Here is a 253465-nt window from a genome sequence, read left to right on the forward strand (position 1 = left end):
ACTCTCACGAACAGACACATACACACTAGCTAACAGACACACACATTTACTGACAGAGACACACTCAGCGACAGACATACATACACACTCACTTACAAAACATACACTCTCACTGACAAACACACACTCACTAACAGACATCAAACACACTCAGTAACAGACACACACAGTAACACAATCACTGACACTCACTAGCAGACACACACTCACTCACTGACACTAGCAGACACACACTCACTCACTGACACTAGCAGACACACACACTCTAACACACACACACAAACACACACAAACACACACAGTAACAGACACACACAGTAACACACTCACTGACACTCACTAGCAGACAAACACTCTAACACACTAACTCACACTAACACACACGTTTTTTTTTATTTTATTTATTTAATCCCCCCAGCCTCCTTACCTTTTGGAGTGCTGAGGGGTTCCCTGGGGTCCAGTGGTGCTGCTGGGCTCCTGGCCCTGCTGTCACCCGGCTGGCCGGTCCTGCGGGCGCGCGAGGGAGCACTCTCCCCTAAGTGCTTCCTTTTCAGCTCCCTCGCGCGCCGCGTACTGATACCGGCGCCGGAAGATGACGTCATCTTCCGGCTCCAGTATCAGTGCGGTGCGCGAGGGAGCTGAAAAGGAAGCACTTAGGGGAGAGTGCTCCCTCGCGCGCCCGCAGGACCGGCCAGCCGGGTGACAGCAGGGCCAGCCTCGGGGGGCCCGGAGGTGGCCGGCTCCTGGGCCCCCCAGGAGAAGAAGCTGGCCCAGTGGCTACATACCGGGTCGCAGGGGCGGCCGGGCCCCCTGGTGGGCCGGGCCCGGTCGCAGCCGCGACCCCTGCGACCCTGGTATGTACGCCACTGTTAGTGAGTGTGTTGGTGTTAGTGTGTTAGTGTTAGTGTGTTGGTGTTAGTGAGTGTGTTGGTGTTAGTGAGTGTGTTGGTGTTAGTGAGTGTGTTGGTGTTAGTGAGTGTGTTGGTGTTAGTAAGTGTGTTGGTGTTAGTAAGTGTGTTGGTGTTAGTGAGTGTGTTGGTGTTCGTGTGTGTGTGTTAGTGAGTGTGTGTGTGTTAGTGTTAGTGTGTTAGTGAGTGTGTTAGTGTGTGTGTGTGTGTGTTAGTGTGTGTGTGAGTGTGTGTTAGTGTGTGTTAGTGTGTGTGTTAGTGTGTGTGTTAGTGTGTGTGTAGAGAGTGTGTGTTAGTGAGTGTGTAGAGTGTGTGTTAGTGAGTGTGTTAGTGAGTGTGTTAGTGTGTGTTAGTGTTAGAGTGTGTGTGTTAGTGAGTGTGTTAGTGTTAGTGTGTGTTAGTGTTAGAGTGTGTGTGTTAGTGAGTGTGTTAGTGTTAGTGTGTGTTAGTGTTAGAGTGTGTGTGTGTTAGTGTGTGTGTGCGTCTGTCACTGAGTGTGTGTCTGTCAGTAAATGTGTGCGTCTGTTCATGAGAGTGTGTGTGTGTCTAAAGCACTTACCTTTCTCCAGCGCCGGACTCCCTTGGCACTGGGGATCTCTCCGTCCCGATCCGCCTCTCAGCTCCGAATGCACATGCGTGGCAAGAGCCACGTGCGCATTCAAACCGCCCATAGGAAAGCATTACTCAATTCTTTCCTATGGACGTTCAGCGTCTTCTCACTGTGATTTTCACAGTGAGAATCGCAGAAAATCCTCTAGCGGCTGTCAATGAGACAGCCACTAGAGGCTGGATTAACCCTCAGTGAAACATAGCAGTTTCTCTGAAACTGCTATGTTTTCAGCTGCAGGGTTAAAACTAGAGAGACCTGGCACCCAGACCACTTCATTGAGCTGATGTGATCTGGGTGTCTGTAGTGGTCCTTTAAGTGTATGTGTTTATGCATGCACTGGCATACATACCGCGGTCGCACGGGTCGCAGCCCTGCGACCAGGTGCCCGCCGCCATGTGTTGCGGCCCCAGCCCGCGCAGAGTAAGCGCGGGGGGGGGCCCACGGATCAGTTTTCGCACCGGGGCCCCATGGGTTGTGTGTACGCCACTGATCGATGGGGATGAGATTCATTGGGATAAGATGGCTTTCTTTCTTGTAGACGACAGAACGCTCACTGACACGGTTATTTACAAAGCGAAAATTCAAAGGGAATTTCAGATTTATGGCCGAAGTTGCCAAAATGGAAACATAGCTTTCTTAGAGGATTTATCCAGCTTGGCGATTTGAGATTCCCTTTGAGTTGTCTCTCAGTGCATAGCCATGTAAATGGTTTTAGTCTGTGTATTCCCGTGTCTCCTCAATCAGTATCTGATGCCGGACGTTACACAGAGCCGATTCCCCTCGACTCATCGTGTGTTGAATAATAATATGACGTATTTTCTCCATATAACCAGCAGCTACCGGTAACGTTACAGTCTAAAGTCACATCTATACAACTTACTGTGTAAGAGGGGAATGTTTGGACAACACTGAGCAACCTTGGCTACCCCTTTATAGAGCTCCACCTCCCCTTTATAGAGCTCCACTGTCCCTTTATAGAGCTCCACTGCCCCTTTATAGAGCTCTACTACCAGCTATTGAGCTCCACTACTCATATTGACCCATTTTGCCCCTTTTCTAAGTTCTGCTAACCATTTATTGAACTCCGACATCCTATACCTTAACCCCAACATCCTATTACTAAACTCCAACATCTAATAACTGAACCCCAACATCCTATTATTGAACCCCAACATCTTATTACTGAGCCCCAACCTCCTATTACTGAACCCCAACATCTTATTACTGAACCCCAACATCTTATTACTGAACCCCAACATCCTATTACTGAGCCCCAACATCCTATTACTGAACCCCACCATCCTATTACGGAGCCCCACCATCCTATTACTGAACCCCAACATCCTATTACTGAACCCCAACATCTTATTACTGAGCCCCAACATCCTATTACTAAACCCCAACATCTTATTACTGAACCCCAACATCTTATTACTGAGCCCCAACATCTTATTACTGAGCCCCAACATCCTATTACTGAACCCCAACATCCTATTACTGAGCCCCAACCTCCTATTACTGAACCCCAACATCTTATTACTGAGCCCCACCGCATGTTTTGTATTTCTGACTCCTTGAGGTTTCTCTGCCAATCTCTCAGTAACATCACCGGGGAGCTTGATTTTTTACATTTTGTTTAATCAGATATCCTCTCCGCATCACTTTCTAAGCCTCCCACTTATTAAGCAGATCGGTGCCTCGGGCTGAATTTATACTGAAAAAACTTTCGACGAGCATGGAGCAGAGAGCGTTCTGTTTGAGAGCAGACAGAGCTTCAAATAACCCTTAGACTGACAAACCTTGTTTGCTGCCAATCTCAGAAGTCAGCGCGGACGGATCAGAACACGCCAAGTGGCTTAGCTCAGCATCTTCCTCTGATTAATAAGAGACTTCCTCCATAAAACGGCCAATTCTACATTAACTCTATTAGAGAACGGAATAAAAAGCACTTCATGCACCAGATGTCCCAGTTCCGCAGCCCCCGTTCCTCTTACAGCAAACATGGACAATATTATAGCATCCTCTAATAATGACAGCGGCTTTATACAGCACTTTGCAGAATAAATCTTCAAACAGCTGGATGTAAAGACTGGAAGGAATAAAAGTAAAGTTACAGGGTCATGCAAAGCACCATAACAACCTGTGCTCATTGCTTATAGACGCGGCTCACAACGCAGCCCACAAGGCATCGCAATAGTCCAAGGCTTGTCTGTATCCACATAGGATCAGAACTGGACATGCCTAAATCCTGGCGAGTTTGGTTATCGTACAATAGGATCCATTGTGACGGATTCCGCACATTAACGCAGCTGTTTGTAATAAGCAAATGTGTCCTGTCTCGCTGTCCGTGTTTATAAACACCATTTCTACTGATAAAGTTGGAAATTATCGAAAATTATTGGGAGAGATTACCATGTTAAAGATTTTTTACAATTCAGATATTTTTTATTAAAATGTGAACAGTGTGCCTGTGTGTGTCCGTATGTCTGTATATGTGCCTGTGTCAGTATGTATATCAGTGTATGTGCCTGACACACACAGACACACTGGTAGACATAATGACACACACAGACACATACACTGATAGACATACTGACACACAGGCACATACACTGGCAGACATACTGACACACAGACACATACACTGGCAGACATACTGACACACAGACACATACACTGGCAGACATACTGACACACAGACACATACACTGACAGACATACTGACACACAGATACATACACTGACAGACATGCTGACACACAAACAGACACACTAATAGGCATACTGACACACACAGGCACATACACTGACAGACATACTGACGCACACAGACCTACTGACACACACAGATACATACTGTCAGACATACTAATACACACAGACTGTAGCAGAGTGCAATATTAGAATCCACGATCTCCGCTGGTATTATCGGTAAATCCACAGTCAGCGCTGAAAAGTAAGGCAATATCCCCAATCCTCCCAATAACCGGACGAAACACAGTCTGGGAGTCAACTAGCAGCTTGTAGCGGATTGGTACCGGCTGTCCTACAACATGCATGGGAATAATTGTATTCGGTCATATTGCTGGTTTAATGTATGTGAACATGCATAGAAATCATTGTATTCGGTTATATTGGCAGTTGAATGTGTGTAAAGTACTGTATTCCTCTGGTTGTTCGGTAGAATCATTCGAATAAAACAAGGGAATGAAACTACCGAACAACCAGACCACCCTGTGTAAAGTGTGCCTTCAATTACCGTTTGCAAAAATGTTGCAAACGGGTAATTACCTATTCGTGCAGTGTGGTCTTTGTCCTCTGGGTGGCCGCCATTCGGGATACGAACACGTGGCGGCGGCCATCTTAAACTGCCGAACAGCGGTGTTTTGCCGTCGAGTGTCTGGAACCGAAATCGGACACTTGACTAGGCAACCACCGCTGAGACCTCCAGACTCCCAATACTTCGTGGGGAAACTACCGAACGGCCCGCCATTCGGTAGAAAGAACCCCACGAACTAGGGGATTCATCCGAATCCCCGTCAGGCCACTTAACAGCAATAATTCACCTGTTTGTATTCGCCTGTTTGTGACCGACCGCAGGGCCAAAATGCATGGAACTGTTTTCGGATACTTTACCCATGCGGTCGGTCAATACTTTAAAGTCCCATAACTCCCGAACGCTTTATCCGAATGGGCTGATTTTAACATATGTTGTTCCTCCAGACTAGGGCTATCTGGAGATATTGGATTTGTGGATGTACCCCAAGTATTTAGGGTACATCCAAAACTTGGGTAAAACTATGTACATGATAAGAGGATTATGATGCTAGAGGAGGGGAGGAGATGTGTGGGAGGTTACTGTTCACAGATTGGATAATGTATTAAGGGATAGAACCTCCTCCCTTGCATGGGAGAGGGCTTTATAAGGCACTGTGGAATAAAGCTTGTCAGTTCTACTCCTGAAACTGTGTGTCGTCCAGTTATTGGGATTGCAATGGGGATATTGCTGTATTACTCTACCTGCTAGAAACCTTGCCTGTGGACTTATCATCACCTTGTTCCTGACCCTCACTGGGATCTCTAGTGGAGAATAGCTGTGAAAGATCGTCTCTCCGCTACATGCAGCTTTATTCAGAACTTCCAGTATTTATGCAAGTCCCCATGCAAGGGGTTTCCTTACTGACAAAGCAGGGGTGATACAGTAAGGGACTACATGGGGGACTTAACATTTGGTACATTTCTCCCATCAGGCACCGCTGCACGAGAGAGATACTCCCACTGAAATATACTGTTAAGTGGATTATCTCCTCGTGCAGCAGAACCGGCATTTTACCTTAAAATCTATAACTTGAACAATATTTGTTTGTTTGGCATGAACGGCCGTTCGGTAGATAGCTGGGGTCTGCGGGTACGTTTCGTGGAAATACCGCTCAGATCCCAGCTAAACTAACCGAACGCCATACGAAATACACTTATCTATTTAGTTCATATAAAAAGTACCGAACGTCAATGGGTCTCCTAATAGAAGAAGACCGGAGCTCCCGAACTGCCTGGAAGTACAGCGGTGTTCATGCCGTAGAGTAGCCATTTTTGGTTCCATGCACTCGACGACCAAACACCGCTGGGGGAGACAAAGGATTCAAGATGGCCGACCGCCGCGTGGTCGGTAGCCGAACGACGGCCACCTAAGAATCCACTTAATTACCGATTGCAACAATGTTGCAACCGGGTAATTGGTGCCACACGCCTCTAAGTGTGTGGGCTTGCGTTCGGTACCTAATTCGTTTCACGAACCGCCGGTAAAGTTGCGGTTCGTGAAACGACCATTCAAATGCTAGCGGCTTTCGGTGGCTAGCATGGGAATACCATAGACATACATGCAATCATACATTTACAGGCAGAATACAAAGTACATGTAATTACAATATATTAGCAGTTTGTAGGACAACCTTTAGGGAACTATTCCCGTAGTCTTAAGTGGCTAGGTTTGCCACACAGACCTAGTAACACCCTCAGATACACTGTCAGACATACTGACACACGCAGACCTATTGACACACACAGATGCATACACTGTCATACCTACTGACACACACAGATACATACACTGTTAGATATACTGACACACACAGACCTACTGACACACACAGATACATACTGTCAGACATACTAACACACACAGACCTAGTGACACACTCAGATACACTGTCGGACATACTGACACACACAGACCTACTGACACACACAGATACATACTGTCAGACATACTAACACACACAGACCTAGTGACACACTCAGATACACTGTCAGACATACTGACACACACAGACCTACTGACACACACATATTTATACACTGTCAGACATACTGACACACACACAGACTTACTGACACACACAGATATAAACACTGTCAGGCATACTGACACACAGACAGACCTACTGACACACACAGATACATACACTGTCAGACATACTGACACACAGACAGACCTACTGACACAAACAGATACATACACTGTCAGACATACTGACACACACAGACCTACTGACACACACAGATACATACACTGTTAGACATACTGAAACACACACAGACCTACTGACACACACAAATATATACACTGTCAGACATACTGACATACACACACAGATTTGACACACACACAGACATACTGACACACACACAGATACATACACTGTCAGACATACTGACGCACACAGACCTACTGACACACACAGATACATACACTGTTAGACATACTGACACACACACACATACATATACACTGTCAGACCTACTGACACACACAGATTCATACACTGTTAGACATACTGACACACACAGATTCATACACTGTTAGACATTCTGACACACAACAGACCTACTGACACACACAGATATATACACTGTCAGACATACTGACACACACAGGCCTACTGACACACACACACACACACAGACATACTGACACACACAGATACATACACTTTTAGACATACTGACAGACACAGATACATACACTGTCAGACATACTGACACACACACACACACACAGACATACTGACACACACAGATACATACAGAGATACACGGACAGACAAACTGACATACATGTAAAATGTACATTTTTAAGTTCACCCTCCAGTGTCCTACCTTTTGCTGGAGGGTGGTATCCCTGGAGTCATGTGCTGCCTGAGGCTGATGCGAGTGAGCAGCCCCCATCCTCACTGCTTCCTCCTCCTCCCTCCCGTGCAGCTCCTTGTGCCCTCTCCCGCGCAGCAACTCTCTTTATAGGAGTAAGTGACTCTCGGCTGTCACTTCCTCCCAGCGCTGCCGAAAAGCAAGGGGCCCGGTCGCGCTGTTAACCCCTTAAAGACACATGACATGTGTGACATGTCATGATTCCCTTTTATTCCAGAAGTTTGGTCCTTAAGGGTCACAGCACCCGGCCGGGCCCCTCCTGGTACAAGCCCACTGGGTGGCCCTAAGTGCATGGGCCACCCAGTGGGACTCCTTACTGTGCGGGGCCCGCCTAAATCGGCCGGGGAACATTTTTGTTTTTAGGGCAGCGGGGCCCACGGGCAGCTGCCTTGGGCCCCCAGGAGTAACTGGGCCCAGGGCAGCTGCCCTGTTTGCCCCGAATTAAAGACGGCCCTGGGTACACATGGTCAGGTGTGAATTAATACCAACAGCAGCCATAACCGCCACCAATCACTGGAACAGCTGGGGAACGCATGGTCAGATAGGAATAAATACAAGCAGCAGACATGGCCGCCATGACCGCCACCAATCAGTGGAACAGCTGGGGTATGCATGGTCTGGTAGGAATAAATAGCAGCAGGAAATCATGGTAAATCTGCAATGGGAGCCGGAGGAGAGGGTGGAAAGGATTGTAAAATCTCTGATAACCTTGAGTTCGGAGCATGGTTGGTGCTTGTGTAGTATTATATTTAGATTTATTCCAGACAGCCCAAGTCTCCCGCTAGTTCAGGGAGACTCCCTCATTTTGCATGCGGCTCTCTGACACCCTCATATAATGTATAATATCCCAGAAATCACACACACAGTCTAACATACAATGTATATCAGATTGCGTGTGTTGATTACCAGGATTTTATACATGATTTGAGCCCTCCTCCCTCATACTAAGCATGGCTCGGTGGGGTGCAGGCACTTTAAGAGCAACCATAGTATCAGCTGGCAGGGAGTAAGTGATAACAGTCCGTTACCTCCTCCCTGCTTCACAGAGAGCCGCACAGGAGGAACGGAGGGTGGAGGAGTCAGCAGAGCCACACAGCAGCATGGAGGGAGAAGAGAGGCCAGAGCCCCAAACAAGAAATCCTCCAGGGTTCCAAGGTAAGTTAACAGGATTGTAACTGAGTGTTTGTGTCAGTGTGTGCATCTGTATGCCAGTGTGTGTGTCTGTCCGTGTGTGTATCTGTATGCCAGTGTGTGTGTGTGTATCTGTATGCCAGTGTGTGTGTGTGTATCTGTATGTCAGTGTGTGTATCTGTCCGTTAGTGTATCTGTACGTCAGTGTGCGTATCTGTATGTCAGTGTGTGTATCTGTGTTTGTGTCAGTGTGTGTGTGTGTGTATCTGTATGTCAGTGTGTGTATCTGAGTATTTGTGTCACTGTGTGTGTGTGTATTTGTATGTCAGTATGTATCTGTGTGTTTGTGTCAGTGTGTGTATCTGTCAGTGTGTGTATCTGTATATCAGTGTGTGTATCTGAGTGTGTGTGTATCTGTATGTGAGTATGTGTATCTGTATGTCTGTGTCAGTGTGTGTGGATCTGTGTGTTTGTGTCAGTGTGTGTGTATCTGCATGTCAGTGTGTATCTGAGTGTACGTGTCAGTGTGCATGTGTGTGTATCTAAGTGTCAGTGTGTGTATCTGAGTGCATGTGTATGTGTATGTATCCGAGTGTATGTATCCGTGTGCATATCTGAGTGTGTTTCAATGTGTGTATCTGTGTGTCAGTGTGTATCTGTGTGTGTGCCAGTGCTTGTATCTGGGTATCAAGGTGTTCATTTATGTTTGGGGTTGTGTGTGTCTGTATGGGGGAGGGTGAGCACGCGAGAGTGGGGGGGAGGGTAGGATTGGCGCCGTAGCAGGTAAAGCCACCTCCCTGAAATGCACGTTGGGATGTCTGTTATTATCACCCAGTACTTTTAGTACTCCTGTAGTATGGAGTAACACGGTTGTTGTGGTAAATTTAGAGATTCAGAGACTGACTGGACCTGAGGACTGCAATCTTTATTCATTTTATTTCTTTATGCTCAGCCAAACTCGAAGCATGATGGGAGTCGATCCAACTGCTCTAGACTGTATCTTCCATCAAACTTAGTAGTGGGTGGCTGATTGTGATGAGAGTCGGCAAGTAGCAATGACCTGGCAATGAGAAACAGAGCTGGCTTCACACACTGCCAGAAAATACACTGGATGAGCGCATGGGGGGTGGGAATAAATTTAATTTAGTAAGGTTTTCATTTACAGTTATTTATGGGTTTCTTATAAAGAGACTGCAGGAAACCCTTTGTGAATGGGGAGAATGTTGTGTCAGACACAGGCTAATGTGGCGGGAGCAGAGAGTACTCCCAGCAATCAATCTCACCGGCTGAATGGCGGTGTGCAGACTCTGCTCAATGAGCCGCACTCATGGTAATGGTGGACTGCTTGCCACGCACAGATTTCATACCCACGTGGTACAAGCAGGCAAAGAGTTAAAAGCTGAACGCAAAGTCTGGTGTTTGTTTGACATTTGAAACATTGTTTTTTTGAACTTGTGATCCATGAAGCCTTAAGTAAAGATGGCAAACAGCCAAAGAATCACTCTCTGGTCTATGCCGCAGCCATAGACAGACTACAATGAGTTTAACACAAAGCTGGAGGCAATGACTCACAAGACCTTATTTGAAATATTGGGACTAGAATCCATCTATCAAAATGGGGGTTCAGCAGACTCATAAAATGTTCCAGCTCGGGGGGCGCGGGGCTTGCCAAGCATCCTGACCAGACGCCATTTCCCAAAGCTCCCCAACACAAAAACCCAATCCTGAGTATTGCGGCGGAACCAAGCCCAATCTGAACCCCACAATACCACCATTGGAATCAGGAAGCCGAGGAGCATCGATAGATGCCTTTTTTTCAGCCACAAAAGTCGGCACGACGGAAGCACAGAACCGGGGCCTACCACACGCTGTTAGGCCTCGAGAGCATCCTGGGCGGCATCGGAACAATCAGCGCTGAAACACCCCACACCTCAACCCGGTCTGCCTCACCGACCAACATGTCGGGCATGGGCCGGCGCTCCCAAAAGTTGCACACTCCGGCGGAGGGCAGAGACATTGGAGCTATGCTCCAGAAGCAGTCGCAGCCTAGGCCCTCTGTCGCAAATGGAAACCCCGACAAGGACCGGAGCCCGGCGCCACAACACAGGCCGCGACACTCACCAACATCTCCGGCTGAACCTCCAGAATCATCCAACGACTCCGCACCGACTACCAAGAAGGACCTAAAATTAATGCTGGCTGAAATCCACAGAATGATGGCGGACGATTCGGCCATCCTCAAAAAAGAAGTGAGAGCAGTGTCGGAAAGAGTCCGAACTAATGAAGCCACCTTAACAGAGGTACGGACCCAGCTCACGGAGATGGCAGACTCCATAAAAATACTGCAAAATCAGCAACAATCTACCTCTCTTAAGCTTGCCACCCTGGAGGACCGTCAAAGACGCACTCATATTAAGATAAGGGGCATTCCTGCAACGATAACGGCAGAGGAACTGCCTCATTACGTTAGGAGACTGCTGGCCACGATTCTGCCCCATGCAACGGCCAAGAAAATAGCCATTGACAGTGTATACCGCCTCCCGAATCCCCCCCACCTACGGTCTACCACGTGGCGAGACGTTATCCTCCGCTGCACCTCCCTACCTGACAAACTCCAAATACTGGCAGCGCTAAAGAGCAAAACGCCACTTACCTTCGAAAACTCAAACCTTGCCTTCTTCCAAGACCTGACAAGATCCACGCTCATGCTCCGCAAATCATTCAAACCGGTCACGACACTGCTACAAACCGCAGGACTGACCTACCGCTGGGGATGGAACGGCTCTCTATCGGTGTCACAAGACGGAAAGATACACACGATACCATCCATGTCAGAGGCGGCAACCCTCCTGGAAACCCTGGGACTAACACCCGTGGATACACCCGCTACTGAAGGAACAGCAGCGGCAAGATGGGACCCGGCCTCCATACAACCGTTCGTCCCCAGAGCAGCGAACCACTGAGAGACTGATACCCCCGAATGAAGAGCTCAGATAGGACATTTGAAACCACACTACCACTAAAAGTTTTCACGTTTGTTTGTTTCACTGCATGTCCATCACATACTCACCTACCTAAGCTCCACTAGGCACAGGCTTAGAACACGAACACGCCGGCAAGACGGCAGACACCTTAACCGCACTAAGCAATGGAAAATAATACTCTCCCCCCCCCCCCCCCCGTAGCCTCCCTGGTCAGGGGCTTCAAACCTGCTTGCATACCCTGTGGCGAAACCAACCTCGCCACTGGGCCCTGGAGAAGCCTGTTTGCTAGCCTCCTACCTGCTGACTATGGCCCCTGGGTTATTTGGGGCATATTGTACTTTATATTGCTGCTACTGGCCCTTTTAAAATCATCGATGGACATATTGGGACTTTTTGGGATTGTGGCGAAACCGACCTCGCCACGTGTCCTCGGAGGGGGCTGATTGCCCGCCTCTTGCCTTTGGACTATGGACCAGACTTTATGGGAATGTGATACCCCAGATAGCTATACCATGGAGCCTATTCATATAATGAAAGACTATGGGAAAGACTTTAGCTCCATGGCAATTGTACTGTGTGAGTAGGATCTGCGCGCTATTCGGTAGTTTTGTGCGCGCAGATCCCAGCTATCTGGGGATAGGTGAAATGTCTGTGTGTTATGTGTAAAAGGTGAATTTATGTATTTTAAAGTGTTTTACTGTCTTTGTGTCCCCATGTGCTTAATGGAGTCTGTCTCTGTGCTGGGAGATAATTGAATTACTTCTCCAGCACAGAGAAGGCCCTGTAAACCTGGAAAGCTAGGGGTTTTAAAAGATACTTTACTAACTTTTGAACCCCTGGTCTGATCCATGCCATTTTTTAATATGTTGTTCCCCTGAATGGATTGATTGTGGATATGTATTTTTATGTGAATGTGATGTATGGTTTTGAAGTTACAGATATTGTGTAAAAGTTATGTTTTAAACTGTATAATAAGTGGATTATCTCTCAGGCTAAGGGGAGGGGATGTGTGGGTTGTACCATATCTCGGATTGGTTATTTTATGCCTCCCCCTGGGTGTGGCCTGTATGTGTGAGATGGAAATAAAAGCCAGGCTGGATGAGCCAGTCCAGAGTTCCTGTTTTTACCCTCAAAGTGATGTGTCGTGTCATTATTGGGGGGGAGGATTTATTGCATGCTGTTCCAGTTGACTGCTAGGAGTGCAAGCCTATTCGTATGGTTCCTATTCAACGGTCTACAGCATTCCTATGCTTGAGAAGGTTCATATGCTGCATCGGTTCGGTGATTGTGGTGTCTGCCAGAGTGCTTGGAGTCCTCAGGAAGCACTAGGAGCATCCTTTAACGGAGGTACTCAGTCAGGGTACCAGGCGATCCGTTACATTGGTGGCAGCGGTGGGATGGCGTCCTAGTGTGAGGTAAAGCAGCTCGGAGACACAGTTCGTTTGGAGTTACAAAGTAAGGGTAACGCTAGTATTCATACAGCACCCCTGGTCACAGCAAACATGACCTATCGCTTTGAGGGCGACGCGTACCGGGACGAGGTCATGAGACGATTAACCAGATATGGCCCGAATCCTTCAATAGAGGCGGCTATGGCAACCGTGCGCAAGTTGGATGCGGAGAATCGAGCGGCATGGGAATGTGAGTGCCGATTGCGGAGATTGGGCCTGTGGCCAATTGGTCTCTCTGCCCAGCGGCCGTGTGAGTTACAGGGAGCTGAAGGTGTCGTCCTTCCTCCCCAGCGGCAGTCTACGGTTCAGGGAGAGGAGCCTGTTATTCCCTCTCCCCAGCGGCAGCACAGCTCACCAAGGGGACATAGTAAGCCCCTCACCAGCGCAGATGGGACCGTGGTCTCTGCGGCCAAGCTACAGGGAGCGGAAGGGGCCATCCTTGCTCCCCAGCGGCAGTCTACGGTTCAGGGAGAGGAGCCTGTTATTCCCTCTCCCCAGCGGCAGCGCAGCTCACCAAGGGGAGACAGTAAGCCCCTCACCAGCGCAGATGGGACCGTGGTCTCTGTGCCCAAGTTACAGGGAGCTGAAGGGGCCGTCCTCCCTCCCCAGCGGCAGTGTGATTTGTTGGGAATTGGGAGCCCAGTCTCCATTCCCCAGCAGCAGAGTGTCCAGCAGGGAAGAGAGAGCCCAGTCTCCTTTCCCCAGCAGCAGGACACTGTATTGGGAGTAGAGACAGTCGGTCTCCCTCCACAGAGTATTGAAGTATGTAGGGGAGAGGAGCTTGCTACCACCTCTCCCCAGCGGCGGATCAATAAAGTGCAGGGAGAGGAGAGCAGCGTCCTCCCTCCCCAGCGGCAGGCTGAGTTACAGGGGGCAGAGGTAGTTGGTCCTACCCCCCAGCAGCAGCGTGATTTATTGGGAATTGGGAGCCCAGTCTCCATTCCCCAGCGGCAGGCTGAGTTACAGGGGGCAGAGGTAGTTGGTCCTACCCCCCAGCAGCAGCGTGATTTTTTGGGAATAGAGAGCCCAGTCTCCTTTCCCCAGCAGCAGGACACTGCATTGGGAGGAGAGACAGTCGGTTCGGTGATTGTGGTGTCTGCCAGAGTGCTTGGAGTCCTCAGGAAGCACTAGGAGCATCCTTTAACGGAGGTACTCAGTCGGGGTACCAGGCGATCCGTTACATACTGTCAGGATCGGGACAGGGATCCAACACGCAAAGTACAAACAGGACAGGGTACGTATACCGGACCTTAGAATGGCCGGACTAACGTACGGAGAGTAAAGAGAATGGTCAGAAACAAGCCGAGGTCGAGGGAATGAGAGGACAGGTGAGCGAGGAACAAGCCGGGTCAAGGATACCAGAGAGAAACAGAGTAAGTCAAACTAGCCGGGTCGGAACCAAAGGAATAACTGAAATCGCCAGAGCACTGTGTGACTAGACAGGCTAGAACCACGACAGGGCAATGAGTGAATGGGAGAAACAGGTTTAAATACCCTGGTTACAGTGAGTATACCCGCCTCCGACGAGTCCTGAGTGGCTTCCAGTCACTTGAGTGACAGATCGGTCCGGACTGACGTCATGACGTCGGGCAGCGTGCGTGACGTCATAAAATGAGACGGATCCCTCGCGGCCGGCGTGAGAGTGTCTAGGAGAGCCGCGAGGGATGGAGGAAGCCGACCTGCTGGAGGAGTAAACTACTAAGTCTCTACCTCTTTCGGAGGTAGAGGCTTCAGGTACCCTGACAGTACCCCCCCTCTCAGATACGCCCACCAGGCGGGAGGAACCGGGACGAGACGGAAAGCGTGAGTGAAACGCCCTGCGAAGGCGAGGAGCATGAACATCCTCTTGTGGTACCCAACTTCTCTCCTCAGGACCATATCCCTTCCAGTCGACCAAATATTGTACTCTCCCCCGAGAGATACGAGAATCAATGATGGAGTTAACCTCATACTCCTCCTGACCCTCCACCTGAACAGAGCGAGGAGGGGCGATCGTGGAGGAGAATCTGTTACAAACTAGGGGTTTCAACAATGAAACGTGAAAGGAGTTAGGGATGCGTAAGGCAGCTGGGAGAGCTAGACGATACGCCACTGGGTTAATTCGAGTCAAGATCCTGTAAGGGCCAATATATCGAGGAGCGAATTTCATGGAAGGAACTTTAAGCCGAATATTCCTAGTGCTTAACCATACTCTATCGCCTGGAACGAAAATCGGAGCCGCCCTTCTACGTTTATCGGCGTTTCTTTTTTTTTTTTTTTTTTTTTTTAAATTCTTTATTTTTGGTGTGCAGGTGAGTACATACGAATTACATACGCCACAACAGCGTGCATTTATACTGGAACATATGCGAATAAAACAGTGGCAGAAAGACATTGCACAAAATTTTTTTTTTTTAAAAACATGGTCATAGGTTAGGCAGTAATGGATGAATTACAATATACAGTTTGCTAAATAACTCATGTGGTTCTGTGTGTCTTAAGGGGACTGCTTGTTAATTCTGTTACTTGGCTTAAGGGTAACTTCGCTGGTGTTGCTAGGCAACTAAATTTGGGTAACCTAGAGTACCATTCTGGCTATGTCTCAAAGCATGGTTTAACTTATTGTATTCCAAGCCGTTAACTGGTAAAAGAGGCCTGACTAAAAGTACGTTGTAAGCAAATAAAACAAAACAGAAATGTTAAAACGTTTAACCTCGTCATATCGCTTGTTTCAGCGCAGACGCAGCATGGGCACATTTTAGAGAAACGTCTCGTTTCCACATAACACAAAAGGACACTACATAACATAGTACCACATGATGTCTATATGCTTTATGCCATTAGCGTTTGGACCAAGAGATCTTGTGTTATGGAAGGTAGAGTTGGACCTTGTATGCCCCAGTGAGTATCATAGCCAATAGGACAGTTATGTAGGTAGGTGTCTTCTCGAGCATCGGTAGCTGCCTGCCTGGAGGTATGCATGGCCTTCGCTATGTTCGGGTTGCCATGCCTAGTGGGGGGCATGTGTGGTGCCCGGTTGTTGTCGGGTGGTGAGTCTCTCGGTGAATCCCCCAAGGGCATGGACAGGAAGGGAGGTGGGAGGTGTTTTCGGTTTAGGAGCCAGGTGGAGGCCAGATTCCTATTCCTATTCTATGTTGTTGGGCAGAAAGGTTAGCCTGGGGTGCCCACGTGGCGGTGGAGATGTGAGGGGTAAGTCAGCTCCTAAAGGGGGGCCTGGCGCTGGTGTGTGGTGTGTGGATGCCATTGGGTAGGAGAGTGCGGCAATCCGCAAAGAGGGGCTACAATTCTCCTCTTTTTTGTGTTTGGCTCAGGGTCAGCACTAGAGGGCAAAGTCCCGGTAGTATGGTATAGAGTCCCAGTCCTTTCAGGTGGCGGTCTTGGCTTTAGGGATTCCTGCTTGCTTCCTGGGGATAAATTCCGCTGCGCCTGCTGTGCACCAAGTCGGTGGATTCTTATGTCTGTCCGCTGGCGTCGGTAGTGCCAGAGAGTCCGCTGGAAGCTGTTGCTCTTGTAGCGTCGCCGATGCCTCCTGCATGCTGCGCATGGTAAGTACGGTGTTGCCCTTGGTGATCAGTAGGGTATGTGCTGGGCCCCAGCGGTACCTGATGCTGTGCTGTCGCAGGAGGGCCGTCAATTGTTGTAGGGATCGCCTCCACGCCAGCGTCGCTCCTGATAAATCAGGGTAAAATGTGAGAGACATGTCCTCGAAGAGGTAGGATGGCTGATCCCTGGTAGTTGCTAGTACTGCTGTTCTGTCCCTGTAGGCTTGGAACTGTAAGATTACGTCCCGTGTGGCAGTGGCTGGAGCTTTAGTAGGCTTTGGTATACGGAATATTCCGTCTATTGTTACAGCTTTAGCTGCTTTTGGAGTCAGCAGTGCTGTAAGGAGTCGCCTGGTGAGGTGGGGGAGTTCGGTATCAGGTATGTCGTCGCTGATGCCCCTGATCTTAAGGTGCCTCATGCGGTGTTTGTCTTCAAGTGCCGCAAACCTTAGCTCAGTCTGTCCTGCTAGCGTTTTCAGTTCTTTGACTTCTTGCTGCAGCGTTTGGATTTGGGTGATGTGGGTGGTCACGGAGGCTTCCACAGTCCCAATGCAGCCTGTCAAGCCCTGCAGTGCGTCCCTGATCGAGGCGACATCCGCCGAGATCTTTGTGTGGTGTTCCGCCATTAGCTCTCTGATGGCCTCCATGCTTACAGGCGTGGTGGCCTTGGCCGGTGGTGGATGCTGTATTTTGGCCGGCTGTGGCTGTGGGTGACCCAAAGGGATTACCTCCTCACCTTCGTCCGATGTCTCCTCGAAAAAATCAGAGCACCCGCCATGTAGAGACGCCATATTGGGGCCCGAGGCGCTGCGGGCCTGCCGCCAGAGCTCGCCGATATCCATGCCCGGCATGGGCCTTTCAGGTCTAAGCTTTTTAGTTTTTCGCCCCATTATGCTCTTTTGTCTGATGGGGTCCCTCAGAGACAAGTTTTACCCGGTTAAGGGTGTGGATTGAGGGTGTTTCCCTTATTGCGGCCTGGAGCTCATCGAGCGTGCGACCGCTCTCCTCCACTGTTAGGCACCGCCCCCCTCTATCGGCGTGTTTCTTAACCAGCATAGAATTGTGTAGAAGAATTTGTCGAGTCTGATCCCACAACTTCCTCAAATTGGCAACATGTACATCAACCGACGGTACACCTTGGGAAGGAGAAACCGAGGGAAGAATAGATGGACGAAAGCCATAGTTCATGAAGAAGGGGCTTGAATGAGTAGAGTCACAAACGAGATTGTTGTGCGCAAACTCCACCCAAGGAATCAAACCGACCCAATCGTCCTGGTGTTCGGAAACAAAACAACGTAGATATTGCTCAATCTTTTGGTTAGTACGTTCAGCAGCTCCGTTAGACTGGGGATGATAGGCAGAAGAGAAATTTAATTTAATACCTAGTTGAGAACAAAAGGATCTCCAAAAACGGGAAACAAATTGGGACCCTCTGTCAGATACGATTTGGGAAGGTATCCCATGTAAGCGAAAAATCTCCCTCGCGAATATCTCTGCCAACTCTTGGGAGGATGGAAGTTTAGGCAAGGGAATGAAGTGGGCCATCTTGGTGAATCTGTCAACCACGGTGAGGATAACAGTCTGTTTTTTAGAGATAGGTAGATCGACAATAAAGTCCATGGCCAAACAAGACCATGGTTTCTCTGGTACCTCTAAGGGATGCAGGAATCCACTTGGGAGCGTATGAGGTTGTTTGGTCTTAGTACACACTTCACACGCAGCGATGAAATCTTTAGTATCTTTACGTAAAGCAGGCCACCAGAAGTCTTTAGAAATCAAAACATACGTCTTGCGGATACCAGGATGTCCCGCCATCTTGCTGTTATGGAAACATTGCAACAGCTCCAGTTGAAGAGTAGGAGGAACGAAATGTCGACCCTCAGGAGTCTGTTTAGGTGCTAGATGTTGCAGCTTAATGATCTCGGCCAGTAACGGGGAATGAATCCTGAGATTCGTATTAGCAACAATCTTGCATTTAGGAACTATAGAAGAAAGAATCGGTTCAGATACAGTGAAAGGTTCATATTGTCGAGACAAAGCATCGGCCTTAGAGTTCTTAGAGCCAGGTCTGTAAGTAAGTACATAATTGAAATGAGTCAGGAATAAGGACCAACGAGCTTGCCTAGAGGACAAACGCTTAGCCTCCCCAATATAGGACAAGTTCTTGTGGTCCGTCAAAATAGTAACCGGATGTAAGGTGCCCTCCAATAGATGTCTCCACTCTTTCAAGGCTTTAATGACTGCTAACAATTCCCTGTCTCCGATGTCATACCTGCTCTCAGGGCCAGAAAGTTTCTTGGAAAAAAAACCACAAGGATGTAACGGTTTATCCACCCCCATCCTTTGTGAGAGAACGGCACCTACTCCTGTCTCAGAGGCATCGACCTCAAGTAGGAACGGCAAGGATGTATCGGGATGGACTAATATTGGAGCAGAAGCAAAAAGTTCTTTGAGATTTTTGAAAGCAACGAGAGCTTCAGTAGACCAAGTCTTAGTATCAGCCCCTTGTTTGGTCATATTGGTAATAGGTGCAATAATAGAAGAGTAACCCTTAATGAAGCGCCTATAATAATTGGAGAACCCAATAAACCTCTGGATAGCCTTGAGTCCCTTAGGCAATGGCCAATCTAGAATAGACTGGAGTTTGTCAGGATCCATCTTAAAGCCTTCCCCAGAAATCACGTATCCAAGAAAATCTATCTGGGTCTGGTCAAAGCTGCATTTCTCCAATTTGCAGTATAAGCCGTGTTGTAGAAGTTTGTGTAATACCTTTCTGACTTGTCTATGGTGGGTCTCAATCTCTCTAGAGTGTATGAGAATGTCATCCAGGTATACAATAACACAATCCTGTTGAAATTCCCTAAGAACTTCGTTAATTAGATCCTGGAATACTGCCGGTGCGTTACAAAGGCCAAAAGGCATGACCGTGTACTCATAATGCCCGTAGCGGGTATTAAACGCCGTCTTCCACTCGTGACCTTGTTGAATTCTCACCAAGTTATATGCCCCTCTGAGGTCCAACTTGGTGAAAATCTTAGAACCTTTTAGCCGATCAAAGAGCTCGGTAATCAAGGGGATCGGATAGGCATTCCTAATGGTTATTTTATTCAAACCTCGGTAATCAATACATGGTCTGAGTGAGCCATCCTTCTTTTTAACAAAAACAAATCCAGCCCCGGCGGGAGAAGAGGATCTCCTAATGAATCCCTTGTCTAAATTCTCCTGAATATATTCCTCTAAAACAGAATTCTCTTTAATGGATAGAGGATATACATTACCCCTGGGGGGCATGGTGCCGGGCAAAAGATTAATTTTACAATCAAAGGTCCTGTGTGGGGGTAGTGTATCAGCGTTCTTCTTATCGAACACTGCTTTCAAGTCTATGTACAGAGGAGGTATCTGTCTCCCTGTAGACTGGGTAGAACTATCTGGTGTGTTAATCATAGCCAATGGAGACACCCTGCGTAAACACCTCTCATGACAACTCTGGCCCCATGAGATTATCTCCCCTAATTCCCAATCGATAATAGGGTTATGTCTCTTTAACCATGGGTAGCCCAGGACTATGGGAACAGAATTAGATGAAATGAGCATAAATGATAAGTTCTCCTCGTGTAAGATACCAATAGTTAAGTTAATGGGTATAGTCTCACGAGAGATAACAGGCTCAAGTAAAGGTCTACCATCTATGGCCTCAACGGCCAAGGGTGTATCCCTTAACTGGGATGGGATAGTGTGCTTAGTAGCAAAGACTTGGTCGATAAAATTCTCAGCAGCTCCGGAATCTATCAAGGCCATGGTCTTTAGCATTCCCTTCTCCCACGTTAAAGAAATTGGTAGCAGAAGCCTGTGATCTTTATAATTATGCGTAGAGGACAAAATAGAAACACCCAAGGCCTGTCCTCTAGAGAAACTTAGGTGCGGGCGTTTCCCGAGCGAGTAGGACAATTCAGACGCAAATGACCTCTGGCTCCACAATACATACATAAACCCTCCCTTCTCCTGTACTGCCTCTCCTCTTCAGAGAGGCGAGTATTGCCTATCTGCATAGGTTCAGGATACAGTGAGGTATTGGAATCAGGACTTTGAAATGTAGGGGCTAATTTAAAGGCAGGTCTGAAGTTCCTCTCTCTAGTATTCTGTCTCTCTCTTAAACGCTCATCAATACGAGAAATGAACGAAATTAAGTCCTCTAAATTCTCAGGAAGCTCCCTAGTAGCAACCTCATCAAGGATAATATCTGATAGCCCGTTCAAAAATACATCTATATAAGCCTGCTCATTCCACTTGACTTCTGCCGCCAGAGACCTGAACTCTAGTGCATAATCCACAAGTGTTCGGTTCTCCTGTCTCAGGCGCAACAGTAATCTGGCTGCATTAACCTTCCTACCAGGAGGGTCAAAAGTTCTTCTAAATGCAGCTACAAAGGCATTATAATTATATACCAATGGGTTATCATTCTCCCATAGTGGGTTGGCCCATCTCAGAGCTTTCTCAATGAGTAGGGTGATAATAAATCCAACTCTCGCCCTATCTGTGGGATAGGAGCGAGGTTGTAGTTCGAAGTGGATACTAATCTGGTTCAAAAAACCACGACACTTCTCCGGTGAACCACCATAACGTACAGGTGGGGTAATACGGGAAGAGGCACCTACAGTGGCTACCTCTAGACCAGAACTTACAGGAGAGATGGAAGTAGTACGGATCTCCTCAGGTGGGTTATTGGCACGAGATAATAGCGCCTGTAGTGCTAGTGCCATCTGGTCCATTCTGTGTTCCATGGCGTCAAACCTGGAATCAGAGGGACCAACCTGACTGTTTGTACCTGCAGGATCCATTGGCCCTGTCGTAATGTCAGGATCGGGACAGGGATCCAACACGCAAAGTACAAACAGGACAGGGTACGTATACCGGACCTTAGAATGGCCGGACTAACGTACGGAGAGTAAAGAGAATGGTCAGAAACAAGCCGAGGTCGAGGGAACGAGAGGACAGGTGAGCGAGGAACAAGCCAGGTCAAGGATACCAGAGAGAAACAGAGTAAGTCAAACTAGCCGGGTCGGAACCAAAGGAATAACTGAAATCGCCAGAGCACTGTGTGACTAGACAGGCTAGAACCACGACAGGGCAATGAGTGAATGGGAGAAACAGGTTTAAATACCCTGGTTACAGTGAGTATACCCGCCTCCGACGAGTCCTGAGTGGCTTCCAGTCACTTGAGTGACAGATCGGTCCGGACTGACGTCATGACGTCGGGCAGCGTGCGTGACGTCATAAAATGAGACGGATCCCTCGCGGCCGGCGTGAGAGTGTCTAGGAGAGCCGCGAGGGATGGAGGAAGCCGACCTGCTGGAGGAGTAAACTACTAAGTCTCTACCTCTTTTGGAGGTAGAGGCTTCAGGTACCCTGACACATACCCTAGACCACACAAAACACGAACCGGGCTCATAGGCCCAGATCTTGCACACTATGCAAACGCTCACATAACTTGAGATATCTCGAAACCATTTATATTTTATCAAACCCACGCACACGAGTACCGGCAGATCAGGGGAATAAATCATAACATACAACTCTCAGGCACGCAACCCCCAACTGCCCATCCCACCCTCGTGAGGCACCCAAGCATTAATGCACTCATTATCAGTCTCTTGTCTAGAGATCAACGCACCAATACAACCCGCTCCTAGCACCTAGACAGACTGCCTCCACACAACATTGTACAATAGTACACTTGACACAGCTTGTTAAACCTTAAAAAATTGTGCTTATGTTATCATGCTCTATGCCTTTGTATTCAATGTACTTGCCCTGGCTGTTGTGGCCACGCAAGATGCTCTGTTAAGAACTGCACGCAAAAATAAAGAATTTAAAAAAAAAATGTTCCAGCTCGGATATTCTGGTCTTAAAGGGTTACTCCAAGTACCTTGACTACTTCAGTGATTTGAAGTGGTCATGGTGTCTGAATTCTGTGTGCTCAACATGTTGCTTTAAGACACTGCACATATGGAGTTTAACTTGTTAGCCAGCATTGAGGCACTATTGGCTGTCCGGAACACGGAACAAAAGTTCCAGCAGGCCAATGTCCATTCTGTACAAATCGTTCTGCACGGTGGTCCATTCATTGGCTGTGATTGGCCAGTTGATGCTCTCAATCAATGAATGGTGGCTGTATGGACTTCTGCAGAGCAGCTGCGTCATCAGACATGGAAGGGGCCTCGGAGTCCAGCAGGGATCGAGGTAAGAAGGCAAGCCATTACTAAACGGTTTACCTATTTGCCCATTACTCCTGGCATCATAGCTACTACAGCGGAGTAGGTGGTTATGATGCTTGGAGAAACTCTCTAAATTTGAAATTAATTTTGAATTCTTGAGAGATGTTACATTAGTGAATAAGCCTAAACGTCCCATATAAATATGTCTATAAACGTTGGTTGTGAGTTAGAAGAAAAATGGTATATCTATAACTTTATATCCTTCTATAACGCAAGTAACATCTGACGTAGGGTGATGGGAAATTATTGTGCAATAAGGAGATCTATAAATTATGTTATTACACATTGTCTGTCATACAAAAATTACAGTATGGAGAAACTAACTAGTACAAACTATACTGATTATTCACACAATTTCATTAATAAGGAAATTACACGGACAATAGTCCACTATATTATTGTAATATCATATTACACAGCAATGTAATAAAAACATTGTTAATAAAATCCGTGGTGTCCTGCACAAAGGACATTGGTTTGTAACATGCGCTCCTTTGTGCAGGACACCACAGATTTTATTAACAAATTGGAACGGATTGGCGATGTCCCTTGTGGCGCTTTGTTGTGCACAATAGACATCAATAGTTTGTACACATCTATACCCCATGAGGAGGGGATTGAGGTGGTATTTGGAGCCATGCAGTCACTAGATATTAGTGAGGCATATAGGCAATTTCTTTTGGATTTGTTGTCTATGGTATTGCATACATTTTTTTTCGTTTTTGGAGATAAATTTTATCTACAGATACAGGGTATTGCAATGGGGTCCAATGTGGCCCCCACGTATGCCAATTTATTAATGGCAGCATTTAAGAAGGCTTATATATACCCTGATCCTTTGTTTCAAAGTTTTGTTGTTAATTGGCTACGTTATATATACGACATCTTCTTTCTTTGGACAGGAAATATAAGATTTACTTCTTTTTAAGGAGAAATTGGATACCAGATTGGACACCATATCATTCACTGTTGAATATGATGCCAATAAGATGCATTTTTTGGATGTCTCTATGGAGGTGAGTGGTGGACGCTTAGTGTTTGATCTTTACCAAAAACCGACTGATCGGGCTTCCTATTTGCATGCTGACTCCTTTCATCCACTGCACTTCATACAACATTTACCATACGGAGATGGTGAGAACAAGACGTATTGTGTCGGAAAGTGACATCTATGTACGTGCTGAGGGTTTAATAAGAGCATTTTCGACTAGGGGATATGAAACGGAAACTTTGATTGACTGTAAGAACAGGGCGAAATTGTTACCCAGGGAAGAATTGTTAGTTAAAAAGGTGAGAAGCAAAAATATTGGTATCCCGTGTGTGACTACTTATTCAACTCATTCTCAAGAGATCAAGCACATTGTCAATAGGCATTGGAAAATTCTACAATTTGATCCGAAGTTAAAGTCTTGTTTTAACGAGAAACCTTTATTTTCATTTAAAAGGCACAGGAATTTTCAGGACCGACTTATGCGAAATGTCAACTTGCAGGGGACAACGGCTGTAACTGATACTTGGCTCAAGACACCACTGGGTATGTACAGATGTGGACACTGCATTAATTGCAGTGGAGTAATTACTGGAGATTGTTTTTTCCATCCAAGAACTGGCAAGAGATATCCTATTAAGGGGTTCTATAATTGCCAAACAGAGTTTATAGTGTACATGCTCAAGTGTCCTTGTGGCCTAGCATATGTGGGCGAGACTACTAGAAAATGTACAGCAAGATTAAGAGAACACAAAAGTAGCATTAGGACTGGGAAAGTTCAATATCCAGTGGCTCAACATTTTTCTGAAAAACGGTATCACACAGTATCACAGTTGCGTTATATGATTTTGGAAACAGTGAAACCCCTGGTGAGGGGTGGATCCAGAGAAGTGCTATTGAAACAGCGTGAATTACACTGGATATATGAATTACAGACTTTATATCCTAAGGGTCTTAATGAAGAGCGGGACCTCTCCCCATTTTTGTGATTGGGAGTTTGGATCATGTGGAATATTTGGAAACTTTTGAAGATGGATCATGAGAAGTCTGTGGACCTGATATTGATTTGCTGGATCCGATGTCATATTCCCTTGGAAATTTTGGATAACTAGAGGAGAAGTGGATAGGGTTTCACTGTATACTTTTTGTGATACTGGCTACATGTGAATTATGAGGATATTGGACAACATTATTTTTTATGTCCATTTGTTGCATCTTTGTGATTGTACTAATTTGTTGGTTGATTATTGCTAGAAGAGCTAATAATAATCTTTTGATGACCAATTGTATAAGTGAATATTTGCTGTCATTATATTATAGATATACTTGGGACATTGGACATATATATTTAATGTATTCTGGTATGTTTGTGTTACATTGCTGTGTAATATGATATTACAATAATATATTGGACTATTGTCCGTGTAATTTCCTTATTAATGAAATTGTGTGAATAATCAGTATCCAATTTGGGGCTTACATTGGAGATAATTAATAAACACTTGATACACTTATTACTATTCTGTACACTGTTTTCGGTGTGTTTTCTTTAAAATATTGGTGTTGGTGTATTATTACCAATAATAATAATAATTGGGTGCATAGATTAGCCCTACATATATATCACCACTATTCCTTTTTTTTTTTTTTTACATTCTATATAGATAGATGGATGTGTTTGTACTTTCCCCTTTAATGTATTGGGTTAGCTTGAATGTGTGTTTGCCCTCTTCTTGATACCCACATTAGTATTAATAGCCATCAAGCAAGATGGCGTTATTCGCGCTTTGTTTGCGCATGTGCTTGACGAGTATGTGCTGATATGCATCACAGCGCATGCGCGGACTTAAGCCTGATAAGGGCGGCTTCCAGTAACAAGCTTGGCAGCTTTTCCCTCATTGCGCATGCGCGCGGCCGCTGGCGCTTTCGAATTGAACTTCATTGATTATGTACCATTATTTGATGCGAATTGTGAAGGTATGCACATGCAATGCTAGATGTTGGTACTATTATATTTGTGTGGTGTTGGGAGGATGTTATAGTTATATTTATATGTATGAAACCGAAGGGGGAGGTGACGATGTCACTTCCGGTTTCGGTTTCCCTTATCGTACTGATGGCCATCAGATGTGTGAATGATATTTAAGGGGATTTGTGGTGAGTTTGATAAACGCCCTTGATAAAGGCAAACAGGAGAATTGTGGTAAATCTACTGTTTATTATTTTTTGCCTATTTTGTATCACTTTATATATTTTTGTACTTTAATCTTGATATTGGTTTATTAAACCTGGTTGAGTATTCAATGTGTATTCTGGTGTGCATTATCTTGCTTATTTTGATTACACATTGTCTGTAACACATCTACATCTTACACATTTTAATTTTTAGTCTTTCCATCCACGGGTTTTGTTTCTGCTTGATCTCCGATGACAGTTCTTCCACCGTATAATATACATTGCCTTCGCTAGCTGCTATCTCTAGGTTCTTTCTTTTTGTTTGGCTTTGCTATGTTACAGGAGTACTATAGGGTCAAGAACACAAACATATATTTCTGACCCTATAGTGTTAAAACCACCATCTAGTTCCCTCATGCCTCCATAAATATAGTAAAATCTTACTTGTATTCAAGCCTGAAGCTGCTGGCTCTGCCCCTGTCTGCCTCAGAAAAGCAAGCTGTCTGCTGACATCATAAGAAGTGGTGTTCTGAGCCAATCACAATGCTTCCCCATAGGATTGGCTGAGACTGACAAAGAGGCAGATCAGGGGCAGAGCCAGCACAATTCAAACACAGCCCTGGCCAATCAGCATCTCCTCATAGAGATGAATTGAATCAATGAATCTCTATGAGGAAAGTTCAGTGTCTGCATGCAGAGGGAGGAGATACTGAATGTTGGATGCATTTTAGGCAGCCATGGCCCAGGAAGGATCTCTAGCAGCCATCTGAGGAGTGGCCAGTGAAGCTATCACTAGGCTGCAATGTAAACACTGTATTTTCTCTGAAAAGACAGTGTTTACAGCAAAAAGCCCGAAGGTAATGATTCTACTCACCAGAACAAATTCAATAAGCTGTAGTTGTTCTGGTGACTATCGTGTCCCTTTAATTTATTGTAAACACCACAGTCCTTCGCCTTGTGTTTGATGCTTTGCTTCACTGTATGTTAAAATCCACCGTTTGTTCATTTTACTGACTGTGTTTTATCATCCTTCACTACAGATTAAATAAATATGAAGATTTACCCACTACCCCCCCTTTAAAAAAAATTCTCTGTTTTACATTAAGGACCAAAGCGAACCCCAATTTGAGAGGCACAGCTGTCCAGGAGGACACTACAGACAGAAGATCTGCTGTACATATAACCGCTCTGATCCTGGCTAAGCCTCAGATAACCGCAGCCTCTTTGCATGCTTGTAACACATGGAGGTCAGCCGTCATCAAACATTGAATGAAATCCCCGACTGCTTTTGGAAAGAGTAGCTTAAAACTGCATTCATTTGATAACCAGATTACAGGCTGGACCTGTCCCCTAGGATCCTCAAAAAAGCCAGTGTTTGGTTTTCATATAATTCTTTGTTTAATATACTTAACCTAGCTAACATTTTCACCAGATCGACGGCTCAATATTGATGTCCTTGAAATTAAATGACATTAGAGTCTTAATTAAAAAGTCTCCTATCTTTCATGCAGAGGACGGGTCCCTTGTTGAGTGGTTGATATCAATCCATTTTTTTCCTCCATTGAGACGAATAAGTTTCTTTTAAATTCCCCCTTATTTTCCATACTTAATATTCAACACGTTTACACTGTCAGTGACCCTTTATATCAACCATCTTCCGAAATTCAGGAGAGGGTTTTTAATACATTCAGCTCCGACAAACAGCAGGCATGGGAATACGCCAAGATCTATCAATGGCTGCTTTCCTCCTTCCGCTGCCTTGGGGTCTTTTACAGAACTCGTCTGTATAATTGCTTACCATAAGGTATTAATTTCTTTAGTATGGCTCATAGGTGCATATAAATTGGCAGCTATTACAGAGCACAGTTTAAATGGAAATTTATTACACAGACACAATTTGCTTGATAGCATCTTGTTCTGAATGAAGGCAGAAAAATATTTTTTAATTTGCAGAATTATTTCCCTAAACACAGAACAAACAGTGAAGGTAAAATGGCCAAGGAAGCCGTGTTGCGTCTTTTTTTTTTAAGGTTGCAGTCCTGGACCATGGCGACACAATAAGAAAGTCAGACGCAAACAAATACAAGCAGATTCTGCGCAATACGAGCAGTTTATACTGAAAACACGCTGCATACCCGCTGTCCTTGGCATGCAATGTTTGGTTTCTGCCGGCACAAACTGGAACAGAAACCCAGATGTAGAAGAAGCGGCAGAGAGATGGAGAGGCGGCTGGATTTAATGGAAAATCAGATCCCACCTTAAAAGTGGTAGCAGAACACCAGCAAAACTGTGTATTAACCAGGATGGAGCCGCAGGAGTCAGGAAACTAGTTACAGCAAGCATGTCAAACTCAAAGGCTAACACGGACAAATAAACAAGGTTTAAGTTTAGGTGGGCCGCAAAAAAACAAAAACTTCAGTTTTAATAGAAAAGTGGGTTTATTTAAAAAGGTACAGTATAAAAAAAGCCTCACTGACACTGGACGTCCTCACGCTTCAAAAGAGCAAATTTATTTTAAGGAAACGTGCATTTGCATATAACCAATGTTCTGTCCAACGACCTTGACATATTAAGAAAAGTTTGGTAATGGGACTGGAATGGTGAATGTATGCTGTGGCACAGCTGTAAAAAAACAAATGATGTTATCTTGTTGATTTTGAAGTCTTATGAGTGTGTTTTTCACTTTGGCTGAGATCAAACTTGACACACTGCCTCCCCTCCCACCACTCTAATACACTACCCTACTCCCTCTTCCCAATTAATATACTGCCCCCTACCCAAATTAATACAGTGTCTCTCTCCCTTTCCTAAATTAATTCACTATCCCTCTTCCTCCCCTAAATTAATACACTGCCCCCTCACTCCCTAAAATGAATACACTGACCCCCTTCTCCCCCAAAGTAATACACTGCCCCCTCGCCAATTTAACACACTGACCCCCTTCTCCCCCAAAGTAATACACTGCCCCCCTCGCCAATTTAACACACTGACCCCCTTCTCCCCCAAAGTAATACACTGCCCCCTCGCCAATTTAACACACTGACCCCCTTCTCCCCCAAAGTAATACACTGCCCCCTCGCCAATTTAACACACTGACCCCCTTCTCCCCCAAAGTAATACACTGCCCCCCTCGCCAATTTAACACACTGACCCCCTTCTCCCCCAAAGTAATACACTGCCCCCTCGCCAATTTAACACACTGACCCCCTTCTACCCCAAAGTAATACACTGCCCCCTCGCCAATTTAACACACTGACCCCCTTCTCCCCCAAAGTAATACACTGCCCCCTCGCCAATTTAACACACTGACCCCCTTCTCCCCCAAAGTAATACACTGCCCCCTCGCCAATTTAACACACTGACCCCCTTCTCCCCCAAAGTAATACACTGGCCACCTTTCTCCCCCAAACTAATACACTGACCCCCTTTCTCCCCCAAATTAATACACTGCCTGTTCCACCCACTTGGTTGAGATCAAACTTGATGATGTCAGCCAAGCTAAGGCAATGGCATTATGGCCACTATGCACTGCAAAATGCCACACTGGACCAATCAGCATCTCCTCATAGAGCTGCATTGAATCAATGCATCTGTAATTGGAACGTTCAGCACTGCCCCATGAAGCACCTCTAGTGGCCGTCTGAATGACTGCAATGTAAACACAGTCTTTTACATGAAAATGCCTGCAGGGACAGGGTGAAGACACCAGAACCACTACATTCAGCTGTAGTTGTTCTGGTGACTATAGTGTCCTTTTAAGAGTTTATTGCACTGGAATTTCAAGGAAAATTAAACGTTTACGCCAAATATAGCTGAAATGAATACATTTTCCAAGTCACTTATATTTTAAGTTTAAAAAAAAACAATATGTGCTGGCACTCAATTATGTGTTAGGTGCCGGTATTCGAGGTATAACCCCACAATAGACCTCCTAATCTATATCATAAACAAAATATGAATACCGCACTCAACCAATGGCAATAAATCTGATAGTTAAACCTGTGTTCAATTTCATAGTATTTATTGTGATGTTTTTAGAATAATTCATAAAGATAGCGGTATTTCATCAAAGTAACACAAAATTCATCCTATATACACCAGCTATATACATATATCTAGACACAGAATCCTCCTTTGTTCGATGAACAGTTCAAAGTCTGTATATCTGTACACGTTAATTGGTGATCTTAAGCGCAAAGAAAATAGAAAAACAAATGAGGAAAAAATCATGTGGAAAAATGAGAAAAAAATAGGAAAAAATAGGAAAAATGAAAAAAATAGAAACAATGCAAAGTACTACAGTCCTGATAAATTGCAGTCCAGTATATAGTGCACTATATCTACCCCACTATCTGTGGGTTGATCTCACCAATGTCGTCTATTTCTTTATGCTCCGTTTCTCGATGGCCCCAGTATACACACATGTCCCGAGCGCGCAGCCCAATTATAGGAGAGCCTTAGGATTGACTTCTCTTACTACACAAGGATTGACCAGCTACCTGCTGATACAGCGTGGTGATCATCTCTACAATCATCAGGAACTGTTTTCATCCTCTCCAATCACACCATCTCTCACAGACTACAGGATCTTCCTACATGATACAGCATAAAGAAATAGACGACATTGGTGAGATCAACCCACAGATAGTGGGGTAGATATAGTGCACTATATACTGGACTGCAATTTATCAGGACTGTAGTACTTTGCATTGTTTCTATTTTTTTCATTTTTCCTATTTTTTCCTATTTTTTTCTCATTTTTCCACATGATTTTTTCCTCATTTGTTTTTCTATTTTCTTTGCGCTTAAGATCACCAATTAACGTGTACAGATATACAGACTTTGAACTGTTCATCGAACAAAGGAGGATTCTGTGTCTAGATATATGTATATAGTTGGTGTATATAGGATGAATTTTGTGTTACTTTGATGAAATACCGCTATCTTTATGAATTATTCTATATTTTAAGTTTGGCTATTTTTACCTCAAATTTTTAATTCACTTTTAAAACAAACCGGTAATTAGAAAAAAGTCTCTATTATTGGCTACACTCACAGCGCGGGTATTTTTATCTAAATATTGCAAAATGACTATAATTCTGTGTTTAGTGTATAATCCCTATAATGATGCTTATATATGTGCACATTGCCATGGCAACAAGCACCAGACCAGCTCTTCTCCTTACTCTCACTGCTAGGTTCTGTGCGTGAGGCAAGTTGTGCGTATGTTTTATAGATGTTGTAGAACCACAACTGCCAGGATTTTTTCCAGTGTATCAAATGCAGTGCAGAGTCCTGATGATACAGACAATACAATACGAGTACAGAGTCCCGACGACACACTGACAATACGAGTGCAGAGTCCCGATGACACACTGACAATACGAGTGCAGAGTCCCGATGACACACTGCCAACACTGTACGAGTGCAGAGTCCTGATGATACAGACAGTATGATACGAGTGCAGAGTTCTGATGACACACTGACAATACGATATGAGTACGGAGTCCCGATGACACACGCCAATACGATACGAGTACAGAGTCCTGATGGTACTGACAGTACGATACGAGTGCAGAGTCCTGATGACAAAGACAATATGATACGAGTGCAGAGTCTCGATGAAACAGTGACAATACAATACTATCTTGATGACACACTGACAATACGAGTGCAGACTCCCGATGACACAATGACAATACGATACGAGTGCAGAGTCCTGATGACACAGACAATACGATACGAGTGCAGAGTCCTGATGACACAGACAATACGATACGACCGCAAAGTCCAGATGACACACTGACAATAAGATATATGAGTGCAGAGTCCTGTTGGCACATTGCCAATTCTCTCCCAAGTTCAGGTCATTACGTGCACTCACCTTTGGAAATGATAACCAAACAACCCAAGTCTAACTATGGATCAAACAGAAAATATTAACTTTTTCCATTAGAATCATCCCCACACCGTAGAGATTTTTATTTAGATAGCACTGAATTAATGATAAATTCCCATAATTCACGTCAAGATGTCAACTAAAAAAAAACACACAATCCTGGTTTAGGTTAATTGGCTTTTATTAAATGAACAGAAAGTAACAATTGGGAGAATACACAACACCAGAAATTATACTCAAACAAAAATTCGTGCAGAAACACAGTCTATTTCACAGAAAATTCCCATGTAAGCACTGCCTAAACATTAACGACCATGTAATATTTATATCAAACTCAATAAGCAAGAAATCCACTTTGTAAACACAAACCATAGCTTTATGTGTAAAATCACAACAGCAATCTTACAAATGTGCATATTTTAAATATATGCAAATATATTATTTATCGATTTTGTGAATTAACTATGCTACAAAAGACAAAGTAATAAATACACAAGTCGATCTCGTGTTCTTGTTTAAATGATAATTGAGTAACGAATGAACTTTATGATGGTGGATGGAATTCAGGGATGGAGAGTTAAAGGAAACGAATGGAAACCAACTATTTAACTTCTACAGACAAATCTTTCAAATTGAGAGAATGGATTAAGGAGTTATTTATTAAACGGTGAGACCCGGGAAGACAGAAACAGACACTAAACTGGATATTGGAGGAATTGACCTGGGAATTTTTGAAATGTGAAATTTGTGTGCTATGTCCTGGTTTAGTGAATATCTATGTATGTCTTTTTGTTCTTGGGACAAAAACTCTAGAATAGGCATGAGCGAACGTAGACTGTGAGGGAGATTGATGGTGGGGCAGAACAGGCCGGCACATTTTAGTGGATAGAGATATTTCTGGTCCAACACTGTCTGACGAACATGATAAATCTCCCCAGTTTTTTCAGCACTAGAGCCAAGAGTTTAAACTAGATGGGACATCTGCGCATTTGTGAGCCACAAATCTCAATACTATAACCGATGAGGTACCATACACAGCTGGTATTATTTATCAGCTTCATGCTCTACCTCTGGAGCAAAAAACAAAAATATATCCGATACAGCCATACCCCCCATAGCAATGTATACACCATACCCCCCATAGCAATGCATACAGCCATACCCCCCATATCAATGCATACAGCCATACCCCCCATAGTAATGCATACAGCCATACCCCCATAGTAATGCATACAGCCATACCCCCCATAGCAATGTATACACCATACCCCCCCATAGCGATGCATACAGCCATACCCCCCATATCAATGCATACAGCCATACCCCCCATAGCAATGCATACCGCCATACCCCCATAGTAATGCATACAGCCATACCCCCCATAGAAATGCATACAGCCATACCCCCATAGTAATGCATACAGCCATACCCCCCATAGAAATGTATACAACATACCCCCCATATCAATACATACAGCCATATCCCCCATAGCAATGTATACAACATACCCCCATATCAATGCATACAGCCATACCCCCCCATAGCAATGCATACAGTCATACCCCCATAGCAATGCATACAGCCATACCCCCCATTGTAATGCATACAGCCATACCCCCGTAGTAATGCATACAGCCATACCCCCCATAGAAATGTATACAACATACCCCCCATATCAATACATACAGCCATACCCCCCATAGCAATGTATACAACATACCCCCATATCAATGCATACAGCCATACCCCCATAGTAATGCATACAGCCATACCCCCATAGTAATGCATACAGCCATACCCCCATAGTAATACATACAGCCATACCCCCCATAGCAATGCATACAGCCATACCCCCCATATCAATGCATACAGCCATACCCCCCATAGTAATGCATACAGCCATACCCCCCATAGCAATGCATACAGCCATACCCCCCATAGCAATGCATACAGCCATACCCCCATAGCAATGCATACAGCCATACCCCCATAGCAATGCATTCAGCTATAACTCCCACCTCTCATAGCAATTCCTACAGCCATACCCCCCTCCCCCATAGCAATACATACAGCTATAACCCCCCCACCTGCCATAGCAATGCATACAGCCACTCACACCCATAGCAATACATACAGCTCTGTATGTGTACTCACACAATGAGTTCAGTATTACACCAGCGATACAGCTCTGTATGTGTACTCACACAATGAGTTCAGTATTACACCAGCGATACAGCTCTGTGTGTGTACTCACACAATGCATAATGTGTTACACCAGGTATACAGCTCTGTATGTGTACTCACACAATGCATAATGTGTAACACCAGCGATACAGCTCTGTATGTGTACTCACACAATGCATAATGTGTCACACCAGCGATACAGCTCTGTATGTGTACTCACACAATGCATAATGTGTAACACCAGCGATACAGCTCTGTATGTGTACTCACACAATGCATAATGTGTTACACCAGCGATACAGCTCTGTATGTGTACTCACACAATGCATAATGTGTTACACCAGGTATACAGCTCTGTATGTGTACTCACACAATGCATAATGTGTTACACCAGGTATACAGCTCTGTGTGTGTACTCACACAATGCATAATGTGTTACACCAGCGATACAGCTCTGTATGTGTACTCACACAATGCATAATGTGTTACACCAGGGATACAGCTCTGTGTGTGTACTCACACAATGCATAATGTGTTACACCAGCGATACAGCTCTGTATGTGTACTCACACAATGCATCCAGTGTAACACCAGGGATACAGCTCTGTATGTGTACTCACACAATGAGTTCAGTATTACACCAGGGATACAGCTCTGTATGTGTACTCACACAATGCGTACAGTATTACACCAGGGATACAGCTCTGTATGTGTACTCACACAATGAGTTCAGTATTACACCAGGGATACAGCTCTGTATGTGTACTCACACAATGCGTACAGTATTACACCAGGTATACAGCTCTGTATGTGTACTCACACAATGCATAATGTGTTACACCAGGTATACAGCTCTGTATGTGTACTCACACAATGCATAATGTGTTACACCAGGTATACAGCTCTGTATGTGTACTCACACAATGCATAATGTGTTACACCAGGTATACAGCTCTGTATGTGTACTCACACAATGCATAATGTGTTACACCAGGTATACAGCTCTGTATGTGTACTCACACAATGCATAATGTGTTACACCAGGTATACAGCTCTGTATGTGTACTCACACAATGCATAATGTGTTACACCAGGTATACAGCTCTGTATGTGTACTCACACAATGCGTACAGTAATACACTAGGGATACAGGGACACAGCTCTTTACGTCTGTTTATGTTAGACAAGGTATTAGAACCCTGAGTTTATTGAAATCAGTAGGTATGTGAATTGTCCAGTGTACGGACATACAGGCTATGGCAGGTAGGCTTGGAAAGAGCAGAATTGTGAAATGATCTGGAGGTATGTAGAGAGGTAAGTAGTTTACAAACCTGGCAGCTAGTTAATATTAAATAAAAGCTAATAAAAGAGGTAAATGTTTATTATATAGCACAGGGATATCATGTAGTAGTAATGCTCTAATAATCCAATTTAGTGATTAGATTAATAATGCTTGCGATACGATACCACCTACCATCTGAACAGATCAAGGAGTGCAAAGCTTGTATAGGGTTAAAACAAGTCAGAACATTTACAAAGAATTAGCCAAAAAGAAGCATTTTAATAGATAGCTGGGCTAATGAGCATTGACCTCAGGCTGATGTTGTCCAGATATACATGTAGAATCAATGGTTGGAGAAAGTGAAATTAACAGCGCTCTTGGTGAATTGCCCCCCGATGGTTTGCACATAATAGGGAGGATTCATTGTGACTCTACATCCGTGTAGATTAACATGTCTCCTTTAATTGATATCGAGCCACGGCAGGCTTGTGTGGGGCGAGGATGGAGAGAGGCTGGTGATGGGTGCTTGGGTGACAGTGTATTAAAGCACATATTCTATCGATCCATACATTTCAACACAATCATAAGGAGAGGTTTCCCTCTGATCAATACAATCAGCAATCCAGGCTCACCAGCAATAATTCACAGGGAAATCCACTCGCCCTAAACGGCTTTACATACTTAGAAAACGTGTTCCTTAGAATACATTGCTGACGGCTGTATTCACACTTCATTAATGACCTTTTAAATAAAGACATTAACAACTATCTACCATGAATACACTTATTAATACTCTAATAAAAGAGTATAAAAACAATGTCATGTAGTAGCAAATATATAGATAAAAAACAAACAAAAAAAGACTATTAAAATATGGTAATTTCTTTACCAGTACATTCTAAATTCTCCAGATCTACATCACAGAGATTCTCGGACAATAAAGCCCCATGTTGAGGTTATGCGGGGAGGGGGGGGAGGGGGGCCCACTTGTGTTGTGTGGGTAGGGATGTAGGTAGGAATCGGGAATGGGTGATACATTAGTTCTGGATCCTGGATCCAGGCGCATAGCAGCATTGCAGGGAAGATAAGTAGACGCTTAATAGAAAATGTGCTATTTATCTGTGTGATTGCTTATGGAGGGTTTGTAGATAAAACGAACCTGTCGGGATAGGTTCACTGTAAGGCTTTATCTTATTGCACTGATCTTATGACATCTTCAATGTTCTGTAATAAAACCATGTAAATGTTAACCCTCAACCCCCCCCCCCCCCCCCCTGAGCTGGACAAGCCTGGCAAAGTACTGTGCAATAGCCTGGCACTTAAAGGGAAATTCAAAACCAGACAGAACCCAAAACATGTGACAACCAGTCTGACAAAACGACATTAAATTAAAAAATCAACCAATACATACATGGGATCCATATTGTTATATATCTGTATATCTATTTCTAGGTGTTGTCCTACATTTTCTCACCTATCAGAAACTTGGGGAAATACACAGTATACACAGCCTGGTAGAGTTCACAGAAACCATATTAAATGAAACATTAGTGAATAGACTATACTTTTAATTCTGTTCCTGACAGTACTTGTTTACAGTATTTGTTGTTGGCCCCTGTGGGAGCTGAGGGGATTAAATTTAACTAAAGTGCAAAACATTGCAAGTTTCTTCATGTCGGAGCACATTGGCAAATAATATCCTCTATACATTCACTCAGACAGCCAACACGCGGTCATTCATGGCACAGGGCTGCGATTTCCATGGACAGAATTATCTTCTATATAGTAATCTAGCATCATTGCAGCCTTTCATCATATCTCAACATCGGCCAGGAGATCAGAAGTCTCAGATGACTGCATGATGAATACATAGAGACAGCGAGGGTATCTGCATCTCTGTACCGATTGTCCCAAACACAAAGAAAAACAAACAATAACTGTGAGCTATTCAGAGCCTTCCAATCAATAATCACAATATATTAGTAATAAATCTACTTCAGGTTGTCAGAAAGCAATAAATTCCTCAATTAGTCTGGTTCCTCTGCAGAGCCACAGCTTGCGTTTCAGCAGCCATCCGACCAATTACGTAATGATAGCCCTCTTGACATGTTTCCACCATGGAGGCTGTGTACTAATGGCTTCCTTGATGAGGATTGAAGACCCATTTTCTCTCCCACATGCTTTGATCTCGTTTTCACAAATAGAAGGGAATGATGCCCTTGGAACAAGCTTCCAGTGTTAATGCTGAATGGATACAAATCAGAATGTTCGGCGTGAATGGAAATGAGACATACTTTCCCGACATTCCACATTAGATTCTTCATATACTCTGCTTTATTGCTGCTGCTGACCCTGGCCTCGGCCGTTCTGGTCAGTCAATAATTGTAAGGAGCCGCCATTCGAGGCTCGGAGACCTATCGATAGCCCTTGTGGTGCTGAATGATTCTGATCCGAAGAAGTACTTTCTTCATTACCATCGTCCTTGTGCGTGACAATCTGTGCTGGGCACTCAAAGTGAACGCAGTGAAAAACCTGGAACGAAAAATAAACAAGAGTTCAAGCATTAATTGGCTGGTTCACTCTGAACTCACATAAATTACCCACAATTCCCAGATAATAACCACGATGCCATATTATTCTATCCATCTCTTGTATATTGTGTTTCCATATCGATGATAAACACTCTATTTACCAAAAATAACAATTTTACAGCAACGTGAATGAACACCATCATTGGATTATTTCCATACTTTAAATAGGTTTGCCAAGTTTTCAGTTATTATTTTGCACAGATTTTTTTTTTTTAAGGTTAAAAGGAATCATATTTTAACTTTATTGAATACACTTTAATTTTCCCAATTTAAGAAGCATGTAATAAAATATATCTTGTAATATCCTAGTAGTAGTTTATTACATTACTATTTGCCTCAGGATTTGAGTTTTGTTTTTTTTTTTTAGAGTTTAACAAGCAAAGTTTTCCAATCTTTTATTGGGTAAATATGGTACAATAATAATATGAGTTTGTTATTAAAACAAATCAGTTTTTCCGACCAGGGCCAAAGGGATTGCTTGCTTTTGTAAGTAAGTACCTTCCTAATTTTAGTATGAGCATTCAACATTACTGTAAAATCATTTTTAGTGGAATAAATATGCCAGACATCATACTTTTTGTAAATGTTTAACATTGTTGGTTCACCAAATTTCTTAATAAATATAAATTGTATATTGAAACTGCCCATCGCTTGCATTAAACATGCCTAGACCAGGGCTTGGCAAATTCCTATAGAACCAAGGAGCCAGAAGAAAAAGTTAAAGCCAGATTTCTGGATTTGGGACATTTTTGACAAAGTAAAACCATACTAATCGTAAAAAGGACTAGCTTTAACCCCTTAAGGACACATGACGTGTCTGACACGTCATGATTCCCTTTTATTCCAGAAGTTTGGTCCTTAAGGGGTTAATTCAGTAACAGAGACACAGTTGAGCCATAAAAGTGGGTTTGGAAATCGATATGCGACAAGTAACAAAGCTTTGAAAGGAGAACAAATAGTGATAATATGTGATCAAACCATGTTGCTCACAGGACTTGCCATCTGCATAACCCCAAAGGGATTGTACAGTATTACTATTAAAGGGACACTATAGTCACCTGAACAACTTTAGCTTAATGAAGCAGTTTTGGTGTATAGAACATGCTCCTGCAGCCTCACTGCTCAATCCTCTGCCATTTAGGAGTTAAATCCCTTTGTTTATGAACCCTAGTCACACCTCCCTGCATGTGACTTGCACAGCCTTCCATAAACACTTCCTGTAAAGAGAGCCCTATTTAGGCTTTCTTTATTGCAAGTTCTGTTTAATTAAGATGTTCTTATCCCCTGCTATGTTAATAGCTTGCTAGACCCTGCAAGAGCCTCCTGTATGTGATTAAAGTTCAATTTAGAGATTGAGATACAATTATTTAAGGTAAATGACATCTGTTTGAAAGTGAAACCAGTTTTTTTTCCCATGCAGGCTCTGTCAATCATAGCCAGGGGAGGTGTGGCTAGAGCTGCATAAACAAAAACAAAGTGATTTAACTCCTAAATGACAGTGAATTGAGCAGTGAAATTGCAGGGGAATGATCTATACACTAAAATGGCTTTATTTAGCTAAAGTAATTTAGGTGACTACAGTGTTCCTTTAAGTGTTTATCATTATGCTTTTCATCTGCTATCCCCAATCAAGTAAGGCCTTAAGGCCATTGGATTCGATGCTGCTCTGTGACAAGAACTGAATTGGCAGTTGTGATAACTGCTGCGCATGCGCCGTAGGTCCTCAATGTGTGTCTATAAAAAATACTGTAATGGAGAGAGATCTTCAAACACAATTATCTAACGGTATGAGAGGTGGAATGAGTGGTTGCAGAGGGGAATGGGGGGATTAATCTAAAGTAAGAACACGATATAGTGAACATTAGAGATCCCTATAAGCTTGATAACCTTGTTTAAGTTGTGTTTGACTAGTAATACAGTTTCCGACATACTACGTCTTCAGAAAGGTGCAAAGTAAACATGATTCACAAACTCCCGTCCTCGGGCCTCGGAGCGCAGGAGCAATCAGAGTTTCATGACTCAATTTTACAATTCCAACCTTCGTGAACTGCACTTTAGCAGAGATATTGTTAATGGCGATCTAAAAGCAGTCATGAAACAAACTAGTCAATAAAAGACTAAGTTAATGTGCGCTTGTTGAGAGAGGTGTGTTAATATGTCAGCGTAATCTCCTCTCGCTGCTTACAGCAATGATGGAGATTCAGTGACATTATAAAACCTGAATCTGTCTGGTCTGCTATCAGTCGGCCTTCCAAGCAATAATGGGAATGAAGGGGGTGGTGGGGGAGGGGGTGGATGGCTCCTTAATTTAACCTTTAAATGCCGAAGTTATGCCAAACATATGCCTACAGCAATGCTACGTACACGGCTCTGGTACACAAAATGGTTAAAAACCATCTCAGGCCTGTATGGCTCCGTATTACACACTGCCCATTTTCTTACAAAGCTGTATTCATAAAACATTTATTTTTAGGGAAATAAAATAGTAAATTAATTTTGTGATTAATTTGTCTGGGGACAGTGACAATGTGACATTAATTATATAAAAAGGACTGGACACAAACAGTATTAAAACAGGCTTTCTGCCTGTGTGCTCGGCGTGGTCCCATCTGTAATGTATACTGTCCATAGGATATCCATAGAGCTGGATTCTATATCTCTGATCGGTTTCTTTAACCTGACATTCTGGATTTAAAGTAACCTTTTTCACTGGACCTCATTTGTCTCATTTTAATTTACACAGCACCACATACGTTATATCGCTTCACAGAGGGTACCCTGACAAGCTGATTAGACGAAAGAAGTCTGACCGGTTGAGAGAAATTTTCCTGGGGATACCAAGTGGCCAGTGATCTCACAGATATTTTAGAGTATTTTATTTGAGGATTACAGGTAGAAATAGAGTTTTAGAAAACCGTTATTCGAAATGGTACCAAGATAGTATTGGGTGATATAATGGACAATGTAACCAGGCAGATACTGATCTGTGTATAGGATTGGAGAACACTACTGTGAGCTGAATCAAAGTCCAAACGTGGATTTGGGAGGAAACCGTATAGGAATTGGTTTCTCTATCCACTCAACCAGTGTGGTGACTTTTCTCCGTAATGGAGAGAGGCCCGGATGCTACGAATTAACAACTTCATGGTTAATTGGCCCAGATCTTCTCGTTCTCATTTCCTAGTTTATCAAACGCATTATTTTTCTGATTTCTAGATCCAGGAAATTCACCAGAGGCTTATTTAGCTATACCTTACCATTCCTGTTTCCAGATGGCTTTCGTCATGTCCTGTTTTCGTGTTCCTGAACTTTGTTCCTCGTCCTGAAATGTCCGGTGGTGGCACTTAAGTTCCTGCTAGTCATTCCAGGGCCTAGTGCAGGGCTCCGCACACAGGCAAAGCCCAAAGCTCAGCCTGCAGTGAAGGACGGTTACCCTCCTGGTCATTCCCTGCATCATGGGCTAAATGGGCTAATCTAAACTTTAGGCCTGTGGGGCCTTACATTCAGAAGGAAAAGCAGTGTATAAATATAATAGAGAGCTGAATAAATATGCTAAGTGCAATCCAGGGCCTTCGTTCTTGCTGAAAGCACTGTGCATTTTCTAGATAATTTATTACCCTTTGAAAGAGAGGAGGGGAAGGAGGTGGAGGGGTAAATGAAATCCCATCTCCCTGTCTGTTAGGAAAATGAGAAAGACTAAGAATAAATACTTTGTAACTAATCATTTTCAATTTGTGGGAGCTGAAACTATGCTTTGTGTATCTCACTGATAATGTTAGAAAGAAGTCAGTCAATAGCGGAGCCCATTAGTTGACAAATAAGAGCCTAATGAGATGGTTATATGTTCCTCACACAGTAACGAAACTGATATACTTGTAATCAATGCTGACAATATATCTACCAGCGAGCGACGTCAAGGCAGTGTTGAGAAAATGGCAAAATAATAATAATTGTACATATTGCCGACTGAGATGGAAAGGAGCCTGGGCATTAAAGGTGGAAATCAGGAGAACAGTCTGCCAAAATACAAATGTGATGTGTGACAAACTCCCCTTCCCTCGTGAGTTTGCTACGATCTCCTGGAGGAGCCTGCTTGCCAACCTCCTGCCCACAGATTATGGGCCCTGCAGGGAAACCTGTAAGAGACTGTTTAACTGGCTTGGTTTGTGTAATTTCCCTATACCGTTCGGGAACCGAACGAACCAGGGACCACCCGGGAGCTTGCTAACCCCTATTAACACCTTAGTACGGCTCTCACCTCAGTGTTCTAATTGCTCGTCTGGGTGGCCGCAATTCGTATGAACGACCATGAGGTGGCGGCAAACTTGTTCGCATGAACGCAGGCAGTGGTGTTTGGTCGTCAAGTTAATGGAACTAAAATCGGACACTGAAACTACCGAACACCGCTGGACCTCCATCATTGCCTGCATTCGGTTCGGTAGATCCTAGAAGAACACTGTTCGGTGGAACCGTTTGTCTGGATGAGGGGAACAAGCTCCATGGTTCAAATATAGACTACGTTCGGTAATTCTTTCATTTTATGTTACCAAAGTTGACCGACCGCTAGCCCTGATTTCATGTAGCGGTTTTGGGTATGGGACCATGTGCGCGGTTGGTCAAATAATTAACTTCCATGGAAATCTTGAACCCCTGAACCGATCTGGCTGATTTTTGTATATGTTGGTCACCCAGATCGGGGCTATCAGTGTTTTCTGTATATTTTAACATTGTGGGGTTTCTGTATATTTTATGTGTATTTTGGGGTGTTTTATAAATTGTGTGTTTTCTGTGCCTGGAGATAATAGAGTTTGTACAGTTCCTGACTCAATTATCTCTCAGGCACATGAGATTACCCTTTTTTGTGTGGGTGTCCTGGGCTGTTTGCTGTGACTCTGAAATGTATAAAAGCAGGCCATCTGGCCATATTGAAGCATTACAGCTTGTACTCCCAGAACTATGTGTCGTCTGGTTACTGGCAGGGGAAAGGGCTAATCACTGTTCCAGCTTGTTAAGCGGCGAGGATTCAGCGGTGAAAGTCCTTGTAAGGAATCCAGCTTCCAGGACTGTGTGTGTCGTCCAGTCACTGGGAGTGGATAGAGCAAGTCCCCTAACCTGCTCCAGGACAGAGAGGTTCCAGGACCCCATTCAAGTCACGGCGACTGGCGGGCAGCAGCGCTGCAGTTTGTCCATGTTACAGCTAGGAAGCGGTCCTTGGCGGAGGTACCCAGCCGGGGTACAGGGAGCTCCGTAACATGATGCATCACTCCCTCTATCATACAGCGAGACACCCAGCCGCTGCCAGAGACACCCCATTACTGACAGGCAGTGACAGAATTACCCCACGCGTTAGTGTCCCAGTCCCTAGTTAAAGAGACACTAGTCCCCTTTGGGGCCATAAAAATTATTTAAAGAAAAGGTTCTTACTTTTCCAGTGATAGCTGCCTCAGCGATGTTCACCTTTCCCCTTCCATGGATGTCATGGTAGAGGCGTGGCCTATTCCATGATGGTCCAATCATGGGGTCCTGATGTGTATGCATGCATTCAATTAGTGCTTCCGAGTCACGTGACTGTGCAGGGGAAGCACCTCTTGTGACTCAGTATCAGGGACTAAACCTTGCAATTTAACATAACGTAACTGCAATGTTTTACATTACGGGGTTAAGTGGACAGGGACACTGAATCCAGACCACATCAGATGAGATGAATTGTCCTGGGTGTCTTTAGTGCCCTTCAAAGGATATTGGACATTATTTCTTAATAGCTTACTATAATCTTGAAATTATAATCTTGAAATTATTATTAATTCATGCATACTGACATTTTTAAGCCATCTCTTTTCTACCTTTTCCACTTCCCTTTTCTCCCAGCCATCGTGATGCACCTCGAGTCAGACTGTCAGTTATTTCAGCCAATCCTTACTATTTTGCAACCAATTTGCATATTGAACATAGGCTGGGATGACTCGTAATCTTACCCAAGATGCTATGCTTTGTACAGTAGAAAACTGACAATGAATTACAACTTACAGAAGTCCCTGCTCCACAGACAATACAAGTACTTGTATGGTTCAAGAAAAACAGCTTCCCGTATATTTTTGTGAGGGAGGGTGAAGCCTATAGCTGGATTACTGCATTATAATTTACAGTAATTGCAATATAAATGCAAGTTATAAAAGCTGCATCTTTATGAGCCCAAATGTGATTTTGGCAGAAGTAGCAGATACCACTGTTTCTGGTCTGTTTGTATAAAACCTTTTGTGTCATATTTTATGATGAGTTTCCCTGTAGATGGCCGATGTCCCGGGCAATATGAAGTTCATGGCTATGTATTGATTATATTGTTACTTTCCACAGGAATAGATAGAGTTAAGGGGCCACACCTAGATGGCTGCTAATTTCCTGGTGGTTATAGTATCCCTTTAATTCTCACAGTTTAGCACATTATGTTAAGTTAGAGAGAGTTCCTCCACATTATACGTGAGTCCACTCGCTCGCAAATCTGCTGATTCACTCACAGACGGACATCTTTCAGATGTAGAACAGTAATCAAATAAATGTTAACGTTTCTAAACAAAGTTGGACAAAAAGAGGTCAGAGTCCCTCCCCCGCCCAGCTCTTTTTAAACGCCATATTAATGAACTGGAGTAGACTGCTGCTACAGATTAACGAGTGATTGAGGAGATCAGATCGTGATCTGGCTGCCTCGGGAGGATATGACGATTAACCATGACCAGCCTTAGGGTTTTATTAAACAGGTCATACCCTGGGAGGCAGATCACGAACTCACTGTACCAGAGATTGATTAATGTGCTGGGGACGTTCCCCAATGACTTTCAAAGCCGTACCTCATTGGCTGTGTTGTGCGTTCCCACTATCCGGATGAAACACATCGGCTGTCGGTCAAATGAAATCGTCTGCCATGACCTGGTGAAACAAACAAAGAGAATGGGTCAGTTGGAACAAAACAAAATTGCAGAATTAGCACAACGGATGGGCAATACATTCACAATTCATGGGATCTTGGCATTACCATTTAAAAGAAATGGAAAAACAATGATAAAAACACAATGTTAGTAACACAAAAAGCATTGCTGCGCACCTGTCCTGTTTTTTACTGTACATACAATGCTTTAAAGGGTCGTCCCAAGCAAAACAATCACTCCATTGATATGAAGTGTCCCTGGTGCCAGAAGTCTGTGAGCAGCATTTCAAAACACTGCACATACAGAGCTCAACCCCTCTGCTGCCAGAGGTGTAACTCCACCACCAGCAGCATCATTGGGTCAGCGTTGGCCATCATCAGGCCGAACAAAGGTTCCGGGTAACTAATGGGAATTCTGTGAAAAAAAGAGAGTCTGATACCAGCGCACAGCCAGCTGGTACTAGACAGCCAATGGCGGCATGCCCGCTCCTCCATACTGCCCATATCCTACTCTCAGCCAGCCCTCTGTGAAATGCATATCCCCAGCGAGATGGAGTGGCATTAGCAGAAATAGATCAGGCAGTGCAGAGAACTTGGCCTCAGCATTGGACTTTTTGCGGTTTTATTTGTTCCTTTATTATATGTTTTAGTGGGACTTGTAACTCTGACCAAAACAGTGTATTCTTAAAACCCTATATTTTTGGGATTGGAGTTAATCTTTGAAAAGGAAATGTTAAATTAGAGATTTTTGCACAAACAGCTAGCTAACTAGAAATGGTATCTACAGCCAGTTATGCTATTCATTAAAAATATTGATACCGGAGAAACTGACGGAAGCCAAGCACAGAGAGATGGACACAGGTTTCTTCAGGAAGGAAGAGATTCTTTATTGGATCACCGATCGGGACTCAGAGGGACTAGCGTCACCAAAATACAGCAAATTCTGAGCCCCGGACAATAGTGCAGGCTCCTTATATAGGCATATAACTCCTCCCATATTAAGCTCCACCCGCACATTCTCTTGACCAATCAATACAATATAAGAATTAACTTCCTGTTTGACCGCATGGCTTGTCCAGCACAATGGAGGAGGGGGAATACTATATCCTGTATTCTTGCACATGCTCCGTACACTACCGATCGTATCTTGCCTCGTGCAACCAACTGATCGATACGTCAGCATATGCACGTACACATGCCACGTGGTAATCTCGGCCTACTAAATTTATTTTTACCGAGATTCCACCACATTCCCCCCTTTGATGCCTCTTGATATTTTACAATTACTTGAGGCATCACATAACCTTAGTTTGCTTACACCGCAAGTTACCTTGAACCAGACCAGACTTATCTTATGATGTGAATCTTCAACATTCATCTTCCTGCATTGGTTCTCCCTGATCTAGAGCCCTATATTTATATATCGCCATTATCTGTGCAGCAGCCTTCCTCTCTGCTATACTTCCTATCAGGCTTTGCACAGACCTAACTACTAGGGGTATAAGACACGGTAGGAGTAGACACAACAGTAAAATCAGTAGGACTCCACCTACCACTGCCTTAAGCCCTCCAAACCACTCATACCAGCTACCAAACCAACTACTTGGATTGTACCCTTTCCATACCTGAGTAGGCACATGCGCTAGTTTAACCATATGGCTAGTAAGCTCAGCTATTGCTTGCCCTTCGTCATCTATTTGAAGACAGCAATTGCTTAGGTTAAACTTCCCACATACACCTCCCTCTACTGCCAAAAGGTAATCCAAGGCTAATCTATTCTGGTATACTGCTGTCCTCATCCTGGTATTATGTTTCACTAGGAGATTGAGCGCTTGTGATGTTTCATTAGTGATAATCTCAACCACCGCCTGTAATCTTATAATACGGTTGAGCATATAAATAGGGGTTCTATAACCAAAGGTACCATCCTCAGCCCACGTGGCTGGCCCATAATAATCTATGATACGCTGGGGAGGCCATTCATTATCTTCCCAGGTACCTATCTCTAAGGGTCCCCTTTTCTTCCTATGATTCACATCATACACTTTAACACCTAAAGTCTCACCTGTTTCAATCGGTAACAAGAAGAAGGATGGTTTGAGCATACCCAACACACATGCCCCTTCCCAGTCCTGTGGCAGCTCCGAATAGGCTTTCTTACCACAGATCCAGTACAAATTTGCTGGGGCTCTCCAGGTAGATGTGATGGATAGATCAAACCACACATCCTTTAAATTGGCGTATCTAGCAAACGGGTTAAATGGTTCTGAGACATTTGAAGCCGACCACCAAGTTGTATTCTTTGTATCATCATCATAAGCTTTTTGCCCTAGACAAGTTAATTCTCCTACAGAAGTATTATACATTATTCCTTTCCTTGCTATGCAAACATAACCTATGATGGAGGTCTTTAATCTCCACTCAGATTTACCTCTAACACTCAAATGATAATCGGCTGGTGCAGATATTAGTTGGTCAACTGCCTCAGAACCGGACATTACCTCCTTTGCTTCCCAAGGCCATTGGTCTCCCATGTTAGTACCTCCACACACATAGCAGTTGGTAACATTAAGACTACCGGCAATACTTTCAGCTAGGTCGATGAACAGGTTCTTAGCGCTATGGGGGATCTTATTATCTATACTCATCTCTTCATAAAAGGAGTGGTATACTTGATGAGTCTGGGAGGATACCGTATCAGTCTCTATCCCTATAAACAATAATGTCCCAGGATCTAAACCCGTCCCGTATATCTGAAACCCAAATAAATTGCCATACTTATCTAGGAACTTGTCGGGGTTATTAATAAGTATATGGACTGGGTTACATTCCATAGACTTACAATATGGGCTAGTCGGCAACTTAGTCACTATCATGTCTTTATCTACTGTCTGTCCCCAAGTCGCCCACCCCACACAAGACCAATATGGGCAAAAGTTATAGTCTTTATTTGGGCATCTAGGACTCACATATTTATTTTTGCTACTGGGACAAATGTATTTATCGTTAGACCCATACGTCCTCTCCCATCTAAGATCCCCACATACATTCCACGGCTTTCTACCACTTGATATCGCCTTACATGCATCAAATAGCAGAACACCCGAAGAATATACGGATTCTAACACCGTCTTATTAATTAGGGTCCCCTGAGGATCTCCATTCCTGAGAGTCAACCAAATTGTACGAGGCTGATACTCCGGACTGAAGCACTTAGGTTCTCCTACTCCTAAATGGCATACACTATAGTCTATATTTAAGTATCTACATCTTGATACATCTCCTTTACATTCGTATTGTGAATGCCAAATTAGGGTTTGGGAAATATGGTTACCTGTTCTCGTAGTCTTAATGCATACCTCACAGCTAGGAGTGTCGGTACCTCTACCTTCCTGAATATAAAAACACATATAAATAAACACAATCAAAAGCACATCTTTCGCCGTCATCCTCAGTCTTCGTCCGTGCGATGGAACCTCAGCTTCCAGGATGTGAGGGCTGCAGGGAATGGAGTTCTGCTCGTCTTCACAGGTGTCCCTTCGGGACTTTCCTGGCTTATACACTATGTGATGGTAAGAGGACAGGCTTTATTATGGCCTTCTCACTTACACCTGTAACAATAAAATTTGTAATCCACAATAATTCCTCGTTACTCCGACTGAGTAGTGCGTTTCAACCGGATCTTGCAGGGATTCTCTGGATCTGCTGTAACTTGCCAAGAATCGACTGCTGCTGGTTTAACCCTGGAGTGATGTATCCACGGAGTCACTTCTGCTACTTTTATCGCTGTAGGGGTAGACAAAAGAACAACATAAGGACCTCTCCACTTGGGCCCTAACGGTACATTATTCCACTCTTTAATCCACACTTGGTCTCCTGGATGATAATTATGAACAGGGGGATAAATATTCACAGGTAATCTATCTTGTACCCATTTCTGTACCTCCTCCATAGTCTTACCCAACTCTACAACCTGCTGCCGGGTAATTCCTTCTCCCAACTGACTCAAATCCCCCCTTAAGTTACCAAGTACGGGAGGTGGTCGCCCATACATAATTTCAAAAGGAGAGAGGCCCATCCTTCTGGTAGGGGTACTGCGGATTCGCAATAGAGCTATAGGTAAGAGAACGTTCCACTTAAGTTGGGTTTCCTGACACATTTTAGCCAACTGGTTCTTAATAGTTCTATTCATTCTCTCTACCTTACCAGAACTCTGGGGTCTATATGCAGTATGAAGCCTCCACTTTATACCAAGCATATGAGTCAGTTGTTGTAGGCACTGGTGAACAAAAGCTGGACCATTGTCCGATCCTATAGAACAGGGTAGTCCATATCGGGGTATTATTTCTCGTAGCAGGAATCTCACCACTTCTCCTGCTTTCTCGGTACGAGTAGGACATGCTTCTACCCAGCCTGAATAGGTGCACACAATTACCAGCAGGTAACGATGTCCACCCGATTTAGGCATCACTGTAAAGTCTATTTGTAGATCGGACATGGGGAGTCCCCCCATAAACTGGACTCCTGGTGGCTTTACTGGTCCTTGTCTTGCATTATTCTTAGCACACGTTACACATCTGCGTACAATGGCCTGAGTCAAGTTGGACAATCTTGGTATGTAGAAATGTTTCCGGAGAGATTCTTCAGTACTGTCTCTCCCAGAATGTGTCCCGTTGTGATAATTTTGGACAATTTCTACCGCTAGCGATGCTGGTATAACTATTCTTCCATCTTCTAGCTGATACCACTTGTTCTCCAGATACTTTCCCGGTTCAGTCTTTAACCACTCCTCTTCTTGAGTTGTATAAACTGGAGTCCATTGAGACAGTGGGGTTGGTATTAGAGCAGCTATATGCCCCACATACTCCTGTCTTCCTGATTCAGCAGCACGCTTAGCTGCACTATCTGCCATCCGATTTCCCTTAGTTACATCACCATCTCCTCTCAGATGCGCTCGACAATGTATAATACCGACTTCTTTCGGCTCCCACACTGCTTCCAATAGTTGTAGGATTTCAGCTGCGTACTTGATTTCTTTGCCTTCTGAATTCAGTAGTCCTCTTTCTTTATACAAAGCTCCGTGGGCATGAGTGGTTAAAAACGCATACTTAGAGTCCGTATAGATATTTACTCTTAAACCTTCAGCCAATTGTAACGCTCGTGTTAGTGCTATTAATTCTGCCTTTTGTGCTGATGTTCCTTTCGCCAGTGGCCGAGCTTCTATCACCTTGTCTATTGTTGTTACTGCATATCCTGCATAGCGGATCCCTTCTTTCACATAACTACTGCCGTCGGTATAATATTGAACATCGGGGTTCTGGATGGGAAAATCACGAAGATCTGGTCTACTTGAGAATACTTCATCCATTACTTCCAAACAATCATGTTGACTTTCAGTAGGTTGTGGCAAAAGGGTAGCTGGATTTAAGGTGTTTACAGTCTCTAAATGCACTCTTGGGTTTTCACACAACATTGCTTGATACTTGGTCATACGGCTGTTACTAAACCAATGATTTCCTTTGTAATCCAACAACGTCTGTACTGCATGTGGAACTCGTACATAAAGTTCTTGACCCAAAGTGAGTTTATCGGCTTCAGCTACTAGCAGGGCGGCTGCAGCTACGGCTCTTAGACAAGGTGGAAGTCCGCTGGCCACTGCATCCAGTTGCTTAGACATGTAGGCAACAGGTCTTTGCCATGATCCCAAGTACTGTGTCAATACTCCCACAGCCATTCTTCTTTGCTCGTGTACATATAAGTAGAATGGTCGTGTGTGATCAGGTAGACCTAATGCTGGGGCACTCATCAAAGCCTTCTTCACATCTTCAAATGCCGTTTGCTGTTCTTGGGTCCATAAGAAGGGGTCGTGCTCTGTACCTTTGATGGCTGCGTACAGAGGTTTTGCTAGTATCGCATAGCTGGGAATCCATATCCTACAGAAGCCCGCTGCCCCCAAGAATTCTCGCACTTGTCTTCTATTCTTGGGTATTGGTATTTGGCAGACAGCTTCTTTTCTCTCTGGCCCCATAATCCTTTGACCTTCAGAGATATGGAATCCCAGATACTTGACAGTTGGCAAACACAACTGAGCCTTCTTTCTAGACACCTTGTATCCTGCCTTCCAGAGAATGTGTAGTAGATCGTGCGTTGCTTGCTGACAGATTTCTTTTGTAACTGCTGCTATCAACAAGTCATCTACATATTGTAACAAGACACACTCTCCTGGGATGGACTCGAAATCCAGTAGATCTTGACTTAAGGCTGAGCCAAATAGGGTAGGTGAATTTTTAAACCCTTGGGGCAGTCTTGTCCAAGTCATTTGGCGTTTTGAGCCCGTTACAGCGTTCTCCCATTGGAAAGCGAAAATACATTGACTTTCTGCGGCAATTCGGAGGCAAAAGAAGGCATCTTTGAGATCTAAAACTGTGAAGTAAGTAGCCCCGCCCGGAATTAAAGCAAGCAGGTTATATGGATTGGGTACAACTGGATGTATACTAACAACCGCATCATTGACTGCTCTTAAGTCCTGTACAGGTCGATACTCATCTGTACCGGGCTTTTGAACAGGCAGCAATGGGGTGTTCCAGGGGGAAGTACAGAATTTTAGGATACCATACCGTATGAACTTATCCAGATAGGATTGGATGTTCTTCTTAGCCTTCTGCGGAATGTGATATTGTCTTAGGCTCACTGGATAAACCCCAAGTTTCAGTTCAATTTTTATAGGTGGAATATTGCGGGCCAGTCCTGGTGGGTTGTTCTCTGCCCAAACTCCTGGTATGTTAAACAATGTCTCATCACTCCTAGGGTTTTGGCTAGTCAACACTGTATAAAGTCGCCACTCTTCTTCCTTTGGTACGGATAAAGTCATAATACCTGAAGGTCCATTAAACTTTAAAGATGTTGTTCCATTTGGTAGGAACGTAATCTGCGCTTGTAATTTTGATAGCATATCACGTCCCAGCAATTGGACTGGACATTCAGGCATATAAAGGAATTGGTGTTTTACTACGTGGCCTCCCAATGTACAGAGTCGACTTTTAAGAACCGGTCTTTCAGCACTTCTTCCAGTTGCTCCTATCACAGTAATAGTCCTTCCAGATGGAGGAGCAACTAGATTAGTCACCACTGAATGTTCGGCACCAGTGTCGATCATGAACGCACTCCTTTTCCCCCCTATTGATACATCGACCATAGGCTCCGCTCGACCAAGGGGGATGGAGCCCGGTCGGTATCAATAGTCCTCCATGACCGTGTCAGCCAATCCTACGAAGTCCCTACCTTCTCTATCGCGGGACCTTTGCGCTGCTGGAATATACCTGTCTTCCCTAACACTTCCTCTGTTCCCATTACTCCCTCTATAACCATTACTCCCTCCGGGGCCTCCTCTACCTCTCGCTCTGCCTCTAAAATTTCCGTAGCCTGCCCTGGGTTGGTCTCTCTCGTACTGCTCTCTTTGCGGACATTCGTTCCTCCAATGCCCTTCTTCCTTGCAATACGCGCACTGATCCCTACTCAAAGGCTCCCTACTCCATCTATTATTGCCTCTATCTGGGCCCCGTTTATCTACGCCTGCGATCGCTACCGCTAGCATATCAGCCTTTTTACGCATCTTGCGCTCCTCCTCTTTCTTACTCTCTGTATCCCTGTTCATATAGACCTTATTTGCTACCTCCATTAGTTGGGTGATGGACATACCTGCAAACCCTTCTAACTTTTGTAGCTTGCGCTTAATATCTCCGTATGCTTGGCTGACAAAGGCGGAGTTAACCATTCGGGAATTGTCTGCGTCTTCCGGATTAAAGGGGGTATACAAGCGGTATGCCTCCAATAATCGGTCATAAAAGACACTGGGCGCTTCATCGCTTTTCTGAATCACCTCAACTGTCTTCGACATGTTAATGGCTTTCTTTCCTCCTGCTTTCATGCCAGCAATTATAGCGTCTCTATAGGCTCTGAGTTGAACCATATCAGCACCATTTACGTTCCAATCGGGATCGGTATTGGGATAGTGTGTTGCGGCCCATGCTGCTGGATTAGCTTGGTTCAAAGCACGGGCTCTATCTTCTAATGCTTTAATGGCTGCTTGATTTATTCTTGTCCTTTCCTCATTATTAAATAAAGTCATTAGTAACTGCTGGCAATCAGCCCATGTCGGATTATGCGTCTGTACTATTGAGGTGAACAGATCAGTCATGGCTTGTGGTTTCTCAGTATACGAGGAATTATGGGTCTTCCAGTTTAAAAGGTCGGTAGTGGTAAATGGGACATATACGAAGACTGGGTCAGCGTGTGCCATTTGACCTGCGGCATCGATATAAGCTGACCCGGGATTTAGGCGAAGAGGCATCTGATAGTGCTTTAATTGTTGGGCACCAGTCAACTGTCGGGTTTGGATGGGGCTACGTAGGGAGGCGTCAGTCATGGGTTCCGGTCGGGGAGAGACAGGGTATGGGGATGTGGGAGGTTGGTTTTGGGAAAAGGTAGTGAATAGAACACTTCGGGCCGAGCTAGATGAAGCTTGACCGGAAGTCTGAAGTGGCGCCAAATCAGGATATTCGTTTCTAATGGGGGTGGGTTCTGGTTCCGGAAGGGGAGATTTAGTACGAGGGGGGGTGGATCCTGTACTGGAGGAGGAAGCGGAAGTGGATGGGGGTAATGAGGGGAGGGGTGCAGGACTTCCTGCGTTTACGTCACTTCCTCTTAACGGAAAATAAGGGGGCGGCAAAGGGATCTCGGACTCAGGGGGCGTGTCCAAAATGGGCCTAACACCAGTCCTAGTGGACGAACAAGTCCTAGCTACCATGAGGCGACACTGCTCCTCGTGGCATGTCTGGAGCCATTTTGGCGAGTCATTTACGGCCTGTCTCCAACAGTCAATATAAGGAAACTGGCCGTAAAGTTCAGGCCTACCTGATACAGCCACGTGTAAGCGCTGTACCAGAGTTGGATCCAAACTGCCACGTGGCGGCCATGCCGCAACCAAAGTAGGCCACTCCCTAGTGCACAAAGTAACTAAACGCACAGAAGACATCTTAACCCCAAAATCACAGGTTTTGAATCCCTTTTTAAAATTCTTAACCATACATCCTAAGGGATCCGGAATCGTTGACTGCGACGCACCCATTTTTAACAATGGAACGTCGTCGACAGCGATTACTATACACGCGTACTATTCAACAGTCACACCCGTTTCCTCTGGCAACAGCACCACCACGTGGTACGGTTACCAAGTGAAACGTACACAATAACACAATAAACACTCAGGGAATTCCCGTACACACACAGCTGCTACACCAGTCACTATATAATCAATATTATGCCCTTTGGCGTAACTATACAGTCACCCACGCTATAATTCTCTATATACGAATTACCCGTCTATAACACACCCCAGTAACATCGTCTTTTACAAATAGCGGTTACAGTACGGTTAGCATAGGTCAAAGCACAAGTTAAGGTCACAATACAATTATTAGTGGTTATGGTGTTAAAACATGCAATTGACGACAATGATTAGTACTTATTATACAATGTCAGTAAATATACAGGGTTATGGTACCGTGCACTATAATACAGCAACACACTATTAACACTCTCGCTAGACGGCTGAGCTCGCGCTATCTAACAAGATATACACTTTACTAAAACAATCTTTAACACATTTACAATTCCCAACTAAACTATTGGCCAGTACCTTGAATGGACTACCTAAAACTATATACACCCGTTTTGGTTAGCCACACTGCCCAATCACCACATATATAGCGAGCTAGAGAACCGAATTTACACAGGCGCCTCTTAGTCGCACTATACAACGAGCTAGAGAACCGAATTTACACAGGCGCCTCTTAGTCGTACTATCAAAAGTCTAGTGGGTTCCAAATTTACACGCCTTCCCACTTAGCCCAGATAGGATGAGAACTAGCGAACCGAATTTACACAGGCGCCGCTTAGTCTCCCGGTCCCTCCGACCTAGCGAACGTAATATACACCCTAGAACGCTAGTCTAGACAAGACACCGGTGTCCGGCTAGGGCTATTTACACCAGGACCCCGCCTGACTAACCAAATCAAACGGTCTGACTAAAGAGCGTTCGATCGAGCGGTGCGCCTTCGCTCCTTCCCTCCGACAGAGGGGGCAGATACAGATTCAAAAACCCCTTTGGGCCTACCGCACAATCGGTATACCCCTAGCGGGTCCTGCCGTCTAAAACAGCAGTTGTCTTACCTCCTCATTCCTGAACCTGAGTTCACACTCATCGACGGGGACACCCCAGCACTTCTCACGTAGAGGCCGATGATCTCCTGGACAACAGACCAGTGGCGCCGAGACGAAGGAAGGTCCACGCAGAAGTTCAGGGGTGCAGCCGTAGAGAACGTGGGCAAAGATAGACCGTCTCACGCCTCTGCCTCTCAGCTACCGTTGAACGATGAGCTTCCCGGCCAATGCACCAAATGATACCGGAGAAACTGACGGAAGCCAAGCACAGAGAGATGGACACAGGTTTCTTCAGGAAGGAAGAGATTCTTTATTGGATCACCGATCGGGACTCAGAGGGACTAGCGTCACCAAAATACAGCAAATTCTGAGCCCCGGACAATAGTGCAGGCTCCTTATATAGGCATATAACTCCTCCCATATTAAGCTCCACCCGCACATTCTCTTGACCAATCAATACAATATAAGAATTAACTTCCTGTTTGACCGCATGGCTTGTCCAGCACAATTGAGGAGGGGGAATACTATATCCTGTATTCTTGCACATGCTCCGTACACTACCGATCGTATCTTGCCTCGTGCAACCAACTGATCGATACGTCAGCATATGCACGTACACATGCCACGTGGTAATCTCGGCCTACTAAATTTATTTTTACCGAGATTCCACCACAATATCACTAGCACGCACACAGCACTACTGAACAATCACTAGTGCACTCGTGCACATTTCTCTGCACGTGTCCGAGCACGCATGAACGTGTTCAAGGCATCCTGGGGCGGCACTGCAGTGGCCCATAACTTTTAGGGGCTGGCTAGAAGTGTGAAGCATGAGCACGCCTTCAATCATGTAATAAAATAACCCAGTGCTGCCATTATCCAGGGTGACTTGTCTTCATGGGGAATTTTTTAAAATGTTATATACAGATACGCTCTCAGACTGCACGTCTGGAGGAGGAAACTCAGGATTTACCAACGTTATTGCACAGTAGCCACCAGAGACAAATTTCTCATTCAGTCTGTGTGTCTGTGTTATAAAGACACGATTTCTGATCTCAGATCACACAGAATGACCATCTATTTTACTTTTTACAGAACACATTACAATACAGACAATGGGAATAATTCACTATTGTGCCCCTGATAGCCATGAATCAAAACACCAAAACACAGGCAACAATAAGCCGAATTTCCTTCAACAGCAACACCTTTCCTTCTTTATTCAAAACAAACCTGCTCCCATAAATGTAGAGATGTCACCCCAAAATGTATATACCAAACAAACCAGTTAAAGAAACCTGAACAGCTTGCCTTGAATCATACAGAGAATAATGAATATTATAGGAAATGAACAATTAACTGTATGTACGAAAATTAACCTTTGTGGACAACTCCATTAACACATCAATCTCCAGGACTTCGGGAACAAGGAGTGTGACGGACCGCCTGGCACCCCGACCGGGTACCTCCGTCAATCGCTGCTTCCTAGTACTTGCAAACACCATAAGCACTGCACTGGAACACCATAACCACCGTAAACCCCACAAACCGCCGCAGTTTGATTGGGGTCTCGCTGTCCTCCACCCACCCTAGACCCAAGACCAGGATCCAGCTTCCAGTGGGTAGACCTCTCCTAGTCCAGAGAGCGAAGCAGGCTGCTCTTATAAGAGCAAGTGTTGTGATCCAAGGGAGTATAGTGATTATAGCAATCCTCAGAGTGTAAATATAGCTCTCCAATCTCCCAAACATGAGCCTAGACTTCATGAAGGGTAAAATTAATCTCAGTTTAATGGTAGCCAAAACTGTTCTTTTATGACAGTCCCCATGCAAGGGGCACTTCCCCCTGGACCTGAGAGTAGAAATAAATACACAATCACATTGGCTCTCAGGTCCAGGACACTCCCATACAAAATCAGATAATCCCTCCTTTGTGCCTGGGAGATAATTGGATCAGGAACTGTAAACTAATCAAATCAAATTATCTCCAAGCACAGAAAAAACATACATTTTCCCAAACACCCCAAAAATACCCTAAAAATGCATAAAAACCCCACACAAGTTACATCCCATGATAGCCCTGATCTGGGTGACCAACATATTCAAAAATCACCCAGATCAGTTCAGGGGTTCAGGAATTTCCTGGAATTCTTAATTTTGACCGACCGCAAGCATGGTCCCATGCCCAAAAGAGTTCCAGAGAATCAGGGCTTGCGGTCGGTCTAGTTCGGTAGTTTAAAAACGAACAAACTACCGAACAGAGTCAATAGTCTTACCCTGGAGCTTGATCCACTTATTCGTGGGAACGTTTCCACTGAACAGCGCTTTTCTAAGTGTTGTGGAACCGAATTCAGGAGATGCTGAAAGTCCAGCGGTGTTCGGGAGTTTCTGTGTCCGTTTTCAGTTCCATGAGATTCATGTCCAAACCCGGCTGCCTGCTTTCATGCGAACAAGATGGCCGCCACCTCATGGTCGTCCATAGGAATTGCGGCCACCCAGACGAACACTTAGAACACTGCGGTGGCAATTGCTACAAAGTAGCAATTAGGCTTAACAAGCTCCAGGGTAGTCTCCGGTTCGTGCGGCTGTTCGGTTCCCGAACCAAATATAAAATCCCACGAACCAAGTCTGTCCACATAGTTTTTTTTAAAGGGCCCATGGTCTTTTGGTAAGAGGCTGGCCAGCAGGCCCCTCCAAGAACACGTGACGAGGCTCAGTTCGTTACAGAGTGTCATTGTGTAATCATAAAAACTGCACCGGAACCTGTCACATGTAACCATGGCATCTCGTAAACATGCCTCTCTCACGTCATCGAGACAGTGCTTTGAACTGGGCTGTCATAAAGCTCTCCCTGCCCTGTAGCATGAGTGTTTTATTTTGTTTTTATTTTAACCACAGCTGTAAGGAAAGTGGGCATATCTCTATTTTTCATATAGCTGTCTGCCTGGTTAGTTATTACAGAGTACCACCCTACCCACAGACAGAATTTCATGTAGCTGCCTGCCTGGTTAGTTATTACGGAGTACCACCCTACATACACACAGAATTTCATGTAGCTGCCTGCCTGGTTAGTTATTACAGAGTACCACCCCACATACAGATAGAATTTCATGTAGCGTCCTGCCTGGTTAGTTATTACGGAGTACCACCCTACAAGTCTATTCACGGTTTTGGTCCATGCGAACGGCCACCAGGGAGCTAGCGTTCGGTACTATGGAAAGTGCTGAACCAGGGGAACAAGAGGGAATATGGGTCTTTACAGTCGTTGACTTGACCCGTAGTCTTGGAAAGAGGCTGGCCAGCAGGCCCCTCCAAGCACCCGTGACTAGGTTCAGTTTGAGGTTCACATCCACCAGCTCCAATCTCAATTCCTGAAATGTTCTGAAGAATGCACTTTGCCTGGATCTGAAAACCACATGTGTAGTGACATTACAGCCGCCATAGACAAAGAGCGCAACAGTTAGTTAGCATAAAATGTGCTTATAAATATGATGCCATATCTCTACCTTAAGCTTACACCTCTCCTCTGCTTTCACCCAGACAGCCAAATGCCACTTTCCAGACCTTACTTGTTTAATTAAACTTTCCCCTTCTCTTCAGTCTGTTAATAAATCGTAAAACCAGCTCCTACTTTATGGTGGGATAACCAGCGTCTACTTCTCCGTGATTTAAATCACACAGCGCCTGCGGACTTTAGTTAGTAATACAGCAGGCAATCAGTATGTAACATGAATAGAATGCACTCTGCCATTATTAGGTTTTGCGTAACGTTAACCAGCTTCCGTTTGATTGGAAGCTTGTTGGAGCCGAGTCCTGATCTCCTCTTGTTCCTGTAAGTCGAACCTGTCTTTACTTGTATTATTACTGAATGTACTTGTACACATCATCCAAGCATTGTACAGCGCTACAGAATGTGTTGGTGCTTTATCAATAATAGTAATAACAAAAAAATACATAAATTCCAACAATGTCGTTTATTAATAAAATATAAAAAACACAGAAGGCCCTCCACAAATTATGGGCAATAATGGGTTTTATTTATCAAATAGGTAATATGTTTTGGGAAATAAACAACTAATAGTCACGAATTGAGAAAGTAGTGGAAATTTTCTTGAATGGTTTTAATTATATTGGCTTGAAAGTTGACAATGTATCCAGATCATTCCCCAAAACACATTTATTTGTCAACAGTCTAGTGTCATATTGCATCATCAGTTACGTGATGAGATCACAGAATAACCGGACGTACATTTAGAAAAACCAATCCATTGAGAACATAAAAGCCAGCCTCACAATGTATATTTATCACCGGGAGAAATATTTTTGACTTGAGCAGACGTTAAATAAAGTCTGCACATAGATTATGACATCTCAATGCTGTTATTGAGGGAGAAACGACCCTTCTCGTTTCATCGCTGTAACTGTATTGCAAAAATGAACGCATGATAAAACACTATGCTTCCTTGGGAACGCTAACAAAGGTCGAGCAACTAATTTATGGAGTTAAAGTCTCCCAGGATGTAGAGAACATCGAGTGATTTCCCCTTTATTAAAATCATCATATTGCTCTGCTGTACCACATTCCAAATTAAATACACTCCCGTAATATTCTAATAATGTCACAAATGTTAATTAAGTCTGTTTTACAATAAAAGGGTTACATTATATGAGTGTTTGAACGCAACAGGACAAAGTTTACAGAGCTGAATTTGGCATTTGTGTTACGCGGTCTATAATTACATAAGAGGGGAACGCAGGCCGCACCGTGTTAATCTCAGTTCATACAGAGCGCTTTAAATCTTTTGCAGAATATATGGAAATTGAAAATATCTACTGACAAACTCTTCAACTGTGTGAAAAGAAGACGCAGAAATCACTGCAAGAACTGATAATCAGCCAACCTGTTATAAACAATGACCCGGAATGACATAACACCCTATACATGGGATGACATCACACCCCAGACACGGAATGACATAACACCCCAGACATGGAATGACATCACACCACAGACGCGGAATGACATCACACCACAGACGCAGAATGACATCACACCACAGACGCAGAATGACATCACACCACAGACGCAGAATGACATCACACCACAGACGCAGAATGACATCACACCACAGACGCAGAATGACATCACACCACAGACGCAGAATGACATCACACCACAGACGCAGAATTACATCACACCACAGAGGCAGAATGACATCACAACTTAGACACGGAATGACATCACACCACAGATGCAGAATGACATCACACCACAGACGCAGAATGACATCACACCACAGACACAGAATTACATCACACCACAGACACAGAATGACATCACACCCTAGAAATGGGATGACATACCCCAGACGCAGAATGACAGCACACCACAGACGCAGAATGACAGCACACCACATACGCAGAATGACAGCACACCACAGACGCAGAATGACAGCACACCACAGACGCAGAATGACAGCACACCACAGACGCAGAATGACAGCACACCACAGACGCAGAATTACATCACACCACAGACGCAGAATGACAGCACACCACAGACGCAGAATGACAGCACACCACAGACGCAGAATGACATCACACCACAGACGCAGAATGACAGCACACCACAGACGCAGAATGACAGCACACCACAGACGCAGAATGACAGCACACCACAGACGCAGAATGACAGCACACCACAGACGCAGAATGACAGCACACCACAGACGCAGAATGACAGCACACCACAGACGCAGAATGACATCACACCACAGACGCAGAATGACATCACACCACAGACATAGAATGACATCACACCACAGACACAGAATGACATCACACCCTAGAAATGGAATTACATAATACTACATGGGATGACATACCCCAGACGCAGAATGACAGCACACCACAGACGCAGAATGACAGCACACCACATACGCAGAATGACAGCACACCACATACGCAGAATGACATCACACCACAGACGCAGAATGACATCACACCACAGACGCAGAATGACATCACACCACAGACGCAGAATGACATCACACCACAGACGCAGAATGACAGCACACCACAGACGCAGAATGACAGCACACCACAGACGCAGAATGACATCACACCACAGACGCAGAATGACATCACACCACAGACGCAGAATGACATCACACCACAGACGCAGAATGACAGCACACCACAGACACAGAATGACAGCACACCACAGACACAAAATGACAGCACACCCTAGAAATGGAATGACATAATACTACATGGGATGACATACCCCAGACACGGAATGACATCACACCTCAGACACGGAATGACATCACACCCCAGACACGGAATGGCATCACACCGCAGACACGGAATGACATCACACCTCAGACACGGACTGACATCACACCTCAGACACGGACTGACATCACACCTCAGACACGGAATGACATCACACCTCAGACACGGAATGACATCACACCTCAGACACACATCTCAAGCAGTAAAACATTCCTACAGACAAACTCTCTGAGTGCTAACCCACTGCAGCGGCACAGCCCCTGGGCACCATTCAATAAGAGAAAGGAAAGGGGAGTAACGAAACTCACAAAAAAAGAAAATTTGAAAAGGGAAAGGAGAGATAGAAAAGGAGTAGAGGAAAAGGATGGAGGATGAAGATTAAAACCTGAAGACAGAAGAAAGATGGAACGGCAGAGGAGTGCACAGCGACTGCAAGGCGATTAATTCTATTTATGGTTTTGTGAGGTTAATTTCTTAGTATACAGTTTGTATCAGAATTCCTAAATAAACCACAAACCATCTTTCAATAAGTTCTCTGCTGTGGTGCAGCTACCACATCGGATCACTTTCAGAGAGCAGTAACAGTGTATAATAACATTACTGGGTGACTGGTCTGCGAGCCTTCCGGTTACAATTCACTGAACAACGTCCTCTGGTGGAGGAACAAAATAATTTTATTTTTTTCTTACTTTTATGGCAGCTTATGCAATCAAATTATCCCTTTTTGTTATTTTAAATTATTGCCGGGTCATTAAGACAAAGGTTGAAGAAAGAATATGAAGAGAAGGAGAGGAGAAAGCCGTTAGAAGATCTGCAAGATTTGAACGACATGTTCTAGCCTTTGAGGTGCATTTCACTGGACCTCATGAGGGTAGCAGTCACATCAGAGCAATGCATGGAAACCAGCTTCACCCACCGCGGGATTGCAAGGAAATATATTGCTTAGGTTACATATATCTATTTTAGGGTGCTGAAGGGGGCGCCAATACAAATGGCCAATAGAGTGTGCTATATTTTAAAAAATATATTTAAAAAGTGTTAAAGTAACCTTTTAAAGGGGCTCTGTCACTCTTAAGGTGTAACGACCCCAATGGTGACATTGATGCTTGGGATGTAGCAGAGGTAAGTTGTACTTAGGTAAAGCTGTATCTCTTTACATGGTTAGACTGCACCCTCCCCCACAATGTGAAAAAAAAAAGGAGACACGTTGCCAGGACAACCCTGGTTAAAGCAACATTATCGTGTTACAAATACAAAAATATATTCCTAATGCTATAGTGCTCTACTTCCTATTAGATTCAGGGCCCACTACATTTAATAAAACAAGAGAGATTTTACTTACCCCTTTTTCCAGCACCGCGAGTCACTTTCTGCAGTCACCCGCGCTCGGCCTCCCATGACATCTTCCTTTTCTTCATCTTCTCATCCAATCCAATACTTCTCACAAAGCATCACTCGTACAATCAAATGCTTCTCATATCGGAGCACTGAATCCCCTATGATACGTGTCAGAGGATGTTCAAGATTCTCATGCAATGAGTGAGTCCGTGGAACCGCACGTAATCGAGTCGGACTCCGTTACACTGGCGGAAACACCCTCTAGTGGATGTCTAGAACACAGCCACCGGTGGTGTTTTTAGCACTGCAATGAAAACATTACCACAACTACAAGATTGGAATGACAGGACCACTGCACCCAGACCACGTCATGGAGACTAAGTAATCTGGGTGCCTGTGCCAGCTCTTCTACTGTAACCTACGTCCTTTTATTCTTGCAAATGTAAAACAAAGAAAAGGCACGTTTTTGTTTTACAAATTTGGTGACGTTATAACTGCACGTAGTGAGGATTTTACATTTCTGTAGGTATGACGATCAGTTACAGTATATTTTACCTGGCCTGGAGCAAAACCTCAACTCAAACTGCAAAGGATTTCAAAGAAATTGATTTATTTTTTGTTAAAAAATTAAATTACTACAAGAATAAGTTGAGAAAACTTGAAATGGCTGTCAGTGTATCAGTGACGGGTGCAATCTGTGAGACACTGAGGAAACCGCATACCACAATAGAACTGTCTGACAATGAGTGGAGAACCGATGCAGCCCAATATGCAAACTAATTCAATGGCTTTTTACAATAACAATACGAAATGCCAGGCAATCCCGCAGTCGGCTTTACATGTATTGCGAAGGGAGGCTTACATGCTGACAGAGAGGAACAAACAAAGCACGATTGTCTCCGTTCCTATACAGAGATCTTCAAGAAGCCGTAAACTTGTCATCTTCCAATGCACTCATTGTGAGCCGGTCAGAGATCCAATTCTATCACATTGTACCAAGAATCACAATGATACTGGTCTGTACGCTGCGCTCAGCTTATTTCAAGTGTTACATCTGTACTTATATTTCAATTTTTATCTGCTCACAATAGATGTATTCACTGCTCACGTTATATCTTATTAATTATTTTAACTTGGTTTGTCTATTTGTAGTCTGTCAGTAACCTACACCATGACCTCCTTGTGATGTTTCAGTTTAAAGGGTTACTCTAAATAAAACTTCCTGTAGGCTCCACCCCATCTTCTTCCCAAACACCGAAACATTTTAAAATGCTTAAACTTACTTTGTTTTCCAGTGCATAGGCCAAGGTCCCCCTGGAGGCGGAATAAGATCAGGGGGAGGACAGGTGTAGCACGGAGAGGGGAGCTATGCCGCCAATGACTGTATCTCCACCTGTGGCAGGGGTTAACAGCTGTACGTGCAGCATGTCATATCGAAATGCTGCACATACAGAATCTAGGCACTATGACCACTTGAAATCACTGAAGTGGTTAGGGTGTTTGGAGAAGCCCTTTAATATGCTTTGTTCCTGCTAGTTTAGGGAACGTGTGCCAATAAAGTTTCATACTAATAACACTCTGTACGATAAACTAGAGCAATAGCACGTGCCGACCTCAGAGGGACCCGGTACCCTTCATTAGACAGAATTCTTCATTTTACATACCAGTTACTATTATTAGCGTTTAGAAAGGCCTAGGCACATGGTCAGCGGCCGCTTGACCCGAATTTGAAACGTAGTTTCCCAATTCCACGGCAGTGACGTTAAACTAAGGTAACCAGCCAACGTAGGACTCTATTCGATAAGGTTTTAAAATGATTTCATATTTTGGGATACACTTTTACAATTATTTTCATCAAAATAATACATCATACATCATCAACATAAACAATATATCAACATATTAAAACTTTCAAAATATGAAATAATTTGTAACGCTTATACATAAATATTAAATGAAGGCCATAATTCATCAGATACCAACCTCCTGTGACAAACTGTCCATCATATAAGTCTTTGGACAGTTTCTGAGGAATGGAGGGATCGCTAGGCTGTAATGTAAAGACTACATTTTCTCTGAAAAAAACAGTGTTTACAGAAAAAAGCCTGAAGGTAATGATTCTACTCACCAGAAAAAATTCAATAAGCTGTATACTGTACATTAAGCTGTATACTGTACATTAAGCTGTATACTGTACATTAAGCTGTATACTGTACATTAAGCTGCATACTGTACATTAGGCTGTATACTGTACATTAAGCCGTATACTATACATTAAGCTGCATACTGTACATTAAGCTGCATACTGTACATTAAGCTGTATACTGTACATTAAGCTGTGTACTATACATTAAGCTGTATACTGTACATTAAGCTGTGTACTATACATTAAGCTGTATACTATACATTAAGCTGCATACTGTACATTAAGCTGTGTACTATACATTAAGCTGTATACTGTACATTAAGCTGTGTACTATACACTAAGCTGTATACTGTACATTAAGCCGTATACTGTACATTAAGCTGTATACTGTACATTAAGCTGTATACTGTACAATAAGCTGTATACTGTACATTAAGCTGTATACCGTACATTAAGCTGCATACTGTACATTAAGCTGCATACTGTACATTAAGCTGTATACTGTACAATAAGCTGTATACTATACATTAAGCTGTATACCGTACATTAAGCTGCATACTGTACATTAAGCTGTATACCGTACATTAAGCTGTATACTATACATTAAGCTGTATACTGTACATTAAGCTGCATACTGTACATTAAGCTGTGTACCGTACATTAAGCTGTATACTATACATTAAGCTGTATATCGTACATTAAGCTGTATACTGTACATTAAGCTGCATACTGTACATTAAGCTGCATACCGTACATTAAACTGTATACTGTACATTAAGCTGTATACTATACATTAAGCTGTATATCGTACATTAAGCTATATACTATACATTAAGCTGCATACTGTACATTAAGCTGTATACTATACATTAAGCTGTATACTGTACATTAAGCTGTATACTGTACATTAGGCTGTATACTGTACATTAGGCTGTATACTATACATTAAGCCGTATACTGTACATTAAGCTGTATACTGTACATTAAGCTGCGTACTGTACATTAAGCTGCATACTGTACATTAAGCTGTATACCGTACATTAAGCTGTATACTATACATTAAGCTGTATACTGTACATTAAGCTGCATACTGTACATTAAGCTGTATAATATACATTAAGCTGTATACTGTACATTAAGCTGCATACTGTACATTAAGCTGTGTACCGTACATTAAGCTGTATACTATACATTAAGCTGTATACTATACATTAAGCTGCATACTATACATTAAGCTGTATACTATACATTAAGCTGTATACTGTACATTAAGCTGTATACTGTACATTAAGCTGCATACTGTACATTAAGCTGTGTACCGTACATTAAGCTGTATACTATACATTAAGCTGTATATCATACATTAAGCTGCATACTGTACATTAAGCTGCATACCGTACATTAAACTGTATACTGTACATTAAGCTGTATACTATACATTAAGCTGTATATCGTACATTAAGCTGTATACTATACATTAAGCTATATACTATACATTAAGCTGCATACTGTACATTAAGCTGTATTCTATACATTAAGCTGTATACTATACATTAAGCTGCATACTGTACATTAAGCTGTATATTGTATATTAAGCTGTATACTATACATTAAGCTGTATACTGTACATTAGGCTGTATACTATACATTAAGCCGTATACTATACATTAAGCTGTATACTGTACATTAAGCTGTATACTGTACATCAAGCATGTCAAACTTGTGGATATATTTGCGGCCGCCTGCCCTGGGGCTGCTTTGTGCCGTGGCTGCGACCAGCCACAAGACAGGAAAGATATTTTCTGTCTGCTTCTTGTCTTCCCTCCCACGGCAGATTGCCTGCTCCCGCGGCCACAAGAGCGCAGAGTGACTGTCTGTCTACAGAGCAGGCCAGTCACTCCCCCTTCCCTCCAACTCGCAGTGCCAGAGGAGCATCTGGTCTGCTTCAGTTGGAACTGGAGGACGGGTGTCTCATCTTATGGTAGGGGAAGAGGAGCTTGGGGAACCTTCCTGTATAGTGTGTTGAATTGGGGAGGGGGCAAGTGTATTAATTTGAAGGAGGCAGGGGTTAGTGTTTTCATTTGAGGGAGGGGGCAGTATATTAATTTGGGAAGCGTGGGCTAAGTGTATTAATTTGAGGGAGGGAGAGGGCCGTATGTTAATTTGGGAAGGGTGGGGGGCAGTGTATTAAATTGGGAGAGGGAGAAGGCACTGTATGTATTTAAGGGGTGAAGGGGGAACTGTATTAATTTAGGGGAGGGAGGGTGCCAGTGTATTAAATTGTGGGGGGGGGGGGGGCAGTGTATTAAATTGGGGGAGTGAGTAGGCACTGTATTAATTTGGGGAGGGTTTGGGGAGGGGGGGGGGCGATCAGTGTATTAATTTGAGGGCCACTGTATTAAATTGGGGGAGGGAGTGGACAGTGTATTAAATTGGGGGAGGGAGTAGGCACTGTATTAATTTGGGGAGGGTGGGTGCCAGTGTATTAAATTGGGGAGGAGAAGCAGTGTATTCATTTGGGGGAGGGAGGGGGACAGTGTATTAAATTGGGGGAGGGAGGGGGAAGTGTATTAGAGTGGTGATGGGGGGGGGGAGGGCAGTGTGTTAAAGTGGTAGGAGGGGGCAATGTGTTAAATTGGGGGAGGGGGCAGTGTGCTAAATTGGGGGGAGGGCAGTGTATTAAACTAGGGGACGTAGGGGTGCATTGTATTAAATTAGGGTAAGGGAGGAAGGGCAATGTATTAGAGTGGTGGTAGTGGTGGCAGTGGGTTAAATTGGGGAAGAGGGACAGTGTATTAAATTAGAGGAGGGAGGGGGCAGTGAATTAAATTGGCAGAGTGGGGGCAGTGTATTCAATTAGAGTGGAGGGAGAAGGGGCAGTGTATAAGATTAAGGGGCAGTGTATTAGATTGGGTGTAGGGGCAGTGTATTAGAATGGGTGTAGAGGGCAGTGTATTAGAACACACTCATAGGCCTTCAAAATCAACAAGATAACATAATTTGTTTTTTTACAGCTGTGCAACAGCATACATTCACCATTTCAGTCCCATTACCAAACCTTTCTTAATATGTCAAGGTAGTTGACATTGGTTATATGCAAATACACGTGTGATGGACCGCCTGCCACCCCGACTGGGTGCCTCTGTCAATCGATGCTCCTAGTGCACCCTGAGGACTCCAAGCACTCCACCGGACACCATAAGCACTGTAGACCCCACGAACCACTGCAGCTTGGTTGGGGTTTCACCGTCCTCCACCCACCCTGGACCCAAGACCAGGATCCAGCTTACAGTGGGTGAACTTCTCCTCCAAGAGAGTATAGCTGTGAAGCTCTTACAAGAGCTAGTGGTTATAAATTGTATAGCAGATCCCTACAAACACGAGGCGAGGCTCTATGTTGAGGGTGAAGTAAGACTGAATTTTAATGGTGCCACACTGGCCTTTTATGACAATCCCCATGCAAGGGGTACGCCCACATGGACCTTGTTGGGGACTCCAACACAAAGACAAAGACAAAGACCAATAAGAACAGTGATTAAATGCATGACACTCCTATAACAAACATACGATCCCTCCCCTCTGCCTGGGAGATAATTGAGTCAGATACTGTATTAACCCAATTATTGCCAGGCAGAAAAAACACAAATTTTTCAAGTCCCATAAGTACCCCAAAACACAATATCCCCACAACATCCCCTGATAGCCCTGATCTGGGTGACCAACATATCCAAAAAACACCCAGATCAGTTCAGGGGTTCATGAATTTTATGGAAGTCATTTATTTGACCGACCGCAGGCATGGTTCCATAGCCCAAAATAGTTCCATAGAATTGCGGCTAAGTGCCGCTGGAGGACTGACCGGGAACCGCAAAGTTTTCATGCTGAAATAGTTCCAGGGCATTCGCGGCTAAGTCCCCCTGAAGTCTATTTGCGGTTTTGGTCCATGCGAACAAGATGGCTTCGGGAGTTCAAAGTGCCGCTTCGAACGTTTGAATTGTTCCTGTTATAAGTCCTAACAGGCACAAATAGTGTTTTCAACCAGGGTTTTACACAGGGACCATAGTCACAGGGTAAAAGGATGGCAAGTATGCCCCTCCAAGGACCTGTGATGAGGTCCAATTCGTCACAGCACGTCTCCTTAAAATAAAATCGCTCTTTTGTTTACTTTGAAGCCCTAAAAGCGTGAGGACGTCCAGTGTCAGTTAGGCAACTTTTTCTAAATAAACCTATGTTTCTATAAAAAAACTGAAGTTTTAGTTTTTTTTGCGGCCTACATTAACTTAAACCTTGTTTATTTGGCCCGTGTTAGCCTTTGAGTTCGACATGCATGGTGTACATTAAACTGTAGTTGTTCTGTTGGACTTCTAGAATAATTTTACTGCTCCAATGGCACAAACAAGTTAAGTCAAAAATAGATGTTCAAAGTTAATGTTTTCAAGAAACAATATCATCTAAACTTGACAGTTTTCTAAAAGTGTATTTTAGACAATATTTTCCAGAGTATTATATAACTGTGATTGAGCGTGGGTATTCTGAAATAACAATGATGCAGAATAAAACGGGTTAGACAGAATTAACAGAAAATTTCACTAACAATAACACGAAAAAAAGTGTTAACATGAAAAAAATAAAATATATATATAAATATATTGTAAATACATAACACATGTTTATAGTACAAGTCTCAGTAATATTTAGCAAAGTGATTCTGGACAAGACAGGTTAACTTTCAGAGACAGGAAACCATAATTAATTGAACGGAGCAGCAATGAAATAAGGCAAATAGCAAAAGAAACGCTTCCTGATGGATTACATCAACAAGAAGGAATTAGGGACGGCTGTTAAAATACAGCGGATTTGCGGTCACAAGCTACTTTAATTAGATGTACAAGCAAGGGTCTGTGTTTGCGTTTTTCCTCATTTAATTGGATATTTGCCTTCCACTTTAAAAAAAATACATTCATGTAAATCAAGAAGTAATGTCAGGTTTGCCAACCAAGGACGTCTTCTGATTCAGACATAGGGATCAATTTAATATTATTGGAAAAAACCTGTCGAAAATAATCAACTAGCTCCGGCATCACATACTTTTAGAATTTCCACTTGCTTAAGTATCATCTGAAGTCAGACAAGATTGAAAAATATTGGAAATGATCCCAACTTGAGAGAGCAGAAGTGATTATGGTTCTTATATAGCGGAAGTTCCAATGCTACATACAGTATCAGTTCCAGCCATATTTGGCCGGCACTGACCGTGTCAGTTGAATCTGCGGCATGTAGTGTTTATGGTGATTAGACGGTCCCTTTAACTCTATCACTGTAAAAAGGGACAGTATGTATTATTATTGTGAATCAGGCAGATTGGTAGATATCGCAGTCACGGTCAATGCAATATGGATTTTTTATGTGATAAACTTTCCCACCTTAGAGGAAAATCAATTGTTTCTCAGCAACAAAGCATTTATTCTTCATTTATATTTAATTAGAAGAAGAAAAAAATACTAATTATGCGCATGCTATATTGTAATTATAGAATGGTTTATGCAGCATTAGTATAAATAATCAAGTATTTCTATTATATTATAAAACTGTAATAAAGTGGGTGATTCTGTAACATCTTAGCTCTGAATACTAATTAAGACGTAGTTTTTCGGGACGATTGTAAGAAAATCCATCAAACTTTGTGTTCCTGTTTCATCTGCCAAACAGAGACTCACGTTTTTATTAGTTTTTTAAACCACTTAAAGGCATTATAATGAATTATTTCATTTATTTTACATGTTTTTGGGTCACTAAAAATAAATATCTAGTTACATACAATGATTTGATGGGGTTATGCTGTTTCAAACTAATTAGTGCTAAGTATCCGCAGAGCGGGAGCTGTAAGGATGTCACAGTATCTAGTATAGCGATTCCCAGCCCGCAGTGTTAATTTGGGATTGCTATAGGCAGAGGCTTGTTTTATCTTTATCCTGAATCTGTGTAATGTGGTCTCCTTTTCAGAGAATGTTATACAGACACTGACTGGCGGTGCGCAGTAAAGGAAAACTGGTGATTTAGATCCCTCAGTGTTTTTCAGATATCAGCCTAGGCTTAGATTCTATTGATGTGACAAGAGAAAAAAATAGATATATATTTTTTTAAAAAGCAGCAGCCACCAAACCGTTCTTTCTACAAGTCAAGGCCTCTGTCCACTTTGCACGTAATATGGTTGAAGGTTCGAGAAGCCCCGCAGTGTGAGGTTTCAGCTTTTATTATAAGATTTCTCTTAGTGTTATACCCCCGAATGTCAGGTACCAGCCCCTAGACCAGCTTTCACCCCACACATTAATTCTTTTCAGCGATCATGGCCTCAAAAAAGCAAGAATCAGTGTCAGCACATGGATAGCAGACACATGGGTACGCGAGGCTGTGTATGTCTAATGAGCTGAATAAAACAAATCAAACGTCTGACAGAGCCACGGGTACCAAACCATGGGGTTCACAGAGTGTGCTCACTGAAATTAAGCCTGCTCGGGGTCAAATATGATCTACAGAACTATTAGAACTCACTGCTTCGTGAGTGTGCCATCCATGCACACGGAGAGCTGGCTGGACATGTTTGTTTAACTTTGCTCGGAGCGGCTACGGCTGTCAAATTAGAGCCACGGCGTGATAATAAGCCCCTTATAGCACGGACTAATTCATTCCAAACACAGTAATTTGCTACAGTCAAAAAGGTTAGCTCAATGAACTTCAAATTGCCTCTGACCATTCATGCCCAGACAGGCAGATTCCTAAACAATAACGCTCGTCAATATCCCAAGCTGGCCGACATCAGCAAATTTATCATAAACGCTTGCCCTTTAAGGGAAAGTAAAACAAAGAAAAAGTGAAGCAGAGATTTTCATTACTGTCATTTTATGTAAAAGAAAAGAAGGGACGAGGCACGGAAAGAATAAATCTACATCCGGCATTTCAAAGGATGACAATTACATGGGCCGGTAGCATTAATTGGCTACTATAATAGAGGAGCAGCGAGCTTATCAAGGATGATAACAAACAGCCTCCGGATTCTGTCCTCTGCGCTTCTCACGGAGACAGACAGCGAGAAAGAGGTTAGAAATAGGCTGTCTGCGTAAAGCTTTGAGGAGCGAATTATTAATATAGACACAGGTTTCAGTACATCAGCCCAAAGAGCAGAATAACAATTTCCTTCTGCTTTTTTGTTCTGGAGTCTGACGAGAAGACTTCTCTCCTTCGGCAGTGACATCAGATGACATCAATCATGCCATTCTAACCTTTACTACAGCGACTTTCTGCATGGCTTGCATTAGACTCTGTCTAATAAGAGCTAAGTGCTGACAACGAAGCAGAGCTCCCACCTAACAGCTCTGAGAGTTACAAGCTGAAATTATAAAATTAAAACCACCCAGAGCGTAATGGCAGGCTGCTGGGAGAAACGGCGGCTTCGCCTCTGGTCAGAAGACCCTCTGTACCAGTGTGGAGACCAGTATGTAAAAAGATGTATCAGAATGTGTGAGCGATGAGCCATTAAATTATGACTGTGTTTGTTTACCAGCGTTTAATCCGGTTTTAGTGCATTATTATTTTTTAATTATGTAAAACAAGTGCCCAGGTATAAGTGTCAGGGAGCAGGTGGGCTAATACTGTTGATATCTATTCAGTCGCAGGACGAAAGGAAACGGATTTCCCATCTAAAAGCATTTATTGTAGGCTCGCAGTATGAACTGTCCCAAGTAAACTGCGTAATCACAAACACCTTCCGATTAAACTCACCTGCAAGGAACCTTCGTCCGATCCGCCACCATCGTCCACTGCTGCTGATTGGTGGAAACTTCAACATAGTAACTGTAACTACGATCATCGCAATCCCACAACAGCAATCTGTGAGGAGATAAAACAAGAATCATGTTATTAACTCTATAACTGCAATCTGTGATTTATAACAGGAATCATATGATTTATTATATAACTGCAATCTGTGATTTATAACAGGAATCATACGATTTACTGTAAGAGTCCGGTACAGTTCTGATTTATTCTACAGGAAATGTTATTAAGGTATTTCCACAGTGTACATTTATTGGAAAACTGGCTCTGCGTGTTATTTTGGTGAATCCCTTTTCTTTGAATCAGATACAGTATTCCAGCCCCCATGGAATTTAGAATGTATCCATTATTTAAAGACCTGGGTTATTGTGGTCATGTTAAAGGGCAGTACAATTATTTTTAAGGTATTCGATTTTAGAAGCCATTCAAGTAGTTATGTTGTGTCGCATTCGCTACAGCATTTGGCAACTTGAAAATAATGGAAAAACTAAGTTTGATTTATTTTGACACAAGAAAATGTAGCAGGAATTTTTGTGTTACATTCCAGTTTAACATCCTAAACCAGGGGTAGGCAACCTTTTAGCAGCACTGTGCCGATATAGGATTGTGATGTCCCGTAGCGTGCCGATCCTATTTTTTTTAAATGAGGTGTATATGCTGCCGTATTCTGCTTGTTATTTTTACTGTAATTGCTTTGTATCGTTGTATTTGTGCGTATATGAGCTATTATATTGTATATGTTCATTAGTAGTTTATGGTATCGTGTATGATACCTATGAATGTGGGCTGTGTATGAGGGCTGCTTGTGGAATTGTGTGTGGATGGATATGTCACATTGTGTGTTTGGTAGTGTGTGATGGCTGTTTGGGGTATTGCATGTGAGAGACTGCATGTGGATTGTTAGTGGTGCGTTTGTGGGAATTGTGTGGTGTGTGTGTGGGCTGTTCGTATTATTTGTATGAGGGGAGGGTTATTGTGCATTTCTGTGTATATCTAGCAGTGTGGGTGGGTTCCAGTGGGGACCAGGCTGGCGGTACACGTCAAGGACAGGAGCTGCGATAGCGGTTGAGGGCTGCTCTACTACAGTGTGGATTCCCATTCACAAGTGCTGGGAAGAAGTGATCCAAGATCACTTCTTCTATGTGCTGCAATGCATGATTTGAGGATTGTCCTTTATCACCTTTCGTACTAGCAAATATCTGAAGTTTTACTGGGACTCCTGATAGGCCAGAGTGCGTTTGGGTCTAGCAGCCTTGAGTGCCGTGCAAAGACACATCGAGTGCCGTAGGTTGCCTACCTCTGTCCTAAACCGTGCTCCCATTTAAAAGAAAATTCTTTTTAAAAAAATCTGTTTAACCGCTTTAGTTTTTGTGCGTGTGGCAGATTTTACAGAATTTAGTATTTCTTATCAGACCTGAATGAAATCACGGCATATTGGGCAGAATGCAATCATACAAACACCATAAAGCCGACATGTGTCTTGATATATACATTCACTGGCAACGTGACCATTACCGATAGCATGTCCTCACCACATGCAGAGCACACTATGTTTCAAGGTACACAGGGTAGGAAGCAAGCTGAAGTAAAGATATATTTAAAGCTCACACAGGAGTGGGTTTGAAGTCAAATTAATAATGAACTCCACCTCTAGTGGCTGTCCAATGAACTCCACCTCTAGTGGCTGTCCAATGAACTCCACCTCTAGTGGCTGTCCAATGAACTCCACCTCTAGTGGCTGTCCAATGAACTCCACCTCTAGTGGCTGTCCAATGAACTCCACCTCTAGTGGCTGTCCAATGAACTCCACCTCTAGTGGCTGTCCAATGAACTCCACCTCTAGTGGCTGTCTAATTATCTCAACCTCTAGTGGCTGTCTACCATGACATAGTGTAATATTTAGTGAGTTTTTGGCCATCTGAGGTTGTATTTAGCTAATATAAAGAACTACGAAGGAACAGGTGATTGTTATTATAGCCTATGTAAAACCATAGAATTCACAGACGGTGCACTTTCTTTTTCCATGACTGTAAATAAACCGGATGTGACAATTCCCCTTTCAAAGTGCTTTCTAAAATATATATTTTTTTTCCCCTCAATATTTGTTATGTCACTTTCGCATTAAAGAACTTGGCTAAATCTTAAAGTAAATTAAAGTAATCCATGATAAATCGTTGGGTACTGTGCAGTTTTGCTGTTAAAAGCTAAAATATTCATCGATAAAAAGCATGAAAATAATGTCAAAATGGCATGAAAATGTTTTTCTTAAAAACAGGCAACTAATTCGACACGTCAACATGCAGTCCTTTGATCATTGGATCAACTGCACGTGTTCAGATTTGGGCCTTTAAAGCAGAGATAGTGTAAATTAGACAAAGATGCCGCTTGCGATGAAGGCACTAACAGCACAGCAGAGATAAAGGGGGAGAACGAGGAGATCATCCGATAAGAGAACCTTGCACCTCTTCTTATTTTGATAAATAGCAGCTTTATCAATCTGTAATGCTCTAAGCTTCTGCACATCTTATAATCGGGGATTAAAGAGGGACGACCCCTAACTTCACTCAGAAAGGATTTTAGATTTGGGGCAACATGTAGGGATTTCTAACAGTTTGTAAAACTTTTATCAAGGCTAAGTTAACTCCGACATTACAGCGATAGTCCTTGATTGTACTATGCAAATGAAAAGCTGTGAAATTTTCATAAAGATAGAATATTTAATCTTCATAAATATTTATTAATCTAAATAAACATCGAACTGGAATTTCTCTGAATACGAAAAGAAATAAGATAAAACAGGGAATACCTTGACTAATAAACCTGCGGATCTCTGGCCAAAGCTAGCTTCCTCCAGGTGCAAACTGCATTTCCCATAACAAGCATCTTGTAATGTGCACGAAATGTCAGTGCGGAGCCTATGCTGGGTTATTTCTAAGAATCAATACGGTCAGGATTTTTTACTAAAGTAAGAATTATCGATTATTCAAAGATAATTTAAAATTACAGACAATAATTGCTCAACTGGAAGCAACAATCACAATATTGGTCTTAAATTTGAAATTTACTCTGAATTCACCTTTAACTCCCACCAGTTGTCACTTTAGTAAATAACACGGTTTATACTTTGCCGTCACCGACAGCCAGGGTCACAATTAGAGTCAATGATTCGGGGTCAGAGAGCTGTCTAATGCTTCTAAAAAGATGCACTGGGTTTAATGCTGGTCATAGAGATGCGCTGGGTTTAATGCTGGTCATAGAGATGCGCTGGGTTTAATGCTGGTCATAGAGATGCGTTGGGTTTAATGCTGGTCATAGAGATGCGCTGGGTTTAATGATTGTCATAGAGATGCGTTGGGTTTAATGTGCCATAGAGATGCGTTGGGTTTAATGTGCCATAGAGATGCGTTGGGTTTAATGCTGGTCATAGAGATGCGTTGGGTTTAATGCTGGTCATAGAGATGCGCTGGGTTTAATGCTGTCATAGAGATGCGCTGGGTTTAATGCTGGTCATAGAGATGCGCTGGGTTTAATGCTGTCATAGAGATGCGTTGGGTTTAATGCTGGTCATAGAGATGCGCTGGGTTTAATGCTGTCATAGAGATGCGTTGGGTTTAATGTTGGTCATAGAGATGCGCTGGGTTTAATGCTGTCATAGAGATGCGCTGGGTTTAATGCTGGTCATAGAGATGCGCTGGGTTTAATGCTGTCATAGAGATGCGCTGGGTTTAATGCTGGTCATAGAGATGCGCTGGGTTTAATGCTGGTCATAGAGATGCGCTGGGTTTAATGCTGGTCATAGAGATGCGTTGGGTTTAATGCTGGTCATAGAGATGCGCTGGGTTTAATGATTGTCATAGAGATGCGCTGGGTTTAATGCTGTCATAGAGATGCGCTGGGTTTAATGCTGGTCATAGAGATGCGCTGGGTTTAATGCTGGTCATAGAGATGTGCTGGGTTTAATGCTGGTCATAGAGATGCGCTGGGTTTAATGCTGGTCATAGAGATGCGCTGGGTTTAATGTGTCATAGAGATGCGTTGGGTTTAATGCTGGTCATAGAGATGCGTTGGGTTTAATGCTGGTCATAGAGATGCGCTGGGTTTAATGCTGGTCATAGAGATGCGCTGGGTTTAATGCTGGTCATAGAGATGCGCTGGGTTTAATGCTGGTCATAGAGATGCGCTGAGTTTAATGCTGGTCATAGAGATGCGCTGGGTTTAATGATTGTCATAGAGATGCGTTGGGTTTAATGTGCCATAGAGATGCGTTGGGTTTAATGTGCCATAGAGATGTGTTGGGTTTAATGCTGGTCATAGAGATGCGTTGGGTTTAATGCTGGTCATAGAGATGCGCTGGGTTAAATGCTGTCATAGAGATGCGCTGGGTTTAATGCTGGTCATAGAGATGCGCTGGGTTTAATGCTGTCATAGAGATGCGTTGGGTTTAATGCTGGTCATAGAGATGCGCTGGGTTTAATGCTGTCATAGAGATGCGTTGGGTTTAATGTTGGTCATAGAGATGCGCTGGGTTTAATGCTGTCATAGAGATGCGCTGGGTTTAATGCTGGTCATAGAGATGCGCTGGGTTTAATGCTGGTCATAGAGATGCGCTGGGTTTAATGCTGGTCATAGAGATGCGCTGGGTTTAATGCTGGTCATAGAGATGCGCTGGGTTTAATGCTGGTCATAGAGATGCGTTGGGTTTAATGCTGGTCATAAAGATGCGTTGGTTTAATGCTGGTCATAGAGATGCGCTGGGTTTAATGATTGTCATAGAGATGCGCTGGGTTTAATGCTGTCATAGAGATGCGCTGGGTTTAATGCTGGTCATAGAGATGCGCTGGGTTTAATGCTGGTCATAGAGATGTGCTGGGTTTAATGCTGGTCATAGAGATGCGCTGGGTTTAATGCTGGTCATAGAGATGCGCTGGGTTTAAAGCTGGTCATAGAGATGCGTTGGGTTTAATGCTGGTCATAGAGATGCGCTGGGTTTAATGCTGGTCATAGAGATGCGTTGGGTTTAATGCTGGTCATAGAGATGCGCTGGGTTTAATGATTGTCATAGAGATGCGTTGGGTTTAATGCTGGTCATAGAGATGCGTTGGGTTTAATGCTGGTCATAGAGATGCGCTGGGTTTAATGCTGGTCATAGAGATGCGCTGGGTTTAATGCTGGTCATAGAGATGCGCTGGGTTTAATGCTGGTCATAGAGATGCGTTGGGTTTAATGCTGGTCATAGAGATGCGCTGGGTTTAATGATTGTCATAGAGATGCGCTGGGTTTAATGCTGTCATAGAGATGCGCTGGGTTTAATGCTGGTCATAGAGATGCGCTGGGTTTAATGCTGGTCATAGAGATGCGCTGGGTTTAATGCTGGTCATAGAGATGCGCTGGGTTTAATGCTGGTCATAGAGATGCGCTGGGTTTAATGCTGGTCATAGAGATGCGTTGGGTTTAATGATTGTCATAGAGATGCGTTGGGTTTAATGCTGGTCATAGAGATGCGTTGGGTTTAATGCTGGTCATAGAGATGCGTTGGGTTTAATGCTGGTCATAGAGATGCGTTGGGTTTAATGCTGGTCATAGAGATGCGTTGGGTTTAATGCTGGTCATAGAGATGCGTTGGGTTTAATGCTGGTCATAGAGATGCGTTGGGTTTAATGCTGGTCATAGAGATGCGTTGGGTTTAATGCTGGTCATAGAGATGCGTTGGGTTTAATGCTGGTCATAGAGATGCGCTGGGTTTAATGATTGTCATAGAGATGCGTTGGGTTTAATGTGCCATAGAGATGCGTTGGGTTTAATGTGCCATAGAGATGCGTTGGGTTTAATGCTGGTCATAGAGATGCGTTGGGTTTAATGCTGTCATAGAGATGCGTTGGGTTTAATGCTGGTCATAGAGATGCGTTGGGTTTAATGCTGGTCATAGAGATGCGCTGGGTTTAATGCTGGTCATAGAGATGCGTTGGATTTAATGCTGGTCATAGAGATGCGCTGGGTTTAATGCTGGTCATAGAGATGCGCTGGGTTTAATGCTGGTCATAGAGATGTGTTCGGTTTAATGATTGTCATAGAGATGCGTTGGGTTTAATGCTGGTCATAGAGATGTGTTCGGTTTAATGATTGTCATAGAGATGCACTGGATTGGCTAATATCCCTGATAGCAGCGCATGCACCATGTGTTCTCAATGATTTTTTATGAGAAGTATTTGATTGGTTAACAGTCATCAAGACCGATGACATAACCAGAGGTGTATCGGGCTGTGGGGAGGAGTCTGTCCTTGTAGTGAAATAAAGGTAGGTTTAATGGCAGAATAATCCAATAGCAAACACGTCTAATTAAAATACTAATTTAAGAATAAATAGTTCAACAAATAAATACACTGGAAAAGTATGATATAATGTAGTTATGAGCTACCCATGATCCCACCGATACTTTCCTTCATTTTCCCAAGTGCGACAATGAAAATTAGGCTTTGGCCTCCAGGCCCCATGAAGGTAGTACCCCAGTGTGCCATGCTCTCCGAGTGATCTAGTAAGGGTTAATATAAAAGTGCAGAGGTGTTGACAATTGCCCTGGAACACCGACTCCTTGTACTGTACCTTATGCAAGAGATCTGATAATGTTACATTACTAGTAAATCATATTAATGGTAATGATGTATTAAATGGTTTCAGGTAGATTTACAGATGACAGACACATTAGGTAATGTTGACTGAGCTCTGTACGGAGCCGTGATGGCGTCAAATAATGAATAGAACGTTTGGGTGCACAAAAAAAAGAAGACAAACAGAGGAACAAGTACGCATTTTAAGATCCAGCACAGATTGGAGAGAATGCACATTCTAAACGGCACAATCCCGTGAAGATGTCCTGCTGGTCGGAGATGTTTTACTTGGAGTTAATTGGAAAAAAAATAGCATTTACAAAACACAGTAATAATTATTGCTGTGTAATTAAACACATTCACACAAATGTACAAATTAGTTATACAGTGTGCTTTCTAACAGGGTGTAAAGGAAATTAACTAACTGCTATTGTGGTTAATGAAAATCAAGCAGATGTGGGCTTCATGCTGATAAAAAGTTAGGTCCCTCGACTGTTGTAAACAATAGAAGTATTACAAACTATGTAAACTTTTGTTTTCTTTCCCTGTAAACTAGACGCCACGAGAGACCTGTGGGAAGTAAACCGATTTGAATTTATTCTGATTGAGCTGTCACTCAATGCTATGAATATTCACACATTCACATTGGGCAGAAGGATCACATTTCGTGGCGTGTTCGCTAATCCTTCACAATTGATTCTGAACAAGCGTAGAAAGGAAGGTAAATACCAGGCTGAATTCTGTTACAGACACAGTGAGAGGTGGGATGGGTAAAGTTAAAAAGGAATTCCTCGGGCTTTGAGCTTGTGACTCACAAGCTAAAAAAAAACAAAAAAACAACATGTTACTCTGGGGTACAATGGGGTCTGGTATGAGTTTTAATAGTTTTTTAAACCAATGAAAAGCCTTAAACTTTCCCTGACTGGAAATTTCCACAGGTTTGCTATGAGTTAAAAAAAAAGAAATAAAATAAACAACCCACTAGATGAGGAATACATACTAATTTTTACCATTAGAGTGGACCCGTCATCAACTACTACTTTATTTCCATAAATCATTTCAAATCAAAATTTCCCAAAAGATTTATTTGACTTTCACTTAACCAAGCTACAGAAAACATATTGAGAATAACTTGTTAAAGATATGACCGTTTTGAACCATAGAGGTGACCCCCTTGGAGTTCTGTCATCTTTCATTCTTCTGTCCCTCAAGTCAAACACATAAGTGAGTCCCATACTAAAGTCCTCAGAGACAACTCATAATATCTCCAACTTCTTAAGCTGTCAACATCGGAGACCCTTTAAGGACTACATTGTGCACAAATGTAATGGATCGACGGGCACCTCGACTGGGTACCTCCGTTGAAGGATGCTCCTAGCGCTTCCTGAGGACTCCAAGCACTGCAGCAGACACCACAACCACCGAACCGGAGAAACATATAAATTCTCTCAAGCATATGAATGCTGTATACAGCCGAATAGGACAAACCATGCGAATAGGTTTACACTCCTAGCAGTCAAACTGGAAAAGCATACAATAAATCCTCCCCCAATAATGAGACGACACTTCACTTTGAGGGTTAAGCAGGAACTGACTGTACTGGCACATGCAGTCTCTTTTATTCCCAATCCACAAACATAGTACAGCCCACAGGGTTTTACAGAACAACCAATCAATCCGTACAATACACACAGACACTCCCACACAAAATCCTCCCCTCTGCCTGTAATATGATTACTGAACACAATGGGTAATCTCATTATCACAGGCAGAGGAATACAGTTTTTACACAATATTCATAACGAATCAGCATACTCCAAATACAAACATATGTCAAAATCATCCAAATTGGTCCATTGGTTCAAAAGATAGATCGAAGTCCTTTGTGACCAAATGAAGCATGGCTTTTCTGCCCAAAACCAGTTCCAAAGAGTCTTCTATCCTGGAGATAATTAAGAAATAATCCAATTATCTCCAAGGACAGAGGCAAAACTCCATTAAGCACATGGCAGTAAAAAGACAGTAAAATACAATAAAATACACAAGGTTACATTTAAACATAAAATACAGACATTCTACCTATCCCCAGATAGCTTAGATCTGAGCGCACATTATTACCGGATGACGCTCAGATCACATACATACAGTTCAATCGCCATGGACCCAAAGTCTTTCATACAGTCTTTTATTATACGGCTGGGCTCCATGGCATAGCTATCTGGGGTAGCATGGCTTTAACAGTTCGCAGAAAGGCACAAACCAGCCTTTCTCCAGGGAAAAAGAACAGGGGCCATAGAGATCCATCCTGGGTCATAGCTGCCTAAAATGCATCGAAACATTCAGTATCTCCTCCCTCTGCATGCAGACACTGAACTTTCCTCATAGAGATTCATTGATTCAATTCATCTCTATGAGGAGATGCTGATTGGCCCTGATCTGCCTCCTTCACAGGCTCAGCCAATCCCATGGGGAAGAATTGTGATTGGATCAGGCCACCACTTATGTCAGCAGGCAGTGGGCAGGTCAAAATGAAATAGGGACAAAGCCTGCAGCTTCAGGCTTGAATACAAGTAAGATTTTACTATTTGTAGGGAGGCATGTGGGCTAGGTGGTGGTTTTAACCCTATAGTGTCAGGAATACAGGTTTGTGTTCCTGACCCTATAGTGCTTCTTTAATATAAGTAGAAGGATGGAGGTGGGTTCCAGCCAGAGGCCAAACACGGCATGCAGAGTGTCATGTGGGTAGGTTACCCCGTCATACACCAGATATGAAGTACAAGGTGTCAGGAAGATAGGTCACCCAGTCATAGAACAGATATGGAGTATGTGACGAACCCTTCTGCATAGACCTATATTGTTGGTTCGTCTGCTTTGCCTTGGGTTCGTGGATTTCCTGTCCGTATGCCCTTTTTCGTATGTTTTCCTAAGTACCGATTGAAACTACCGAACCATCGGCCACCCAGGAGAGGAGTGTGCGGCTCATTAACACCTTGACCACAATTAGAACGTTGTGGTTAACCGCAAACACCTTTCCATTCCATTCGTACGGGTGGTCGTCGTTCGTATGCCGACCACGAGGCGGCGGCCATTTTGGACACGAGGCGAATCAGCGGTGTTCGGTGCAAAACCTATGGATCTAAAAACTGACTCTTTATCTACCGAACACCGCTGGAGACGGCCGCCCCCTTCTATTTCTTTGAGGCGTACGAACACCGGTCAGTTCGGGAGTTTCTCTAATTCGTATGGACTTACCCAGGTAGCCGTCCCATGGAGTCATTCGTATACCGAAGGACTTCTGAGAGACTTTGACTCCATGGCGATTGGACTGTGTACATCTGACCTGAGCGCTATTCGGTAGGAATATGCCCTCAGATCCAGGCTATCTGGGGATACGTTGCACGAACACTATACATTCGGTACTCCTGATTTTATGTATTTTATTGTATTTTTCGTATTGTGTTTTAAAATGGCGATGGTCCCTATCCTCGGAGTTAATTAGGTTTCTCCCTAATTATCTCCGGGATAGGAAAGAATGACTTATGGGTAAAATGGGAAGGGCTTGTGTTAAAGCCACTGCGATTGGCAACTGTATAATATATTTTACAGTCTTCCACAAGGTCCCCTAGGGTGTCTACCTTGTGGAGACCTGCATAAATATCGGGCAGGTAGCCCCCATTAAAAACATTACTGCTTGACCTTCAAGACGGAGCTTTGTCTCGTTTGTGGAGGGATTTACTATTGGGACAGCGTTTTCGTTTATTTCTAGCTGTGGAAGGATTTCGGATGGATTGCTGATCGGGAGTTACCGCATTCGTATGCTCCGTTCGGGAGTTTTATGATCGGTTGGACTGAAATTGCAGTTCTGGAGAAAGGGGGTTATCGACTAAACGGCGGCTTCATTCCCCTGGCGGTGAGTGTCGTAACAGAGTACAAGGTGTCAGGAAGGTAGGTTACTCCGTCATACACCAGATATGAAGTACAAGGTGTCAGGAAGATAGGTCACCCAGTCATAGAACAGATATGGAGTACAAGGTGTCAGGAAGGTAAGTTACCCTGTTATACACCAGATATGGAGTACAAGGTGTCAGGAAGGTAAGTTACCCTGTTAAACACCAGATATGGAGTACAGGGCATCAGAAAGGTAGGTCACCCAGTCATAGACCAGATATGGAGTACAAGGTGTCAGGAAGGCGCGCACTGGAAGCCTAATCACCTTTCAGATATGGAGTACAGAGCAATACACAATACAGAGTAACGGGTGACTAGGAGCCCAGGTGACAGATCTGGAGTACAGTGCAATACAGAATACAGTGTAACGGGTGACTATGGGGCCAGGTGGATATGAAGTTAGGAGAAATGAGAGTCATGTGTAAATTAAAAATGATAGAAAGTGTTATTTAATGTGAATCCAACAGTCTCGCTTTACTGGTGGCACAAAAAATAGTGCTTTCTATTGCTGAGCGGAGTATTGCAGAGCCCTACCGATAACATTACTTCTGTAAAAGCTCAGTACGCACATTCAGCTCCCTAATCAGTGGGAAACGAGGGTCTTGTGGTTACGCTGACCTACATGAAGGAGATGATCCCCTTGCAACTCTCTTGGTTTACCTGCACAAGCCAAGTATTTAATTATAAAAGTTTCTCCACTGCTGGTTCATACTGAGACTTCTCAAACATCAGTGTTCTGGGGTCACATGTTTTATATCGCTCAACAATTTACAGAGAACGCTCAATTAAATTCTCCTAGAAAATATATGGGAGGCACATACTTACCTAACAAGCACTGGGTGCAGTCAGGCAGAACCTTTCAAAATGTGTTTCAAAGAGAGCAGAGCTGGGAGCTTGTTCAGTTCCTATGGCCTGACTAATGAGACTGCCAATTAATGTCAATTAGACTGACAGTAGGTGCCGGACTAAGGAACAGATCTAGAGCTGTAAGTAAAGCCAGCTAACAATCTCCAGATGGCTGGGGCTTTTCCTTCCACTTATTCTAACAAAAGCACACCGTAGACTAAAGTGGTCGAGAGCCCTTAGCGCAGAGTATGGAGTCTCCCGGCCGACAGGTACAGATATCAGTCAGAGATGGCCCTCATTGTACACGAACAATAAACACTGTCCCAAACCTTCTTCAAACCAAATTTAAGCATCGGATCCATCGGATAATAGAAAAACAGAAACAAGGAGCATAGCGTCTAGCACACAACAACACCCGGCACAGCCAGGCGTAATACACACGACGAGACAAAGCATGGCCGGTATTACCCGAATAGGGAACCTGCCACCCGAACATCACACATAACAGGGTATGGCCCGGACAGTTTCACATACACACTACGAGCCGGTCAGGGACCCACCGCCACAGCAAGCCACAGATCACATACAGGCTATATCTGGCGACAATACCTAATAGGGTCGACAAGCCCTCACCGCTAACCGGGCACATACCTCTAGCTATAAGGTACCACTCACTAGGACGCGACTAAAACACATAAAAAGTGCAAGACTTAACAGGCCACACAAAAGCTATCAAATGTATGTTATAATGTTCTGCAGTACAAGCTATGTGGTTGTGTTATAATGTGTGTTCTTCCATGCACGATCAAAATAAAGAATAAAAAAACAAAAACACATAGGATCACAGGAGTGTGAAGACAATTCATTGGGGAACACACTCAGGGGGGCACGGAGCTAATTAAAATGACAGAAAGTCACAGATTTTTGATATAGTGCCAGACATCGAGCAATGTGATTTTCTCTCCTTACATTTACCTACAGAAACTTTACAGAGGTTGGTTTGTGTATATTGTACGGCCTTTTCCCCAATTGTATAGAGCTGCAGAATATGTTGGCGCTTTATAAATGCCGGTAATAATACATTTTAAGAATATAGCTGCAATCGCTTGAATTGAAACCTAGTGGCTGCACGTTAGGGAGGTCACGGCAGATATAATACATGCAGAATAATAACGCATACTGGGAGAGGCGGAGAGAGTATCTGTACCGCCCGTATTAACCCTTCCTGATCATTGCACACTGGGTGAGAGGACTCCCAATCCTTGTACTAAATTCTCCACATGCATACATGGCACGGGTGTAAGCCTGCTTTTTTGGGTCCTGTAAACCTGTATTCTTTACACTATCCCTTTTCGAAGCAGCACACCGGGCTTTGTAGTCATTTTGAAGGAGATGGGTCCTTCCAATATTTGAGAGATTTTCTCCACATTTGGTTGACAATGGTACATCAGTTTTGTTTTTTGTTTTCTTACATTTTAAGTTTTGTCAGTAAATACAGAGAATATATGTTTAAATTCTGAGAAAAAATAAAGAGGAAAAAAATGTGCATTGTGTATTATGGGCTGTGAACAGCCATAGAGCTTACGGAAAAACAATACTGTTCCACTAGCATATCTCTAAGAACGAAGGAGCTGGAATGAAGGGTACAGTTAGATAAGTAAAGATCCAACAGCTACTAAAGAATACAAATATATGATTTAATGATAAAATATGTCGTGACAGGTTTACCGCAAGGATACTTTTTAGCGTTACTGTCCCTTTAAGATGAGCGAGTAAGGCTTTATAGTGGGCAAAATCATTTCACAGAGAAAAAAGCAGAGCGAGTGGAGAAATCTGCATTCACACCATTCTGTATCGTTTATCTTCTGTCCAGAACGTACTGCAGGATTGGGTTGTAAAATGTAAAACTCGGGGATAAATTTCACTATTTACATTCATTACAATAGCACTTTTATCACCACACTACGTGAAAAGTAGAAATAAGACAGATCGTTTTATGTGGCCACTTATTTTAGAGGAGCTTCTTTTAAATGTTTGATGTGTAGAAGCAGCGCTCTTAAATCGTTCGGAGCCATTCAGCTGCGGCTAATGGACGCGCCTTGTACTGAATCTTAGGCAAATGGAAGTTTTAAAAATGCCTTAACCTTTTCCATTTCTAACAGGATTTTTACAGTTATGGTGCCTCTCTGCTCCGCATATTGTGAGGCGCACTACTGGGGTGAGAATTAGTGCCGTGACCTGGATCTGGAGCGGTCGGGGGGGCCCCTATTCATATTAGTGACATCTAGATTGCAGGATACAGAATGTTGTATAGAGGTGATTGTAAGAGTCCAATTACTGGTTAATCAAAGACAGTGGGATGTTTAGGTCTATAAAGCAGTTATACGGGTTCTCTCTCGTCTTCACTTTATCTCTACGGAAAGAAAACATGTTTCCTTGTACGGCAAAACGAGTCATATCCCCCTTAATAAACCAGGCGACAGAGTCAGAGGGAAACCATTAAATTGGTACTGAACTCGGCAATTGTTCTTCTAGTGCAGTAAACGCACACGTTAAAGGATATAACCACTCAAGGTGCCCGTAGGCCAGGTTGCAAGATCCAGAAGCAAAGCTTAAATATAAAGAATGCCTGAGCTCTGAAATAGGTGTTACTGAACAGTCTTTATAGAATTAAATCAGTATTTCCCTACTGGAGCCTTTATCAAGCATAGTGTTCAAATCAAACATTAACAAATAAATCACACACGCTATTCTTTTAGTGCAGGAATGTCCAAGTAATTGAGTTTGGCCAACGAGTGAGTCTCCTACACTATGGCTCTATTTCTGTAAGTCTGTGTATCTTAGGTCTATTGCCAGAGATTCAATACAGTGAGCAAACCAAGGTTTATTTTATCGTAAAGTTCTCTACAAGAAGTCCAGGACTGGTCCAGGTGACACAGCAGAATGATGGCTAGATCATTGTCCTGTTATCTACAGTTTCTCATAAATATCACATTCATTGAAAAACACTGGGTGATAAGGTTGCACGTGCTTTGTAGTCAGTTACAACGTGAAACTTTCTCCAAACCAGGTCACGACTGGTCACAAACTGACTAATGATTCTAGGTGACACTCAGCTAATCAATGTTAACAACATTGTAACGGATCGACGGGCACCCCGACTGGGTACCTCCGTTGAAGGATGCTCCTAGCTCTTCCTGAAGGCTCCAAGCACTCTAGCAGACACCACAACCACCTAACCGGAGAAGCATACGAATGCTCTCAAACATATGAATGCTGTAAACCGCTGAACAGGAAAAGCATACAATCAGCTTACACTCCTGGCAATCAGCATACAATCCAATTCCCCCAATAACAAGACGACACTTCGTTTTGAGGGTCAAGCAGAACTGACTGTACGGGCACATACAGCCTCTTTTATTCACAATCCACAAACATAGTACTGCCCACAGGGTTTTGAAATACAACCAATCAATCCGTACAATACACACAGACACTCCAACACAAAATCCTCCCCTCTGCCTGTGATATGATTACTCAACACAATGGGTAATATAATTATCACAGGCAGAGAAATACAGTTTTATAAAACATATCACAGGGACCCCAAAACATGCAATAACCCCATATGTATATCCTCGGAACCGGGGGATCTGGGTGAACCACATAACCAAAATTCGCCCAGATCCGTTCAGTAGTTTGGAAGATACAATTTAATGCAAATTCCGCATAACATATACAGGCTATATGAAAAATAATTACTGTATAATGTGTTCCCTGTTGTATAGTTTAAAACTACTGCACGATGTCTTTGTGCACCAAATACCGGCGAGATGGCACCGTGTAGAAAAGTCCTAACAGTGTCTGCCATCCATTGTTCTCACCATGTGCTTCATCCATTGTTCTCACCATGTGCCTCTGATACATGAAATGGTGGCCACCCAGTAACTCCACAGTATGTCCCCAGATGGTTCTTTAAGAGCCAGCAGCAGCATAATAAAATACAACATGCCCAAATCTGTTATTTCAAGGGCCAAACCTCCCAGGGACCATTATCACATGGCAAGAGGCTGGCAAGCAGTCCTCTCCAGGCACAAGTGGCGGGGCTGTTTCCGCCACAAACATATTTAGAACATTCTGTATTAAAAGAGCACATGTTAAACAACAAATATGTGTGTGTGTATATATGAGAAGGCTGAGCCGTTCGGCGAAGCCTGTAATTGTTGGAGGAGTTACACAGTGATACCTCAATTTGGTTCATGTATTCTGCTTACTGTATTCTGCCCTCATTCGGATATGGCGAGTTTCACTACTAACGTGAGTTCAGCTTATTTCAATCATACATTGCGTCACAGTGATACCTCGATTCGGTTCATACATACTGCTTACTGTATTCTGCCCTCATTCGGATATGGCGAGTTTCACTACTAACGTGAGTTCAGCTTATTTCAATCATACATTGCGTCACAGTGATACCTCGATTCGGTTCATGTATTCTGCCCTCATTCGGATATGGCGAGTTTCACTACTAACGTGAGTTCAGCTTATTTCAATCATACATTGCGTCACAGTGATACCTCGATTCGGTTCATGTATTCTGCCCTCATTCGGATATGGCGAGTTTCACTACTAACGTGAGTTCAGCTTATTTCAATCATACATTGCGTCACAGTGATACCTCGATTCGGTTCATGTATTCTGCCCTCATTCGGATATGGCGAGTTTCACTACTAACGTGAGTTCAGCTTATTTCAATCATACATTGCGTCACAGTGATACCTCGATTCGGTTCATGTATTCTGCCCTCATTCGGATATGGCGAGTTTCACTACTAACGTGAGTTCAGCTTATTTCAATCATACATTGCGTCACAGTGATACCTCGATTCGGTTCATGTATTCTGCCCTCATTCGGATATGGCGAGTTTCACTACTAACGTGAGTTCAGCCTATTTCAATCATACATAGCGTGACAGTGATACCTCGATTCGGTTCATGTATTATGCTTACTTGTATTCTGCCCTCATTCGGATATGGCAAGTTTCACTACTAACACGAATTCAGCCTATTTCAATCATACATAGCATCACAGTGATGGTCGTTTTCCTGGCACTATAGGGTTAATAGGTTCCCCCCTCCCTCGGGGCCGCTCTCCGGCAGAGTTGAAGGGGTTAAAACCTTTTCAGTCACTTATCTGAACGCAGCACCGATGTCAGGCGGGGGAGACCTAATGCTCATGTGCGCCAATGGTTGCGTGTGCATTAGACCTCCCCAAAGGAAAGCATTGTTCAATGCTTTCCTATGGGGAAAATCTGACGCTGGAGGTCCGTGAGGACATCCAGCGTCAGATAACAGACCAAAAGTTTGTTTGAATTCCGGAAGCCCTCTAGTAGCTGTCTGTTAGACAGTCACAGAGGGCAGACTTAGAGCTGCAATGTAAACATTGCAGTTCTCTGGAACTGCAATAAAAATAATAAATAAAACCAGATTGAATACCAGAGCACTACTCATGTCCATACGCAATTCACAGTCCACTTCTACAACTTTGGTACAATTAACCTACATTTGCTCATTCCGTAATCATTACATTACACACACCCTATTATACACCCGGCAGCTGGAGACTTACATTTAGTAATATTGGCCTTCCGCTGCAATACCTCTACACTAGGCCTTCAAGCCATACATTATATACGGCCCTCTGTGAGCAATCCACTATTACACAAGTTATGCCACACATTTGGGCAATTACATACAACATTTTCAGCTTTACAAGGGTCAACTACAACCCTGTCATACTATGGTTGACTATTCCTCTAAGCCTTGTTATGCCCACCTGATTCCTTCCTTTACAACCCTCTCTCTGCGCTCCTGAGAACCAAGAACCCCTCATTACACATTTAACCATTTTCGGCCTCCTCGGTCTGTCACGGTTTTACCTAAGACTTGTATAATCCACAACTACTAGGTATCTCTTTCATATCCTATTTGACAATTATTAACAATCAAGTTCTATTATTATCTAGGTTTCTACTATCCCTACTTATAGCCTAGAGCCTCTCAGATTCACTTAGCACTTAGTATGGCCTCACCTTTCCCTTATTTAGCTTATTTTTCGCCATCCAACACTATGCAAGCCATCAGTTGTTATACGATCACCTACATGACTGTCACATTTACTCTACATATAGATGTTGCACAACTGAGAACTAGTAAGATATTTCAATCCAGGCTCCCCAGCCAAACCCTCGACCCCACCTAATTCATAGACTCCAGCCATAACACAGGTTACCCACCCACAGTTCCTGGCAATCTTGTACCATTCTACTTTTACCGGCGAGCCCAGATATGAAGGTGTACTATTCCCTGCTTTGACTCAGAAAACTGATGTATAGACTTGGGTTTCTACCTCTGGGCTCAGCACCCAAGCTGGAAACATAGACAGCATGACAGGGATGTAAGCCACGATGGCTCCCATCCTTTCATCCTTACAAACAATTGTTGACACTAGAAATTCCTGACTTTGGGCGTCTTCCCATTCCATGTAGTACCAGGATTTAATTGCTGGTACACATAACACTCTTTGCCAATGCCACCTAGTCATGCACTTGGCTCTGGCCATTTTCAATAAACTCACTTCCACATATCAAATCATCAAACCATACACATTCGATTCCATAAAGGCATTCCCATATCTTTTGCCACCTCAACCTTTAACTAGCTCACATCACCTTAAAGTTACTTGAATACAACCGTTAACATTTTCAGGTGATTCTAAAAGAATGCGCTTTGCTTGTACTACTGCTAGTAATATCCCAGTACATATCATCTAATGGATGGGACAGTGGAGTCATCTGTATATGCCATTTATATCCCTCAACCTGAGAGGGAATTGAGACATGTATTTAAGTATTGGTTATATAATGTCAACACGTATTCAGTGTTACACTTATTGCCCTCTTTTACAGGCCTACCCGAACGTCGGTTCCAGCACACCACAACCGACATCACCATTACTATAACTCGGCTTATTGTATACGACCACAAATAAACATTTATATATATATATATATATATATATATATATATATATATATATATATAAAATAAAATGATATAGAGTTATATATATAATAAAAATTGTGTAATTGCTTCAAAAACTTCATTGACTGATACACACTGTCACATAAATGTTTACAAATGTACAGTTATTACATAAACAATGGTGTTTGAATAGAATACCCGTCGACGTCAACGCTGTGCTATCTGCCCCCAAACATGACAGAAACAGAATATAAAACCTCCCAGCGTAAAGAAAAAATAACATTCTAGAATTAAGTGTTTTTTTTATGAAAACATTAGTATACGTTTCTGCCATGTGTCCTCATATAAATATTATAATTGAATATCAACACGGGGACTTTACTAAGTAAAACCGGAGTCTGGGTCCAGCAGAAAGTAATTTCAGTAAAATAACAAACTTGGTCTATTGTCAGTTATTATATCAGGTGCACTGGGCTCTCCTGGGTAATTTCTCATTTTCATTTTTCCGATTAACCCAAAATTGTATTTTTTCTAATTCAGATATAAGAACTAGTACAATAAACTGCGGCGAGAGTCTGGGTCTATAAACGTACAAATGATTCCGATTCGATTAGTTATTAAGCTCCCTGTAATCTTTTATGTCTCCTAATCTCAGCAGGTTTCTGTTATTTAAATTTTAATGTTTTTAAATGGCATGAAAATGATGTAATTATTTCTCAATTACCCACTTGCAGAACACATTGAGAGTAATTTATCTCTGGCACAGACGTGGATTCAGCATTCACTGGAGCACATTAAGGTACCGGCTGCTGAAGGAAAGGGCTTGTTGTGATCCAGTGATTAATGGTTAAACGGCAGACACAAACCAAAAACACCCGTCCAGCAGACACAAACCAAAAACACTTCCTGCCAGGATTCTAATAATAATGTTAAAATTCTGCTTCAAATCTGTCGTTCCGATCCTGTCCATGTATTATAGACAGCCAGGCCAAAGCTGCAGAGAGCTCGCCCCATGCCCACCTCTTGGTCGGAGTTTATTTCTAATTCCTCCTAGTTAAAGAGACACACTACACTGGGCGTAATCCTAATTTTCAGTGGAAATGCCCAAAGTGCAGGGTCCTGCAGGAATCTCTGTCTGGACTAGGAAGTCGCTGGTACTGGTCAGCCAATCCCAGCCTTCTTACCTTCTTGGCGTTCTCAGTGGGCATCTAGAACATACCCTATTCCTCCTGCTCAGTGGGGCACATGAAGTGCAGTGTTCAACAGCAGTTTACTTTATCAGAAAATGTGACGTTTTACCCAAACTGGCAGTCCCATTGATAGCTTTGTGAAAGGAGCCAGAGCTTTAATCACACGTGTACAGCTGGGACTCTGGTTCCATCACAGAAAGTTCAGAACATGCATTGTGGGTGGAACAGCTAAGACATACACATTCCTTGTATACAGTGTGTGCAGGGAGACTGGGACACAGATTGGAGTGTACATACTTTTCACACACAGGTTTCTGAATGGGGGGCTAGTGATAAGTTGAGAGAACCAGCTGACACTCTCAGCCTAGCATGAACACTCAGTCCGAGGATTCCTCATTGAAGCCTACTTCTTCGGGAGAAGAAGGGATGAGCTGACTGGCCCCATCTACACAACTTTGTAAATGGTTTAACCTTTTTAGATAAGAGAGCACCCAAGACCTAAAGGCACAATAACAATTTTATTGAAATAAAGTTATGGTGCCCGGAGTGTTTCTTTACATGACTGTATGATATAGCAGATCCTATAAGTTGTTCAGACTGGTCATTAAATGATTCTGTAATATGGTAAAGCCTATAGATTACCGAAACCGGTCATTAAATGATGCTGCAATATAGTAAAGGCTATAGGTTGCTCAGACAGCTTGCGGACATGATAAAACACCCCCTATGTGTTAGCGGCTGTCGTTTATGGAGTACTTAATCCAACACATTGATGACAAGAGCAGCGGTTCACAGAACTGACCCAGAAAACACACACATTGAGAACCGGAGATTTTGTCAGGGTACCTGAAGTCTCTACCTCGGAGGAGGTTAGACTTCCCGACGTCCGTTCTCTCAGCGGGGCTGATTCATCTAATCCTCACAGCTCTCATAGTCATTCCCACGCCGGCCGCGAGAACCCCACTTCCTTTTATGACACGACGCTCAGGAGCCGACGTCATGGCGGCAATCACATCCCGACCTGTCAATCTGGTTCGGAACAACGAATCAGGGCTCGGCAAGGGCGGAGCCATGATTTAGAGAACCAGGGTATAAAAGAGGGATGTGGCTAATGGTTCATTGCCCTGTCGTGGTTCTAGCTTGTCTGGTCCCTCAGTGCTCTTATGTTTATCGTTATATCTGGTTTTGACTCGGCTCGTACTATCGTTCCTGTTTACCTCTCGTGTCCTTTGACCTCGGCTTGTCTCTCGCTTACCTGTCCTCTCGTTCCCTCGACCCCGGCTTGTCTCTGACTATTCTCTGCTTTCTCCTTACGTTAGTCCGGCCATTCTAAGGTCCGGTATACGTACATCTCTACTGTTCGTACTCTGCGTGTTGGATCCCTGTCCCGATCCTGACAGATTTAATGCAACCACTTCTACAGTAAAACACGAATGATGGTCCAGCCAGTTCAATCCAGTAAAATTAACAAAGGCCCTGTTGTGGGCCAAAACTTTGTTTCTACTTTGCTCCAATAAATCTGCCCACTGGATTGAACTGGAGTGCCTCGACCATCATTAATTTTTTGCAAATCACATTGTGAGGATTGGTCAACCTCAAGCCTGGTTGCACCCTGGGATCCAGGAGAGTGCGATATCCATATTGGTAATTAAATTGATGTGCTTCTACAGTAAGGCTTACCGGATCGATCCGATCATGTAGGGCTGAGCGAGCTGGACGACAATGGCACCGCTGCCCAGCTGGTGACACGTGTATCCAGAATCCCAGTCGTAATTCTTGGTGTCCCCGTTCAGCAAGGCATTCCGACATCGGCTGACTCCCTCGATCACGCTGGCACATTCAGAGATGGTAGCAACATTGTCTGTGGGAACTACATACAAATACATAGGTTAATGAGGGGTTAAATGGGGATCAGAGCATTGAAAAACAAGGAGTGATCTGAATACAAGATCTAGGATAACTTCAGGAACCACTCACTGACTCACTGCTATAAACTCTGGTCAGAAGAAGACAGCAAAGACTATTACAGATCCAATGAAAGCAAGGATCCACCCGCCCCCCACAAGTATATAGGCTAAGATTTCAGAATACAGTGAGGGTGCACACAGAGTAATTCTGTGCAAAAGATTAAAAGCTGCAGCAATCACCATGGAAACCAACTGCATTTTCCTTCTGATTGCTTCCCTTTTAGACCTTTGCCCAAGAATCGCTCGTTATACAGAACTCAAAATGACATTCAAGTGAAACCCTAACAGAAGGATGTTCGTTTTAAGATGTAACAGGTGGTATGGGAATGTCAATGGGGCTATTTATAAAGGATACAGGACAGCATGAGATAACATGACTGGGCAGGAGATGAGGGAAAGGGGCTCACTCACTAAGCTGTGAGAGTAACCAAGTGAAGGAGCCTTGCTGAAACTCAGAGCTACTCGTGGTAAGTTGGAACGTTGAGGTCCACAAGCTTACCTCTCATGCTCACAGCATCCATCATGTCTCTAGAAGTAGTGAAGTGGTTAAGTTATACCTTTTATGAAAAGCTTTCAGATGAGAATAAGGGTTTTACAAAACGTATTATTATATATTTGCATTCCAAGTCGCGCCAATCAATGACTCACTGATTCTACTACCCCTGGCTCCCAGGCACACCATGGCAAGTTTACAAATAATTGTAATTGCTGCACATCTTCCAATTGCTGTGCCTTGTGGGGCCCACGTGCCACTCCCAGTCCTGAATTCTCATAGCCATCCTTCATGGCAGCGTGATAAATTTATTGAAAACACCATCTGGAAGGGACGCTCTCTGCTCGCGACGTTCCAGCTATCTCCCCCCTTTACCCACAGGGATAGCTGTCACTTTGTTTACCAAAGCATCCTGCCAGCTCATCACAGTCTGTGTGCAAGCTAAATCTTCCAGTCGGTAGTGAAACGGCTGCGCCGCTTTACCCGCAGAATGAAAGATGCGCATGTGCAACATCCTTTCCTCTTTGTTTGGCCCCAGTCGTCTCTCTGGACTATTACTTATTGTAATCAATGCATTTACATAGAGTATATTCTGCACAAACCGCTTCCATGGAAGATGAGAAATAAATTGTATAACTATCTGCAGAAAGTTCTGATATTATCTTTATTGCTTGTTGTTATTTTGTAGCATTATAAAAGTTATAATGCAATATTGGAACTGTTTTATTGAATCATTTTATAAGAGACTCTAATGCCAAGATGCAAAGCTGATATAAACATCTTTTAGGGTGCCCCCCCCTCCCCCCTCCCCCCCCCTTGTAATGTCCGTATCCCTTTAGTGTAAAAGATATTGGGGGGTTTGGTTAATTGCCCCCCTCACTGTGAGCTGCTGTGTTCCCTGAGTATTCTACAGACAGCAGTTACATTGTAATGTCCGTATCCCTTTAGTGTAAAAGATATTGGGGGGTTTGGTTAATTGCCCCCCTCACTGTGAGCTGCTGTGTTCCCTGAGTATTCTACAGACAGCAGTTACATTGTAATGTCCGTATCCCTTTAGTGTAAAAGATATTGGGGGGTTTGGTTAATTCCCCCCTCCAGTGTGAGCTGCTGTGTTCCCTGAGTATTCTACAGACAGCAGTTACATTGTAATGTCCGTATCCCTTTAGTGTAAAAGATATTGGGGGGTTTGGTTAATTCCCCCCTCCAGTGTGAGCTGCTGTGTTCCCTGAGTATTCTACAGACAGCAGTTACATTGTAATGTCCGTATCCCTTTAGTGTAAAAGATATTGGGGGGTTTGGTTAATTCCCCCCTCCAGTGTGAGCTGCTGTGTTCCCTGAGTATTCTACAGACAGCAGTTACATTGTAATGTCCGTATCCCTTTAGTGTAAAATATATTGGGGGGTTTGGTTAATTCCCCCCTCCAGTGTGAGCTGCTGTGTTCCCTGAGTATTCTACAGACAGCAGTTACATTGTAATGTCCGTATCCCTTTAGTGTAAAAGATATTGGGGAGTCTGGTTAATTGCCCCTGATACCGGAGAAACTGACGGAAGCCAAGCACAGAGAGATGGACACAGGTTTCTTCAGGAAGGAAGAGATTCTTTATTCGATTTACCGACCGGGGCTCAGAGGGACTTATGTCACCAAAATACAACAAAATCTGAGCCCAGAACTGACTGTGTAAATGCATGATATAGACATATAGCTCCTCCTATAGTTAACTCTACCCACATATATTCTTTACACAATCAGCTGAACAAAGCCTAACTTCCCTTACTTGTTAGACCACATGGCTCACCCAGAACAATGGAGGAGGGGGGAAGTGTTTTCAGTTTCTGCATTCCTGCATTTGCTCAATACGGTGTTGATTGTATCTTAGCTACGTGTAACTAACTAACTGATACAACATTTACACATATGCCACATGGCAATCTTGTCCTAGTAAATTTATTTTTACTGAGATTCCACCACATTCCCCCCTTTGATGCTTCTGATATTTCATAATTCCAGATGCATCACTTAACCATAGTTTGCTTACACCTCAGGTTGCCATGAATCAGAACAGACCTCGTAAGCATCTTAGCATCCTTACAAATTCCTTCAGCACTCCTCATTCTGAATATATTCTCTCTGGGCTAAGGGTTCGGGCTAAGGGTTCATACTTGCAAACAGCCATTACATGCGCAGCTGGTTTCCTTTCTGTCGTGCTCTCTATGACACTCTGTATGGACCTAATTACCAATGGAACCAAACATGGTAGAAAGAGACACACTATAATCAACATGACTCCTCCTACCAATGTCTTGATCCCTCCAAGCTGCTCGTACCTACTTCCAAACCAACTACTAGAATTGTACCCGTTCCAGGCTTAAGTCGGTACATGCGTCAGTTTAGCCATGTGGCTTGTGAGATCAGCCACTGCCTGCCCTTCATCATCTATGTGCAGACAACAGTTGCTGAGATTGAACTTTCCACATACACCTCCTTCTATTTGCACTGGAAGTGAATGGAGGACTTTATCAACAGCCCAACTGGTTTACCTGGTAAGAAGGCTATGTGCTTTACAGAGGAATCCATAATTGCCTAATGGTAGAATGAGGCTTGAATCCCTGTATTAGAATACAATAACACTTCATGGGCATACAGTTTGGCTGTTAACCAGTTCCCTCACATATTACATCCCTCCTATTGGCAATGAAGCGCGCTAAGGTAGCCAGTGCCACTCATTATCTTCCCAGCTACCTACATTCAAGGATGCTAGCTTCTTTTTATGATTCACATCATAAACTTTAACTCTCAAGGTCTCTGCTGTTTCAATTGGCAACAAGAAGAAGGATGGTTTGAGCATACCTAATACACATGCCCCTTCCCAGTCCTGTGGTAACTCCGAATATACTTTCTTACCACAGATCCAGTACAAATTTGCTGGGGCTCTCCAGGTAGATGTGATGGATAGGTCAAACCACACATCCTTTAAATTGGCGTATCTAGCAAACGGGTTAGATGGTTCTGAGACATTTGAAGCCGACCACCAAGTTGTATTCTTCGTATCATCATCATAAGCTTTTTGCCCTAGACAAGTTAATTCTCCTACAGAAGTATTATACATCATTCCTTTCCTCGCTATGCAAACATAACCTATGATGGAGGTCTTTAATCTCCACTCAGATTTACCTCTAACACTCATATGATAATCGGCTTGTGTAGATATTAATTGGTCAACTGCCTCAGAACCGGACATTACCTCCTTTGCTTCCCAAGGCCATTGGTCTCCCATGTTAGTACCTCCACACACATAGCAGTTGGTAACATTAAGACTACCGGCAATACTTTCGGCTAAATCTATGAACAGGTTTTTAGCATTATGGGGGATCTTATTATCTATACTCATCTCTTCATAAAAAGAATGGTATACTTGATGAGTTTGGGAGGTTACCGTATCAGTCTCTATCCCTATAAATAATATTGTCCCAGGATCTAAACCCGTCCCATATATTTGGAACCCAAATAAGTTACCGAACCTATCTATGAATCGTTCAGGATTATTTATGAGTATATGGACTGGGTTACATTCCCTAGACTTACAATATGGCTTTGTAGGCAACTTAGTCACAATCATGTCCTTGTCTGCTGTCTGTCCCCAAGTTGCCCACCCCACACAAGACCAATATGGGCAAAAGTTATATTCCCTATCTGGGCATCTCGGACTTACATACTTGTTTTTACTACTGGGACAAATATATTTATCATTAGACCCATACGTTCTCTCCCACTTAAGATCCCCACATACATTCCACGACTTTCTACCACATGATATTGCTTTACATGCATCAAATAGCAGAACACCCGAAGAATGTACGGTTTCTAACTCAGTTTTATTTATTAGGGTCCCCTGAGGATCTCCATTCCTGAGGGTCAACCAAATTGTACGGGGTTGATACTCTGGACTGAAGCACTTAGGTTCTCCTACTCCTAAATGGCACACACTATATTCTATACCTAGATATATACACCTAGACACATCACCTTTACACTCATATTGTGAATGCCAAATTAGGGTCTGGGAAATATGATTACCTGTCTTAGTAGTCTTAATGCAAACCTCACAGCTAGGAGTGTCGGTACCTCTACCTTCCTGAATATAAAAAGACACAAAAATATACATTATCAAAAGCACTTCTTTCGACGTCTTCATCCTCAGTCTTCGTCCGTGCGATGGCACCTCAGCTTCCAGGATGTAAGGGCTGCAGGGAATGGAGTTCTGCTCGTCTTCACAGGGGTCCCTTCGAGACTTTCCTGGCTTTTAATAACACGTTGGTGAGCGGACAGGCATTATTATGGCCGTCAAAAACACTCACTTGTAGATCTTTGTTGATGTTCCCTTTTAACAATATTATCTTCGCAAAAAACACTTTTAATCCAACTCGATCACACGCTTCAACTGGATCTTGCAAGGATTCTCTGGATCTATGGTAGCTTGTCAGGAATCTGCCGCTGTTTTTTTTTACCCTAGAGTGATGAATCCACGGAGTCACTTCTACAACCTTTACAACTGTTGGGGTAGATAAAAGAACAACATAGGGACCTCTCCACTTGGAACCTAATGGAACAGTGTTCCATTTTTTTATCCACACTTGATCCCCTGGATGGTAAGAATGAACAGGTGGATAAATATTCACAGGTAATCTATCTTGTACCCATTTCTGTACCTCCTCCATAGTTTTACCCAACTCTACAACCTGCTGCCGGGTAATTCCTTCTCCCAACTGACTCAAATCCCCCGTTAAGTTACCAAGTATGGAAGGTGGATGCCCATACATAATTTTTCAGCAGTACCCCAGAAACAAAAGAAAGCATCTTTGAGGTCTAGGAAGGTATAGTAGGTTGCCCCACCTGGTATTAAAGCAAGCAGATTATAGGGGATGGGTACCACTGGGTGTATATTGACTACTGCATTATTAACTGCGTTTAGATCTTGTACAGGATGATACTCATCTGATCCCGGCTTCTGAACAGGTAATAATGGAGTGTTCCAAGGGGAGGTACAGAATTTTAGGATGTCATACTTTGCACACTTATCCACATAGGTTTGTATATTTTCCTTAGCCCTCTATAATATATGGTACTAACTAAGGCTAACAGGATATGCTCCAAGCTTTGATTCAATGTGTATTGGTGGAATATTGCGAGCAAGTCCTGGAGGATTATTCTCTGTCCATATTCTTGAAATGTCAAATAAGGATTCATCACTCTTAGGGTCTGTATTTGTTATTATAGAGTAGAAGTGCCATTCTTCTTCCCTTTGCACCGATACTGATATTATGCCTGGTGATCTATTAAACTTCAGAGACGTTGATCCGTTGGGTTTAAAAGTTATCTGGGCTTGAAGCTTTAATAATAGATCTCGTCCTAGAAGCTGAACTGGACACTCCAGCATATATAGGAACTGGTGCTTAACCAAATGGCCTCCTAGAATACAAGTATGACTCCTGAGAATTGGTCTAGCAGCGCTTTTCCCAGTAGCTCCTATCATAATTATAGTCTTCCTGAAGGAGGAGCAACTAGGTTAGTTACCACAGAGTACTCAGCACCAGTGTCAATCATGAAAGAGCTCCTCTTTCCCTCTATTGATACATCGACCATAGGCTGCACTCGGCTAAAGGGGGATGGAGCCCAGTCGGTATCAATAGTCTTCCATGACAGTGTCAGCCAGACTGACAAAATCTCTATCTTCTCTATCCCTTAATCTCTAGGTAGGGGAATAGTATACTACTGTCATTCCCTCCAAGACTTTCTCTATGGCCACCTCTGTAACCATCTCGTAACCTTCTCTCTTGTCTTATCTATAACTTGCTTTATATTCCCTCTGTAGGCAGTCACTTTTCCAATATCCTTCCTCTCTACAATACGCACAGTGATTCCTACTTCCTCCCTTACTCAGGCTATTCTCAACTCCTCTATTCACCTCCCTTCCCTGTCTCTCTACACTTATGATAGCTACAGCTAGCATATCTGCCTTCATCCTCATTTTACGTTCTTCCTCCTGCTTTGTTTCAATCTCCCTGTTCATATACACCTGAACTGTGATATGGACATTCCTACAAATCCCTTTAACTTTAGCAATTTTCTTTTGATAGCACCTTGGGTCTGGCTGACAAATGCTGAGTTGTTCATTCGAGAGTTCTCAGGGGCCTCTGGATTAAAAGGAGTATATAAACTATATGACTCCAGCAATCTCTCATAGAAAGCATTAGGTTACTCGTCTGCTTTCGTAAAGGAATTATGGGTCTTCCAATTAAACAGATCAGTCATGGTGAACGGGACATAAACAAATACAGGGTCTGCCAACTGTAATTGACCATTAATATCAATGTGTGGTGGACCAGGGGTAAGCTGCAGTGGCATTTGTAAATGTCAAAGTTGGAGGGCACCGGTCATTTGTCAGGTTAGGGTGGGACTTAGATAGGGTTGTTTAGTCATAGGTTCCGGTCGGGGAGTGGTGAGGTAGGTGGAAATGGATAAATTAATTTTACTGGTCAGTAACTTGGTTAACAAAATGTTTCGGACAGGGCTAGGAGGAGCCTGACCAGTAACCAAAAATGGTAAAAGTGTATTCCAGCGTCCTATACCATTGACCATTTCATCCAGTTGTATTTCAAAACTAATTTACTGTTACTAAAGGCACACAAGGCTCAGTAATTATAGTGTTATGTCAGTGGTTATGGTGTTTTCAGTGATTATGGTATTATCAGTGGTTATGGTGTTTTCAGTAGTTATGGTGTTTTCAGTGGTTATGGTGTTTTCAGTGGTTATGGTATTATCAGTGGTTATGGTGTTTTCAGTGGTTATGGTGTTTTCAGTGGTTATGGTGTTTTCAGTGGTTATGGTGTTTTCAGTGGTTATGGTATTATCAGTGGTTATGGTATTATCAGTGGTTATGGTGTTTTCAGTGATTATGGTGTTTTCAGTGGTTATGGTGTTTCAGTGGTTATGGTATTATCAGTGGTTATGGTGTTTTCAGTGGTTATGGTATTATCAGTGGTTATGGTATTATCAGTGGTTATGGTGTTTTCAGTGGTTATGGTATTATCAGTGTTATGGTGTTTTCAGTGGTTATGGTATTATCAGTGGTTATGGTATTTTCAGTGGTTATGGTGTTTTGTAATTGCTGAGAATTATCTGATTTCAGTGGATTCAGTTACTGTTATTAAGAATTCTCCTCACAATTTTGACTGCTAATAATAAAACTGAATACAAAGAACCAGTTGGGGGGGTAGGTAGGCACAGAAAAAGGAGGGGACAGGCATCTGAGAGCCAGAGACAATTAGAGCACAGGGGGACATACCAGCTGCACCAGTTTTTGCTAAAGAATTTAGTTGAGGGATGGTCAGATGGGTCAGATTCCATTGGGGATGGACAGACCAGTTTTGATAACCATCTAGTAACACAAACTGTGTTAACAGTCAAAAACTGGTCATTCTCTACTACATAAGGTAGTCCCCAAAATCACACACATTATATCCCTTTTTAAAGTTATTTAGCATACATTCTAAGGGATCAACAATCTTTAAATTCCGGCGCTGCCATACTTAGCAACGGAGCGTCTAATTCAAAGAAACACAACAAACACACCTCCAACAGTCACACTCGTTTCCCTGGCAACAGCGCCATGTGGCACAGTTACTAGGTCAAACTCATACAACAAAACATACAGGGAATTCCCGTACACACACAGCTGTTACACCAGTCACTAAGTAACTAATATTATGCCCTTTGGCGAAACTATACAGTCACCCACGCTATAATTCTCTATATATGAATTACCCGTCTATAACACACCCCAGTAACATCGTCTTTTACAAATAGCGGTTACAGTACGGTTAGCATAAGTCAAAGCACAATTTAAGGTCACAATACAATTATTAGTGGTTATGGTGTTAAACATGCATTAGACGACAATGATTAGTACTTATATACAGTGTCAGAAAATATACAGGGTTATGGTACCGTGCACTATGATACAGCAACACACTATTAACACTCTCGCTAGACGGCTGAGCTCGCGCTATCTAACAAGATATACACTTTACTAAACAATCTTTAACACATTTACAATCCCAACTAAACTATTGGCCAGTACCTTGAATGGACTACCTAAAACTATATACACCCGTTTTGGTTAGCCACACTGCCCAAGCACCACATATAGCGAACTAGAGGACCGAATTTACACAGACGCCTCTTAGTCTATTACTCTATCAAAAATCTAGTGGGTTCCAAATTTACACGCCTTCCCACTTAGCCAAGATAGGTTGAGAGCTAGCGAACCGAATTTACACAGACGCCGCTTAGTCTCCCGGTCCCTCCGACCTAGCGAACGTAATATACACCCTAGAACGCTAGTCTAGACAAGACACCGGTGTCCGGCTAGGGCTATTTACACAGAACCCCGCCTGACTCCAAACCAAATCAAACGGTCTTACTAAAGAGCGTTCGATTGAGCGGTGCGCCTTCGCTCCTTCCCTCCGACAGAGGGGGCAGATTCCATACACAGATTTAAACCCCTTTTGGGCCTACCGCACAATCGGTATACCCCTAGTGGGTCTGCCGTCTAAAACAGCAGTTGTCTTACCTCCTCGTTCCTGAACCTGGGTTCACACTCATCGACGGGGACACCCCAGCACTTACTACGTAGAGGCCGATGATCTCCTGGACAAAAGACCAGTGGCGCCGAGACGAAGGGAGGTCCACGCAGAAGTTCAGGGGTGCAGCCGTAGAGAACGTGGGCAAAGATAGACCGTCTCACGCCTCTGCTTCTCAGCTACCGTTGAACGATGAGCTTCCCGGCCCAATGCACCAAATGATACCGGAGAAACTGACGGAAGCCAAGCACAGAGAGATGGGCACAGGTTTCTTCAGGAAGGAAGAGATTCTTTATTCGATTCACCGACCGGGGCTCAGAGGGACTTATGTCACCAAAATACAACAAGATCTGAGCCCAGAACTGACTGTGTAAATGCATGATATAGACATATAGCTCCTCCTATAGTTAACTCTACCCACATATATTCTTTACACAATCAGCTGAACAAAGCCTAACTTCCCTTACTTGTTAGACCACATGGCTCACCCAGAACAATGGAGGAGGGGGGAAGTGTTTTCAGTTTCTGCATTCCTGCATTTGCTCAATACGGTGTTGATTGTATCTTAGCTACGTGTAACTAACTAACTGATACAACATTTACACATATGCCACATGGCAATCTTGTCCTAGTAAATTTATTTTTACTGAGATTCCACCACACCCCCTCCAGTGTGAGCTGCTGTGTTCCCTGAGTATTCTACAGACAGCAGTTACATTGTAATGTCCGTATCCCTTTAGTGTAAAAGATATTGGGGAGTCTGGTTAATTGCCCCCTCCAGTGTGAGCTGCTGTGTTCCCTGAGTATTCTACAGACAGCAGTTACATTGTAATGTCCGTATCCCTTTAGTGTAAAAGATATTGGGGGGTTTGGTTAATTCCCCCCTCCAGTGTGAGCTGCTGTGTTCCCTGAGTATTCTACAGACAGCAGTTACATTGTAATGTCCGTATCCCTTTAGTGTAAAAGATATTGGGGGGTTTGGTTAATTCCCCCCTCCAGTGTGAGCTGCTGTGTTCCCTGAGTATTCTACAGACAGCAGTTACATTGTAATGTCTGTATCCCTTTAGTGTAAGAGATATTGGGGGGGTTTGGTTAATTCCCCCCTCCAGTATGAGCTGCTGTGATCCCTGAGTATTCTACAGACAGCAGTTACATTGTAATGTCCGTATCCCTTTAGTGTAAAAGATATTGGGGGGTTTGGTTAATTCCCCCCTCCAGTGTGAGCTGCTGTGTTCCCTGAGTATTCTACAGACAGCAGTTACATTGTAATGTCCGTATCCCTTTAGTGTAAAAGATATTGGGGGGTTTGGTTAATTCCCCCCTCCAGTGTGAGCTGCTGTGATCCCTGAGTATTCTACAGACAGCAGTTACATTGTAATGTCCGTATCCCTTTAGTGTAAAAGATATTGGGGAGTCTGGTTAATTGCCCCCTCCAGTGTGAGCTGCTGGGATCCCTGAGTATTCTACAGACAGCAGTTACATTGTAATGTCCGTATCCCTTTAGTGTAAAATATATTGGGGGGTTTGGTTAATTGCCCCCCCCAGTGTGAGCTGCTGTGTTCCCTGAGTATTCTACAGACAGCAGTTACATTGTAATGTCCGTATCTCTTTAGTGTAAAAGATATTAGGGGGTTTGGTTAATTACCCCCTCCAGTGTGAGCTGCTGTGTTCCCTGAGTATTCTACAGACAGCAGTTACATTGTAATGTCCGTATCCCTTTAGTGTAAAATATATTGGGGGGGTTTGGTTAATTCCCCCCTCCAGTGTGAGCTGCTGTGTTCCCTGAGTATTCTACAGACAGCAGTTACATTGTAATGTCCGTATCCCTTTAGTGTAAAAGATATTGGGGGGTTTGGTTAATTCCCCCCTCCAGTGTAAGCTGCTGTGTTCCCTGAGTATTCTACAGACAGCAGTTACATTGTAATGTCCTTATCCCTTTAGTGTAAAAGATATTGGGGGGGTTTGGTTAATTCCCCCCTCCAGTGTGAGCTTATGTGTTCCCTGAGTATTCTACAGACAGCAGTTACATTGTAATGTCCGTATCCCTTTAGTGTAAAAGATATTGGGGGGGTTTGGTTAATTCCCCCCTCCAGTGTGAGCTGCTGTGTTCCCTGAGTATTCTACAGACAGCAGTTACATTGTAATGTCAGTATCCCTTTAGTGTAAAAGATATTGGGGGGTTTGGTTAATTGCCCCCTCCAGTGTGAGCTGCTTTGTTCCCTGAGTATTCTACAGACAGCAGTTACATTGTAATGTCCGTATCCCTTTAATGTAAAATATATTGGGGGGTTTGGTTAATTGCCCCCCTCCGGTGTGAGCTGCTGTGTTTCCTGGGTATTCTACAGACAGCAGTTACATTGTAATGTCCGTATCCCTTTAGTGTAAAATATATTGGGGGGGTTTGGTTAATTCCCCCCTCCAGTGTGAGCTGCTGTGTTCCCTGAGTATTCCACAGACAGCAGTTACATTGTAATGTCCGTATCCCGTTAGTGTAAAAGATATTGGGGGGTTTGGTTAATTGCCCCCCTCCAGTGTGAGCTGCTGTGTTCCCTGAGTATTCTACAGACAGCAGTTACATTGTAATGTCCGTATCCCTTTAGTGTAAAATATATTGGGGGGGTTTGGTTAATTCCCCCCTCCAGTGTGAGCTGCTGTGTTCCCTGAGTATTCCACAGACAGCAGTTACATTGTAATGTCCGTATCCCGTTAGTGTAAAAGATATTGGGGGGTTTGGTTAATTGCCCCCCTCCAGTGTGAGCTGTTGGGTTCCCTGAGTATTCTACAGACAGCAGTTACATTGTAATGTCCGTATCCCTTTAGTGTAAAATATATTGGGGTGGGTTTTGGTTAATTACCCCCTCCAGTGTGAGCTGCTGTGTTCCCTGAGTATTCTACAGACAGCAGTTACATTGTAATGTCCGTATCCCTTTAGTGTAAAATATATTGGGGGGGTTTGGTTAATTCCCCCCTCCAGTGTGAGCTGCTGTGTTCCCTGAGTATTCCACAGACAGCAGTTACATTGTAATGTCCGTATCCCGTTAGTGTAAAAGATATTGGGGGGTTTGGTTAATTGCCCCCCTCCAGTGTGAGCTGCTGTGTTCCCTGAGTATTCTACAGACAGCAGTTACATTGTAATGTCCGTATCCCGTTAGTGTAAAATATATTGGGGTGGGTTTTGGTTAATTGCCCCCTCCAGTGTGAGCTGCTGTGTTCCCTGAGTGTTCTACAGACAGCAGTTACATTGTAATGTCCGTATCCCTTTAGTGTAAAATATATTGGGGGGGTTTGGTTAATTCCCCCCCTCCAGTGTGAGCTGCTGTGTTCCCTGAGTATTCTACAGACAGCAGTTACATTGTAATGTCCGTATCCCTTTAGTGTAAAATATATTGGGGGGGTTTGGTTAATTCCCCCCTCCAGTGTGAGCTGCTGTGTTCCCTGAGTATTCCACAGACAGCAGTTACATTGTAATGTCCGTATCCCGTTAGTGTAAAAGATATTGGGGGGTTTGGTTAATTGCCCCCCTCCAGTGTGAGCTGCTGTGTTCCCTGAGTATTCCACAGACAGCAGTTACATTGTAATGTCCGTATCCCGTTAGTGTAAAAGATATTGGGGGGTTTGGTTAATTGCCCCCCTCCAGTGTGAGCTGCTGTGTTCCCTGAGTATTCTACAGACAGCAGTTACATTGTAATGTCCGTATCCCGTTAGTGTAAAATATATTGGGGTGGGTTTTGGTTAATTGCCCCCTCCAGTGTGAGCTGCTGTGTTCCCTGAGTATTCTACAGACAGCAGTTACATTGTAATCTCCGTATCCCTTTAGTGTAAAATATATTGGGGGGGTTTGGTTAATTCCCCCCCTCCAGTGTGAGCTGCTGTGTTCCCTGAGTATTCTACAGACAGCAGTTACATTGTAATGTCCGTATCCCGTTAGTGTAAGAGATATTGGGGGGTTTGGTTAATTGCCCCCCTCCAGTGTGAGCTGCTGTGTTCCCTGAGTATTCTACAGACAGCAGTTACATTGTAATGTCCGTATCCCTTTAGTGTAAAAGATATTGGGGGGTTGGTTAATTCCCCCCTCCAGTGTGAGCTGCTGTGTTCCCTGAGTATTCTACAGACAGCAGTTACATTGTAATGTCCGTATCCCTTTAGTGTAAAAGATATAGGGGGGGTTTGGTTAATTGCCCCCCTCCAGTGTGAGCTGCTGTGTTCCCTGAGTATTCTACAGACAGCAGTTACATTGTAATGTCCGTATCCCTTTAGTGTAAAAGATATTGGGGAGTTTGGTTAATTCCCCCCTCCAGTGTGAGCTGCTGTGTTCCCTGAGTATTCTACAGACAGCAGTTACATTGTAATGTCCGTATCCCTTTAGTGTAAAAGATATTGGGGGGTTTGGTTAATTCCCCCCTCCAGTGTGAGCTGCTGTGTTCCCTGAGTATTCTACAGACAGCAGTTACATTGTAATGTCCGTATCCCTTTAGTGTAAAAGATATAGGGGGGGTTTGGTTAATTGCCCCCCTCCAGTGTGAGCTGCTGTGTTCCCTGAGTATTCTACAGACAGCAGTTACATTGTAATGTCCGTATCCCTTTAGTGTAAAAGATATTGGGGAGTTTGGTTAATTCCCCCCTCCAGTGTGAGCTGCTGTGTTCCCTGAGTATTCTACAGACAGCAGTTACATTGTAATGTCCGTATCCCTTTAGTGTAAAAGATATTGGGGGGTTTGGTTAATTGCCCCCTCCAGTGTGAGCTGCTGTGTTCCCTGAGTATTCTACAGACAGCAGTTACATTGTAATATCCGTATCCCTTTAGTGTAAAAGATATTGGGGTGGGTTTTGGTTAATTACCCCCTCCAGTGTGAGCTGCTGTGTTCCCTGAGTATTCTACAGACAGCAGTTACATTGTAATGTCCGTATCCCTTTAGTGTAAAATATATTGGGGGGGTTTGGTTAATTCCCCCCTCCAGTGTGAGCTGCTGTGTTCCCTGAGTATTCCACAGACAGCAGTTACATTGTAATGTCCGTATCCCGTTAGTGTAAAAGATATTGGGGGGTTTGGTTAATTGCCCCCCTCCAGTGTGAGCTGCTGTGTTCCCTGAGTATTCCACAGACAGCAGTTACATTGTAATGTCCGTATCCCGTTAGTGTAAAAGATATTGGGGGGTTTGGTTAATTGCCCCCCTCCAGTGTGAGCTGCTGTGTTCCCTGAGTATTCTACAGACAGCAGTTACATTGTAATGTCCGTATCCCGTTAGTGTAAAATATATTGGGGTGGGTTTTGGTTAATTGCCCCCTCCAGTGTGAGCTGCTGTGTTCCCTGAGTATTCTACAGACAGCAGTTACATTGTAATGTCCGTATCCCTTTAGTGTAAAATATATTGGGGGGGTTTGGTTAATTCCCCCCCTCCAGTGTGAGCTGCTGTGTTCCCTGAGTATTCTACAGACAGCAGTTACATTGTAATGTCCGTATCCCGTTAGTGTAAGAGATATTGGGGGGTTTGGTTAATTGCCCCCCTCCAGTGTGAGCTGCTGTGTTCCCTGAGTATTCTACAGACAGCAGTTACATTGTAATGTCCGTATCCCTTTAGTGTAAAAGATATTGGGGGGTTGGTTAATTCCCCCCTCCAGTGTGAGCTGCTGTGTTCCCTGAGTATTCTACAGACAGCAGTTACATTGTAATGTCCGTATCCCTTTAGTGTAAAAGATATAGGGGGGGTTTGGTTAATTGCCCCCCTCCAGTGTGAGCTGCTGTGTTCCCTGAGTATTCTACAGACAGCAGTTACATTGTAATGTCCGTATCCCTTTAGTGTAAAAGATATTGGGGAGTTTGGTTAATTCCCCCCTCCAGTGTGAGCTGCTGTGTTCCCTGAGTATTCTACAGACAGCAGTTACATTGTAATGTCCGTATCCCTTTAGTGTAAAAGATATTGGGGGGTTTGGTTAATTCCCCCCTCCAGTGTGAGCTGCTGTGTTCCCTGAGTATTCTACAGACAGCAGTTACATTGTAATGTCCGTATCCCTTTAGTGTAAAAGATATAGGGGGGGTTTGGTTAATTGCCCCCCTCCAGTGTGAGCTGCTGTGTTCCCTGAGTATTCTACAGACAGCAGTTACATTGTAATGTCCGTATCCCTTTAGTGTAAAAGATATTGGGGAGTTTGGTTAATTCCCCCCTCCAGTGTGAGCTGCTGTGTTCCCTGAGTATTCTACAGACAGCAGTTACATTGTAATGTCCGTATCCCTTTAGTGTAAAAGATATTGGGGGGTTTGGTTAATTGCCCCCTCCAGTGTGAGCTGCTGTGTTCCCTGAGTATTCTACAGACAGCAGTTACATTGTAATGTCAGTATCCCTTTAGTGTAAAATATATTGGGGGGGGGGGTTTGGTTAATTCCCCCCTCCAGTGTGAGCTGCTGTGTTCCCTGAGTATTCTACAGACAGCAGTTACATTGTAATGTCCGTATCCCTTTAGTGTAAAAGATATAGGGGGGGTTTGGTTAATTGCCCCCCTCCAGTGTGAGCTGCTGTGTTCCCTGAGTATTCTACAGACAGCAGTTACATTGTAATGTCCGTATCCCTTTAGTGTAAAAGATATTGGGGAGTTTGGTTAATTCCCCCCTCCAGTGTGAGCTGCTGTGTTCCCTGAGTATTCTACAGACAGCAGTTACATTGTAATGTCCGTATCCCTTTAGTGTAAAAGATATTGGGGGGTTTGGTTAATTCCCCCCTCCAGTGTGAGCTGCTGTGTTCCCTGAGTATTCTACAGACAGCAGTTACATTGTAATGTCCGTATCCCTTTAGTGTAAAAGATATAGGGGGGGTTTGGTTAATTGCCCCCCTCCAGTGTGAGCTGCTGTGTTCCCTGAGTATTCTACAGACAGCAGTTACATTGTAATGTCCGTATCCCTTTAGTGTAAAAGATATTGGGGAGTTTGGTTAATTCCCCCCTCCAGTGTGAGCTGCTGTGTTCCCTGAGTATTCTACAGACAGCAGTTACATTGTAATGTCCGTATCCCTTTAGTGTAAAAGATATTGGGGGGTTTGGTTAATTGCCCCCTCCAGTGTGAGCTGCTGTGTTCCCTGAGTATTCTACAGACAGCAGTTACATTGTAATGTCAGTATCCCTTTAGTGTAAAATATATTGGGGGGGGGGGTTTGGTTAATTCCCCCCTCCAGTGTGAGCTGCTGTGTTCCCTGAGTATTCTACAGACAGCAGTTACATTGTAATGTCCGTATCCCTTTAGTGTAAAAGATATAGGGGGGGTTTGGTTAATTGCCCCCCTCCAGTGTGAGCTGCTGTGTTCCCTGAGTATTCTACAGACAGCAGTTACATTGTAATGTCCGTATCCCTTTAGTGTAAAAGATATTGGGGAGTTTGGTTAATTCCCCCCTCCAGTGTGAGCTGCTGTGTTCCCTGAGTATTCTACAGACAGCAGTTACATTGTAATGTCCGTATCCCTTTAGTGTAAAAGATATTGGGGGGTTTGGTTAATTCCCCCCTCCAGTGTGAGCTGCTGTGTTCCCTGAGTATTCTACAGACAGCAGTTACATTGTAATGTCCGTATCCCTTTAGTGTAAAAGATATAGGGGGGGTTTGGTTAATTGCCCCCCTCCAGTGTGAGCTGCTGTGTTCCCTGAGTATTCTACAGACAGCAGTTACATTGTAATGTCCGTATCCCTTTAGTGTAAAAGATATTGGGGAGTTTGGTTAATTCCCCCCTCCAGTGTGAGCTGCTGTGTTCCCTGAGTATTCTACAGACAGCAGTTACATTGTAATGTCCGTATCCCTTTAGTGTAAAAGATATTGGGGGGTTTGGTTAATTGCCCCCTCCAGTGTGAGCTGCTGTGTTCCCTGAGTATTCTACAGACAGCAGTTACATTGTAATGTCAGTATCCCTTTAGTGTAAAATATATTGGGGGGGGGGGTTTGGTTAATTCCCCCCTCCAGTGTGAGCTGCTGTGTTCCCTGAGTATTCTACAGACAGCAGTTACATTGTAATGTCCGTATCCCTTTAGTGTAAAAGATATAGGGGGGGTTTGGTTAATTGCCCCCCTCCAGTGTGAGCTGCTGTGTTCCCTGAGTATTCTACAGACAGCAGTTACATTGTAATGTCCGTATCCCTTTAGTGTAAAAGATATTGGGGAGTTTGGTTAATTCCCCCCTCCAGTGTGAGCTGCTGTGTTCCCTGAGTATTCTACAGACAGCAGTTACATTGTAATGTCCGTATCCCTTTAGTGTAAAAGATATTGGGGGGTTTGGTTAATTCCCCCCTCCAGTGTGAGCTGCTGTGTTCCCTGAGTATTCTACAGACAGCAGTTACATTGTAATGTCCGTATCCCTTTAGTGTAAAAGATATAGGGGGGGTTTGGTTAATTGCCCCCCTCCAGTGTGAGCTGCTGTGTTCCCTGAGTATTCTACAGACAGCAGTTACATTGTAATGTCCGTATCCCTTTAGTGTAAAAGATATTGGGGAGTTTGGTTAATTCCCCCCTCCAGTGTGAGCTGCTGTGTTCCCTGAGTATTCTACAGACAGCAGTTACATTGTAATGTCCGTATCCCTTTAGTGTAAAAGATATTGGGGGGTTTGGTTAATTGCCCCCTCCAGTGTGAGCTGCTGTGTTCCCTGAGTATTCTACAGACAGCAGTTACATTGTAATGTCAGTATCCCTTTAGTGTAAAATATATTGGGGGGGGGGGTTTGGTTAATTCCCCCCTCCAGTGTGAGCTGCTGTGTTCCCTGAGTATTCTACAGACAGCAGTTACATTGTAATGTCCGTATCCCTTTAGTGTAAAATATATTGGGGGAGTTTTTATTTAGGCTCAAGCATGGTTCATCAACATTTTAACATGGGCAGGTAGTCCAAGTATAAGTACAAATAAATGACATCATTTCCATATGTAGAATGTTGTAGAAGAGAACATTGTGTAAATCCATACAGTGCAGTAAGGAAAAACCTTTGCCCCAAAATACCACATTGTTTATAACAGCTCGTCCACAAACTTCCTGAGTCTAGTTTTCTAAACTCGGAGGGGCAACGAGGGGGGGAGCCATCTGTTCACCTCTTATTCTCCATCTTGCCTTAAAGTTTTCCTCATCAAGGAAGTAGTGTGGGAATCAAAAGCAAAATCCAAACGCCTCGGTTAACATAATTTTCGGTTTACAAATTAAAATCCATTGAAAATAATGCCTCGGTTTACAATTTTTTTTCAGAATATAATGCAAGTTTCCCCAGGATGCATTGCGCCTGGGAGGTTTATAGCAGCGCCCCCTGCATGCTGGAGCCTGTGGGTAGCACGTGGCGTCGAGTGTGGAGGTGTTGGAGCACTTTTTGCATTAAGTTTTGGAGCCATTCTGGAAATTGTTTTCAGTTGTTTTGGGACTTTTTGGTGCATTTCTCAAGCTGTGAAACGTTAGGGAGCTGAGCTTCGTCGTTTGCATGCCTTTTACTGTGTGTTCTGCATTGTGGGTTGGTTTTCATGACAGCTTATTTTTACTATTTTCTTACCTCCAGAACGGATTAATTGGTTTTCAATGCATTCCTATGGGAAACAGCGTTTCGGTTTACAAATTTTTCGTAATAAGAAACGTCCCGGAGAACGCATTAAATTGTAAACCGAGGTCCCACTGTATCTCCTATGGAGCAATACATGCAAACTCCCTTCACATAACCCCTGTGGACACAGGCCCAATCTGGGCTAGGTTTGGATGAGCTGGATGAGGGATGAGCTGTCGGATCAAGTGCCTATTTTAGGCTGTGCAATTTTGCATGTTTTATTTGCGAACCCTTCCCATTTTTCCCAAGCGATCTCCCAGTAATATCGGTAGTTTGGATGTTTGCGCTTGGGTGGTGTGTTTTGTTTCTTAAATGCCAACTCATACAGACTTGTTTGGTTAATGTGATGCATTTCTATTGTAGAGATTTGTGGTGGAGCCCAATTTCGAGCTATGGATAAAAGCGTTTCTATTAGGATATGGAACATCAGGTATTGGTCTGGCTTGGGTATTACAGGTGGAAAATTTAATAGTACAAAGTTTTCCATCAGGTAGGGTAAGTGTATATCCGTGCTATAGCATCGCCAGAAGCCACTGAGCTTTGGGCAGCTCCACCATATGTGTGACATAGTTCCAGTTCAGATGCACATCTCCAACATTGAGTAGATTTGGTTGGGCACATGCGATTTAGGCAGGTCAGTGTTAAGTACCACCTGTAGCTCTATTTTTTCCAGCTAGTTCCAGGTGTCTGGAGCACAGCGAGAATTTTCGGGGGTTTGCAAGCATGTGTTTCCAAAATTTGGGAGGTTCATATCGCCTTCTCGGGTGGGACAATGCATAATTGTCCGAAAGGAAACCAGCGTTGGTAACCTTGGCCGTTGACGTGCTGTGTAGAAACATAGAAACATAGAATTTGATGGCAGATAAGAACCATTCGGCCCATCTAGTCTGCCCAATTTTCTAAAATACTTTTTAATAATTAGTCTCTTATATCTAAGATAGCCTTATGTCTATCCCACGCATGCTTAAACTCATTCACTGTATTGACCTCTACCACTTCAGCTGGAAGGCTATTCCTTCTCAGTAAAGTAATACTACCCTCTTAGTAAAGTAATACTTTTTGATATTTTTAAACCTTTGCCCCTCTAATTTAAGACTATGTCCTCTTGTTGTGGTAGTTTTTCTTCTTTTAAATATGGTCTCCTCCTTTACTGTGTGGATTCCTTTTATGTGTTTAAATGTTTCTATCATATCCCCCCATCTTGTCTTTCCACCAAGCTATACATGTTAAGATCCTTTAACCTTTCCTGGTAAGTTTGATCCTGCAATCCATGAACCAGTTTAGTAGCCCTTCTCTGAACTCTTTCTAAAGTATCAATATCCTTCTGAAGATACGGTCTCCAGTACTGCGTACAATACTCCAAGTGAGGTCTCACCAGTGTTCTGGTGAGGGCTTTTAAAGCGTTTATAAATTCATCAGGGACCTGAACTTGCGCAGAACCACTTCAAGGAAACTCCAGTTTAGGTGATCAAAAGCCTTCTCCGTGTCTAAAGACAGGAAGAGACTTCCTTTATTTTGTTTTTGTAGGCTATAGATTATGTTTAGGACCTTTCTCGTACCATCGGTACCCTGCCGCCCTTTAATGAAACCCACCTGGTCCTCATGTATTATCAAAGATGATATGGTAGAGTTGAGGCAAATCTGAGTATATTTTTGATAACAATTTAATGTCAGTATTGAGGAGTGATGGCGTTGGAGATGGCGTTTCTTTGGTCTATAGTGAAACTGGGCAGTGAGATCGGATGTAGGAATGTATCTATGTCCGATCTAGTTGGTTGGTGTACAGAGGTGTCTTTTTTTTTAAATTATACAGGTTGCTATAAAATGATACAAGTTCATTATTTATGAGTTTTTTTATTGCCATCTGTAAGAATGTGCGGTATTTTGGACCGTGCTTGTTTGTGGCGAAGCATGTTTGCTAACAGGCTGCGCACTGTTTAACAGACATGCCACTACTCGCGGTATAACGAGTAGGGGCATAATTTACTAATACCAAGTAATCTTTGCTTAGTATTCATAAATTTGGCTGAAAGACCAATTTAGGTCTTTCAGCCTTTTAGTAGATAGCTCCCTAATATCGTGGTCATTAGGGAGTTATCTACTTATTTATTCCGGTCATTACATTGACTGGCCAAGTAACTTACATTTTATATGAAAGTGTGTTACTTGATTGTTGTAAGTGTTGCAAATGCTTACAGCTGAATCCTGGCTATGTTTGTATACTTTTTATTTAAAATTGTATACAGTGTAACATTCTTCTTCTTCCACTTGGTAAGTATATTAGTACTTAGGCAATACTGACACGTAATTTCGGAACTTCGGACATTCGGAAGTACCCGAATGTCCCAATTGCCCAAAATTCGTCCGAATTCATATTCGGGCCGAAACTAATTGCACATGTCCAATGTGGTTGTTTTTTGTAATTTTAGCTCGTTAATTCGCTTTGTTATAGTTTGTATGTCCGTCAAGAGGGAGGTTGTTTGATAGTAGGTATTTGTTTTATCTTGTAGGTCCTTTAATAGTGTCATCAGTTGTGCGTGTGAATGTTTTCTAAGATGTGTCGCTTTACTGATCAATAGGCCCCGCATGACAGGTTTATGTGCCTGCCGTATGGTGGTCGGCACCATGTTTGGGTTGTCATTAGTTTGAAAGTAATGTAGTAGTTTTTGGTCTGTTATGTGTGAGATAAGGTTTGGTCACATAACATGGAGTTGTTTAAACGCCAAGAGCCTTTGCCTTTATAGGAATATTAATCTGCAATTGTTAATACGATAGGTGCGTGGTCTGATCAAAGCATATCGCTAATAGAGCATTAGTGAATTTGTGGTAAGCAAGGTCCAGTGGTGAAGAATAGATCTATACGCGAGTGAGTGTTGTGGACATGTGAGAAATAGGAGTATTCCCTATCGGCAGAGTGTAGAGTACAACAAATATCGTATAGGCCAAACTCCAGAAAGATCTGATTTGAGTCGTTAACCTATGAGTGGCGGGTGAGATTGTCGTATCCAGAGTTGGATCAATAACATGGTTCAGATCCCCACAGATCAGTAATATTCCTTTTTGAATATTAGACACTGTGGCGAAACCGACCTCGCCACGTGTCCTTGGAGGGGGCTGCTTGCCCACCTCTTGCCTTTGGACTATGGACCCGACTTTATGTGAATGTGTTAACCCAGATAGCTATGCCATGGAGCCCATTCGTGTAGTTAAAGACTTCGGCTCCATGGCAATTGAACTGTGTGAATAGGATCTGCGCGTTATTCGGTAGTTTTGTGCGCTCAGATCCCAGCTATCTTGGGATATGTGAAATGTCTGTGTGTTATGTGTAAAAGGTGACTTTATGTATTTTAAAGTGTTTTACTGTCTTTGTGTCCCCATGTGCTCAATGGAGTCTGTCCATTGAGAGGGCTCTGTAAAACCGGTCTGAGTCAGAAAGCCATGCTGGCAGGGGTTTTAAAAGATACTTTACTAACTTTTGAACCCCTGGTCTGATTCATGCCATTTTTTAATATATTGTTCCCCTGAATGGATTGATTGTGGATATGTATTTTTATGTGAATGTGATGTATGGTTTTAGAGTTATGAAAGTTGGGTAGAAAGTATGTTTTAACTGTATGTATAATTGAGTTTCCTCTCAGGATAAGGGGGGGGGAATATGTGGGAAGTAACTGATGTGTGAGTGGTTGTTTTATACTTCCCTGTGGGCGGACCTGTATTTGTAACAACTGCAATAAAAACCAGGATGGGTGTGCCAGCACCTCAGATTCTGCTTGACCCTCAAAACGAAGTGTCGTCTCGTTATTGGGGGAATTGGATTGTATGCTGACTGCCAGGAGTGTAAGCGGATTGTATGCTTTTCCTGTTCAGCTATTCCAGGGTTCGTGTGTTTCCAGTTCGGGAGTTGGAAGATTCGTACAGTTTGCAGTTCGGGAGATTGGTGCTTGCAGTAGCTGCTTGTCTATCTGGAAGGGGATTATCGCCTAAACGGTTTTTATCCTCTTGTGAGTGAAACGGTCCGTTACAGACACCTTATGTAAAAGTTGTTGTAGGAAGTGGGTTTGATTATCGTTTGAGTCATACATATTGACAATCGTGTATGTGACATTGTTTAAGTTACAGATTAATATGATAAACCTTCCCTTGCTATCAGTAATAACTTTAAGTAGTTCGTACGTTACAGAATGGTTTATTAAGATGCTTACACCTCTAGATTTAGTGTCAAACATAGCATGGTATTATATCGGAAAATCTTTGAGCCCCAGCAATGGTGCTTTAGTTCGTTTAAAATGAGTCTCCTGGACATAAGACATCAACACCTATTTTTTTTTACTTCAGTTAAAAGGATATGACGTTTTCGGGGTATGTTTAGACCCCTAGCATTGTGTGAATATATTTTCATGCTGTGAAATTTTATTTTTATTTTTTCCCAGTTATTTTCGTGTTTGTCCGTGATTTATATGGGTACCGCGCAAAGGGCATAGTCACCACACTCTATACCAGTATAGAGGGTCTGTTAACAAGTGTGTGGGATGGTATAACAAGGGGTTACATCATTGTCTAGGCCGTGTTTACTTCACCAGGCAGTGGCATATTAAGCTTCCTACTATGGGCTGGAAGTATCGAGTTCATTTAGATGCGACTTTCCTCTATTCTGGCGATATGGTTGTTTTGCTCGCCACTTGTTGAGGATTTTTAGTCCTTCTTTGGGGTTTGATACCACTGTGATGGTTCTATTCCGGGTGATGAGCAGCTTTAGTGAGTAGCGGTATGGAATCTGATGCAATCTGAGGGTGGTAGTTACTTGCTGGAACTCCCGCCGTTTTCGCAATCTTGCCGCAGACAGGTCCGGGAAAATCAGGATGTCTTTAAACTTGTCTGTTAAGTTCTGCGTTCTCCTGCTATTTTTATGGATCAGTTCCTTTATATGAAAGTAATGTGCGCGTAGCACCACATCTCTTGGGACAGCGTCTGGGAGATGTCTCGGCCTAGGCACCCTGTGCCCCCTGTAAAGCAGCAGCATGTCAGTTGGGGTATCTGGTGACAGTGAATGAAGAAATTCATGGAGAAATGCCGGGAGGTCAGCGGTAGTGATTGTTTCTGGAATAGTTGTTCCTCCTTGCCCTGTCTTCAATGTCCATCAGTTTAGTTACGAACAATTGAAGATTGGTTATTAACATGTGTACCTGGTCTGCCAGACTGTTGTGCGCGTCTGAGTGCTCCTCCATTTTCTCTTCAATGTGGAAGACTCGATTTCCGATATCCCCGATGTCCTTGCGTATGCCTTCCAGGCTTTCTGACCATCCCGCAATCCGGTTTCTTGGTTGTGCTTCTAGGTGGTCCAAGAAAAATTGTTTAGTTAGGGTGCTGTCGCGAAAGTAACCTCGCCACTGGTTCCTGGAGGGGCCGGTTTGCCAGCCTCCTGCCTCAGGACTATGGACCATGCATAAAGACTCAAAAAGACCGTGTCCGTGTCTTTTTACTATCCTGTTCGGCAACCGAACAGACGCATGAACCAAGGACCACCCGGGAAACTGTTAACACCTATTAACACCTTGGAACGGTTCTCACCACAGTATTCTAATTGTTTGTCTTGGTGGCCGCAATTCCTATGGACAACCACGAGGTGGCGGCCATCTTGTTCGCATGAACGCAGGCAGCGGTGTTTGGGCAGGCAGCTGTGTTTGGGCATGAATCTCATAGAATTAACCCCTTAAGGACACATGACATGTGTGACATGTCATAATTCCCTTTTATGCCAGAAGTTTGGTCCTTAAGGGGTTAAAATCGGACACAGAAACTCCCGAACACCGTTGGACTTCCATCATCGCCTGCGTTCGGTTCTATACAATTTAGAAGGGCACTGTTTGGTGAAATCATTCGTCTGGATGAGGGGAACAAGCTCCAGGGTAAGAACATTGACTATGTTTGGTAGTTTGTTGGTTTTCCAAACTACCGAACTAGACTGACCGCAAGTCCTGATTCTCTGGAACGGTTTTGGGCATGGGACCATGTGTGCGGTCGGTCAAAATTAAGAAATTCCTTAACCTCTTATCTGATCTGGGTAATTTTTGGAAAGGTTGGTCACCCAGATCAGGGCTATCAGGGAATGTAACCTTTGTGGGGATTTTGTGGGTTTTAAGTTATTTTGGGGGTTTTGTAAAAAATGTGTGTTTTTTTTGTTTGGAGATAATTGAGTTTTGTATATGCTTGACTCAATTATCTCCCAGGCATAGGGGAGGGGTTGACCTATTTTGTATGGGAGTGTCCTGGACCTGAGAGCCAGTGTGATCGTGTATTTGATTCTACTGTGGTTTACTCTCAGGTCAAACAGGTGTGCCCCTTGCATGGGGACCTTCATAAAATGCCAGTTGTGGCTAACATTAAACAAGATTCGTTTTACCCTTCATGAAGTCTAGGTTTATGGTTGGGGGATTGAAGAGTTATATTGACACTCTGGGGATTGCTATAATCACTATACTCCCATGGATCACACCACTTGCTCTTATAAGAGCAGCCTGCTTCACTCTCTGTACTAGGAGAGGTCTACCCACTGGAAGCTGGGTCCAGGGTGAGTGGAGGACAGCAAGACCCCAACCAAGCTGCGGCGGTTTGTGGAGTTTACGGTGGTTATGGTGTTCCAGTGCAGTGCTTAAGGAGCTCGCAAGTACTAGCAAGCAGCGACTGACGTAGGTACCTGGTCAGGGTGACGGTCGGTCCGTCACAGGTGCCATCCATAGACGTTTCGTCCATTTCAACAATTGCTTTTTTGAGGAGCCCAAGTGCCGGAGCAAAACTTTAAGCTGCCATCTTGCTTGGCCGGTAGCCACGCCCCGAGAATGAAAGTTTTAATGTTCACCGACATCATGCACAGCATGGGGTTCAACAAGCTATGAATCCTTCTCAAATAGAAACACTGGATTCAATTCTTATCTATGAGATACATCGAACTGAATGAGTGCGGGAATCAAACATAAAAAAATAGACAAGAATGGTGACCATTAGAACTCTGCAAACTGGATTTCATTAATTAGTATTATCTGAAATTAAATGTTTAAGGGACACCCCTGCCCCACCCCTTTGAAGGAAATAAAACGTGAACAATATAGCAGAAGTATAGAAGCCATCCAGTCATTAACATGATTGTTATTATTTAAATTATGCAGTTTTGCTGTCCTCCCTGGTGGCCATATGTGGGACAAAAAGATACAAAAATCAATTCAGTTCCTGAAATCCACGATTGATACTCTGCCGATAACCTGATACTGCATGATGGTATAAATCCAATATCTGTGCTAGCATCCAAAGTAATACCTCTGAGGAAAGGAGCCTTTACACTGTTACAGAGATACAAAGAGTTTACACTAACCCACTCTCCAAGATCCGGGCAGTCTGTAATTTATTAATAACTATATCCAGACAGTAATTTATATATAATGTTATACAGATAGTCTGTAATATATATATGATATACGGACAGTCTGTAATATATATATATGATATACGGACAGTCTGTAATATATATATATAGGATATACGGGCAGTCTGTAATATATATATGATATACGGGCAGTCTGTAATATATATATGATATACGGGCAGTCTGTAATATATATATGATATACGGACAGTCTGTAATATATATATATATAGGATATACGGACAGTCTGTAATATATATATATATGATATACGGACAGTCTGTAATATATATATAGGATATACGGACAGTCTGTAATATATATATAGGATATACGGACAGTCTGTAATATATATATATATATAGGATATACGGACAGTCTGTAATACATATATAGGATATACGGGCAGTCTGTAATATATATATGATATACGGACAGTCTGTAATATATATATGATATACAGACAGTCTGTAATATATATATGATATACGGACAGTCTGTAATATATATATGATATACGGACAGTCTGTAATATATATATAGGATATACGGGCAGTCTGTAATATATATATATGATATACGGACAGTCTAATGTATATATAACAATATACGGACCGTCTAATTTATATATAACAATATACAGACAGTCTGTAATTTATATATAATGTTATACAGACAGTCTGTAATTTATATATGATATACAGACACAACCAAAAAAGTTTGAGCGCACACACACACACCAAACAGGAGTGGTTACCTGGGGTATAGCAAATAGGTATCTCCTCCTTAATACACAATGATAGGGTTTGACAAATGGAAAATCCCTATATAAAAAATATAAATACAGAGAAGAACATAGTGCAACCTGTATAGTATATATACTTGAAAGTGAAAATTTGAGATGGAATCACTCACACTTTTTTGAGCCGTTTGGAAGTAGGCTCAGGACTTATACAGCTTTCATGTCACTTAAATGGGACATGCACATTTACTGGAATCCTCAGGCCAGTTCCCCTTAGGTCCCAATGATCATCAAGTTTGAAGTCAGGAGTCAGGAGCCAGGAGCCAGGAGTATCAGAATAGTAATTTATTTTAACGGATAGTTAAAAGATAAGTAATAAAAAGCAATATTGCACACACAACGCGTTTCAACCAACTAGATGTGGTCTTCCTCAGGTGCTCTTCTAAGTTACAATGGATATACCACAGTTTATATAGGGGAATCATTACCTGCTTAATTAAACAAATTCACAGCACTTGTATATGTAATTACCCTTATATGGTCCGGACCGGATGTGGTCTGCCACCTCCAATATGGCTGCACATCCGGTTCGGAAGGGCATATAAAACAGATCAAATATACAATATACAGAAAACAATTAATAAAGACAGTCAATAAATCCTATCCCCATCACAGTCAGCTACCATGATATGATAAAATCATGTGTGACTGTGAAAATAGGTATATCTAAGGTTCTTTCGATATTCCGTTTCGTCACTTCCGGTGACGTATCCAAAGATGGAGTCCGCCCGTCGCGTCACTTCCGGTGACGCATATATCAGCCGAGCCCATCAATCTTGCTTCTGGTGTCATAATAGGGAGGCGGAAACACTCTCTTCGTTCTCCTGGGAGTATAGGAGTGTCCATTTTTGCTTTGAGGATAAGGTGGCCATCTTAAGAGTGGGCAAATAGTCCTCTTATGAATAATTTCACACGCAAGGCACATATTGCATATAAATAAAAGAAAAACACAAAATATACATGTATTAATACCAACATCCACTTTACACATATAACTGCAACCCATTTTATGACTAATTAATGCAGATAATAAATACATTGCATTATTTAAGGGTGCATCAATGTAGCAATGTTAAATAAACCATCTATAAAAGTTCCTGTACTAGGAAAAATGAAATATAAAAAATAGCTGTCTATTAATAACCTGATCTCAACCGACTAGACCAGAAATGATATAGAATAAAATAATTATAAATAATTAGATAAAACATCCTAAAAAAGGACCATATTAAAAATAGAAAAGATATAAATGCTATAAAAATTCCTCGTAAATGAGTTCTCAGATACCATCAATTATAGCAGTTTATTGATCTCAAAATCAATGTTGAGACCCTTTGGGGCCAGAGAGCGTAATTCGAAAATCCACTTGGATTCTTTTAAACTAAGGGCTTTCGATATATCTCCACCTCTCCAGTGTCCCACTACTTTTTCAATAGCAAAAAAGCTCAGAAACTTAGGGTCCGAGCCATGATGTTGTAAGAAGTGTCTCGATACACTATGGTTCGGGAACCCTTTTTGAATATTTCTTAAATGTTCACTAAGCCTAATTTTAAGTTGGCGGGACGTTTTCCCTACGTATTGGTATCCACAACTACATTGCAAAAGATAGATGACATAAGTAGAGTGACACGTGATTAAGGTTTTAATGTGATATTCTTTTTTAGTCACTGTAGAGTGGAATTTCTCTACCTTCTTGTTATTCAATCTTAGGGTGTTGCAGCAGGCTCTGCACGCCCCACAATAGAAAAAACCTTTTTGTTCTTGTGTCCAATCACTTAAAAAGTTTCTTGGTACTTCAGTTTTAATAAAACTGGAAGTTACCATTTGTTTGAGATTTCTTGCACCCCTGAATATAAATTTGGGCTTTGTGCCTACAAATTGTTTAATATCCTCCTCATGTTGTAAAATGTGCCAGTTCTTGTTGATAATTTTCTTGATGGCACCTATATTGCTAGAAAAATTAAAAATAAAGGGGATCTGTTTTTGTTCACTTAAATCCTGTTTACTTTTGTATTGTAACAGGGGGGATCTATCCATGTCCCCGACTTGATCTATTTTTTCCTGTAAATCGTCACTCTCATACCCTTTTTGTATTAGCTGGTTTTTAAGGGACATAGCCTGACTAGTATAGTCCTCTTTTTTGGTACAGTTCCTTCGTATCCGAAGGAACTGTCCTTTGGGTATGTTGTTTAGCCAAGGACGATGGTGGCAGCTATCCAATTCGATAAAACTGTTAACATCTACCTTTTTGAAAAAAGTTTTAGTCATTAAAACTTGGTCCTGAATAAAAACATTCAGATCCAAAAAATCAACATTGTTATTGCTCACATTTTGTGTGAGGGAGATTCCCCACTCATTATCATTGAGGTAAGTAAAAAATTCTAAAAGTGTCTTCTCCGGCCCCTTCCAAATAATAAAAATATCGTCAATATATCTTTTATAGAGGACCAAGTTTGCGCCAAAGCCATGTCCCCCAAAGACGAAAGTACGTTCCCAAAAGGACATGAATAAGTTCGCATAACTTGGCGCAAACTTGGTCCCCATAGCTGTCCCTTTGATTTGCATAAAGAACTCCTCCTCAAACCAAAAATAGTTGTTTTGTAGGATCATGCGAATTCCCTCCAAAATAAACGACCTTTGGGGGTCTCCATATGCCTCAGTAGCCTCGAGATAAAATTCGACGGCTTTACATCCTATATCATGTTGGATAATTGTATAGAGGCTAGATACATCGCATGTTGCAAGTAAATAATCCTCTTGCCAACTAAAATTTTTTAGAATATTCAGCAGACTCATCGAGTCTTGTAAAAATGCTGGAGTCTTTTTAACCAAAGGTTGTAGGTGGTAATCGATATATTGGGATAATGCAGATAGAACCGAGTCTATTCCAGAGACAATGGGGCGTCCTGGGGGGTTGGTTACGTCCTTGTGCATTTTGGGCAATATATATATGACAGGAATTCTTGGATGTTCAGGAAGTAGGAAGGAGAATTCTTTCTTATCTAAAATATTGTCCTCCAAACCTTTTTCCAAGAATATTTTTAAATTATTTCTAATTCCTTCTAAGGGATTATTCTTAAGTTTTACATATGTAGTTGTGTCATTTAATTGTCTGTATATTTCCCGTATGTACCAACTTTTATCAAGGACGACTATTCCTCCCCCCTTGTCTGCTGGTTTAACAACTATAGATATATCCTTTTTGATTGAGTCTATAGCTTTTCTCTCTTGAAAAGAGATATTTTGTTCAAACTTAGTAAGGGGCTTTATGTTATGTATGTCGGCCAGACAAGAATTTTCAAAAACCTTAATATTATCTGTTTTGAGAAAGGTGGGAAAAAAGTCTGACTTTTTCTTTAAATCAGTGTGGATAACTCCCGAATTCCCACTCACTGGAGCTGAATTCACCACTGAATCTGGTATGGTAGGATCTTGTCTATTAAAAAATTTCTTTAAACATAACTTTCTGGTATAGCGGTTGAGGTCAAGAAAAACTTCAAATTTATTAGCTGGACAGCTAGGTACAAATTTAAAACTCTTTGATAGAATCCCCTCTTCTGTTTTAGAAAGGACTCTATTAGACAAATTAAAAATTCTTATCTCACTTCCCTCTGCCTCCTTTTTCCCGGCATAATCTCTCCCTCCTCTCCCTCCTCTCTTTCCTCTTCTGATTTTCTGGTCCTTTTCCTTGGGGTTTCTTTTATCGGGGTTTTTCTCCCCATTCTGTTCCCTAAAAAAACATCCTCCCTAGTTTCAGTTCTAAGAGCCTCAAACCGATTTTTAAGGGGTATATATGGAGAGTTACTCCTAATAGGGCTTCTTCTCCTATATGAGGTCTTTCTTTCTCTGAACCTGCTCCATCTCTGAGGAAGTGGCGCAGGTCCAGGGAAATCGGATCTCAATCTTTCCGTATGAGAGGTCTTCCTAGGTTTCACAGGTGTATTCTCCCGAAAATAGGGTTTATGATTGTAAGGCCTACGGGTATCCTCAATTGGAGATTGAGGAACTCCTTTCCCAACTCTATAGTTATTATGGGACCTAGAGTACTGATGAGAGAGAAATCACCCCTAGGGGGCTGAGGTTTACTAAGTTCCCCACATTCAATAGGGAAAAGGAAAGTTTTATTAAAATCTGGACTACTGCTTTAGAATCATTTTCAATTACCATGATTAACATCATTATCACCGAAAGAAGGGATAATTTACGAGAAATTGACGAGCTGTAAGGGAATTAAAGTCAGACTAGAACCCTTTGTAGGGACCAAGGATTTTGAAAGTCTCTCAGAAAGGATTACAATTAAAAAAAATAAAATTGAGAAAAGTCTCATCTTTAACAAAAAAAAGAAATTCAATAGGGATCTCGATGATTATGCTAATAATGAGGTTAGGGTGTTACCTAAGCCTAGAAAAGAGAATAATCATCAGAGACATAAAGAGAGACCAAGGACTCCAGGAGCTAAGGGGAAACCCTCCTTTCAATATCGAAATAGCGACACTCATCAGTACTCTAGGTCCCATAATAACTATAGAGTTGGGAAAGGAGTTCCTCAATCTCCAATTGAGGATACCCGTAGGCCTTACAATCATAAACCCTATTTTCGGGAGAATACACCTGTGAAACCTAGGAAGACCTCTCATACGGAAAGATTGAGATCCGATTTCCCTGGACCTGCGCCACTTCCTCAGAGATGGAGCAGGTTCAGAGAAAGAAAGACCTCATATAGGAGAAGAAGCCCTATTAGGAGTAACTCTCCATATATACCCCTTAAAAATCGGTTTGAGGCTCTTAGAACTGAAACTAGGGAGGATGTTTTTTTAGGGAACAGAATGGGGAGAAAAACCCCGATAAAAGAAACCCCAAGGAAAAGGACCAGAAAATCAGAAGAGGAAAGAGAGGAGGGAGAGGAGGGAGAGATTATGCCGGGAAAAAGGAGGCAGAGGGAAGTGAGATAAGAATTTTTAATTTGTCTAATAGAGTCCTTTCTAAAACAGAAGAGGGGATTCTATCAAAGAGTTTTAAATTTGTACCTAGCTGTCCAGCTAATAAATTTGAAGTTTTTCTTGACCTCAACCGCTATACCAGAAAGTTATGTTTAAAGAAATTTTTTAATAGACAAGATCCTACCATACCAGATTCAGTGGTGAATTCAGCTCCAGTGAGTGGGAATTCGGGAGTTATCCACACTGATTTAAAGAAAAAGTCAGACTTTTTTCCCACCTTTCTCAAAACAGATAATATTAAGGTTTTTGAAAATTCTTGTCTGGCCGACATACATAACATAAAGCCCCTTACTAAGTTTGAACAAAATATCTCTTTTCAAGAGAGAAAAGCTATAGACTCAATCAAAAAGGATATATCTATAGTTGTTAAACCAGCAGACAAGGGGGGAGGAATAGTCGTCCTTGATAAAAGTTGGTACATACGGGAAATATACAGACAATTAAATGACACAACTACATATGTAAAACTTAAGAATAATCCCTTAGAAGGAATTAGAAATAATTTAAAAATATTCTTGGAAAAAGGTTTGGAGGACAATATTTTAGATAAGAAAGAATTCTCCTTCCTACTTCCTGAACATCCAAGAATTCCTGTCATATATATATTGCCCAAAATGCACAAGGACGTAACCAACCCCCCAGGACGCCCCATTGTCTCTGGAATAGACTCGGTTCTATCTGCATTATCCCAATATATCGATTACCACCTACAACCTTTGGTTAAAAAGACTCCAGCATTTTTACAAGACTCGATGAGTCTGCTGAATATTCTAAAACATTTTAGTTGGCAAGAGGATTATTTACTTGCAACATGCGATGTATCTAGCCTCTATACAATTATCCAACATGATATAGGATGTAAAGCCGTCGAATTTTATCTCGAGGCTACTGAGGCATATGGAGACCCCCAAAGGTCGTTTATTTTGGAGGGAATTCGCATGATCCTACAAAACAACTATTTTTGGTTTGAGGAGGAGTTCTTTATGCAAATCAAAGGGACAGCTATGGGGACCAAGTTTGCGCCAAGTTATGCGAACTTATTCATGTCCTTTTGGGAACGTACTTTCGTCTTTGGGGGACATGGCTTTGGCGCAAACTTGGTCCTCTATAAAAGATATATTGACGATATTTTTATTATTTGGAAGGGGCCGGAGAAGACACTTTTAGAATTTTTTACTTACCTCAATGATAATGAGTGGGGAATCTCCCTCACACAAAATGTGAGCAATAACAATGTTGATTTTTTTGGATCTGAATGTTTTTATTCAGGACCAAGTTTTAATGACTAAAACTTTTTTCAAAAAGGTAGATGTTAACAGTTTTATCGAATTGGATAGCTGCCACCATCGTCCTTGGCTAAACAACATACCCAAAGGACAGTTCCTTCGGATACGAAGGAACTGTACCAAAAAAGAGGACTATACTAGTCAGGCTATGTCCCTTAAAAACCAGCTAATACAAAAAGGGTATGAGAGTGACGATTTACAGGAAAAAATAGATCAAGTCGGGGACATGGATAGATCCCCCCTGTTACAATACAAAAGTAAACAGGATTTAAGTGAACAAAAACAGATCCCCTTTATTTTTAATTTTTCTAGCAATATAGGTGCCATCAAGAAAATTATCAACAAGAACTGGCACATTTTACAACATGAGGAGGATATTAAACAATTTGTAGGCACAAAGCCCAAATTTATATTCAGGGGTGCAAGAAATCTCAAACAAATGGTAACTTCCAGTTTTATTAAAACTGAAGTACCAAGAAACTTTTTAAGTGATTGGACACAAGAACAAAAAGGTTTTTTCTATTGTGGGGCGTGCAGAGCCTGCTGCAACACCCTAAGATTGAATAACAAGAAGGTAGAGAAATTCCACTCTACAGTGACTAAAAAAGAATATCACATTAAAACCTTAATCACGTGTCACTCTACTTATGTCATCTATCTTTTGCAATGTAGTTGTGGATACCAATACGTAGGGAAAACGTCCCGCCAACTTAAAATTAGGCTTAGTGAACATTTAAGAAATATTCAAAAAGGGTTCCCGAACCATAGTGTATCGAGACACTTCTTACAACATCATGGCTCGGACCCTAAGTTTCTGAGCTTTTTTGCTATTGAAAAAGTAGTGGGACACTGGAGAGGTGGAGATATATCGAAAGCCCTTAGTTTAAAAGAATCCAAGTGGATTTTCGAATTACGCTCTCTGGCCCCAAAGGGTCTCAACATTGATTTTGAGATCAATAAACTGCTATAATTGATGGTATCTGAGAACTCATTTACGAGGAATTTTTATAGCATTTATATCTTTTCTATTTTTAATATGGTCCTTTTTTAGGATGTTTTATCTAATTATTTATAATTATTTTATTCTATATCATTTCTGGTCTAGTCGGTTGAGATCAGGTTATTAATAGACAGCTATTTTTTATATTTCATTTTTCCTAGTACAGGAACTTTTATAGATGGTTTATTTAACGTTGCTACATTGATGCACCCTTAAATAATGCAATGTATTTATTATCTGCATTAATTAGTCATAAAATGGGTTGCAGTTATATGTGTAAAGTGGATGTTGGTATTAATACATGTATATTTTGTGTTTTTCTTTTATTTATATGCAATATGTGCCTTGCGTGTGAAATTATTCATAAGAGGACTATTTGCCCACTCTTAAGATGGCCACCTTATCCTCAAAGCAAAAATGGACACTCCTATACTCCCAGGAGAACGAAGAGAGTGTTTCCGCCTCCCTATTATGACACCAGAAGCAAGATTGATGGGCTCGGCTGATATATGCGTCACCGGAAGTGACGCGACGGGCGGACTCCATCTTTGGATACGTCACCGGAAGTGACGAAACGGAATATCGAAAGAACCTTAGATATACCTATTTTCACAGTCACACATGATTTTATCATATCATGGTAGCTGACTGTGATGGGGATAGGATTTATTGACTGTCTTTATTAATTGTTTTCTGTATATTGTATATTTGATCTGTTTTATATGCCCTTCCGAACCGGATGTGCAGCCATATTGGAGGTGGCAGACCACATCCGGTCCGGACCATATAAGGGTAATTACATATACAAGTGCTGTGAATTTGTTTAATTAAGCAGGTAATGATTCCCCTATATAAACTGTGGTATATCCATTGTAACTTAGAAGAGCACCTGAGGAAGACCACATCTAGTTGGTTGAAACGCGTTGTGTGTGCAATATTGCTTTTTATTACTTATCTTTTAACTATCCGTTAAAATAAATTACTATTCTGATACTCCTGGCTCCTGGCTCCTGACTCCTGACTTCAAACTTGATGATCATTGGGACCTAAGGGGAACTGGCCTGAGGATTCCAGTAAATGTGCATGTCCCATTTAAGTGACATGAAAGCTGTATAAGTCCTGAGCCTACTTCCAAACGGCTCAAAAAAGTGTGAGTGATTCCATCTCAAATTTTCACTTTCAAGTATATATACTATACAGGTTGCACTATGTTCTTCTCTGTATTTATATTTTTTATATAGGGATTTTCCATTTGTCAAACCCTATCATTGTGTATTAAGGAGGAGATACCTATTTGCTATACCCCAGGTAACCACTCCTGTTTGGTGTGTGTGTGCGCTCAAACTTTTTTGGTTGTGTATGTTTCTTTAAGTATATTTAGTGGTGATATACTTGGTTTTGGCTGCACCATCCACCGATTTGACCCTTTAGCGCCACTTCTATACTATTCACTGTTACTAATGATATACAGACAGTCTGTAATTTATATATGATATACAGACAGTCTGTAATTTATATATGATATACAGACAGTCTGTAATATATATAGGATATACGGACAGTCTAATGTATATATAACAATATACAGACAGTCTAATTTATATAAAACAATATACATATAGTCTGTAATTTATATATAATGATATACAGAGTCTGTAATTTATATAACGATATACGGACAGTCTGTAATTTATATAACGATATACGAACAGTCTGTAATTTATATAACGATATACGGTCAGTCTGTAATTTATATAACAATATACAGACAGTCTGTAATTTATATATAATAAGTTATAGATAATATGCAATACGTAATTTATATACAATAAGAAATGGATAATATGCAATTTATATATAATAATAAGGTATAGATAATAAGTAATTTACATATAATAAGCTATAGCTAATACGTAATTTATATATAATAAGGAATGGATAATATGTAATTTATATATAATAAGGAATGGACAATATGTAATTTATATATAATAAGGAATGGATAATATGTAATCTATATATAATAAGGTATGGATAATATGTAATATGTAATTTATATATAATAAGGAATGGACAATATGTAATTTATACATAATAAGGAATGGATAATATGTAATTTATGTATAATACGATATGGACAATATGTAATTTCTTTATAATAAGGAATGGACAATATGTAATTTATATATAATAAGGAATGGATGATATGTGATATGTAATATGTAATTTATATATAATAAGGAATGGATAATATGTAATATATATATAATAAGGAATGGATAATATGCAATTTATATATAATAAGGGATGGACAATATGTAATTTATATATAATAAGGAATGGACAATATGTAATATGTCATTTATATATCATAAGGAATAGACAATATGTAATTTATATATAATAAGGAATGGATAATATGTAATATGTCATTTATATATAATAAGGTATGGATAATATGGAATGGATAATATGTAATATATATGTAATAAGGAATGGATAATATGTAATTTATATATAATAAGGAATGGATAATATGTAATTTATATATATTAGGTATGGATAATTCGTTTTTTGATCATCTTTGAATGTTTGCACGTTTGCAAAATAAACTGAACTGATTTTTTCTAAGAAGTCCTCTCGAGTGCACTCCTTTCTATTTGTTTATAAGAAGATATGGTTAATATGTAATTTATATATAATAAGGTACGGATAATATATAATATGTAATTTATATATAATAATGAATGGATACAATGTAATATGTAATTTATATATAATAAGGAATGGACAATTTGTAATATGTAATTTATATATATAATAAGGAATGGATAATATGTAATATGTAATTTATATATAATAAGGTATGGATAATATGTAATTTATATATAATAAGGAATGGATAATATGTAATATATATAATAAGGAATGGATAATATGCAATTTATATATAATAAGGAATGGACCATATGTAATATGTCATTTATATATAATAAGGTATGGATAATATGTAATATGTCATTTATATATAATATGGAATGGATAATATGTAATATGTAATTTATATGTAATAAGGAATGGATAATATGTAATTTATATATATTAGGTATGGATAATTCATTTTTTGATCGTCTTTGAATGTTTGCACGTTTGCAAAATAAACTGAACTGATTTTTTCTAAGAAGTCCTCTCGAGTGCACTCCTTTCTATTTGTTTATAATAAGATATGGTTAATATGTAATTTATATATAAGGTACGGATAATATATAATATGTAATTTATATATAATAATGAATGGATACAATGTAATATGTAATTTATATATAATAAGGTACGGATAATATATAATATGTAATTTATATATAATAATGAATGGATACAATGTAATATGTAATTTATATATAATAAGGAATGGACAATTTGTAATATGTAATTTATATATATAATAAGGAATGGATAATATGTCATTTATATATAATAAGGAATGGACAATATGTAATATGTAATTTATATATAATAAGGTGTGGATAATATATAATATGTAGTTTATATATAATAAGGAATGGACAATATGTAATCTGTAATTTATATATAATAAGGAATGAATAATATGTAATTTATGTATAATAAGGAATGGACAATATGTAATATGCAATTTATATATAATAAGGTATGGATAATATATAATATGCAGTTTATATATAATAAGGAATGGACAATATGTAATATGTAATTTATATATAATAAGGAATGGATAATATGTAATTTATATATAATAAGGAATGGACAATATGTAATATGTAATTTATATATAATAAGGTATGGATAATATAGAATATGTAATTTATATATAATAAGGAATGGATAATATGTAATTTATATATAATAAGGAATGGACAATATGTAATATGTAATTTATATATAATAAGGAATGGATAATATGTAATTTATATATAATAAGGAATGGACAATATGAAATATGTAATTTATATATAATAAGGTATGGATAATATGTAATATGTAATTTATATATCATAAGGAATGGATAATATGTAATTTATATATAATAAGGCATGGATAATATGTAATATGCATTTTTTATAAAATAAGGTATGGATAATAGGTAATATGTAATTTATATATAATAAGGAATGGATAATATGTAATATGTAATTTATATATAATAAGGTATGGGTAATATGTAATATGTAATTTGTATAAAATAAGGAATGGATAATATGTAATATGTAATTTATATATAATAAGGTATGGGTAATATGTAATATGTAATTTATATATAATAAGAAATGGATAATATATAATATGCATTTTTATAAAATAAGGTATGGATAATAGGTAATATGTAATTTATATATAATAAGGAATGGATAATATGTAATATGCATTTTTTATAAAATAAGGTATGGATAATAGGTAATATGTAATTTATATATAATAAGGAATGGAGAATATGTAATATGTAATTTATATATAATAAGGTATGGATAATATAGAATATGTAATTTATATATAATAAGGAATGGACAATATGTAATATGTAATTTATATATAATAAGGTATGTATAATATGTAATTTATATATAATAAGGAATGGACAATATGTAATATGTAATTTAGATATAATAAGGTTGGATAATATATAATAAGGTATGGACAATATGTAATTTTGATCTACATTAATCCGAGGATCCGAGGTACCACCATGAAGAGAAGTATAAAGGAATGTTTTAGAGGCTATTTGTAACGCCAAATAAAGAACTCATTGCTACAATCAAAATGTAAACTATTTCAGGATCTGATGCTTCCTTTTAAATTAGTCTTTAATTAGTTTTTGACATAAAATCAACCATCTAATTAGACACGGGAGCTTGGAAAGCTATCAAAAGTTTACTTCCACCTAAAGCAACGACTTTCAAAGCTAAAAAGTGAAATGTGTTTTCAAATTGTCTGCTAAACATTATAACCCTTGCATTACCACAGGGCAAGCCATGGTGAGAGATTAACCCTGTGAATCCGAGGGATCCAGGAGAAAGAACATTAAAACAAATCTCTTGTTAACCCCTTAAGGACACATGACGTGTCTGACACGTCATGATTCCCTTTTATTCCAGAAGTTTGGTCCTTAAGGGGTTAAAGTAAAACACAAACAAAACAGAAAAACCAAATAAACCTCTCTATTTACATATCAAGAAGACACACACTAACATTACCCAGCATGCACAGTAACACACTAACATTACCCGACTCCCGTTCTTAGAATATATTACCCAGCATGCACAGTAACACACTTACATTACCCGATTCCCGTTCTTAGAATATATCACCCAGCATGCACAGTAACACACCTATGCATACTTGCAAAGACAGAATATTCAAGGATATAATCTTTCAATGTAGGGTAATATGTGCTTGATTCAAGGATAAATCTGACTGCCATTCTGGGGACAAGAAGGATTTTTTTGTCCTAGCTTTTTGCAAAATTGTGCTTCAAACTGTTTTTTTTTTTGTTTTTTTGTTTTTTTTTTGCCTTTTGGATCAACAGCAAAAAACAGGTGTGAGGAAGGCTGAACTTGATGGACGCAAGTCTCTTTTCAGCTATCTAACTATGTAACTATATAACTATGTAACACCAACATTACCCGATTCCCGTTCTTAGAATATATTACCCAGCATGCACAGTAACACACTAACATTACCCGATACCCGTTCTTAGAATATCTTACCCAGCATGCACAGTAACACACTAACATTACCCGATTCCCGTTCTTAGAATATATTACCCAGCATGCACAGTAACACACTAACATTACCCGATTCCCGTTCTTAGAATATATTACCCAGCATGCACAGTAACACACCAACATTACCCGATTCCCGTTCTTAGAATATATTACCCAGCATGCACAGTAACACACTAACATTACCCGATTCCCGTTCTTAGAATATATTACCCAGCATGCACAGTAACACACTAACATTACCCGATTCCCGTTCTTAGAATATATTACCCAGCATGCACAGTAACACACTAACATTACCGATTCCCGTTCTTAGAATATATCACCCAGAATGCACAGTAACACACCAACATTTCCTGATTCCCGTTCTTAGAATATATTACCCAGCATGCACAGTAACACACTAACATTACCCGATTTCCGTTCTTAGAATATATCACCCAGAATGCACAGTAACACACCAACATTTCCCGATTCCCGTTCTTAGAATATATTACCCAGCATGCACAGTAACACACCAACATTACCCGATTCCCGTATTACAAATATGTTTGGGGTATATGCAGTAGATTAGGTTAATGTAAGTGTTCATAATAGGTTTTGTTATGTTCCAGGTGGTTTGGATGTTTCTGTATGAGAAGTATTTAATTGGACAATGCTCAGCACTAACAAATAGGGGGCTAATCAGCATTAATTTGACAGAAATTCAGTATCCGAGGAATAGTGGCTTTTTAGGCAGTGAGGAAAGGTATTTTGAGAGAGATTTGTTTTAATAAATGTACATTTTTTTCACTGCATATTTTAAATGCGTTAACATATAAAATGCATTCTCCAACCTAAACCCTTTAACTCTATCATCTTAAGGACTCCGGAGCAGGGTTCAATATACGATAAATTGTCTGTTAATAAAACATTCTTAGGTGGCAGACCCACTTTAAGGTAACCACATCTGGGCTACAGCTCCATAATTCAAACTAAACATTTACTTACAAGATGAAATAGAATGATGGTTCATGAAAGTGGAAGATAAACAAATTATACAATAGCCTAAAAATCCCAACAGCTCCACCCATTGAGACAGACTGTGTGCATACTGTATACCGAGATTTAATTATACTGCTCTGAGATAGCTTGCGGACCGTCACCCAACAGCTCCACCCATTGAGACAGACTGTGTGCATACTGTATACAGAGATTTAATTACACTGCTCTGAGACAGCTCCCCTATTGAGACAGACTGTGTGCATACTGTATACTGAGATTTCATTATACTGCTCTGAGATAGCTCCACCCATTGAGACAGACTGTGTGCATACTGTATACAGAGATTTCATTATACTGCTCTGAGACAGCACCACCCATTGAGACAGACTGTGTGCATACTGTATACTGAGATTTCATTATACTGTTCTGAGATAGCTCCACCCATTGAGACAGACTGTGTGCATACTGTATACAGAGATTTCATTATACTGCTCTGAGATCGCTCCACCCATTGAGGCAGACTGTGTGCATAATGTATACAGAGATTTCATTATACTGCTCTGAGACAGCTCCACCCATTGAGACAGACTGTGTGCATACTGTATACCGAGATTTAATTATACTGCTCTGAGACAGCGCCACCCATTGAGACAGACTGTGTGCATACTGTATACAGAGATTTAATTATACTGCTCTGAGACAGCGCCACCCATTGAGACAGACTGTGTGCATACTGTATACAGAGATTTAATTATACTGCTCTGAGACAGCTCCACCCATTGAGACAGAATGTGTGCATACTGTATACAGAGATTTAATTATACTGCTCTGAGATAGCTCCCCTATTGAGACAGACTGTGTGCATACTGTATACAGAGATTTAATTATACTGCTCTGAGATAGCTCCCCTATTGAGACAGACTGTGTGCATACTGTATACCGAGATTTCATTATACTGCTCTGAGACAGCTACCCTATTGAGACAGACTGTGTGCATACTGTATACCGAGATTTCATTATACTGCTCTGAGACAGCTCCCCTATTGAGACAGACTGTGTGCATACTGTATACAGAGATTTCATTATACTGCTCTGAGATCGCTCCACCCATTGAGACAGACTGTGTGCATACTGTATACCGAGATTTCATTATACTGCTCTGAGACAGCTCTACCCATTGAGACAGACTGTGTGCATACTGTATACCGAGATTTCATTATACTGCTCTGAGATCGCTCCACCCATTGAGACAGACTGTGTGCATACTGTATACCGAGATTTCATTATACTGCTCTGAGATAGCATGCGGACCGTCACTTACCCAATAAGCCTTTCTCCAGTGTAAATGACTTGCTGGTGAACATGCATTCGAACGCCACGAGATGGAAAACCTTATTGACCGTGTTATGCGTCCCCACGATTCGAACGTACCTGAAAATGGAGAAAAGCAGACAGTTAATACGATTAGCAGTGCAGTAACAGTGTGCTGGAATTCTATTTCCACATAGAACATCCACAACGTGCAATAAACACCTAGAAACATCGCAAAACGTCTTCTCATGCTCTCCAGAATAAAGGCTTCTGCATTCTGGAGGTACATGCAGGTGAATCAACATTTCAGTCCGAAGATTTTTATGACGCAGGTTTATATTATAACGGAGCCTTGGGAGATTCATCACGGGTAATTTCACGAAGGAACAATGAGTAACAATAGTGGAATTTTATTGATGTGAGATATCGGGAAATTATTTAAATTTATTACATCCTGTAGTGGAAAATAACCTTTAGATGTGGTTTCAACAGGATGAGGATACTGCCCATACAGCAAAGGCCACAATGGACCACCTGAGACAATTGTCCAAACTGATAATTTCAAGAAATTCTAGGATTAATTGGCCACCACAACACGTTCCCCCGACCATTCAGCTCCCGATTGCTTCCTGTGGGGATATCTGAAGGAGCAGGTGTATGTGGACAAACGCTTGAGCAGCTCAAGAAGAGTATCCGTATAGAAATTCAAGCGCTAGAGCTACAAACATTAACTAATGTTAAGAACAATCGAAAGAGTCAGACTTTGCGAGGCGGCAAATGGAACTTCCGAGTCAAACAAATCTCCATACATTAAGTATTCATTGTATGTAACACCATTGGGACTGGTTAATTAATAATTAAAAAGTTATTGACCTCAAACCCTTCTCCTAATTTTGGCACGGCCTTTACATAAATATGAATACAGTATACAAAAATATTACTGTATATAGTCGGACTCAAACTGCCTGAGAGTGATAGCTGGCAATGAATCATGGGAGTTATTTATTCCAAAAATTTGTAAACCATGTGTACACTGACATGCTAATAAAGTCTACAGCGCACACAGCAGCAAGGGACCCATGGTCGTCCAGCTTTATACGGATTTGAACAAATCTGGACTGAACTTTCCGGTACATGAGCCACAAATTTACACTAGGAACTGAAGGTCACACACCGCCGAATACTACTAACAAACTAAAATTACACGAGGAACTGAATGCCACACACCGCCGAATACTACCAACAAACTAAAATTACACGAGGAACTGAATGTCACACACTGCCGAATAGTACTAACAAACTAAAATTACACGAGGAACTGAATGTCACACACCGCCGAATACTACTAACAAACTAAAATTACACGAGGAACTGAATGTCACACACCGCCGAATAGTACTAACAAACTAAAATTACACGAGGAACTGAATGCCACACACTGCCGAATACTACTAACAAACTAAAATTACACGAGGAACTGAATGTCACACACTGCCGAATACTACTAACAAACTAAAATTACACGAGGAACTGAATGTCACACACCGCCGAATACTACTAACAAACTAAAATTACACGAGGAACTGAATGCCACACACCGCCAAATACTACTAACAAACTAAAATTACACGAGGAACTGAATGCCACACACTGCCGAATACTACTAACAAACTAAAATTACACGAGGAACTGAATGTCTCACACCGCCAAATACTACTAACAAACTAAAATTACACGAGGAACTGAATGTCACACACCGCCGAATAGTACTAACAAACTAAAATTACACGAGGAACTGAATGCCACACACTGCCGAATACTACTAACAAACTAAAATTACACGAGGAACTGAATGCCACACACCGCCGAATACTACTAACAAACTAAAATTACACGAGGAACTGAATGTCTCACACCGCCAAATACTACTAACAAACTAAAATTACACGAGGAACTGAATGCCACACACCGCCAAATACTACTAACAAACTAAAATTACACGAGGAACTGAATGCCACACACTGCCGAATACTACTAACAAACTAAAATTACACTAGGAACTGAATGCCACACACCGCCGAATACTACTAACAAACTAAAATTACACGAGGAACTGAATGTCACACACCGCCGAATACTACTAACAAACTAAAATTACACGAGGAACTGAATGCCACACACCGCCGAATACTACTAACAAACTAAAATTACACGAGGAACTGAATGCCACACACCGCCGAATACTACTAACAAACTAAAATTACACGAGGAACTGAATGCCACACACCGCCGAATACTACTAACAAACTAAAATTACACGAGGAACTGAATGCCACACACCGCCAAATACTACTAACAAACTAAAATTACACGAGGAACTGAATGTCTCACACCGCCGAATACTACTAACAAACTAAAATTACACGAGGAACTGAATGCCACACACCGCCGAATACTACTAACAAACTAAAATTACACGATGAGCTGAATACCACACCCTGCCAAAAACTACTAACTAACAAAAAAAATCACACAAGGAACTGAAAGCCACACACCGCTGAATACTACTAACAAACTAAAATTACACGAGGAACTGAATGCCACACACCGCCGAATACTACCAACAAACTAAAATTACAAAAGGACAAGAATGTCACACACAGTCGAATACTACCAACAAACAAAAATTACACAAGGACAAGAATGTCACACACAGTCGAATGCTACCAACAAACTAAAATTACACAAGGACAAGAATGTCACACACAGTCGAATGCTACCAACAAACAAAAATTACACAAGGACAAGAATTATGTCACACACAGTTGAATGCTACCAACAAACTAAAATTACACAAGGACAAGAATGTCACACACAGTCGAATACTACTAACAATCTAAAATTACACAAGGAACTGAATGTCACACACTTCCGAATACTACTAACAATCTAAAATGACACGAGGAACTAAAGGTCACACACAGCCGAATACTACTAACAAGCTATAATAACGTGCTCAAACAGAACTTCTTACCCCAGCTGAACAGCGCATCGATATTTGTATTGCAAAAATGGAAAAGGAACCGCACTCAATTCGCTAAAGACAGGGTGCTTAGCTGAACAAGGGGCCAGCACAAGCCCAGAAGATAATAAATACTAGTATTAGAAAAAGGGTCCAGGCATTCCAACGCCTTCAGGCACCTTTATTAGAACAAGTGGAACAGTGCAACGTTTCGACTCCCAATGGAGTCTTTGTCAAGCGATATTTGTATGTCATCGATTACCACCATTGCTCAGTAGATGTGGTTACATTTACCATCAGGTTGTACACTGATCTGTATAGCATGTATATAACCCCCAGAGCTATGTACATACATTTCACACACACTATGTGTGTTAGCTTTTATTTAACATCTAGTGTTTGATGGGAGGGGAAGCAATGAGACCAGATTAAATAAAAGGCGAACAATATATTTAGTTGAATCAGTGATAGGGACAGAATGTAGCACTTTAAATGACATGTAATTAGAGTTAACGATCGGATCTTCCTCAGGAAAATTGATTATTAAATACAACAAACATATTTAGCTTTTATGACAGAGACACTACTGTAGCGGAGCCCTAGTCCTAGCAGGGACTTCCTCTTTGCTGGATCAGCCAAGAGTAAAATCAGGAACAAGAAAACACCAAGTAGATATTCCACCTCCTCCCCAGCAACTGCCACTGTCTTTTTCCTGCCACACACGGCTTTTATACATTGTCCCTAGCATGGGATTTCTTAGTCACAGGACTTTTCTTCCCAAGATCCTCAGTGCCGGAGAGATAATTGCGTGATAAAAAACTATAACTCAATTATCTCTCAGGTACAGAAAAATCTACACTATTTAAAAACATCCAAAAATACATTTCAATACTTCAGAACCCCACAAAAGTCATATCACCAAATAGCTTGGATCTGAGCGCACACTTTGCCGAAATATCACTCAGATCCCTTTGGTGGTTCAGGAACGCCAGTTGAATTAAGTTTTGACCAGTCGTCCACAAGGTAATGCTCCAAACCCGTTCCAGAGAAAACAAGGCAACGACCGGTTATCTTTCAGGGGTTCTCACACGAACAGTGATAAATCTATCCCCTGACTATTAGTGTATGAATGCTCCCCCTGTTCGGTAGTTTATGCCTCCCGAACGCCGTTCTCTTAACTGTTCGGGAAGTTGCATGGGCAACTGTACCAGTTTCCCGGGTGTTCGCAGTGTCGCGTATCTAAAATTAGTTCCACGGCATCGACGACCATGTACCGCTGCCCTCGTTTTGGAGACAAAATGGCCGCCAATTGTTTGAACACGTGCATTTGGTTATACGAACGGCGGCCACACAGGGAAAACACTTTAAAGGGACACTCCAGGCACCCAGACCACTTCTGCCCATTGGAGTGGTCTGGGTGCCAACTCCCACTACTCTTAACCCTGCAAGTGTAATTATTGCAGTTTTTTAATAAACTGCAATAATTACCTTGCAGGGTTAACTCCACGTCTAGTGGCTGTCTATTAGACAGCCACTAGAGGTCACTTCCTGACTAGAGCGTCGCTGGACCTCCTTACGCTGTGTGAAGACCTCCAGCGTCGCTCATTTCCTCATAGGAAAGCATTGAAAATCCGGCCGACGGAGTCAGTAGGAGGAGCGGCGCGGAGGAGGAGGCAACGCCGAGGGACATCGTCGCTGCCTCGGGTAAGTGACTAAAGAGGTTTTCACCCCTTCAGCAACCGGGGATTGGGGGGTGGGAGAGAGAGGGAACCTGCAGTGCCATGATAACTAATTTGTGGCAGGGGTGGTCATTGATTATGAAGGTGCAAACAAGGGGCCAAACAGCGAGGGAATTCGGTAAACGAACGGGGCATACGGACAGCTGAACAAAAAGGGATTCTGCTACAACTACAATAAGGTTTAATGGCAGAATTGCGGTAATTAGTAAGGATAACAAGAGAAAGATCGGGAACTGAAACTTTGTGAACGTTTGAGAAATCCAAAGATTTATTCCAATATAATTGTAAATGCCGGGTGCCAGGCTGTGGTCACATGTATACAAAAATCGAAGAGATGGTCCGCACTCTCGGTCTTAAAAAAACATAACTTTTAATGATTAGATTAAAAAAAAAAAAAATGTGATGCATCACATTTGTTGTTTTTTTATAATGTAAATGTGGTGGACTGCCTGGCACCCCGATCAGGTGCCTCCGCCAATCGATGCTCCTAGTGCTCACCGAGGACTCCAAACACTCCACCAGACACCATCAGCACTGTAGTCCCCACTTCTAGCGTTACAGCTTGGCTGGGGGTCTCACGGTCCTCCACTCACCCTGGATCCAAGACAAGGATCCAGCTTCCAGTGGGCAGACCTCTCCTACTCCAGAGAGTGTAGCAGGCTGCTCTTACAAGAGCAAGTGATTATAACCCAGAGGAGTATAGTGATATAGCAATCCCCAGGGTAGATACAGCCGTTTCCCCCACACATGAGACGAGGCTCTATGTTGAGGGTAAGCAGGAACTCGTTTAATGGTAGCCACACTGGCCTTTTATGCAAGTCCCCATGCAACGGTCACTCCCCCTGGACCTGAGAGTAAACCACAGTATAAACAAATACACAACCATATTGGCTCTCAGATCCAAGACACTCCCATACATAATCAGATAATCCCTCCCCTGTGCCTGGGAGATAATCGAGTCATGTACTGTATTAACTCAATTATCTCCAGACACAAAAACACACATTTCTATAAAAAAAACAAAATACCCCCAAAACACACAACCCCCCCACAACAAAACTAAAAATCACCCAGATTGGTTCAGGGTTTCAGGAATTTCCTGGAAGTCATAGTATTGGTCAACCGCACAAATGGTCCCATGCCCAAAACAGTTCCATAGAATCTGGGGGACTTACCGGGAACCGCATAGTTTTCATGCTGAAAATAGTTCCATGGCATTTGCGGCTAAGTCCCCTTAAAGTCTATTCGCGGTTTTGGTCCATGCGAACGACCGCCAGTGAGCTAGCGTTCGGTTCTATGGGTCTTTACAGTCGCTGACCTGGCCCATAGTCTTTTGGCAGGAGGCTGGCAAGCAGGCCCCTTACAAAAGCCAGTGAGGTTCTGTTTGCCACAGTAAACATTAAAAGTTACGTTTTATTAAGACCGAGAGTGCGGAACATCTCTTCAAATGATTATATATATATATATATGTCATTTTTATTTTCTGAGCCACTAATAATTAGGAGTGTAAAAGTAAAAGCAATTACGGGTTACGGGACAAAGTTATAAAAGTGGGGCAATCCTCATGGAAACCAATGGAAATGGTTCTGTGGATTGCTGCATAATTAGAATGCTCTCTACCCATAATTCCTAGTTCAATAATAGAAAAAGTATGGATCCACGGCGTGTGGCCAGTGATGGCATCAGTCTGATTTATTCTAAAGAATTCCTCCACCCAAAGACCTGAATCCCCTATCCACTCCAGCAACAAGAAACTCCCACCACGGCAAGCCGCAGCCAGCCTGCCATCCGTCCTACAGCACCAACAGGGCAAAACAAAGTGACATTGTTTCATGATATGATGATTATGGCCAGGGAGATTGGAATTCCCTAACTGACATAAGAAAACATGATTCATATCAAAGTAGGTCACAAAAAATGACAGTGTGTAATGCTGAGTTTAAATGTAAATACAAGAGAGCATTATGATCAGATGTAAAATTGTACAGAAACGGAATCCCCCCCCCCCATAGAAGGCTGATAAATAAAGCTTATATCGACATGTATATATCCAAACTTTAAAAAAACAAAAATTCCCATTTTACTAAGTGTTATTAAAACTGTGATCCTGGTTAGATTAATTCATTATTGTAGCTATATCCTAACGGTTAATCCTCTCTCTGTGAGGTGATATTATGCCACTCACGGCGGCCCCTGGGTTCGGGGTGAATGCTCTCTCTTGATCTCCGGTTCTTTCAGAACGCAGTCTGCCTTTGGAGGATTAGCTTGTTATGAGTGCATATTAACCCCGGGCAGTCCGAAGAGACCTGACAGTTCAGAGGTTAATGAAGAGACGAATTCTCCATAATGAAGGTAATCTCATGGGAAGGCATTTACCGTCTGAAACCCGCCACGTGTTACTGCATTTTATAACTCGTGGCCAGAGATGGATTGTCTGCAGTAGGAAAAAAGCTGATTTTATATACAAAGTAGCATTCATTAAAACATTTCATAAAGTAATATTAATTAAAGAAAGCCTCTGCTCAAATGTGGCCATTTTTACTAGAAGAAAAAGTTTAGGATTTAGCGGTCATGATCCCTACTCCCTGGTGGATTCCCTGATCACCGATCAGTAACACTCAGCGCGGTGTATCACCGATCAGCAACACTCAGCGCAGAGTATCACCGATCAGTAACACTCAGCGCGGTGTATCACCGATCAGTAACACTCAGCGCAGAGTATCACCGATCAGTAACATTCAGCGCAGAGTATCACCGATCAGTAACACTCAGCGCAGAGTATCACCGATCAGTAACACTCAGCGCAGAGTATCACCGATCAGTAACACTCAGCGCAGAGTATCACCGATCAGTAACACTCAGCGCGGTGTATCACCGATCAGTAACACTCAGCGCAGTGTATCACCGATCAGTAACATTCAGCGCGGTGTATCACCGATCAGTAACACTCCGCACAGAGTATCACCGATCAGTAACACTCAGCGCGGTGTATCACCGATCAGTAACACTCAGCGCAGTGTATCACCGATCAGTAACACTCAGCGCGGTGTATCACTGATCAGTAACACTCAGCGCAGTGTATCACCGATCAGTAACACTCAGCGCAGTGTATCACCGATCAGTAACACTCAGCGCTGTGTATCACCGATCAGTAACACTCAGTGCAGTGTATCACCGATCAGTAAAACTCAGCGCGGTGTATCACCGATCAGCAACACTCAGCGCAGTGTATCACCGATCAGTAACACTCAGCGCGGTGTATCACCGTTTAGTAACACTCAGCGCAGTGTATCACCGATCAGTAACACTCAGCACAGAGTATCACCGATCAGTAACACTCAGCGCAGTGTATCACCGATCAGTAACACTCAGCGCGGTGTATCACCGATCAGTAACACTCAGCGCGGTGTATCACCGATCAGTAACACTCAGCGCGGTGTATCACCGATCAGTAACACTCAGCGCGGTGTATCACCGATCAGTAACACTCAGCGCAGTGTATCACCGTTTAGTAACACTCAGCGCAGTGTATCACCGTTTAGTAACACTCAGCGCAGAGTATCACCGTTTAGTAACACTCAGCGCAGTGTATCACCGTTCAGTAACACTCAGCGCAGAGTATCACCGTTTAGTAACACTCAGCGCAGTGTATCACCGTTTAGTAACACTCAGCGCAGTGTATCACCGATCAGCAACACTCAGCGCAGTGTATCACCGTTTAGTAACACTCAGCGCAGAGTATCACCGTTTAGTAACACTCAGCGCAGAGTATCACCGTTTAGTAACACTCAGCGCAGAGTATCACCGTTTAGTAACACTCAGCGCAGAGTATCACCGTTTAGTAACACTCAGCGCAGTGTATCACCGTTTAGTAACACTCAGCGCAGAGTATCACCGTTTAGTAACACTCAGCGCAGAGTATCACCGTTTAGTAACACTCAGCGCAGAGTATCACCGTTTAGTAACACTCAGCGCAGTGTATCACCGTTTAGTAACACTCAGCGCAGTGTATCACCGTTTAGTAACACTCAGCGCAGAGTATCACCGTTTAGTAACACTCAGCGCAGATTATCACCGTTTAGTAACATTCAGCGCAGTGTATCACCGTTTAGTAACACTCAGCGCAGAGTATCACCGTTTAGTAACACTCAGCGCAGTGTATCCCCGTTTAGTAACACTCAGCGCAGAGTATCACCGTTTAGTAACACTCAGCGCAGTGTATCACCGGTCAGTAACACTCAGCGCAAAGTCCCATAGGCCTGCAGTAATCAGCTTTTAGATGATACAGTAACAGCCTTGCACTGTACAAACCCTGCTAACAGAATGGAATAAGACGTCTCAGAGTAAGAAGTAGCGACTCTAAGAATATCACACTCTGAAACACCTAACATCCCGTCCAAGCTCTCTAATGACACCACATTCAATTCAATGTCATCCAGAAAAGCCATCGACTCTTCATTACAATCTGTAGCAGACAAAGCAAGCAGACGGCGTGTTCACTCTCCTCGGAGGACATCCTACAGAACGCAGGTATCCTTTCCCAAAGTCCTGTAGCTGGCTCTGACAGATGGAAGATAATTAAACTGGAAGCAGGGAACGGTGGGGGGGAAACACATTGACCCTCCGCTACGAATACGAATGCTGGAAGATTAAGTCATTTTGTTCCTTCGACTGTCAGTCAATGGTAAATATGTCCAATGTCTGTAGGTAACCGGAACCAAAGGAACTGTCTGGAATATCCGATTACACTGCAATATGTATTCAATACACTGTAACAGCCTTTAATATTCACTATCACACAATAATTAATAGTATTTTTTTTTTCTGTAAATCTCTTTTTATTGAAGATTATACAAATGTGTCACAACACATCACGTAAGGAGATAACCAGAAACACATAGGTTATAACAGTTGGTCATGTGAGATACGCAGATCTTTGAAATAACAGTATAGGATGAGAGTGAGACGCGCAGATAACAAACAGATAACATGGAAACATGTAAACTTTTTGTTTTGATACAGAGGTCTTGTGGGTCGCTCTACTGACCAAACCTGTCCGTTTGTGATCATTGTGTTGTCATCTGTCTGGTACTGCGGACAGATGTTGGTGTGCGAGTGGTGTGGACATTTAAGTGTTAGCATAATGTTTTGCCCTGTATTGGTGTACTTGTCGGTGTTGTGGGGTCGAGTCTATGTCAACTGCGCCATCGTCTGTTTGCTTTGTATGTTTTTGCTTTGTACTTTGTATGTTTTGTCAGTCGGTGTGACAGAACCATCCGTCTGTCTATTTTTTTGTGGATTCGTATTTTATTCCATCCGTCCAAATGACTGTTTCCAGTACTATAACCATCCGAATGACTGTTTTTCCCGAATAAAGCTACCGAACGGATGGCCACCCAGAAGAGAAGTGTGCTGCTGGTTAACCTTTTGATCCCAATTAGAACGTTGTGGTTAACCGCAGACACTTCTCAATTAAACCGACTTCAGGGTGGCCGTCGTTGGTATGTCGACCACGAGGCAGCGGCCATTTTTAATCGTACGAAAGCCCAGCGGTGTTCGGCTCTGATTCCATGGAACTAAAAACGGACACTCTTTCTGCCGAACACCGCTGAAACCATGGGTCACCTGGCTGTTCGGGAGTTTTACCGTCGACGAAAAGTACTTAACCCAGATAGCCCTCCCATGGAGTCGATCGCCTGCAGAAAGACTAAGAACTTTGACTCCATGGCGATTGAACTATACGTATGGGATCTGAGCGCTATTCGTCAATAATGTGCCCTCAGATCCCGGCTATCTGGGGATATGTGATGTGGATATAAAATGTACAGTTATTATAAAGTTATGCATTTTTATGTATTTTCTAATTTTATGTTTAAAATGGCGATGGGTCTTTGTCCTGGAGATAATTGCATTTCTTCCCAATTATTCTCAGGGCAGGAAGGAGGAAACCATATTGCATGGTGGGAAAAGTCTATGCCTGTATGCAGTGGCGGATCCAGAGCCTGATCTCGGGAGGGGCACTTGTAGATTATTTAAAGAAATAATCCAGACACAATAACCACTACAGCTCAGTGTAGTGGTTATGGTGTCAATAGTGGCGGGACCCCCTCCCAGAGTAAGTAGTCAAACCGTTTAAGAACAGTTTGACAACTTACCTGAGGTCTGCTGGGAACTGGGGCTGTAGTAGGAGTGGTGTGTGTGAGTGGTGCAATGTGTAAGGGGTGCAGTGTGTGTGTGAGGGGGACAGTGTGTGAGCAGTGTGTGTGTGTGAAGGTTGTAGTGTGTGAGTGAGGGCGGCAGTGTATGTGTGAGTGTGGGCAACGTGTGTGTATGGGGCGGCAGTGTATGGGGAGCAGTGTGTGTGTATGGGGTTAGTGTATGTATATAGAGTGTGTGTGTATGGGGGAGCAGTATGTGTGTATGGGGGCAATATGTGTGTATGGGGGGCAGTGTGTGTGTATGGGGGGCAGTGTGTGTGTGTATGGGGGGCAGTGTGTGTGTATGGGGGGCAGTGTGTGTGTATGGGGGGCAGTGTGTGTGTATGGGGGGCAGTGTGTGTAGGGGGGCAGTGTGTGTAGGGGGGCAGTGTGTGTAGGGGGGCAGTGTGTGTGTATGGGGGGCAGTGTGTGTGTATGGGGGGCAGTGTGTGTGTATGGGGGGCAGTGTGTGTGTATGGGGGGCAGTGTGTGTGTATGGGGGGCAGTGTGTGTGTATGGGGGGCAGTGTGTGTGTATGGGGGGCAGTGTGTGTGTATGGGGGGCAGTATGTGTGTATGGGGGGCAGTGTGTGTATGGGGGGCAGTGTGTGTATGGGGGGCAGTGTGTGTGTATGGGGGGCAGTGTGTTGTATGGGGGCAGTGTGTGTGTGTATGGGGGCAGTATGTGTGTATGAGGGGCAGTGTGTGTATGGGGCAATGTGTGTATGGGGCAATGTGTGTATGGGGCAATGTGTGTATGGGGGTAGTATGGGGGCAACGTGTGTGTATGGGGCAGTATGGGGGGCAATGTGTGTATATGGGGGGCAAGGTGTGTGTATGGGGGCAGTATGGGGCAATGTGTGTGTATGGGGGCAATGTGTGTGTATGGGGGCAGTATGGGGGGCAATGTGTGTATATGGGGCAGTATGGGGGGCAATGTGTGTGTATGGGGGCAGTATGGGGGGCAATTTGTGTATATGGGGCAGTATGGGGGGCAATGTGTGTATATGGGGGCGGTATGGGGGCAATGTGTGTATGGGGCAGTATGGGGGGCAATATGTGTGTATGGGGGCAGTATGGGGGGCAATGTGTGTATATGGGGCAGTATGGGGGGCAATGTGTGTGTATGGGGGGCAATGTGTGTATATGGGGGCAGTATGTGTGTATGGGGGCAGTATGGGGGGCAATGTGTGTGTATGGGGGCAGTATGGGGGGGCAATGTGTGTGTATGGGGGCAGTATGGGGGGCAATGTGTGTGTATGAGGGCAGTATGGGGGGCAATGTGTGTGTATGGGGGCAGTATGGGGGCAGTGTATGTGTGTAGATTGTGTGTGATAAGGGAAGGGGGGCTTTTCTTTTTTAATAATATATATATATTTTTTTATTTAACCTAAATAAATATTGATGTCCCCCCTCCCTTCTTACCTTTACCGGGAGGAGGGGGGACATTTCTTGATCCCTGGTGGTCAGAGGGTGATTCCCTGGTGGCCCAGTGGGGAGAGTGAACTCTAGCCCATAGCTCCCGGGCTAGAGTTCACTCTCGCGAGATTTGGAGCGTTGCCGTGGTTACCGCGGCAACGCTCCAAGCTCGCGAGATGAGGACCCGGAGGAGCTGCAGGCAGAGCTCCCGGGTCCTCTCTCCTCCCTCTCCCTCTCCCCTGCCGGCTGTCAGCATAGTGCCTGCGGACCGGGGAGGGAGATCTCTGATCTCCCTCCCCAGTCCGCAGGCACCTGCATGTGCTCGCAGGGGTGAGGGAGACCGTCAATTTTCTCGGGGGGGGCAATTGCCCCGTTGCCCCCCCCCCTGGATCCGCCACTGCCTGTATGTCTGGAATGTCCTACTGTACATCTGTATTTTCAGTCTTCCATTTGGTCCCCTAGGGGAGTGTCCACCAAGTGGGAGACCCGCATAAATACGGGCGGGTAGCCCACAGTAAATCCAGATCCTGGTTGACCCTCAATACGGAGCTTCTGTCTCTTTATTGGGGGGATTGATTATTCACGCTTAGAGACTACTTATGGGAAACGTATGCCGCTTGGATGTCGTGGTTCGGCTGTTAGCGGCAGTTCGTGAAGTTCTGTTCGGGAACCGGAGTCCTTTCACGGATCCTGTTCGGGAGATTACCGCTTCCCCTGGTTATGGTTTGTGGATTACAATTATACGAACAGCGAATTGATACGGTGACAGGGGAAGGCGAACTAAACGGCGCTTTTACGTATTTACACAAAAGGTGTCTTAACAGTCGGGTAGTGTCAATTTAGGTTGTGGTGTAGGCGTTTGTTGCATGTTAGTCGTACATGTGTGTCTAGATTTCTGTGGTCGAGTTGTCAGCATGTTGGGTGGGGGGAGTATTCTTTGTAATTAATAGTATTTATACCAGATTCAGAATAATCTGCAAAGTATTGCACTGTTTTACACAATCTACAGACATGAATTTATCATTTCATATACCTGTGTGTAAGCTGAGCGTTACAGAGTGCCTTTAATTCTGAGGGACGAGACTACATTCATTGTATCTTGAGCCGAAAAAGTTTGAGTATATTCCAGAAATCCCTGCATCTCAACATGGTGAAGTTCCTACCCAGAAACCCAAAGGCAGGGTGCTGGTACACCATGTGGCATTAGCGCTGCTGCATTAAAGGGACACTATAGTCACCAGAACAACTATAGCTTAATGTAGTTGTTTTGGTGAGTATAATCATTATACGCAGGCATTTTTATGCAAACACTGCCTTTACATGCCCCTACGGACACTGCCTTTACATTGCCCCTACGGACACTGCCTTTACATTCCCCTACGGACACTGCCTTTACATTGCCCCTACGGACACTGCCTTTACATTGCCCCTACGGACACTGCCTTTACATTGCCCCTACGGACACTGCCTTTACATTGCCCCTACGGACACTGCCTTTACATTGCCCCTACGGACACTGCCTTTACATTGCCCCTACGGACACTGCCTTTACATTGCCCCTACGGACACTGCCTTTACATTGCCCCTACGGACACTGCCTTTACATTGCCCCTACGGACACTGCCTTTACATTGCCCCTACGGACACTGCCTTTACATTGCCCCTACGGACACTGCCTTTACATTGCCCCTACGGACACTGCCTTTACATTGCCCCTACGGACACTGCCTTTACATTGCCCCTACGGACACTGCCTTTACATTGCCCCTACGGACACTGCCTTTACATTGCCCCTACGGACACTGCCTTTACATTGCCCCTACGGACACTGCCTTTACATTGCCCCTACGGACACTGCCTTTACATTGCCCCTACGGACACTGCCTTTACATTGCCCCTACGGACACTGCCTTTACATTGCCCCTACGGACACTGCCTTTACATTGCCCCTACGGACACTGCCTTTACATTGCCCCTACGGACACTGCCTTTACATTGCCCCTACGGACACTGCCTTTACATTGCCCCTACGGACACTGCCTTTACATTGCCCCTACGGACACTGCCTTTACATTGCCCCTACGGACACTGCCTTTACATTGCCCCTACGGACACTGCCTTTACATTGCCCCTACGGACACTGCCTTTACATTGCCCCTACGGACACTGCCTTTACATTGCCCCTACGGACACTGCCTTTACATTGCCCCTACGGACACTGCCTTTACATTGCCCCTACGGACACTGCCTTTACATTGCCCCTACGGACACTGCCTTTACATTGCCCCTACGGACACTGCCTTTACATTGCCCCTACGGACACTGCCTTTACATTGCCCCTACGGACACTGCCTTTACATTGCCCCTACGGACACTGCCTTTACATTGCCCCTACGGACACTGCCTTTACATTGCCCCTACGGACACTGCCTTTACATTGCCCCTACGGACACTGCCTTTACATTGCCCCTACGGACACTGCCTTTACATTGCCCCTACGGACACTGCCTTTACATTGCCCCTACGGACACTGCCTTTACATTGCCCCTACGGACACTGCCTTTACATTGCCCCTACGGACACTGCCTTTACATTGCCCCTACGGACACTGCCTTTACATTGCCCCTACGGACACTGCCTTTACATTGCCCCTACGGACACTGCCTTTACATTGCCCCTACGGACACTGCCTTTACATTGCCCCTACGGACACTGCCTTTACATTGCCCCTACGGACACTGCCTTTACATTGCCCCTACGGACACTGCCTTTACATTGCCCCTACAGACACTGCCTTTACATGCCCCTACGGACACTGCCTTTACATGCCCCTACGGACACTGCCTTTACATGCCCCTACGGACACTGCCTTTACATGCCCCTACAGACACTGCCTTTACATGCCCCTACGGACACTGCCTTTACATTGCCCCTACGGACACTGCCTTTACATTGCCCCTACGGACACTGCCTTTACATGCCCCTACAGACACTGCCTTTACATTGCCCCTACAGACACTGCCTTTACATTGCCCCTACGGACACTGCCTTTACATGCCCCTACGGACACTGCCTTTACATTGCCCCTACGGACACGTCCAGGTGTCACTCCTCAGATGGCCACTGGAGGTGCTTCCTGGGTCAGGGCTGCACAGTAACCAGCACTGCCGTTCAGCGTCTCCACACTCTGCATCTCTGAATTTCCCTCACAGAGATTCATTGATTCAATGCATCTCTATGAGGAGGTGCTGGTGGCCAAAATGGCGTTTTGCCCTGCCCTCATGACGATTTTAGCCAATCCAATGCTTTCCCCATGGGAGATGTCACTAAAGGGGCAGGGCCAACGCCAGGACCCACACCGCGCTGGAAATAATGTCCATTTTATTAACTTTTAAGGAGGGGGGGGGGCAAGAAACCTATATGGTGGGTTTAGCACAATAGGGTCTGAATACATGTTTGTGATACAGGAAATATTACTCCAATTAAAATGCACCTTTACAGGAAAGTGTTTACAGACATCTGCATGACGAGTCACAATATTTTAAACTACCGGTGTAACGGAATGCAGTATATTAGTCCACGATATCCGTTGGTATCTTCAGGAAATCCACAGTCAGAGTAGAAAGCAAGGCAATATCCCCAATCCTCCCAATAACCGGACGAAACACAGTTTGGGAGTCAACTAACTCGGTTTATTCACAAACAGCGTATTTATGCAGTTCCCCATGCAAGGGGTTTCCATACAGATATTCCAGGGGATTTCTCCCAACATGCATTGTGACTTTCCCAACAGGCATCGCTGCACGAGAAGGATACTCCCACTAAAATGGACGATTAAGTGGATTATCCCCTCGTGCAGCAAAACCGACAATTGACATTAAAATACATAATTCCCGTAATATTCGGTACTTTAGAATAACCGAACGTTCGGTAGATAGCTGGGGTCGGGGCGCACACTTTGTGAGAATACCGCTCCGATCCCAGCTGAATTGACCGAACGCCGCACATAATACATTTAAACATCAAGGTGAGTTTAAAAGTACCGAATAAGTACGGGACACATAATGTACCGAACGCGGTACTCCCGAACGCTCTGGAAGTCTAGCGGTGTTCGGATCACTGAGTAGCCGTTTTCAGTTCCAGGCTCTCGACGACCGAACACCGCTGCAGAGACAAAGGATCCAAGATGGCCGACCGCCGCATGGTCGGTAGTCGAACGACGGCCACCTTGAAGAACCCTTAATTACCGATTGCAACAATGTTGCAATCGGTTAATTGGTGCCACACGACCTGTGAATGTGTGGTCTACCTGGGGAGTCCACATTCGTACGGCGAACGGCCAGGATAGCCGTGTTTCGTCGTACGAATGCTTTGTATGCTGGCGGCATACGGCTGCCAGCATGCGAACGGTCACAGTACAATACACATACAGTCAACGCGACACGTTATACATTCAGCCTACGGACAACCTGCAATGAATATAGTTCAGAAGTGGCTAGGTTTGCCACAATGCTCCCCCAGAACCAAGCCGGCATACACAGTCTGATCCCAACGGATCGGCTTGGGGATGTCCGGGAGAGTACCCACAGATCACTTCTCGAGTTCAGTCTGTCTGGATAACCCGTCAGCGTTACCGTTTTGTTTTCCTGGCCGGTAATGGATAGTAAAGTCAAAGGGCTGCAGCGCCAAACTCCAGCGCAGCAGCCGGGCATTGTCTCCAGACACACGGTTTAGCCACACTAACGGGTTGTGATCTGTGAGTAAGGAAAAAGGTTGTCCGTACAAATATGGCTGCAACTTTTTAAGGGCCCACACCACGGCCAGGCATTCTTTCTCGATGGCGGCGTAGCTCACTTCCCGGGGTAGTAACTTGCGGCTTAGATAGGCTACGGGGTGTTCTCCGCCATCGGCTCCCACTTGGCTCAGTACTGCCCCCAATCCAAACATGGAAGCGTCTGTGTGAACAAGAAATCTTTTAGTTGGATCAGGAGCAGTTAACACAGGAGCATTGGTGAGAGCTGTTTTGAGTTGTTGGAATGCCTGCTCACACTCTGGGGCCCAGACAATCAGTCGGGGAAGGTTCTTTTTGGTCAGGTCCGTTAGGGGTTTGGCCAGGGTGCTATAGTCGGGGACAAACTTCCTGTAATAGCCTGCCGTCCCTAAGAACGCCAGCACCTGGGTCTTAGTCCTGGGGGTAGGCCACTTTGCTACGGCCTCAATCTTGGCTGGCTCAGGCCTCTGCTGCCCACATCCTACACGGTGGCCCAGATACTGTACCTCGGCCATACCTATGTGGCACTTGCTAGGTTTTAGCGTTAACCCAGCCTCCCCAATGCGATCTAGGATCGCCCCTATGTGGTGTAGGTGGTCTTCCCAGGTCTGGCTAAAGATGGCTATATCATCTAGATAAGCACAGGCATACTCCTGAAAACCGTCCAGTAGCCGATCTACCATCCGCTGAAAGGTAGCCGGAGCGTTTTTCATCCCGAAAGGCATGACCTTGAACTGGTACAGGCCAAACGGGGTGACAAACGCCGACTTGGGGATGGCGTCATCGGCTAGAGGAATCTGCCAGTACCCCTTACACAAATCAATGGTAGTGAGGTACTGGCCCCGTGCCATCTTATCTAACAGCTCGTCTATCCGGGGCATCGGGTAGGCATCAGACACCGTTTTGTCATTTAGCCTCCGGTAGTCGACACAGAATCGGGTGGTGCCATCCTTTTTAGGTACCAGGACTACCGGCGATGCCCAGGGGCTATCGGAGGGTTCGATAACCCCTAGCTGCAGCATTTCGTCTAGTTCGGCTTTCATATGGGTACGGACTGATTCCGGAACCCTATATGGAGCCTGGCGCATAGGTAGCTGTCCCGGGGTCTCTACTCGGTGGGTGGCTAACGGAGTGTACCCAGGTAAATTGGAGAAGGTAGTCCCTTTGGCTACAATCAGCGCCTGTACCTGGGCACGCTCCTGGGGGCTTAGCCGCTCCCCCAGCTGGACTCCCCGGGAAGGCTCTATCTGTTCCTCGGGTTCTAGTAGGTCAGGTAAGGGTAGGTTCTCCTGATCCTCTAAGGAGGAGGCACAGATTGCCATCACATCCTCGATCCTCTCATGGTAGGGTTTGAGCATGTTCACGTGGAGCATGCGTCTCTTCCCTACCCCTGAGCAGGGGCCGATCACATAGGTAGTGTCGCATCGCTGCTCCACTACCTGGTATGGGCCTTGCCAGATGGCCTGCAGCTTATCGGTGCGGACGGGCTTTAAGATCAAGACCTTCTGTCCCACCTGAAAGCTGCGGTCCCTGGCTCCTCTATCGTACCAGCGTCGCTGGCGTTGCTGGGCCGCCTGGAGGTTGGTGTGTACAGCCTGAGTTAGCGCCTCCAGACGGTCCCTGAACTCCAAGACGTATGATATGATAGGGGTTTCGCAAGTGGGACTCTCCCCCTCCCAGTGTTCCCTAATCAAATTCAAGGGTCCCCGTACCCTCCTCCCAAATAGTAGCTCAAACGGGGAGAATCCTGTTGACTCCTGGGGAACCTCTCTATAAGCAAAGAGTAGGTGAGGCAGAAACCTCTCCCAGTCTTTGTGGGTCTCCCCGAACGTCCGAAGCATCTGCTTCAGCGTCCCGTTGAACCGCTCACATAGCCCATTGGACTGGGGGTGGTAGGCGGAATTAATTATTGGCTTAATGCCACACACCTTCCACATATGTTGGGTAACTTCGGCCGTAAATTGGGTACCTCGGTCTGAGATGATCTCTTGGGGAAACCCTACTCGGGAAAATACCTTCATTAAGGCTTCCGCTACGGTCTCAGCGTGGATATTAGAGAGAGCTACAGCTTCGGGGTACCTGGTGGCGTAGTCCACTATAGTTAGGATATATCTTTTGCCAGAGGGACTGGGTTTTGGCAAGGGCCCTACGATATCCACCGCTACTCGGCTGAAGGGTTCTGCAATGATGGGTAGGGGACATAGCCTGGCCTTGTGGCGATCCCCTCGTTTACCTACACGCTGGCAGACGTCGCAGGAGGTGCAATATTGGCGCACATCCTGAGAGATCCCGGGCCAGAAGAAGGCATGGGTCAAACGGTATCGGGTACGGGTCATCCCTAGGTGTCCTGACAAGGGAATGTCATGCGCAATTCTCAGCAGCTCCTGTCTATATTTCTGGGGTACCACTAGCTGTTTATTAGTTAAGGTGACAGACCCCCCCACATCTTTTGCCGTGACACGGTATAGCAACTCTTTCTCCCAGATGAACCGCTCCCCCTCTAGCCCTGCTTGGTCTGTTTGTGCCCTGTCCCTATATACTTGGAGGGTGGGATCGGTCTGGACTTCGGTCGCAAAAGTCGTCGGGGTATCCCAGGACATGGGGGTCAGTTGGGGAACAGGGTCTCTTACCTGAGCCTCAGAGTGTATCGGTGTAGCCGTGGTGCGAGCCTGTTGTCGGGTGGTTACGGGGTGTGCCTCCTGGTACGGAGCCTGGGGAATAAAAGCGGAAGTCATTTGGCCCAAGTCATTCCCCAGCACAACATCTGCAGGTAAATTCTGCATCAGCCCCACTTCCACAGTTCCCTCTCCCACACCCCAATCCAAATGAACCTTGGCAGTAGGTAGCCGGTATACTGCTCCCCCTGCCACCCGTACTGCCACTGAGCCGCCAGTGTGGGTTGCGCCTGGTACCAAATGTGGTGCAACCAAAGTTAGAGTGGCTCCCGAATCCCGGAGCCCTTGTACCTCCTTCCCCTCCAGGGTTACTAGCTGCCGGTGATGTTGTCGGTTGTCGGTGGCCCGGACCGACATTACCTCATGCAGCACCCCTAGAGGCTCCTCAATTTGAGCACTCAGCAATTCTTGGGTGGCGGGGGCTACCTGGTAATGGTGCGCAGCAGCCCTGGGTGCCAAATTTTGTCGCACTTGATTCCAAGCTTGCCGGCTCCTGTTTTGGGTGCACTCTCGAGAAATGTGCCCCCACTGTTTGCATGTGTGACACTGAATGTTAGCCCGGCCGTTGTATCGGGAGGGGGGTGGTGGAGTATTCAGTGCTGGCCGGTGCAGGGGTACGGTGGGGCTGGTAGGGATAAAATTATTGGGTGGCCCTGTAATCCGAGGGAGAGTCTTATTTTGGGCACCGTGATGCCTCCTGGCATCAAAATGCTGATCCGCCAATTTAGCGGCTTCGGGTAGGGTGAGTGGTTTACGGTCCCTCACCCATTCTTGTGCTTCCGGGGACAAACCATTAAAAAACTGTTCCAGCAGCATTAACTGCCTCAACTCCTCCATGTTTGTAGCGTTGCTGGCCTGTATCCAGCCTAGTGATGCTTGGTCCAGCTTGTGCGCCCATTCTGCATGTGAATCTTTCTCAGGCTTGCGCAAGCCCCGGAATTTCCGCCGGTACGCCTCTGGGGTAATAGCATACCTCTCTAAGATCGCCCTCTTTACCTTAGGGTAATCTTTGCTGTCCTCTCGGGGTACAGCACGGTAGGCTTCAGCTGCCCTACCCGATAATTTGCCTGCCAGCAGCGGCACCCATGTGGCGGGTTCCAAATCGTGCAAATCGCACAGCCGCTCAAAATCCTGCAAATATCCATCAATTTTGTCCTTTTCTTCACAAAACGCTTTAAATGCGTGATGTGGGACTTTGGGCTTTACCTGTCCGTAGGTGGAGGCAGTAACAGACTCTGCCCTAGGCGGGGTTGCTGGTGTGCTGGTTGCCATCAGATAATCCTGTACATCCGATATCATCACGGTCATTATTTCCAGCGGTAATGGTTGTGGTAGGAACGCCAACCTGGTTCGTAGCTCTTTTTGGAATGGGGTCTCTTCCATGGCTGGTGGGGGTGTAGCGCTGCGGGCTTGGTCTCCCTCCATCAGTTCTGCGATCAGCACAGCCTTAGATTTGTTGCTGGCTATCTTACCCCTGGCTTCCAATAGTTCTTTTAAAGTCTGTCGTTTCAGTATGGTATAATCAATCTCCATACGAATTGCCCTTGCTTTCCTTGTTCGGTAGTTCCAGTTTACACGAACGCTGCTTTTCGGCTGTAAGGTTCGGATCCCGTCGCTTGCCACCAATTGTAACGGAATGCAGTATATTAGTCCACGATATCCGTTGGTATCTTCAGGAAATCCACAGTCAGAGTAGAAAGCAAGGCAATATCCCCAATCCTCCCAATAACCGGACGAAACACAGTTTGGGAGTCAACTAACTCGGTTTATTCACAAACAGCGTATTTATGCAGTTCCCCATGCAAGGGGTTTCCATACAGATATTCCAGGGGATTTCTCCCAACATGCATTGTGACTTTCCCAACAGGCATCGCTGCACGAGAAGGATACTCCCACTAAAATGGACGATTAAGTGGATTATCCCCTCGTGCAGCAAAACCGACAATTGACATTAAAATACATAATTCCCGTAATATTCGGTACTTTAGAATAACCGAACGTTCGGTAGATAGCTGGGGTCGGGGCGCACACTTTGTGAGAATACCGCTCCGATCCCAGCTGAATTGACCGAACGCCGCACATAATACATTTAAACATCAAGGTGAGTTTAAAAGTACCGAATAAGTACGGGACACATAATGTACCGAACGCGGTACTCCCGAACGCTCTGGAAGTCTAGCGGTGTTCGGATCACTGAGTAGCCGTTTTCAGTTCCAGGCTCTCGACGACCGAACACCGCTGCAGAGACAAAGGATCCAAGATGGCCGACCGCCGCATGGTCGGTAGTCGAACGACGGCCACCTAGAAGAACCCTTAATTACCGATTGCAACAATGTTGCAATCGGTTAATTGGTGCCACACGACCTGTGAATGTGTGGTCTACCTGGGGAGTCCACATTCGTACGGCGAACGGCCAGGATAGCCGTGTTTCGTCGTACGAATGCTTTGTATGCTGGCGGCATACGGCTGCCAGCATGCGAACGGTCACAGTACAATACACATACAGTCAACGCGACACGTTATACATTCAGCCTACGGACAACCTGCAATGAATATAGTTCAGAAGTGGCTAGGTTTGCCACAACCGGTATGTTTTAATATTTTATGACTGCCACTAAGCCAAAGATGGAAGGGTGACAACAAATCCTAAACTTGGCGGTCCACATGTTTGGGATTTGCGTGTCCCATGATGCTTTGCAGCCTTAAACCGAGGGATAAGTATTTAAATATTCTATGGGGTGACAATGGATTCTAAAGGGGATCTGCCCGAACAAAATGTGCAGAAGGAGAAACCTTACTTTTATAAATAACACCATTTATTTTATCCAACATGTCTGCAAACACACCAGCAAGTAATGGCACACGCCATAACTTCCCACAATGCTCGCTGTTCAATCCCAGAATGCATAACGCTCATGACTAGCACATTAGGAGCTCACACAACCTTCGATCGGCAATCCTGGATGATTGTATTTGCGGTCTGCCATTGTTGGCGTTCATTATCTACTCTGGTCGACTGCACGAACCTCTGCAAATATACAACAAAGGATGCACCTTTTTTATTTGTGTAAAAATGCGTTTATTACAGTTAAATCTTAAAGCATAATCCAGGTTAACCTAGAGATATTACGCTGTTAGGCACAACGCACGTGTAACGTGTCCCCACACCACACTGTCTTCGAGGAATAAGAAAAGCAATAACTGTGCATTCATTGAGATATGCTCAGGATCGCAGATATCTTAAAATATCAGAACTTTCTGTACGGGGAGTTGGAGCGAATATGGAACGCAAGACAATTCCGAGAATGATTACAGCATTTAGTATCGCCGCACACTGCTCGTACCTCTAATACGCAACAGGTAAAAAGTGTCACGTGTACAGCAAACCATTCTTTATGTACATATTTATACAGTGACATCAGTAAAATCGCTATGTTTAGAACCTATTAATCAAATAAAGTGACAGAAAGAGCATGTAACATTTCCTATGTCTTCTCTTCCTGCCACGGAGATAAATGACTAGAAATGACCCGATTTCGTGAAGTACGTCCTGCGATCACACACAAAGTATGGGAAAAGGGTGCATGAAACCTTCCCAAGGGCCAACATCAGCGGTATATGCTATTATTCTTTTACTAAAAAGAACAGCAGTGATTTGATTTAAAGAGGGCTGCTTGGTTTACATTAGGAAAATTTACCCGTAATCCGAGTTAAAAATAAAAAATAGCCACTCCAGCTCATTTATTTTAACCTTATATTTAACCCGCTGCTGATTAGTAAAAATTATGACCATAAAAATACACGGGGTTATTCAAAGTGAGATTTCAAGGTGAATTCAAAACAAATTTTAAATGTATTGTGGCGCTGTCATACTTATCCCCTCATTGCAAATTTAGTATTTCAGAGAGATAGATTGAACTCTCAAATTGACTGTGTTGGAATTTTAATGAAATGCCAACACAGTGAAAACATATATTGGTACAAAGTAGGGACGAAAGAATGGGTAAAACACACACAATGTAAAGACAGCCAATTCACGGACAGGTTGTGCTTCTGCCACATTGTATCACATTAAAAAGAAGCAAATCACGAGGTGGTGAGGACCATAGGAATATGGTGGGAGCAATAGGAGGCATGGCAGGAGAGAAGTCACATTCACAACAACAAGAAGAAGAACTTCTGCTTTCCAGCCAGTTCTTCGCAGACCATGGTGAGGACGGCCCAATGTTACCAGCCATTGGACATTCCCCCGTGACCGCCTCAGGTTTCCCATTAAATGGAGAGAGCAGTGAAACAGCCTTGAGCATGGGAACCTGAGATACAAAGTGGGTAATTTACATGTTATGTCGGGTGCTCATTGTTGTTACTTGTCATTACAACAACTATATTTTCCCATAAGGCTATGAAACAGGGTTTATAGATCTCGGATATATCCTGGTTGAAAAGTCACTACTGGACGATGACCGCCCATAGTACTGCATGGACATGTGTAAAGCAGTTATTTGACACGCATGTCCTTGGATTGTCTCCAAAGTAATTAATTTAGTGATTGCCATATCCTGATCAGTGGCCAATGACCAACTACCACGCTTGCAGTATGGGAACAACATACCATGGGCTAAACCAACGCACAGCCACGGCTCCGACACAGTGTCTGTAAATGTGCAGTAGAAGATCAACACAGAGATGAGAAACAGTTTAACTGCCCATAGTAATCACATTTAAGAATATTTTGCAGCATTTATCTAAATTTTAAAGCTGTTGAAAGTGTCTATAAAAAGCCAAAGTGTTATTATTCTCAGCTTTCTTTGTTGTTCAGTCAAGATAATTATGTTAGCATGGTTAGCCAAACAAACAAGAATGGAGAAGTATCAGATACGGACTCCGCTAACATGTAAATAGTCTACAAGAAAGCAATCAGCAGACATTCAGTTTCAGGAAGTCTGATTGTGTCGAAGGGGGTAATTATATTGATGATTTGTTTTCCATTAAAAAAAATCTAATAAGCAAAAATAATGATCACAAATGTACACAAACAATTTCCTAAGGCCTGGTCCGTTCCACAGGCCTTACCGTGCAGTGAGTCAGCCACCAAGAACAGTACGGAAAATCTTAAAGTTACTAATCCTACGGCATTCCTCGGAATTTAACACGTGGATTTATTAATAAAGCAAGGAACGATTGAGGAGGTAAGCGAACTTCTCAAACTCGTCTATTTTCCAAATTAAAATCTGCAGTTGCATTGTTAACTCTCCTTAATTGTGATAGGAGTATCACAAATGTTTTAATGGGGAAAACACAAATATATATATTTGAGGAATTATTGCAAAAAGTTAATGATTAATAGTTTCTAAAAATAAAGTTATATATTCTCAAAATATTATATATCACAAAAGATTATATTAATATTAAACACACACTACACATGGCATCACATCTCTGTGAGCAGTGAGACAGGGTCTGAGTCTTCTATTGTATTCCACAAATACAATACCGTGATCAGTGCTGCTTGCCTAATGCGACCATTCACACACGCTGAAACGCTGTTCACTGAATAGATTAAATGTGTATTCATTTCTTCATCCCTACACATACGCTGGGATTCTACGTTCTGATAGGCTGGCTGATATCACGTGCTCCATCACATCAGTGACAACCTGCACAACTTTAAATACTGTAATAATTCAAGGCATGTCCTGGTCCAATGGCATTTATACCGAATTCCACCAAATCCAACAACATGTTGAGATTAAAACATCATAATGATTGTCCAACACCGAGCCCCCTCCAGTGCTCCAATGCATTTATAAAAAGAGTAATATGTAATCTATCAGATACATGTGTGTTTATAGATACTATGAATGGGTAGATTATAAAGGCAGGATTTCAATAAAATGTCTATAGGCTGTATTTAGATTTTAGTTCGTGTTCTCGTGTTCCACTCATTCCTGTAAGAGGTTTAGGGAACAGGCATGGCCAAGTAAACAAGATGAATTATTGGACAGGTTACGTCCTGCTTCCGCCACTCCACCCCCCTGCTTTTTTTCATTACACTTTCACCTCTACGGAAACTCTTTGTCCAATGCCCCTTCTAATGAGCCGAAGCAGGACCATCAAATTAGTGTGTGACATGAAAACGAAACACGGAGCTCAAAGAGCAATTGAACGGTTAAGATGCAGGCTGAATGTCATTCCCTGAATAAGTATCCGTGATGCTGGAAACTTGTTTGTCCCCAAGGAATAACAATCTTGATGAGGTCCAGATGGAAAGTGACATTTGTTAGCGCTGCGCCTCTTTTTTCTATTTTATTAGAAGTTGTATAAAGCCACTGAGAGAATCTATCGCACAAGGACGCCAGGACTCTCAACTGAATAACCTTGCTTTGCCTTTCACCCAAAATAGCAAATTCTAGCTGTCTTTATAGCAATTTATAGATGCCAAGATAGATAGCTCTCCATTCCAGACTAAGGGTTTCTGAGATGAACATATATCTTTTCCACTTGATTTTAGCGCAAGGTTTCACCTCTCTGCCAACACACAACACATAGCTTCAGACAGGAAACTTGCATTTTCAAGAATATATACACTTATATTACAGAGTCAAAGTTTAAGAAAAAGAAAATGAAGTAAAGAAATACTTTGGTAATGAAACAGAAAGGTGTTATATTTATTTATAAAGGAAGCTGTCATACTATAATGTATAAAAGCTAAAAGGGTCTTCTGGCACGGCCTGGCATTCAGTGCAAATATAAAATGCCCCATAATTCTCAGCAATCAGCTGGTGACAGATAGGGGGGTCTAGATGGTTGTGCTGATTGCCTGCTGTACAATGGAGGGAAGTTTGCTTCTACTTATCTCTCTACAACTCACTCCAGCTAATGCTTCCATAACATTTCCTTTGAGACATCTAAGAAGGTGATTGCTCATCTTAAGATGTTGTAACGTACCGTTTCACTTACAAGAGGATAAAACCCAGTTTAGGCGATAATCCCCTTTAGATAGACCAGCAGCTACTATAAGCACCAACTTCCCGAACTCCCAAACTGCACGAATTCACCAACTCTCGAACAGCAGACACACGAACCCTGGAAGCAGCCGAACAGGAAAAGCAATACGAACAGCTTACACTCCTGGCAGTCGGCATACAGTCCCCTTTCCCCCCAAGAAAGAGACACACTCCAGCTTCAGGGTTAAGCAGGAACTCTGGACTGGCTCATCCAGCCCGGCTTTTATTTCCATCTCACACATACAGGCCACACCCAGGGGGAGGCATGAAATAACCAATGACATAGATGTTACCTCCCACACATCCCCTCCCCTTAGTGTGACACATAATCCCATTATGCATACAGTGTAAAATATACTTTTACACAACTTTCATAACTTTAAAACCATACATCACATTCACATAAAAATACATATCCACAATCAATCCATTCAGGGGAACAACATATTAAAAAATGGCATGAATCCGACCAGGGGTTCAAAAGTTACTAAAAGTATATTTTGTCCCTCCTGGCTGGCAGAAAAACATCCCCACAATGCACCCTGGTTTCCTCCCTTCTGCCCTGGAGTTAATTGGAGAAGTAATCCAATTATCCAGGACTAGAGGCAGACTCCATTAACCACATGGTTGCAAAACGACATAAAACACTTTAAAATACATAAAGTCACATTTTACACATAACACACAGACATTTCACATATCCCAAAAAGTCCCAATAGGTCCACGGATGGCCCTTAAAGGCCCAGTAGCAGTAATATAAATTATTACATGCCCAAATATAGTTTTTACAGTGCAATATGTCCAGGGGCCATAGTCGCAGGGCAGGAGGCTAGCAACCAGGCTTCTCCAGTTCACAGTGGCGAAGTTGGTTTCGCCACAGATGTTCTGAATAAAAAATGATACATTGTATCCCCAAACCACAAGCATGTACCCAACCTCCATAATGTTCATTGAGGTGTAAGCCTCTACAAAAAAAGGAATTCGTTCAAACTCCATCTACTCTTGAGCGGCAGCAACAGCACTCAGTATTTAACCCTCATTAAGACACGCATGGGGTGGGTAGCAGCACTGTAACATGGCAGAGTAATCCTCAGTTAATATATCTTTACACCTGGGTACACAGATATTGTAAAGTCAGATTGATCTGCATGCCCACCCTTTAATCTCACGATACTGAACTTGAAAGTCTGACATTTCAAGATTAAAGAAATTAAAAGACTGCCGCCTTTGAGAGCTTTGATTACATCACATGTTGATGGTTATGGACAGCCGAACGCAACGATGATTCGACCAGCTGACAGGTGCGTCATTAACCCATCATGTTCTTAATGCATTCCCAGCATGTGTCGTTTTACTGTACAGGACCTGTAAAGAACAGGTCAGGTATTCTGCAATTTATTATGTTACAGATTGTGCTGCGTTACATTTTAGTTACCGTGCTTATCTGTCCTTTAATTGGTTGATTAATGAGGCACCATTATTCAATGCTGCCTGTACATGTCATATCATATTAGCGGCGGTGTTGGTGGTGCTCGTTGAAACATGCACTAACAATCAGAAATAATTTGGGGTATTGATCATTTTATAAAAAAAGTCCTTTGAGGTGCTGAAATTTCCAAGTTTGGCCAGATTTAGACCTCCAAAACGTAAGCATTCAACAAAAGTTTTTAACTGAACTGAAATAGGTCAATGTTTTGTCAAAAAGTATCCCAGCGGTGGGATTGTGGTTGCATGAACATCATTGCCAGTCGTTAACAGCTCTGTAAACATGGAATATGAACTTGTATTTTCCTTAGACGTCAATAATCATAATAAAAACACCCAGAATGCAATTTGAGCTAATTCACATTTTGCAGCACCTTCTGCAGCACATTTTGCGGCACCTGCTCATTTCTAGGGCAGAGCAAGGGCTTGCTTTTATTTTTGAAATGCACATAAAACAGTCCTCCGAATGGCTTACTCTAGGTCAACCATGACTATGTCTAACAGGTTCCCCTGTCAAGGGCACAGACAGAATACCATTTGAGTTCATAGTTGAAATTGGCCATCTTCAGGACAGAGCCATCCTTTATGGAGTGAGTTGTGAGCAGTTGGACATAATGCATTAATGAGTTACTTCAAACACCATGACCACTTGGGTGTCGGCGTAGCACTCTTTACCTAGAATTCATTCACAGGTCCATGGGACATCTTTACCATACATTTTCAAAAAATCTATATATTAGCCAACACAATGGATGAATTTTAACACAATTTCATTAGTACACAGGTTTGTGTATACGTGACAGCTACACTTTAAAACAAAGCGTATGGCAGAGGGTTAATGTCATGCCACAGATACAGGCGGAGTGTTTTAAGTGCTCGTCTACTAAACGGGAAACACACTGTGCATTAAAAAAACATCACTATCTCTGTGTGTGAGCATGGCGTCAGCACCACCAAGTGTCACTCTCAGAAATAGCAACTGTGTTTTGTTCAAGAGACTGCACCCACTGTTTCCCTGCCACTGCCAGAAGCATTAATAGCTGGAGATGAGGCATTAGGGCAATGGATCTTAACCTTTCTGGACCAGGGTGGAACTTGATGGACTTTAGTCTTTTTTTCATCCTAAACAACTATTTAACCAGCATGACACAGAGTCACATTCTTCATTTGTACTTGTAAGTTACGGTCTACTCTTTTAAAATAAACTTTGCAGAACCCCTTCATTATACTCCTCCTGGTGTCAGACTCCAAATAATTGTACCGTATATGCAAAGGTATAAGTCGACGCCCAAAAAGTCAAGGTGTTCTACAGATTTAGGCCTATATTTGCCTGGTATGACAACCAACTAAATGATGTGTTACTTCGATCTAGGCTACGTCTACGGACTCACACATTTACAACTTGGAGCTAGGCTAGGCCTACGAACTTGCGCACTTACTACTCGGACCTAGGCAAGGCCTGCAGGCTCGCACACTTACAACTTGGAGTTAGGCTAGGCCTGCAGACTCGCACACTTACAACTTGGACCTAGACTGGGCCTACGGACTCGCACATTTAAAATTTGGACATAGGCAAGGTCTGCGGACTCACACACTTACGATTGGGTCCTAGAATTGGCAGCAAAAAAAAATCAACAAATTGTCCCGTTTCATTTAAAATGATAAATTATAATTTTATTTACTCACTGTATCCTGGTCATAGTTTAAACTTAAACTAACAAAACATTTTTAGTGTAGTTTACTATCTTTGCCATAAGCAAATGTCACCTGCTAGTTCTTTTGAAATGTGTATATAACGAGTAAATAATGGCTCCTTAGTGTACTTAATTGAGCGATAACCGTGATCGTAAGCACTCCAGAAATTCTACTTCTAAAAAAAGTAAAAGTAGTTAAAAGTGATAAAGAAGTATTAGAAAAGCGCATTATAGAGCATTATTTTCATCTTGGTCACGTATCAACAACTTTAGGTTCGGCGTATTATTCGAACCCTAAATTTTTAGACTTTTTTTTATGCTTAAAATGTCGACATATACAGTAAATAGGCAGAAAATTGCAATATAGCAATTGTAATAGACTTATAATCCATATACGGTAAGTAGTCGGTCTAACATTTTGTGTCCCAACTCCATAGTCTCGGATTCCACATAGACATTTCATTCATCATTTAGAGTATTTCACAGACACTTTTGTCCCTCTCTCCCTCTCGCTCTGTACCTTAGCCTAAAGGTAGTAGTGATACATATCCTATCCATATAGAATATAGAACATATAGGTTCTCCCTGTACATTTTTTTATTTGGTTAACAAAATTATGTACAGTGTAACCTAAAGCATACTATTAACAATTGAAATGGCCAGAATGATAGACTCATGTTAGGAGTGTGACCAGGGAGAGAGCCATTCAGGAACACGTTAAGGGACTTCATAACCTACTGACAACCCTTTATAGGAGTAATTTAAACACAGAACGTGCATTTATTATAGCTAAAGCTAAGAAAAGATAACACTCTAAGAAAAGAGGGACAGGACGGCTTTGGCCAGAGGTACATTTTTTTAGGTGTCATCGAAAGCTTTCAAAGTCATCTCTGATTAAAGATCCTGGTTCCTTCATATCCATGTAAACAATGCGACAATACACGCTACATGTAAGAAATACTAGCGACGCAGGAGATTATTCCAATTAATCAGAAAATGGAAGATTTTTCACAGCCCAAGCAAGGCAACAAACTAAAACGGTCACAGATAAACAGAAGCTGTTATTGCAGGTCACAGAATCTGAGAATCCTACAGAAAAATTACAGTAATTGCTGTCTGGATGCTCGAGGTCCTGATTACGTTTTGTACAAAATAATACTTGTTAGAACATAAACCAAACTTCCAGAATTCAGCTTTGAAGTCACTGCTCAGTGTGCTGAAAGTCCATTATATCTTAAACTAAACACAAAGTGCTTTTGATGATTGCAGAAGCTCCGGGAAAGCAGACAAAGTATCAGTCAGCTATCAATTCCATAAAACATCCCGAGCAGATAATCACAGCTTCCAAGGCTGCCCCATGCCCACTGCCAATGCCGAGCCTCGGGAATTGCTTGTCATGTAATGGAAATAGATGTGTCCTTCATTGAAGACACAACCAGCTGGAAAAATCAAATTATCACAGGTTTGGCTCAAAACAAAGACAGGATCCTGCTGTTTTTCTGTTTTCTTTACACCTTCACAAGCTAATATCTTTTCCATAAAAAACATTCAGGATATATGATGGTGGACTACAACACTGTCAGAGCCCCCAGTATTTCTACATCACCAAGCTCCACACAGCTGGTTCGGGAGTCTCATACGAGGGATGGGAGTTTCATCCCCCCTCTTTATCTATGCACGGTATATCGGTCCATCACGGTTGGGTTAGGCTAAAGTTAGGCTGTAGATTCATTGCTGGGGCAAGCTGTGCAATAAGAAGCAATAATGACAATTGTATGTGGGAAACAATATACTACAGTCATCAAATGGTTCAAACAAACAGGGGGGCGGGGGGGGTTAATCTGAAGAGAAACCTTTATGGTGTGAATGTAGTTATATAATATGTACTGAGAGACCTCTCTGAGGTGGGTAATCTAACATGCCAACTGCCCACTTTCAAAAGACGAGACATTAACCACAAGTGAGACCTTCTACCAATCCCTCAGCCAGAAAAACATGAAGCTATAGATTAGTGAGAAACCACCTCCATATTCTTAAATCCAATAATGTCAGGTACAGGATCCACTGACTGAGAGCATCCAGAACATTCTCCACACCGAGGCAGACACACGACAGCCAAGGAAAAGGAATTTATTTGGTGAATTCTAATTTCCAATTCTTCGTTCACACTGAAAGACCTCTGACAATGTCCATGTACACGAATGTGTAAGGTAAGCTAACTTGCTTAATATGCATGGCGGGAACGATCCAACTTTATAAAAGATAAATAAAACACTACAAGACAAATAACACAAGACTCCATCTATTTATCCAGCCATTTCCACCTGGAAGCAGATTGCTAATGGCGGTTAAATTACTGTGTTTTTACCATGTGCAGAACAGCAACAAAAACTTCCTTTCAAACCAAAGGAAGCACACAAAGGTATGAGCATATTATATTATACCATGAGTTGGATTAACGCAACACTTTACTAATTAAATGTAGCCAATATCGTTAAATATATCGACTAAATGGCAGTTTGGAGACCATCCAGGGTTGTTAAGCACTGGACAATCAGGTGAAGAAAAATACTCAAAGACAAACTGGGTGGAAGAGAAAATAATGGAAGAGAAGTGAAGGCCTCCCAAAAAAGTCCACAGGAACAGTGTCGGAAAGACTCCCAAACATAGGCAGTAGAAGCCATGTCCAATGCTACCCATTTAAGCCATCCCTGGACCAGCTGGTAAATGCTATGAAACTCTAGGACAGACTGGAACTAAGCAGCTTAAAAATAAACTTTAAAAAATGGCCTTAGCATTGGCAAGAGACCTTACACTTTAAATGGCTATGCTGTGGTACTAAAATAAATCTGTTACCGAAATGGATATAAAGATTTTGGGATAGATTTGGGACATACATCATCTGCTAATATAGACCTTGATGTAAGTCAATAAATCTGCATTGGACACTTTAATTGATTGATATTTCATTGGATTGCACCGTATCTCAAGATACATCAAGCTCCAGACTGTGAAGAGACCTTCATCCACTATACTGAAGGCTCTTTTATTCTTTACAAATTGTGAGTGGCCATTTGGCAAATATCTTCATTAAATTCAGTTACACAGTTTTAAACTATGTTGTGCCATTTTCTTCTCTGACAGGACAACCCCTGTTTTTATACTTTGATATCTGTTGAGGATTTTATTGAGGAAATCAATGATTCCATCAATATTTCTATTATTATATTATTGCACTTTAATCACTAAAGCACTTTAATATAAGTGTCAAAGTACCTTTTTGTAATATATATATATATTCTAGTTTTACAATAGAACAGAACTGTGAGAACAATGAGGAGGATTGATGTAGAAGACAAAATATCTTCTCAATGCGATTCATATGCTTCTCCCCATCCCCTGTTTACACCAAAAGTTATAAAAGGAATCCAGAGATCGGATAACGGGACACAAAGTATGTCTGATCGGGCATTGACCATTCGAACAGCTCTATCACTAAGCAAGGCTGACAGCATAATGTATAATGGGCTGTTAAAGGAGCAAAAACGAGGCCCTCACTCCTTGAAATGATGGGGATAAAAAATGGGAAGTAAGATATTAATCAATTTAATTCATCCAAATAGGGACTTTCAATGTTAATGTAAAAATAATATGACCACAAGGGGATTGTTCAAACTAATAATGCAGTTGTAGAAACTTTATGTGAAATATCCTATTTTTAGGTTTGAATTACTTTGAGATATTTGTTTTAAAGGAGAAGCCTCCGGTTTCCATATTTACAATGTATCCCAGTAAACCAAATCAATGTGTACGATCAACCAGCGCACAGAAGTGTACATTACATGAACAGTCCCCAGTCGCCTGAGCCAAATAATTGCCATTCAGCCAACAAAGGGAGGTTTACAAGCAGGACACTAAGCAGTGGTAGCGGGATAGGGGCTGGAAATTTGGAAGGAGCTTAAAAAATTAGAACAGTTGAGGGTGATGGGGGTTAAGAGATTTCGACTCTTTATACAAATCTGAAAGTCGAGACGGCTAATCAAGATGGGCACACAACGGGACGTCAGTTCTATTGACGGGCCAACTTCAGTGAGGTACAACCTCTAATTATCAATTCTGATCTGGAGAGTAGTGAGAATTGAGAAGATTAAGGCCTCGGAGTACAGATGGGGCCCAGAGGAGTTTTATAGCTTCTCACGGAGTTACCACTCACTTCTTTCTCTAGACCGTTGGTTTCACAGACCGACTAATATTTAATCATAAAACTAACCTTTAGAACCTGCAATTAGACCCCCCTCGAACATCACAGCCTAAACAAACTTCTGACTGTGACATTGTAATCTATACACAAGTCCAATGTTATGGGGCGAGCAGTCGGACCCCAAGATGAGTCTGAATATTAAAAAGTCCTTTTTCTCCGCTATTGTAAACTTTTTGTTTATCCGCTTGTTCCATGCGATTCATGGATATTTCCATTTATAAACGGATCTATCTGAATGCAGATCTAATAATGTAAGGAGAGAAGACAGATTGGGAACATTATTTCAGCTTTAAGAAACTTTGAAGTGTAAAACAAACTATATGTAATCTGCACTTCTGTTGGGAGATTTATGGAATATACAGTTTATATCAAAGCTCCAACCTTTATTGAAAGTCTCCCTGACCCACAAACAGGGCGCAGTTTTACACAGTTATGAAGTGCTTCAAAGACGCTCTTGAGAACGATTTTCGTCCAGCGTGATTAAGAAAAGACCGCTAGACCGTTCAGTTATTAACACAATTCATCTATACTGTGCTGGATATTATTCGCTTGAGCACAGCGCTGGCCAATAGCATTGATACAACTCAAAAGCCAGGACATTTGGAAATGGTTTCTGCTCTGCTAATGCAATCAATGCCTCGATGAAGACGTATCCCAGGAACACTGACAGAGTGCAATTCGGCATTTTGAAAAGGAAGGAACATCGGATATTAAAAGTTAATGCGCTGTGTAGTCACTCTGCTTTTATATACGTGTGGATTGTCTAACTTCGGATGGCTGTAGATAATAGGAGTAATCGTTAAATATGTGTTTTTCTCATTTTAGGAGAGGTCTACAAGATTCAGACAATTCTTCCTATTGAAATCCAACACATTCTGTCTACAGAATATCACGTTAAAACTGGTAAATCACGAGGATCATGTTATTACAGCATAAAATTTATATTATAACGATGAATGTCTCAAAATATAGCACAATGCCAAGGATTATGGGAATGGATGTCTATTAGTGTGTGTTTGTCACTGTGCAGGGGATGATAGGGACGGATGCCTGTTAGTCAGAGCTGGGTGTAGCGCCATGCTGGGGATGATAGGGATGGATGTCTGTTAGTCAGAGCTGGGTGTAGCGCCATGCTGGGGATGATAGGGATGGATGCCTGTTAGTCAGAGCTGGATGTAGCGCCATGCTGGGGATGATAGGGATGGATGTCTGTTAGTCAGAGCTGGGTGTAGCGCCATGCTGGGGATGATAGGGATGGATGCCTGTTAGTCAGAGCTGGATGTAGCGCCATGCTGGGGATGATAGGGATGGATGCCTGTTAGTCAGAGCTGGGTGTAGTGCCATGCTGGGGATGATAGGGATGGATGCCTGTTAGTCAGAGCTGGATGTAGCGCCATGCTGGGGATGATAGGGATGGATGCCTGTTAATCAGAGCTGGATGTAGCGCCATGCTGGGGATGATAGGGATGGATGTCTGTTAGTCAGAGCTGGGTGTAGCGCCATGCTGGGGATGATAGGGATGGATGCCTGTTAGTCAGAGCTGGGTGTAGTGCCATGCTGGGGATGATAGGGATGGATGCCTGTTAGTCAGAGCTGGATGTAGCGCCATGCTGGGGATGATAGGGATGGATGCCTGTTAGTCAGAGCTGGGTGTAGCGCCATGCTGGGGATGATAGGGATGGATGCCTGTTAGTCAGAGCTGGATGTAGCGCCATGCTGGGGATGATAGGGATGGATGCCTGTTAATCAGAGCTGGATGTAGCGCCATGCTGGGGATGATAGGGATGGATGTCTGTTAGTCAGAGCTGGGTGTAGCGCCATGCTGGGGATGATAGGGATGGATGTCTGTTAGTCAGTGCTGGGCGTAGCGCCATGCTGGGGATGATAGGGATGGATGTCTGTTAGTCAGAGCTGGGTGTAGCGCCATGCTGGGGATGATAAGGATGGATGCCTGTTAGTCAGTGCCGGGCGTAGCGCCATGCTGGGGATGATAGGGATGGATGCCTGTTAGTCAGAGCTGGATGTAGCGCCATGCTGGGGATGATAGGGATGGATGCCTGTTAGTCAGAGCTGGGTGTAGTGCCATGCTGGGGATGATAGGGATGGATGCCTGTTAGTCAGAGCTGGATGTAGCGCCATGCTGGGGATGATAGGGATGGATGCCTGTTAATCAGAGCTGGATGTAGCGCCATGCTGGGGATGATAGGGATGGATGTCTGTTAGTCAGAGCTGGGTGTAGCGCCATGCTGGGGATGATAGGGATGGATGCCTGTTAGTCAGAGCTGGGTGTAGTGCCATGCTGGGGATGATAGGGATGAATGCCTGTTAGTCAGAGCTGGATGTAGCGCCATGCTGGGGATGATAGGGATGGATGCCTGTTAATCAGAGCTGGATGTAGCGCCATGCTGGGGATGATAGGGATGGATGTCTGTTAGTCAGAGCTGGGTGTAGCGCCATGCTGGGGATGATAGGGATGGATGTCTGTTAGTCAGTGCTGGGCGTAGCGCCATGCTGGGGATGATAGGGATGGATGTCTGTTAGTCAGAGCTGGGTGTAGCGCCATGCTGGGGATGATAAGGATGGATGCCTGTTAGTCAGTGCCGGGCGTAGCGCCATGCTGGGGATGATAGGGATGGATGCCTGTTAGTCAGTGCTGGGCGTAGCGCCATGCTGGGGATGATAGGGATGGATGCCTGTTAGTCAGAGCTGGATGTAGCACCATGCTGGGGATGATAGGGATGGATGCCTGTTAGTCAAAGCTGGGTGTAGCGCCATGCTGGGGATGATAGGGATGGATGCCTGTTAGTCAGTGCTGGGCGTAGCGCCATGCTGGGGATGATAGGGATGGATGCCTGTTAGTCAGAGCTGGGTGTAGCGCCATGCTGGGGATGATAGGGATGGATGTCTGTGCTGTCAGAGCTGGGTGTAGCGCCATGCTGGGGATGATAGGGATGGATGCCTGTTAGTCAGTGCTGGGCGTAGCGCCATGCTGGGGATGATAGGGATGGATGCCTGTTAGTCAGTGCTGGGCGTAGCGCCATGCTGGGGATGATAGGGATGGATGCCTGTTAGTCAGAGCTGGATGTAGCGCCATGCTGGGGATGATAGGGATGGATGCCTGTTAGTCAGAGCTGACTTCCTATCATGTAGGGCCCTAAAAAGGCCCTGTACACGTCAGACGTATTAAAACTTTGTACGCGCCTTCTCTCTCCAGCCTGTCAGAGAGGAGAGGGGGCGGGCAAAGACCGCGAGCTGAGCTGTCAGTCAGCTCAGCTCGCGGCCGCGAACACTGCGAAATGGAAGCGTCTGATTGCTCACTGCTCGCGCCTGCCTATTTCGTCATTTTGACAAAATAGGGGGCGCGGCTTCACGAGGCTCCCGGCGCTGGAACCAGGTGAGTAAAAAGGCTTGACTGGAGAGTGCCTTTAATCCCTTAAAGACACAACTTCTGGAATAAAAGGGAATCATGACGGAATATTTCCGTCATGTGTCCTTAAGGGGTTAAGAATAATTCTTGTAAGCATATAGCAACGACTTTGCTAGTATCCACCCAAAGCGTTTTGTCGCTGGTTGTGTGACTTCTTCAGGATACCAGAAATCCTGAGTAAAAATGAGTAAACATGCCAAAAATCACAACATAAAACAATTCATTTTTTAAGATACATATAAATTAACATGTCATTGCTTTTAAGAATATTTGCGTATTATAATATTATTATTCGGTCTCCATTTTATTGTCATCTTCCGTCTCTGACCATCTTCTGGGTTTTGCTTTGTTTTTTTTTTTTTTTTAATATTGATTTCTTGCATGCGGGGACAAGAGGAAGGTCCTAGCGGAAGTCGCCACATCGCTACGTATTCTGTTTGCGTTTGATTTCACTGGGTGAAGTGTGTAGTTCTTATAGTCTCACATATTGCAAAAATGAAACCTAATGAACTGTGATTCTGGGTTAGAAATGGTGAACCCAGGCTCCCATACTACTCATACATCCACTAGCATTGTTCACCCCCCGATCAGCCAACACTAAAATCTCACAATAAAAATAACAAAAAAAGACTTCTTTACTACTGGCGGCGTTTATAGTCCGAAAGGTGATTAAATTCAGCGTGCTGCATGGAGATACCATGTCTGTGTCATGCTAATCAGCACTAGTCATGGCAAACAGGGCTTGTATACATGAAACAAACTATGAGAATGACAAATAAAATAAACTTACTTTACTATTTTTATTTTAGCACTATGCTTTTGGAACAGTGATAAATAATAGAATTATGGTATCCGCTGGTTGCTGTGCACACGTACAGCCGACACAACCGATATGATGCCAACGCATAACCTGGAATTGTTGTCTGCAAAATACGCCATCCGTTACTAAATGCCAATTTTTACTCTACACATTATTTTCTGAATACCTTCCGGAAGGTGAAAGTAGGGTTTTTCCCCCCATTTATAACAATTTCATGTAAACTCAAAAGTGCCGGATTTCACGATGTGCTCATACATCGAGAAGGAGGGGAGACAAATCACACGTCTTTTTATTTCAGAAATGACACACTGTTCTGAACAGATCGGCTCATCACTCTCTGTTCCTGGCTGCTTAATTAATTATTGAAAACAAGTTTTGGCAGTAAAGCATTCTATTAGGAGCCGCAGAAAGGATTTCAGTAGTTCAGTAACCTGACAAGAAAAAGTTTTTTTAAGCTGGAGTCAGTTTTAATGGACTTGTCGGTTTGCCGATGGTCAGTTCTTTGAGAGGTATCTTCAATTAGCAGCCAGTCTCACTGATGTATGATTATAAAGTGCAAATTAATCCACCCATAGCTCTACGTTATTTAACACTAAACATTAACAATTTGGTCATTATTTATTTGTGCACCCTAATAGTTTGCTACAAAAAGGAATAGGTGGAAACCATAAAGGGATCGGAAAAAAAATGCTGGCACCCATGTGTCCTCCTACATCCGCAACCATGCTGCACTAGGCACGTACCTAAAAATAACGTGAGCGCATATCCTTACAGTAAATTACATTTTGATCTACACTTCTGCTTGTACATTGTATGAAAGGACCACTCTAGGCACCCAGACCACTTCAGCTTAATGAGGTGGTCAGGGTGCCAGGTCCCTCTAGGATTAACCCTTTTCTTTATAAACATAGCAGTTTCAGAGCCTCCAAATCCTCTAGTGGCTGTCTCACTGACAGCCGCTAGAGGCGCTTGCGTGATTCTCACTGTGAAAATCACAGTGAGAGCATGCAAGCGTCCATAGGAAAGCATTGTAAATGCTTTCCTATGAGACCGGCTGAATGCGCGCGCAGCTCTTGCCGCGCATGCGCATTCAGCCGAAAGGGAGGATCGGAGGCGGAGAGGATGAGGAGAGCTCCCCGCCCGGCGCTGGAATAAAGGTAAGTTTTAACCCTTTACTCTCCCCAGAGCCCGGCGGGAGGGGGTCCCTGAGGGTGGGGCACCCTCAGGGCACCATAGTGCCAGGAAAACGAGAAAAAGGCTCTTCTACAGGGTGACCTGTCAGCCATAGATCCAGGTTAACTAGGCGTTGTGTAACGTCGTATCCGCCATATTGTCACTAATAGTATAACGCTCAATCATCCCAGAGAAACCAGTCAATTCAAAGCTCACTACCCAGAGAACAGTAACCAAACTCTGGACATCCATACAAACAGTGCTACAGTGTATATTTCTTTCTTTCATTTAACCATTTAGAAAATGCAATGATTCCACCATTTATTTCATAATGTTGGAGTATTAATGTACAGACATTCAGACACAAACAGACAAAAGGGAACACATGGCAGATATGTTGCTGATCCATTCTTTTCACATTCTGGTAATACAAGTTCCTCTGGCTGCGCAGACTATGGGGCGAAGAGGCCCCCACAGATAATACCTCAAGACTGATGATAAAAAAAAGAATCTCAGCTCTCTGAGAACTTGCGGACTTGACAGAGGAATCTTGATGTCAGGCTGTGACCAGCCGAGATCCAGCTCGGCAAATTAACTGGAGGCCACCGGCTACAAAGTCTTCACTACTACTGAGGGGGAATGGAAGGAAACAGACAGGTGCAAATGTTTGAGAAATCATGTCAGACGTGGCCGATGAGAAGACGAGGCTGTGAGGAATCAGTATGGGGAGATTTAAAAGGAAATTACTTCCTAGACCTTTTAATGACTCTCACTGTCCCGCAGAGAGAAGAGTTGGCAAACGTAGATATATGTCCTAAATAATAGTCTGGACAGTACGCTTCTATGGCACAGCGAGCTGGTAGTAGGTACGATGGGTGAATTAATGTACTGGATGACTGGGCGTCATCAGATAAGATAACAGAGGATTAGCAATTCCGAAAATTACCAACAGCACAAAATCTGCTTGGGTAAAGGATTCAATAAAATACATAAATCATCTAAATACATAAAAAGAGCAGAACATTTTTTTTTAATTTTTTTTAATAACCCCAAACGCAACATGAGAGATTGAAGCAATTACTGGGGATAGCAGTCCAGAGTTAGAAAACAAAACAAAACAAGCCCATAAATGCACTTATGTACACAGCACTTCCATGATCAAGGTAACCATCACCCATAACACCCGGGGCATTCCTTCCATAAAGCTATGTCCACATATAATTTAACCTGGTATACTCTGCGCCAAAACAGTAATTAAATGAGAATAATATGCAAGAAATAATAGAACCTGTGGTCTAAACAGGTAACTTTTAGAGAACGATCGGTTTGTGCAGATATTTCCGAGTAACAACTCTGCTTTAAATAGATTTCTGATTATTTTTAAATTTAGAAGAAGAAGATAAAAACAAAAACACAGAAAACATAACACTTGTGTTTGTAACTCACGTTAACATTACAGTTGAATAAATTGTATATTTGTAGCTCTTTGGATACATTAATTTTGAATGACTTGTGTGGGTGCCATACAGGAAAGGTAAGAAAATTAAATGAAAGCCAGGATGAGCGGATAATGAGGAAACGTTTAATATGATGGAGGACACTTGCATAAAAACACAGCTGCCGTCTTATGAGTGTTAAAGTGCCTGGCAGCTAACAGGTTAATTGTGGTGACAGGGCAGTTGCCCACGGAGCCGGAGAAGGCTGTTTTCATAAGAGATCAACCGGCACGTGTGTCAATATAGCTGCTAATGAGAGGAACATCTTCTTGCTGAATTGTAACGATCCCTGCGGGCTCGCTGGCTGCAACACTCGCTAATTAATGATGAAAAGTTGCAAAGTTGCAGAGAGGGAGCAGGAAATTTTCAAGGTGGACGTGGCACTAAATATTTCTCCGATTATCAAGCAGCCATGTTTAGAAAGGCCATTAATAACAGCCGGGGAGCAGCACACGCGGCTTCACCTGACTCATCGAATAGTTTTCCGCTGGCACAGCAGTTTCCAGGGCCGAGAGAAGGATGACTGGGACGAGCAATGGCTGCGCTGACAGGAGACACATTTACTAACAACCACAGTGGACATTCTCGCCTTTAACCCTTCACTGTAAGCAGCACATTGTCCTAATGGGACCCTGCATAACAGAGCTATTCAAACAGGCCCATGGGGGCCGTAATATAACCAGGAAGAAACGCAGGGCTCCGCAATGCTGATGCCTCTGTTAATATTAGAACAAAAACAGTACAGGGGACTACCGGAAACTTTATTCCCCCCAGTATAGGGAACTACCGGAAACTTTATACCCCCCAGTATAGGGGACTACCGGAAACTTTATTCCCCCCAGTATAGGGAACTACCGGAAACTTTATACCCCCCAGTATAGGGGACTACCGGAAACTTTATACCCCCCAGTATAGGGGACTACTGGAAACTTTATACCCCCCAGTATAGGGGACTACCGGAAACTTTATACCCCCCAGTATAGGGGACTACTGGAAACTTTATACCCCCCAGTATAAGGGACTACCGGAAACTTTATACCCCCCAGTATAGGGGACTACCGGAAACTTTGTACCCCCCAGTATAGGGGAGTACCGGAAACTTTATTCCCCTGAGTGTAACGGACAGTTTTGCTCACCAGAGGTTAAAAACCGTTTAGGCGATATTCCCCTTTCCAGATACACCGACAGCTACTGTAAGCACCAATCTCCCGACCTGAAAACACATGAACCCTGGAAATATCTGAACAGGAAAACCATATGTAACGGATCGCCTGGCACCCCGACTGAGTACCTCCGTTAAAGGATGCTCCTAGCGCTTCCTGAGGACTCCAAGCACTCTGGCAGACACCACAATCACCGAATCAGAGAAGCATATGAATGCTCTCAAGCCTCTGAATGCTGTAGACAGTCGAATAGGAACCATACGAATAGGCTTGCACTCCTAGCAGTCAAACTGGAACAGCATACAATAAATCCTCCCCCAATAATGAGACGACACTTCACTTTGAGGGTTAAACAGGAACTCTGGACTGGCTCATCCAGCCTGGCTTTTATTACACTAATCCACATACAGGCCACACCCAGGGGGAGGCATAAAATAACCAATCACATACATGGTTCAGCCCACACATCCCCTCCCCTCAGATAACATTAAACCCAATTATCCGGTACACTTTTCCAGCCAAGTTCTGGATGTACCCCAAAAACAGGGGGTACACCTTTAAATCCAGCATTGCTGGATAGCCCTTATTCAGGGGGGAAACATATCCAAAATTCAAGTCATTCGGATGAACAGTTCGGGAGATATGGGGTTCCAAAGATTTGACCGACCGCATGGGTAAAGTATCCGAAAACAGTTCCATGCATTTTGGCCCTGCGGTCGGTCACAAACAAGGGAATGAAAACAGACGAATTGCCTGTGTTATAGAGCCTGGAGAGGGTTTGAATGAATTCCCTTGTTTGTGGGGTTCTTTCTACCGAACGGCTGGTCATTCGGTAGTTTCTATACGAATTTCTGGAAGTATGGAGGTCTCAGCGGTGTTTGCCTAGTCAAGTGTCCGATTTTAGTTCCAGACACTCGACGGCAAAACACCGCTGTTCGGTAGTTTAAGATGGCCGCCGCCACGTGTTTGTTTCCCGAATGGCGGCCACCCAGAGGACAAAGCATACATTACACTGATCGCCAATTACCCGTTTGCAACATTGTTGTAAACTGTAATTGGAGGCACACTCATTCCTGGGTGGTCTGGTTGTTCGGTAGTTTCACTCAATATACTGAATGGAGTGATTCTACCGAACAATCAGCTGAATGCTGCATACAAATCACCCAGGATAAACTTAACACATATATAAATACATATATAATATTACAGGCAGTACACTCGAATATGCTTCACAGTCTTAAAGGGACAGTAGTCCCAAAAGTCCCAATGTGTCCATAGATGCTGTTAAAAGGGCCAGTAGCAGCAATATACAGTATAACAAGCCCAAATATAAATTTGTAAATGTACCAGTTTTCCAGGGGCCATAGTCAGCGGGTAAGAGGCAGGCAGCCAGCCCCTCCAATGTCCAGTGGCGAGGTGGGTTCCGCCACACCATATGAAAGGGTTACACTCCTGACAGTCAGCATACAATCCAATTCCCCCAATAACGAGACGACACTTCGTTTTGAGGGTTAAGCAGAATCTGACTGTCCTGGCACATACAGTCTCTTTTATTTCCAATCCACAACCACAGTACAGCCCACAGGGTATTACAGAACAACCAATCAATACACACAGACACTCCCACACAAAATCCTCCCCTCTGCCTGTGATTACTGAACACAATGGGTAATCTCATTATCACAGGCAGAGGAGTACAGTTTTTACACAATATTTATAACTTCTAAAATATACATGTCACAAACATAAAACATACATTTCCATAAGCAGCATACTACAAATATAAACATATGTTGTGAAACAAATTAAGTACCGAACCCAAGCCCATACACTGAGGGTCATGTGGCACCAATTAACAGATTACAACATTGTTGCAATCGGTAGTTAAGTGCTTTCCTGGGTGGCCGTCATTCGACTACCGACCACGCGGCGGTCGGCCATCTTGGATCCTTTGTCTCCCCAGCGGTGTTTTGTCGTCGAGTGCCTGGAACTGAAAACGGCTACTCGACGGCACGAACACCACTGTACTTCCAGGCCGTTCGGGAGCTCCGGTCTTCCCCTATTGTGGTTCCCCCATCTGTGTTCGGTACTTTCAGACTACTTTAGTAATAAAGTGTATTTCGTGCGGCGTTCGGTTGTTTTAGCTGGGATCTGAGCGATATTCTCACGAAATGTGCTCTCAGACCCCAGCTATCTACCGAACATCCCTCCGTGCAAATAAAGTGAATATTATGGAAGTTATAGATTTTCATGTGAATTGCCGGTTCTGCTGCACGGAGGGGTAATCCACTTAACGGTGTATTTCAGTGGGAGTGTCCCTCTCGCGCAGCAGTGCCTGATGGGAGAAATGCTCCAAATGTTAAGTCCCCGATGTAGTCCCCTACTGTATTACCCCTGCTATGTCAGTAAGGAAACCCCTTGCATGGGGACTTGCATAAATACTGGAAGCTGTGAATAAAGACCTCAGTTGACTCCCAGAACTGTGTTTCGTCCGGTTACTGGGGGATTTGGGATATTGCCTTACTTTACTGACCGTGGATTACCTATTGTACCAGCGGAGATCGTGGATTTTACTATTGCCGCTCCGCTACAAGAAGTAATCAAATTATCTCCAAGGACAGAGGCAAAACTCCATTAGCCACATGGCAGACAAAGGACAATAAAATACATAAAAATACAATAAAATACACAAGGTTACAGTTATTACATAAAATACAGACATTCTACCTATCCCCAGATAGCTTAGATCTGAGCGCACATTATTACCGGATGGCGCTCAGATCACATACATACATTTCAATCGCCATGGAGCCAAAGTCTTTCATACAGTCTTTCAGTATACGGCTGGGCTCCATGGCATAGCTGTGGCGAAACCAGCTTCGCCACTGTGAACTGGAGAGGCCTGGCTGCTAGCCTCCTGCCCTGCGACTACGGCCCATGGACATATTGCTCTATAAACACTATATTTGGGCATGTAATAATTTATATTGCTGCTACTGGCCCTGTAAAATCAGCGATGGACATATTGGGACTAATGTCCCTTTAAGACTTTGTAACATATCACAGTAATACCGTCTTAAATATTATGTAGGTATTTATGTGTTCAGTTAAACTGGGGATATGTAGAAATGTGTGTTTTATGTGTTAAATGTATCAGTATGTAATGTTATGTCTTTTACTGTCTTTTTGCAACCATGTGGTTAATGGAGTCTGACTCTAGTCCTAGATAATTGGATTACTTCTCCAATTATCTCCAGGGCAGAAGGGAGGAAGCCGGGATGCATTGTGGGGGATGTTTTACTTCTGTTTGGGCCAGATTGTGCCATGCTGCAAGCCAGGGCCCAAAAGATACTTTTAGTAACTTTTAAACCCCTGGTCGGATTCATGCCATTTTTTAATATGTTGTTCCCCTGAATGGATTGATTGTGGATATGTATTTTTATGTGAATGTGATGTATGGTTTTAAAGTTATGAAAGTTGTGTAAAAGTATATTTTACTCTGTATGCATAATGGGATTATGTGTCACACTAAGGGGAGGGGATGTGTGGGAGGTAACATCTATGTCATTGGTTCTTTTATGCCTCCCCCTGGGTGTGGCCGGTATGTGTGAGTTGGAAATAAAAGCCAGACTGGGTGCCCCAGTCTAGAGTTCTTGCTTAACCCTCAAAGCGATGTGTCGTCTCGGTCTTTGGGGGAATGGGATTGTATGCTGACTGCCAAGAGTGTAAGCCGATGTCTGCTTTTCTTGTTCAGCTGTTCCAGTGTTCGTGTGGTTCCAGTCGGGAGAATGGTGTTTGCAGTAGCTGCCTGTGCATCTGGAAAGGGGATTATCGCCTAAACTGGGTTTTATCCTCTTGTAAGTGAAACGGTTCGTTACAATTGGTGGCAAGCGGCGGGATCGTTCCTACAACCAGAGGGACAGCTACAGACAACACCATTTCTGGATTACAAATTGAGGGCAACGCTAGTATCCGTACAGCGACCCTATCTACAAAGGAAATCAGGAAAATGGAAGGAGACAGAGTCGCAGGCTGCTGCAGCACCTCCGAGGGAGGAGGAGGAATCCGAGTTTGCAAGGGAATATAGGAGCAGGATGGCTCTATTCTCACCAGCCCGAGCGGAGCGGATGGCAGACCGGGTCTACAACGATGTACAGGCGTACCTCATGCTGCGAACGACGCAGAGGAACCAACAAGCTGCGGGATTGTTCCCACAGCCAGAAGGACAGCTACAGAACACCAATTCCTTGGAGTTACAAATTGAGGGCAACGTTAGCACTCGTGCAGCGCCCCTGGCAGCAGAGGTATCCAGCGACTTGGAGCAGACAAGTATGGAAGGCTCTGACGCTGAAGATGATTTTATGGCCAAGGTGAGGCAGCAAGTGGCCCAGTATGGGGGTTATATATCCATGGACACATTCCAGGGGATCTGGAACCAGGTCATGGCTGAGCAAAACTCAAAGATGGACGAAGAGTATGATGAGCAGGAAGAGTGGTACAGCAGCAGAGTAGAGGCTGCATCCGAGGAGGTTAGCCGCCCCCCCCCGAGGCGGCAGGAAGAACCCGAAGTAGGGGTCCTCATAGATTGGTCCTGTGAGGAACCACAACAGGCAGGTGGAGATGGGACCGAGGTCTCTCTACCGGCCCTACAGGGATGCTGGGCAGTCGGCCCAGATCCCCAGCGGCAGTGTGTAACCCAGGGAGCTGATGGTGTCGTCCATCCTCCCCAGCGGCAGAGTAAGTCCCAGGGAGCTAAAGGTGTCGTCCTTCCTCCCCAGCGGCAGATTGTATCTCAGGGAGCTGAAGGTGCCGTCCTTCCTCCCCAGCGGCAGTGTGTGTCCCAGGGGGATGAAGGTGTTGTCCTTCCTCCCCAGCGGCAGGCTGAGTTACAGGGGGCAGAGGTTGTTGTTCCTGCCCCCCAGCAGAAAAGTGATATGCCAGGAAGGCAGTGTGAAGTAAAGGGAGAGGAGAGCAGCGTCCTCCCTCCCCAGCGGCAGTGTGTGTCTCCGGGAGCTGATGGTGTCGTCCATCCTCCCCAGCGGCAGGCTGAGTTACAGGGGGCAGAGGTTGTTGTTCCTGCCCCCCAGCAGCAAAGTGATATGCCAAGAAGGCAGTGTGAAGGGAAGGGAGAGGAGAGCAGCGTCCTCCCTCCCCAGCGGCAGTGTGTGCCCCAGGGAGCAGAAGGTGCAGTCCTTCCCCCCCCAGCGGCAGTGTGTGTCTCCGGGAGCTGATGGTGTCGTCCATCCTCCCCAGCGGCAGGCTGAGTTACAGGGGGCAGAGGTTGTTGTTCCTGCCCCCCAGCAACAAAGTGATGTGCCAGGAAGGCAGGGTGAGGTGAAGGGAGAGGAGAGCAGCGTCCTCCCTCCCCAGCGGCAGTGTGTACCTCAGGGAGCAGAAGGTGCAATCCTTCCTCCCCAGCGGCAGTGTGTACCCCAGGGAGCAGAAGGTGCCATCCTTTCTCCCCAGCGGCAGTTTGCCATCCAGAGAGAGGAACTTGTTACACCCTCTCTCCCACGGCAACCTAACCCACCAAGGGGAGATGTTAAGCCCCACAACTGTGCAGATGGGACCGTAGTCTCTGCACTTACAGCACAAGGGATAGGGACGGTCGGTCCTGTTCCCCAGCCTCAGTGTGATGGATCCAAAGGGGAGACAGTCGGTCTCCCCCTCCGGCAGTCGAGCTGTGCACCTAAAGGGGAGACAGCCAGTCTCCAACAACCAGGCGCCCACCAGACTACTCCCGTGGTAGTGCTGGCAACAGGACAGAGTACCGCTGGTCTCTGCCCCCTCAGCAACCCACCAAGGCAGCCTACCCGTCTCCCACCCAGCAGTGGTGAAACACCAGAACTTGGACAAAATCCTTCCTCACCCAGATGTAGTAACCGGTTAGTGTGGGTGGGCTGCTCTGTTATTTCTGTTTCGTGGGTGGGTTGCTGGACTAACCAGGGCACTGACCGGCAGAAAGTCAGGTACCCTGTTAGTCTAATTGGCAAAGGGGAGAAATGTGGCGAAACCAGCTTCGCCACTGTGAACTGGAGAGGCCTGGCTGCTAGCCTCCTGCCCTGCGACTACGGCCCATGGACATATTGCTCTATAAACACTATATTTGGGCATGTAATAATTTATATTGCTGCTACTGGCCCTGTAAAATCAGCGATGGACATATTGGGACTAATGTCCCTTTAAGACTTTGTAACATATCACAGTAATACCGTCTTAAATATTATGTAGGTATTTATGTGTTCAGTTAAACTGGGGATATGTAGAAATGTGTGTTTTATGTGTTAACTGTATCAGTATGTAATGTTATGTCTTTTACTGTCTTTTTGCAACCATGTGGTTAATGGAGTCTGACTCTAGTCCTAGATAATTGGATTACTTCTCCAATTATCTCCAGGGCAGAAGGGAGGAAGCCGGGATGCATTGTGGGGGATGTTTTACTTCTGTTTGGGCCAGATTGTGCCATGCTGCAAGCCAGGGCCCAAAAGATACTTTTAGTAACTTTTAAACCCCTGGTCGGATTCATGCCATTTTTTAATATGTTGTTCCCCTGAATGGATTGATTGTGGATATGTATTTTTATGTGAATGTGATGTATGGTTTTAAAGTTATGAAAGTTGTGTAAAAGTATATTTTACTCTGTATGCATAATGGGATTATGTGTCACACTAAGGGGAGGGGATGTGTGGGAGGTAACATCTATGTCATTGGTTCTTTTATGCCTCCCCCTGGGTGTGGCCGGTATGTGTGAGTTGGAAATAAAAGCCAGACTGGGTATCCCAGTCTAGAGTTCTTGCTTAACCCTCAAAGCGATGTGTCGTCTCGGTCTTTGGGGGAATGGGATTGTATGCTGACTGCCAAGAGTGTAAGCCGATGTCTGCTTTTCTTGTTCAGCTGTTCCAGTGTTCGTGTGGTTCCAGTCGGGAGAATGGTGTTTGCAGTAGCTGCCTGTGCATCTGGAAAGGGGATTATCGCCTAAACTGGGTTTTATCCTCTTGTAAGTGAAACGGTTCGTTACAATAGCTATCTGGGGTAGCATGGCTTTAGCAGTCCGCAGAAAGGCACAAATCAGCCTTTCTGCAGGGAAAAAGAACAGGGGCCATAGTCTAAAGGCAAGAGGCGGGCAAGCAGCCCCCTCCAAGGACACGTGGTAAGGTCGGTTTCGCCACACCGAGTATAGGGGACTACAGGAAACTTTATTCCCCCCAGTATAGGGAACTACCGGAAACTTTATTCCCCCCAGTATAGGGAACTACCGGAAACTTTATACCCCCCAGTATAGGGGACTACCGGAAACTTTATTCCCCCCAGTATAGGGAACTACCATAAACTTTATTCCCCCCAGTATAGGGGACTACCGGAAACTTTATATCCCCCAGTATAGGGGACTACCAGAAACTTTATAATATACAATATTACAGGCAGTACACTGGAATATGCTTCATAGTCTTAAAGGGACAGTAGTCCCAAAAGTCCCAATCTGTTCATAGATGATTTTAAATGGCCAGTAGCAGCCATATACAGTACAATATGCCCCAAATAACCCAGGGGCCATAGTCAGTAGGTATGAGGCTCGCAAACAGGCTTCTCCAGGGCCCAGTGGCGAGGTTGGTTTCGTCACAACCTTTATTCCCCCAGTATAGGAGAGTACAGGAACCTTTATTCCCCGAATATAGGAGAGTACCGGAACCTTTATTCCCCCAGTAAAGGAGAGTACCGGAACCTTTATTCCCCCAGTATAGGAGAGTACCGGAACCTTTATCCCCCCAGTATAGGAGAGTACCGGAGCCTTTATCCCCCCAGTATAGGAGAGTACTGAAACCTTTATTCCCCCAGTATAGGAGAGTACCAGAACCTTTATTCCCCCAGTATAGGAGAGTACCGGAGCCTTTATCCCCCCAGTATAGGAGAGTACTGAAACCTTTATTCCCCCGGTATAGGAGAGTACCGGAACCTTTATCCACCCAGTATAGGAGAGTACCGGAGCCTTTATCCCCCCAGTATAGGAGAGTACTGAAACCTTTATCCCCCCAGTATAAGAGAGTACCAGAACCTTTATTCCCCCAGTATAGGAGAGTACCGGAACCTTTATCCCCCCCCAGTATAGGAGAGTACCGGAACCTTTATCCCCCCCCAGTATAGGAGAGTACCGGAACCTTTATTCCCCCAGTATAGGGGTTTCCTTCCTAGTAAAATAGCGTACTGGAAAATAAATCTGAGAGAAATTGAACAAAATGAAAGATAAATCCTATTTATCCAGAGCGAGGAACCCACGTTACAATTTGTTTTTAGGAAAAATCATAAAGTTATATAAGAATACACTTGGGTTCGGCACTCAGTGGGTCATTTAGTTTTGGCCTGCATGCTACAGCCATATAAAGAACCGCAATACGCAATGCGCAATAAAAGCATGCATTGTTTTCAACAGCCTGTATCATCGCAGCTGTAATTGGTCAATTACATGCCATTGCTCTCCAAATCATTAATTGCAAAAAGTTCAGTTTTCTGACACACAAAGCTAAATAAAACATTTTTACAAATAAAAGCTAATTGCATCCCGATATCAGTTCAAAGTTTACCCTGAAGCAGCAGTAATTCTTTTTGAAACCCATTAAACATTTAACAGGCAGAGAAAGTTAGAAGGCGCATTGTTTGCTGCTGTGATTTGCAAAGTTTCAATTTTATGCCTGTGTAATAAAGTATGACTACAGCCAGACTCAACATTATTAATCAGAAACAGTGTTTAAAGTTAGTTTATACCAAAATTATACCACCCGAAGCATTAAACTTTGTTAATCCAAAGAAACACCCGCTGAGCGCACCCCATAAATACCTCCCCCATATACTCCTAGCGAGCGCACCCCATAAATACCTCCCCCATATACTCCTAGCGAGCGCACCCCATAAATACCTCCCCCATATACTCCTAGCGAGCGCACCCCATAAATACCTCCCCCATATACTCCTAGCGAACGCACCCCATAAATACCTCTCATATACTCCTAGCGAGCGCACCCCATAAATACCTCCCCCATATACTCCAAGTGAGCGCACCCCATAAATACCTCCCCCATATACTCCAAGTGAGCCCACCCCATAAATACCTCCCCCATATACTCCAAGTGAGCGCACCCCATAAATACCTCCCATATACTCCTAGCGAGCGCACCCCATAAATACCTCCCCCATATACTCCTAGCGAACGCACCCCATAAATACCTCTCATATACTCCTAGCGAGCGCACCCCATAAATACCTCCCCCATATACTCCAAGTGAGCGCACCCCATAAATACCTCCCCCATATACTCCAAGTGAGCGCACCCCATAAATACCTCCCCCATATACTCCAAGTGAGCGCACCCCATAAATACCTCCCCCATATACTCCAAGTGAGCGCACCCCATAAATACCTCCCCCATATACTACAAGTGAGCGCACCCCATAAATACCTCCCCCATATACTCCTAGCGAGCGCACCCCATAAATACCTCCTATATACTCCTAGCGAGCGCACCCCATAAATACCTCCTATATACTCCTAGCGAGCGCACCCCATAAATACCTCCCATAAACTCCTAACGAGCGCACCCCATAAATACCTCCCATATACTCCTAGCGAGCGCACCCCATAAATACCTCCCCCATATACTCCAAGTGAGCGCACCCCATAAATACCTCCCCCATATACTCCAAGTGAGCGCACCCCATAAATACCTCCCCCATATACTCCAAGTGAGCGCACCCCATAAATACCTCCCCCATATACTCCTAGCGAACGCACCCCATAAATACCTCCCATAAACTCCTAACGAGCGCACCCAATAAATACCTCCCCCATATACTCCTAGTGAGCGCACCCCATAAATACCTCCCCCATATATTCCAAGTGAGCGCACCCCATAAATACCTCCCCCATATACTCCAAGTGAGCGCACCCCATAAATACCTCCCCCATATACTCCAAGTGAGCGCACCCCATAAATACCTCCCCCATATACTCCTAGCGAACGCACCCCATAAATACCTCCCATAAACTCCTAACGAGCGCACCCAATAAATACCTCCCCCATATACTCCTAGTGAGCGCACCCCATAAATACCTCCCCCATATACTCCAAGTGAGCGCACCCCATAAATACCTCCCCCATATACTCCAAGTGAGCGCACCCCATAAATACCTCCCCCATATACTCCAAGTGAGCGCACCCCATAAATACCTCCCCCATATACTCCTAGCGAACGCACCCCATAAATACCTCCCATAAACTCCTAACGAGCGCACCCAATAAATACCTCCCCCATATACTCCTAGTGAGCGCACCCCATAAATACCTCCCCCATATATTCCAAGTGAGCGCACCCCATAAATACCTCCCCCATATATTCCAAGTGAGCGCACCCCATAAATACCTCCCCCATATACTCCAAGTGAGCGCACCCCATAAATACCTCCCCCATATACTCCAAGTGAGCGCACCCCATAAATACCTCTCATATACTCCTAGCGAGCGCACCCCATAAATACCTCCCCCATATACTCCAAGTGAGCGCACCCCATAAATACCTCCTATATACTCCAAGTGAGCGCACCCCATAAATACCTCCCATATACTCCAAGTGAGCGCACCCCATAAATACCTCCCATATACTCCTAGCGAGCGCACCCCATAAATACCTCCCCCATATACTCCAAGTGAGCGCACCCCATAAATACCTCCCCCATATACTCCAAGTGAGCGCACCCCATAAATACCTCTCATATACTCCTAGCGAGCGCACCCCATAAATACCTCCCCCATATACTCCAAGTGAGCGCACCCCATAAATACCTCCTATATACTCCAAGTGAGCGCACCCCATAAATACCTCCCCCATATACTCCTAGCGAGCGCACCCCATAAATACCTCCCATATACTCCTAGCGAGCGCACCCCATAAATACCTCCCCCATATACTCCAAGTGAGCGCACCCAATAAATACCTCCCCCATATACTCCAAGTGAGCGCACCCCATAAATACCTCCCCCATATACTCCAAGTGAGCGCACCCCATAAATACCTCTCATATACTCCTAGCGAACGCACCCCATAAATACCTCCCATAAACTCCTAACGAGCGCACCCCATAAATACCTCTCATATACTCCTAGCGAGCGCACCCCATAAATACCTCCCATATACTCCTAGTGAGCGCACCCCATAAATACCTCCCATATACTCCTACCGAGCGCACCCCATAAATACCTCCCATATACTCCTAGCGAACGCACCCCATAAATACCTCCCATATACTCCTAGCGAGCGCACCCCATAAATACCTCCCATATACTCCTAGCGAGCGCACCCCATAAATACCTCCCATATACTCCTAGCGAGCGCACCCCATAAATACCTCTCATATACTCCTAGCGAGCGCACCCCATAAATACCACCCATATACTCCTAGCGAGCGCACCCCATAAATACCTCCCATATACTCCTAGCGAGCGCACCCCATAAATACCTCCCATATACTCCTAGCGAGCGCACCCCATAAATACCTCTCATATACTCCTAGCGAGCGCACCCCATAAATACCTCCCATATACTCCTAGCGAGCGCACCCCATAAATACCTCCCATATACTCCTAGTGAGTGCACCCCATAAATACCTCCCCCATATATTTCAAGTGAGCGCACACCATAAATACCTCCCCTATAGATTCCTAGCGAGCGCACCCCATAAATACCTCCCCCATATACTCCAAGTGAGCGCACCTCATAAATACCTCCCCCATATACTCCAAGTGAGCGCACCCCATAAATACCTCCCATATACTCCTAGCAAACGCACCCCATAAATACCTCCCATAAACTCCTAACGAGCGCACCCCATAAATACCTCCCATATACTCCTAGCGAGCGCACCCCATAAATACCTCCCACATACTCTTAGTGAGTGCACCCCATAAATACCTCCCCCATATACTCCAAGTGAGCGCACCCCATAAATACCTCCCATATACTCCTAGCGAGCGCACCCCATAAATACTTCTCATATACTCCTAGCGAGCACACCCCATAAATACCTCCCATATACTCCTAGCGAGCGCACCCCATAAATACCTCCCATATACTCCTAGCGAGCGCACCCCATAAATACCTCCCATATACTCCTAGCGAGCGCACCCCATAAATACCTCCCATATACTCCTAGCGAGAGCACCCCATAAATACCTCCCATATACTCCTAGCGAGCGCACCCCATAAATACCTCCCATATACTCCTAGCGAGAGCACCCCATAAATACCTCTCATATACTCCTAGCGAGCACACCCCATAAATACCTCCCATATACTCCTAGCGAGAGCACCCCATAAATACCTCCCATATACTCCTAGCGAGAGCACCCCATAAATACCTCCCATATACTCCTAGCGAGCGCACCCCATAAATACCTCCCCCATATACTCCAAGTGAGCGCACCCCATAAATACCTCCCATATACTCCTAGCGAACGCACCCCATAAATACCTCCCATATACTCCTAGCGAGCGCACCTCATAAATACCTCCCCCATATACTCCAAGTGAGCGCACCCCATAAATACCTCCCATATACTCCTAGCGAACGCACCCCATAAATACCTCCCATAAACTCCTAACGAGCGCACCCCATAAATACCTCTCATATACTCCTAGCGAGCGCACCCCATAAATACCTCCCATATACTCCTAGCGAGCGCACCCCATAAATACCTCCCATATACTCCTAGCGAGCGCACCCCATAAATACCTCCCACATACTCTTAGTGAGTGCACCCCATAAATACCTCCCCCATATACTCCAAGTGAGCGCACCCCATAAATACCTCCCATATACTCCTAGCGAGCGCACCCCATAAATACCTCTCATATACTCCTAGCGAGCACACCCCATAAATACCTCCCATATACTCCTAGCGAGCGCACCCCATAAATACCTCCCATATACTCCTAGCGAGCGCACCCCATAAATACCTCCCATATACTCCTAGCGAGCGCACCCCATAAATACCTCCCATATACTCCTAGCGAGAGCACCCCATAAATACCTCTCATATACTCCTAGCGAGCGCACCCCATAAATACCTCTCATATACTCCTAGCGAGCACACCCCATAAATACCTCCCATATACTCCTAGCGAGCGCACCCCATAAATACCTCCCATATACTCCTAGCGAGAGCACCCCATAAATACCTCTCATATACTCCTAGCAAGCGCACCCCATAAATACCTCCCATATACTCCTAGCGAGCGCACCCCATAAATACCTCCCATATACTCCTAGCGAGAGCACCCCATAAATACCTCCCATATACTCCTAGCGAGCGCACCCCATAAATACCTCCCATATACTCCTAGCGAGAGCACCCCATAAATACCTCTCATATACTCCTAGCGAGCACACCCCATAAATACCTCCCATATACTCCTAGCGAGCGCACCCCATAAATACCTCCCATATACTCCTAGCGAGAGCACCCCATAAATACCTCTCATATACTCCTAGCGAGCACACCCCATAAATACCTCCCTTATACATTATATATATTTATATAGCCTACATATTAAGGAGCGGTAGATAACTGCTGCCATGAAATGATAGTACTTCCTGGGATTACTATGTTCTTATTCAATTAGTTTCTTCCAGTAGCATAAGAATGCTACATACAGCAGGGCAGACATAAGAATGCTACATACAGCAGGGCACGTGAAGGAACTCTATTCGCAATCTCTCTTTAGTTTAGATTACAGCTCGTCACCCAGTAAGGAGGATTTGTTATTATCCATGTACTGTGTCACAAACGTCTTATCATAATTTAATGTAAAATAAGAATTAGTATTGAGTAAGCTCCTTCTGTGCCCTATTTCAAAGCACTATTCAGCAGATAAACCTCACGTCGGGTGACTTTTATAAAGTGTCTAATGACTCCTGAAATGGCTCTCTCTGTAGGATAATTGGTGTAATAAAATAAGCGCCAGTAATCCCAGCATCGGGCTCGCTGCAGATATTCACAGCTTCATTTACCGTACCCTTTAAATGCATTCCAAGCTTTCCCATGGATACAGCAAAATTAGCTCACTGTCGACAAAAAGAAATATTTCCGATAATTTTGTTACAATTGAAAACTGCACTCGGGGCCTCATTTTCCAGGATAATAGCACAGCTCCTTCCTTCTGCTACGTGAGAGGCACATTTTGAGAATGATATTTTTTTGCAGCGCAGCGATCATGCTAAACCTGTTATTTTTGCTGTCAAGTAATGTTTTGTTTGTGTAGTGAAAAATAATACATCACTTACTTTCGCTACACAAGGCTCAGCTTTACTGAACCGTTAAAAACCAGCTGCCCGCTCGTTCCATAACTTGACAAATAGCAGAATTCTCCACTAACTCACTGGTCACGTACGGGAGAGGTGAGGGCAAGCATGATGGTTTACAGTACTTGTTACACCGACACGCCAGACCTCTAACGCACTGTAGCTTGCTGAAATGCTTTGTGTGTGGAGAGTGTGGCCTCTTTTTTTTTTCATTTTACAAAAAAGTGCAGATTTCAGTAGAAATTGGCAACCGGTCCTGCTACTTCATGGTTTGGCTAGCTCAGTGGAGATGAACTCAAGAAGCAGCACCTGCCTTGCAAAGACTTCTCATTGAGCTGCATTGGGAAGTCTGTGATTGGACAGACACAGAAAGTCTGGGCGGGGTTAGAAGGGGAGGGCTTGAAAAGGCTTCTGACAAGAGATCAGCAGGTTTTGCAAGCTGTTTTTAGATATATCTCTTAATGAATTCAATGTTTGCATTAGGGGTAAATCTACTATTTTTATTTGGACAGTGCCTCCTGAGCCAACACTACAAAATTAACCACTTCGCCAGCTCTCCACAAGAGAAACATAACGGGGTAGCCATCGTTCTACGGAAATCATGCCCCCTCACGATACAGCGGACAGTAGCCGACCCACAAGGCCGATACCTCACAGTCGCAGGCAAGATAGGCACACACTCCTATGCCTTCACCACTCTATACGCGCCAAACACCCCAACTAGCACATTCTGGCAGACAGTACAGGCACACTTAGCTCTCTTTCCCTCCCACCACTCCATAATCGGCGGCGACTTTAACGCCACTCCATCACCCACGGTAGACAGACACCGATCGCAATCACACAGCCAAAGTAGACAACCGACAGCAAAAGCAGATAAACTACTCTGAGCATTCATCTCACGCACACACCTCATAGGCGCATGGAGACCCCAGCACCCAACAGCCCTAGACTACACCTTCTTTTCACACCCACACCAATCACACTCCCATATAGACCTCTTTCTCATATCACCAACACTGGCGCCCACGACCAAAAACACGTCAATAGGCCCCATCACATGGTCCGACCATGCCGAAATAACACTAACGCTTAACCTGCCAGGAACGGTGAGACCATGGACATGGTGCCTAAACCCACTCCTCCTACACAACCCACAAATCAGACAATCGATTGACAAGACCATAATAGAATATTTCCAAATCAACAAAGACACGGCAACCTCTGAAGGGAACCTGTGGGCAGCACACAAGGCTGTAATCAGGGGAGCCTTTATAAACCAAGCAACGATACACAAAAAAAAGCAGGTGGCTCTCCTAGAACAAACATTGCAGACCCTGAGAACCCTGGAGGCCATAAAATAGACCCAACACAAGAGCTCAATGAGCAAATCAAAAAATGTCAAACCGTGATAAAAGAATACATGGCAAAAGACTCGACCAAAGCATTACTTTGGACAAAACAGCTATACTACGACAAGGCTAACAAAGCTGACACGTTACTCGCCCGCAGACTCAAACAACGAAACGGAAACAAACAGATACACATAATAATCACCCCAAGAGGGGAAACCACAGAGGACCCAGAGAGAGTCGCCAAAGTCTTTCAAGACTACTTCAGAACCCTATACGACCATACCCCAGAAACACGACAACATCCAACATCAGCCAAAACACTAATAGACCAATACCTAACCCAAGTACCATTACCCTCTCTAACTACAGAAGCGGCACAGGTTTTAGCCAGCCCCATAACACCAGAAGAACTCGCGGGAAAGATAAAAGCTCTAAAACCCAACAAAAGCCCGGGCCCAGACGGGTTCACTGGGCTATACTACAAGACATTCACCCCCATCTTGATCCCACACCTTTGCACACTATACAATGCCATACTACAGGGAGACCAACTACCGAAAGAAATGCTACAAGCGAATGTATGCCTCCTCCCCAAACCTAACAAAACAAACCTCGAACCTGGACACTACCGACCAATCTCACTCCTAAATGTGGACATTAAATTATTCACCAAAATCCTTGTGGACCGCCTAAGCCCCAACCTAACCAAACTAATACACCCATGTCAAGTAGGCTTCATACCAACACGTCAGGCGAGCGATAACACAAGACAGACATACAACCTCATTTGGACAGCTCACACGAGACACATCCCAGCCCTCTTCCTATCACTGGACGCCGAAAAGGCATTTGACAGACTGTTATGGCACTTCCTATTCGCCACCCTAGAAAAATTCAGACTCCCACGAAGATTCATAAACGCCATACAGGTACTTTACGCCACACCGCAAGCACACCTCCTCCTCCCACTCACACACCCCCCAACCTTCACAATCCATAACGGTACACGCCAGGGATGCCCACTATCCCCAGTGCTCTTCGCATTGTCCCTAGAACCACTCCTACAGAGAGTTCTCAGACTCAATAGGGACATAAAAGGAATGAAAATACGCGAGGAAGAATACAAAACGGCGGCATACGCAGATGACCTGCTCCTCACAATTACAGAACCAGCAACATCCCTACCACCACTCCTCAACGCTCTAGAAGTATACGCCAGGGTCTCGTGATACAAGCTCAACATCAACAAAACGGAAGCCCTCCCAATACATATAGACCCTGCCACCAAGACAGCCATACACGACATATACCCATTCGACCTCACACTCACCCATATAAAATATCTGGGCATATCCATCCCGGCAGTTTCCCTCTGCTACAACCTGAACTACACACCTACGATCCAAAATATCACCCGCGACATAGACAGTAGGCATAACATGCCGATATCATGGCTAGGACGGCTGGCATCTGTCAAAATGAATGCCTTACCATGACTTTTATACCTGTTCTAAACCCTCCCGATCCCAATACGCAGATTTCAAACAGCTGCAAACCAAGATTGATACATTTATATGGGCCAACAGACGCGCCAGAATAAAAAGCCGAACCTTATACGTACCCAACAAACAAGGTGGTCTAGGCCTACCACACCTCACCCACTATTATCAGGCTGCACAACTAACGCAAGCACAGAACTGGCACATTACGCCAGGGGCGAAGAGATGGGTCGACCTAGAGCATGACATTTTTGGCAGGGACTTCCCCTCCATGTACATATGGCTGCCTGGACCAGCGAGACCGCCCCTACCCCAAACATCCTCCGCAATCCTAAACACTATCAAGGTATGGGATAAAATAACGCGCAAAAGTGGGCTCACAACTCAACCATCACCGCTAACCCCCATACTCCGGAACAGTTACAGGCTCAAATAAAAGGCTTGACTTTCAGTTTTTTCAATTTGCCAGATTGGTTACATTGCATTTGAGAGCATATGGTAGCCCAGGAATGAGAATTACCCCCATGATGGCATACCATTTGCAAAAGAAGACAACCCAAGGTATTGCAAATGGGGTATGTTCAGTCTTTTTTAGTAGCCACTTAGTCACAAACACTGGCCAAAGTTAGCGTTCACACAAACAAATATAAATGCTAACTTTGGCCAGTGTTTGTTACTAAGTGGCTATTAAAAAAGACTGGACATACCCCATATTGAATACACTGGGTTGTCTACTTTAAAAACATATGTACATGTGAGGTGTGATTCAGAGATTTGAAAGATAATAGTGTTACAATGTCACAACTGATACATTTAAAAAAATATATATTTTGAAACAACAATGTCCTACTTGTACTTATGGCCCTATAACTTGCAAAAAAAGCAGGTAAACACTGGGTGTTTTTAAACTCAGGACAACATTGTGAATCTATTTAGTAGTTTTTTTATTCGCTTCTGTAGATAAGTAAAAGATTTTTCAAGTAAAAGTAAAAAAAAGACGCACGCCCCGGCTGAGTTGATCATGGATATTTACTATGGTCCTGGAGCAAAATAAATCCATTTTCAGTTTGGATTAAGTTTTAACTCGGCTGAGTTTTCTGCCGGCTGTACATCGTGTCCCCAGGATAAGCGCTGAGGTTACATATGGCCACATTTATTCCAAAAGCGCTCAACACATTTACGTTGTCTTTCTGTGCCAAATTGCTGCTTATAGCTAGAGCCAGAGCTTGTCTCTTGTGTTACGGAGTAATACTGCTTGGTTAGACACGGGCTTCGCAAAATGATTTAAAATAAAACCAAATATATTCATATTATGGACAAAATAGCAGGTCTTCCCACCACAGGAGAACACCAAGCCACTTTTTGCCTGTAACAAGGAATGAGAGGCCCCAGCAGGCCTGCAATATACATTTTTTTTTTATTTAAATTCTTTATTTTGGTTGTGCATTTATGATAATCACATAAGCGTTCAGTATGTCACAGCATTGTAAACAAGTTTCAGTATTATACTTTTAGAACTGGGAATGACATTTGAGGAACATGCACATTTTTATAATAATGTTTAAACACGCTTTAACCGTTTAGTTGCGAAAAGTAACACGAAATGTTAGCGTAGAGCTCCTTTAAATGATAGGACTAATACGTTAGCTTAGACTCTGCTGTTAGGGTACAGGGGGCACATTACAGGTTGCTGTGGGCATCTGAGACAGTGTAATCAAGGCATATTAGGTAGGCAGATATTAACATTGTCAGAGTGAACGACTGAACACCAAATTGCTAACTGATCAGGCTCATACTGGTAAAATTTTATGCTTGCCATGAGATGACTATGTGCATGAAAAAGATAGCATTAATTTGACCGGCATACAAACGAAAAGTAATATTAAAAAAAAAAAAAAAAAAAGAAACAAGAGAACATTCGTTAGGCAGACTATGGCATGACAATGATGTATATAGTTTAAACGGTTGAGTGCCATCCTATGCCGGTTTATCCAGGTTTCAGACAGTTTAGCTGTCTATTACAAAAGCTCATGCGTCGACACATTTTTATATGTTAAAATAATGCAATTGTCAAAGTGAGAGAATAAAAAGTAATTTAAACTTATGCCTATAGTGTTAAAACATTGTGGGAATAATTAGGAGACCGCAGATCAACATATTATAACAGTAGAATAACGAAAAGAATAACATAAGAGAAAGTAATATTGGCTGTGTGCCATGTGGTCTGTCCCTGCAGTGTGATGCAGAAGATGAAGCCTCCCAGCAGTCCATGTTGGTCAGCCTATACCCCGTCTAGAGGCCCGTAGTATGGCCCTAATTGTACTGATATAGGGTACTTGCAGCTGGGTAGTCAGGACCATGAGCTGTAGCCGTGTCTGGTACGTGATGCCGTGGTGTCGCGGTTCAGCATGCTGGGAGCGGCTGCGATAGTCATCTCTCAGACCCCTTGAGGAGGCAGGAGTCCATCCGCCGTCTCTAGGTGTGGTAAGTCTCTGTTGGGCAGTGAATTTGCGGGTTTGGCGACTCTGCTGGTCCGAGGGCTTGCAACTGCTTAGTAAAGAGCCTTTCTCCGTGAAGTGCTTGTGTCCCCGGCTGGGAGCAGCTCCCCAATATCGTGGGTGATGCGTGGTGGACTGTCTCTGCCTAGGATGGCGTACCTTGTTGGCGCCAGGCTGTTTGCGTCGTGGCACTCTCCGAAGCGCTTGCTTCCTCCGCTTGATCTCTAGTGTTGGTGCCATGTCTTGTGGCCGTTTTGTGGGCGGCCTAGCCTCAGAAGTGTGTTCCCGGCGTGCAAGTTTGGCCCAGAAGTCCTGCAGTATGCGGTCAATCCTTTCCGCTAACGGGGGCAGTCTGGTGCCGGTCGCGAGGCTGCATGCGGTGTCCGCCATGTTTTTCTCAGGGTGATTCCCTGGTGCTTGGTCGTCGTTGCCGGGATATCCCCCGCCGGCATGGGGGGGGGGAGGTAGAGTCCTCCGGGGAGACCCCAGTCCCCGAAAGTTGCGGAGGGATCGGCCGCCTCCCTCGTGTCGCCTGCTGCTGCCTTCCGTAGGCCCCCCTGCAATATACATTTTATAGAACACAGATAAACATAAAGGAGAACTCATGTGGAAGCCTAAGGGGCTTGGTCAGCAAACATTTGAGGGTCAGGGGCCAAGAGTGCTCAAATGGGTAGGTCAGGGGCCCAGAGAGCTCAGGTGGGAGGGTCAGGGGCCCAGAGAGCTCAGGTGGGAGGGTCAGGAGCCCAGAGAGCTCAGGTGGGAGGGGCAGGGGCCCAGAGAGCTCAGGTGGGAGGGGCAAGGGCCCAGAGTGCTCACAGGAGAGCCTCAGGGGCCCAAAAAGCTCATATGAAAGGGCTAGGGGCAAAGAGAGCTCAGGTGGGAGGGTCATAGGTGCAGAGAGTTTAGGTGAGCGTGCCAGGGGCCCAGAGAGCTCAGATTGGAGGGTCAGGGGCCCAGAGAGCTGGTGGCCCTGTGGTTGGAGTAAATGATGATATTAATAGAGGCTGCACACTGCAGTCAGTATTAATCTTGGAGGCCAGAAGTTGCTGAACTCTGTGGATAGGGCTCCAGCATCTTGGAATTACAGGTTTGATTTCCCATCAAGGTAAGCTCTGTTTCCATCTCACCAGGACAGTAAAAGATGGGGAATAACAGTATCTTTGCCAGGGACTTGGAAACAAGCAAATTGCAATTTTTCTGGTGTCATAAACTGATATTTCCCTTGATACCCAGCTATTCCTGGGGGATTTGTAGTCCAAAAACAAGTTGGTGGAAGGTCAGACATCACTGCACGCGGCTTGAAGTGTCCCGTAACCGCCTCGTGACAAGAAGGGAGTCAATCCCTTTCAATAAGAGAAATCAGAACATTCATTGTTTGATGTATTTCTTCATAAAACCCGCAGCACAGACACGTGCACGCGGTTTATGTAGGCGTGCTTATTGCACAAACTTTCAAGGGTTAATACATGGAAAGACAGTCTGCCTGTGTCAGAAATGTTGAAAATATAAATAAAAAAAAAGCTCTGTGGCGAGAACATTAAAATCCCCTGTGTGTAATTAAACAGACCATTACGTTCTCCAAGAAATAAAATGTAATGGCCATGCGGCTTACGTTCCGTTCTCTTTCACTACGTTAGAATTATTTTGCTATCAAGAAGAAAAAGAAAGACCATTAAAAAAAAAAGGAATATTTCCCATTGTTTATAACAGGGCTATCAAACCTAGGACTTACACCTGTTAGATTACATTGTGCCAGAATTCTCTGCAAACAGAAAAAAATACATTTAAAACACTTGAGCACCAAAGCAACGTAATCGTAATGAAGCAGTTTTGGTGTATAGATCATGTCCCTGCAGTCTCACACCTCGATTCTCAGCCATTCAGGAGTTAAATCACTTTTGTTTCGGTTTATGCAGCTCTAGCCACACCTCCCCTGGCTGTGTACATGAAAAAAATTACTAATTTTTTATCAGATCTGACAGCACAGTATGTTTACTTTCAAAGTTCTTATCTGCTGCTTTGTTGAATGAATTTTAATCACACACAGGAGGCAGTTGCGGGCTCTAAAGGCTATGAACAAAGCAGGAGATAAAAAAAATATATATTAAAACACACTGTGCAACAAGGGAAGTTTAAAATGAGATCTCTCTTTTTCAGGAAGTGTATAGGAAAGATATGTGAGTCTCATGATAAATAATAGTCTTTTCAATATTTAAGGATAGACACATATATAAATGTTACAAAACATTGCTACAATTCTAAATTGATTTGGATGTTACAATAAACCACATCTGAATTTAGATGGTTAAACAGCGCCCCCAAGTGTATGCTGATTGGCGAGTTCTAAAGTAACTTACAGATTTTGTTGGGAGAACATATAGGACACCACTCAGTTTGTTAAAGGGGAGTTTGGATGACAGCATACACGCGTGTTTATTCATTCATTCTAAACAGTCCACCTGATCCAGGATATCAGAGGCAAGAACATTCCCCACACCTCACAACCATCACAATAGATACCTAAGTACCCCCATCATGGCTTCAGTGAGTAACCCTATGGAAGCCTGTGCTGTCGGTGTCCTCACAGCGTGAAAGCGAGCAATCCAGCTAAACAGAAAGGTGTAAAGGAGAGAGAGCGAGTAAAACAGCTAGCTTGATGAGTTTACCGAATGGAGAGTGAGCGATACAGCTAGCTTGATGGGTTTACCGGATCTAGAGCAAGCGATACAGCTAGCTTAATGGGATTATAGGAGGGAGAGCGAGCGATACAGCTAGCTTGATGGGTTTACCGGAGGGAGAGCGAGCGATACAGCTAGCTTGATGGGATTACAGGAGGTAGAGCAAGCGATACAGCTAGCTTGATGGGTTTACCGGATGGAGAGCAAGCGATACAGCTAGCTTGATGGGTTTACCGGAGGGAGAGCGAGCGATACAGCTAGCTTGATGGGTTTACCGGAGGGAGAGGGAGCGATACAGCTAGCTTGATGGGTTTACTGGAGGGAGAGTGAGCGATACAGCTAGCTTGATGGGTTTACCGGAGGGAGAGCGAGCAATACAGCTAGCTTGATGGGATTACAGGAGGGAGAGCAAGCGATACAGCTAGCTTGATGGGATTACAGGAGGGAGAGCAAGCGATACAGCTAGCTTGATGGGTTTACAGGATGGAGAGCGAGCGATACAGCTAGCTTGATGGGATAACAGGAGGGAGAGCGAGTGATACAGCTAGCTTGATGGGTTTATAGGAGGGAGAGCGAGCGATACAGCTAGCTTGATGGGATTACAGGAGGGAGAGCGAGCGATACAGCTAGCTTCATGGGTTTACCGGAGGGAGAGAAAGCGATACAGCTAGCTTGATGGGATTACAGGAGGGAGAACGAGCGATACAGCTAGCTTGATGGGTTTACAGGAGGGAGAGCGAGTGATACAGCTAGCTTGATGGGTTTACAGGAGGGAGAGAGAGTGATACCGCTAGCTTGATGGGATTACAGGATGGAGAGCAAGTGATACAGCTAGCTTTATGGGTTTACCGGATGGAGAGCAAGCGATACAGCTAGCTTGATGTGTTTACCGGAGGGAGAGCGAGCGATACAGCTAGCTTGATGTGTTTACTGGATGAAGAGCAAGCGATACAGCTAGCTTGATGGGATTACTGGAGGGTAGAGCGAGCGATACAGCTAGCTTGATGGGTTTACCGGATGGAGAGCGAGCGATACAGCTAGCTTGATGGGTTTACCGGAGGGAGAGCGAGCGATACAGCTAGCTTGATGGGTTTACCGGAGGGAGAGCGAGCGATACAGCTAGCTTGATGTGTTTACTGGATGAAGAGCAAGCGATACAGCTAGCTTGATGGGATTACTGGAGGGTAGAGCGAGCGATACAGCTAGCTTGATGGGTTTACCGGATGGAGAGCGAGCGATACAGCTAGCTTGATGGGTTTACCGGAGGGAGAGCGAGCGATACAGCTAGCTTGATGGGTTTACCGGAGGGAGAGCGAGCGATACAGCTAGCTTGATGGGTTTACCGGAGGGAGAGCGAGCGATACAGCTAGCTTGATTGGATTACAGGAGGGAGAGCAAGCGATACAGCTAGCTTGATGGGTTTACAGGATGGAGAGCGAGCGATACAGCTAGCTTGATGGGATTACAGGAGGGAGAGCGAGTGATACAGCTAGCTTAATGGGTTTACAGGAGGGAGAGTGAGTGATACAGCTAGCTTGATGGGTTTATAGGAGGGAGAGAGAGTGATACAGCTAGCTTTACAGGAGGGAGAGGGTTTACCAAATGTGTTTAGTAAATGTGAATTCACACTTTACTCGTGGACTACAACTTCCACAAAACGAAACAAAAGACACCTTTTAGGGAGAGGGTGTCAGGTTACTCGATGGAAGGGGGGGGGGGGGTAACCCCCAGAATAAATTAATAATTTACAGTATAATTACCCTCCACATTTATAGAGTGGATTGTCTCTGATTCTATTTTCATGATTTAATTCTATTATTTTTGCTTTTCACACTAATTAATTTCATCTATTTATACAATTTATACATATTTTGCTGTACTATATGCTTGTAGGATTTATTTCTAATATACCGTAGATACTCTATTTAATCCACTTTGAGATTTGGGGGCATATCTCCCAAATGGTTATTTCTTGTTAATTACAACTTCTACAACCATCACTCTGCACTTACTCTTAAGAGAAAGGGTATATGCAAATCCTTTAAAATGATGATTAACAGGTTAATGTTTTCAGCAATGACTCCTTTACTGCGCTTCTAATAGTAAAACGCGTTAACCCAATTCATTTTCTCTAATAACCTATTTACGGTTTTTATATGAGCCTAAATTTCCGTTTACACATTAGGGCAGCGGCTAGTTCTGTATAATTGTGTTGATTTAATCAATATGCTCTTTGCACATGTTTGCAGTAATAAGGGGCAACGTAGGACACTATTTCTGGGCTCTGTTATTCACAAGATGCAGAAAGTTAAATCAGAAATAATGCAATGCTACATAATCTTTAGCCATCTCTGGTTATTCCAACTCCGACCAACCAAGGGAAAGTGGAAGGAGCGCTCACATTTTGGGGAGGCCGGATATAAACAACGTATGATAAAAAGAAATGCTGCAGATTAAAGCAATACATGACTTTGTTTCCAGCACTCCAGCTTTCTGAACGGACCGATAGATGACATTTTACAGCTGAAACTATTCATCAAGACCCACTACATGAAACTGGGATTATAAAACTTCTTTTACAACAATTTAGGCTTTGCTGAAGATAAACAAGATTTAAATGGTTAGTAGATTGTCTAGAAATTCGGTTTGTCATAACTTCATTCACAAACATCCTGTCTCGGAGCAGCATTCACCTTTCTGAATATAATGTTTTCCAACCACGGCGTCTCATACTAAACATGTTTTTCAGCAAATCGTCTAATTTTCACAATAAACTTTTAGTCTTCCCTCTGTGTCCTGGCACTGTCCCTCTAGGACACAGGTAAGTTGTCAAAACATTCTACAATAGTTTGACTACTTACCTTTGCACAGCGCCAGGACACTCGTAGCACCATAATCACTACAGCAGAATGTACTGGCTATGATGCCTGAAGTGTTCATTTAAAGGAACCTTCTCTGATAATGACTGTTCCTTATTACAGTGAGGTCCAATGATTTCACGGCTAGTTGCTATACAGAATGCGCAGCGTCTGGAACTTCGTAGAGTCACATTCCACCTTCTTAGAGGGACAATCTGTAGGAGCACTGTTAGAGGAGGTTACCAGTGGTTTATTGGGGATATGCGCAGGGGACGGCATCATTCCTTATATTTCTAGGACATTTTTATAAATAAAAATTCACAATGCGGGAACGGTTAACAACGCTCAGTTTAAGAAAACTTAACTCAGGAAGTGTGGGGAGGGCTGCACACCAGGATGAGAGAGAAGGGGGTATGCTAGGATTGGGCAGAGGGGTCTAACATGGATTGACCATTTATTAAAGGAGGAAGCAGCATTTCTGGCATTATAACTAGATACTTAGAGAGTTTCTGTACGTGTTTGGACACTCTGTAGTGCAATATCGGACCTTTAAACCCATACAAAGTGTGAGCTGGGCTGGCTTAGCATGATGGGATAATTGTCGGTGATAAACAAATGTTCCTGTATGGAACGAGGCAATCAGATGGACGCGGACTCTTATTTCTCCGCTTTTGGACAGACGTTTCATAATATGCAAATATTCACATTTTCGCTTCTGCAAAACAACTTTGAAAGATTGTGTTTTTGTCACAGCGCAAGGAGAAATAAGGTCAGAGATCTCAGGTGCCCTAACAAACACATTTACTTGGAGCTAATCTGACACTTTCTACGTTTAAAGATAGCTTTGGCTTTCAAGATGCCATCATCATAAGCACAGCGGTTGTAGCTGCAAAAACACTTATTATTAAAATGTCACAATAAAGAGCAGAGGGACAGCTTAAAGGGACACGCCGGACTGGTAAACAGGAGGTAAACCTTGTAGCAAGGGGCAAAATGCATTCATTTTGTTTATAAACAAACTTTCATATATTCACTTTGGTTGCCAAATCGATGAAAAGCCTGTTATAAACTATTCACATTTTTCCGTTTTGACCGTAGATTCCAATACGGTGCCTGTGGACAGCTGCACATGCCACCCCGCCATGCCCGTGATAAGCGATGGCAGCCTATTAGCTAGTATGCAGCCCCTCGACCTCTTCCAGCGGCTGTTTACAGGGGGAGGTGATGGCAGATTACTAAAATAAAATATGTAACTTCTTAAAGGAGACTTGGTCAATTTTGGGGTAACCATTCACATGAATGTTTATTGGTCTCATTGCCCGTCCCTAATCTTTATAATATGCTCAGGATTACAGCATAAAAAAGGACCCAAACAAACGAGAATGAAATCATTTAAAATTAGTGCATTTCATGATTAAAAAAAAATTATAATTTCAGCACATGGTTTTCCTACTGAAAAAGATAAATTAGCAGAGTTGGAAATTTTAGGTAATAAAAGCTGAGCGAGCATTGATAACCCACTCTCAGCCAGTCACTGCCTTGTAAAGTTGGACGGTGTAACGGAGAGCTGATTTCTCACAGCTTAACTCCACTAATATATCCAGGGGATGCAGGAACAAGTAATAAATCCAACAGGGTAACCAGCACAATCAGCAATATAATCCAAGGATATCCCATCACCTTTCCCAATAACTGGACGACACATAGTATCAGGAGTAGAACTGGCATTTATTGGCAACATTCCTGCTTTTATGAGATTCTCCCATGCAAGGGAGGGATTTACAGTAATTACACATTGCACCAATCATAGAGTCGTTACCTCCCACACATCTCCTCCCCTTGGCTTAACAGATGATATAATTATACTGTACATATTTTTCCCCACTTTCTGGATGTACCCCAAATATGTATAATATACCTTTAAATATGGTAGCCCTGATCTGGGTGAGAAACATATCCAAAAATCACCCAGATCAGACCAGGGGTTCGGGAGTTATATGAAGGTAAAGTTTTGACCGACCGCATGGAAAAAGATGCAGAAAATAGTTCCATAAAATCTGGCCCTGCGGTCGGTCTCTGTTCGTGCCCCAAAACTCCCGAAATGCTATATCACACATAATGGGGTCGGTAACAGGATGAATCCCCTAGTTCATGGGATTCATCCTACCGAACGACGGGCCGTTCGTGGGTTTCTTTCGGTACTTTCTGCTGTCCTGGAGGTCTTAGCGGTGTTCGGCTAGTCGAGTGTCCGTTTTGAGTTCCAGACACTCGACGACCAAACACCGCTGTTCGGGAGTTTAAGATGGCCGCCACCACGTGTTCGGCTAACGAAATGGCGGCCACCCAGGAGACATGCAGTACATTCGTATGAACCAGGGGAATAAAAGAAACGAACAGGGAGGTAAATGACATGCATAATGTACATCAGGGTGGTCCGGGTGTTCGGTACTTTGTTCGTATACCGAACAAAGTATGTCCATAGATAGTGCAATGTAACTGGCATGAAAAACCTCTGTAGTGCCAACAAAATAAAACAATAGGGGGGACAGCCAAAAAGGGGTTCCGCTACAGACGGGATACCCAAGGACTAACAAAGTAGCGACAATGGTGTGCAGACTGTCCTTTTAAAGAGGAACAGTCAAATTCCACTTAAAAGTAAATCTGAAAATCGCTGAAAACTTGCATTAACTTTTTGTTTTCCCTTAAATGTATTTTAACGATTTATCAAGTGACAGCACTGTAAAGGATCCTGCTATCCGTGCAGCGCTGATCCTTGTAGCGTCTCCCGAAATCCAAGCTGAAAAGAGTGAAGTAGTGATTATAGCTCCCAATTCCCCAAACATGAGTCGAGACTTCATGAAGGGGTAAAACGAATGTGTTTATTGATGGCCTTCCAGCAAGGACACTCCCACATGGGACCTTGTGGAAGACTGTAACAAAATATACAGAACCAATCACTGTACTTTACAAATGTTACACACACCCACAGGAAGAGTGTAACCCGTCCTCTCTATCCTGGAGATAATTAACTTAAGTGGTTGAAGAGAACCTAATTATCTCCGGGCAGAGAGAAACATGTCTTTTTATTTTGTAACAAAACAGTATTAAAATATATAACTTATATTTCCCCGAACATAATCCCCATATTCCACATACCCCCAGACAGCTTGGATCTGAGCGCATATTATGGGCGAATAGCGCTCAGATCCCACGAACACAGTTCTCAAAAACATCGAACGAAGTCCAAGTTCACCAGTTGTTCGTGCAATTCAATCGGAAGAGAGTTCCATAACTGTAGCTACCTGGGGTCGGTAGGTCTTTGGTGAAAGAAAGTCCCGAACGGCAAGGAGATTAATATGTTCGGGAGAGATTACCTGTATGGACGAAGACTTCGTACGCATCAGCGGTGGGTGGCGGAATAAGTGTCCGAGAATAGTTCCATAGGATTGTTGCCTTTCCACCGCTGAGTGTTCGACGGTTTCAAAATGCGACCGCCACGTGTTCGGCAAACGAACGAAGGCCACCATGCTTTCGTTAATTAACTTGCGGTTAACTGCAAGACCTGGGAGGTAAATGAGGGGCACACGACCTCAGTGGGAGGTCGGGTGCTTCCGTAGTTTTATTCGGTTCTTAGTATTATATGAATTGAGCATAATACGTATGGTCAAACGAAATGCTGTTTCTGAGGCTGGTTAAACAGGGATTTCGTTACAAGCACAAACTAGTTCCAACCTGGCAAACAATGTATTGAACGGATCCTCTTTTTCCCTTATCCTTGTGAGTGTCCGTCTGTTTGTTTTAATATTGTCATTTTAAATACTGCACTACGATATTATTCTCTTTATGTTTTTCTCGTTGTATGATCCACTTTTTATAACTTAATCCTGAGAGTCTTCTGACCAGTTTTTGAAGCCTTTTAAGGCAACACTGATATTTATATGGTATTTTACACAAAATTGCGAGATTGCACAGTGACTTTAGTTTGCACCAAAGACATTTTCGATTTCACGTTTGTTTTGGAACTATTGGAGGTTGTTCTGTCTTTTAGGCTGCGAATTAAAACCTTATCAAGATTACACTTAATTGATATACAAAAAGGGTTTGACTATTAACAGTGAGACAGCCAAACTTACCATAACTACTGTGGCGAAACCGACCTCGCCACGTGTCCTTGGAGGGGGCTGATTGCCCGCCTCTTGCCTTTGGACTATGGACCAGACTTTATGGGAATGTGATACCCCAGATAGCCATACCATGGAGCCTATTCATATAATGAAAGACTATGGGAAAGACTTTAGCTCCATGGCAATTGTACTGTGTGAGTAGGATCTGCGCGCTATTCGGTAGTTTTGTGCGCGCAGATCCCAGCTATCTGGGGATATGTGAAATGTCTGTGTGTTATGGATAAAAAGTAACTTTCTGTATTTTAAAGTGTTTTATGTCTTTCTGTAACCATGTGGTTAATGGAGTCTGTCTCTGTGCTGGAGATAATTAGATTACTTCTCCAGCACAGAGAAGGCTCTGTAAAAAAAACAGTCTGAGCTGGAAAGCCAGGGGTTTTAAAAGATACTTTACTAACTTTTGAACCCCTGGTCTGATCCATGCCATTTTTTAATATGTTGTTCCCCTGATTGGATTGATTGCGGATATGTATTTTTATGTGAATGTGATGTATGGTTTTAGAGTTAGGAAAGTTGTGTAAAAGTATATTTTAAACTGCATGCATAATGGGATTATGTGTCACACTAAGGGGAGGGGATGTGTGGGAGGTAACATCTATGTCATTGGTTCTTTTATGCCTCCCCCTGGGTGTGGCCTGTATGTGTGAGTTGGAAATAAAGGCCAGGCTGGATGAGCCAGTCCAGAGTTCCTGTTTTACCCTCAAAGTGAAGTGTCGTCTCATTATTGGGGGAGGATTTATTGTATGCTGTTCCAGTTTGACTGCTAGGAGTGCAAACCTATTCGTATGGTTCCTATTCAACTGTCTACAGCATTCAGAGGCTTGAGAGGACTCCTATGCTTCTCTGATTCGGTGATTGTGGTGTCGGCTAGAGTGCTTGGAGTCCTCAGGAAACACTAGGAGCATCCTTTAACGGAGGTACCCAGTCGGGGTGCCAGGCGATCCGTTACAACTACCATAACAACTATAGCAAACTGTGTGATTTAGTAAATATTCCAGCAAGTGTCATTTCATCTTAATTGTGGAACAGAGCTGAAAGATTGGTTTACAGAATAATTAAACCCCCAAGTGCATAATTAGGGGAGATTTAGGTACTGAACACAAGCAGACATTATACAACTATTGCACGCACTTGGTGCGGCCACGCCAGCGAGAGGACATTCAGAGGATACTGGGCTCACATTCTTCCATTCTATAAACGGTTTATTGTATAAGCAGCATACACGAGGCCAGCTTCACCCCATACACTGAGCCCGGCCTTATTATCAGACACAGCAACCTAAAACATACGCCATAAAACAGCCACACGAGAGTACTTAATACGCCACTCAATCTACTGATTTTGCCTTTTAAATCCTTTTTATTTGCTTGAAACATCTCCAAGGCAAGCCAATCGGAAAGCATTATCCCTCTCAGAACACTTAAACCAAAAACCAGAAGATAACAATAAATTAGAACAAAAATCATTCTCTCTCGTTTGTTTCCTCTCACAGAAAGAAATGTTAAAAATCTCGAAGTATGAGAATAAAGTCATCAGCTTCCGTGTTCTCGCACTTTCTATGGTGGCAATCAGCGCTAATTATCCCCTCATTACTTGGATTGGAGGAATCAAACATTTAAAAACACTAATGAAATTAACCCTATGCTTGGAGTTAGACAGCCACAAACCGTAATAATATGCGCTTTATTCACGGAATTCTGGAGGAACAACACAGGAATTGCCAAATTACAGCCAAAATAGACAGACAGAAAAAAAAAAATATTAATTTTTCCGGTTTGGTCAATTCTCACCTAAAATAAACCTCTAGATCAAATGGAAAAGTGAAATGTTAAACGGCCTCTGAGCACTTATTTCACATTGTAATAAAAGATTAATCTTATTAAAAAGAAACGCTTTGATTTGAAAAGATAGCCAATTGGTTGCCTGGAGAATATTACCAGATTACACTTGAAAACTGAGCTATACTTACAGGTTTATGCCAATTGTTCAAAAGTTAAAACAAATTAAAATGTTTAGGTCAAAACAGCCAAATGTTAACATTTCTGACTTGGTGAATGTTTCCAGTTTAGCAATTCTTGACTCTAATTTGAAAATCATTTTGAATCCTTTTTTATTGTAAGAACATCTGTAAAGTCTCCTCACCTCTTGTATCTGTCCGCACTGCGTAATTGTACACTGCTGCGGAATACGCTGGCACTCTGGAAATGGGAAGTGTAATATTGTATATTAAAATTCCAGACACAGTATAGTGTTAAAACTCACTTTAAGAATAGTTTGGGAGATTATGGAATTATCTTTGCAAAGATCCAATTCATGTTGCACGTAACGTTGAGGCATATGGGATCTTGTACGCAAGCAGAGCAGAACACAAGACCTCCTCAAATCATAGGATGGGTAGAGACAGTGACTATATGGGAACAACTGTCCAGAGCTCCATCCTGCCATCAGCGGATGTAAACAACTTCAAAATGATAACATTTGGGAAATGTATGCAGCGGCAATTAGGTCAGTTTGTATGAACTATAATCCACACGTTGCAACGCCGCAACCTCGACTTGGAAAATTCTCAAAGGATTCCTGCTGGTGAAGTAAGTTTTGAGTAACTATTATTGGCCTATTAACTAAGGAAGGAGAGGGCTACACTGGGATAGACTGTGCCCTATGGGTTACAAGTCTGGGTACAGGGAGCTGGCACTACTCACACCACAACGGAAGCTCAAACTTTGAGCTGTGAATACCAAAAAAGCTAAAATAAAGGAGGATAATTACAGAACATGGTGGACTTGAAATTGACGTAGCATTAAAAAATAAATCCATCTGTCTGGTATCAGCTGTAAGATTTGTTAAACCATCGCAGACCAAGAAGCTGCCATTTATGAGGATTTATTGCAAATCCGTTTGACTTCTGAACCCTCCGAAGTCCATGAATTTGAGACGAATACAGGGAGAATAAACAAAGTAGTGTGTTCAAACTAACCTGCAGAATACAGGGTCGGACGGATTACGCCAGCACAAGCAACCTGGAATATCGCAGCTAGCAATATCAACTATATTAACACCAACAGGACCGGCGCCATGTCGGCACTGTAACCATAACAAGTGATTTGTTATACCTGCTTCGTAAGCAGTTAATTAAAGCAAATAAATATAATGGAGAGAAAATACCCTTCATCCCGATAATTTATTTTTTTGTAAATAAACAAAAGATAATTTGAAATCTATAAGAATTTTAGCTAGATCAGTTATCCACCGTGCATTAGGGGCCTGATGTGCATATTTTGCAAAGACAACAAAGTGCAGAACTCTGTTGATTTTATCAAACAAAAATATCAACATCCCAGTATGGTGCTACTCACCTGATCTGCACGGTGATCCCATATTCCCCTGCGATAGAGTGAGACCTGCATGCGGCCCTCTTTCGGATAATGTGACGTGGACCGATCAGTAAGCACCTAACACTATTTAAAGAATGTTGTCCCCAAACATGGTTTTTGTTTCCAGTAACCGTTTATACTCTTGTCTATATATTCTATTTGATAATACTCTTGTCTTGTCTATATATTTTCTGATAGCGACCTTGGCTTGCTTGTGAATATTGAGTACTTCTGTAACCGTGACCTGGCTAGTTTAAAAGTTTTCCTGATATTCTGCATTCCTGAACCAGACCAGTATCTACATTTATTCTGTCTCACGGTTACTTTGCCCTTGGCTAGTATTCGACCACGATTTCTATCTTTTGTATGTTAAGCCCAGTCTGATATGTCAAATCTATTTGTCTTTATTTGTTATTCTTATTGTTATTATGTTCTGTGTTTTAGGAAATATTAACAGTGACACCCAGTCCCTACGATGGTGTTGAGGTAGAGGATATCCCAAAACGCAGTACTTAAATTTACACTATACATGGTACGGAGAGCATTGAGGTATATTACAGACTTTATACAATCAGGAAGGTAATAGTGAGAGAGTAATCAGGCCAAGGTCAAAAGACAGACAGGAAAAAAAAGCTACAACGGATATAAGATATCAGAGATCAGAACTAAAGGAAAGGCCAAGTCAATAAACAAGACAAACCAAATCATTATAAAACACACTATTGGGACACTATGGAACCACGACAGGGTGATATGCCAAAAGACTTTATGATGGGTTTTTAGGGACTTCTTAAACGATTGAAGAGTAGAGGAAAGTCTGATGGGGGTAGGCAGGCTGTTCCAATGGAAAGGAGATGCCCGAGAAAATTCCTACAAGTGCGAGTTAGCAATAAGGGTGTGAGCAGCGGACAGAAGAAGGTCACCGGCAGCGCGGGGCTAGAGTTGGTTAGAACGTTATAGGTAAGGATTTGTACTTTAAATTGACTCCTATAGGATACAGGAAGATAATGTAAGGATTGACAGAGAGCAGCACCAAGAGAGAAAGATTAGCCTTGCGGCAGCATTCATTACAGATTATGGCTGGGCAGTACGGCTTCTTGAGAGACCAATTAGGAGAGAATTACAGTAATCAATGCGAGAAATTACTAGAGCATGAACAAGCTCCTTGGCAGCATCTTGCGTGAGAAAGGGGAGGATGCGGGCAAAGAAAATAGAGTGTTAGAGATTAGAGACCATGCATACATCTGAAAGAAAGATCGAGGGTATTGCCAGCTACGTGTGTGGGAGGATTAGCCCACTGTGATAGCCCAAGTGAGGAAGTAACTGAAAGACGTTTTGAAGCTACTGACGGCGTGTTAATGGGAATGTTAAAATCCCAGAGAATTAGGGAAGGGATACTATTTGAAAGGAAGTAGGGAAGCCATGCAGGAAAATGGTCAAGGTAGAGAAGAGGGAAAATCAGGGGGGCGATAAATAACAGCAATGTTAGCAGAGATGGCTTGTAACCGGCGAATTGAATGAATTTCAAATAAGGAGAAAGAGAGGGAAGAGGGGGGTGGGGGGGGGGGGGTAGAGGTTTGAAGGAGCAGTGGGGTGAAAGCAGAACCCTACACCGCCATCCTTACTGTCAGACTGTCTTGGATTGTGGGTAAAGTGAAGACCACCAAAGGCTAGAGAGGCAGGGGCAGCAGTATCAGAGGGAGAGCCATGTTTCCGTTAGGGCAAGTAAGTCAGCTACATGTCTTTCTCCACCAATCAGACAATGTATTCTATTATTTCCTATTTAGCTGACCTCGCTCATTATGTGTTAGGAGACGCGTGATAAAGATAATATATGTCAGTACGGTGTATAAATGGAGGCAGCATTCATTGCTTTGTTTACATTTTAGTTGGTTTTATAAAGATGGTGCTTTGATAATCATGCTATAATCTGATTATATGCTGAGACAGCCTCACCATCCCTCTCCTCTAACTCCCAGATTTTGTCCCATGTGTTGATGTTTTCTCCAGAATCGCCATGGAGGACCAAGCGACAGTCAGAGCTGCCTTAATAATTCTCAAAAAAGTTAAAATGAAAGGTCATGAATATGTAATAACCCTGAAAATGAATTAATATTAGAAAATAATTAGATTAATCTCACACTAGGAGTTTGATTTCACGGTTCCAGATTTGACATATTTTAAAGAATTATCATAAATATTGCTGGAGGAGAACTGGTCACCTATTGATAAACCAAGGGCTGCCAAAGAAAACAAAAAAACTATTTCCCATGAACCGTGATGAGAACGAAGGGGAGTGGATAATATGAGCTTCGCCAAACCAGACAAACGCACTCTACTTCCATAACCCCGTGTTCAAGGGGGGCAAAGCCTTGTCCCTACGCTTTGCTGCTGTTAAAATGAGCCAGGAGGCTCCCAGTAACAGTAACAGGGGGATTTATTATTATTGCCATACAGAGGAGCTAAATACGGACTGCCTGAGAATGATGGCAGAGTTAGTGCAGGAGCTTTGAGAGCAGCATAGATCTCCAGAGCATGATCGGAGAGCTTAGTGTCAAACTGGTGTCTTAGGCAGCGCTCTGGCGCGTTCTGTCATCCCCCAGTCTTTGATTTTATAGACAGACGCAAAACAACTAAACTCTGCCATCCTTATCCTCTGACAGCTGTGCACACATCGTGGCGAGGAGCTCGAGAAATATTGTATATTTTAGCCTCTATCTCCAGCCAGCTTTCACTGTGACAATGCAAAGGACCTGATTTCAGCAGAAAACAGAAAGGTATAAAATAAAGAGCCTGAGAGCACTCTTTACAGAGCCTTAATGATCTCCCAGGAGCCACCGGCAAACTAATAAACTGCACTCTCCATATCAAGTATTGAAAGAATTGGACAGAAAAAGAAAATAGTTTAAAAAAGGAGGAGCGAAAACCCTGAAGCTTGTCATGCGAATTGAATTGAACATGGCCATGCCAAGAAAACACAGGTAATAAACCCACCCCCGGCAGAATGAGGGTTTTTACACCACAAGGAGGAGAGACAGAAAAATGATGGCAGTAATTTATTCTCGGATTTTATAAAGTGCTTGCTGATCTTTCTGTGCATGCTGCAAAAATCCCAGAGGAGGCATGGAGGAAGCAATAAGAGAGACAGCATCTTAAAATGTTAAAGGTATACCTACGTGCACAGCTCGGACACTGCGTCCCTGGTTTATGGCTAATTCTATGGGGCGGGTGTCCGCGCCACTTGCAGCCCGCTTTATACAATATTTCCCTTGCACAGCTACTTGCCCCTTCTCAACTGCGCAAGAGAGCCGTTGATACATAGTGATAATATTCTGTAGGGGAAGACGTATTGCCTCAGTGAAGAATCGTTTATTATCCCAGCTTCAGGCATCTGATAAAGTCAGTCCGTTTCAATTAAGACAGATGGCTAGTGCCAATCATGAAATTACGGCCACACAGATTCCCTGTTGGGTGTCATACCTGAGAAGAGGAACAGCAGGGAGAACTACAATTCCCATGATGCTTGGCCAGCCTAAAAGCTGGGAGTCTACCTGTTAGCCAACCCTGCATTAAATCACTTTCAGAGGCTTTAGGTATCCCAAAGCAGGTCAGATTATTGGAGCATATTGGGAAAGAAATGAAATAGAAATTCTGTATCCATACATAAATCATTGTGTACCCCCCCCTCCCCAGACACAACGCACAACATGCAAACAGCTGCCCGAATACCCAAGTCACGCTCACTGCACAGTGTTTGGACAGTTCCTGCAGCCAGCACCATTCAAACAATCAGGCTCATGAAATGCTAATCACACAAAGAAAATGAATATTAACGATTCCCAACATCCAGCCGCGAGGACGGGGTCAGAATTCAGTGAAAAAATGTATTTGCAATTCACAGAATTTCCAATCAACCCATCAAGTACATTTTCCACACCACAGGGGGTGCAGGGGGACTGAGGGCCGTTTCTCATCTCTATGCGAATTAGGAGGAAGAAAATAAAAATAATTTTAAATATTTCTAAAAATGAACTGGGCTCATCTGTAACCGCAGAGTTAGAGCACCAAAATGGAGTTCTGTGCCAGCAGGATGGGTCATACACACACATTGAGAAATGGGAGATTTCTCAGCCAATCTTAGTATCTGAAAATGCCCTGTGGGTCCAGATATGATGCAGCTTGTTTAAAGTCTGTTACCCGATCCAGGTGAATAAGAGGCCAGAGGACGGTATCCTAGTGCCATCATAGTAAGGAGAGGACTGTGATACTCCCCTTCAATGAAAGAACCCTGTGTGTTGCCATTTACTGCTCGCTTACATCAGATATTTCTTTCTCCCACAAGGATCTCCTTACAACATCATTATCAAGACCTCATACAGAGCAAAAACCAACGGTATCCATAATAATCAACGCCATGGGTAATAACCAACGCCGCCCGCAACAACCGACGCTGCCCGCAACAACAGACGCGGCCTGCAACAACCAACGCGGCCTGTAATAACTGAGGTTGTCTGCAATAACCAACGCTATCGTAATAACCGACGCTGCCTGCAACAACCGACGCTGCCTGCAACAACCGACGCTGCCTGTAATAACTGAGGCTGTCTGCAATAACCAACGCTATCGTAATAACCGACGCTGCCTGCAACAACCGACGCTGCCTGCAACAACCGACGCTGCCTGCAACAACCAACGCGGCCTGTAATAACTGAGGCTGTCTGCAATAACCAACGCTATCGTAATAACCGACGCTGCCTGCAACAACCGACGCTGCCTGCAACAACCGACGCTGCCTGCAACAACCGACGCTGCCTGCAACAACCGACGCTGCCTGCAGCAACCGACGCTGCCTGCAGCAACCGACGCTGCCTGCAGCAACCGACGCTGCCTGCAGCAACCGACGCTGCCTGCAACAACCGACGCTGCCTGCAACAACCGACGCTGCCTGCAACAACCGACGCTGCCTGCAACAACCGACGCTGCCTGCAACAACCGACGCTGCCTGCAACAACCAACGCTGTCTGTAATAACCGACGCTGCCTGCAACAACCGACGCTGCCTGCAACAACCGACGCTGCCTGCAACAACCGACGCTGCCTGCAACAACCGACGCTGCCTGCAACAACCGACGCTGCCTGCAACAACCGACGCTGCCTGCAACAACCGACGCTGCCTGCAACAACCGACGCTGCCTGCAACAACCGACGCTGCCTGCAACAACCGACGCTGTCTGCAATAACCGACGCTGTCTGCAATAACCGACGCTGTCTGTAAAAAATAGCTTCTTAAAACAAGACGGGCTCTTCCACTTCCAAAACAGAATAAAATAATTAAAGGAACACTATAGTCACCTAAATTACTTTAGCTAAATAAAGCAGTTTAGTGTATAGATCATTCCCCTGCAATTTCACTGCTCAATTCACTGTAATTTAGGAGTTAAATCACTTTGTTCCTGTTTATGCAGCCCTAGCCACACCTCCCCTGGCTATGATTGACAGAGCCTGCATGAAAAAAAAGCTGGTTTCACTTTCAAACAGATGTAATTTACCTTAAATAATTGTATCTCAATCTCTAAATTGAACTTTAATCACATACAGGAGGCTCTTGCAGGGTCTAGCAAGCTATTAACATAGCAGGGGATGAGAAAATCTTAATTAAACAGAACTTGCAATAAAGAAAGCCTAAATAGGGCTCTCTTTACAGGAAGTGTTTATGGAAGTCACATGCAGGGAGGTGTGACTAGGGTTCATAAACAAAAGGATTTAACTCCTAAATGGCAGAGGATTGAGCAGTGAGGCTGCAGGAGCATGTTCTATACACCAAAACTGCTTCATTAAGCTAAAGTTGTTCAGGTGACTATAGTGTCCCTTTAAAGAAACTGGCCAGAAAGTAGAATGTATATGTAAGTTTCAATTAATTCCAGACACGCTACAAATGATTCTGCATGTTCCCTTTATATGATCGTTTTCTTAGAACCTTCGATTCTGTGATGGAGTACCCAGTTTCAAGAGGTTCATTACCGATAGATTTATTACTGAACTATTGATCTAGGGAAAATGCATCTGAATTTTCCATTTTCCCCAATGCCTATGTCCCCCTCCCCCCTCACTTTATGAAAGAGGAGAGTTGGTGTCTTAGCATTGTTAGTGTGTTTTTCCTTCAAGCTAAAAAAGCTAAAGTTGTTCAGGTGACTATAGTGTCCCTTTAAAATTAACCCAAAAAGAAGAAAACATTATGTGACTGGGAGAAAGTTCAGAATAATTACTGCATGTATTAAACAGGGAATAGATGACTTCTCATGCCGTAAGAAGCCATTAACATTTCACAGACAGGATTAGAGCGCCACCATGTGGACAAGTTTCACAATGTTCTATGACATAGTAATCATTCAAGTGAGGATTGCTAGGAATTAATAATGAATTGCAAAATTAAGACCGAAAGAGCCAAAGTGAACACAGTACTGACTAAATGGCCTAGTTTGGCCTTAACTGTGAAAAATCCGGTTAAAGGCAACTATCTGAAAAATGCATATTATTACACATAGAATCAATCACTCCAAAGGAAAAAAAATAAATAAATATGTATTTACTAGAACATGAACAAATATTTCCGAGGACAAATGCTTCCCGTTGAGAGGAGTGGCTTTAGTGAGATTTAGAGATTCATTAAAAAAAACAATATGAATCGACGCTGTGGTGCTGCAATGGGTGTGACTGTTACAGATTCATTTTAATGTGTATTAAAATGGTGACGTGCTTTATAAAGCTCCTGTGGACTGAAATGCTTATCACATTCAGCCAATCACCGCTGAGGTTGATTATAGTTGTATTCCACATGAGCGGTTTAACATGTAATTAGTTGTAGTCCACTGGATGACCACTTCTTGCACTGAATTTATAGGGCAGAACTTCCCAACACAATGCCTTGCTTCTCCTCTGTATAGAGCTCAACAAATACTCAGGGTACAGAAGTACAGATTTAAAATATCTTGGTACTTCTACCTAATCTCTGGCAGTTATAGGCATCCTGTCTGAGGCAGCCAGACTGCCAACCGATCTTATGTTGCCCACCTTAGAGAGTCAGCATGGGCGAAGATATGGGACTAAGTGAATTAACCCACCGTCCCCAAACACCATGCTCCAACACGGCCCATTATTGAGAAAGATTAAGGACATTTACGCTGTTACTGGTGAGCTGACAATTGAGGATACAGATTGTGAAATGGAGGTAGAAACTAAACAGCAGACGGCAGAAATTCTATTTACTCCTTACTCCTAAACAAACTCTTAGGTTTAAGCAATACACGATCAGTCATTTTTTATTGATTAATTTTAACTTTAGAGAAATACTGTTACCGTGTCTGTGTACATAAGGGAGGTTTCCCTGAGCAACGACCTTATTAGATTTTTAAAAACAACAAAACGCAGTAAAGAACACACTGCAGACGGAACATGAGCCCACCGTGAAATTAAACCATAAACCGGCCTTTGCACAGATTTTAAAATCTCAAAAAATGCTGCAAAGTCTGAATTTACAAACTCCGAAAAGGCTGCTACGAGCAATGCAACAAACACATATTCCTAGAGCCCTACCTGCAGACACGAGCTGGGAAATATAGCTTCTGCCAGGACCTGCACAGGAACTGCGAGTGATCAATGACACGGATCCAATCCAGTTCATCCATGGATACCTCAATGTAGTACGAGTAAGATCTGTGGCAAAAACACAAAGTGTGAGAGACAGAGCATGATTACATGGAATTACAGTACAGTCTACTTCATTGGCATAAATCCCATTCTGACACCTAGAGAAACACACGCCGTATATAAAATATCCCACATCCCGCGCCGTATATAAAATATCCCACATCCCGCGCCGTATATAAAATACCCCACATCCCGCGCCGTATATAAAATACCCCACATCCCGCGCCGTATATAAAATACCCCACATCCCGCGCCGTATATAAAATACCCCACATCCCGCGCCGTATATAAAATACCCCACATCCCGCGCCGTATATAAAATACCCCACATCCCGCGCCGTATATAAAATACCCCACATCCCGCGCCGTATATAAAATACCCCACATCCCGCACCGTATATAAAATATCCCACATCCCGCGCCGTATAGAAAATATCCCACATCCCGCGCCGTATAGAAAATATCCCACATCCCGCGCCGTATATAAAATATCCCACATCCCGCGCCATATAGAAAATATCCCACATCCCACGCCATATAGAAAATATCCCACATCCCGCGCCATATAGAAAATATCCCACATCCCGCGCCATATAGAAAATATCCCACATCCCGCACCGTATATAAAATATCCCACATCCCGCACCGTATATAAATTATCCCACATCCCGCACCGTATATAAATTATCCCACATCCCGCGCCGTATATAAAATATCACACATCCCGCACCGTATATAAAATATCCCACATCCCGCACCGTATATAAATTATCCCACATCCCGCACCGTATATAAATTATCACACATCCCGCGCCGTATATAAAATATCACACATCCCGCACCGTATATAAAATATCCCACATCCCGCACCGTATATAAAATATCCCACATCCCGCGCCATATAGAAAATAGCCCACTGTAGCGGATTGTATTAAGCCTGTCATGTACAATTCGTGTAAAAATGCTTTCGTTTAATTGTGTCTCTGTATATTGGAAAATGTATGTACTTTCGTATGAGGGTTTGTTAGTTTTCATACGAATAAAACTACTGAACCCTCAGACCACCCCAGTGATAAGTGTGCGCCTCGTTAAGCATTCACACTTCTCAAAACCGCAGGCTAATTGATGTTTGTTAAGTGCCTGTGTGGCTGCTGTTTGGAATACGAACCACGCGCGGCGGACATCTTACGCACAAAAATCTCAGCGGTGTTTGGTCGTCAAGTGTCTGGAACTCAAATCGGACACTCAAACAACCGAACACCGCTGAGACCTCTAGAGTGCCATAACTCCCGAACGGAGGGACTAGACATCCCCTCGTTCGGTTAAAACAATGTACCGAACAAGGGAATAAAGGCGAAGGTATTATTAGTTATGGATGTTAAGGATTTCTATGCAATTTAACTGCCGAACGGAGACCGACCGCAGGGCCAAAACACATGGAGCCTTTTCCGGATACCACCTCGTGTGCAGTCGGTCAAACTTCACCCTCCACCTAACTCCCGAACCCCTGGTCCGATCTGGGTGAATTTTGGATATGTTAGTCACCCAGATCAGGGCTACCTGGGGGTACCCCAAGTATTAGGCTAGCTGCTTGGTTTAGGGTACATCCAGGTTTTGGGGAAAAGTATAGTACAATTAATGGGATTATGTGTCACGCTGAGGGGAGGAGATGTGTGGGAGTTAACTATTTTTGTATTGGCTACTGTCTTAATTATTGCAAATCCCTTCCTTGCATGGGAGAATGCCTTAAAAGGAGGCAGTGGGAATAAACGTTAGTTCTGCTCCTGATGCTGTGTGTCGTCCAGTCATTGGGATTGCTGTTGGGATATTGTTGGATTATTTTGCCTGCTGAATTTACTACTCTATGGATTTATAATACTTGTTCCTGAGCCTCACTGGGCTCTTAAGTGGAGAATAGCTGTGGAGTATCAGCTCTCCGCTACACCCACATCCTGCGCCGTATATAAAATATCCCCCATCCCGAGCCGTATATAATATAGCCCACATCCCGCGCCGTATATAAATTAGCCCACATCCCGCGCCGTATATAAAATATCCCACATCCCGCGCCGTATATAAAATATCCCACATCCCGCGCCGAATATAAAATATCCCACATCCCGCGCCGTATATAAAATATTACACATAGTATATAAAATATCACACATCATGTACGGTATATAAAATATTACACATCACGCGCTGTTTAAAAAATAACACACATTATATACACATTATCACACATACCCCGCTCTATATAAAATATCAACCTGGAGTTGGCTATAAACATCACTTAAATCTCTTAAAGATTCAAAATCAGAATTTTCAATTCATCTGGGGCACTGAAAAAAGATTAAGTGAAGGTTTAGTACAAATAGACTAATTTTTGCAGAGTTTTACACTCTAGAAGGTGCTGTTCTCTATGTGGAGTTTAGTATGGGGCATCATGTGTCAGATCTGATAAGGCAGTAATAAACAATTACTCACACCCCTGCACTATATCGATATCTCTGCCTCATTTAGGAGACAGGCATGATATCCATCACCAACAAAACAGATGGAGTACATTGCAGAGGAAGGATTATAATCTTGATTACGACAAGATGGATGCCTGCAGTATGGTAAATTTGGGAAGGTTAAATGTTCCTTCTAACCAAGTGATTATATCACATACCGGCTGTCGCGGTCCCATAAGAGGAGACGGACGTGATTGATAATTGAGGGCTGACCAAGCTTTACTTCAATGCCGGAGCGACAGTCGTCCTCGATTGGATGCCGAGAAAAGCCGTGATCTAGGTCATAATTCTGTGTGTCTCCATCCAATAGGGCGGATTTCAGTTCTCCTTTAACCACTTGCGCGCCGTATTTCATAGTGGCAAGATTCTCCTCAGGGACTATAAATAGGAGAGAATAAAAAGGTCTAAATACAAAGGTCTAAATCATTTGTATTAAACATTGCAGCGTTTGGTAGAGATGTCAAATTTTAGGGCAATGTCTTTTAACCTTGTTTTTTAAATAGGGAACTCAAATCATGTGTACTGCATGTGCTGTGATGGTTACAGAGCTAGGAGGTTCCTGGCACTGGCCAAAGCCAAGTAGCCAATGATTTCTAGCCATTTGACACTTAACTGGGTTCTCCTGGCACCTGCGCTCCAGCCTGTTCTTCAGATAATTCCCTATTCTCAAACTACACTGAACAAAATTCTAAACGCAACACTTTTGTTTTTGCCCCCATTGTTCATGAGCTGAACTCAAAGATCTAAGCCTTTTTCAATGTACACAAAAGGCCTATTTCTCTCAAATATTGTTCACAAATCTGTCTAAATCTGTGTTAGTGAGCACTTCTCCTTTGCCGAGATAATCCATCCACCTCACAGGTGTGGCATATCAAGATGCTGATTAGACAGCATGATTATTGCACAGGTGTGCCTTATGCTGGCCACGATAAAAGGCCACTCTAAAATGTGCAGTTTTATCACACAGCACAATGCCACACATGTCGCAAGTTTTGAAGGAGCATTCAATATGCATGCCGACTGCAGGAATGTCCACCAGAGCTGTTGCCCATGAATTGAATGTTCATTTCTCTACCATAAGCAGTCTCCAAAGGCGTTTCAGAGAATTTGACAGTACATCCAACCTCCCTCACAACCAGACCACGTGTAACCACACCAGACCAGGACCTCCACATCCAGCATCTTTCACCTCCAAGATCGTCTGAGCCCAGCCACCCGGACAGCTGCTGCAGCAATCGGTTTGCATAACCAAAGAATTTCTGCACAAACTGTCAGAAACCATCACAGGGAAGCTCATCTGCATGCTAGTCGTCCTCATCCGGGTCTCGACCTGCCTGCAGTTCGTTGTAACTGACTTGAGTGGACAAATGCTCACATTCGATGGCGTCTGGCACTTTGGAGAGGTGTTCTTTTCACGGATGAATACCAGTTTTCACTGTACAGGGCAGATGGCAGACAGCGTGTATGGTGTTGTGTGGGTGAGCGGTTTGCTGATGTCAACGTTGTGGATCGAGTGGCCCATGGTGGCGGTGGGGTTATGGTATGGGCAGGTGTATGTTTTGGACAACGAACACAGGTGCATTTTATTGATAGCATTTTGAATGCACAGAGATATTGTGACAAGATCCTGAGGCCCGTTGTTGTGCCATTCAACCATGACCATCACCTCATGTTGCAGCATGATAATGCACGGGCCCATGTTGCAAGGATCTGTACACAATTCCTGGAAGCCGAAAGCATTCCAGTTCTTGCATGGCCACCATACATCACCGGACATGTCACCCATTGAGCATGTTTGGGATACTCTGTATCGGCGTATATGACAGCGTGTTCCAGGTCCTGCCAATGTCCAGCAACTTTGCACAGCCATTGAAGAGGAGTGGACCAACATTCCACAGGTCACAATCAAAAACCTGATCAACACTATCATGCGAAGGAGATGTGTTTCACTGCGTGAGGCAAATAGTGGTCACACCAGATGCTGACTGGTTTTTGGACCCCCCGGATTCCCCAATACAGTAAAACTGCACATTTTAGAGTGGTCTTTTATTGTGGCCAGCCTAAGGCACACCTGTGCAATAATCATGCTGTCTAATCAGCATCTTGATATGCCACACCAGTGAGGTGGATGGATTATCTCGATAAAGGAGAAGTGCTCACTAACACAGATTTAGACAGATTTGTGAACAATATTTGAGAGAAATAGTCCTTTTCTGTACATAGAAAAAGTCTTAGATCTTTGAGTTCTGCTCATGAAAAAATAGGGGCAAAAAGAAAAGTGTTTCGTTTATCATTTTGTTCAGTGTAATAAGATCAATTCTGCCCATCTTTGGACAACAATCGTTGACAGTCCATCAACTGACACTCTCAAAGAACTCCAAAGAAATAGGCGGAAGTAGGTACTATCACATTAGATAGATCTGAAGAAGAGGACTGACTGGAGGTGACTTTAGGACCCAGGTATGTCTAACCAGCAGCAAGAGCTGAATGAACAACTACCCAAACAACTCCTATATCCATATTGTAAATATGAATATGCGAATCTATGTCTGTGTAGTTATAGAAGTCTGTATGTGAGTGTATATATTTATGTGTGTTTGAGTGTAGATATTGGTCTTTGAATTTATGTTTGTTAGTGTATATATCTGCATTTGTGCAAACGTATATGTCAATTCCTACAATAAAATCTGACACAAAATCCAGCAGCGTCCTTTCCAAATTTGGGCTCTGGACCCTCCCTTGACATTCTTTAATTGAAATTCCAGTAGAATGTATTATGCTAAACCCCTTCAATGACATGTATCTAGTGTCAGGGGTCTTAACTGCATGGGCTGATAAACCGTTTATTCGGGTATGTTGTATAGAATATGTGTTATCCATTCTTGGTGACACAATGAAATAACCAAACGTGGGTCCCTTTTTTGGGGTAAATTATGTGTTGGGGCATTTGACTTCTCCCTGGATTCAAATCTACCATTTCTATGAAACGCAGAGCCGCTGTAATAATATGGTTCTAGATCTGTATCTTTAACTCAGAAACCAGACATGTTCCACCCATTTGTGCCTTGTCAGTGAGGTGTAGCTTTGTTCTCTATGTCTGGATTATGTTCCCATTTTCTTATTGGGATAACCCATATCAACATCAAATGAAAAACAAATGACAAACAGGTTCTGGAACAAATTTCATACTTAGCATTCCTCTGTAATTTAGGTCCATGTCTCGACTTTCTGAGCGCACTTTGATGGCGTCCAAGATTGAGTCTGGGGAGAGCAGAGTAGAGGGTCTCACCACATTTAGGAGCTCTGTGAGACTCATCAGAGGTAGGCGCACGGCATCCATTATTTCAGTATGATTCTCCTTTGGATTGTGTTTGCTCCACCGCATTAGAGCCTGAAAAATGTCCTTCTCAGGAGCAGCAAAGGAATCCCTCCGTACGATATCCAAGAGTGCACTCTACAGGGAGGGAGAGAAGTTAGCCTGAAATATGATACAATACAGGAACTGAAGAACACTCAGGGTTTGAATGTCGAATCAGACAGAGCCTGCAAGCATTAATTAGGTCTGTGTCTCACAGTGATTACAATATATAGCTTTCATCTCATTACCTTAACCAGTGATCTGATAACATATATTTGGTGCAATAAATATTTCAACCAGGCTTTCAGGCACCCATAATATACACACACATACACACCTTATATGTGACATAAACCAGTGTGTATCCCAAAATACTCAGTTTGGTTAGAATAATAGGAAGACTAGAATTTAACATAAGGAGTTACAGTTTCTGGGACTCACAGTTCAATTATCTACAGTAGAACTACAACTCTCAGAAAACAAAACGCACAAAAATAAATGCACTCAACTTTGGATGAGTGGAAGTGCTCTAAAAAGTGACATGAGCCGTACCATGGTCAGTTTACGTGGTTTAGAGAGACTATGTGTGGGTCCAAGCAGAGTGCACTTCACAGCTTCAGTCCCAAAGCTCAGTCTTCGTTGTAAAAGCGATACACAGCAAACATAAGATGAACAAACCTAACACAGAAGTCATGTTTGTGGCTGCCCAACGGTACTTGGGCATTGGCTGGCTTATATCTCTGCGATTTTGAAAAAATGACTGCAGTTTTCACTGGGATAGGTTCAGGATGTTCCACGTAATAATTCAAATTTGAGATGGCCCTTTAAGAGACCCCTATATATAAATAGTAAATATTTGACTGCAGCTTTTCTATGGAGAATATGGAAAAGTGTCTGAATGATTTTGTGTAAATCTGCCCCTTGTACCAGTAATTATTTACTGGTAATAAAAGAGGTTAGAGAATTTGCTGCAGGACAGATTAAGGAAGATTAGAATTCTTGCCCGCACAGTAATGGAGGCAGTACCTTGGACAGTGACAGGAAGCCCTCGCTGGTGATGACTTCCTGTGCATTACGGTCCATGAACATACAGCAGGTGTTGGTCAGCTTGGACAGCGAGTACAGGTTTGCCACGTCATAGATCATACACACGTTCTGAATCTTGAGAATGGTGCAAAGATACTCCGACGTGGAGTCCTCGAGCTCTGGGAAGCCATATCTATGAGCTAAGCTGAGAAAGTCCAGGATGATATCCTCACGTTCATCTCGAAGAGTGGCTCGCCCGGTGTAGATGTATTTTATCAGCATGGAGAAGGACTCTGAACTGGTGTCCTGCAGGACGATTTCTGCCTCAGGCTGAGATTCCCGCATCCCTCCGTATAACAGCGCTCTGAAAATAAAAAGGGGATGCGGGACCTTAATCCATGTAAATATCAAGAAAACATACACCATGTGCCTAATCATAAAATCTGCAGCATTTTATATTGGAAAACAACAATTAAGTATGCAAAGCAGTCTCAGTGTGAGAATGAGACTGTTTGCACATTCTGGAAAATCTATACAGCGTGGTAAAGTCAAAAATCCAAGATTGACTGTCCAAATAATCTGGTAAAGATACTCTTATCAAATAAAGTATATACAAAAAATCCTGCAGTCTGGTAAAGATACTCTTATCAAACAAAGTATATACAAAAAAACGGCAACTAATAATTTACTGAATTGGACAAGCCACCACCCCCCCTCACTTAAGAAAGGGATTCCAACTGGCCAGTACTTGCGCCTTAGACGCAATTGCTCTACCCTTGACGATTTTAAAATAAAAGCTAAGGCATTACAGTACCAATTCAAACAGAAGGGATACCCGAACAGATGCCTGAAGAAGGCATATAAACGGGCTCTTCTGTCGGACCGTAAGGATCTATTGGGTGAACATAACCTAGGGGCAACACAGAAAATTATAAGATGCATAGGGAATTTCGATGCCGGCTGGCACCAAATTATGCAAGTCTTGGATAGGTTCTGGCCTCTCCTACATCAGGATCCACATATACATAAGGTAATTACATCTAAGGCCTCGGTGACAGCAAGAAGGGGACGCAACATTAAGGATATGTTGGTCCCCAGCCACTTAAAAAGCGCACCGCAAAAAACATCATGGCTAAATTCCCCAGTGGTGGGGACATACCAATGCGGGAGATGTAAGGCGTGCCGCTTTATCCGCAGACCCTCCAAAACATTTTCAGATTCCCTTGGTACACAGGAATTTAAAGTAAAAAACTTTTTCAACTGTCAGTCCAAGGGCCTTATATATCTACTCTCTTGCTCATGTAAAAAACTATATGTGGGAAAAACCTTCCGCCCCTTCAAACTCAGAATACGGGAACACGTCAACTCAGTTAACCCCAGAAGACAAATTGACACCCCAGTTTCAAAACACCTGAAACTGTATCATGATGGGTCACCTGAAGGAATTAGATTTAGTGGCATTGAGAGGGTTACACTGGGACCAAGAGGTGGTGATCTGGACAAGAAGCTACTCCAAAGAGAGAGCTTCTGGATCTATAAGCTGAAAACCCTGTCTCCCTCTGGTCTAAATGAGGGTTTCTCATATACACCTTTCATCTCAGAGTTCTGATAATGTAGAGTTATAATAACGTGTCCCCAACCTTTGTACGCTAAAGGTATATATGAGTTGGGTTGGACATTTGCACTGGCTTGTCGTATACTTGTAAATTTGTAAATAGAGCGTGTGTTTTGTTATATTACATGTACATATTATTAGTATAATTTAAGTATAATAATTTTTTATTTTTTTATTTTCTTTGGTTTTATTTGGAATATTTTTCTATCATTTTGACATGACTGTCATAGAATGAGTAGCTTACCTTGAAGGCCACCGTGTATAATCAAGATGGATGCATTATCTCTACTATACTCATCACATCTGTACCTAGAGATAATGTCCTGTGCCTGTAGCTGGCCGATCACACCTTCCAATGTCTCTCATTAATGTCCCAGGATATACCCCTACTAAGGTAATCAGTTACATGGAGTACATTGGTTACATTAATATATAGCTATGGATACATATGGGCTGGAGATACTACTGTTATGGATATTCCCATATATGGTACCTGATGTTCATATAGACCCTGCCACATTTATCCATATACCTCTATGTGCTTCCATCACATTATGATCACCTGTTATACATTTCACCCTGGGCATACCCCAGAGATCGGACATTCTATTTAGTACACTACATCGATATTACATGTGTCCACCTCGGGTTAGGTAGTGACATATGTATATATCAATACAAGTTTATATGTTGGGCAATTTTGCCCCTTTGGGATCGCAAGCTATTTTAGCTCTATACGGACGTTTTGGGTCCGCCCACTGCAGTTCGATGGGCGGAGAGAAGTGGGGATGTTGTGGTAACCCTGCCCACATAGGCTGGCCGGATACACACCATATGACGGACGTGTCAGGTGGGGTTGACGTCACGTGACGCATGTCACGTGATGTACGGCACAGATGGTCATGTGACCGGGACCGGACCTGTATACAATCACCATGGGGATGTGAGGCGAGAATTGCCGAGTCCATCCACTAAGTGATATCATTCAGCTGTGCACACACACACCCACACGTAATTGGCCACAAGGTATGCATTAATTCTGGCACTTGGGTATTTAAGAGACTCCATATCAGTCTTAGTCTAGCCCCTGACGAAGGTGCATCTCCTAAGCACCGAAACGTACGTCGGGCACCCTCTCGTTTTTTGCACTGGGCACTGGTGTCTGTAACACCATGATCACTATTTGATTTATTTAATGTCTTATTTTCTTTCCTTTGCCTGTCTAGTTAGTTTTACAGGGAGAGAGGCTTTATTAATTACTACTGCCAGTCTGTTTATGACTGACACTTTATTTTCCGTGTTAATCTCTGTCGCTCTCTCTGATAAGGACATGGCTCAATTTTGGAGCATATATTTACACTAACATTGACTTCTCCTGGGGTGTCTAGTAGATGGAGTTTTTGCTACTCTGTTATCTATACCCCTGAGCAGATCACAATAAAGCTTTTTTGAATAGGGTCAAGTGAGGATACAGATCAAGCATTACTATCTCCCTTAGCAATAGGGTTTGGCAAGGGATTGCAGGATTTTTTGTATATACTTTGTTTGATAATAGTATCTTTACCAGACTGCAGGATGTTTTGTATATACTTTATTTGATAAGAGTATCTTTACCAGATTATTTGGACAGTCAATCTTGGATTTTTGACTTTACCACGCTGTATAGATTTTCCAGAATGTGCAAACAGTCTCATTCTCACACTGAGACTGCTTTGCATACTTAATTGTTGTTTTTCTGTTGTTTATTAGGGGTTAAGCCCCTTTGAGATATCTGGAGTCTCATTTCGGTACATTTGTTCCGGGGCAGCGCCCGCTACCACTTTCCCCCCTGTCCTCCACATACAGGGGGTTGTGTGTACGGACGCTACACTGGGACATAGAACTTTTCGGTTCTTTTTGCAGCATTTTATATTGTTTCAATTAAAATCTCAGCTGAGAAGAAAAGGGGTTATTAAACAAATACTGATCAAAAACAAATATGGACTAATTACCATTCTTTTTACGAAGAGATCATATATAAGAAAAAATTTAAATAATTGTTAGATTGCTCAAACAGCAATGAAAGAAGCTGTCATCTAAATAAATAAAACTAATCAAAGGGACTATGTATTCATGAAAACAACTTTAGATTATTGAAGCAGTTTTGCTGTATAGGTCATTCCCCTGTAGTTGAACTGATCAAATCTCTGCCATTTAGGAGTTAAATCACTTTGTTTATACAGCCCTAGCCACACCTCCCTGCATGTGACTTGCACAGCCTTTCATAAAAACACTTCCTGTAAAGAGTCATCTAATGTTTACACTTCCTTTATTGCACATTCTGTTTCATTTAGAATTTCTTCTCTCCTACTCTATTTAATAGCTTGCTAGACCATGCAGGAGCCTCCTGTATGTAATTAAAGTTTAATTTACAGAGCAGGAGATAAAAAACTTCTAAAGCAAGTTAACATTTGATCGATTGAAAATTAACCCATTTTTTCAGTCACAGCCAAGGGAGGTGTGACTAGGGATGCATAAACAGAACCAAAAGTGATCTAACTCGTAAATGGCAGATAATTACCGGTAAGCAGGGAGATTGCAGGGGCATGATTTATACACCAAAACCACTTCATTAAGTTAAAGTTGTTTCGGTGACTATAGTGTCCCTTTAATGCCCCTCTCAGATGTTTTTTAAAAACAAACCACTAATTAAATTAATGCAGTCTTGAATTCCACGTCTATAGACAATTTAACCCCTTAAGAACCAATGACAGAATAAATCTGTCATCGCACACATCAGGCTGTATGAAAATGGAAAGCTCCACTCTGGAAAGATGAAGGGTGCATCTGGATTCCAGCGACAGCCAGTTTAGTTATTTTAGCATGTCACAATGGTGGGTCCTGTAATAACATTGTAGCACAAATCGGCAGAACGAGTTAAACAATGTATTAGGTTTATTAAGGTGGGTTTGTGGTGCAGGTGTATACACTACATCCCCATAATCAATGATTGGCATCAGCATTTGCTGTACAATCTTTTCCTTTACTGTAGGGCTTAGGCAGGATTTGTTTTTGTACAGGGCACCTAGTTTTGGATAAAGTTTATGTGACAAACTCCCCTTTTTAAGTGAGTTTGCCACAAGTTCCTGGAGGAGTCTGCTTGCCAGCCTCCTGCCCACAGACTATGGACCTTGTAAAATGTGATAACAGTCTCCCCGTTCATGTATTTAGACTATATGGTTCGGGACCGGAAAAAACGCACGAGCCAGGGACCACCCTGGAGCTTGTTAAGCCGAATTGATACTTTGTAACAATTTCCACCTTAGTGTTCTATCTAAGTGTTCGTCTCGGTGGCCTCAATTCCTATGGACGACCACAAGGTGGCGGCCATCTTGTTCGCATTGACGCAGGCAGCGGTGTTTGGTCGTCGAGTTCATGGAACTATTTTCGGATACTGAAACTCCCGAACACCGTTGGACTTCCATGATCGCCTGCATTCGGTTCTACAACACTTAGAAAGATACTGCTCGGTGGAAATGTTTCCACGAACAAGGGGATCAAGCTCCAGGGTAAGACTATTGACTCTGTTCGGTAGTTTGTTCGTTTTTAAACTACCGAACTAGACCGACCGCGAGCCCTGATTCTCTGGAACTGTTTTGGGCATGGGACCATGCATGCGGTCGGTCAAACAAATGACTTCCAGGAAGTTCCTGAATTCCTGAACTGATCTGGGTGATTTTTGGATATGTTGGTCACCCAGATCAGGGATTTCAGGGCATGTAACTTTTGTGGGGTTTTTATGTATTTTTAGGGTACCTTTGGAGTGTTTGGAAAAGTATGTTTTTTCTGTGCTTGGAGATAATTGGATTAGATTAGTACAGTTCCTGATCCAATTATCTCCCTAGCACAGAGGAGGGATTATCTGATTTATTTATGGAAGTGTCCTGGATCTGAGAGCCAATGTAATTGTGTATTTTCTTATACTGTGGTTTACTCTCAGGTCCAGGGGGAGTGCCCCTTGCATGGGGACCTGCATATAAGACCAGTTGTGGCTGCCATTAAACGTATTCCAGCTTGTACTCCCAGAACTATGTGTCGTCTGGTTACTGGGAGGGAAAAGGGTTATTCTTTAATCACTGTTCCAGCATGGAGGATTCAACGGGGAAAGTCCTTGAAAGGACTAGAGCTCCCAGGACTGAGTGTCTTCCAGTGCCTTGGGGTGTCTAGAGCGAATTCCCCATACGGCTCCAGGAGGGAGCGGTTCCCAGACCCCAGTCAAGGCACGGCAACTGTGGGCAGAAGTGCTGCGGTTTGTCCCCTGTTCCAGCCAAGCAGTCCTTGGCGGAGGTGCCCAGACCGGGTACAGGGAGCTCCGTTACAGTTTAGATGCAAGTTTTTCTAAGTGGAGGCCAAAAGGTAGATTGAGGTTTAAAATCATACCCAAGTATTTGAAAGAGTGGACTGCGGTCAGTGTGCCATTTGAATTTGTTTTGATGGATAGGTGGGAATTGTGTAATTTGTGTAATTTAGGTACTGTTTCAAAGATCATTGTGACAGTTTTGTCAGTGTTCAGGAAGAGTTTGTTTTTTGCGATCCACTTTTCTACCTCTGTAAACTGGTCTTGGAGCACAGCCTCAAGCTGCGGTAGATTGGATTTGCTCACATAGATTACCGTGTCGTCTGCATACATGTGTACATTTGAGGATTTGCAGACATTAGGCAGATCATTTATAGATAATGTAAATAGTAGGGGGCCGAGAATGAACACCACACGTGACTGGGGGAGGGAGGGAGTCGCTGTCAGAAATGGACACATATTGTGAGAAGGGACAGAAATTTATAGATGTTAAATAAGTAGAACATTATTGGCCAAGTCGTAAAAATGAAATTAAATCTCATTGGTCCTTAACCCCTTAAGGACACACGACATGTGTGACATGTCATGATTCCCTTTTATTCCAGAAGTTTGGTCCTTAAGGGGTTAAGGAGTTAAAAGGTCTGATACCAACACTCACTGCGGGTTCTGCGCCCAAACTCACTGGAAAGAGGGCTGTGTTTGATTAGATGCTATTTAACGTGGCGTTATCACCTGAAAATGTATTTCCATAAATCAGATTTAAAATAATGCCAATAGATTATCATAATCTATCCCAAATAAGAAGCTGTAGAAAGTTTAGCTTGTAAGTTTATCACATAGAGATTTCACAGTGTTTCAGACATATTGTAAGCCCCCAAAGGCTATGTGCAAAAAAACATATATCTCCCCGTACTTTAGAAAATCCTTGGTCCTTAGGGGGTTAAATACACAGGACTGATTACAACCCTGTTTAAGATGTAGGTCCTACTTTGTTTGATACAGACAGAATTCAGAACCAGTCAAGGGATAACCCATGCCAGACTTTACTAAACCACGACTCTCAGATCTCAGCCAACCACTTTATGGTCTACAAGGATTCATGGGAGTTGTGTTCATCGAACAGCTGGCTGTCCATATTTAGACTATTGGGATTGACAATGAGGATATCTGTAGGTAGGGAATAAAAGCAGTGTATTACCTGAAATACTGACACCTGGCCGCCAGAATGACTCTGTGAGCCGAAAATGTCTTCTTTTCCACAATAAAGGTAACATCGCTGTATTCTTCACCATTTATCAGCGCGCCAACATTCTCCGATAATATGTGCACGTGGTCAATTTCTCCGATGGTGGTGTATGGTCGCAGAGGGTGGCTGTTACTCATCCTGGCAGCATGCGGCGAATTGCAGGTCTGTGCAGAAAGGAAAAAAAGTCAGCTCCTACAGCGGCAGCATAACGAGGTACACACGCACAGCTCTGACAGCAAAACCTGGACTATATCGACAATTCAAAAACTGCAACTAATTACAACTGAAAGTAAAATGGTCATAACATTAACTCCTCCAGCAATAACTATAATATAATTTAATAGATTATCTGCCTTCACCATCATTTATAAAGGACCACTATAGGCACCCAGACCAGCGGCTCTGTGTTCTTACTCCTGCAGTGTAAACTAGAACAGTTTTGTAGATTCAGCAAGGTTTTCCTTGAAGGGCTAAACATCACACTAGTGGCTGTCCACCTGAGGGTTACTCCACCAGATCCAGGGCCAAACTAGGCGGCCGCCTAGGGCGCTGCTTAAAGGGGGGCGCCGGCCATGACAAGATAGATTATTTTGAGTATGCACTTACATTGTTGCTCACTAGCGCCCGGTAGAACACAGGTCCGGCGGCATCCACCACAGCCCGCTCAGCCAGTGCCCCCATTCCAGACATGCATTGCGGCAGTGGCAGCGCACGGGCATTTCAATTCCTCGCTCCCGCCACTACCCCTGTACGTGGGGAAAAGTGGGCGGGAGCATAACAGGAAATGTGCAGAGAAAGGACATGATGGGCAGCCAGGCACATGCAATGAACAGCAATGAAGGGAAGGTATGTCGGAGAATGCGTGCTGGTCTGCTTCAGTCAGTATGTTTATGTATGTCTGCCTGAATGGCTCAGTGTGTCTGCTTGGGTCATTGTGTGTGTCTGCTTGGGTCAGGGTCTGTATTAGTCAGTGTCTGTGCCTGTATGGGTCAATGTGTGTCTGATTGAGTCAGTGTGTCTGTCTGATTGAGTCAGTGTGTCTGTCTGAATGAGTCAGTGTGTCTGTCTGAATGAGTCAGTGTGTCTGTCTGAATGAGTCAGTGTGTCTGTCTGATTGAGTCAGTGTGTCTGTCTGATTGAGTCAGTGTGTCTGTCTGATTGAGTCAGTGTGTCTGTCTGATTGAGTCAGTGTGTCTGTCTGATTGAGTCAGTGTGTCTGTCTGAATGAGTCAGTGTGTCTGTCTGAATGAGTCAGTGTGTCTGTCTGAATGAGTCAGTGTGTCTGTCTGAATGAGTCAGTGTGTCTGTCTGAATGAGTCAGTGTGTCTGTCTGAATGAGTCAGTGTGTCTGTCTGAATGAGTCAGTGTGTCTGTCTGAATGAGTCAGTGTGTCTGTCTGAATGAGTCAGTGTGTCTGTCTGAATGAGTCAGTGTGTCTGTCTGAATGAGTCAGTGTGTGTCTGTACGGGTCATTGTGTGTGTCTGTAAGGGTCATTGTGTGTGTCTGTAAGGGTCATTGTGTGTGTCTGTAAGGGTCAGTGTCTGTGCCTGAATGGGTCTGTGTGCGTCAGTCTACATGGGTTAGTGCGTGTGTATTAGTTTGCATGGTCAGTGTGTGTCTGCTTGGGTCATCGTGTGTGTCTGCTTGGGTCAGTGTCTGTATTAGTCAGTGTCTGTAATAGGGCGCCAAAAATGCTTGCACCGGCCCTGACTGGATCGAACAATATTGACTCAGTTGTGTGTTGTTCAATGTCAAATGTAATGAAATTCTGTAAAAGGGAAGCACTGGACTCAATGCTTCCCCCTATGAGAAGCATTTGTTGACAGGACGAGCGCAGTGTGTCTCAATGCTTTGCAAAGGGTGAGTAAAGCCTTTTCATCATTTGATTTGGGGGGGCCTGGATGTAAATCAGGAGTAACACACTATAGCATTAGGAATACACGTCTAAAACTGTTTTTTTGAAAATGTATACTAATTTATTAACAGTATAGAGATAAAGTTTTATGATGTTTCATTTAAAGCAAAGTGTCGTATATCGTGGCAGGTATAAACACAATACTATGTGCATTACAAACATATTGCAATAATATGTCTGTCTTCCAAAATGGTGAGCGTGGACGACAGACACAGTATGGACGACTGATACAGCGTGGACGACTAACACGGTGTGGCCGATTGACGAGCGTGGACAACCGACACGGCGTGGACAACCGACACGGCGTGGACAACCGACACGGCGTGGACAACCGACACGGCGTGGACAACTGACACGGCATGTCCAAGATTGCAATGAAGACACGCCAGCAGCTTGGTTACAAAATTCACACAATGTTAAAATCAAACACAATAGTAAAAAACACCAGGCGGAGATTCATCAAATTACCGCCAACACAACAGTGAAGCGGTTGTCATAGAGACCAATAAAAACTTGCTAATGAATCCACTGGTTTCCTGGGCAACTGCTCAAGTTTTGTTGGCGACACTTTCATACATAAACACAAGTCGGTCAGTGAAACAGAGATCTGTTCTCCTGCAATAACAGCTACTAACATATTGTGACTATGACATCACAACGGACCACACTGGCATGCGCTGCGAAGGTGCGTTCCCGCACGGCAAATTGTAGAACACGCTGTGCGTCACTATGCTACCCTTCAAAGAATAGTAAAATTCACAGAATTATTAGTTATCCTTTTCATTTTTAAATAAACAAATAAATGGATCCAGACACTCACAACACCCCCGTGGAAGTTTAAAATCTGGCACTCCATATTATGGAACATTAAAAACATGATTCTAAAACGTCTTATGTGTTTTGTCCTTTTTAAAGTTAAGACATTATTATGGATAGTATAAAAAGTCCCCATTCCACCATTAATTGAACACTATAGTGTAAGGAATACAAATATGTCAGGGATAGGCAACCTTCGGCACTCCAGATGTTGTGGACTACCTCCCCCATAATGCTCTCACACCCATAATGCTGGCAAAACATCATGGGATGTGTAGTCCCAAACATCTGGAGTGCCAAAGGTTGCCTATGCCTGAAATATGTATTCCTAACACTCTAGTGCCTTAGTTGACCACTTAGGTGAACGGGTTTAAAAGGGTAGTTTACGTACCTTTCCTCCCTCGCAGCGTGGATTCCTACATGAAAATCCGCCTCTTTGGCTGAGAACAATGTTTTCCTATCTGACTGGTCCAGGGTGGTGTTCTGCTGCGCATGCGCACTAGACTCCCAATGCTTTCCCATAGATAGCAGAACACCGTGCTGCACTAGTCAGACCATCTCTGTGGGCCATCTTACTGAAATAGAGTTTTACTCTGCCACTAATGGAAGCACCTCTAACATACCGACAGAAACAAGATGCAGGTTCACCCTGCAATGTAAACATTACCGTTTGTGCAAAGTGACAATGTTTGCAGCTGCAGAGTTCAAATGTGGGGGAGGGGGACATGGCAACCAAACCACTTCATTGAGAATTGTTCCTTTAAATAATAATAATAACAAAGTATTTAACCAGGAAAGGTACATTCAGATTGCTCTGGTTTCCAAGTACGTCCTGGGGATGTAACCTTAGCCCAACATCCAGGGGTTGTTACTAAAATACACAATATCTACATTTTTTTATTTTTTTTAACTAATAAAAAAAACAAAAAAAAAAAAAAACACACCCACAACAAAAGAGAATGTGCATAGTAGGAAGATAGATAACATAAATATCAATTAACCCTTTAGTGAACTGCAGGATATCTACAAGAATAAGAGCACAATACATTTACATATCAAGAAAAACAAAACAATAAAACAATTGTTTTAGTCTTAATATATGTGTAAAATATTTGGGTAGATACATAGAACATACAAAATCTAGCAAATTCACTTACTATACACCAACTTCAAAACTCACAAAATGTAAATGCTTTTTAAAAACACCTAAAATACACACACGATACATACTAACTGTTTAGAGTGAGTAGCATGTTGCTGGAGAACCATTTTGCTAGAATATATTTTTGAGACTGTTGAGTTGTTACACAGGAGAAATATATTACTATGTTTTGGGAACCTTTGCCCAATGCCCCCCACCCAGCCCCCCCCAGCCCAGGAATCCCTGCATACAAACAAACAGTGTCCAGACCCAGTCATTTAATCTGTAATTAGGGTTTGTCCTGTGAACTCTGCATGAAGACTCTATAGTTCACTTACTTTTATGTATATATAGAGATTATTGTGTTAGCTACAGTAACCTTGAAAAAGACCTGCAGAGGTCAAAACGTTGGTTTGGTTTGTACCTGGATTGAATAAAACTACACATTTTTTCACAAAGACCTGAGTGTGCATCCTACATTCTCTATTTTTGTCTATATTTGGAACGCATCGTGGTTTGCACCCAGGCAGGTATCCTATTATACAATAAGGAGAGTGCCAAGCTATTTGTATTTTGTATTATATATATATATATATATATATATATATATATATATATATATATATATATATATATACATACACACACACACACACACACAATACACACAGTATATATACACAATACACACAGTAAACACACGCAGTATATATACACACAATACACACAGACAGTATAAACACACATGGACAGTAGATAACACACACAGTATAAACACACACAGACAGTATAAACACAGACAGTATATAACACAATACACACAGTATAAACACAGACAGTAGATAACATAATACACACAGTATAAACACATACAGACAGTAGATAACATAATACACACAGTATAAACACATACAGACAGTAGATAACACAATAGACACAGTATAAACACAGACAGTAGATGACACAATACACACAGTATAAACACAGACAGTAGATGACACAATGCACACATTATAAACACAGACAGTAGATAACACAATACACACAGTATAAACACACACAGACAGTAAATAACACAATACACACAGTATAAACACACACAGACAGTATAAACACAGACAGTATATAACACAATAAGACAGTATAAACACAGACAGTATATAACACAATACACACAGTATAAACACAGACAGACAGTATATAACACACACACAGTATAAACACAGACAGTAGTTAACACAATACACACAGTATAAACACACACAGACAGTATATAGCACAATACACACAGTATAAACACACACAGACAGTAAATAACACAATACACACAGTATAAACACACACAGACAGTATAAACACAGACAGTATATAACACAATCAGACAGTATAAACACAGACAGTATATAACACAATCAGACAGTATAAACACAGACAGTATATAACAATACACACAGTATAACCACAGACAGACAGTATATAACACACACACACAGTATAAACACAGACAGTAGTTAACACAATACACACAGTATAAACACACACAGACAGTATATAGCACAATACACACAGTATAAACACACACAGACACACACAGTAGATAATACACACAGGATAAACACACACAGACAGTAGATAACACACACAGACAGTAGATAACACAATACACACAGTGTAAACACACACAGACAGTGTAAACACACACAGACAGTGTAAACACACACAGACAGTGTAAACACACACAGACAGTGTAAACACACACAGACAGTGTAAACACACAGTGTAAACACACAGTGTAAACACACACAGACAGTGTAAACACACAGTGTAAACACACAGTGTAAACACACACAGACAGTGTAAACACACACAGACAGTGTAAACACACACAGACAGTAGATAACACAATACACACAGTGTAAATGCACACAGACAGTGTAAACGCACACAGACAGTGTAAACGCACACAGACAGTGTAAACGCACACAGACAGTGTAAACACACACAGACAGGGTAAACACACACAGACAGGGTAAACACACACAGACAGTAGATAACACAATACACACAGTGTAAATGCACACAGACAGTGTAAACGCACACAGACAGTGTAAACGCACACAGACAGCAGATAACACAATACACAGTGTAAACACACACAGTGTAAACACACACAGACAGTAGATAACACAATACACACAGTGTAAACACACACAGACAGTAGATAACACAATACACACAGTGTAAACACACACAGACAGTAGATAACACAATACACAGAGTGTAAACACACACAGACAGTATATATACACACACAGACAGTATATAACACAATACACCCAGTCTAAACACAGACAGACAGTATATAACACAATACACACAGTGTAAACACACACAGACAGTAGATAACACAATACACACAGTGTAAACACACACAGACAGTAGATAACACACACAGACAGTAGATAACACACACAGACAGTAGATAACACACACAGACAGTAGATAACACACACAGACAGTAGATAACACACAGACAGTAGATAACACACAGACAGTACATAACACACAGACAGTAGATAACACACACAGACAGTAGATAACACACACAGACAGTAGATAACACACACAGACAGTAGATAACACACACAGACAGTAGATAACACACACAGACAGTAGATAACACACACAGACAGTAGATAACACACACAGACAGTAGATAACACAATACACACAGTGTAAACACACACAGACAGTAGATAACACACACAGACAGTAGATAACACACACAGACAGTAGATAACACACACAGTAGATACACACACAGACAGTAGATACACACACAGACAGTAGAACACAATACACACAGTGTAAACACACACAGACAGTAGATAACACACACAGACAGTAGATAACACACACAGACAGTAGATAACACACAGACAGTAGATAACACACAGACAGTAGATAACACACAGACAGTAGATAACACACAGACAGTAGATAACACACAGACAGTAGATAACACACACAGACAGTAGATAACACAATACACACAGACAGTGTAAACACACACAGACAGTGTAAACACACACAGACAGTGTAAACACACACAGACAGTGTAAACACACACAGACAGTGTAAACACACACAGACAGTGTAAACACACACAGACAGTGTAAACACACACAGACAGTGTAAACACACACAGACAGTAGATAACACAATACACACAGTGTAAACACACACAGACAGTAGATAACACACACAGACAGTAGATAACACACACAGACAGTAGATAACACACACAGACAGTAGATAACACACACAGACAGTAGATAACACACACAGACAGTAGATAACACACACAGACAGTAGATAACACACACAGACAGTAGATAACACAATACACACAGTGTAAACACACACAGACAGTAGATAACACACACAGACAGTAGATAACACACACAGACAGTAGATAACACACACAGACAGTAGATAACACACACAGACAGTAGATAACACAATACACACAGACAGTGTAAACACACACAGACAGTGTAAACACACACAGACAGTGTAAACACACACAGACAGTGTAAACACACACAGACAGTGTAAACACACACAGACAGTGTAAACACACACAGTGTAAACACACACAGACAGTGTAAACACACACAGACAGTGTAAACACACACAGACAGTGTAAACACACACAGACAGTGTAAACACACAGTGTAAACACACACAGACAGTAGATAACACAATACACACAGTGTAAATGCACACAGACAGTGTAAACGCACACAGACAGTGTAAACACACACAGACAGTAGATAACACAATACACAGTGTAAACACACACAGTGTAAACACACACAGACAGTAGATAACACAATACACAGAGTGTAAACACACACAGACAGTAGATAACACACACAGACAGTAGATAACACAATACACAGAGTGTAAACACACACAGACACTATATATACACACACAGACAGTATATAACACAATACACCCAGTATAAACACAGACAGTAGATAACACAATACACACAGTGTAAACACACACAGACAGTAGATAACACACACAGACAGTAGATAACACACACAGACAGTAGATAACACACACAGACAGTAGATAACACACACAGACAGTAGATAACACACACAGACAGTAGATAACACACACAGACAGTAGATAACACACACAGACAGTAGATAACACACACAGACAGTAGATAACACAATACACACAGTGTAAACAAACACAGTGTAAACACACAGACAATGTAAACACACAGACAGTGTAAACACACAGTGTAAACACACAGTGTAAACACACAGTGTAAACACACAGTGTAAACACACAGTGTAAACACACACAGACAGTAGATAACACAATACACACAGTGTAAACACACACAGACAGTAGATAACACAATACACACAGTGTAAACACACAGTGTAAACACACACAGGCAGTAGATAACACAATACACACAGTGTAAACACACACAGACAGTAGATAACACAATACACACAGTGTAAACACACACAGACAGTAGATAACACAATACACACAGTGTAAACACACACAGACAGTAGATAACACAGTACACACAGTGTAAACACACACAGACAGTGTAAACACACACACACAGTGTAAACACACACACAGTGTAAACACACACACACAGTGTAAACACACACACACAGTAGATAACACAATACACACAGTGTAAACACACAGACAGTAGATAACACAATACACACAGTGTAAACACACACAGACAGTAGATAACACAATACACACAGTGTAAACACACAGACAGTAGATAACACAATACACACAGTGTAAACACACACAGACAGTAGATAACACAATACACACAGTGTAAACACACAGACAGTAGATAACACAATACACACAGTGTAAACACACAGACAGTAGATAACACAATACACACAGTGTAAACACACACAGACAGTAGATAACACAATACACACAGTGTAAACACACAGACAGTAGATAACACAATACACACAGTGTAAACACACACCGACAGTAGATAACACAATACACACAGTGTAAACACACACAGACAGTAGATAACACAATACACACAGTGTAAACACACACAGACAGTAGATAACACAATACACACAGTGTAAACACACACAGACAGTAGATAACACAATACACACAGTGTAAACACACACAGACAGTAGTTGACACAATACACACTCACTAGGCACACTGCTAGAATGCTGTAATATCTCCATTTCCTGCTGATATCGCAGTTTAGTGAATAGCCATCGCACTCTGTACCCCACTCACCGGCCCGCAGTGACAGCTCCTTCCTCCCCCTCCCACCCAGCTGGGCTCTCCTGGCACGTCACGGACTGATGACGTCACACGAGGGCAGCGAGCGGCGGCCATGCCTGCTTCTGGCATGCCATCACTTCCGGCCTTGATATCCCATTACTGAGAGGAGGGCTGATGATGGGGCTGATGGGTAATACAGAGATTGGCAACCAGTTGCTGTCTGCCCATAGCATTACTGGGGAGGGGGATTGTAAAAGACCCCGCCCCCATTTTACACTGCATTGTAACACTGAGATATAATAACCCACTGCCTCCCCAATAATAACACACAGCACACCTCTACCCCGGCTCCTAGCTCGGTAACTAACCTGAGACGGATCGTTTGCCCACATCAAATATGGCGGCCACTGCTTCCGGTGACAACGGCAATCCCAGGGTGCCCCGCGACAGCTTTAACTAGGCTTCCACTGCCTGTGTCCTGGCACAGAGTGTCCTACTGTGTGTCTCTTACTGCCCCCCCTCTCTGTGTGTCTCTTACTGCCCCCCCCCCCCCCGCGTGTCTCTTACTGCCCCCCCTCTCTGTGTGACTCTTACTGCCCCCCTCTCTCTGTGTGTCTCTTACTGACCCCCTCTCTCTGTGTGTCTCTTACTGCCCCCCCCTCTCTGTGTGTCTCTTACTGCCCCCTCTCTGTGTGTCTCTTACTGCCCCCCTCTCTGTGTGTCTGTTACAGCCCCCCCTCTCTGTGTGACTCTTACTGCCCCCCTCTCTGTGTGTCTCTTACTGCCCCCCCTCTCTGTGTGTCTCTTACAACCCCCCTCTCTGTGTGTCTGTTACTGCCCCCCCTCTCTGTGTGTCTCTTACTCCCCCTCTCTCTGTGTGTCTCTTACTGCCCCCCTCTCTGTGTGTCTCTTACTGCCCCCTCTCTGTGTGTCTCTTACCGCCCCCTCTCTGTGTGTCTCTTACCGCCCCCTCTCTGTGTGTCTCTTACCGCCCCCCTCTCTGTGTGTCTCTTACCGCCCCCCTCTCTGTGTGTCTCTTACTGCCCCCCTCTCTGTGTGTCTCTTACTGCCCCCCTCTCTGTGTGTCTCTTACTGCCCCCCCTCTCTGTGTGTCTCTTACTGTTCCCCTCCTCTCTGTGTCTCTTACTGTTCCCCTCCTCTCTGTGTCTCTTACTGTTCCCCTCCTCTCTGTGTCTCTTACTGTTCCCCCCCTCTGTGTGTCTCTTACTGTCCCCCCCCTTTGCGTGTCTCTTACTGTCCCCCCCTTTGCGTGTCTCTTACTGTCCCCCCCTTTGCGTGTCTCTTACTGTCCCCCCCTTTGCGTGTCTCTTACTGTCCCCCCCTTTGCGTGTCTCTTACTGTTCCCCCCCTTTGCGTGTCTCTTACTGTTCCCCCCCCCCTTTGCGTGTCTCTTACTGTTCCCCCCCCCCTCTGCGTGCCCACAGCCCCTCCACTCTGTGCCCCCCACCAAGCCTCTGCCCCTCTTGTTCTCCCACCAATCCTCTGTCTTTCCAACCCTCCCCTGTGCCCCACCAAACCTCTCTGTGTGCTTTTCTAACCCCCCCCCCCCCCCTTCCCGCATCTGTGTATCTTTCTACCCCTCTCCCCCAGCCCCCGTCTGTGCCCCCACCATGCCTCTCTGTGTATCTTTCGAACCCCGCCTCTGTGTCTCTTTCTGTAACAGAGCTCCCTGTGCCCCTGGCTGGGTACCTCCGCCAAGTACCGCTTCCTAGCTGGAACAGGGGACAAACCGCAGCACTTCTGCCCACAGTCGCCGTGGCTTGACTAGGACCCTGGAACCGCTCCCTCCTGGAGCCGAATGGGGAATTAGCTCTAGCAACCCCTAGGCACTGGATGACACTCAGTCCTGGGAGTTCTAGTTCTTACAAGGACTTTCCCCGTTAAATCCTCCACACTGGACTAGTGATTAGCCCTCTCCACTCCCAGTAACCAGATGACACATAGTTCTGAGAGTACAAGCTGGGGTACGTTTATTGGCAGCCACAACTGGCCTTATATGCAGGTCCCCATGCAAGGGGCACTTCCCCCTGGACCTGAGAGTAGACTACAGTAAAAACAAATAAATACTCAATTACATTGGCTTTCAGGTCCATGACACTCACATAAAACAAGATAATCTCTCCCCTGTGCCTGGGAGATAATTGAGTCAAGCACTGTATTACACTCAATTATCTCTAGGCACTAAAAACTAATTTCCCAAACACCCCAAAAGTACCTTTAAAAATACATAAAACCCCCTAAAAGTTATGTGGCGGAACCAACCTCACCACTGTGCACTGGAGAAGCCTGGTTGCTCGCCTGCTCCCTTTAGACTATGGCCCTGCAGTTATTTCCCCTGCTGAAAGGTTTATTCATGCCTTTCTGCCGGGGTGTTGGGTAGATTCAATCTACCGAACAAAGTACCGATCGATGGACCACCTGGGAACTGGAGTGTCAATTAACCGCCCAGAAGCTGTTTTTAACCGCAGCTTAATTGATGAACGCTGGGTGGCCTTTGTTCGTTTGCCGAACACGTGGCACCGGCCATTTTAACTCCCGAACGGCCAGCGGTGTTCAGCGCCCAAACTATGGAACTGAAAACGGACACTTAATTGCGCGAACACCGCTGAGCCGCCAGCCTCCTTACCTCTGCATTCGGTAGTGGAACCGAAGGACTGTACATTCGGTAGTTTAACCGTATGAACAGCATCACCCCAGATAGCCATGCCATGGAGCCTATGTGTGTAACGAAAGACTATGGGAAAGACTTTGGCTCCATGGCGATTGAACTGTATGTATGTGATCTGAGCGCCATTCGGTAATAATGTGCGCTCAGATCTAAGCTATATGGGGATATGTAGGAGGTATATGTTTTATGTGTTAAATGTAACCGTATGTAATTTTGTCTTTTCACTGAAAATGTGTGTAATGGAGTTTTGCCTCTGTCCTTGGAGATAATTGAATTACTTCCCAATTATCTCCAGGGCAGAGGGGAGGGATTGGGATGCATTGTGGGATTGTTGAAATGTGTAAGTCTGTGATTGGTCCTTTTACCCTTTGTGTCCCAGTCTTCCATCTGGTCCCCTAGGGGAGTGTCCACCAGGTGGGAGACCTGCATAAAAGCCGGGCAGTTAGCCCCAGTAAAGCAGATTCTGCTTGACCCTCAAAACGAAGTGTCGCCTCGTTATTGGGGGATTTGGATTGTATGCCGATTGCCAGGAGTATAAATTGATTGTATGCTTTTCCTGTTCGGCTGTTTCCCGTATTCGTATGTTTCCTGTTCGGGAGTTGGAGGATTCGTGTAGTTTGCAGTTCGGGAGATTGGTGCTTACAGTAGCTGCCTGTGCATTGAAAAGAGGAATATCGCATAAACGGTTTTTAACCTCTTGTGTGCAAAACAGTTACATCCCCTGATACCCCAAATCTGAGTGACCAATATATCCAAAAAATCACTCAGATTGGTTCAGGGGTTTGTTAATTTCCTGGAAGTCATAATTTGAACAACCGCACGCATGGTCCCATGCCCAAAACAGGTCCAGAGAATCAGGGTTTGCGGTCGGTCTAGTTTGGTAGTTTAAAAACCAAACTACCGAACATAGTCAATAGTCTTACCCTGGAGCTTGTTTGTTGGAACGTTTCCACCGAACAGTGTCTTTCTAAGTGTTGTAGAACCGAACACAGACGATCATGGAAGTCCAGTGGTGTTCGGGAGTTTCAGTGTCCAAAAATAGTTCCATGAACTCGACAACCAAACACCGCTGCCTCTGTTCATGTGAACGCAGGCGAACACTTAGAACACTGCGGTGGAAATTGCTACAAAGTATCTGTGACGAGACCAATCTCGCCACTGTGCATTGGAAGAGCCTGGTTACCCGCCTGCTGCCTTTAGACTATGGCCCCATGTTGAAACGCTTGATTTTCCCCTGCAAAGACACGAAAGCCGGGTCATTCGGTACTTGCCCTATTTGAACAGTGATACCCCAGATAGCTATGCCATGGAGCCCATTCGTATAACGAAAGACTATGTGAAAGATTTTGGCTCCATGGTAATTGAACTGTATGTATGTGATCTGAGCGCCATTCAGTAATAATGTTCGCTCAGATCTAAGGTATCTGGGGATATGTTGAATATACCTGTTCATGCAATAGCTGCACAGTTATATATTTGTATGTATTTTATTGTCTTTTGCTACCATGTGGCTAATGGAGTTTTGCCTCTGTCCTTGGAGATAATTGGATTACTTCCCTATTATCTCCACGATAGGAGACTCTGTGGAACTGGTTTTGGGCAGAAAAGCCATGCTTCATTTGTCACAAAGGACTTCGATCTAACTTTCGACCCACTGGACCAATTTGTATGATTTTGACGTATGTTTTTATTTGGAGTATGCTGATTCTGAAAATTTCATGTGATGCATACTTTTAAAGTTATGAATATTGTGTAAAACTGTGTATTTTCCTGTCTGTGATATTTACATTAACCCATTGTGTAAGGTAATTGTATCACAGGCAGAGGCGAGGATTTTCTGTGGGAGTGTCTGAGTGTATTGTACATGTTTATTGGTTGTTTTACAAAACCCTGTGGGTGGTACTAATGTGTAAGAATGTGTATATAAGAACAATAAACCCACAGCTCTGCCTGTTCCTGTTTGACCCTCAACACGGAGCCTTATCTTGGGGGGATTTATTGTATGCTGTTCCAGTTCGACTGCTAGGAGTGTAAACCTTTCGTATGGTTTTTCCTATTCGGCTGTTTACAGCATTCGTATGTTTGAGAGCATTCATATGCTTCTCCGGTTCTGTGTGTTGGTGTCTGTATATCTGGAAGGGAATATCTCCTAAACGTCTGTTAACCCCTTTTATTCCTGGGGGTGTCGTTACATTATCAATTAGGCTTAACAACCTCTAGGGTGGTCTCACGTTCGTGCGGCTGTTCGGTTCCCGAACCATATAGTCTAAATACACAAACGGAGACTTTTACATTACATTTTACAGGCTCCATAGTCTGTGGGCAGGAGTCTGGCAAGCAGGCTCCTCTAGGAGCTCGTGGCAAACTCACTTGGAAAGGGGAGTTTGTCACACACCCCACTCCCCGCCTCTATCTCTTTCTACCCCTCCCACCAAGCCTCTCTGTGTGTCTCTTTTTTTAACCCCCCTTCCCCGTCTCTGTGTTTCCTTTACCACTATCCCCCAGCGTCCCCCTCTGTGCCCCCACCAAGCCTCTTTGTGTGTCTCTTTCTAACCCCTCAGCGCACTATGTATGCACCTCAATCCTCGCTGTGTGTCTCTAACCCCCCCAGCGCACTATGTATCCACCCCAAACCTCCCAGTGTGTCTTTCTTCCCCCAGACCTTCTCTGTGTGTGTCTCTTTCTATCCCCACTATGTCCCCCCCAAGCCTCTGTGTGTGTCTCTCTCGTCCTAGCCCCTCTCTGTGTTTCTCTTTCTCCCCCCAGGCCCTCTGTGTGTCTCTTTCCCACTCAGCACCTCTCTGTGTCTTTCTTCCCTCAGCCCCACTCTGTTTTTCTCCTCCCCCCTCAGCCCCACTCTGTTTTTCTCCTCCCCCCCTCAGCCCCACTCTGTTTTTCTCCTCCCCCCCTCAGCCCCACTCTGTTTTTCTCCTCCCCCCTCAGCCCCACTCTGTTTTTCTCCTCCCCCCTCAGCCCACTCTGTTTTTCTCCTCCCCCCTCAGCCCACTCTGTTTTTCTCCTCCTCCCTCAGCCCCACTCTGTTTTTCTCCTCCCCCCTCAGCCCCACTCTGTTTTTCTCCTCCCCCCTCAGCCCCACTCTGTTTTTCTCCTCCCCCCTCAGCCCCACTCTGTTTTTCTCCTCTCCCCTCAGCCCCACTCTGTTTTTCTCCTCCCCCCTCAGCCCCACTCTGTTTTTCTCAGCCCCACTCTGTTTTTCTCCTCCCCCCTCAGCCCCACTCTGTTTTTCTCCTCCCCCCTCAGCCCCACTCTGTTTTTCTCCTCTCCCCTCAGCCCCACTCTGTTTTTCTCCTCTCCCCTCAGCCCCACTCTGTTTTTCTCCTCTCCCCTCAGCCCCACTCTGTTTTTCTCCTCCCCCCTCAGCCCCACTCTGTTTTTCTCAGCCCCACTCTGTTTTTCTCAGCCCCACTCTGTTTTTCTCCTCCCCTCTCAGCCCCACTCTGTTTTTCTCTCCCCCCCCCTCAGCCCCACTCTGTTTTTCTCTCTCCCCCCCTCAGCCACACTCTGTTTTTCTCCCCCCCCCCCCCCCCAGCCACACCGTTTTCTTGTCCCCAGCCCCTTTTGTGTCTCTTTCTTTCCCCCTGCCCCTTTTGTGTGTCTTTCTCTCCCCACAGCCCCTTTGTGGTCTCTCTTCCCTTACCTCCTAATTACCTCTATTTTGGCAGGAGGAAGGAACTTTGTGTGCTTTGCTGCTGCCTTCCTGCCACCTAAAACTTGAGGCCCCATCTGGGCAGGTGCACCATGAAGTGGCTGTCTATGCTGCCTTATGGTTGCGCCATCTCTGGGCAATGGAACTGCAAACCGGAGGCCAAAATAGCAAAATTGGTAGAATTCTCAAACTCAGTTGTTTTGTCCTAACTTTTGCAATTCTTTTCTTAAATCTCCAAAATGTTAGGTATGGGAAATAAATATGTTAGTGATTAACCCCAAATGTGCATATTTGCATTGCATGATTTTGGTGTATGCGAAGTTTAATACTGAAAATGTTTTACATCTATAAAACTCACTATACCTGCACCTCCCCTGCTCATTTTCCTCATGTCATGGTGTCATAACAATGTCATCAGAAGGAAGTTATGTTGCCAGAAGGTCCATGGCGCTGGCTTGCTTAATCCACCAATCAGAGTGTTATGAGTCAAATTACACAGTGTGGGAAAATTCCAAAGAACTTTCCCACGCTGTGTAAAATTACACAGAGCACTCTGATTGGTTGGTTTGAAATCCACCAGAGTGCTGTGACAGGTAAATGTAGAGACTTACCTGTCAGTCTCTTAATTTACCTGTCAGAGCACTCTGATTGGAGGGCTTAAACCCACCAATCAGAGTGCTCTGAGACTAATTGCAGGGCAGGGCAAGGCTTTATAAGCCTCCCCCGCCCTGCAGAGCTCAGTCTGCGCGGAGACCTCCATGGGTGAAGAAGGATTTTTTTTATTTTTTGCGTCGTTTTTTTTGGGGGGCCTTTTTTGGGGCTGAAAAAAGATTTTAGAAGAAAGAAAACATCGAATGGCAAGTTATTTTTTTTTTTTTTTTACAGGTTCTTAGTTAAAGGTCCCCCCCTCATTATTTTTAGGGTGAGGGGGGTAGGTAGGGGGATCATTTTTTTGGGGGGGGATACTAGGGGTTTGGGGACCCCTAGTCACCTGGGGGGGGGACATTTTTTTAGGGCCCCCACTCACCGCTCAGGGGTGAGGGCGGGGGGAGGACAATAGGTCCCCCCCTATTGGTATTTAGGGCCCCCACCCGCCGCTCAGGGTGGGGAGGACATTAGGGCCCCCCCTTTATTACTATTTAGGGCCCCCACCCGCCGCTCAGGGGTGGGGGCCAGGGGGAGGACATTAGGGCCCCCACCCACCACTCAGGGGTGGGGGCCAGGGGGAGGACATTAGGTACCCCCCCTTATTAGTATTTAGGGCCCCCAACCACCGCTCAGGGGTGGGGGCCAGGGGGGAGGACCTTAGGTCCCCCCCCTTTTTAGTATTCAGGGCCACCGCTCAGGGGTGGGGGCCAGGGGGGAGGACCTTAGGTCCCCCCCTTTTAGTATTTAGGGCCCCCACCCACCGCTCAGGGGTGGGGGCCAGGGGGGAAGACATTAGGTCCCCTTATTATAATTTAGGGCCCCCACCCACCGCTCAGGGGGGAGGACATTAGGTCCCCCCCCCTTATTATAATTTAGGGCCCCCACCCGCCGCTCAGGGGTGGGGGCTCGGGAAGGGGGACTTTTTTTTTTTTTTTTAACAGTGAGCAGCCACAGGCTGCTCACTGTTTAATAGACATGCCCCTACTCGCGGTATAGCGAGTAGGGACATAATTTACTAATACTAAGTAATCTTTACTTAATATTAGTAAATTTGGGCGGAGCCTGGCTGTGGAGCTGAACAGACGTGTGCAGCAGGAGCTCCAGCCTGGAACTTTACTTATATCAAAATAATCATTACTCCCCAACTACAAAATCGATTAAAAACGTAATAACCACGAAGGGGATACAAGAGAGCACAAAACGAGACCACTTTTGAAAAGCTGAGTCACCGTGAACGCGGACTGCAACAATGGGGCCTACCGCTGACACGACTAGCCTGAACAGAGCTGAAGGACGGGGTGAGGCGGCCGATCACCCTGCCCTGAAGGCCGACACAAAAACAGCGGGGAACCATCCACTAGCTTTCCTCCCCCCCCCCCCCCCGCCGGTGGGGGTTATCCCGGCACACACAGCATACTCACCGCGGACACTCACGTCCCAGAGACTACCCACATCAGGAGTCCCTGACTCCAAAATGGCGGATGCCACGCACCAGCCAGCAAGCATAGAGGCAGTGGGCAACTCGACAAACACCGCGCTGACTAAGTTGGACGAAATCCTTGATGCCTTCTGGGCTCGGATCTCGGAAAGGGCGCAGAGGACAACGAATGCTATACAGACCAAACCAGCGTGCACACCCCTGGCAACTACGGGTGTCAGTCACAGGAAGGTTAACACAAGCCCGAACAAGGCGACGTCCTTACCTTGGACCAGCCAACGAAGCCCGGCTCATAGTCGCCTAGCCAGATCTAAAGGCCTACCCAAGGGCCCAAAGCAACACGCACAGCGGCAGAGATGTGGTACCAAACTACCACGACGAACCATCCAATGCTTCCGACATATACCGGAGGTCACTACCGTGGACCGCCCACAATGCCTTCCCAGGTTGAAGGCCACAGGGAGTCAAACTCCGAGGCACCAACCACACCGCCGGAGGCCTGCCCGCCGCTGGCGGCGGCTGAACACCCAGGCCTCACAAGGCGCCCGACGACGGGTCGACCCGGCCTCCATGAGCAACCGAGTCGGTGGAACGCAGGTGCAGGCCTTTGTGAAGACCTGGGGCCGGAGGGCGGCCGCCATCAACCCGCATAAAGCTGCAGCCCTGAGGTATTTCCTAGTCGATGGGGCCGTACATTTCACTCTACTGACCATACCCAGCAGCGGCATCGGCTAAATCAGCCTTCTGGACTGGCAGTCCGGTTTATACCGCGTACTACCAATGACTCTCGGGGGCCTGGCTCAAATGACAGGCATGAACACCCCATACTGAACTTTCACCAGCGGACGTATGTAACACATGGTTTCATGGTATTGTCTAGTAGTTACATCTAATTAAGTTATGACATGCTTGTGTATAATACCTGCATCTAACTACTACCCTTACACCAACCAAAGTTGAGACCCTATTGTAATTCTATGCTTTATCATTTCTATTGCGGCCTGTAGACTCATATCTGGGACCGGCCAACTACAGTTGACTTTGCTTGCTTAGCCTTTTCGACACGGGATAATTTATCCTCCAGCCTAGATAAGCGTAATGAGCTAGTTCCCACTCGCTACAAATGTTTGGCTTATTTTACTCGCCTAGCGTGGCACATTTATGAGCCTCTGGACACAACACATGACTTTAGATTCTTCGGTAGAGAGTAGTCAGTCATATACTCGCTTCTCATACAAACATTAGACAGCCTTTTGGAACCTTAAAAATACATTAAGGGTTAAGTAACTATTGCCAGACACATTCTCCTTCATGACACAGCACCACAGACAGGTTTACATGTTTATGCTAACTCATGAAATGTCTATTTGTATATTTAACCCTGAGAGCTAACACGGTCAAGAGGCTGCTACCATAGGTGATCTCACATAGATTGTTATTGCTTGGATAAATCTGCCTAATATATTGGCACTGTTAAGCATTCATTATTCTTGTTATACTAATTTGATCCACTACAGTCAACATACTTGTATTATTATATTGTTTAAATGACGCTTTACAACTTAAAAAAAATATGGCAATCTTTTCTCGGAGTGCAATGCATACCTTCTCGCTATATTTAACCTATGTTAACCCAAAAAAAAAAAAAAAAAAATATTAGTAAATTTGGCTGAAAGACCAGCCTTTTAGTAGATAGCTCCCTAATACCGTGGGAATTAGGTAGTTATCTACTTATTCATTCCTGTCATTACATTGACTGGCCAAGTAACTTACATTTTATATGAATGTATGTTACTTGATTGTTGTAAGTGTTGCAAATGATTACAGCTGAATCTTGACTATACAAAAGGTGTGTACTATAGCGTTAATCCAAAATCAAGAATGTGCTATCACCAAGAGTGTACCTCACTCACTCAACAATACACAATACTAAAGCAAAAAATAGCAGATATGGCTATACAAGCAATATAAGCTAAAAGGGAGGGATAGCACATCAATAGAGATTACAACCTTAGAACGGGCCGGGATCTTTGAACAGATCTAGAACATAAATATAATAATATA

At 43.4% G+C, this 253465-nt stretch overlaps 1 protein-coding gene across 2 annotated transcripts; it reads right to left on the reverse strand.

Moving 5' to 3' along the window:
- Positions 1 to 37180: 37180 nt before the first annotated feature.
- BTBD9 (BTB domain containing 9) lies at positions 37181 to 243061 on the reverse strand. 2 transcript variants are annotated; one of them, XM_063444128.1, is made up of 11 exons: positions 242972 to 243061; positions 233705 to 233916; positions 226556 to 226919; positions 225361 to 225625; positions 222330 to 222549; positions 219542 to 219661; positions 136823 to 136932; positions 94291 to 94480; positions 72925 to 73032; positions 45070 to 45148; positions 37181 to 38165 (listed from the first exon to the last, which is right to left on the reverse strand). In XM_063444128.1, the coding sequence occupies exons 2-11, from the start codon at positions 233887 to 233889 to the stop codon at positions 37968 to 37970; spliced, it is 1839 nt and encodes a 612-aa protein (XP_063300198.1). In that variant the 5' UTR covers positions 233890 to 233916; positions 242972 to 243061; the 3' UTR covers positions 37181 to 37967. The 2 variants fall into 2 exon arrangements, with proteins under 2 accessions (XP_063300198.1, XP_063300197.1); XM_063444127.1 differs by lacking the exon at positions 242972 to 243061 and adding an exon at positions 236876 to 236963.
- Between the last annotated feature and the right edge of the window lie 10404 nt (positions 243062 to 253465).

This window comes from Pelobates fuscus, chromosome 2 (assembly GCF_036172605.1).
Source record: "Pelobates fuscus isolate aPelFus1 chromosome 2, aPelFus1.pri, whole genome shotgun sequence".
Classification (NCBI taxonomy): domain Eukaryota; kingdom Metazoa; phylum Chordata; class Amphibia; order Anura; family Pelobatidae; genus Pelobates; species Pelobates fuscus.

Coding starts and splice junctions, on each gene's coding strand:
- BTBD9 (XM_063444128.1), bottom strand. CDS start 233,889: ATGAGTAACAGCCACCCTCTGCGACCATACACCACCATCGGAGAAATT. Junction 226,920..233,704: donor GCCAGGTGTCAGTATTTCAG/GTAATACACTGC, acceptor TTTTATTTTCAG/AGCGCTGTTATACGGAGGGA. Junction 45,149..72,924: donor CGGACGAAGGTTCCTTGCAG/GTGAGTTTAATC, acceptor TTGTTTCACCAG/GTCATGGCAGACGATTTCAT.